At 38.2% G+C, this 288358-nt stretch overlaps 2 protein-coding genes and 2 pseudogenes across 2 annotated transcripts; 3 read left to right on the top strand and 1 right to left on the bottom strand.

The window, feature by feature from the left end:
• Positions 1-85762: 85762 nt before the first annotated feature.
• FREM3 (FRAS1 related extracellular matrix 3) lies at positions 85763-205332 on the top strand. Its single transcript, XM_063107484.1, is given in 28 exon segments — positions 85763-86033; positions 86036-86276; positions 86278-86626; positions 86628-87086; positions 87089-87137; positions 87140-87222; positions 87224-87725; positions 87728-88036; positions 88039-88170; positions 88173-88345; positions 88347-88641; positions 88644-88758; positions 88760-89463; positions 89466-90619; positions 90621-90918; positions 93202-93291; positions 145984-146076; positions 146079-146129; positions 149401-149426; positions 149428-149632; positions 151802-151811; positions 152279-152394; positions 160155-160189; positions 160191-160404; positions 197247-197306; positions 197309-197392; positions 200678-200766; positions 205120-205332. Coding segments are annotated over 28 exon segments (6420 nt in total).
• On the top strand, positions 168319-183714 carry LOC134386338 (solute carrier family 25 member 16-like; annotated as a pseudogene).
• Positions 205333-218915: 13583 nt separating the features above from the next.
• SMARCA5 (SWI/SNF related, matrix associated, actin dependent regulator of chromatin, subfamily a, member 5) lies at positions 218916-263520 on the bottom strand. Its single transcript, XM_063107946.1, has 24 exons — positions 263065-263520; positions 259484-259558; positions 253518-253684; positions 250798-250898; positions 246853-246953; positions 245895-246074; positions 244698-244853; positions 244466-244597; positions 243192-243260; positions 240002-240111; positions 237647-237873; positions 236097-236218; positions 235864-236016; positions 234461-234593; positions 231650-231798; positions 231295-231414; positions 230425-230535; positions 229810-229923; positions 229342-229464; positions 228154-228286; positions 227586-227704; positions 223143-223355; positions 220991-221098; positions 218916-220186 (listed from the first exon to the last, which is right to left on the bottom strand). Exons 1-24 carry the CDS (start codon positions 263230-263232, stop codon positions 220121-220123), a joined length of 3150 nt encoding a protein of 1049 aa, XP_062964016.1. The 5' UTR covers positions 263233-263520; the 3' UTR covers positions 218916-220120.
• A 9895-nt stretch (positions 263521-273415) lies between these two features.
• Positions 273416-277502, top strand: LOC134386550 (katanin p60 ATPase-containing subunit A1-like; annotated as a pseudogene).
• The last annotated feature ends 10856 nt before the right edge of the window (positions 277503-288358 follow it).

Below are 288358 nucleotides of genomic sequence, written 5' to 3'. Positions count from 1 at the left end.
CAAAATAAACTAAAAACAGGGACTGTGCATGGACAAATTGATAGTATGCTAAACTTTTTAATTAAGTGTAAAAATAAAGGAACTAGGAAAAATGCACTGGAGTCCCTAATCAATATATTGACACTAATAAATGTCACAAAAAATAAGGCATAACAATTGTGTATATAGAAAAACATAAATTGTTTTTCCTTCTATACTCACATACACTCTTCTATGATCAGGATGTGTGAATTTTTCCCCACACAGACCAATTCTCCAACACCAACTGGATGTCCTAAAATTCAATTTAATTCTGACACTAATCAGAGTTAGAGCAGACCCTGCAGGTTAAGGGCTGAGTCCCACAATACTAGCCCCCCCCAACCCCCCACTTCAAACACCTCCCACAAGTAGTAGGTGCCCAGGTTACCGACTTCTGTCCAACTGGGCTACAAATGAGAGGTTCCCACAACCCCATTCTCATGTTCAATAATTTGCTGGAATAGTTCACAGAACCCAGGAAAACAGTTTACTGTTGCCAATTTATTAAAAGCACATTTTAAATGATATAAATGAACAGCCAGATGAAGAGATACATAGGATGAGGCCCAGAAGAGTCCCAAGCACAGGAGCTTCTGTCCCCATGGAGCTGGGATGTGCCACCCTCCAAACACATAACTGTATTCTTGTTCACCAAACCAGAAGTTCTCCTAACACTGTCCTTTTTGGTTTTCATGGAGGCTTCCTTATGTATGCGTGACTGATTACTGATTACATCACTGGCCGTAGATGACCAACTCAACCGTCATCTCCTCTCCTCTCCCCATAGGTTGGGGTGTGAGGCTGAAAATTTCAACCCTTTAATCACATGTTTGGTTCCCCTGGCAATTAGTCCCATTATGAAGCTATCCAGGAGTCCCTAGACACCAGCAATCTCATTGGCATACAAAAAGTCATTTGAGAGATTCCAAGAGTTTTAGGAGCTGTGCACCAGAAAGCAGGAATGAAGACCAAAATATGTATTTCTTATTATAAATCATGATATCACAGTAATAAATAAGAAGTATCATAGAAAAATCTAAGAAATCAACAAACAATTCAAGTTAATAAAAAAAGTTCAGCAATCATTATTGTTGTGGTCACTGTAATCCTCGTCATCAACTTGAGTAGTCTGTCTTCTGGTTAAACACCAGCATGTGACTGTGTGAGTTTTCAGACCTACTCATAAGCAATTGCAAAGGGTTACCTGGCAGCCCTCAGGGGACTTGGTGCAGACACCAGTGTAGTCTCTGGGAGAGTTGCAGTCAAGGTCTCAGATCCCTGGCTAGTCCCTCTCTTTCACGTATTTACATTCCTAGTCCCTGCAACTTCACTCCTACAGCTCTTCATCTCAGGCCTTGAGCAGAGGTCTACATCAGGCTCCTCTGCTGATGCCTTCTTTTTGATGGGAAGAAGAGGAAACCCTGAAACACTTTTCCCCTCTCTGACTCAGGACCCAGTACTTTCCCACTCCTGGCCCTTCCCTCTTGCTTTCCTCCTGACCCAGGGTCCATAAAACTGCCAGAATCTTTTGTTCAGAGCTCCCTAAATGGTGAGATGACCCAAGTCCACCTGACCCTCAGCCTGTGGGCTAATTCCAAAGGGGAATTAGTACTTTCTCTAGTTGCAGAATCTTGCTTATCCCATCACATTAAGTGATTAAAGGAGTAACTCTCTCATTTTGAACTTGTTGCTTTCATTGGCTACTCTGACATCTGACAGGCAGCTCTCTTTTCCAGATCAGCTGAGCTCCTAAAAACATGTGTTAGTGCTTTACATTCATGTCCCCCTAGGATATGGATTTTATAAAAATCCTTATTTTATAGATAAGGAAATTAAGACATAGAACAGTCAAGTACTTGCCAGTGAACACAAAACTAGTCAGTGAAGAGGTTGGAGGTGAACCCAGGAAACCTGGCAACATAGCCCAGACTCAGACCAGTAAAAATACTCTCTCTAACCACTCAAAATCTCTAGCACTTCTAAACACCAGCAATACATGATTAGAAAATAAAATTTCAACTTTTACAGTATCTACAACTCTAAAGTTCTAGGGATGACACTTACAAATAAGTTCCTGATCTTTATAGAGAAATGATGAAACTTTATTGAATAACTGGAGAGATAATCCATGTTCCTAAATGGGAAGCATGGACCATTTGTCTATTTATTCAATAAAGGTCAATTCTCTAAATTATTCTGTAAAATCGGTAGAGTTTCTATAAATAACCAAATATGATCTGTCTTGAAACTTGATCAATTGATTTAAATGTATGTGAAAGTAAAAAAAAAGAAGCAAATCTTTTAAAAAAGAACAAAAAGAATAAACTTGCCTTAGCATATATCAAAATGTACTATAAAACTATAATGACTGAAACTAGGTAGGACTTTAGGAATAAACAAATTGATCAATGGTTCAGAAAAAGAGAGTCCCCACTCATACCCATTCATGTACATATGAATCAAGGGTATTGGAACAAGTGACTGTATATATGAAAAAAATTCAATTAGATACTCTACCTCACTTCCGATAAACAAAAAATTACAGATAAAGTCTGAAATTTAAAAGGCAAGGGAGGGAGGGAGGGAGAAATAAAGGAAGGGTGGAAAGAGAAGAATGAAAGATAGAAAGGAAAATTTCAAAGTGATTAAAAGAAAGCATAATCGTGGAATCAGGAAGTCTTCTTAAACACACACACACACACACATACAAAAAAAAAAAAGCAATTTGACTCCATCAAAATTTAAGATGTGCACACCATAAACAAAATCAAAACCTAACCAATCAGCAAGAAAAAAGTAATTGATCCACTGAAAACAAACAATAGGCTATTTTCTAAAACATTAAATAAATAGTCCTTAAAAATTATTATAAGAAAGACAAACAAATAGGAAAAAAATGAGCAAAAGTAATAAATGGACAAATTCACAGAAGAAATTCAAATGATCTGTAAACATACAAAATGATGCTCACCCTCTGTTTATAAGAGAAATGCAAATTAAATAACAATAATATCTTTTTGCACCCATTTAATTTGCAAAACTTACAAAGTCTAGAGATATCAAGTGTTGGTGAGATTGTGGGGAATCAGATACCTCAAGGACTGCTAATGGATGATGAAATCATAAATTGAGTCACTTCAGCAGTTTTTAGTAAAGTTGAAAATATGCATACCGTATAAATCAAAAGTTTCAGTTGTAAGTATAAATGCTAAAAAAAAAAAAAAGTCTTAAATGGGATCCAGGTTTAATATGTACAAAAACTGCCTTTTAATTTTTTTTTTTAAACTTGGAAATGTACAACAGGGGAATGGATAAGTAAAAGGTGGTACGCTTACGTAATAGAGTACTATGCACAATTAAGAGATATAAAGTAATTTTTTATATATATAATGTAACATATGTAAAATGAATCATTGATTGGACAAAACCAATAATGAAGAGCTATATACATATACTCCATTATAATAAGAAATACACAGGATTGCAGTGAAATGAGAAGCAGCTGCTATTCGCATTTCTGTGGGGGCCTCAGGTAAGTACAGTCTAACGTTTCAAGTAAGTGGTTACCTACTGAGCAACATGAGTACCTACCGGAGTACCAAACGTATTTTCAGAACATGTTCTACTTTGTATAAGAAAAGTTTTATTTTTACAACTGTAGTAGGAGCTCCTATCCTTTTGGCAATCCCAGTATGATGCCTCTACTTCTGAGCAGTTGCCATCTATTCTGAAAAGTACCATCTGCTTTCTTCCTCCTCTTCTCGTCCTCCCTGTCCTACCTTTCCCAGTTGCTTCGTCTTTCCATCTCCTCCCTCAAACTTCTAATTTCCAGGGAGGTAGGGAAGGGAAAATTGTAGAAGAGAGTTAGTAATAAGAAAGCAATTCTTTTCTGCCTCTCTTAACATCATATAACATAATAATAATAATAATATATAACATATAAATTATACATAACATTTCACAAAGCAACAGAGCATCAAACCACAGACTTTTACAAAGCAAGGCCCTTTTCTGTCTTCAGAACTCTGTAGAGTGACACTTGACAATTTTTAGGACCTTCCCCTTTGAAGCCAGAGTCCTTTCCCCATTTCCACCTCTTTCCCTTCCCAGAATTCGGAAGGCATTTGATATACTAGACAGATCTCAACCATCCTAAGTTCCATAAGGTCTTGTCTGGATCTAACACTGGTTTGCTCTTCCTAAAGAGCAGATGCATTTCTAGAATTTGGTTTTTGCTTTTGTTTAGAATAATATTGATTTATCAGATTCATTTATCATTTCCTTTTTTATTAGGAAGAGAAAAAGTCATGATCATATTTCTTACCTAAGTATCGGTTTAAGATGAAATGAAAAATCAATACATCAAAGATTTCTTTGCAGGGGTAAGGTAAGGGTAAAGAGGTTATGTAGAGACTGGGTAATATGTAATCATATTTTGATGCAATCTCATGAATACAAAAATCAACACATTTAAATAGAGCCAGAAAATTAGTTTCATTTGGAAACATGGACTTAACTACATGATTTGGATGAGATTCAATATTACATTTGGGCTCTGAAACCACATAATACAAACAGCATTTCACAAAGCAACAGAACATCAAACCAGATATTTTTACAAAACTGACCTAAGAGTAAATAGAAAGCACATGTATGCGCAAGAGGCATGCAAAAGGAGAATATTTATCCACTCAACAGTATCCACTTTACAATAAGAAGAGCCAAGTAAAATTCAAAAAGAAAAATAAATAAATAAATAAAACTTGTTTGAAGACATTTTAGAGCTTCCAAGGCAGTCAGAACTTGAAGTGTCAAGATCCCAGAAAGGAGAGAAATGCAGAAAGGTGAGATGAATTCTGAATGCCACTTACCTTTCAGGGCATTTGTCAATTCTAGATATGGACTAAGAGGTTAAGAATCCTTAGCCATGCTGAAAAGTAGGTCATTAAGAGAGCTCTTATTAATCTCATAAATCTGAGTAGATAAAAATTAGAGTTCAGTGCTGTGAAGTCAGCCAGGGTTTATGAATATAAGCCTGCAGACAAGAGAGATGCAAAAAAGTAAGCATGATACTTAGCTAGTTTTTCTGTGAAGGTATTTTCTGAATTAAAATGATTAGGGTAAGAAGCTAAGAAGCCAAGCATAAAGCCACTAAAAATCAAAGCAGATTTTAAGAAATTTAATACTAAGAAGACAAAATTGGAGGTCATGACCCATTAAGAGAGAGGGGCTCTAGCTGAACATTTCATGCTCAATTGAGCCCTCTAGAAAGGAAACCAAATTTTAAGAACACTGGAGACCAGTTTTTGGTCTTCACAATTCATTTGATTAAGGTGAATTGCCTCCATTATAGCTACCAAGCAGAGGATAGGACAAATTCTCTCTGGAAAGAGATAACCCAATCCAGATTGTCCCAAATTTTTCATATGCAATGTCTGGTATTCGATAAAAATCTAGCAGGTATACAAAACAAAACAGAACAGCAGCATAACAAACAGAAACAAGAGAAAAAATAGACAGTAGAAAAGCCTCATAGATGACCCAGATATTGGAATTAGCAGGCACAGATTTAAAAATAACTGTGCTTAATAGTTTGAGTAATAAAGGGCCAGGTGGGAAATTTCACCAAAGAACTGGAATCTCTAAATAAGAACCATAGAAATTTGAGAACTGCAAAATATAGTAACAGAAATTAAGAAATCAAGATATGAATTTAATTGCAGGTTGGATATAGTAGAATAAAGGATTAGTGAACTACAAGATCAACTGAAGATTTAGACAGATATAAACAGGTTTTTAAAAATATTTTACTATAATTAGTTGTAAATTTTATTTTACATTACAGTTAGCAATGTTCTTTATTGGTGGGAGAAAGGAAAAGCCTAAATGAGTTTTACTCAAACTAAAAACATCAAAAAGAAGGATGTTCAGTGGGGAAGAAAGATTTCTGTGAACAAGGACACATTACATGGCTTCAAGGGCTGGTAGAAAGGTTTACTACATACCTGTGCTTTTTTTGTTAGAAGATTTGTTTTTCTGTATTACTTCTTCCTTAAGTTGGAAAACCAAAGTAATATTGAAACTTAGATCATACTGAAGCTAATAATTATGAAAGCTTATGATAATTAAAGTACTCTTATTAATGGAGATAAAGAGTATGAGCACTGAAAAGACCTGTAGTTAAAACTGCTAAAAGTTAGGAAGTGCACACATACTGAAACTTGGTTTTGGTGCATAGTGTAAATATGCAACATGAACTGAAAGGAGTAATCACTTTTATTCAAAATTAGAAAGAAAATAAGAGTTAAATTATGTAGCATATTAATTCAGGGTCCCAGCAGACCCTAAGGCAAGATTTCACATGTAATCAATTGATTTTTAGAGAATTAGCAGTATGAGAGTACCTAAGTGAAAATGGGCAAAGGTAAAATTTATATTATCAAGTAAGCTACCATTGTGGGCTGCTAGTGTTTAATATCTTAGACTTCTGGAAAATTGTTTAAAATATATGCCTACCAATTATCCTATTAGAAGGTTGAGGAAGCTGGAGTATTTGTACACCAATTACTATCATTCATTCTTTGAGGGTTGTTCAGTGAGAGGACAGGGTTAATTTCCTAGCAATTCCAGGATGGTTTTTCATAGGCAGAGTGGTGTTCTACTCATTAGAATGCCCTCAGCAAGAGGACAAAACTACTGCCAGTTGGAAGTCACTGACTCATTGGAGCATATTGAAGTAATGAGGTCCAAAGAAAATGGGTAGGGTACTACTACTCCAGGCAGGGATTGAACACTGGCAAGATAATATGGTAGGCTGATGGCACTAATGGCCCAGTTCTTCAGATCTTCATGTATCTATGCCTTATGCCATGTGACTTTGCAGTTCCTCTCACTATAGAGAAGTGCACCTCCCTACTACTTTATTCTGAGTTTGGCCATATCACCTGTTTTGGCCAATGGGATGACAGCAGGTGCATGCAGAGGCTTGGGGAAAAAAAAGGAAAAAAAGATTGCATTTCCACTCACTTTCTGATTTTGCCATGAGACATACCTGGGCCAACCTACTGAAGAACGAGGCAAGGTAAAGCAGAGCCAGGTCACCCAATCATCACAGATGGGTCATAATAGATCAGCCCACGTGCAGCCAATCTCTAGACATGTGAGACCAAAAGATCCAAGTTGCTAGTACATAGACTCACACATCAAATAAATTCTTATTGTTTTAAACAACTGAGTTTTGTGGTTGTTTGTTATGAACCATTATTATGGCAATACATAATAAGTCCCTAGAAGGAGTGTGCTTCCATAGCATTAACTAAACATAGATGAAATTGTCTCTGAATGAGGTAGTGGGCAGAGGCTGGAAAAGTGACAAGGATACCATAAGAAAAGGCTGGGGAAATGGCGAGGAAACTGCTAGAACAGAGAGGAAAAATAGCAATACATGCTTTATAGGCATGAAACATTTGGTAGAACTGGCCATCTAAGGTTACTTGAAGATATGAAATGTACCCTATGAATTTTTGGACTTGATTTCCAGGCAGAATGCTAAAAATATCAGTAGACTTATTAGTGGCATATAAGATACTACAAGAGAGAAGTGAACTCATAAAAGAACACACACAGTTTCAAGGCGAAATTTGAGGGACTTCAGAGAAGCTAGAACTTGCTAAAATGGAAACTAAAACTATTTAGTAAGCTACCATCTTATCCTTACTCTCTCAAGCCAGAAAAAAAGTCTCAAATTAAGAAACGGCCTCAAGGTAAAGATAAAATGAAGGGTGTGATCATGAGACATTTTATTAACACCTTTGGTGGAATTAAGCAGTGCTAGTAGATGCTGTCAGCTGGGAAGAACTTCCAGGAAATTTAAGGGTGTTGTCCCTCAATTGCTCAACACATCCCCAAAAGCAGTGGTTAAATGTAAAAGGTATGACTACAGACTATGGGAGACTACTGTGCTGCGGGTCAGAACTAGGTGCAGTCACTCTCTCTCACTCTCACCCTCTGTTTTCTTCCCTCTGGGTATTGTAAATATCCCAGAGTCACAGGCTGGAGTCCAACACAGGTAGGAATCAGGAGATTGATTCTCCAAACTCAACTTGAAAAACTCCATTTTGGTCTCTGTAGCCAGAGGTGACAGAATTAATGAGTTTCAAGCACTACATACTCTAGAGAAATGTTTTTCTCTTTCTTATTTGGAAGAGCAAGTTTGAAATAAAGTAAGTATAAAAATCTTACCATGGAAGTGGTTACATTTCTGGCCCAGAGTATTTTTCTAAAATTCATAATAATAATACTTAATAATAAAGTCCCAAAGCCACATTGACTGGCAAAAGAGACCAGGCATGTCTTCTGACTCTCAGGCTGCTGTTCCTTCCACCGCTGCCTCAGTTGACTGGGTGTGTTACATGCTATAAAGACAATTTCTGACCTAAGTATTTCAAAGTAATTTTTTTTTAAATACTGGCAGCCTGTAAATTATTTTTCAAAACAGTAGTGTTTTAGGGGGGAAAAAGCATGTTACAAACGCTATATAATACGATCTCATATTTGGAACACATTTTTTTAAAAGTCTAATATAATTGACAATTAAGCCAATTATATTCATATTAAGTTGGAGATATGTCATTAATTAATTGACCAAAAATAAGAACTAAATGGAAGGAAAGCCAAATATTCCATGATTATCTTTGAAGGTCAACAACTGCTTAATCACCAGCCTATTTAAAGCAATTCATGTCAGGCTCATAATTAAAAGGGGCTGCTGAGTAGAAAGAGTCATCAAATAATATTCCAGAATTGAACGAGTGGGATTATAGTTGGAAAAATTATTATTTAATATTAACATATTAGTAATAATTTATAAAAGAAGCTAATCAAATATAATATTAAATATAATATTTATCTCTTCTAAGGCAGCCCTTTGTGGAAGTGAGAAATCCTAGAATACTTTGGAATAAACAGATTTTGAAAAGACTTCTAATATTTAGGCAAAACTATACGTAAGCTAAGCAAAAAATAAGTATTGCTTACTAATTTGGGGCAGAAATAATATTCAAAATATCTAGCCACTTTGACCACACAGTGCCAATCAGTCAGAATGAACACTGGCTGTTATGATGTAACAGTGCGAGCCAGTTAAATGTCAGCCCTGATTTAAGTAGAATTAATAAAATGAGTTAAGGAACAACATTCTACGTTTTTCCACCTAAACCCTTCATGTAAATGCTAGAAAGGGTAAGAGTGCATAATGTACAACTGGTCATACTGAGAGATGTTCCAACATTGATGCTGTGAGCTCATAAGGCATTTCTGGTCTGAGGGTCAGTTTTGCTTGGCCTGCACAGCTCTTGTTTAATGTCAATTAATTTAAAATATTTTGCAATCAATAGACTTCATGTAAAATATTTTGAAACTTCTTGAAATATCAGAAGATCCATCAGTATTGATTCCAGAATCCCTCATGACAACACGAGTTAGCAGCTGCTCCCCTCAGAAAGGACATGCTCCCCATGTTACTGTGGTTGTCCCCCAGTCTTGTTTTACACATTTCAGTAATCACCCTCACATCTCTAGACAGTGGGTTTGGAACCTGTGTAGAATTCAATTAGTCAAACAGTAGAGAACAGCACCAAGCTTACTGTGAATTAAAATCACCTGTTAAAGCTTCACTATCCTATATGTACTTTGACAAATCCACCTGTCAGCAAAAGTAGGAAACAGCCTCATGGGTAAATAAGGGACTTGGAAATGAATATAGACAGTATGTACAGGCTGTCTACAAAAAGCAAGACAAAGGATATTTTATGCTTTTACTAGCAAATAGTATTTGCCATGTCATTTTCTTACAATTTGCCACAATGTCCCTTTACAGAGTATTATTCCAAACACAGAGTCCCTAAATTGTAGTAGGAATTGGATTTCAGATAAAGGATTTTATATCTCCTAACATTTCAATAAAAAGTTCAGACTTTTTTAATCTTGCTAATGAAGACCTTAGTTTGGCTGTAGTTAACTAAAATGTTAGAGACTCAAAGTGATTAGTTTGCTTTGAATCTTTTTGTGACTCAGAGACATATATTTTTAATATCCTTGTACTATATGCCAATCTATTTCACTAGACAGTAAGAGTATAAAACACTTCCAACTGCAAGTGCTTAGTTTAGTAACATTTGATTAATATTGATCAAAGAATGTACAGAAGAGAGATGAAAAGCCCAGTCAATACTTAGTTATGTTAAATAAAACTAATTTCCTTTTTCCAGTAGGATAGCTAGATTATTAGATCAGGGGAACGTGGCCATAGTGTATCAATGAATAAAGGTTTTGACATAAGCTTCACCATTAAATTCTTGTAGACCAGATGGAGGAAAATGAGATAGATAAAATCAAAGAAGAATTTTATCTTTTCCTTACACTGGTTCTTTCTCCAGGATTTTCTTTCATATTTGATGGCATCATCTTTTATCTTCAGATATCCAAGCTGGAAACCTTCACATCTTCCTAATTCTTCTTTCTATTTAACTACCTCCTTTCAACACTCTAGCATTTCTAAAATCCAGTCTCTTTTCTCCATCCCAATTGCTGCTGCTCTGAGATGAGTCTTCCCACTGCAATAACTTCCTATCTGTTCTTGCTGATCTGTCCCCTTTAAATCCACCCCCACAGGGCTTAATGTACACAAAAGACCCCATCCAGGGCTGGAATTTCCACACAGCCAATACCCAGAAGTGATTAACAACCCTCACAAAAAGCCTTTCCCAGGGAATCAACAGCAAATAGCAATTTCCTCAAATGCCTGGGCATCAAATAAAGACACAAAGATCAAGAAAGAACAGAAAAATATGCTGCCACCAAATGACACAAAGAAAGCACCAGGAATGGATGCAGAAGAACAGCAGATGTATGAAATGTCTGACAGAGAATTCAGAATAACTTCTTCAGGATGTTCAGGAAGTCACAAGGAAATACAGATAGAAGATTAAATGATATCTGGAAAATAATTCAGGAGTGGAATGAGAAACTTGACAAAGGAATGGAATCAATTAAAAAAAACAACAAACAGAATTCTAGAAATAGAGAATACATTATCTAAATTGAAAAACTCAATAGAAAGCTCCAACAATGGACTTAATCAAACAGATGAAAGAATTAGTGAACTCAAAGATAAAACACATGAAATTATCCAGTCAGAGGAGAAAAAGAAAGAAGAGAATAAGAAAAAATGAAAAAGAAATACAGCAAATATATGACTTCCTCAAGCGAAATAACTTCTGCATAATTGGTATACCTTAAGGAGAGGAAAAAGAAAGAGATGTAGAAAGCACATTCAAGAAAATAATGGCTAAAAATTTCCCAGGTATGGAAAATGATGACAGCATCTAATACAGGAAGCTGAGAGGTCATCAGTCAAATTCAATCCAAGGAGGGATACCCCAAGGCACATCATAATCAAATTATCAAAAACCAAGGACAAAGAAAGAACACTGAAAGCAGCAAGAGAAAAGAAACACATAACATTCAATGGAGCCTCAATAGGTCTGTCAGTGGATTTCTCAGTAGAAACCCTTCAGACCAGAAGAGAATGGGATGATACATTCAAAATGCTGAAGGAAAAAGAATGTCAGCCAAGAATTCTGTATCCAGCAAAACTAACCTTCAAATGTGAAGGAAAAATAAGGTCTTTCTCAGACAAACAGAAGCTAAAGGAATTCATCAACACGAGACCTGCATTACAAGGAATGCTAAAGGGAATCCTTCAGTACATCCAGGCCAGCAACAGACCAGCCTGACATCTGGGGGTCCTGAGGCCTGGACCATGGGCCTTAGCTCTGCCTCCACAACACATCCAGGCCAACAATGGAGCCATCCCAGTGCCTGGGGGTCCTGAGACAGGCCAGGCCAGCCCCGCCTCTGCCCACAACCAGATCCATGTGTGTTTCTCTGAGATGTGTGACCTATCTGCTTATGTCCTTCACCAAATTTATGTTTAGATTTTTCTAATTCATTTTAAGGGTTCTTTTTGCAATAAGGATGTAATCTTTGTGTGTTTTAAAAAACATAGAAGTAGAGAGTAGAATAATGGTTACCAGATGCTGGGAGGGGTGGCAGTGGGGAGGGAAGATGAGGAGTGAACTAATGGGGACAAAACTATGCTATCTACACTAAATGAATCAATGTGCAGTATATGCATGTATTGAAACAACACACTGTACCCCATGAAACTAAATATAACAAAAATTGAATTTAAAAAAATAAAAAATAAAAATAAAGGTAGTTCTTCAATCTGAAAGAAGAAAACATTAACGAGCAGCAAGAAAACATGTGAAGGTACATAATTCATTAGTAAAGTAAGCTCACAGACAACCTCAGCGTACCCCAACATTGTAAAGGTGGTGAATAAACTGCTTACATCCTTAGTATGAAGACTAAAGGACAAAACTAACAAGACATTAACATATATAAAAACTGTATAAGAGAAAGGCAATATTGAAAGATGTATCTTGAAACAAGAAATTGTCAAAAAGTGAGGGGAATGATGCCAAAGTATAGAGCTGGCTTTGGTGTTTTTCCTTCTTCTTAGATATCAAAGTTAAGTTGCTATTAGTCTAAAATAGTTTGTTATAACCATAACGTATTTTTTTGTAAGCCTCATGATAACCATAACACAAAACTTAGAAGAGACAAGCTAAAAATCAATAGCAAGAAAGCAAAATGTAAAGCTAGAGAAAAGCACTCAATCACAAAGGAAGACTGTAAGAACAGAAAAAAAAAAAAGGGAAAAAGGATCCACAAAACAACCAAAAGAGAAAGAAAGAAAAATAGCAAAATGGCAGTAACAAGTCCCATATATCAATAATAACCCTAAGTAAACCACTTAAATGCCCCTAATTAAAAGACACAGAGTGGCTGAATTAATCATAAAACATGAACCAAAAATATGCTGCCTACAAGAAACTCACTTAACCAATAAAGACATGCACCAGCTGAAAGTGAAGGCATGGAAAAAGATATTTCATGCAAATGGAAACCAAAAAAGAGCAGGAGTAGCTACACTTATGCCACATAAAATAGACTTCAAGCCAAGGAAAGCAAAAAAAGATAAGGAAGGTCATTGTGTAATGATAAAGGGATCAATTCAACAAGAGAATATAGCAATTCTAAACATATATGCAACCAATTCTAGAGCACCCAGTTATACAAAGCAATTACTATTGGACCTAATGGAAGAGAGTGACTCCAACACAATAATAGGGACTTTAATACCCTACTTTAAGCAAAGGACAGATCATCAAGACAGAAAATTAACCAGGAAACATCAGAATTAATCTTTAATGTAGACCAACTTGACCTAATGGACATATCTAGAACATTTCATCCAATAGCTGCAGAATATACATTCTTAGCAACACATGGAACATTCTCTAGAATAGACCATATGTTTGGACTCAAAACAAGCTTCAACAAATTTAAAAAAATAGAAATCATATCAACTACCTTCTCTTACTACACTGGAATAAAACTAGAAATTGACAACAGAAGGGATGCCAGAAACTGAACAATATGCTTCTAAACAACTAATGGGTCAAAGAAGAAATCAAGAAAGAAATTTAAAAGTTTCTGGAGACAAATGAAAATGAAAACGTAACATACCAGAACCTATGAGATACAGAAAAAGCAGTTCTAAGAGGCACATTTATAGCAATAAATGACTACATCAAAAAAGAAGAAAGACTCCAAATAAACAATGTAATATTATACCTCAAGGGTCTGGAAAAACAAGAACAAACCAAACCCCAAATCAGTAGAAGGGGAGAAATAACAAAGATCAGAGCAGAATTAAATGAATAGAGATTTAAAAAACAATATGAAAGATTGATAAAACAAAAAGTTGGTTTTTCAAAAACATAAACAAAATTGATAAACATTTAGCTAGACTAACAAAGAAAAAACTCAAGTAAATAAAAGCAGAAATAAAAAAGGAGACATTATGACTGATACCACAGAAATACGAAGGATCATAAGAGACTACTATGAACAACTATATGTGAACTGGAAAAACTAGAAGAAATGGATAAATTCCTGGACACATAAAACTTACCAAAGTGGAATCATGAAAAACTAGAAAACCTACACAGACCAATAATGAGTAATGAGATTGAAGCAGTAACAAAAAGTTTTCCAACAACAAAAACCCAGGACCAGATGGATTTACTGCCAAATTCTACCAAACATTCACAGAAGAACAAATACCAATTTTTCCCAAACTCTTCCCAAAAATTGAAGAGGAAGAAATACTTCTAAATTCATTCCACAAGCCCAACATTACCATCATACTCAAACTGGAAAAAGACACAACAAAAAAAGAAAACTACACACCAATATCCCTAATGAATACAGATGCAAAGATGTTCAACAAAATACTAGCAACCAGAATCAAGCAACACATTAAAAAGATCATACACCATGATCAAGTGAGATTCATCCAAAGGATTCAAGGATGGTTCAATGTATGCAAATCAATAAACATGATACATCACATCAACAGAATGAAGGAAGAAACCATATGATTATTTCAATAGGTGTAGAAAAAGCATTTGATAAAATCCAACACTGCTTCATGATACAAACACTCAACAAATTAGGTATAGAGGGAATATACTTCAACACAATAAAGACCATATAGAACAAACCTAGAGTTAATATCATACTGAATGCAGAATAATTGGAGGCTTTTCCTCTAATATCTGACACAAGACAAGGATGCCCACTTTCCCCACTCCTATTCATCATGGTACTAGCCTGTGCAATAAAGCAAGAGAAAACAATAAAGGCATTCGAATCCCTTGAAATCTCCTTGAAAGGAGGAATTCAGATTATCCCTATTTGCAAATGACATGATTCTATATATAGAAAGCCCTAAAGACTCTACAAAAAAATTACTAGGTCTAATAAATGAATTCAGTAAAGTGTCAGGATACAAAATCAACACTCAAAAATCAAAAGCCTTCCTGTATGCCAACAACAAAATAACCAAAGAAGAAATCAAGAAAGTATTTACTAGCCACCAAAGAAATGAAATAACTAGGAGTAAATTTAGCAAGGGAGGTGAAAGACCTATACAATAAAAACTATAAACTACTGGTGAAAAAAATTGAAGAGGACACATAAATGGAAAGTTTTCCCATGTTCACAGGTTGGAAGAATTAACATCATTAAAATATCCATATCATCCAAAACAATCTACACATTGAAAGAAATCCCTATCAAAATACCAATGACATTCTTCACAGAAATAGAGATGATCTTAAAATTTGTATGGAACCACAAAAGACCCATATAGCTAAAGCAATCTTGAACAAAAAGAACAAAGTTGGAGGCATCACACTTCCTGATTTCAAAATGTACTATAAAGCAATAGTAACCAAACCAGCATGGTACTGGCATCAAAACAGAAAAATTGACCAATGGCATAGAATAGAGAGCCCCGAAATAAACCCATGCACTAGACAACTGATTTTTGAAAAGGGTGCCAAAAATATACAATGAGAAAAGGACAGCCTCTTCAACAAATGGTGCTGGGAAAACAGGATATCCACATGCAGAAGATTGAAACTAGACCCCTGTGTCTCCCCATACACAAAAATCAACTCAAAATTGATAAAAGACCTACATTTAAGACTCCAAACTATGAAACTACTAGAAGAAAACATAGGAAAAATGTTACACAAAATGGGAGTGGGCAGCACGTTTTTGAGTGAGATTACAAAGGCACAAGCAACTAAAGCAAAAATACATAAATGGGACTACATCAAACTAAAAAGTTTCTGCACAGCAAGACACACTGTCAACAAAGTGAACAGACAACCTATGGGATTGGAGAAAGTGTTTGTCAAATATGCATCAGACAAGTGGCTAATATCTAGAATATATAAGGAGCTTAAACAACTCAATAGCAAAAATAAATAAAGAAATAAATAAAAATAAAAAATAATTAAAAATGGGCAAAGGCCCTGAACAGACATTTCTCTAAAGAAGACACACAAATGGCCAACAGGCATGTGAAAAAATGTTCAACATCAGTAATTATCAAAGAAACACAAATTAAAACCACAATGAGATATCATCTCACCCCAGTCAGAATGGCTTTTATCAACAAGACAAAAAATAACAAATGCTGGCAAGGATATAGAGAAAAAGTAACCCTCCTACATTGTTGGTGGGAATGTAAATTGGTACAGCCATTGTGGAAAGCAGTTTGGAAGTTCCTCAGAGAACTAAAAATAGATTTACCCTATGACCCAGCTATCCCACTACTGGGTATATACCCAAAGGAAATGAAATTAATATACTAAAACGACACCTGCACCCTCATGTTCATCACAGCACTATTCAGAATAGCCAAGAGATGGAATCAACCTAAATGTCCATCAATGGATGAATGGATAAAAAACTGTGGTATATATACACAATAGAATAATATTCAACTATTTTAAAAAATGATATCCCATCATTTGCAACATGGATGGAACTGGAAACCGTCATGTTAAATGAAGTAAGTTAGGCACAAAAAGACAATACCACATATCACTGGTATGTGGAACCTAAAAAAAAAAAAAGTGATGCTCATAGAAGTAGAGGGTAGAATAATATTACCAGAGGAAGGGATGGGGAAGGAGGGAAGGAGGAAAATTGGTGGACTAATGGGTACAAAATTACACTATCTACCCTAAGTGAATCATTGTGCAGTGTATGCATGTATTGAGACAACATACTGTGCCTCTAAAATACACACAAATAAATGTTGAAATTTTTAAAAACGTAAAGGAAAAAATATACTAAAAAATCAAAAATAAATAAAAATAAATCCACCCCCACAAGGGTACTAGATTAATTATTTTTTTAAAAAGTCTCTCCGTGGCACTACTCTACATAAAATCCATTGATGATTCCTCATCAGAAGCCTTTCCTGATCTTAGGTTGTAATAATAAAATTCAAGATCTAGGATGCAGGCAGTGCAAGCACCACTCTATTCTAAATGGGCAAACCACACCCAGATACAGGCAAACTAGAAAGAAATCAGAATCACAAAGAACCGCATAACCCTGTAATAGGAATCTGGAGACGTTTTGTGTGGAATTGAAAAATCTAGGATATATATATAAAGTGATCTAGAAACAGTGTTATGACTATCTTTTGATTTATTCTGCAAGGGCCCAAGAAATAGAGCTAGAATCCACATAAGTTAGAGAATCAAATTTTGGCAACAAAGGAGGCAACAGGAAAAACTTTTAATGATCAGAATTAAACAAGACTATGCAAAGAGATGCATTCCCATCACTAAATTAAAGATACTCAGTACTACTAGCCCTCTTAATATAAGATTTAATAAGTCAAAATAGTGGTAACCCTTGACTTATTTATAATAACACAGTTTCTGTCTCATCCATTATGGCCAACGACATCTACCTCCCAATTACCCACCCCATCAATTTTGATAACTTTAACTAGAGTAAATAAGATCCCTTTTTTTTAGAAAAAACTCAATGATACAACTACTACCCACCAATACCTACCTTACAGGAGTCAGTGGGCAACCTTGTTACCCAGGAAATGCCAATCTCAAAGTATTTATCACAAAGTATTCACCAAAGTATTTAGTCCTTCAGAGGTATCCTTGCACACTAACTAGGTAATAACGTTTTTAGAACATCCTAATTTTAAACTCAAGTCTAAAGTTCCTGGTGAAATAAAGAATGACTATATGACACCCACATCCATGAGAAGGGGAAAAGGGCATGTGGAGAAAAAAACTAAAAGAACACTGCAACGTAATTTATATGGTATTATTTTTATTACTTTGAGGGATCCATTTCTTTATTTTTATGGTATGAAACAAATTTTTATGACTGGAACTCTTCCAGGAAGGAACTAGGTCATAAGTTTCTCTATTCCTCCTTTGAAGGAAAAGTAGGAAAGGCTAAATAAATGCAACATATGTATGGCAAAGGGGGATGGTCATTATTATTCTTCTGCTGCTACTCAAGCCTCTTTCTCTTGCCAAGTGCAGAGGATTGAGTATATACAAACATTAATCAAACTTTTTAAACATTCTGTCCACTGCTTAGAAAAGAAGTCACCAAGCACCATCTTGAAATTCCTAACTGTGGGGCTGTGGCCAAGTCTCTGTCAAGGTGAGATCTTTGAAGCCCACGGAGAAGCCTACAGGATGGTAAGTGGCTCTGTGCTCTCTCTGGTACACATGCTATAGCATGCTAACTCCTGTTCTGATGTGGCAACTTTATACTCAGAAAATTCCAGAAGCAGAAGTGCAGAGAGATGGATAGATCTGTGAAGGACACAGCAAAAGAGACACTGTAATAGAATAATGAGGCTTCCGGAGGCTTCACTTCAGAAATTCAGATGGAGGGAAGTCTCTTTCCACTATACCTGAGGGTGAAATATCAATAAATCAATTTCAATGTCTTTTCTAAAACACCTGGTGATGTATAGACTTCAATGAAACTTTGATATCAGGTAAAATCAGAAAGGAAAGTTCACTGATGGCCACAGAGCATAAAGAATTGTAGCCATTAATCCATTCTCCACTCTCTTATCTCTGTTAATCAACTTCCCTTGAATCTCCAAAGCATAATAACTCTCATTTGCATAGCTTCTGTAAATAGCTAAGTATGTTTTGAAATTGCATGGCTCATTTCGTGGTCATTCTAACAGGAATTACAATATTCTGTGGTTAACACAGAATAATGATTGTTAAAACTCTCAGTTATAAGTCTGGTGGGACTCACTCTGGTGGGAGCCCTGGGAATACATTACAACCAAATAACCTTCTCTGGCCACCCGTGCAAGAAAGCTCAGCCTCTCCAAGCAGAGGATAGGTCTAAGTATCTCAGTCTGGAAGGCAGTGTGCATGACAATCCGAAAAAAATACCTTTTGACTGTATTATTATTATTTTTTTTTTTTTTTTTTTGTCTTTTTCGTGACCGGCACTCAGCCAGTGAGCGCAACGGCCATTCCTATGTAGGATCCGAACCTGCGGTGGGAGCGTAGCTGCGCTCCCAGCTCCACGCTCTCCTGAGTGCGCCACCGACTCGGCCCTGCATCATTTGCTTTTAAAGACTGATAACCTGAAGGAGATGTAAAATAGTCTCCGAGCCACATTTTTCCCTGTGGTAGATTATATCTAGTGTCCTGCAGGGTTTTCTTCTTGCTAATGAATCATTTTTAAATAACCGTTGTCTTCACAGCTCACAGCTTGCTACTGCCGTGCTTTTAAGCCATCCATCTTTCTGGACTCTTGTGATGATTCAAAATTGAATAGTTTAAATTACAATATGTTTTGAGTAGGATTTATACCCCACAGGATTTGAAACATTCATCCTGAATGGATGCGGGGAAGAAGGGGCAAGAGGAAGTAGAACGCGCAGTTCTCGGAGCCGAAGCATCCCAGGTAGGAAGAGCAGCAGGCTCTGCTTCTCCACCAGGGCGAGCTGCCGAACGCCGTCGTGCTTGCTCTCTTTTTCTGCCTGTGACCCTCTTCCATGGTTTTTGACCTCTTCCAGAAAAACAACTCAAAAAAGAAATTCCACCAAGATTTGCCATCTTTTTTCCACATCCATGGACTTTTTTATAGACTACAGTTTTGTGTTGATGGTACCACTAAAGGTTTTCTTTCAGAAACTCTTTCAGCCCCTCCAAGGACGGGGACTATATCTGTCTCATTGGTCACTGTCCTCCACTTCTTACTTCATTGCAGACACAAATACTTCCAAAATTGAAGTTTTTCTCTCACGTATTTTTTAACTTTAATTCTCTGTTCTTTTGATTCTATTCAAACAGTATGGGACGCCCGTGGCCAAAAAATAAAATAAAATAAACATTTTTTAAAACATTAAAAGTCAGTAAAAGAAAGAAAGGAATTAACAATTCACACGAAGTAAGATTTCTTAAGCACCTCTGTGTCAAGAATCCTAAAAGTGATGTGTTACGCAAATGCCAGCCTCACTGACAAGAAGTCACAAGAGCAGTAACACCAAAAATCTGGCCAGTAAGTGAAATGGTGAGCAGTGACTAGTTGTTCTGGTCTCACCCACTGAAAATTTTAGGAACTACACTGGGTCCTTTCTCATGGATGTGGCATGTCCTGGTCAGATGGCATCAGCACCAGACAGCTAGCTAAACCTTTTTAAATTCTGAGAACTCCGACACAACTGTGACTGGATATTTTTGAGATTCAACCTGTGTTTTTTTTTTCTCTCCTATTCAAGACGGTTTTCTGTCATGTATTTATTGACTCAGAAGAGTAATTTCACAGAAAAAAAGCAAAACTTATTCTAAGTTTCTCTGGCCTGGGGATTCCAAATACACCAGTTCCAGAGGATGAAGAGAATGTGGTGCCAACAAAATATTTGTAAGAAGCAAGAGGGAGAGGGTTAAACCTCACTGGGAGGAGTCTCCAGGGTCTCAGGAAATGAGCAGGTGGGGTCTGCTGCTTGCTTCCTATGCAGTGCAAACAAGGAAGTGGCAAGATCCCAGAGGAGAAATGACTCTGCATGCAGCTAAAGTACAGAATGGGTGTCTTACTGCTAACCTGTGTGGGTAAGAGACTTGATGACCAAAAGCCACACCCTGAATTCTTAGTACTTGGCAAATTCTTACTTTCTGAAGTAAAAGAGTACTTCCTCCCCACTTGTAGTGTTCCCCCAACCAGGGAACAAAGAGATTGATGATTTAATTGATGATTTAATTTTAACCAGCACACAGCTATATAAGGTTGCACATAGTTACTGAAGTTTTCAAGAACCACTTTGTTCCCCACCTGCAAATCCATTTCAGCAGCTAAAGTTTCTCCCCACCTGAGTAATGAACGGAGGTGGTGCTACATTTCTCAGCAATTTAATCATTGGATTAAATAGCTAATGGCACCTATTCCAGCTGTGATTTTTGCAAATGCAAACATTAACCTGTTTAATGAGGCCTTTTGGACTGCAATCCCCTGCTCAGATGTAGGGTTTTGATACTTCCTTAGGGTGCAGTTTCTGCCAAACACACAGCAAGCTTCCTTGTATTATCCTCTAATTTATACCCTTTATATTCCTTCCAACACACCTCACAAATCACAGTCAGAGTTACTTCTGCAACCTTGAGTAGGCGAGGAAAATCTCCCATACAGCCTCTTCATAGATATTTTTATGCAGCAATCAGAGATTAAATCCTCTGTTGTTACTGAGTCACCTGAGCGATGACTGCTACACAAAGAAACCTCATCTCAGTCTGTTTCCACCGTCTGAGAGCCACGATGGGTCGATATGTACCACATAGTTTCACTGCTATGGGTTCGATCAGTCTCCATGTTTTTCTTCTCCCTCTTACGATTGGACTTGACGCTTCCGTTTACCGATACTGAGCAAATGCTGATGACCAGGAATTTTATTCCAACCACAATTGGCAACCCATTTTAGTTTTTTCCTCTCTTGTACATTCAAAGCAAGTACAGGTCATTGTCTCTTGCCTGTGTTGTTGCCTTTTTGATGGTATTTTCACAATGGAAAGCAACTTAATTGTCTGGCACATACTATATGCTCAATAAATGTTAATTGATAATAGTAGTTCTTGTTGTCATGATAGTAATAAAAGTAAAAGTAACGATATAGTGGTTGATCCCAGTGTCTGGGTTAGGAAATGAAGTGCCTGCATGTGACCAGAAGATAGGACAGGGAGATGTGAATGTTGTAGAAGTGAATGGCAGAGTCAAAAGGGAAAGCTGGAGAGAGAAAGGGAAGAGAATCAGGAGGCAAAGAAGAAAGAGCCGGGTATGTAAGAAGAATGGCACCCAGAAAAAGATCTGGAGAGGAGTAAAGATCCTCTACACACAGAGAAATACAGAGAGAGAGCAATTAAAAAAGAAGAGACAGAGGGATGAAAGTAAAGGAGACACAGAGGACAGAAGGGGCCTCAGGAAGTTCAGAATGGCTTTAGTTGGCTTGTGAGTTTCAGAGGAAATCATTGCCCTTTGAAATCCTAACCTGATTATTAGCCATTATTCACAATTTTTTACTTTTGTGAAGTCTTATGTGGGTTCACACTAAAGAGGGTTTTCTTTCCTATTGACAGAAAGAGGAACAGAAATAATTATTTTCTGACCATCAGAAGTGGCCAAAGCAACATTATTTCAAAGGTCAGACATTGTAGCTAAAAATTGTACCTGGTAGCCAAGTAGTTCTTCACCCTCTGTGTTAATCTTTCGAACAGATTCAACTCAAAGACTCTAGGACTGTTAAAAAAATTAACTACCTTAATATCTGTAAAGTTCCTTAAAGGTTAAAAAGTACAAGTACTATGTTTTCAAAAGCCAGATTTTAATTTGTGTAACTAAAATATATTGGAATGTTTCATTTAGACAATCCTTTGAGAAAGAAAGAAACATGCCTGAATTACATTAATTTATGTCCCTGTGCTGCTCCTGATTGAGTAAGTGATTTGTTACGTGACCTTGGAGAGATACCAGATGCCAGAAAGCGGGTGGAGAGGAGACAGAGCAAAGCAAGGAAAGGAAGCAACCTATTTTGAGTCATAGCTATCAAAGGAGCACAGCCAGGGACTGTGAGATGGGGAAATCCACACGGTTTGCCTTTGTGGACACCTTCAGCTCTTCTTAAGGCAACCTGTAGGCAAGGACATCACGTGTCCCTGTCCTGTAGACTGTCCTGTCCCCTGTCTGCATGAAGACACTCCATCCCCTGCACCCCAGACCCTGGATCAACCATTTGGAACTGCTCTAGCTGTAATTTTTCAGATTCGAAATCCCACTTTCTTAGCAACACCTCCTTTCCTTCCATTTCTCTCACCCCTTCCTGCTACCATAACTGTCCTTCCAGCAGGGAGATATCTGTTGGTCCTGCATCAGCCCACCCTGCCTCCAGCTCCTCCGCCCCCACCGTCAGCTCCCTCCCTCCTCCCCACTCTCTCCTCCCAACCAGTCAGTCCAGTCCTGGAGGAGCCCATCAGTCACTTCTCAGCTTGCACCCAAGGAAGTTTTGCCTCTACCAATTAAACCAAAGAAATAAAGGGAAATAAACAAGACAGGATAAAATTAAACAGAATAGAAAGAATAAAGTAAAATAAAATAGCACCATTTTTACTGGCTTCAACTACAAAATACTGGCTTCAGTTGGACCCTTGGTTGAATTAGACTCAGCACTCTGTCTCCACCCAGCTTAAGTCTGAATTCTTTGGGGCAGCAGTTCCAATGTTTTACCCTTCTCAGATGCTCTGCTCCATTTCCACCTTTAATTTTCCACCAACGATCTTGTCTCTTGCTTCACATGGAAAAGAAAGACCATCAGAAGGACCTTCTCTAACTTCTCTTTCTTTCTCCTCTATATCTAAGATGTCCAGATGCACTATTATAGGCTTACCTTTTCTCATAATGACAAAGTAGCTCCCCTACTTCCCGGACCATCTAGGTGATTTCATTATATGCTTATATTCTACTTCTTCACTATCTTAAGAGCTCTTTTCCTGGAAGGCATTGACCCTTCTCTTTCTTGAGGGAAAAATGGCATATAAACACCCTGAATAAATTGTATTACCAAGAAGGGAAAACACATCAGGAAGCATTTTTTAATGTGATACCTGATGTACTGTAATAATAGTTCACATTTGTTCAAGCAGTGACTCTGTCCCAGACACTCTAGTAAGTGTTTTACATTCATTATCTCACTTGATCCTTCACATTACCTCTTTCAGGAAAAATCTATTAGTACTATTATTAAAGATGAAATAGTGACCAACAATCACAACAACTCCTGGGGGAAAAGTGCTATGAAGTGCTGATGGCAGGTCAATAGCATTGGCATTACATTCAAAATATACATAATCATTAATATTTTTATTTGGCCACTGGCTAAATCTTCAAGACCCAAAGCAAACTTACATGTAAAAAAAAAATACATGCAAGATGTTCATTTTTGTTATTTTGAAGACATTACATATATTACTAATTCTAATGTCTGTTCAGATCTACATCTGTGTACAAGAATTCTGGAAATACTTGGAGACCTTAAACAGTCTTTTGAAGTCTAGATAATAAGTCCTAAGAGCTTGTGGTAGAGAAGCTTCCTGTCTTCTGGCTACTGTGGGGCAGGATCTTGCATCTTAATGGTGTCTTTTTGGTCCATCAGTCACCTGAAAAGTCTATCAGTCACCTGAAATGTCTCTCTTTCTTACCTGAATTGCCCTATTTGGGCACAGAATGAGGACTCTGGAAGATTTCTGTGATTCTCCTGTTCTAATATGACTGAAAAATTCTAAAAATAACTAATTTATATTTGGGTGGTATTGTGGATTAAATCATGTCTTCCCCAATTCATATGTTGAAATCCTACCCCCAGTATCTCAGAACGTGACCTACTTGGAAATAGAATTATTGCAGATATAATGAGTTAAGATGAGGTTTTAGTGGAGTACTGTGGGCCCATAATGCAATATGACTGGTGTCTTTATGAAAAGGGGGAAATTTGGACAAACACAGAGAGAGCGTACCATGTGAAGATGAAGGCAGACATCAGGGTAACGCAGCCCAGGAGCACCAAAGGCTGCCAGCAAACCACCAGGAGCTAGGGGGGAGTGATGGAACAGACTCGTCCTGCATCCCTCAGAGGAACCAACAGTGCCACCATCTTGATCTTGGACTTCTAGACTCCAGGACTGTGAGACAGTAAATCTCTGTTGTTGAAGCCACCAAATCTGTGGTGTTTCGTTACAGCAATCCTAGCAAACTAATACTGATGTCTTCAAAGGAATAAAAACAGCCATTAGTGCATAGGGCCCAGAAGCTGGGGAAGGGGAGAGGAGTTTCTAAAGAATGAAACACAGAAAGCTATCATATAAACATTTTTTTCCTAATGCTCCTTTTTCTCATAGAATAGATTCTTTCATCTTTTTTTTTTTTAACATACTTCACTTACAGCTTCTTTCAGATTACTCTATTACCTGCAGTTCTCAGAATGACTTTTTATGAGGAAATGTTTGACGTACACACTGATTCTTTCTCAAGGTACATTTTTCCCAACCTACTTTATAATGTTTTATTGTGAGTTCATTTTCAGTGGGCTTATACTGTTCATCAGGAATCCAGTTTGCCCTGAGGTGTGGAAATTTTCCTACAGAATGCCTTTCCCAGAGCCCATCCTGATTTTGACTTCCTTCTTTGTTTGTGGCACCCGAGGATTTCTCTTTCTTTTTGTCAAGCTTCTGGATAGTCATTTTTGGAATTGTATTTTGCTATTTTATCCAGCATTTCCAAGTATTTTCAATAGGTGGAGGACCCTTTATCTTGCCAAATTGCCCAGAGTATCAATTTCATAGACTCTCAAGAAAATTTCTATGCAAATAATAATAATAATAATTTCAGAATGATCACTTATCTGTCATTTTATAGTATATCAAACATTTCTCTCCCCTTCTCTCACCTATCCGAGAATAACAAATGCTGGCAAGGATGTGGAGAAAGGGGAACACTCCTACAGTATTGGTGGGACTGTAAATTATTACAGCCATTATGGAAAACAGTATGGAAGTTTCTCAAACAACTACAGATAGATCTACGATATGATCCAGCAATCCCACTTCTGGGTATATATGCAAAGGAGTGGAAATCATCATGTTGAAGGGATACCCGCCCTCCCATGTTCATCACAGCTCTATTTACAATAGCCAAAATATGAAACCAACCTAAATGTCCATCAGCAGAGGACTGGATAATGAAATTGTGCTATATATACACAATGGAATATTATTCTGCCATAAAAAAGAATGAAATTCTGCCTTTTGCAGCAACTTGGTTGAGCTCGGAGAAACTTACGTTAAGTGAAATAAACCAGACACAGAAAGAGAAATACTGCGTGTCCTTACTCATAAGTGGGTGCTAAGGAGGAAGGAAGGGAAGGAAGGAAGAAAGAAAAGGCCACAATAATATATTGGTCTTTCAGAAGGAGAGAATAAATCCATGGTTACTAGGGGTGGAGGGGGAGGGAGGGTTGGTAAGGGGCAAAAAGAATAACTACAATTTGTAATAATGAACATGCTAATAATATTGATTTGATCAATACGTGTTGTGCATAGGTGATGGTAGTCAACATTGTGCCCACCAAAATATGTAAAATCAATCATGCTTCAATTAAAAAAAAATAATAAAAAAATAAAATATAAAAAAATTTTTTAAAAATTAAAATTTAAAAAAATTTTTAAAAACCTAAAGTGATAGAAGCTCATTGGCTTTTCAACTGGGCCAAGCCTTTTGTGTATTTTCATACAAAAAAAAAAAGAATTGTAAACCAGTTCCCGAAAATTATTCTAGAAAAATTCATGCATCTTTAAATTTGCTAAAATGTAAAATTTGCAAGACCAATAAAGAGGACTGGAATAATGTTGAATGCTTTGAGACACTTGTCAGACAATTAGAACTCAAAACTTTCAAGATTAAATAATATTATAACTGCCCTTCAGTTGTCCCACCAAATGACAGAAATTATATAAGCATTACCTCAATTTGATGTTTATCTCCTTTGACATACGAGGAAGCCAAGACTCAGAAGGTTAATTAAGGTCCCTGAGCTACTTATTAGAGCACCTGGGTTTATGTGCAGACCCCTGATCTTCCAGGCTCCTGGGGGTTTCATTTGCCACAGTGCCATGCTGCTTTTGATTAATCAAATATTTTAGACTTTCAGTTGTAAATACATAAGTATAATGAGAGGGTTTAATCCCTCTATTTCTGATACAGATGCTTCATTTTTTGTCTCAAAAACCATTTTAGGTAAGAGGACTTAATCTTGTTTTATCATTTTAAAAAAACCCAATGTATTTCTATTCTATCACTACCTATGTCAAACATTATAAAACATTCAATTTTATGTAATTGGTATGGATTTAAGTCATGGCCAAGTGTTAGCCTTTACCTTTAATGAATATATTGAATGATTTCAACATGAAGCATAACTAGTAATAGCAGCGTATCTTAATACAAATCCTGCAGGTTCAAGGGGTGACAGATGCACTTATAATGAGGCTAATAAGAATACAGTTAAGAAGATTAGGAATTGCTATAGTGACAAGAGCTTATGTTGCAGGAACCGCAGTTTGAAATTAGGAAGCGGTATCTGCAAGTGATACAGGACTGTGTTCACTGTTGGCCTTGGGATTGTCTTTGGTTACACATAGCAAAACGAAGAGACAGTCGGCAGTTTTAAAGAAGAAAATTTGCATAAGCAGATTTGCATAAGGACTTTGCTTTTGCATAAAAGAAGAGGATGAAGATTTTAGAAAAGGACTGGGAGCGTGAGAAGGGGAAACAGAGAAGAGATAGTATTGGGGTCATATGAAAGGACTATATGAGAGGCAAGGTATAACCCTTGTTAGGTTCCTAAGTGGTAAGGTGTGAAACCCGCCATACAAGATGAAATAGGTACCTCACAGCCACCTCAAGGCCTATGGCTTTGGGAGCATCAGATGATAATGCCTGCAGCTTTGACATTGTCATAATAAGGTAAGGACAGGAAGCAGTGACAGTAATGAGGCATCATGAGGTTTCATAGACAGAACATCAACAAGGTGGGTGGAAGCAAAAGACTGGCACACAGCCTGTGGTGACTGTGTTAGCAGACCAGCTCGTGAGCACTGTGTGCAGACTTGCCCTAGGACTAGGCTGGAGGACTCTCTGGGTGACACACTGGACTCAAACTACTGAATTCCCTCCTTCCAACTGAGGCCTTGCTATCAGACAGGGTATGTGCCCTTAGCTTCCTTTAGATCAACCCTTTCCCAGGAAACTTCTTAATTCTACCTGAGGATAGGAGGTCACCTCCTCCAGGTATGTCTGAATCTTAGAACAAGCACAGCTGCAGCCTGAACTGAAACCATGCAGTGTATATTTAATCTATGTTTCCCTATCATTAATGTATCACATTTTTCTAGACTCTTTCTTTGACCACAGTCATACTCAGGTACTCCCAGAATGGGGTCCAAAGAATTCAGCAATTCTGTTCTAGGTCCTGGAAAGGGATTGATGGCCCCAACCATCATTTAAGACCCAGCAGGGGGTGAGAAAAATTATGCAATTTCCATGTCTTACGTTACAGAGAAGAAAGATTTTTCTAAGCTTGCTAAAGTCTTCCTTGACTACTTCTACCCCACCACCACCTCAGACATTCCTCCTTCCTCAACCCCTGCCCACCCCCCGGCATTAACTATTTTCAGAAAAACTTCTCTCTGAGCCTCTCAGATCAATCATGCTGCATCCCCAGGTCCCAACCTCGACCTTATACCTAAAAGATGAACAGTACAAGAACCGGCATGGTCTGGCTTAGCTTTATCTACTTCTGACAGGCAAGGTGTATAGGAAAGTCTGGAGAACAATTCAGTTAATTCCAGCCTTTCCTTGGCTCTCACTTCCTGAGCTCATCCATGTGCAACAAAAAGGCAGAGAACCCTGAGCTCAATGCCATGTGTCACTTATCCAAGCTGTGGAGAGACAGGTAAGCACAATAGGGTGAGTTTTCTTGAGGCTATCACCTACCACACAGTCCACATCCCCTCTTTTCTCTGACTGCTCATCTTTCCTGTGCCTTTCCTGTGGCTGCAGTTTAATGTGGCAGTCAGCCTCTTTCTTAGTGTTTTTGTGTTAACCCTCTGAAAGCATCCACCCTGAGAATGAGAGCTGAGTTTCTTTCTTGTTTGTTTGTATGATTTGTCGCTAATACATGTTTGATGTAAGATTAAAGCTGCTGGAAAGCTACAAGGACTATGCTTTCATAGTCAGTGCTTTCAAGAAAATATCAAGGAAATTCTTTCTTGATGGGATGACTTTCACCCAGTGAAGAATGTAGTCTATGATGTTGTCTGGGAATATGTGTTATCAATAGCTGGAACCAGGCCATATTTCAACAACCCAGTGAAAGAAATGATAATTGTTGCAGCAGGTAGTTTTAAAAGTAAGAGATTGTAAAATAAACCCACAAAAAGCCTCATGACATTAAACCAAACACAAAAATTCTTCACAGTAATATAAACATCAAACTCTTAACCCTTATTAAGTTAAATAAGTAAGCCCAAGGAAATATTTACCAACTGGAATACAGAAAAATATTCTTTACAGGAAGAGTTTTGAATTTTAGGTGAGAAAATGTAAAGAATGAATCATACATATAGAAACCTGAGTGACTACTGTATGACTCATTTTTATCATGTTAAAAGTAATTCTGTCTAATACATTGACATTGGCGAAAAGCATTAATTATTTTTAGTTCAGCATTCAGATTAAATATCATCATCATACAGAAATGGAGCACAGTATCTATCCCTGATGGGTCATAAAATGGTTACTGTGGCTTAACAAAAAATTATACATGCTAAAATTTCTCAGATAACACAAAACTATACTTTCTTGTTTAGAGCAAATGGATGAATTCTGATAAGAACCAGGGATCTTTATTTTTACTATTCAAACATCCTGTTTGTTTCTTCATGAAAGTAAACTAAGGATTCTTGAGTCTGTCTTAAACAGCAAAAATCTGAATACACAAAATCACAACTCAGTTATTTACTTTTTCACAAACATAATAATTTTATATTAAATATAATATAAAGTACAAAATATACTTTAAAATATTTATTTCCAATATAAAATGCTCTTAGCATACCACTCTTCACATAATAGCAATTTCATATGTGTTTCTTCTTTTCTTCATTTCTATTTTTCTTCCTCAAATATTTCTGGTACTTGGAAAAACCAAAAACAACATTTTCAATGTGAAGGATTAAATAAGAAATTCAACAAAACAGAATAAGGAAATGACCTGTATTTATTCATTACCTGGAATAGCTTTGTACAGACCAACCTTCCCATGAAAACAAATGCAGAGCTGAAGGATCCAGTAAAAATAGCTGCCTGAAAGCATCAGAGAGCTAGTAAGGCAGAAGGACTGAGGGGCCAAAATGCTGGAAAAGGGGTATACAGAGACGTGAGCCCAGGATCTACTGCCACTTTTCCTTGAGGCATTTGCCAGCTCCTAAAAAGCAGCTTAAAGATGCAGGAGCTGAGCAAATATTCTAAGAGTTTTATGGGGAGAGCTGAGAAATAAAATTGAAGTTTAGGACCCAATAAGAAGCAGATAAAATGTCCCAGGATTTCAACTGGAACCCTAGATGGGTTTCATTTTAGGCTTAAGAGTGTACTAGAAACAAAAGGACTCTCATGAAGATTCAAGCCTTTCTAATCAATTCTGTTCCAGATTGGATTAGATGATTTGCCCCTACCCTAACTTTCAACCAGAAGGAAAACAAATGCTCTAGAAGTAACACCATCTAGAGTCTCAAATTATCTCTAAAATTTTTCACACACAATATCCTGAATTCAATCAAAAATTATCAGGCATATCAAGTGTGTTAATCCGTTTCTATTGCTTATAACAGAATACATGAAACTGGGCGATGTATAAAGAAATAGAATATGTTTCTTATTGTTCAGGGACTCAGAAGTCCACAATCCAGGGGGCACATTTGGTGAGGGTATTTTGGGGGCTGGTGACTCTCCACAGAGACATAGGGTGTCATGTGGCAAAATGGCTGAGCAAGAGAGAGCTAAGCTTCTCACTTGCTCTCCTTATAAAATCATCAGAACCACATCCATTACTCCATAAATGGATCAATTCATTTATAAGAGTACAGTCCTCACAATCTAATCACCTCTTAAAGGATCCACCTCTCAATTACTATAGTAGGATTTCCCACCCTCAACACCGTTACAATGAGAATTATACATGAACATTTGGGGGACACAATTCAACCCATAGCATCAAGAAACAATATCAAATAATCAAAAGCCAAGAAAAAAATTAAGTAAAAGAAACAAACTCATAGGAGATTTAAATGTTGACAGTACCGGACAGGAATTTTTTAATTACTATGATTAATATGTTCAAGAAATTTGCTGATATTATGAATAAGTTCAGAAAAGAAGTAGAAATTTTAGAACAGAATCAAATGGAGATTCTAGAACTAAAAATTAGAATAACTGCTATAGACACCAAAAAGTGGGATTATGAGCATGTATGGGACATTGTGAAAGGTAGATATAATTGGAGTTCCAGAAGGAAAGACTACAGAAAATGTAGCAGAAGCAATATTTGAAGAAATAATAGCCAAAAAATTTCCAAAATGATTAAAAGACTCCAAGTCATAGTACAGTAAGTACTACAGTTCCTAATGAGGATAAATTTCTTTCAAACCATGCCTAAACACGTAAAAGAAAAGACACTTAAAAAGACCAAGAAAAGGGCCGAGCCCGTGGCGCACTCGGGAGGGTGCGGCGCTGGGAGCGCAGCGACGCTCCGGCCGCGGGTTCGGATCCTATATAGGACTGGCCGGTGCACTCACTGGCTGAGTGCCGGTCACGACAAAGACAAAAAAAAAAAAAAAAAAAAAAAGACCAAGAAAAAAATCTTTAAGCAGACAATAAAAAAAAAAAAAAACACATTACCGTACTTCCAAAGTACAACACTCACAATGGAAATATTGGAAGCCAGATGGTAACAAACAACATCTTCAAAGTGCTAAAAGAAAACAACTAATGGCCTAGATTTCTGTATCTGACAAAAATAGTCTCAAAAATAAAGGTTAAATAAAAACATTTTCATATAAGCAAAAAGAAAATACAATCTGTTACCAGCAAGCCTGCACCAAAAGAAATGCCAAAGGGTATTTTTCAAGTAATGATTTCAAAGGGAAGCATGGGAATACAAAATGAATAGATAAATACATAAATAGCAATAGAAAGAATAAATATAAATGAATATTAAATGTATAAAATGATAGTAATAACATATTGAGAAGTTTGAAAAATAAAATACATATAGAACTAAAATGTATGACAACAATAAAAGAAAATGGGAGAGGAAGTGGAAAACTAAGTTAAATCAGTCTGTCCTTAGATTGTTCAAAAAGTGGTAAGATTACTAATTTATATTAGACTTTAATAAGCCACGAATTCAGGTAAAATCTCTAGGGTAGCAATTTTCAAAATAGTAAAAGAATGGTTCAGAAGCAAAATAAACATACATAATAAAGTTAATTTTTAAAAGAAGAGGAAAAGAAAATGACAGAAAAGAAGGGAATAAAAGGAAAGAAAAAGAAACAGTGACAAATGTTGAAGGGTTGAAATTATACAGGGTATAATCACTGGAAATAAGTTATAAATTAATAACAAAATATAACTAAAGAATATCTTAAATATTTGGAAATTAAGCAATAACATTCTAAAACCCCAGAGCTAAAAGACAAAAACATCAATGAAAGTTAAAATATACACTAAGCAGAATGATAAAGGAAGTACTTCATATCAAAACTTGTATGACATAGCTATTGATGCACTCTGAGGGAAAATGATAATCCTTAATGCATCTATATTAGGAAATGTTTCTTGACTTTTGGGCAGGCAAGATTTTCTTAAGAAGGACACAAAAATCATCATAAAAGAAAACTACTGAGAAATCAAACCACATTAAAATTAAGCACCCCTGTTAATCAGAAGACATCATGAAAAAAGTGAAAGGCAAGTCACAGAGTTGAACTCTTGCAATCAATATAACTGACAAAAATCTCATATTAAGAGTATATATAAAGTCTCAGTCTATAGAGCTAGGCCACACTTGCTCTGCGAAATTCGTATCTCTTTTTTGTTACATTAAATCTGTTCTCCTTTTCTACTGCGACTCTGTTCTTGAATTCTTTCCTGTGGCGGAGTCAAGAACCTGGTAAGAGGATGGGGTAGGTTGAGGCCCCCAGACTCTCTCCTCTGGTATCAATACCACTGCACAGCCAACAGAATGGCAAAATTACAAAAACAACAACAACAACAAAAAAGACCTGTTACATTCAGTATTGCAAAGGATATGGAGCAACTGGAACTTGAATTCACTTTTAATGGGAGGATGGATTGGTACAATCACAGAAAACGTATGTCAGTAGATTTTAAAGCTGTGCTGTGCTGGTAAGCCAGCAATTCCATTTCTAGATATATATCTCATAAAACTGCAAAGACCTTTACAAGAATGCTTAGAGCAGTGTTATTCTTGATAGCCCAAATTGAAGATAATCCAATTGTCTATCAACAATAGAATAAATAATCGTTTCAAGATGGCGGCGGCTGCGGCGGCTGGCGCGGAGTAGCTGAGGTGGAAAAGGTGGCCACTGGGCCTCAGGCAGCCGGGAAACTTGTGGACCTTCCTCTGGCCATCTCTTAAGGGAGGACTGCTGCTGCTGGCCGGTCGTGGGGGCTCAACGCCACTTTGCCCCCGGCAGGAGAGGCTGCCTCATTTACAGGCAACAGCTTTGAAGTGTGGAGCAGGAAAAGAACTGATTCTTAGCTGCAAAAGCGAGTCTTGAAACAGGGAACACGGCGCCAGGGCTGCTGTGGATGCAGCCAGGATTCCGGAGGCTGGGGCCGCACTGAAGGCGGCCAGCTGCCCTATTCAGGATTCGAGGTTTCAGGCCGGCATTAAAGAAGATTCCTGGGAGCGCCCGAGCGGCGCCGCGACTGAACAGCCCGAGGCAGCAGCGCCGAGAACACGGAAGGCAACAAACCAGAGACAGAGCGAGCGCCCGACCTGGCACAGCACTGTGAGTGATCCCTGGCACAGCTCTGTTCGGGGGGTGAATGCCCACGCGGCTTCCGCCTGCACCACCAGGCCACTCACTACCCCGGTGCTGCCTCCATTTTCCCAGGTGCGGGCAGCTCCGCCCTGCTCGGCCATCACTGAGCCCATTTGCTTGGCCTGGCGCGGGGCTTTCCGGACCCTGCGGGCCGACCTCCTCTCCCACTCCCTCCGCGGTTCTCTGGCAGGACTGGGGGTGTGGGGCGTCCCGACCAGTTTTGGGAGGGCTAGGAAGTACGGGCGGGCCGACTGTCACTCCACCACACCCTGGACTCCGGCCCCGGTAAACTTCCTGTTACTGGGAGGCAGATACCATCTCTGCGACCACCAGTTTGGAAAAAAGCCTAACGAATTTCTGGTTGGGAATAGTGCGGTAGGAGAGTTCCCAGGTCCGCTTGAACATGCCGGAGAGCAGGCTGCAGGCGGGCACTAGACTCAGTTTATACCGGGGGGATACAAAGGTGAACAAGACCCGAGAAAGATCTACACAGTGCTACAAAGGCACCCAGAGAGACCGGTCGTCTGTGCCTAGCAGAAACCTGGTAGACTTCCTGGGCGAGGCGGTGCTGAGCAGGGTCTTGAAGGCCCAGCTGATAGACGAGGGGTGCAGAAGACACGCCCCAACCCAGCACAGTGTTCACAGAGGGGGGAGACGTGCGGCCAGGGAGGCGGAGTCTCGACAGAAACCACACACCCGGTGGGGTCGCCACTGCACGATCTAACAGCCTGGGCCAGAGCACACGGAAAGGGGAGAAGTCCTGTACAGAAAGTGAAAGCTCAACAGAGATCACACACCCTGTGGTACGTGATCCACCAGCCCAGCAGAGTACAAGCTGACCAGAAAGGTGGATCCCCGGAGAAGCCCAAGACCCGAGGCAACCACACACACAAGACACTAGAGGCCAACTGAGCAGTCACGGCGGGAGCCATACCAAATTGGCAACCACAGCAACATCCTAGTTAGTCATTAGTCTCAAACCGGTGGACTGTGAAACCCCCTGCAACAATGAATAAACACCAAAAAAAAGACACCAGAAATACAAAAAATCAAGAAAGTACACCACCAAAAGTTAATAAATCTCATACTCTAGATCCTATAGAACAAGAAGCCCTTGAAATAACTGACAAGGAATTTCGAGTGATAATTCTAAGGAAACTGAATGAGATACAAGAAAACTCAGCTAGACATCATGATGAAATGAGGAAAAGTATACAGGATCTGAAAGAGGAAATATACAAGGAAATCAATGTCCTGAAAAAAAATGTAGCAGAACTTGCTGAACTGAAGAAGTTATTCAGCGAAATAAAAAACACAACGGAGAGTTTAACCAGCAGGCTTGTCGAAGTTGAAGAGAGAACCTCTGAACTTGAAGATGGGCTGTTTGAAATAACACAAGCAGACAAAAAGAAAGAAAAAAGAATGAAGGACATGGAAGAAAATCTGAGAGAGATATCAGACAACCTCAAGCGCTCAAATATCCGAGTCATGGGTATTCCAGAAGGGGAAGAAAATGGAGATTCCATTGAAAACATATTCAAAAAAATAGTGGCAGAAAACTTCCCAGGTATAGGAAAAATCACAGATCTTCAGATCCAGGAAGCTCAACGATCTCCAAACGTATTCAACCCAAAAAGGCCTTCTCCAAGACATGTCATAGTCAAATTGGCAAAACTCAGAGACAAAGAGAGAATCTTAAAAGCTGCAAGAGAGAAGCGTCAAATCACCTATAAGGGAGCCCCAATCAGGTTAACATCAGACTTTTCATCACAAACCCTAAAAGCTAGAAAGGAATGGGATGATATTTTCAAAATACTAAAAGACAAAGATTGCCAGCCAAGAATACTCTACCCTGCAAGGCTATCCTTCCGAAATGAGGGGCAAATAGTATATTTCTCAGACAAACAAAAACTGCGGGAGTTCACTACCACAAGACCACCCTTACAAGAAATCCTCAAGGGAGTACTGGGTTTGGTTCCTGAAAAATAACTACCACTGCCATAAAAACCTAAGAAAAATCTAAACCCGCTAGTACAATAAAAATGGCATTCATGAAGAGAAAACAAGCTAACAAAAACACTATCTACAACCTAAGGAACCAACAAACAAAGAAACCAAACAGTAAATCAGAAAGCAAGGAACAAAAGACACCTAAGACAACCAAACAACCAATAAAATGCTAGGAATAAATCAACACCTTTCAATAACAACTCTTAATGTTAAAGGCTTAAATTCCCCAATTAAAAGACACAGACTGGCTGACTGGATCAAAAAACAGGACCCAACTATATGCTGCCTACAAGAGACCCACCTCACCCATAAAGATTCACACAGACTAAGAGTGAAAGGATGGAAAAAGATTTACCATGCAAACAGAAAAGAAAAACGAGCTGGAGTGGCTATTCTTATATCTGACAAAATAGACTTTAAACTAAAAACCATAAAAAGAGACAATGAGGGACACTCCTTAATGATAAAAGGACTGATCCATCAAGAAGACATAACAATCATAAATATGTACGCACCCAATGTTGGAGCAGCCAGATTTATAAAACAAACTCTCTTAGACCTAAAGAAGGAAATAGACACTAATACCATAATAGCAGGGGACCTGAACACTCCACTGTCAATATTAGACAGATCATCTAGGCAAAGAATCAGTAGAGAAACACAAGATCTAAACAAGACTCTAGACCAATTGGAATTGGCAGATATCTACAGAACATTCCACCCAACAACCTCAGAATATTCATTCTTCTCATCAGCACATGGATCATTCTCCAGGATAGATCACATATTAGGTCACAAATCAAGTCTCAGTAAATTCAAAAAAATTGGAATTATCCCATGTATCTTCTCAGACCACAATGGATTAAAACTAGAAATTAATAACAAACAAAACTCTGGAAACTATACAAACACATGGAAATTAAACAGCATTCTACTTAATGACATATGGGTCCAAGAAGAAATCAAGCAGGAAATCAAAAAGTTTATTGAAACTAATGAAAACAATGATACATCATACCAAAACCTGTGGGATACTGCAAAAGCAGTATTGAGGGGAAAATTTATTGCATTAAATGCTCACTTCAGAAGAATGGAAAGATGGCAAGTGAACAACCTAACACTTCACCTTAAAGAACTAGAAAAACAAGAACAATCCAATCCTAAAGTTAGCAGACGGAAAGAAATCATTAAGATCAGAGCAGAACTGAATGAAATTGAAAACCAAAAAACAATTCAAAAGATCAACGAATCAAAAAGTTGGTTTTTTGAAAAGATAAATAAAATTGACAAACCATTAGCATGGCTAACAAAAAAAAGAAGAGAGAAGACTCAAATAACAAAAATTAGAAATGAAAAAGGCGATATTACAACTGATTCATCTGAAATACAAGGAATCATTCGAGACTACTATAAACAACTGTACGCCAACAAATTTGAAAATCTGGAGGAAATGGATAAATTTCTGGACACGCACAAGCTCCCAAAACTGAACCGTGAAGACGTAGAAAATCTGAACAGACCAATAACAATAAAGGAGATTGAAGCTGTTATCAGAAGGCTCCCAACAAAGAAAAGCCCAGGACCAGATGGATTCACAGCAGAATTTTACCAAACATTCAAAGAGGAATTGACACCGATTCTTTACAAACTATTCCAAAAGATTGAAACGGACGCAAATCTCCCAAACTCATTCTATGAAGCAAACATCATCCTGATACCAAAACCAGGTAAAGATATAACCAAAAAAGAAAACTACAGGCCGATATCCTTGATGAATATAGATGCAAAAATCCTCACTAAAATACTAGCAAACAGAATACAGCAACACATACGAAAAATTATTCATCACGATCAAGTGGGATTCATCCCAGGGATGCAAGGTTGGTTCAACATACGCAAATCAATAAATGTGATACACCATATTAATAAACTCAAACACAAGGACCATATGATCATCTCTATAGATGCTGAAAAAGCATTTGATAAAGTTCAGCACTCATTCATGACAAAGACCCTCAATAAGTTAGGTATAGAGGGAAAGTATCTCAACATAATTAAAGCCATATATGACAAACCCACTGCCAATATCATCCTGAATGGGGAAAAGCTGAAAGCTTTTCCTTTAAGAACAGGCACTAGACAAGGATGCCCACTCTCACCACTCCTATTCAACATAGTGTTGGAAGTACTAGCCAGAGCAATCAGAGAAGAGAAGGAAATAAAGGGCATCCAGATTGGAAAAGATGAAGTCAAACTGTCCCTGTTTGCAGATGACATGATCCTATATATCGAACAGCCTAAAACCTCTACAAAAAAACTGTTGGAATTGATAAATGATTTCAGCACAGTAGCAGGATACAAAATCAACACACAAAAATCAGTAGCATTTCTTTTCTCCAATAGTGAACATGCAGAAGGAGAAATCAAGAAAGCCTGCCCATTTACAATAGCCACCAAAAAAATAAAATACTTAGGAATTGAGTTAACCAAGGAGGTGAAAAATCTCTATAATGAGAACTACAAACCACTGCTGAGAGAAATTAGAGAGGATACAAGAAGATGGAAAGATATTCCATGCTCTTGGATTGGAAGAATCAACATAGTGAAAATGTCCATACTACCCAAAGTGATATACAAATTCAATGCAATCCCCATCAAAATTCCAAAGACATTTTTCTCAGAAATGGAAAAAACTATTCAGACATTTATATGGAACAATAAAAGACCACGAATAGCCAAAGCAATGCTCAGCAAAAAAAATAAAGCTGGAGGCATAACACTACCTGACTTTAAGCTATACTACAAAGCTATAATAACCAAAACAGTATGGTACTGGCATAAAAACAGACACACCGACCAATGGAATAGAATAGAGAATCCAGAAATCAACCCACACACTTACTGCCATCTGATCTTTGACAAAGGCACCAAACCTATTCACTGGGGAAGGGACTGCCTCTTCAGCAAGTGGTGCTGGGATAACTGGATATCGATATGCAGGAGAATGAAACTAGATCCATACCTCTCACCATATACTAAAATCAACTCAAAATGGATTAAGGATTTAAATATACACCCTGAGACAATAAAACTTCTTAAAGAAAACATAGGGGAAACACTTCAGGAAATAGGACTGGGCACAGACTTCATGAATACGACCCCAAAAGCACGGGCAACCAAAGGAAAAATAAACAAATGGGATTATATCAAACTAAAAAGCTTCTGCACAGCAAAAGAAACAATTAAAAGAGTTAAAAGACAACCAACAGAGTGGGAGAAAATATTTGCAAAATATACATCTGACAAAGGATTAATATCCAGAATATATAAGGAACTCAAACAACTTTACAAGAAGAAAACAAGCAACCCAATTAAAAAATGGGCAAAAGAGCTAAGTAGGCATTTCTCTAAGGAAGATATCCAAATGGCCAACAGACATATGAAAAAATGCTCAACATCACTCAGCATCCGGGAAATGCAAATCAAAACCACATTGAGATACCATCTAACCCCAGTTAGGATGGCTAAAATCCAAAAGACTATGAACGATAAATGCTGGCGAGGCTGCGGAGAAAAAGGAACTCTCATACATTGTTGGTGGGACTGCAAAATGGTGCAGCCTCTATGGAAAATGGTATGGAGGTTCCTTAAACAATTGCAAATAGATCTACCATACGACCCAGCCATCCCACTGTTGGGAATATACCCAGAGGAATGGAAATCATCAAGTCGAAGGTATACCTGTTCCCCAATGTTCATCGCAGCACTCTTTACAATAGCCAAGAGTTGGAACCAGCCCAAATGCCCATCATCAGATGAGTGGATACGGAAAATGTGGTACATCTACACAATGGAATACTACTCAGCTATAAAAACGAATGAAATACTGCCATTTGCAACAACATGGATGGACCTTGAGAGAATTATATTAAGTGAAACAAGTCAGGCACAGAAAGAGAAATACCACATGTTCTCACTTATTGGAGGGAGCTAAAAATTAATATATAAATTCACACACACACATACACACATACACACACAAACCGGGGGGCGGGGAGGAAGAAGATATAACAACCACAATTATTTGAAGTTGATACAACAAACAAACAGAAAGGACATTGTTGGGGGGGAGGGGGGGAGGGGGGAGGGAGGGAGGTTTTGGTGATGGGGAGCATTAATCAGCTACAATGTATATCGACAAAATAAAATTTAAAAAAAAAAAAAAAAAAAAAATGAGATGGAGATTGTAGTTACAGGAATTCAGCTGTAAGATGATGTAGGCCTAGATTAAGATACTGCAAACAGCCGTGGTGACAAAGGAAAACAGCGAAGGTTGTCAGAGATCAGAGGGAGACTCTGGCCATGGGTGTTTCTGAGCCAAGGATAATAGTTGGATTGTGCTGAATTTAACAGAAATGGGAAGTTGGAAGAAGATGGTGTCATCTGGGCAGAAAAAAATTGATTTTATATTTGTTAAGTTTGTGGTAATAATGGCCTATTCAAATAGAAATTTCCCAGAGGTCAGATATTGGAAAACTTTTTCTGAAAAGGGCCAGATAGTAAATATTTTAGTCTTGGGGGCCAAATATGGTATCAGTCACATACTATTCTTTGTACTTTTTTAATTTTAAAAAGTATATACGAAAAAAGTTAAAATGTAGAGCATAAACAAGCTGCAACCTGATTTGGCCCATGGTTTATCAATCCCTGCTATAGTCTATTGCAAAAGAACGGAAGTTTGACTGAAATGTCAGGTTTAGAGATATAGATTAATCTTCAGCATATGGTAAATTTGAGAAATCATGAGTGAGAATGGATATGCGGTATTCTAATTAAAAGTGAATATTATTGTTAAGTTATATACATATTTAAATTGACAGAGTTTTTGCCCAGAAATAGATTTTATAAAATCATGTCCTACTATTTGTGAGCCCTGTAAAGTTACTCTTTAAGGACTTCTGTCAACTGAAAATAAAAGTAGGTTCAATAAAATTAATACATATTTTAAGAAAATGTTGATTCGAATTTAAAATAGTTTCAGAAAATTCCTTATTTCATAATTCAATGAAAAAGAATGCAATATAATGTCACTTATTGGATGTCACAAAGACAAAAGTAATATCTTTGGTTTGTGAGAGTATCATGATACATGATAGAATGAAACAGGCCATCAGAATTATAGTGAGCTGCATTTGGCATCAAGGAATTGGGACATTTGTGCTTTAACTGTGGGATGAAAGTTGGCTGTATTCTTTTAAAATTGACCAAAATAAATCCATTATAAGAATTTAAAAAAAAAAAAAAAAAAACAATAGAATAAATAAGTTAAGGTATATTTATTCAATGAAATACTATATAGCAATAAAAATGAATGAGTCACTGCTACACACAACATGGATGAATCTCTCAATAATATTGAGTAAAAGAATACAAAATATATACTGCAAGAATCTATTCATATAAAGTGCAGCACAGTCGAAACTAATCCATGGAGATAAACCCAAAGAGAGGGGTGTAGGTAGAGGAAGGAGCAGTAACTGGCAGGAGGCAGGAGGAGGTTCCTAGGGGGCTGGTAATATTTGTTTTTGTCTTGACCATTGGTTATATAGGTCTGTTTATTTTGTACTAATTCAATAATTTGTACATGTAGGATTTTCGCACTTTCCTGCATGTATGTTATATCCCAATTTTTTAAATGTTAGTAAAAATAAGAAGAAATAACTTGCACAGAAGGAATAAGGTCTAAAAATCAGATTAATAAGCTGTACTCAACAATTCATCTACTTTTTCAAGGGTTTCCTAGCATGAACTGGCAATTTTGGATTGACCAACTTGTTTTTTTCATATTTCACCAGGGCATTGTTTCATTGTTTCCTTGCTACTCCCAAGTAAATAGGAGTGTGGAGTTATAGTAGAAGAAACTGGAATGATTAGCCAACAAATTGTTCTAATATTTTTAGTACAGTTAGGGCACGGTTGGACTCACATATTCCCTGTTGGTTTTCATTTGCCTGGATGGAATTTGTCAAGAAATACCTTCTCTTTTACTCTAGTGCTGACAAGAAGATTCTGCCCACTGTGATGATGGTTAGCAATGGTAACTACACACTTAAAATAATGTGCTACAGAAACACATAAATCTTTGAAAGAACAAGCCAATATTAGGTGAAATTTTTAAAAAAATATATGTAATTTTGGAAAAACACTGGGTAACCTTTCTGACCTTTAAGGATTTTTTCTTTTTAAGTTGGGGTGGGGAATCTGAATAAATTTTGGATGAATTCTTGGTGGAAAAAATCCACAGTAACAACCATGTCTTCTCACAGTTTTATTCTAGACCTTCTTTTGCTTTTAATTTATTTTTAAAGTATATATATTGTAATATTTATTATTATTATTTGTTTAGAAATTGAAAAATCAGGTACAATAAAATAAATTCACAGCATAATAAATGTATTTCTATCCTTCCTATATATAAAATCTGTTAGTTTTTTGACATATTCTTTAAATGCAACCCCACTGACAGGAGTCCCCTGCAGCTAAAATACATAATGACATATGGTATTTTCAGTTGGTCTGTTGAACATGATTACCAAGCCAACTCTCAGAACTTTTTGTCAACATAAGTGAATTTTGCGTCAGAAAAATATAATGAATTTAATTCCTTCCACTATTACAACAGAGGAAAGTTGAGAGAGTGTAAACATAGATGTCTCCCCTGACACAAAAGGGAGAAAGTCCTCTTTGACTTCTTCAAATTTTCCTGCAAAATAGCCTTAAGTTTTACACAGACACACTGACCAATGGAATAGAATAGAGAATCCAGAAATCAACCCTCACACTTACTGCCATCTGATCTTTGACAAAGGCACCAAGCCTATTCACTGGGGAAGGGACTGCCTCTTCAGCAAGTGGTGCTGGGATAACTGGATATCGTTATGCAGGAGAATGAAACTAGATCAATACCTCTCACCATATACTAAAATCAACTCAAAATGGATTAAGGATTTAAATATACACCCTGAGACAATAAAACTTCTTAAAGAAAACATAGGGGAAACACTTCAGGAAATAGGACTGGGCACAGACTTCATGAATACGACCCCAAAAGCACGGGCAACCAAAGGAAAAATAAACAAATGGGATTATATCAAACTAAAAAGCTTCTGCACAGCAAAAGAAACAATTAAAAGAGTTAAAAGACAACCAACAGAGTGGGAGAAAATATTTGCAAAATATACATCTGACAAAGGATTAATATCCAGAATATATAAGGAACTCAAACAACTTTACAAGAAGAAAACAAGCAACCCAATTAAAAAATGGGCAAAAGAGCTAAGTAGGCATTTCTCTAAGGAAGATATACAAATGGCCAACAGACATATGAAAAAATGCTCAACATCACTCAGCATCCGGGAAATGCAAATCAAAACCACATTGAGATACCATCTAACCCCAGTTAGGATGGCTAAAATCCAAAAGACTATGAACGATAAATGCTGGCGAGGCTGCAGAGAAAAAGGAACTCTCATACATTGTTGGTGGGACTGCAAAATGGTGCAGCCTCTATGGAAAATGGTATGGAGGTTCCTTAAACAATTGCAAATAGATCTACCATACGACCCAGCCATCCCACTGTTGGGAATATACCCAGAGGAATGGAAATCATCAAGTCGAAGGTATACCTGTTCCCCAATATTCATCGCAGCACTCTTTACAATAGCCAAGAGTTGGAACCAGCCCAAATGCCCATCATCAGATGAGTGGATACGGAAAATGTGGTACATCTACACAATGGAATACTACTCAGCTATTAAAACGAATGAAATACTGCCATTTGCAACAACATGGATGGACCTCGAGAGAATTATATTAAGTGAAACAAGTCAGGTACAGAAAGAGAAATACCACATGTTCTCACTTATTGGTGGGAGCTAAAAATTAATATATAAATTCACACACACACATACACACATACACACATACACACACAAACCGGGGGGGGGGGGGGAAGAAGATATAACAACCACAATTATTTGAAGTTGATACAACAAACAAACAGAAAGGACATGGTTGGGGGGGAGGGGGGGAGGGAGAAGGGAGGGAGGTTTTGGTGATGGGGAGCATTAATCAGCTACAATGTATATCGACAAAATAAAATTTAAAAAAATAAATAAATAAATAAATAAATAAATAAATAAATAAATAAATAAATAAATAAATAAAATTTTAAAAAAAAGAAAAAAAAAAAAAAATAGCCTTAAGTTTTACACAAAGCTGGAAGAATGAATACTCCAGGGACTGTAATCTTTTCAAGAGGTCATTTCTTTTTTACAAGCAGTTAAGGAAAGCTAAAGATGGTAGAATTTCCACTGAGGGCTCCATCCATCTCTTTACCCTTTGAAGGCTATGTTCCCGAATTTGATCTTGAACTTAAGGCTGCTCTTGTGATAGCACATGGGTTAGAGACAGAAGGTCCCCCAATTATTTCACATTGTCTAGATGCCACATCTATTGGAGTTTATGATAACCACAGATATCATCTTAGTAATAATGAGCTTATTACTATATTTACACATGAAAACCAGGTCATGTGGCCTCAGAAGAATTGCTTAATATCCCTAAGATTCAGTTATCTTCTCTGTAAAATGAGGATAATATTACATATTTCACAGAGCTGGTGGATTAAAGTAAATAATGTATGAAAAACACTGAGCATAAAGCATAGTAGGACTCAATTAATACATCAGCTCTCATTATAATCAATGGGCTCTGAGATGTAGTATTTTTCTTTGTTGTGTGTGATGCCCACGCTATTTTATATTTTAAGGCCACAGCTATATTGGTGCTGTACCTATTTGTCACCAGTAGTTCAGTAAAGTAAATGTTCAAAGAATTGAAAACAACGTCCCTAAGAGACCAAAGTTTTTATACTTTGGAATTTATTTACAACCCTGCCAATTAGTATGCCTTTTATCACAATACTATTTTGTTTGTAATTCTTTAGAGCTTGTTCATATAAAATACTTCAAAAGCTTTAGGAGAGTAAGTGCTGAGAAGGTCAGAGTAATTGTGGAAAAGGGGCTACAGGGTCACTAATGAAAAATTCTAGAATTCCTTTTTCTTCAACCTGAATTTTTGAACTTCTATACATTCTCCGTCTGTTAGAACTGTGGTATTACAGGGAGGAAAGGGGAAGGGGAGTGGGTAAGAAAGAAATTGGTTAATGGACACAATGAATGAGTATGTTTCATAATGATGAATATGCCAACTATCCTGATTTGATCATCACATATTGTACACAAATACTGATAGTCAACTCTGTACTCCACAAATATGTATAATCAATTATCTTTCAAAACAAAATCACCATCTGTTAGGGTTCACTTAATGAAGTGAACCTTTAGATAATCAAAGAGTTTACCTCATGCTACGAAAAGTAAATAAATTTTAATAACAATGGCAATCAAACTATTTTGTTGCTTGGAGTAACTTACAATTATTAAATTCAAGTCTTTTGCCATCATTCATGCTACAAAGTATTATTTAACTCAACACACAATAATTACAACACTTCATAATAATTACCCATTTTTAATAAGAAATAAATGATGTGTATGTTTTTGAACTTGGGTCTTTTGAGCAAAGCCATATCGAGTGCCAAGCTGTGCAAGAGTTAACTTAGCTCAACTTCAAGCCATAAACAAACACTGCACTAACTGATTTCGGTGGTTTTAAAAAGAGGTTCCAGATAAGTGAGGCCATTTCCCCCTTCACCCCAACGTCACTCAATTTGTCCCAAGCTTGCCTAATTATAAAGATAACTCACCATTGAATCCCATCATTCATTCAAGTCTTTCATTAAACTCAATTCTTTATTCAACCCCAACCTCATTTGGCTTTCTACATATAATTTCTCCATCACCTACTTTCCTAATTCCTCTCCCATTTTGTCATTTGCTGCCCACTCTTTCAGCTTCCATATCCCTTGCATCTGAATGCCTTTCATAAGAACTAAATGTAGTACTCCCTGCTTCATTATTAAAGTTTCATATAGATCACTGTAAAACAGAACTCACAAGTTGGAAGTATATTCATAATCAGATTGTTCTTGCAGAGTGAGTAAAGCATGTGATGTTTGAGAATGAGGGTCCTTCTGTTTAACAGAGGGATTTCAGAAAAGACCTTACAACAATATCAGTACCAAATTGCTGTTTTGGAATTTTATGGTTGAAATCAAAGAAGCTCTGCTATCATAGACCCAAGTTCCAATCCTGACTTACCTATCGATTATTTTATTCTTCTGATCTTTAGTTTGCCACTTCATAAAGTAAGGAAAGACTATAAGGACTCTTTCAGCTTTAAAATACTGTGCCTATAAGTTAGAATTTATGAATCTGCTGTAAATCAAATTGATTTCATGTTTTACATATTTTTCAAGCTCTGTCAAATTTCTAGGAGGCTTCATTCTTTTATTAATCCCATCTGCATGCAAATCAACTATGGAAAAGCAGTGCTTATACTGAATACATAATTTCATTATGTCTTTTTAGAAGCATATTTCCCCTACACAAAAATCAGCACACAGTACCATCTGAATGCTGGGTTCTCAGAGCATATATTGTAGCCAGTTCATAATCTTTTAAAACAACTGTGCTCTAACACAATAAAGCACAGCTATTCCAAGGTTAATCTAAAGTCTTGGAGCGAGAGAGCTCATTTTTCTTGTAAATAAGTCTATTTGTTGTGGAGTTGGTAGCCAATTAAAACAGGATAGTGTGAAGATTGATTTAGGCGTATCTCAGATCTGTGGTTTGCTAGGTATGGTCAATAATCAGCCAGCTCATACTTCTAAATATTCTTCAAGCAATAAGTTGACAAGCACCAGCCAGCAGGCAAAACTGAGGTTACATTTTATTTCCTAACAAAGATGTAAAACCAAAAGTCACACAATAAGATCTGACTTAGAGTTCAAAATCAGTAATGCTGGAAAATCATATTTGACATTCAGATGAAATAAGATCCTTGGTTGGGTAAGAAGATAATTCACATGCAGTGAGGAAAATATGCATTAAAAATGATACTTTTTCTTTGGAGTGGTGAGATTTTATGGGTCTTACATGAGATTAAGAATTCATACTCACTTCTCTAACGACAAGTCTGTCTGTTTCCTAAACTGTCATAATGTTAACACTATTTCCTGCTCCAAGGAAACATTTGTAATTTGAAAATACACTTGCTTGATTTATACAGACCCCACCTTCAATTACTTTAAGGGAAACTCTGAACTTCTTTATCTTACTTTCTTAAACTACTAAGTGATTTGATAGCATGAAACAATATTTTAAGGACTGAAAATATACGGCAGAGCAGCCGATAAAGTTATTTAAAGAGTGGGCTTTATTATTTGGTATTTATTCCTTAATGTGACATTACTGTAAATAAAGGAGTCTCCAGATGTAAGCTAAATCTTTAAAAGCATTAAAATATTAAATATAAATAGGAAAATAAGATGAAATTTGCTACTTCAAAAATTCTATTTTAAATTGCCATTTTAATTTTCCTTGATGAGTGACCTCCTATAATCCTTAAATTAAATTCAGACACATTCAGTACTTGAAGATTATAATGTATTTGACAATTTATTCTGAAGAAGCCAAAGTCTTGATCTTTGGGTTTTTTCCATTTACATATGGCCTGAAATGGTCTTTTTAGAGTAAAATGTTGATTAAAAATAAACAAAGCATAAAGATTTAATTTCATCAATCCATATCAAGAGCTACAGCTCCTTTCACTTGTAAAATTAAGTCAGACACTCAACAAGATCTATTTGGCTTATGTTACGTGTACCGTTTTGAGCACTATGTAACAATGTGTTCATTAACTTGCTCTTTCAAATCTTTAATTCTCTAAGCAGAGAAGGATTTCACATCAAGTCCTCCAAAGACACAGGAATACATAATAGCAAGACCTCAGATGCACACAAAAGCAAAGCTTCCTGAGTGGATAGAGGATTGCTGAACATTATGGTCTGGCCAGAGCAAATGGACAGTTGTCCTTTACTGGCCCAAATGTCATACTACAGAACTGGCCCATTTGGGGAATCCTCATTCATGTTGTTCTTGGAATCAGAATGTCAGCTTCTCCTGAGAAATCCACCTCCTGGCCTCACAGGACAAAAAGTAGCCAAGATCAATCACATAGGGAGTCTGTACTGAGGCTGATCCAATACACTGTTGATAACTCTAATTATCAGGAAGTTATCACCTTTTTATAATCCATTTTAAGAAATTTGAATTTTATCCTAAAAGTGAAAGAAAATCATTAAAAGGTTTTAATCAGGAAATTAAAATGATCTGATTTCTCTCTCAAATATTCACTCTGAAGTACAGAGAATGGAAAAGAGCTTGTAGAAAAAAATCAATTAAGAGGCTGTTACAGATACTCAGGGGAAAAAAATTTATTGTGGTCTGGACAAGGTTGGCCAGAGAGAAATTTTTTTTAAGTTTTTTTAGGATGTGGAAACAACAGTAATTTGTAACTGGTTGGATTTAGAGAGAAAGAGGTGAAAGATGACACAGATTTCAAAATACATCGTAGAAACTCTCAATAAAATAGTAACTCAGAAAGACAAGCAGGTTTAGGGCATAGTGTTGAACTTGTCATGGCTATGGGGCATCTGTGAAGCTCAGACCAGAAATCTAGATGCAAGTTATTTATCTTCAGAGTCATAAGAATAAGAATGTAATTAAAGCCATAAAAGTGAATGAAATTTCAATTCAATAAAGACAAATAAGCCAATTAAGAAATGGACAAAGACATAAATAGACATTCTCCAAACATGAAATACAAATGACCAATAAGTCATTAAAGTACATAAAAAGATGTTCAACATCATTATCCATCAGAAAAATATAAATCAATATGACAAAGAGATACCAATTTACACCCACGGGAGTGGTTATAATCAAAAAGACAGATAATAACAAGCATTGGCAAGAATGCAGAGAAACTGAAACCCTCATACACTGCTGGTGAGCATGTAAAATCTTGCAGACTCTGGGAAAACCAGTCTGGAACGTCTCCAAAAAGTTAAACATGGAGTTCCCATACGAAGAACAATTCTACTCCTAGATATGTAGCCAGAAGAAATTAAAAACATGACCACACAAAAGTTTGTAGACAAAAAGTGGAAACAACCTCATGTTCATCAACTGATGAATGGATAAATAAAATGTGGTACATCAATACAACGGATACTATTCAGCAATAAAAATAAAAAGAAATGAGGTACTGATACATGCTACAGCACGGATGAACCTTGAAAATATTTTGCTATGTGAAAGAAGACAGACACAGAGGACCACATATTATATTGTTCCACTTACATGAAATGTTCAGAATAGGCAAATATACAGACACAGAAAGCAGACTAGCAGCGAGGTATGGTGGAAAAGGGAGAGAAAGTGGGGTGTGACTACTAATGGATACAGGGTTTATTGGGGGATGACAAAAAAATGTTCTGAAATGGATTGTGGTGACGATTGTACACTAAAAACCATTAAATTGTGCACCTTAAGTGAATGAATTAAATACGTAAATTACATATCAATTTCTTTTAAAGTGGATGAGATTGCTCATTGAAAGTATACAAAGGGAAATGATAGGAAAGCCTAGGACAGACCACTGAAGAACAAGGTCGTATAAGAAATGGGCAGAGAAACAGGAGGCCACAATGCAGACCAAGCAGAGCAGATTAAAAAGCTGAGGGGTAAAGAAGCTGCCAGTAGTGTGTTGAAGCCAAATCCCGGGAGAATCAATTGCTACATATTCAAGAATGGTGGCTGTATGTAGGGGAGAAGGGAAAGCTTCTGCTCCACCCTCTAAAGATTCCCTGAAAATGAACTAATGGGCAGATTAATAGGAGAAAAAGGCATACAAATTTATTTAACATGCATAAGCATGGGGAATTTCAGGAGCATGATTACCCAATCACCCACACCTTTCTTCATAGTGAAAGGGGAGATGGGGGAAATGCGGCAATTTGAGGGGTAGTAAATGATTTTTAGGGGGGCCCAGTGCTCAGACAATGGTTAGTAAATAATTCTCTTTGGGAATTGAACGGGACCAGATACAAAGTTCGTCTGGGCTCTAGGGATGGTGTTTAATTTTCAGTCTCTTCCGCTGTGATATGAGTTAATCTCTGGTTAATGAAGTTTCAGGGAAAGGACTGAAGTCAATTGTGTTCCTCTTTGGTGGGTTCAGTTTCTAAGTAGATAAGGAAACTTCAGGGAACAGCCTCCTACTGTGCTTTGGGAGAAACAGAGGATTGAGAGATGGGGGAGGGCGGCAAGAGATGGAGGTGAGGGATCAAAGAGACCTTGAGATGGCTTCTTTAGTTCAGCAGGTCAAAATGCCATATTGGGGGTATCTTTTTCTGAGCCCCAACAAGTATTTACACTAAGGAAATTGGCAAACACTACAAATGAGGGCTTCTATTTTTCAAAAAGCCAGTTTACCAGCACACCACTCGCTATTATTTGAGTGGTACTGAAGTGCCAAGCGTTGTTCGAATCAGTTCACACACATTCATTCATTGAATTCTCACACTTACTCCATGATGTAGGTACTATTTTATTCTCATTTTAACTAAGGAAACTAAATCCCAAAAATGTTAAGTTACTTACTCAAGGTTATGGAGCTAATAGAGACAGAGCCAAGAACTGAGCCCAGACAGTCTGACTCCAGAGACTTGAAAAACAAGCAGAATGCAGTGTCTTGGGTGCCAAGGAATGACAGGGCTTCCAGAAAAGGGTACTAGTCAGCAGTGCCAAATACAGTTGAAAGTCACATAATTAGGTAAAAACTCACAAGTGTCTACTGGACTTAGCAAAAAATGAGTCATTGGTGACCTTGGCAAGAGCATTTTCAGTGGAATGAAAAGATGCATATTTCTGTTACATGAGAGAGGATGGTGAATTAAAACACTCTGGGGCTTCGTCATTTACGCCCTTTTAAACCCCAGGAATTGTCAGTGTTCCCTGATTCATGCGAATGTGAAGTCAAGAAAGGCTGCGCAAGGGAGCAAGAACACCTAGCAACACTAGGAAAGTCACTATTATTGAAAAAAACTGAAGTGGAGACAAAAACAGTCTACAAACTTTTAGTTTTCATGAGCAACGTACATAATAAGGAACCAGCAAGTATTGAAGACACAACTAAACAATTGAAACACACATTTGCCATAACGACTTGCATAAGAATGTACTGTACAATGAGAAACAAGGTGACACGCAGTTTATTGGTTGTGAATATTCTGGATACAACCACCTAGTGTATTATGTTGGAAGTCTTGTTAATGAATTTTTAGTTACGAGTGATGTAGACTGTAGTCTCAATCCAGATCAAGAACTACAGGGCCATTGGCTGAGTTCTTACAAGAGCCTGGGGATCAAACTTACTGAAAAGGAGGTAGAGACATTTTCCATTCAAGTTTGTCCATTTGCATTGACTTCTCATTTATTTTGAGATTGCGGGCATTGATTCAAGCCACATACTTCACTATTTCCTTGGATATGTAATTGCGCATTTTAACCAACACTTCAAAATAAAGCCTGAGGTTACTACATTAAAAGTGCGCAAGTACAGAGGGGATTTAATTATTCTCAAGGAGCTGAGCAATCCTTGTGTATCGTTTCTTAAGAAATTCTGAAAAGACAATATTTATTATAATTCTACTATTAAATTTGCTTACCTCGCTTTACAAATCTGCCTGTAAAACAACCAATCTATTTTTTAAATATATTGAATGATGTCAAGGAATATGCCTACTGCTATCAGTATGTGGCAGAATAGAAATTTGTAAAATCTGCAAAATGCTACAAAAAAATGTCAGTTTAATCTTCTTTGATAATTTAATCTGTTCCATGTGAATTTTTTATTATAAATCTAACATGTTCCTGTGGCTGCTTTCATCTGTTTAATCTGTTTGTCGAATGTTAACAATGAAAGTACCCTAGGGTAATTTTTTTAAGTTTTACTTTAATAAGATTAATTTTAGTAAACATTCTAGGTATTTGGGGGGTGGCCAGGGGTGTTTATTTTTAATCTTGATGCACTGTAAGTAAAATAAATCATTTACTCTTAAAATGCCAGTCACTGGTATGGATAACTTAAGATTTCATATAAAAATATCTGTTCGGAGGGTGTAATATGTACCTTCCACAGTGGATTGAATGTTCTTCCAAACTAATAGAAGCTTGGTCCCCACTGTGACAGTGTTAAGAGGGCGGTAAATACTACTGTGGTGGTTGAAAGGTGGGGCCTTGAAGAGGTGATTAGATTGTGAGGACCGTGCCCTAGTAAATTGATCAGTAAGTTGACGGTTTAAAGGTGGTCACGGGTGTGGTTCTGAGTGCTTTAGTAGGAGAAGGAGTAAGTAGTTAGCTCTCTCGACTCTGCCATTCTTACCATGTGACACCTGAGTTGCTGTAAAGTCAGCTCACCAGATGTGTTCTCTGGAACGTGGACTTCCCAGCCTCCAAAACTCTAAGCAGTAAATTTCATTTTCATACAAATTACCCAGTTCCAGGTATTTTGTTATAAGCAACAGAAACGTACATCTTTTTAAATTAAGTGTTGGAAGGCATTAATATTTACCATATGATCCTGTAGTGTACAGGATAATGCTATCAAAATCTATACTAAATAATGCTCTCATATACTAAATATGGTCATTTAAGTTAGTAGCCTCAGCTTTTAATATTTTATGATATCAGATTGTTTTTTATCAATTTTTTTTAACTTATTGAGATGTTCTAAGCTTTTTTGTTTGCTATTAAATAGTAGCTAGTAAAATGATAACTAATTTTTGAAACAAATGTAGCAAGTTTATCATACTTGGGGACATTTGATATCATTTAGATTAATTCTTTTTTACCTCTCCAATTTTATTCCTTACATTTTGGATTCATGTTTTAGTTTGGTTCCACATCTTTAGAGTGATGGCCAATGATTACTTGATACATGTAAGTTCAGAGTAATATGTTTAGTCTATGAAGAGGATTAAATGATGATGATTTAGGGCATTAGTCTTGCACACTTAAAATCTGATGTAACAAAATGTGAATTAAGCAGAAATGCTCACGGTAGGAGGATTTCTGTTATGATTTGTTTTGTCTTGTTTCTGTTTAAGCGTATTTTTTATTTTGTTTCGTGATAAAAGTGAGACAATTACGTGGAAGAAAGCCCTTTGGGACAGATAAGTAGGTCTGAAATTTCAAAAATTGCTGTGTGGAAATTTAGCGGTCATGGTTAACTTTAGTTTGAAAATTAGTCTGACAAGCTTTGCATTTCGGTCATGTAAGTGCCCATGTACAAAGTTGGCTTAATGGATCTGCACATTCAAAATACGCAACCACAAATTTATTTTCTGAGAAATTTTCTGGGGAGTTAGACACATTATTCCAAATGATGCATTCTCAAACAAGTGCTTTAAAATACTTGAATTATCTCAAGATGTTTAAAACTAATAAGAAACAACTAAAGGTCATTTTAAGTGGTAAATTCTTTTGTTTAGACAGTTTTTTTTTAAAATTTTAACATTTACTTGTATATATTTATGGAGTATAGTATGTTGTTTCAATACATGCATATACTGCACAATGATACTACACTTAGGGTAGATAGCATAGTTTTATACTTGTTAACCCACCTCTTCTCCCCCCACCCCATACCCCTCCTTTCCTCTGGTAACTATTATTCTATTTTCTACTTCTATGAGAGCAACTTTTTTTTTTTTTTAGATTCCACATATGAATGAGATCATGAAGTATTTGTCTTTCTGTGCCTGACTTGCTTCACTTAACATGATGGTTTCCAGTTTCATCCACGTTGCTACAAATGATAGGATTTCATTTCTGTTTATAGCTGAATAGTATTCCATTGTGTATATATACCACAGTTTTTTATCCATTCATCCATTGATAGGCATTTAGGTTGATTCTATCTCTTGGCTATTGTGAATACTGCTGTGATGAACATGGGAGTGCAGGTGTCTTTTTGGTGCATCGATTTCATTTCCTTTGGACATACCCAGTAAAGGGATAGCTGGGTCATTAAGTAAATCTATTTTTAGTTGTCTATTTTCCACAAAGGCAATACAAATTTACATTCTCACCAATAATGTGCGAGGTTTCCTTATTCCCCACATTCTTATCAGCATTTATTATTCTCTGTCTTTTTGATAATAGCCATTCTAACTGGAGTGAGATGATATCTCATTGTGGTTTTAATTCGCATTTCCTTGATTATTAGTGACACTGAACATTTTTTCATGTGCTTGTTGGCCATTTGTATGTCTTATTTCTAGAAATGTCTGTTCAGGTCCTTTGCCCATTTTTTAATTGGGTTATTTGTATTTTTACTGTTGAGTTCTTGGACTTCCTTATATATTCTGCATATTAACCCCTCATCTGATGTGTAGTTTAAAAACACTCTCTCCCATTCTGTAGGTTGTATCTTCACTTTGTTGATAGTGTCCCTTGCTGTGCAGGAGCTTTTTAGTTTGATGTAGTCCCATTTCTGTATTTTTGCTTTAGTTGCCTGTGCCTTTGTAGTCTCCCTCAAAAAAGCACTGGCCGATTCCATTTCATGTAGTATTTTCTCTATGTTTTCTTCTAGTCGTTTCATAGTTTTGGGTTTTAAATTTAGGTCTTTCTTTAATTCATTTTGCATTGATTTTTGTGTATGGTAAGAGATCGGGATCTAGTTTCAATCTTCTACTTGTGGATATCCATTTTTCCCAGCACCACTTATTGAAGAGGCTGTCCTTTCCCTTTCCCTCTGTATGTTCTTGGCACCTTTATAGAAAATCAGTTGACTGTAAGCACATGGGTTTATTTGGGGCTCTTTATTCTATTCCATTGGTCAACTTGTCTGTTTTTATGCTGGTACCATGCTGTTTTGATTACTACAGCTTTATAGTACATTTTGAAGTTAGAAAATGTGATGCTTCCAACTTTGTTCTTTTTTGTTCAAGATTATTTTAGCTATATGGGGTCTTTTACAAAGACCATACTAATTTTAAAATCATTTTTTCTATTTCTGTGAAGAACATCATTGGTATTTTGACAGAGATTGCATTGAATGTGTAGATTGCTGTGGGTAATATAGATATTTTGATGATGTTAATTCTTTCAATCCAAGAACATGGGATATTTTTCCATTTATTTGTGTCTTCAAGTTTTTTCACCAATGTTTTATAGTTTTCATTGTAGAGATCTTACACTTCCTTGGTTAAATTTACTCCTAGAAATCTCAAATTGGGCAGTTTTGTAAATGGGATTACTTTCTTGACTTCTGCAGCTATTTCATTATTGGGGTATAGGAAGGCTATTGATTTTCGTGTGTTGATTTTGTATACTGCTAATTTACTGAATTCATTTATAAGTTCTAGCAATTTTGGGTGGAGTCTAGGGTTTTCTATGTATAGGATCATGTCATCTGCAAATAAGGATAGTTTGACTTCCTGCTTTCCAGTTTAGGTTCTCTTCATTGCTTTCTCTTGCCTTATTGTGCTGGCTAGAACTTCCAATACTATGTTGAATAAGAGTGGGGAAAGTGGGCATCCTTGTCTTTTTCCAGATCCTCGAGGAAAAGTCTCCAATTTTTGTTCATTCAGTGGGATATTAGCTGTGATTTTGTAATATATGGCCTTTATCGTGTTGAGGTTTATTTCTTCTATACCTAATTTGTTGAGTGTTTTTATCATGAAGGAGTGCTGGATTTTATCAAATGCTTTTTCTGCACCTAATGAAATGATCATATGCTTTTTTTCCCTTCATTCTGTTGATGTGATGTATCATGTATATTGATTTGCATATGTTGAACCATCCTTGCACCCCTGGGATGAATCCCGCTCAATCATGGTGAGTGATCTTTTTAATGTGTTGTTGGATTCTGATTGCTAGTATTTTATTGAGAATCTTTACATCTGTGTTCATTAGGGATGAACACAGTCTATAGTTTTCTTTTTAATGTTTGTCTTTTTCTGGTTTTGGTATGAGGATAATTTTGGCCTCATAGAATGAATTTGGAAGTATTGTCTCCTCTTCAATATTTTGGATGCATTTGACAAGAATTGGTATTATTTCTTCCTTAAGTGTTTGGTAGAATTCAGAAGTGAAGTCATCTAGTCCTGGGGTTTCCTTTCTTAAATGGTAAATTCTAGTTACATAAATAAAATTTTAAAGTCTGTTTGTATCTATAGCAGTGTTAGGCCAAGATTTGTTTTCTACCTCCTGATCTTATAAATTTTCACTTTTGTTTTTATAAATCATATTACTACAGGATCTATAGAATTTTGCCTACTTGCTTAAATGAGTGGGACCAAGTAAACAACTACTCTTTATAACATTAGGGTGAACTTGAAAATGTGTTTTTGGTGGAATTTTCATCTATGATTGGAACATTTTCATAAAACCATAAACCATAAAACAACTGTACCTTCCTCTCAATTTTGCTGTGAACCTAAAACTGCTCTAAAAAAATTATAAAGTCTATTAAAATTTTTAAAATATTACATATTGTATTTGAACTACTTAGTGAAGAGTAAGAAAAAGCTGACTGATCAGAATTGTAGTTTTTCCATTAGTTAAATTTCAAAACTGTTAATAAAGGAACCTTCAAAGGTATGTTGAAATACTCTTGTATCTATAAAAACAAGCTTCTGTGACCTGGAAAAGACCCCCAAAAAGCGGTGGAGGAGACAAGTGTATACACTTGCTATTGCTGTGGTTGTGGTGTACTGCTCATTAAATGTAAGTAATGACACAGAAATTTTTATTGTCTAATAATCTGAAGTACTTTCCTATATGTATCTATACTAAAAAAAACTATAAATTAATGGAATCTGCAAAGAGGAAAATTTTGACTCTACTGTATTTAGGAGCCTTTGTACATCTAGGTCAATTTCCACAATACGAAGTATTTGAAGTTTAAAATGTATTATTACCATAGGGAAGAAGACATAGCATTATTCCATGTGCTTGAATGATAATTTCCTTCTTCAGCTTCAGAAGAAAAAATGAAATAACTAACTGTCATTGCGTTAGCTGTATATTGAATTGGAAAATTGTGACATAAGCTTAAACTTATATCTATCAAATATGAACCAGAGTAGCATAATGCTGTCTGGGGTATACTAAGTACTACAAATAGTCTCATCCCTGAAAATGTATTGATACCTCTCAAATGAATGCAATTTTTGATGTAAGGGTTTTGATATGTGTCGTAAAGTCCAGAATTCATTAATAATCTGTTTGATAATAAAAATACTTCCTGTTTTTAATGTATATTTCTACATCTGAATTTTAATTTTTGCATTTTTTACTATTGGTAACTTAGGTGAAATTTGTCCTGTGAATATAATGAAGTTGCCAGTGAAGAAAATTAAGAACAGCTTCATTCCTGTAACTGCTTAAGTAAAAAACATTTTTTCTATATGTTTATAAACTTTTAATTAAGTTATTTGTACTTCTACTTAAATATAAATAATTTTCATGCTTTATATCTCTTTAATAGGTCTTTTGCCACTAGTTAATTGAAGGAATTGTCTTTTTTAAGACATTTACATTTTATAAATAAAAATTGGTTGTAACAAATTTGGATTCTAACTACAAAAACAATCAAGGTAATTTATGTATTAACAGACTTAAAAAGAAAACTCATAATCATTTCAATGGATAAAAAATGCATTTGAAGAAGTTCAATACCCACTTATCTTTAAAAATAAATAATAAAACTTTTAGTAAAGTAGGAATAGAAAACCTCCCTCAATTTTAAAAAGGTCATCTGTAGAAAATCTAAAGCTAACATCATACTTAATGGTGAAATATGGAATAATTTTTCCCTAGTTCACTACATGCATGTCAAACTACCTGCAGTGAAGAACAGAGATTTTTCCTCCAATCAGTTCTGAACAGGTGCTTTTTAAAAATACAATTGAAGTGTGATGGCAATGCCAAATTGTTCTAAAAGTTTCTAAGTGCCTAATCTCAATTTCTGTCCTTATTCCTTTGCAGACTGGTAACAATAGTTAATGGATCAATATTGGTTATAAATAAAAGTGCTACCACTGGTAGCACTCAATTTTCTCTAATCTAGTTCCTCAACTATCCTTTTTAAGATATTATTTTAAAATTTTTCTATTCTTCTCTACCAACTTGTCTCCGCTCTTCTCCCCTTTTTGACCTTATGTTGAATCTATCCATGTTTATCGAACATAATCTGAGCAGCAAAGACTATTAATTCCATTTATCCCCATTATTCTATAAAATATGTAATTGTTTTTACAAGTATAAAGCTGAATAAATAAGAATTATTATTAGACCACTGAAGGTGACCATGATTCACTGTACGAGCTGTTTAATTTCTCTTTGCTCCATTACATCAAACCATATTATTAGGTGGTTATTATATTCAAATTCACATCATAATTACATATGAACAACTATTCACATGTGAGCAATTACACATTATTAATTAGGCTTGATTCTCAAAATAAAATTAACAGGTAGGGCCGAGCCCGTGGCGCACTTGGTAGAGTGCTGCGCTGGGAGCGCGGCGACACTCCCGCCGTGGGTTCGGATCCTATGTAGGGCTGACCGGTGCACTCACTGGCTGAGTGCCGGTCACGAAAAAACGACAAAAAAAAAAAAAAAAAATTAACAGGTAAGAAAATTTTATAAAGGTAGATGGATCTAGATGCAATTGCTTATGCAGAGACTGAAATGCCAACTCTCAGAAATATTTATAATAAAATATTTTTTCCTTTGAATTTTTGAAAGCATACATCATGAAATGGCCTTCCGATATCTATTCCCAATCCTCACTTACCTACACAATTACAACCCAAACAGGTCAAGAATTATATCCTATAGGAAATAATATATTCTATATTTAAAACCTCAATAAATTACACTCCATAATTTTTATTAGTATTCTAAACAGCATGTTTACATCTATCTTAACTATACATAAATCATGTGGCTCTTCTCTCCTGCTGGTCTTATATTTTCTGCTCTGCATTTTGGCTCTGTTTAAGTGAAGCACATTTCCAGCTGACTTCTCATTAAGAGAAACTATAGATAGCCTTTGGATTTTTCTGATTAATATACTTCCATTTTCTGTATTAGTTGGTTTCTGTTGCTTACAACAGAAATACCTGAAACTGAGCTCTCTCTTAGTGTGCACTTGATTGCCCAAGGCCATTTAAAATAGTCTCTCTAACTGGGTAATTTATAAAGAATCAATATTTATTGCTTACAGTTTCAGAGGCTGGGAAGTCCAAAGTCCAGGGAACACATCAGGTAAGGGCCTTTTCCTGGTGGTAACTACAGTGACGCAGGGTATTACACGGTGAAAAAAGTAGAAGCAGAGAGAGAGCTAACTCTTCACTCCCTCAGAACCACACCCATGACCACCACATTAAGCCATCAACTTATTAGTCCATTTACTAGGGCATGGTCCTACAATCCAATCACCTCTCCAAGGAGCCACCTTCCAATTACCATAATAAGATTCCCGCTCTCAATATTCACAGTGGAGACTAAGCTTCAGTGAGTTTAGGGGGACATTTAATTTAAAGTACATTTTCTCATCCTGCAAATTTCAGTTCTTCTCCAGGACTCATGAAAGTCTTAGTCTCCTGGGTTCCTTGGATTTCAGGGTCAGAGATTTACCCCACTGGCTGAACAGGAGCTGAGGAGATTATCTCAACCCAGATAGACTCTGAACTGAAGTGGCCCCTCACAGGTGAGAAATTCATGCTTGTTCTCTCAGGCTTTGCTTCCCCCTGAGCTTTCCAATGATCTGGAAACAACTTTCTGTGGCCTAACATTAAATCTCAGATGGGTTTAGGATTATGTGCTTGGCTCAAAAGAAGCATTGAACAAATATTTATTGAATACAGCCTATTCACAAAATTGTCTTAGAAATTTCAACTTCTCACCTGGATGGAGATTGTCACTTTTGAGAAATAACTGCTACTAGAAATCTTTAAAAAGCAAAGAAGATACTAAATCCAAATCTTGCATTAAATTTAAAATTTTAATATCTAACAATATCTTGTCTAGGTTCAGTGGTATATAATAGTGGTGGTCCCCCCACCCAACCCCCCAAAATAGGTGGGGAAATTAAGAGAAACTAATTACCATCAGTTCTCTTTTTTAGCCCTATAGTTTTATGATTATATAAAATCCACCATTTAAATTAGCATACATTATTACCTCTTTCAATTCTGGTCATGAATAAACATGTTTTAGGGTGTACTGTGGAATGTAGGACAGATTTTAATTTGCTATTTTGATCCTTCCCCATATGTTTGTATACAACCTTGGCATTACATTTTACTTCTCTGCTTTCAAATTGTTTGACATTAACATTGCTTCCTTAAGAATTGTTTGGTTGCTTGAAACAGAATTCTCTGAACTGAGTTTAAGCAAAAGGAAAAAAACAGGAATGTCTCATGAAACTCAGTGGTAGGAAATAGAACCAGGTCTCACAAAGAAGTGGGACCAGGGACTGAAAGTAAATAAATAAGGTTATTTACCCCACCTTTTCTGGGGTTACTGAACCCCCAATTTCTACTCCTCCATTTATTCATTTTCTCTTTCTCTCTCTCTCTCTCTCTCTCTGTGTGTGTGTGTGTGTGTGTGTGTGCGTGCGCGCTCGCGCCTCCAAACTGAGCTTTCTCTATTTTAGGGTACATATGATTGCCCAAGGCCATTTAAAAGTCTCCCTAATTAAAAATCCAACAAAAATTCACCAAAGTCCCTGCGGTCCAATTTCTAGGAAAGAGAAACTTATTAGCCTACTTCAAGATAGATGTCCATACCTGTTCCAAGTAGCTGTGGCCAGTGTGGTGGATTCAAATGTCCTATAGAGAAGGGGATGTGTGTAGATCATCTAGGAAGTTGCTGTTATATTAATTTTAAAAGAGTATATATTAGTTATAAAGATATAAACCTACAAGAATATGTGTCCTTTCTATTATTGCTAATACTGAAACCAGAATATTGTTCCTTCTTTACCACTTGCTCAAGTACTGCTTCTTGACTTTTTAGAAGCAAAGTGAAAAATCCTCAGAGGGAAAGCCCAATGGCCTTGGGTGGATATAAGATGATGTAGGAAAAGTCCAGTTGTCTAGAATGAGGAAGGGATCCGTTCACTCCCTGGGTTTTCCTGATGCTCCTCCCTGCACTGGGGACGTGTCTGTTAACAGTGAGGCACACACAGGACTTACAGACAACCCCTCCTCGCTTTTGCTACCTTTCGGTCTCCAAACTTTCCTTGCACACTTATTCCTGCCTATTAGGCAACTCCTCACATGAAACACAGGTAAATTCTCCTCCTCGCTAGCCAGCAGAGAGATGTTACAGTTTTTCTTTGGTGTATAAAAGCTAAATTTGGATGCAGCCTAATCAGAAACAGAGATCAAAAAAGCTGACAAAATCTTGCACACTCTGCTTTCCATTTTCCTTAGAAACCCTTACTGACTGCCTGAGCTGGGAAAGAAAGATCATTGCTTTGTTGTGTTGTTACCTCTTCATTGATAAATAGTAGTAATAATAATTATAACTATCTCATAGTACTGTTGAAACATTTTAGAACAGTCTTGAGGACATGGTAAGCACTTAATAAATGTTAACTAATGTTATCTTTGCCACAGATAAAGCGTTACTGAAAAGAAAATCTGCAAACTTAAATACTTATATAAACAAAGAATAAAAATAAATGGATTAAACAGTAAACTCAGAAATTTGGAAAAAGTATACAATAATCCTAAGAAAAGGACAGGAATTATAAAATCAAAGAGAGAAATAGTGAGTGAGAAAACAGAAAAGGGTAGAGCTAATAAATATATCTAAGAACTGATCCGGGGGTGGTAATAAAATAAACTGTTAGATAATCCAATCAAGAAAAAGGGGCACATAAAAACACAAAATTAAAAAGACAAAGACATCAAAAACCACAGATATTAAGAAAGTTGCAAAGCCATTGGAGAATAACTTTCCCAATTCTAACAAAATAAATTTGAAAACCTAAAATTGGAATTGAAATCCGTCAGTAATTTTCTGGGAAAATAAAATTACCAAGACTAAGTCCAGAAAGATAAAAAATCTAAACAGTTGAAGTATCGTTAAAAACAGAGAAAGCAAAGAACAACCAGTCCCCCAAATAAAGCAACATAATTAAATTTACAGTGGGATTTTACCAAATGTTTACAAATAAAAATCCCAAAATCCTTTAACTATTCTGGAGCATAAAAAAGGACACCTTTTAGATTACTCTTATAAAACTAGAATAACATTGATATTAAAAAACCACATGATCACTATCAAAATTATAAACTACACTCACATGAATATTGAAGTAAAATTCTATAAAAATATTAGCAAATGTGATCCATCAGAAATTCAAGGATGATTCACTATAAGAAAATCTTATAATTCATCCTAGTAGTTGATTAAAAGAGGAAAAGCATATTATCTCCATAGATGCTGAAAAGGGACTTGATAAATTCAATATCCATTCTTGTTAAAAAACAAAATGCAGACTTTTATTTATTTATTTATTTGTTTGTTTGTTTGTTTATTCATTTATTTATTTTTAGACTTTGCAAGGAAAGCGTGGCCTAGCCTCAGAGACTGAGCAGGTCTCACACTAAATTTATTTGTTTATTTATTTTTATTATTTTGTTTTAAATAATTTATTTTATTTATTGAATCAAAATTGATTATACATATTTTTGGGGTTGAACATTGAGATTTGTTGATTAAATCAGTTCTACTGGCATATATATTGTTACAAATCATAATTATTCTTTATGTCCCTTGTCCAAATGCAGACTTTTAAATAGAAACAAATGAATATTTCCTAAACATGATAACATTAACCAGCATCTTGCTCAATGGAAAAGCATTTAAAACTACCCAATTAAACTCAAGAACAAGACAAAGATCCTCACTATTACAGCAGCAATAAATCAATGCAGTAATTGAGTTATGCAATTCCCTTGTTTAATGCAGAATTACTTTCTCTGTTTTTAATGATACTTCAGCTGTATTTACAAAAATCAATTATCATTTTTGTAAATAATTTGATTGTACACCTACAAAATTCAAGAGCTTCACCTAATCAAGCCAAATATCAAGACAATATGATACATAATGGGGCAAAATTAATATACAGAAACCAATTACCTACATGTACTTAATAAACTATCACCAGTTAAAAGATATAATAGATTAAAATACCTCATATTCGATAACACCACCACATCTAAAAAATACCTTAAAAAGTAATTTACAAGGAAAATGCAATATCTATCTGAAGAAAACTTTATGATGTAACTGAAGGGCAAAAAAGAAGAAAATGGAACAAATGGAAGGAAGAATTAATGGAAAGTCAAATTGTTCTTGTTTAAGGCCTAACATCATGTAATAATATCAAGTCTTCCTAGATTTATCTATAAATTTAACATGATCTCAATAAGAAATACCAACATGATGCTTTCAGAAAGTGGGCAAGGTGATTATGACGCTCATATAAAAAATAAGTTAGTATAGTCAAATACTGAAATGTATTATAACACTTCTAGATATTAAAATATTCTATAAAGATGTTATAATTAAAACAGTATGGAGATATAAGATGTCTATGCATAGACAGAACAATGAAAGAGAAATAAAGGCCCAGAATAGATCCCAATGTATAGGGAAGTTTAGGATATGACAAAAGTGGCCTCCTAAATCAACGGGCTATTTAACAAATGGTGTTTGGACAACTGAGTGGCCATCTAGGAAAAAAATATATATTAACTTGGATTTCTACTTCATCACCAAAAGAAATGCCAGATGATAAAAGATTTAATTGAATAAAACATGGGAACCAAGAAATGGGAGAACTTTTTAAATCTCAGCACAGGGAAGGCCTTTCTAGGTATGCCGCAAAAACTATTAAAAAAAAAGATCAGTCATCTCAATGGCATAAAAGTCAATAATTTCTGCATAGGGAAAGAAAGATAAAACAATAAAGTGATAACATACTAGTAAAACAAGCTTAGACAACAAATTTATATATAAGCATTCTAAGAGCTCCTAAATATAAAAGAGAAAAGGCCAGCAATCCAATAAAAAAATGGTCAAAATATATAAGAAAAACAATCCACAGAAACAGAATTACAAATGACCATTAAACATATAAAAAGATGTTTAATTTCATTCTTAATAATGAATATTGAAATTGAAACTACACTGAAACACATATATTGTATATTTCTGGAAGGTATGTAAGAAATAGTGCTTGTCTGGGAAAGTAGAATGTGTAGCTTGGAGACTGATATTTTTTAAAGACAGACATTTCATAGAATATTCTTTTGTATTCTTTGTAATCTATATCATATACATATAGAATCTATTCAAAACATAGGTGAAATTAATATTTTAAAGAGAAGAAAAAATGGTTAGTGGAAAGAAACCAAATTTTGGAATATGTGCAGAGGTCTGTCACTCATGTGATGTTGAGAACACAAAATGATACTATTGTTCATGAATGCATAAAAGTGTGATAAATGTTTCAAAAATGTGTACAGAAAGGATACAAACCAGCTTCAGGATAGTGTTAATTCCTTACAGAGAAATTAGGAAAAGGGCTGGGCACCAAACCAAAGAACAGCTATAATATTTTCAATCTAAAGCAAGTACTGTCATTGTTAATTGAGTGGTAGGTACACAGCTGCATGCTAATTTCTCTTTAAATATTTTTATATTTGAAATAGCTCATAATTTTTTTCTTAAAAGCTGCAGAGCCTGATCAAAAAACACTACCTCATTGCTGGGAAAAGTGTATCAAAGCTCCGGCTAAGAAAAAATGACATTTATTAAAGATCATTTAAAGACAAAATAATCCATCCACTTCTATGTGTACCATGAATTTCATTTTAGATCAAATTCTATCAGCAGATGTCATGTTGCATACTTGGAGCAAGTAGTTTAGCTTCTCACAGGGTCCATATTAATGTTGATATCATTGTTGTAAAATATTATTGAGGAGATTGTCTACTACATCTCTCTCTCTCCACATTCTGTCTCTCCACAATTTCAAAAGAAGGACAATTCTTTTGATTTTTCCTTTTAGGAAGAGCTCTGCTTCCTCCAAAGAATGGCTGATATGGATTGGATTGTGTCCCCAAAGTTTTATGTATTAGAAACTTGATTACCTACTGTGACTGTTAAGAGGGTGGGAAATCCTATTATGGTAATTGAAAGGTGGGGCCTTAAGGAGGTGATTAGATTCTGAGGACCCTGCTCTAATGAATGGATTAGTAATGATGATTATGGGCATGGTTCTGAGAGCTTTACAAACAGAGCACATGAGAAGTTCTCTCTCTCTGCTCCACCATTTTCTTCCATGTGAGACCCTTGTCTTGCTGCAAAGCCAAAGAAGACTCTCAGCAGATGTATTCCCTGGACTTTGGTCTTCCCAGCCTCTGAAACTGTAAGCAATAAATTTTGTTTTCTTATAAATTACCCAGTTCCTCATATTTTGTTATAAGCAACAGAAACAGACTAATACAATGGTGGTACATCATTCTTTCAATGTAAGAGTCACTGATTATGTGTCACTTTTTCTTTTGGTTGCCTGAACCCTCTGGTCAAATTCGAAGTCTAACTCAACAATGATATTATCTTTCATGATTCAGATTCTTGTTTTTTTTATTTGCCCCAATTTTCTATTTATATTTCATTATTATATTTCCCTGCATTATTACTTTAAGCCACCTTATACTTACTGTAAATATCCCCCAAAATACTATATTAATAAATGCAGATAATAGACCAAATTATCTCATCAGATCCTCAGAAATGTGCTGTGAGGTAAATGAGATTGTCACTAACTGGTCTGTTTTGTGAAGGAAAACATTCTAGAGAAGCTCAAAGTACACACTCTCCTGTGATTGCAACCACAAGCCTTTGTCAGAGTCCAGCAGCCCTCAGCTTTTATTGATTGAGACCCAGTTATATATGCAGTCCTCAATTAGATACAGTGGGAAAAAAATATCAAAATACACACACACACACACCACACATACACACACATTATGCATTTATAAGCACACTATGCATTTGAATCACTAATTTATGGCAGAAAAAAAGTTTTTAATGTTGAATATTTACTCATTAAGTATGTTTTCATTGAATTACCTAATTTATGAAATTTGTGTGTGCCTTTGCACAAACTGTTTTTGCTTCTTGGGGTGAGCTGCTTCTCCTCCTCAGGCAAATGTCGGGGGATGCTTTGCAACATTTCCTCACACCCCCAGGCAGAACGAGAAGTCATCCTATGGGCCAAAGCAGTACATTGGTCACCCCTCAGTCACAGCACTCATCCCTGCCGGCTATATCTGACCCTTTTATGAAAATGCATTAATGATAGATTAATAAAGTTACAAGTTCCCATTTATAAATTTTTTCATATAATATTCTTTAAAAATTAATTCTCCATAACGTTCTTTCTTCCAATAGGGAGCTGGACTCAATTATTATTATGTGTTCTCCAATTTACAGTTGAATTCCACGGTCTATAATGTTGAGGGGATCTGACTATTCATTAGCATCTCAAAACAAACTATGCTAGTTTTAACATTGAAAAATGATAAAGCAATGTTTACTTCTATAATGTAATATACTTACTAATAATAAATTTAAAAATCTGTAGCCTTTTATATAGAAAATGTATAATTGGATTTATATGTTGAGTTGTACTGCTGTTTCTGAATAGTGTAGTTATGGTTTATGTACTTAGGTGTTCAGAAATTAAACTCTTGGTCTGAACAAGTTGGTAGAATGTCAATTAGTTACTTTCATATGTGTTTGTTGTACCATTTTATTCAACGAACAATTATTTATCGAAGCCTGATCTGAGTCAGGCACTGTTCCAGGAGCTGCAGATACAGCGATAAACGCAATGATTAAGAGCACAGATTCTGGAATGAGAAAGTCTGATCCTAATCCTGGCTCTGCCACTAATTAGCTGTGTAACTTGGGGCAAATGACTTTTGTTTTCTGTACCTCAATTTCCTAATGTGAATAATGGGAATAATAACAGAATGTACTTCTTAGCGTTACGAGATTTAAATGAGTTATTCTTTCCTGAGTCCTTAGAATAATACCTGGCAAATAGTAAGCACTATATAAGTGCTCATTAAATACAACTTTTAAATTTCTGTTATCATATAGCTTACATAATGGTAGGGATAAAATGGCAGAGAAAGACGAGAGATGAATAAGTAAACAAATATACACTTTAGCAGGTGGTAAGTGTTCTGTAAAAGAAAGTGGGGGAAGGCAAAAGTGATGGGGTGGGCCTGGGAATTCCTTTGTTAGAGGGAGTGGACAGGAAAGGCCATTTCAATAAGACAAGGGATGAATAAAATAAGAGAGTAAGCCATGTGGATGTTAAACACAATCATTCTTAACATTTATAACAAGCCATTCTTTGAAGATCACTATTAATCATGTTTTCAGTCTTATTCTTTGCATGGTAAAATCTACCCTTACAGGAAAGGTATTAATTATAATGCTTTATCCAAAATCTAAATATAAATAATAATTTGAAAACCCTAAAAACCATCACCTAACATCTATCCCTAGATATATATTGTCTTAAAAGTCAGATGTAAATGTTGCCATATTCTTCTGTTCCATAAATGCCAGAGGCATTACATTACCGTAATTATGTCCTGGCTGTCAGGAAACCAAACCCATGGCTTCATCTCAGGAGATCATTTTCTTTGGACTTCTTCGAGTTAGGGGGAGGACTTGTCTCCATCAATATATTTTTTTGTTGCTGAGTAACTAGAATTAGACTTCCTTTTTAAATGCTAGCAGTCCATGAATAGCCTCATCTTTAACAAAAGCTTACAGACAGAATGTATCTAGTTCCTGGTAGTAAGGAGATGCCATCACCATCAAATTGATTCAGTTAGAACACCAGAGCTCTCTCACAGTTGACAGAACCATTTCAAGGAGAGTGTATACGCTGCCTAATTTCCTACCAGAAAGTGATTTAGCATTAAGAAACATAGAAGTCACCTTCTCTCCCTTTATACTTTTCCATTTTGTAAATTAATACTTCAGAATTTGAGTAGCTGGATTATGGAGTATCGCAGAATTAAAAGGAAAAAAACAAGAAATTGAGAAAAGTGAATAGAAAAAAAATTTTTAGCAGCTAAGTGTTTATCCCCTAAACTGGGCTTTCTCAATGTCAGCCCTATTGACATTTTGAACTGGGTAATTCTTTGTCATAGGGAGACCTACTGTGCACTCAGCATTCCTGGCCTTTACCTACTAGATGCCAATAGCACCCCATTTAGACAACTAAAATGTCTCTAGACAATGCCAAATGTCTCCGTGGAGGGAAAATTGCCTCTACTTGAGAACTACTCTCTAAACTCACCCTTATAGAACTTCTAAATAAATTACAAATGATTTAAATACAATTGCATTTATGTATGTTTTTGAATTATCTCAGCAAATATTTGGTCAGTCAATCTTAACTAAACTAGTAGATCTCAAAGTTTTTCTCCAAGTTAAACTTTCCATTTCCCATACATTCCACAACTGGATCCAAAAATCTCCTTGTCCTAAAGTAAATCTCAAAAATAGAGTCCATCACAATTAATAAACCACTTCACTCTCACCAGGACTCTTTCTTTGGTCGACCTTAATATGAAAGCAAAAGCAAGCAAGCATGAACTAAACACATAAAATATTTTCACTGATTTTAGTCAATAACACCAACTTCTACCAGCACCTTAAAACAATTTTTTTTTTAATTACTAAATTGAAAGATTTCCATATCATGTACTGTGAAACCTTGCTTGTGATTTGCGTGAAGTGGTAATGCACTGAAAGCTACACTGTATGTGAGCTGAGGAGTGGAGAGCCAGGGGCATGGATTCTCAGCCACTGAATCACACATACAAAATTCTCTGTCCAGGAAAAGGTAATAAATAAAAGCTAGAGAAACGTAAAAACAGATCCATAAATATTTTGTATGTCTTCTGTGTTTTGTTTTCCTTACCGTGCTTCATAAAATTTGTTTTGAGGAACCCAGACTGTGGGGACTCTCCTTAGATTAAAAAAAGTGTGAGGACATAAAATAGCATTTCAGCCCCTCTGGAGAAAAGTCCGAAAATTTAGGGCTCTGTCCCCTACCCAGTAGGCTGGAAAACCTCATGCAAAAGAGAGACAGCAAACTGGAATTGTGCTTTTATAAAATTTGTTCTTTAGCTGTCTCTCCCTTACATCTCTGCCCACTCGCTCTCCAGCTCCAGCTGTGCTCCCACCTGCCATTTATTTTAGCTTACACATTTCCAGCACTGATTTCTTGGTTGACCCGCTTCCCCTGTCTTCAATCCACTACTTCATCTCTCAGCTCACAGTCAGGCTTTCAGCAAGTGCTTTATTAACCTAAACAATGGTCATCCAATGAAAAAGAAAAGAATGGTGTATCAGTGAATGTAAACACTGAATAATTACAATACACAGTATTCAAAAAGGAAATTATGGGGGTGTTCTGGGTTAACTGCAGCCTCCAAAAAGATATGTTGAAGTATTAACCCCTGCTACCTGTGAACGTGAACTTATTCCAAATAACCTATCTTTGCAGATATAATAAAGTTAAGATGAGGTCTTTAGAGTGAACCTTAATCTAATATAACTGATGTCCTTATAAGAAGATGAAGGCAGAAATACACACACACAGAGAATGCCATGTGATAACAGAGGCAGAGATTGGAGAGATGCAGCTGTAAATCAAGGAATATCAGGAATTGACAGACATTACCCGAAGCTATAAGCATGCAAGGAAGGAATCTACCCCAGAGTCTCTCAGAGGAAGCATGGTGCTGCTGACACCTTGACTTTGTACTTCTAGCCTCAAGAACTATCAGACGATAAATTGTTTTCAGCTACCCAGCTTGTGGTACTTTCCTACAGCACCCTAAGAAATCAATAAAGGGTGTTGTGGGAGCATAGAGAAGTGGGGCCAAATCTAATCTAGGATTCAGGTGAAATTCCCAAAGAATTTATATGTAAGCTGAAATCTAAAACATAGGTAAGAGTTAGGAGAGGAGAGGAGAGGAGGGGAAAATCCTTCAGACAGAGGGTACAGTGGGAGGAAAGGCCTGAAGGCAAGAAAATCAAAGCCTCCTTAAATAAATGAAAAGTTCAACATGGCTAATGGCCAAGTGTCCCTGAAAGTGGACAGAGATGAGTCTGGAGATTGGCCCTGGATCCAGGTCACAGAGGGCTCTAAATGACACAGTAGGTAATATTTACTTCATCCTAAAGAAGACAAAAAAAAATGGAAAATATTTGCGTGGAAGAGTAGTGTCATCAGGAAGCATGTTGGATGGAACAGAACCACTGCAGGTGCAGTGTGGAGCAAGACCCAAGGAGAGGAGGACAGTCAGACAGCTCCCTCAGTGGTGTGCGTGAGATGTGACAGTGGCCAGAGCTCGTATGGTAGCTACAGGAAGGGAAACACATGAATAAACTCAACGAATTATGAGATATTTCGAGGACCTTGTCAATAAAAGTTGATGCCTGGCTAGATGTCAGGATGAAGAAAGGGGAAGAGGATTTGCCAGTGAGTCCCAGCTCTCTGCTTGGTAATTTGTTACACAGTAGTAGGTGATTATGTAGGAAGGTGGATATAAACAACTTATGACCTTCCAGATCACTAGAGCACAACAAACCACACTGGAAACGGATACAAAGGACTGTTCATCACTTAAGAGTTCCCAGTCTCCGAGCTGGATACAGAAACTTGATGGGACTCTGGACTGTCTCCTTCAGGGAGAGGGTGAAATAAATATGCACATAGATACTTAGGTGGTCCTAAGTGTTACCACTTGTCCCCCAGTACTCCTCTCCCCTTCTTCTTTTTTGTAATAGAAGCTGATCGCAAGCTTACCATTTAGTGCAACATTTCCTGCTCCTCTTTCCATGTAACCAGGTTCAAGTCAATGAATATGAGAGGCAGTGCTGTGTGCACCTTCGAAGTCATCTCTTTCCCTAAAAAGCTGCTGGCCCTGGACTCTGTCCTCCCTTCCCAAGGTCAGGAGAGTGTATAGGTAGGTGAACCAGTCTAAACCATTCAAACAAGGACAAACTATAGTGGACAGCAAAGCAATAAAGTGAAACACTGAATCTACAGAAGAGCTGGACTCTTCTGTAACACACTCTTTTTTGTGTGTTTTTTCTATCAATATGGGTGGAGCTGGAAGATATAGTCCAGTTCTACTTGACATATTAAATAACTGAAAGGAAAGGAACGTAAATATCTGAGAAAAGAAATGTTTTTCTGTACAGGTTAGGGTGACATTTAACTGATGTAGCAAATACACCCCAACATGCAGTGCTTAACACAATAAAAATTTGTTTCTTGCTCACAAAAAGTCTAATCTGGGTATTTCTGGTCAGGTAGCTTTCCTCCAGTGTCAGGGACAGAGATTCCTTTCCATCCTATACCCTCTTTTTCAGTACCATGTTTCCAAGGTCACCATGGGGATCATTTCCATTCCTGCTACCTGGAAGTGGAAAAGTGCATGGAAGGTTGTATTTGAGAGGTTTTTGCGACTCAGCCAGGACATAGCACACATCATTTCCATTCACACACCGTGGGCAGAACTGAGTCACGTGGTCATATCTGACTGCAAGGGAAGCTGGGTAAAATGTCGATCAAAGTGTCCAGGCAGGAGAGGACAAGTTTGGTAATCAGCTAGCAGTCTCTTCTACAAATTGAGCATAAGATAAAGAAACTTCATTGAAAGTTATCTACCTTTCATTCACTGTTTCAGCACAAATGTTCTGTATCCTCCATTCCTTTTAATGACAGGCATAAACTAGCCAACAGGAAGACCTGTTTTTATTTTAGAGTGTGTTAACATTTTTTGTAACATCTTTACTAAAATGCTGTAATCATTTTGCTATATATTCCCACAAACCCAAATCCTTTCCTATTCCAAGTCACCACTCATCCCAAACCAGGCTTTATTCCTCTCAAAATTTAAAGGTAGAATAATCCATAAAGGCACTGTTCTAAAGATGCCAAGTTTGGGGATAATTCCAGATATATAAAGTTTTTAAGCCTGCCCCTGTGCAGGGCATGAAATAGGTGTGTAAATAGACTGAGTGATGTGATAAATACTATGATAGAATTATGTGCAAGGTTCTACAGTGACTAGAAGAGGGAACTCCTAAATCAGACAGACAAAGAAAGGGCTTTAGCTAAGGTCTGAAGGAAGGACATAAGTTCACTAGGAAACAGAAAGAATAGTAAAGGCATGGACGCACGATCTAATAATTGCAAAAGAGTGAATGAGAAATAGGATAGAAGAGATAAATCAGGAGGCCATGCACAGATTATGAAGATTATGAAAACATATGCTACAGAGTTGTGTTTTTCTTGTAATATTGGGGCACTCCACAAAGATATTAGCATAATTGTATGAGTAGTTGGCATGCTGTGACTGGACAGGACAGCTTGAGACTGGAGAGAGCAAAACTATATGGATAGTTCTTCAATGTTGTAATTGAGAGATTATGGTGGGCTGAACTAGGGCCATGCCAGAAAGGCAAAAGAGGAGGAAGAAGTATGAGATATTCTGAATTATGTAGAAAATGAGACATGGTAATAAGTGAGTGTTAAGTATTAAGAAAGAGTTTCTTCACTGAGACCTGAGTGTATGGCTTAGATTCCTAGGAGGTGTGTACTCCAGGGAACATAATGGAAGGAGCAGATTCTCCAAGGAGGAGCCCCATAATTGATCCTCTGATCCTTTTCCCCTAGGGCTGGAGCAAGCCTCAGCCTTGAAGAAAGTTTGCAAGGCAAATACTGGCTGAATCCCCAGAAATAGGAGTATGCTTATTTAGCAGAATATAAGCATAAAAGCTAGCTTAGCATGTATTTCTCTGAGTTCCCTTTTTTCCCACGGTTATTTGATATTTGAACCTTGGTTTGGGGGCAGGTTGTGGGACAGGTTATTTGATATTTTGAACCCTGGTTGTGGAGCATTATTTACATGTGGTGAGCTGTTTCTAGACAACCTGAAGCTACAGCCTTGCTATGAGCCACCTACTATCCATACCCAAGAAACCAAGAAAGAGATCAGTCAAACTACACTGATTGCACTGCAAGCCAACCAAAATCCAGCATGACCCCTCGACCCCTACTATCAAGATGTACCTTATAAATGCTTATAATTCTAAGCCTTCAGGGAATTCAAGTACAGGTATTAGCTGGCTTGTTCTCTTTGGTTAGTGCCTTCCAATAAATGCTAATCTTTCCTACTGCAAATCTTGGTGTACAGATTTATTGGCAGGACTGTGCACAGGTAAACTCCTTTCTGTTTGGTAACAATGACTTCAGCATGGTTATACTGAATTTGAGGTGTCTGTAGGGTTTTCAGTTGGTGCTTTAGTCTGAATGTGTCCCCCCAAAAAGCATAATTCCCAATGCAACAGTGTTGGGAGGTGTGGACTAATGAGATGTGGTTAGGCCCTGAGGGCTCTGCCCTTATAAATGGATTAATGCTGTTATTGTGAGAGTGGGTTTGTTAGAAAGGGGGCACATTTGGTTCTCTCTCTCTCTCTCTCTTTCTGCCCTTGCATCTTCCCCCATGGGATGATGCCACAAGAAGGCACTCATATTTCAATCCATCCTCTTGCATTCTTCAAAATGGTGCTTTGTCACAATTTCTAGTGAGAAAATTACAAAAGAAGGATTATTAGCACAAATTACAGTCCTCACTGCTACAATTGGTTTTGAGGCTGAAACTGATTATACCACCCACTCTGTATCCTCATCCTTCACTAGCAGTTCTGCTGTCATAAGTTTCTCATCTGATGGGGTGACTCTGGCCTTCATCCCCAGGGCAGAGGGAGCTGGTGCTGGCTATGTAGTCTTATCAGATAGTGGCCCAACAGAAGTTTAACTAATATGCAAACAAAAGTACATACGATATTGAAAAGCAGATAATTTCTTCAGCACATTTGGTTTGTGACCTTTTGCTAAATTAACTAGTGAAACTATTCCATTCTTATCAATAAACCTACATCATGTAAAATAATGCTTCATAAATCCATTGGAGATTAGATTAGTCACAAACGTAACACAAATAATCGGATACCACACAAAGGATCTATTCCCAATTACAAAAATCTTAATTTTATTCCATAGTCCCGTGTCCTCTTGCAGAAAGATTAAACATGCTCTTTCTTTTTTCATGGTGGCTGACCAGTAAGGAGATCTGAAAAACATGCTTTTTCTATCAGTTCCTCAAAACTCAGATTTTTTTTTTTTTTGCAATAGCATACTGAGAAGATAATTATAATTTTTCCTTCAGCAGATACTCAAAATATAATTTCTCCTACTTGCTTCAGATTCTGAAAAGCTTAATTTTTATTCTTTTTAAACAATAAATACAAGTCTCCCAACATACAGTGAAAATTTTAACTCATTTCTACTTTTTCAAACATAGAAACTGAGGCAAAGACCATGTTATCTTCTTAATTGTTATCAGTGTCATTACCCCTGGGTGAACTAAAATCCTTTTGCTCCATGGGAGACTGAAATTTCAAGGTGCTTTAAAAAATGTTTCTGAATCTACAAATCACAAATGATGCACTATTGCCTGCACACTTTCTGGAGCTGGGTAAAATTTCAGTCCTAGACACTGGTGACCCAGAGACAAATAAATTCTCCTTATATTTGACATTCAAATGCTAATGTGCAAATGGGATCCTTTGTGACCTATGACAGGGTAAAAGGGGCATGTAGTGAGGGCAGCATCAAATTTTATAACCCTTTACCAAACATCTCATTTCATGGATATAACACATCTCATGTCAAAAATCCACAGGTCAACATTAAAAACCCACCAGCGATGGAAAACTGTGAGGAAGGGTGGGTGGGGGTGGGGGAAACCTGTAGAGAGAAGTATTTATTGAGGGAATCCAAGAGCCCCCAAAATAAAGGGAAGTTCCTAACAGCCAGGTCAAGCTAGGGGACAGAAGTCATTCCGGGGGGACAGAGGTCAGTTTGCTATAGGGAACATGGGATGGATGTTGAGCACTTCCAGGAAAGGATGCAGAAAATGGGATACCAGGTCTGGAGCCAAGAACCTGTTCCATTTGAGGCTGTTATCTGCACAACAGAGGATTTTATGTATTGCAGGGAGCTTTTCACATCCATTGCTTTATTCAGACCCCTTGATGGGGAGGCAGGTATCATTAACTACATATTGCAGACAGAAGAACAGGGTCTCACTGTGGAGGGCAGGGGTACATGAGCTGTGGTACTTGTACAAGGGAACATAAATAATAACTAGCAAGCAGAGTCCAGGTCTTCACACCACAACCCCACACTCTTCCCAGTACCTCACACTTGGGCTCCACTGTCCTAACCAGAGGCGGCAAACCTTACCGTCGGCAACTACAAAAACTCCACTTACTTAGCGTATAGATTTTAGCATGTCTCATCAGCTTAGGATCCAGTTTCTTTCTTCTGCTTTGATTGCACAGTATGTAGGAAAACGGATTCAAACAGATACACAGTTGTAAATGATAACTGGTTTTTAATAGCTTCCCTTTAATTTCAGAAAAACTCCAATTAAACAAAGATAACAGGAAAAGCATTTTTTCCAATAACTGCACAAAAATGAGTTAACCTGGCAGCACAAATTATAGCATGGATTGTCTCCAACATGTTAAGGTACAGAATTCAGTTCAGTGTACCTGTTGTTTTTAATGACACAGTATAAATTGTGTGTGTGTCTGTGTGTGTATATTCCTAGCACCCATTAAAAATTCCTATGACTGTATTCAGCCATTAAGCTGACAGAGGAAAAAACTATTGATTGTGCTCCACCTGAAACTGCAGCACCAAAAAGGCCCAAAAGGTGGGAGTGCCATCTGGCCATGCTGAACATCCAGGGGGCTGAAAGATAACCCCAGCAATGTCTCAAGGACATGTAATGGGGTCAAACATGAAATATACCTGGGTTTAGTCTATATCAAAGGTACAAAGAAGTGATGATTGAACAGTTACCCAATGAGTACTATTCATGGATTTAGCTATTTTTAAGACCAGAAAAAAATATATTTTTGTTCCAAAAACAGATTATTCAGTTAGAATAATTCTTTCAATTGTGCATCACTTTTTTATTAATGGTCCCATGGGCCTTTTCATTTAAAAGGACATTCTCTAGTTCTGCCAAGCCTGAAAATGTTATCCAATTCTTTCTCATAAAGACCACAGTTTGCAAACTTGTCTCACAAATTCAAATAACTGTGTAATTACAAACACATCCTAATTTAGAACATCTGATGTTATACAGCATACAAGTAAAAGTAATGGTATTGAACACCATAAACGTCTTGATAAATAAACCAATAAAAATATTACTCAGGATAACACGTGCAATAAGAAATGTCAGCGATGTTTAACACCTCTATTCAAAACTTGCTTTTACAATCACTTTAAATGAATAATAAACATGTCACATTACTAAAAATAAACTCATACAATGACAATAACTAAAAAAGAAAGCTGCTGGGTGGTGCTCTCCACTCCCACTGGAGCTGTTTTGTATTATTGAAATTCCACAATTTGCAACTGACACAGAAATAATCTAGAGTTTTCTAAATGCTGTATCGATCTGGACATCTTTAACATTTCTCTCACGACTCAAAAATGTAACTTTTAACCTTAAAATCATGAATTTTAGAATCATGATGGATGTATGTGTTCGCATATACGAAATGTGTGAGGTCAAAAGCTTAATAAACTTCATATACTGCATATTTGTATCTGTTTATAACACTTGTTTTGAGAAGTCCTGAAGTGAAAAATAGACATAATACTTAAAATACAAACTATATTTCTCTACTTATTATATAGAAACTCGGGCCAAGCCTAGAAAGAGCTATACACAAAATACCAGATAATTATGTGAATAAGATAGCTGAACATAAACCTTGGAATGATTAAATTTTAAAATCTCATTGGGCACCTATAGGGTGCACACAGAAATAAAAAGTCAATCCTTGCCCCCAGACGGGAGCAATGAGCAAGGAAACAACAGATGCTGGATGCCAGAAACTTCCCACATGTCATTTCATTTAACCCTCAGTCTGGGCAGTTTGTCCCGGTGCCTTCATCCTCTCTCTCTCTGTGAGCCTTCTCTTCCCATTTGTTATGTCTTCCCCTCCGATTATCCATCTCTGTTTCCCTTCCCCTCTCTTTTTCCTTCCCTGAAAATACCCTACCCTATTTTTTCCCCACACATCCTCTGGAATAGAGTAATGAGGTGCCAGGTGGATATGGGTTCAAACAGGTGGCCTCCATACAAAACTGAAGACCAAGCCCACAGTGCACCACCCCATGGAGACCACTCCTCGCCTCAGTATCCCCACTTCATCACACCCACCACTGGCAATAACTGGGAGCCCAATGATGTCTTTACCACCCCTACTATGGGGTCAATACACACAACTCTATACCAATGGTCATTTCTTACAATCCCTACTTAAAATGAAACTGAATACATCCAGTGGTCCTTTCTTTCTGGCCTGTGCTATACTATATAGCCTGGCATGCTAAACGTTCCTCTAGTGCCTAAAGGTGGACTGTCTTCCAAAAAATCTTATATCTTATCAGGCAAAAGACACTTTATGAAACAACGTTGAGTCCTTCATATATGAAAACCATGCTTGAGTGTAAAATATGCACTTTTTGGTTACCCATTAGAGACCAAGATATAGTCTCCCTTCTTTATTTTCTTATACCCTATAGCATAATTAATACATGTCACCTGTCTAGACCTATTAGTAGTCCAATTTATATCCCCTTCAGAGTCCCCAAACACAGTCTGATTATACCTGTTAATCTTGCCAACCCTCCAAAATCATAATGCCACTTGGCTTTAATGACTCAAAAATGAGATTCCTTCCTAAGCCAAATTTTGGAACTGATTCCAACACACACTTACTAATCCTTTAAGAGGGCAGGGAATAATGAAAGGTGGTGCTGCCTGCTGTGACTCCAGGAAACCCTAACTGCTGATCTAAGGGACGCTGCCTTCCCCAAGTCCAACATGTTTCTTCCTCGCTGAGAAGAGCGAATGCTCACACATACTCACATGCAAATTTAATCTCATTTGTTCACCTGCTACTCTTATAATATTTTTAAAATACTTTTGATATGACAATTATAAATTAGTTTTTAACAAATGATGAAGTCAGTTTCCTTTGGAACCTTTAATGGAAAATATTTAATAAACCTTGTTCAAGTTTAGTGAATGTATTTGAAATGTCCTTGAAATCATAAATAAAAATAAATAAATAAATAAATTCACCATTTGTATTAATCAAAGTTCTCCAGAGAAACAGAACCAATAGGATATAAATATAGAAAAAGATTTCTTATAAGTAATTGGCTCATGCGATTACAAAGGATGAGAAGTCTCACGGTTTGTTGTATGCAAGCTGGAGAGCCACAAAAGCCAGTGGTATTGGTCCAACTCTGAAGGCGTGAGAACCAGGAGTGTCAAGGACAGGAAAAGATTGATGTCCCAGCTCAAGAAATCAGGCAGGAAGAAAAAGGGGTGAATTCCTGCTTCTTTGGCGTTTTTGTTCTATTTAGGCCTTCAGCAGACTGGAAGAGGCCCAGCCACTTTGGGAAGGACAATCTACTTTACTGAGTCCCCTGATTCAAATGCTAAACTATCCCATCTAGAAACACCCGCACAGACACACCCAGAAATGATGTTTAATCTGGACACTCTGTGGTACATTCCAGCTGTGTAAAATTAACCATCACACTGTTTTAAAAATATCCTAAACATCATATTTAAAACCTGTATGTAGTGACTCTGGATGATATTTCAAAACCAAAAGGTCAATTATTGAAGCCACGTTTATAAGACACCCTTTTCTACCATCATCCTTGGATTAGTTTAAATGGGAAAAATTATAGACATTTTTAGTTCAATCTGAGGAAAGCATATAGCTATAACCTGAGAATGTTTCAAATGTCAGTTTGGTGTTGCTTAATAATCTAGCACTGTATAAAGAAATCATGATGAAAATCGTTGTGTCTACATGCTTTATTATTGGTAATCTGTATTATCACTGTTTCTGAAAAGAACCTACTAATAAAATGCTAATTTGCTCTCCTACATATGGACTTCCAGACTTGATTTCCTACCTAACCACCCAAATATGAATTTACATTGAGCACCACCGTGACTCTAATGATAAACAAATCAGCCCCTTATTAATCACATAGAATTCAAATTATTATTTTTTTCTCTCCTTTTAACTTGCCTGGCAAAAGTTTTCCTTACCATGTTAGCATTCTTTATAGTCTATAACTAGTTCAGAATATTGTCACACACACACCCAAGGCTGAGGGGGCAGAGCCACGAATCAGATGGACCTGAGGATGGAGCAAACAGAATATCCAGCCAAAGAGGATTATTCTCAAGCCTTAAACTCTAATGAAATTTGCTCTACCAGGCATCGAACTTGCTTGGAACTCATGACCTCTTTTTTCCTTCCAATTTTACTCTTTCAGAATAAAAATATCTATCCTATGCGTGACTCGCCATTGTATTTTGGAAGCAGATAGCTCATTGTCTAGTTTCACAGGTTCACAGATGCAGAGGAATTTTGTCCCAGGATGAATCATATTCTGAGTCTAATCCATAATTTATTCGAATGATATTTTGAACTTAGAGATGATGCTGGAATGGGGTTCAGACTTTGGGAGATGTTGGGATGAGGTGAAATTTTGCCTGTAAGGAGGACATGAATTTTGGGAGGCCAGTGCAAGAGTGCTATGGGTTAATTTGTGTCTCCCAAAAATTTGTATGTTGAAGTCCTAACCCCAAGTACTTCAGAATGTGACCCTATTCAGAGATAGGATCTTTACAGAGGGATTCAGGTTAAAATGAGGTCAGTAAAGTGGGTCCTAATAGAATAAGACTGACAGCCTTAGAAAAGGAGGAAATTTGGACACAGAGACACCCATAGAAGGAAAACAATGTGGAAAGACACAGGGAGGAGATCAACATCTACAAGGCAAGGAAAAAGGCCTGGAACAGATCCTTTCCTCACAGCCCTCAGAAGGAACCAACACCGCTGATACCTTGATTTTGGGCTTCTAGCCTCCAGAGTTGTGAGACAACAAATTCTGTTGTTTAAGCCACCCAGTCTCCAGTACCTTGCTACAGCAGCCCTAGCAAACTAATACGACACCATTTAATAATAACAATTTAACATGAAAAACATGTTAATATTTTTCCAACTTTATTGTGATATAATTGAAAAATAAAAATTGTATATATTTCAGGTATACAACATGATGTTTTGATATGCATAGATACTGCGAAATGATTTCTACAATCAAACTAATTAACATATCTATGATCTCACAGTTAACTCTGTGTGTGTATGTGTGTGTGTGTACACATGTGTGGTGAGAACATGTAGGATCTATTCTCTTAGCAAATTTCAAGTATACAATACATCATTATTAACTATAGTCACCAAGCTGTACCTTAGCTCTTCAGAATTTATTCATCCTGCATAGCTGAAGATTTGTATCCTTTGACCAGCATCTCCCCAAAACATTAATGTTTACATTATAGCATTTATGTGATATTTGAACATCTATTCAACAGATATTGATCACATTTTGCAGTAAGATATTGCTAAAGCTTTAATTCCCTTAGAAAACATATTTAAGGTTGAATCATATCTCAATAGTCGTGTATTATCTACCCATATCCTGTAGTTTTATTACTAATCAAAAAGGAAAAAGTCAAAATCCAATGCTCTGAGAGCATATGCAAAAGAAAAATAACTGAGAAATAATTGTAATTATGTCTCATTGACAATTATACTAACAATTCATTTTCAGAATTTGGCTGAACTTTAAATTTCAGAGCTAAAATCATTGTAACATACAACAGATTGAATCTTATAAAACAGAAGAGCTGATTTATTAAAAAATACATAATTCCCCATCAGATAAAACTTGTAGACAAATAAAAATAAAATAATAATAAAAGCCAGACTTCCTATTAACTCATTCAAATTGGACTAACAAAAACCCAAATAGCAAGCAAATGAGTGTCATTTTAAGTCATTCTGAGATCAGATTCAACTAAGAGTTCTCCAAAAAACAATGGCAATTAAATAAAATCACTATTCTTCATCATGAGAATTTTTGCTTACAAAATTTGAAACTATTTTAATGGAAAGCTCTACTTAAGTAGGAATTGTACCTATGAGTACTATAAATAGAGCAAAGAATGTCAAGTAGATTAGAAAAACTCTCACTCTTTTAGCTTCGACTGTTGTTTTCCATTTGTCCCTAGTGTCTTCCTTTGAAATAAAAAATAATAAAACATAGTTACTTCATTTATATGTTGTATGATTAAAGTAAGATGACCAATTATCATGTTGTAAATTAGTGCTGAATAATAATCCCTTTTGTTCTCCCAAGGTCTTCTTTTCAACCAGGAATGAGGGAGTTTGAATCATCTCTTTGTACTGGTGCAGAGCAGGATAGAGCCTCTTCGCCTGCCTGCCCCGTGCTGCCTTCCTCTCGGCTCCCTGCAGCCCATCGTTTTCCCTGAGCAACAACAGCCAGAACAAGAGCTCTGGGAGTCAGGGTCATGCACCTGGCAGCCTAAAGGATGGCTATTTCTGACATGAGAGAGCTAGGGCCACCTGCTCTTTTCCAGATGCCAGTTGATATCTCAGAAGAGCTGGCAAAACACTGATTTCCCTCGTCCCTCTCTTTCTTTATACCACCCAGTTCCCAAATGCTCTGACAGTATCACTGTACCTGGATATTAAACCACCTCTTTGAAGGGGAGTAAATAGGATGAGTAAGCATAGTCTGTTGGGAAAGTTTTAGAAGTTAATGAATGCAGAGTTATTTCTTTGATACGTGCTATATGGTTAGTCCTGTTGGAAATAATCTTCTCCTTGCCCTGGTGGATAGAGCCTGCCTTTAATAACATCCTGCTGTGTGTAGTGGCACAGAGAACAATGGAGTTCATCCCTCAGGGCATGAAGAACACAGTCAGATCTGCACAAAGGAAGACACGGCCTTGAGATACAGTCATTGAGGTGGAGCTGCAGCCACTGCATTCTTCAGGCTGGGAGAGACTGATAGGAAGTACAAGTGTCCCACTGACTCCATGTGTAATGAGGGCAAAGCTGGTCCAGCCACTGACAGACTCTGTGTCTTAATTTAGTTAACTTCTCCTGACAGGTGACAAATGATATGTACAGCCAATAGATGCTGCTCTTCAAAGTCTAAGAGTCCATTGTAGGCCCAGGGCCAATTAGAGTAAAACCCTTGAATAGGCTTTACTGAAATATATTAATGTTAAACATTTGCAAGCGTTCTGATTCAAGGCATTCTTCTTTTGATATTTGGTGTTTAAGACCTTTGTTTTCTCCAGCTGTTAGGGAAAAAATATCTTCAGCAAAGATCAGGTTGAATAGCTGGCCTTGGCTCTATTAGCCCTGGGCAGCGGGGGCTGCTGCTATAGAGCATTTTTGTTCATGAGGCAGGAACTTTCCCTACCTGTTTTCAGGCACTTCTGAAAGCTGGATACGACTGTTCTGAAAATGGACTGCCTCTCTGCCAAGGCGCATAGAAGATATTTGGTCACATAGTCTCCTTTCTATGACCTATTAAATGCCATTTATTCTATATACTGCAGGGCAGAACCAATTATTTATGGAGTGAGACATGATAGAAAGTCCCTTTGGAGTGACAGGGGCATGTGAGGAATCCTTCCCTATAGAAGTGAATAGTGATAGTGATAGTGAAATTAATTTATAGGTAAAATTTTTCTAAAGTCCTGTAAATATAAATGTCCCGTCTATAATTATAATACATTTATTGAGTGCTTACTGTGTGTCAGGCACTATTCAAAGACTTTCATGGTAGTAATCCATTTAATTCTTATAATAGCTATATGAGGTGGGATCTGTTATTACATATAAATTAAAAATAAGACACATAACCACTTTGCAGGGTTTTTGCAAGGATCACATGATGTAGGGCTGATGAAAACCATGGGCATATTGTACAGTTTGTAGTTCATTTCCTTCCCACTTAATAATAGACTTGAAAAGCAGCTCAGGTTTAAAGGTTAAATTTGTGTTAACAAGAGATAGAAGCAAAATATGGAAAAGTGAGACTGCCCTGGGGAAAGAAATTTCAATAATGTAAGTTTTTGGCTAGAAATCAAATTTGCTTTCTCTAAACAGAGCTGTCACCAGCCTGTAAGGAACTGAAACATTCTGAGGAAGGAGGAAACGAGTTATCCTACGAGTTATCCTACACTTGCACTGTTTTTTTTTTCTGCCTAGCACCTAGACTTCATAGAATGTAAATTACTAATTCTGATACCCTTTTATTATTCTACTCATTCATTCAATCAACATATTTATTACATATCTTCTACGTACCAGTCCTTGGCATAAGCACCAGATATCAGAGGTGAAGATTGTACTCTCTGCTCTCATAGCACTTAAAGTCTAGTGGGGAAGACAGACATTAATCAACTGTGCATGCATGAAAAATTACAGATTTAGAAACATGACTTGGAGAACATATGAAAAAGTCTTCCTGAAAAATTAGGGCTTAAACTGGGAGAAAAACCAGAAGGGTGTGGCAATACGGACAATATGAGAGATGGTCATAGGATTTTGCCACATGGAGGTTACTAATGACCATAGGAAGAGTTTTGTTGGTGTGTCTAAGGCAGAAGCCGGACTGGAGCATCCTAAGAGACTGAGAGAGGGGAAGAAAAGTCCTTTCAAGACATTTGATGAAAAGGAAAGAGAATGTATGTTGGAGGGGGAAAGTCAGAGGACAAAAGTATAAATACAATAGTTCAGCTTATTGTCATGTCAGCTGCCCACCCCCATCTCTGCCTGTAGTGGAAATTGCACATAAACAAGATAGTTGTCCCAGAGTGAGTGGTGCTTGGATCGGACAGGAACCAAAACTGTACTCATACAAAATACTGACATGACAAAATTTAATAGTATGTGCAGACTAATAAAAGTTCTATTGTAAAAAACCCTTCTTTGGACAAGGCAGTAGCTTTATGAAATATAATGCCTCTTTCATTTACAATAGAATTTTATCTGTGTTTCAATTAAAAATATGTTTTTAAAATAATATTTTCCAATACACTGTACAAACATGGCATAATTAGGCTAAACATACATCGTTTCAAATTTACTATCTCTTAAAATTCTGTTATGTGGATAAATCTGTGTACTAATAAGGTGTAAAGCATTCTCCTTTAGTGGATTATATAGGCCCACATCATTTCACTGGCTGATGAAATTAAATATTTGGAGAGAAAATTAATTCTTTCAAGACACTAGCAGATTATTCTTGCTCTGGGAATCAGCTGCTGCTGCTGAAGTGAGTAAAATAGGCATCTACAACACTGTACAAAGTCAAAAGAATAACTTGGGGATGACATTCCACAGATTTATATTCTCCTTGAATTCAATGAGATTATATTCTCACTGAATTTTTATCAGTATTGTACAGTTTTGTGAGCACCTATTTTTACTGTCAACAGAAAGTCTCTCACATTCACATTTGCATAATGAAGCACATTAACTACTATTTTTTCATAGGAAAAGATTACTGTGCACTGTGACCAAATGGACTCCTCTAAAACTTAAAATATTCATATGAGTCCAGTAAATTCCTAAAAGTTCACCCACAGAAGGGAATCATGGTTATCTGAAAGCGATGAAAAGCCTCATTCCGGGTGTCAAATTGATTGATTCACAGAAATTGATCCAAGCATCTGTGGTATTTTCTCTGCTACTGTTTCCCTTGTCATCGCCCCCTCTAGCTGCTATATATATACAAAGAAAGTAATTAGGAAACAGCATGTCTAATAAACTCACAGGTGAGTCACTCTTGATCAGATATGGAAACCACATTATAAGAAAATGGAAGGAAGGCGTCCGGCACACCCGATTGTGTTACATGAGCCCATCTCACTAGAAACGAATTACAAGCTATTCGAGTTCGCCAGTCTGGAGGCTGATCCTTTTTCCCAAAAGCTGAGTATAAGAAAAATGCCAGGGTTGCTTCGGAAGCACCTAATTATAAGATCCAGAATAAGCTGCTCCATCAGACAGCTAGAAAATCCTATTTGCAAAACAGCTCCCACCAGCTTCTTTTATGTCCGAAGTGATACTTAATTTTGGCTAGAAAATGCACTCCCGTCAGCGGTAAGGAAGAGGAACGGTGTCTCTTCGCCCTATCAGACCCACCATTCCTGAACGGACGACAGGAGTGCAGTGTCTCACACGCGCAGAACTGACCAGGTGCGGTCACCGTCACTCTCCCAGCTCGGAGGGACAATTTCTTTTGGCGCCCAGAGAGGAAAGTAACCAGACCAGCTGGTTGGAGGCAGCAGCCCGGGACTGCACCGCGGCGGGCCACCTCTTCGGGCGCAAAGGTCTGTATGGCAGCCACGGTAAAGACACCCAGGACCGCAGAGAAGAGCTCCTGCACCCCCGCCAGGTCTCACAGCGCTGGGGCATATCCGGGAGGCCTCTGGCGCTAGCAGGGGAGAGACTCTGGACCCGTGCGGAGCAGGAGGTGAGCACAGCCCCTTCCCCCGCTGCAATTACCCGCCGCAGTCGGTGCACAGCCACTGGCTCTTGCTGTATCGGCGCGTCGGCTTCCGACTAACAGTAGTCACTGCCCCACCGCCTGCACCTGCGGCGAAGGGAGGCCCCTCTTTGGACAGGGCAGCCGCCGGGCATCGCAACGCCAGGATCCCAACCTTGGCCATGGCTGGGACTTCTTGGCACCCCAGCGGGACGCCCCAGCAGCTTGTCGCGGCTCTTGCCTGCCTGCTCCTGAGTTGGCCTGCGCTGCAGAGACACGTGTCCTCGCCTGGGACCGAACCCCACCCAGCTGTCTACCTGCTCGCCCCGGGTGCACTTAACAGCAACAGCCCCGACGGCCCCAGCGTCCTGATGACCAACCCCGGGCTCCGAGTGCCTCTGGGCCGCTCACTTTGGCTCGACCCGCTCCGGGACCTGGTGATTCGAGTGCAGCCCGGGACCGGTGCGAAGTGACGGTGCTCGGTGCTGTGCCTCTGCTCCAGGGCGCGCTCTCCCCGCGCCGCTTCCCTTGCGCTTTCGGGCCCCACCAGGTCCAGTACACTCACTTCGGCTCCCGCAGCCCCGGACGCGCCCGGGTGCGGCTGCAGCTGCGCTACGAAGCCCCGACTTACACTCTGGCGCTGCCCTTCACGCTGGCGGTAGACGCGGTCTTCTCCCAGCTGCAGCTGGTGACGCTGCAGGGCTCTGGCCGTAGAGGAGCTGCGGGGCTGGAGCCACGCCGTGGACAGGGGAGTGCTGCACTTGGCCTCTCCGGAATCCCGAGCCGCGGCCACCCGCGCGTGCCGGCTAACCCCTCTCCTTCACGGGGGCGGCCCATTGCCCAAGTACAGGCACTTGGTGGACCCCGTGGGGGGCCCTCTGCCCAGGGACAAGAGCTTAGACTGTGAGGCTTTCGTCCGGGCCGGGGTGCGCTATCAGCACACCGCCGCCACCTCCTCGCCCAGCCACGACTACGTGCCTGCGCTGGCGGAGCTGCAAGGGCCACGGGACGGAGGCTCTGGCTGGGTTGGTGGAGGTGCGGGTGGAGGTGCGGGTCCGTGAGCACTTCCAGCTGCTGGTGAGGATCCGCGAGGGAGCCGAGAGCACGGCGCCCAGGCCCAGCTTCGGGGCCCTGTTGATGGCGGAGGTCGACCAGTTCTTGCTAACAGCCCTGACACCTGACACTCTGGCCGCAGAGGACATCGAGTCAGACCCTGACGACCTGGTCTTCAGTATTCTCAATGTCCGCACATCCCCACCAGGGCACCCGGGCCAGCAGGGCTACGTGGTCAGCACTGACAATCCTCTGGGCCTTCCAGTCTCTTCCTTCACCCAGCGGGCGCTGCGGGAACTGAAAGTCGCCTATCAGTCCCCGACAGAGAACCCTTACGGGGAGCACCTCGTCCAGCTGGAGCTGGAGGTGGTGGACGGAGATGGCGCCACCTCAGACCCCTTTGCCTTCACGGTGGTAGTGAAGTCCATGAACACCTTGGCCCCAGTGGCTAGCTATATAACAGGGGACTACTGCTTTCTGAAGGTCAGTCAAAGCCCCTGTCCAGTGACACAACCTTCAGATCAGTGACAAAGATAATCTGAAAAAGGTGAAAATAGCTGCGGTCAGGGGCTTGAGGCATGGACGGCTGGGTAGTGCTTGGGGCACCTGCCAGGTACAAATATTTCACACCAGTGGACCTGGCAGCAGGGCGAGTGATGTACCAGCATGATGGCAGCAACACCTACGGTGACAACATCACCTTCTGGAAGGAGGATAGGCTCCATCAGGTGGAATTCCTCTTCCCCCTCACCATCATACCTGTCGATGATGGACCGCTGATGGTCAGTGCCAATAGCGGACTCGCACTGACTGAAGGACAGGTGGCCCAGATCTCCCCCTCTGTCCTGAGTGCTACAGATATGGATTCTGAGGACTCAACCACCCACTTTGTCCTGGCGGACCATCCTCTGGAAGGAAAAGGAGAGAGAGAGTGGGATCTGGCTCTTGGTTCCTCCTATTCAAGCCGGCACCTGGGAGACATGCTGTTGTGACAGGTTGAACCACGTTCATCCTCTGTAGATGAAGACTGGAACTATGTGGAAAAGGAAGGACTTTATGAGAAGGTGGTGACTGGGTGGCTACAAAGAGACATAATGAAGGGAAACTCTTCTACCACCATCATGGACCACATAGCCCTCAATCTGTAATGACCCAGCTGGCTTTCCATGTGCAGGATGACCATGACCCACCCAATCTATCCAACTAGCACTTCTTCACCATAAAGGTCCAGCCGGTGGACATGCTGAGTCCAGAGCTGTATCCAGGAGCAACCTTAAAAATGACTGTGCAAGAATACCAACTCACTCACTTCCAGAAGAAATTCCTCCAATATGTTGAGCAGGACTCAGATGACCAGAACCTGTGGTACACCCTACGGACACCCCCAACTGACACAGATGGCAACCAGTCCAGGCTGGAGAAATTGTGTTCACTGATTCACCAGACACACCCATCATACACTTCACCCAGGTGCAGGTAAATCACCACAGTGGTGCCTACCAGCCTCCACAGCCTCCTTGGGTTGTGCAGTTCACCTACCGGTGGAAGATGCTGCAAGCAATAGTGTGCCAGGCACATTCACATTATTCCTGCAGCCTGTGGACAACCAGAGGCTTACTATCTTAGAAGGAGACAGCTTTATCCTCAGCAGTAACGAGCTAGATGTTGCAGACCCTGACACAGACATTGACCAAATTGTTTTCATATTAGTCTGGGGGGCCCCAACATGGAAACTTGCAGTACTTTAAAAAATGTATGGTACCAGGGGAATTTTTCACGTGAGCTGATATTATTAATGGGAGTGTCTCTTACCAGCATGACAGAGACCAGACTACCAGTGACACCTTCCATCTGGAGGTAAGTGATGGAGTGCCCCATGTACCCATCACTGTCCAAATTTCTGTGCATCCTACTACAGCTGACAAAAGTCACAGGATCTCTATCACAGATAGCTCATTATTGAATGTTTCCACAGATGTACCAGAGAACAGAGCCACTGAGATCACCATGATGTCATCCACGGCAAAAAGAAGGACACAAGTGACTTGATGTTATCTTTCATTGTGGAGGACAGCCCCAAGCTGGGCACTATTCTGGTGAATGGTTTGCCTACAGAAAAATTCACCCGAGGACCTCATCAGGAGGGAAGTAGTCCATGTCCACGCTGGAGGTGAAGTTGGTTTCCAAAAGCAGCATGATGTCGTCAGCCTTGCCCTCTCCAAGGATTCTTCTCAGTGGGTAGTAGGGAACAGCACAGTGGAGAGGGTGCAGGTGCAAGTGACTGTGCTGCCTGTGGACAACACGGGCCCCAAAGTCTTGGTGGGGGAATCCTTCATTGTCCATGAAGGTGGGAAGAGCACCTTGATCTTACAACATCTCAACACTGAAGATGTGGACACTCCCTAAGATGAAGTCGTATGCACAGTAACTGATGAGCCTGCCTCTGGTTACCTGGAAAACATTGCACCAGCTCCTCGTTCAGAAGTGTCACGGGCTGGTAACCCCATCAGTGCTTTCTCCATCAGAGATGTCGGAGTGAGGCATATCAGTTACGTACAGAGTATCCACAAGGGGATAGAGCCACAAGAAGATCAATTCACCTTTTATTGCTCTGATAGCATCAATTTCTCCCCAAATGTTTCCTTCCCTATAATCATCTTACCCACCAATGATGAGAAGCCTGAACTTCTTGGCCAAGAGTTTGTGTTATTAGAGGGAATGAGCTTGGTCATAGACATGCCACTGCTGAATGGAGCAGATGCTGACCTGCCACCAAAGGAGCTCCACTTTGAATTCACAGCACTCCCTAGGCATGGATGAATCACACAGCAGCTGCCACAGGCAGCCAGCCCATCCACAGTTTCACCTTGCAGGAGATCCAGGGGGCCTCCACCATCGTGTATGAGCATGATGACTCAGAGACCACAGAGGACAGTTTTGAGGCCTGGCTGAGTGACAGAAAACACTCCACCCACAGGAAGGTGCCCACTGTGGTGATCCTGGTGGACGATGAAACCCCTCAGCTGACCATCCACGATGGGCTGGAAGTAGAGACCAGACACTCTGAGGTCATCACAAATCAGGTCCTCAAAGCCACAGATCCTAACTCAGATGATAAGAGCCTCAGTTTTGTCCTCCATTCTGAACCTCAACAAGGGCTTCTACAGCAACTGGAAAAACCCAAAGGGGAAGTGAGGAACAACCTCACTCTGGGAATGGACTTTACTAGGGATGAGATTGACAGAGGCCTCATCTGTTATACCCACACAGGACAAGAAGGGATTGTTAACTTTATCAAGTTTGATGTGACGGATGGGGTTGACCCTTTGATAGACCGTTACTTCTATGTCACCATTGGCAACTTAGACAAGGTCTTCCCTGAGGTAGTCAGCAAAGGGGTCACCTTGATGGAGAGTGGCAAAGTAACCCTCACCACCAATCTACTCAGCACTAGTAAAATCAATAGCCCTGTTGAACAACGTTACTTTAGCATCACACAAGCTCCTAGTCTGGGCCACTTGGAAAGCTCTGAACACCCCGGGGAGCCCATTACCTCTTTCACTCAGCTTCAACTGGCAGGCAACAAAATATCCTATGTTCCTACTCCAAAAGATGAGATAAAGATGGATAGCTCTGAGTTTCGAGTGACTGATGGACACAAGCCTATGTTCAGAACCTTCAGGTTATTCATGACAGATGTGGATAATGAGAGGCCTGTCCTGACCATCCGTAAACTAACAGTGCAGGAAGGGGATAGCAAACCGATCACTCCCTTTGAATTGACAGCAGAAGACAAGGATACCCCAGATGATCTTATTCTCTTTACCATCACCCAGGTCCCCATCCACAGCAGGATTTTGTAGAATGGTAGCGTTCCTGTGACAACTTTCACCAAGCAGGACCTGGACAAGAATCTCATTATCTACTGGCATGATGGCAGTGACACTACTGAAGACAGTTTCTCCCTGACTGTGACAGATGGCACTTAACACTGATGTCTATGTCTTCCCAGACACTACCCTAGAAACACACAATCCTCAGGAAATGAGGATCCAGATAAGTGCTCTAAACAGGCTCCCCCAGATTGCCATTAACAGGGGTACCCCGGTCTTGAAGTGCCTTCACAATAGACACACGGGCTTCCTGATTACCAGCAAGTTTCTGAAGGCAGGAGATCAGGACAGTCCCCACACATTCCTGAAGTATAGAGTGACCAGAGGACCAGAGCACAGCTTCCTTATTAACACTGACCTTGGAAATGAGCACATGCGAGTGTTTACACAAGGTTAGTGCACATTCTTCCCTGATGCCTCTTCCTCCTTCAGTGAATCCGATCTCTCAGCTCTGTGTAAGATTGTCCTGATCTCAGACCAATTGAAGCAAGATTTTGGTTCTAATACAATATAGTAGAATGCAAAATTATTCTGAAAACACAAAAGGCAAAAGTCCTTTTTTAGCTATTTCATCAGAATGCCCATTTAACAGGAACCCACCGATATTTAATAAAGCTTAAGGTTATACCTGAAAATTGCAAAACACAGGACAGCTTCTGCTTCTGAAATATTATAAGCTTAGGTTACACTAATTTTGATAACATCAGTTTGGTTTTTGATTTTAAGAATGGCATATATAGGAATTATTTGCATAGTTTATTAGAAAGTCAAGATTTGTGAAGATGATGTTTGGTGTCTAGATTTTGGACATAAATTCTTACATCCAACATTTTTTATCATAGTATTCAAATGTAATTTCTGCATCTAAAGAAAGAATAGAACTAAGTTTGCCTGGGTGTGTGACGGCTCATGTTTTAAAAGGTCATTTTTCTTTTATATTTGGTGTTACTACTAATGGTGAACTAGAGGCAGGTTCCTCTGCATTCCCAGGTGACGTGACACCTGGTATCTTTTGGCTGCTCTTTACATTGTCTTAAAATTTCTTTATGTAGCTCTGTGCATGATGTGAAGAGATGTATGAAATTTCCCACATATGATAAATGTAAACATAGATGTAATCTCAGAGTAAAACTTGTTTAAAAAAGAGTTTGGTTACATTTTCAGAATTGTTTCTAAAGCAAATGAAATCATATGTGGTTCTATAAGAACTGTTCTTATAAATAAATACCTCATAAATACTTTACAAGAAGAAAACAAGCAACCCAATTAAAAAATGAGCAAAAGAGCTAAGTAGGCATTTCTCTAAGGAAGATATACAAATGGCCAACAGACATATGAAAAAATGCTCAACATCACTCAGCATCCGGGAAATGCAAATCAAAACCACATTGAGATACCATCTAACTCCGGTTAGGATGGCTAAAATCCAAAAGACTCTGAATGATAAATGCTGGCGAGGTTGCAGAGAAAAAGGAACTCTCATACATTGTTGGTGGGACTGCAAAATGGTGCAGCCTCTATGGAAAATGGTATGGAGGTTCCTCAAACAATTGCAGATAGATCTACCATACGACCCAGCTATCCCACTGTTGGGAATATACTCAGAGGAATGGAAATCATCAAGTCGAAGGTATACCTGCTCCCCAATGTTCATCGCAGCACTCTTTACAATAGCCAAGAGTTGGAACCAGCCCAAATGTCCATCATCAGATGAGTGGATACGGAAAATGTGGTATATCTACACAATGGAATACTACTCAGCTATAATACTGCCATTTGCAACAACATGGATGGACCTTGAGAGAATTATATTAAGTGAAACAAGTCAGGCACAGAAAGAGAAATACCACATGTTCTCACTTATTGGTGGGAGCTAAAAATTAATATACAAATTCACACACACACACACACACACACACACACACACACACAAACAAACCAGGGGGGGGGGAAGAAGATATAACAACCACAACTACTTGAAGTTGATATGACAAGCAAACAGAAAGGACATTGTTGGGGGAGGGGGGAGGGAGAAGGGAGGGAGGGAGGTTTTGGTGATGGGGAGCAATAATCAGCCACAATGTATATCGACAAAATAAAATTTTTTAAAAAATTTAAAAATAAATAAATAAATACCTCAAAAAGCAAATTGTCTCTAAAATACTAATAATTGTCAATATAAAAACATAGTTATAGACACAAGTTACTCATTCTCAAAAATTCAGGAGAACAGATAATAGAAAAAAATGATTTTATTCTCATTTTCTTTTTTTAGGATGCATCACTTATTCCTGTTTAAATTTATCTTCACAAATTTTTAATGAATATCCACCATTATGCCAAGCTCTATACTCATGCTGAAAATTTGAAACTAGGTAGACCTAGCTCGCCACAGACTAGAATATTCCCCTTGTTGAATATTATCCCAGAAAACATGCACATCATAGACTGAACAAAGTTTTAAACTAAAGTGGTTTTTCTGTTTTTTTGTTTTTGTGTTTGTTTTTTTGCCATTGTAACTTTAAGAAAAAGGTAGATTCATGCGCACGTAGTCATTATTTTAAATTTTATTTATTGTAGTATTCCCATGCCCTGTTAAAATAGTAAAGTTGTTAACATACTTATTTTCTGTTGTGCCAATATGACCAAGCATGATGTTGGCTCTTAATTTTTAGCTGGCATTGATGAGATGAGGATCTACTATACCTTGCACCAGGGCAGTCATGCAACAGAGGACATCTGCTACTTCTCTGTTGAAGACAATGGTAAGTTAACATTAAAATCCTAAAAAGAGAGTTGGACAGTTAGCTCACTTGGAAGAGTGTGGTACTGATAACATCAAGGTCACAGGTTCGGATCCACCTACCCTCCAGACACCAAAACAAATAAGCAAAAAAGGAAACCTTAAAAAGGACTCATGGTTAATTCAAATCAATAGAAAATTGAAAAACAATTAAATCATTTATACAGTAATTACAGTTACTATATAAATATCATAGTATAATAATACCAACCAAAGGATTCTTTTTGTTTTATTTATGGTCCTGTGTCAAATGATTCTTGACAAATCACTTTTCAGGAAGAGAAAGCCATGAGGTCTTTGATGAATAAAATATAAAGTATTTTACCTGGCCTGGATTATGTGTGATAACCTAAAGGCAAGTGAAACTTCAGGAGATTCTGAGAATCTAGCTAATGGTTCCTATCATTCTGAAACAAACTAGAAAATCCACCTACAAATTTTGTTACAATTTTCAGCTGCAGAACTGAATCTTATAACTCCCTGGCCTTAGAACTGTAATCTTCTTGGATGGAGTAAAAAATATATTTACTGGCATAGAGGAAAACTTGCTTCGACATGGCCTGTTTATGCTGTACCCATGTCTGTACACCACAAAAGTAGAATATATTGGGCAGCAACTAGTTAATAGAAGGTACTTTTTTTTACACAGCTGGGGATACAATGATTATGTAGTCAGAAGAAAAATAATTTTTCAATATGATAAAGATAATAGCAGAAATTATGTCTGTGTGCTGCTTGCCTCTCAATAACCTCTTTCAGTGTAAATGATTACTCATTCCCAGTAAGTAATATGTGGTTTTTGCCTAAATCATGTGTAAGCAGCCAAGGACAATATTTATAGGGAAGTGGCCCTTTGTGAGAGGCCATATGGTATACTGGGTTTATACCAACCTTCCCTGTGTGACCTTAAACAAGTTACCTTGTCCCTTTTGTCATTCATTCCCTCATCTATCTATAAAAGGTGGTCTTCATACCTGTATCAAAGGGCTGCTAAGAAAATCGAGATAATAGGTATGTGTAAAGCACTTGACACACAGTAGGTGCTCATTAATAGTTACCTTCTCCCCTTCCGATGGGATCAACTGTGGTGGGAACCACTGATATCTCCTCTTCACTTCCTCACTTAGAGTTTAAAACAAACCTTTCTTTCCTTTTCCAAGTTCTATTTTATAAAGAAAACGAAATTAATTGCTTACAGTTTCAGAGGCTAAGAAGTCCGAAGTCCAGGGAACACATCTGGTGAGGGTCTCCTTCGGTGGTGGCTTTACAGCAATGCCGGGGTCTCACATGGCAGAAAATGGAGGAGCAGAGAGAGAGAGAGATCACTCTTCATGTGCTCTCCTTTTAAAGCCCTCAGACCCACACCCCTGACCACCATTTTTAATCCATTCACTACTGCACAGTCCTACAATCCAATCACCTCTTCAAGGCTCCACCTTTCAATTACAGTAATAAGATTTCCCATCCTCAACAGTTACAGTGGGGATTAAGTTTTGGGGAGACATACAACCCAAGGAATGCCTTCTAAACTCATTTGTTAAAGCAAAGAAATGTAAGACCCAAATATGTTATAGTGAATATTTTTTCTTTCTGTCTTTGAGAAGGATGATACCCTAAAAAGACATACCTCTGATGCTGACAGTGCTTTCTGGGCAACACCAGAAACAAGAATCAGTCTCTCTCTCTGCCCTCTGCTTCCACTATCTTGCAATGTGAGACCCCTGGATCACTGTCGCCTCTCCCAGATGGACTTTGGACTTCCCAGCCTCAGAAACTAAAATTTTCATGCTGTTTGTGAGCACAGTGTGCTCAAGCCAGTGAAGTTCCTGTGGTGAGGATGCAGGCCAGTCAGCGTGAAGACAGTGAGACCAGGTTGACATAGCTGAAGTCTCTGATGCCACTGGAGAGCTGAGAAGGTGATGGAGAAGAGAGATGATGAGGTAAAAATCAGAGAACAGATTTCCCTGTTGCTGGAAGAGTCCTCTTAGGACTCACCAGTCCAACCTCCCACTGACTGGGTGAGGACACAGACTGAGGCCCAGTGGCATGACAGTCATGGAAGCACAGACCAGGCGACACAGGAAATGAAGAGTCACAACTACTTTTCTGGTGACACAGCTATGAAATCACCAACGTGGATATATTCAACAAGCACTTTCTAAGAGCTACATATATGCCAGGAACTGTGTTAGATACTGCAGGAGCTATCAAAGAAAGCTGCCACAGAGCTCCTGGAGGAGTGCCCAAGAAGGGGTGCTATCTTCAAAGCCAGAAAGGACATTTCTGAGTGCAGTAAAAACATAAGCAAAAGGCGAACAACTAAACATAGTGTCACCACAAGTTAGAAGAACTCCAGATCAGAGGTACAGTATGATGTGGTTTATGGAAGGCCAGTATTAGCCAACTTTTAAGAATGCAGCTATTGCATTAAGTAAAAGGAACACATATTCTTAGTAATTCTGCAGAAGAAAATGTGTGTGTATATATACATATTTTTAATTTTATAAAGTTTATTGGGGACCAAATAGGATCAGCCTGCAAAACATCCAGAATCAGAGAAATGCTCTTGAAACTCCATGAATATATTAAAACACTGTGAGAGGAACACTTTAAATGGATGAATTGTATGGTATGTGAATTATATCTCAATAAAGCTGTACTTAAAAAAAAAAGAAACAAGAATAAGTCTGTGATAATGCTGTGATGTGAATTTTGTATAGCTACCATTTTTTGAGTGTTTTCTATGAGCCAGGCAGTACTTAAATACATTACGATTTTTTATCCTCATTGCAAAAAAAGAAGTAAATGTTATGATGCCCATTTTAAAATGAAAATACTGCTAATCTCTGCTGGAAACAGCCTCATGAGCACACCTAAAAAGATAGTTTTACCAGCTTTTACAGTATTCCTTAATCTAATCAAGTTGACACCTACAATTAACCTTAACGTATGCCAAGCAAGCACACCGTCAAGTTCATTAATCTTCCTCCCTTGGGTCATTATATTCATAGATTCATAGTTTTGTAATGAAATTTTGCATATTTCTACTATGTATATGGGCCTTTTCTACTTCCTGTATAATAATATTCCCTTAACTTATACAGCACTTAATATTTCTATAACATGTTTTACATAAGTTATACTGTTTGATCCTTATCACAACCTGTAAGATAGGAATTATTCTTTCAAATTTTAAGTTAAGGAAATTGGCTTACAGAATTAAAATGACACATACAAAAGAACCATCTAGAGCAACCAAGTCAATTCTTTCTAATAAGCCACACGGAATGGCTATATGCAAGTTAAAAGATTTTAATTTTGTCATGTACTATGCATATGAAACTTTCTTCTTAAGACCAAAAACACATTGTTTAATTTTCTCTTAAATCGTTCAGGGTTTAAAACCCATTGAATTAATGCTATGCATTTTGATATTAAATTTGACCTGATACTTCCTCCATGGTTCATAAGAATACCAGTTTTCTGTTCAGTTGAGCTATTTTTTTCAAGCAAGTTATGAAAATAAAGTAACAAGAGAAAAAAGAATTTTATCAGGAAGTAACACTGATAGAACTAACCTTAAATCCAGTGACTCTGCGGCTAAAGTAATATCACACTTATTTAGAACTTTAAACTCTCTGGAATACATCTGAGAATTCGAAAATAAGGCAGATGTGTTTCTGAGCAGTCAAATTATCAGATCCATGGCCCAACATTTTCATCCTTGACTCAAAGAAGCCCTTATTTGGAGTCTTTTACTACTATTTCCCAAGCGATTCTAATTTTATTTAAATAAAAACAATGGTAAATGATAACAGAAAAAAATAATAATAAGTTGAACTGTTAAAAGGAGAGAGATCTGTGGTTACTGGAGGCAGGAATAAGGAGGGAGATGGGGAATAGTGAGACGCTGGTTAATAGACAGAAAACTACAGGTACATAGAAAAAATAAGTTCTATTGGTGTATGTTATTGAATAACTAGAAGAGAGGATATCAAATATGCTCATCAGAAAGTAATGATTAAGTTATGTGATGATGAATATACTAACTGTGCTAATTAAATCACCACACATTGTGTGCATGTATTGAAATATAACTCTGTACCTCATAAATATGTACAATCAATATGTTTCAACAAAAAATCAATTTAAAAAAGAACAGTGGTAAGGAAAATGTATGAGTTAAAAGCAAAGAGAGTTACAGAAGGCAAAAGAACTAGAAATGAGCAGATAAAAATTCAAATTTTTGAGGATCCAAGAGTCAAACAAGAGGTAGTGGTGGGACAAAATGCTCAACATATTTCTATCGCTGTTTGTAATATAGGGGAAGGTATAACTGTCATAAGACTATAATAGAGCCTATTTCTGCTCTTATTTCTTTGTTTTCCCCCTATATAAAGATGACTGGTAAGGGGATCTTAACCCTTAACCCTTGACTTGGTGTTGTCAGCACCACGCTCTCCCAAGTGAGCTAACCAGCCATCCCTATATAGGGATCTGAACACGTGGCCTTGGTGTTATCAGCACCACACTCTCCCAAATGAGCCACGGGCCAGCCCCTCTATTTATCTTTGATCACGTTATCCAGAGAGCCACCACAGCCATATTTTCTGTTTTTGTTATGGAGACCAGGCCTAGAGTTCAACTGTTGCCACAGGTGATTTTTTATTACAAATTAATTTTTTTACAAAGGGCAACTTTATAACAACATCCAGGATTGAGTCAATTTTAGGAGAAGAAACAATAATGAATGAGAGAATGGTAAAACTACTTTAATGGGCACATTATTAAAGTTTTATGTTTAGCATTGTTAATTATACTTCCAGTTGAAAGCTTTAAGTTTGAAATCCTGCTTAAAAATACCTGAACTTAAAAATATTTTTAGCATAAATAGTCTTAAAATTTTTAAATAGCCTATAATTTCTCCACCACACAACTGCTGTCAACATTTTTTAAAAAATAAAATAAATGTATGTACATGGTTAAAGAATAATAATCACTGAACTGTGCATTGTCACTTAATTCTTTTTCCAAAAAATGAATGATTTCTTATGTTTTCTTACAAAAAGAAAATTATTCACATTGCAGAATATGTATATGGAGATCATTTTTATTTATACAAAAGAGATTATTTTTTATGCTTGGCTCTAAATCTTGCTTGTATTTAGTTAAAATATATGTATATATAAGGGTACTTTAAAGATTTCATGGAAAAATATTGACAGACAACTGGATAAGGAAAATGTGGTATATATACACAATAGAATACCACTCTGCCATAAAAAGAATGAAATTCTGCCATTCTCAGCAACATGGATGAACTTAGAGAAAATTGTTAAGTGACATAAGCCAGGCACAGAAAGAGAATTACCACATGTCCTCACTCATAAGGGGGAGCTAAAAAATAAACAAAGAAAGAAAAAAAGAAAGAGGGAACGATACAACAATCAAATGCATTGAACTTCCAAAAGGAGAGAACAGAACTGAGGTTACCAGAGGCGGGAAAGGGGGAGGAGTGGTTAGCAAGAAATTGGTAAACGGTCACAAAGAATGCTCACATTGTGTGTTGATGAATATACTAATTATCCTGATATGATCATCACATATTGTACACAGGTATTAATATTCAACTCTGTACCCCACAAATACACATAATCGATTACGTTTCAATAAAAAAATTTTTTAAATCATGAAAAAATAGAAATAAAAAATAATACAAATCTTTCCAAAAACTTTTTGAAACATCCTTGTGTAATACTCATGTATATATATCTATATATATATATCTATATATATATATATAGATATATATAATAAATTCACACAAACAGATCTACTTTATCTGCCTTATTCTTTTTAAACAGCTGCATATCATTTTATGACTATATTGTAGCTTAATTAACTACTTATTTAATAAAAGGTATTTTTCTCTTTCATTTACAATGCTGCGATAAACTTTCACTCTTGGCCTACATTTGTGGTGCATACTTGCATACTTTTTCTTAGCAGTAAAAATGCTGATTTAATCTGGATATTTGAAGGTCCAAAACATTCTCTCATTTTCCTAAATGTCGTAGTTGCTTCAGACGTAGAAGTCTTTTTCATAAGAAGATGCCAAGTCAGAGACATGCAGTTAAGGTACAAATATGAGAGCAGTTTATTCCAAAATTAATCCCTAGAAGTAAAAAAGTACGAACGAAGAACAATACAAAAACAAACAAGCAAAGGCTCTTTTGCTGATGGACGTTTCAAGAAACTCCTCGAAGTGTAAATCAAGTCGGTGGCAGTTCTTGCCTCCCTGGCTGTACGGGGTTGAAATCTGGTGGAATCTCTGCCTTTGGGGTTTCAAGGTTTGTCATGTGTAAGGATCGAGGCTGCGATTTCAAATCAAGTCTGCAGTTATAGTGAACTGTCTAATGAGGGACGGCTCCTCTGAGTATGAATCAAAACACATTTTGCTGATTTCTAGCTCACTCATCAGTGGAGTGTAGCACCACCATGTAGTGACAATGAGAGAGAGAGGGGAGTCTCACCCATTTCTATGTCACCTGGCAGAGCTGGGTGTGGTCACAACATTTTAAAAAATATTGTACTCAATCCCAGTGCTTGATTATCAAACACTATTAAGAATGTAGAAACAAATGGCTTTTAAGCCTTTTAATTTTGGATTATGCCCAGACATTTTTATGATGTAGGCTTGCCCATGCATAAAAATGTAGCTTCACTTGTCATGTATCAATTCTAAATGATACCAATTAGAAGTTTTTACATCTAGTTTCATATAGAAAACGTAGTGGGGTTTGAGGTGAAAATTTGTCATATATTGAGGCAAAAGTGTGATGATTTCCAGACGGTTTTCTCAGTTCTTTATTTTATTCCACTAGTGCTGAAACATCCCTATGGTTTTCACCATACTTTTAAAAAATAAAAATAATATATGCAAAAATAAAACGAATTCCAATAGTACAGAAGGCTGTAAAATGAAAAGCAGAAGTTTTCTTTCCTTCTCCCATCTGTAGTCCTATTCCAGGGGAAATCAATGAAAAGTCTTTTACATAAGCAAACATATGCGCATGTGTGAGTGTGTGTGTGTGTGTGTGTGTGTGTGTGTGTCTAATACACACTCCTCCCACTGTAATTTTGTCTTCCCCTATTTTTAAAGAACTGAAAGTCTGTTTTTTTACTGTTACCAAAGTTTTAATCTTTAGGTAAGAGAAACCTGTTTAGAATTATAGCTTGGATTCTGTGTACTAGTTATAGAGGAGGAGGAGATAATCTGGCTCCCTCAATTGATAGAGTCAACCAAATCATATAATCCTGATGATAATCTATGTTAGAATTGAGATGCCTCACTGACAGTTACCTGATACCTGACATCATACTTAGATCATATTGGTTTAATAAAAGGACAAACACAGTCAAATTCATGGAAAAATTACCAAACCTTGAATTCATTTTGTGATTTGTAGAGACCAAATGTTTAGTTGCAGTTTTGTTCTTAAAAATAATATTGATCTTAATTGTATATGATTTCGAAGCTGAATAGATACATTGTGGACTTCATGAACCACAACAAATAACCTCAAAGAAAAATAGCTTTGGTCTCTTTATCTTCAAGTATTTGCATGAAAGCATTTGTGTTTGTATTTTTCTCTCCATAAAATAAAACATGGGGTTATTTTTCACTATAATTTCTTTTTTAAAAAACTGTGCAATTCCATGTATGAAAATAGAAAGCTGGCATGAGCATGCAATACCCTAAGAAAGCTCTGGTACAAGAAAACAATCCCACTTCAAAAAAATGATTAACAGAAGGAGAGAACATTTTTGGAAGAAAAAGAAATATGAATGATGTCCTTTTAGTATTCTCAACTAGTAAACCAATACCTGCTAGACTCAGGGAGTGTGTCAGTGAGGTTGTATTACTATGTATTATTGTCCTGCCTTTCATTTTTCACTTGCCAAATATCCTGATTACCACATATATCCATATATCACATATGTTTAAGAAACATTTCATTGCTTGAAAAGAGAGGTGATTGCTTGAAAAAGTCAAAGCTGTTCTTGTCTTGCATTATGTAAGCAGACTCAAATAAATACTCCGGAGTAAATTTAAAATAAAGCTTTACAACTTCAGGATTAAGTCCTAAATTTCACGTATACCTATGTGTGCCTAGTAAATAGATAATTATAAATAAACAAATACATTTGTGTCAGTCTCTAAAAAGAGAAAAACATTTTGACTCATTTGGAATACCTAGTTAATATGTAACTGTTTTCTTAAGAGTGCTGTAAAATACTTCATTTTCAAATTCAGGCTCAGCATTTACTGAACATTTAGGTTATCCCAGGTATTGTGGTAGTCATACCTTACCTCTCAGTTAATTTCCGCAATACCATCATGAAATTTTATAGATAAAGACACAAAATCTTGATGAAATTGAGTGGAATGATTATTGTTATTAATGTTACTAGAACATTAATAACACTTGAACATTCTAGGGAGTTACATGGAAGGGTAAAAAAATCACAAAATCCTAATCCTTTGGAAATTAGGTCATATCTACCATATGACCCAGCGATTCCACTTCTGGGAATATACCCAGAGGAATGGAAATCATCATGCCAAAGGGATATGTGTACTCCAGTGTTTATTGCAGCTCTATTTACAATAGCCAAGAGCTGGAACCAGCCCAAATGTCCATCATCTGATGAGTGGATAAGGAAAATGTGGTACATCTACACAATGGAATACTACTCTGCTATTAAAAAGAACAAAATACTACTATTTGCAACAACATGGATGGACTTAGAGAAAATTATATTAAGTGAAACAAGTCAGGCACAGAAAGAGAAATACCACATGTTCTCACTTATTTGTGTGAGCTAAAAATAAATAAATAAATAAACAAACAAACAAATAAGGAGGAGGAAAGAGGACAGAATAACCACAAAACGTCCTCAAACTATTTAAGTCAAGTGAAAAGATATGATGGGGGGGGTGGAGAGGAATGGGTAAAGGGGCACGAAAATCAACTACAATGTATTTTGAGAAGTAAATTTTTAAAAAATTATTCTTAAATGTGTTGATCTGCTTTTAGTTCAAAATTACAAGTTTCTTTGGAATGCAAAAGACATTTAATTTAAAGCAAAAATTTTCGGCAAACATGCCCGGGCTCATGTTTATATACAGTACATGCACAAAGACAAGTCCTTAGGTGACTTTTTTTTTTTTTGCAACAAACTGAACTTAGAAAGGTAATTAGGTACATTCATTAGCGTTACATAAAGCTTCATATAAAATTAAGTAAGAATTAAAAGTACAGCTAAGAATAGAGTCATGATCTGTGTGAGAGAATTCATCAGCATGCACCCTAGTCCCTAATGTGGTTATTTTTTCTGTTTCATGGGTCTTTCGGCATTGGGCTCATTTTCATTTTAGAGAAAATAAAGCCACTCCTCTGACTGAGATCTTGCCTCTGAATAGGCAAATAGCACAAATAACTGAAAGAAGCCACTGCCACTTTTAGAAACAAAAAATCACTGTTTCAACTTGGGGTGGATGACTCATCTATAGTCTTATTGTCTGGAGTTCCTAAAGACAGTATTTTTAATAGAAAAACTATCTACAGATTGCATCCTGGCTAGTTTCACATAAGTTGGGCTGCTGAGCATTTTGCTTATCATTTCCCATCAAGACAGACACACTGGGTTGTCTCCATGTATGATAATGATTCTGGCTTTTTAAAAATAATTTACAAAAAGTAAAAATAAATGTGCATGTCTCCATCTGTATATTTTCTCTCAGTTGTATTAGTCTGTATCTGTTGCTTAGAACAAAACACCTGGAACTGGATATCTTATAAAGATAATGAAATACATCGCTTACAGTTTTGGAGGCTGGGAAGTCCAAAGTCCAGGGAACACATTTGGTGAAGGCTTTGGTGGTGGCAACAGTGACGGCAGAGTATCACATTGTGAAAATGGCACAGCAGAGAGAGCAGTGAGAGACACTAACCCCCTCAATCCCTCTCCTTTTAAAACCCTCTAATCCATACCCATGACCACCATTATTAATCTATTCACTGCAGCATGGTTCTACAATCTAATCACCTCTTCAAGGGCCCATCTTTCAATTACCGTAATAGGATTTCCCACCCTCAACAGTCACAGTGGGGATTAAGTTTTGGGGGGACACTCAACCCAAGGCACAGCCTATGTTTACAAGAAACTGACAGAGAAACAAAATATATGTATGAAGCCCACAGTGGCTATCAAACCCTGGCCTCATTAGCAGACCATATAGCAAAATATGCAAAGTGTACCTAGTGTTTAACCTGGTCAGGTTTCCAGAGGCCCCAGCAATAGTGCAAAACTGGAAAGTCGGTAGCAATGTAATTTTAGGCCTTTGATGAAGTCTCAAGCTAACATTAAGGGTGGACTTATTCGGTGATCAAAGATCACAGTGTTTTGTTAAGTAGGTTTGTTATCAGAAACAGGGCATGCATGTAGAATGTTCTGGTTTTGCTTTTGTTTTTTGGCAATTGTTTGAGAAAGTGAACTCAAGAATATATTGTTACACAGTGTGGCATAAAGAAAGAGATTTAGGTCCTCCATATCATTGTTAATGATATCATCGGGATTCCAATTCTTTGCTTTTACTTGTTTTTTCTTTGTAACTCTATTTCCACCTTCTATTATTATTATTTGCTTTTATTTCTTCTGACCAGCTTGTAGGATTGGATCTGAACCTCATCATATTTACCATGTTCCCTGGTTCTCAGTTCTTTCCAGCCCTGCAATGTATTCCACCTGTGACTTTATTTATATTACTTAGTGCCTTATTGCTGTTCTGGAAAATAGAGGTCAGAAAATAAAAAATTCTTTGATGTACTTGTAAAAAGTGTTTGTATAAGGTAACAATTCTATTAGTAAAGTAGTCTCTGCATTGTATAACAAACAACTTTCATCACATCTGACCATAGTCATATCCAACAGATGTGCTGAGGAAAGTGTGCAATTTGTTGTTTTTGGAAGTAAAAATTCTCTAAAACAGAATGATTTGTTATGATGTTCACCCAAAAAAGCTAGGAACATTAGAAAACTTGGCTAAGAAAATAAAGTTCTGCTAAAGAGAGGGAAAATGTATTTCCTCTGAGATTGGCTATGTAAAATGTTTCATTCACACAATGAATTTCAAAGAGCTAGACATCCTCTGTCTAACAATCAGGGAAGACCCTAAGCCATAGTTGGGGGAGACACTTAATAGCACTGGCAGTATTGCAGCTGGAGGCATCCTTGCTCAGAACAGCCAATTGACTTACTCAGCTGAAAAAGTTATGACATTGAAAATGACCTGTGGTTTCTGCTTCCTCTGATGAGAAAGTAAAAAAAAAAGTAAAATATGTGACAGTTGGCAAGTAATTGGGAGAAAAAAAAATGAGTTTCTTGAGACAATGACTTTCTAGTATTTTTAAGTGACTGAATATAACCGCTGGAGTTAAATGATTATTTGAGAGAAAACTTGTAATAGATTTCCCATTTCCTTTTTTTAAAGGTAGTTTGATTTAATATGCAACGTTATACTAATAAATGCTGCCCAGCATTTGATGCTCAGTTGCCAAAACTATTTATGCAGATGAATTAAAGAGAGCAAAGGCAAATCAATTTTTCCCCTAAGTAGTTTATTTTCAGTAAAATAAATCTATAGATCTTAATCTAAGATATATGTAAATAGAGTTTGCAAAGTTGGTGAATTAAATTTAAAAAATCTTTATTTTTACTACCTCCACCTAAAATATAGCATTCCCTCCAATTATATATAAACATATGTAACAGATGAAAATACTATTGGCAGTACCTGTGACTTTGCAACCATGTGAAATATCAAATTACAGGTATTTGTAAAGTTGTCAAAATATCCTTTACATTCATCATTACTTTGAAATTCTGGTATTAATTTTACCAGAAGTTTCTGGTTTTTTAACAGCTTTATTGAGATATAATCTGGACATCACAAAAGTCACCCATTTAAAGTGTACAATTAAATAGTTTTTACTATATTACATTATTAAATTTCATAAATTGTGGCAAAAATATATATAACATAAATTTTACCATTTTAATCATTTTTTAGGTATACGACTTAGTGGCATTAATTACATTCATAATGTTGTGCAATAATCACCACTATCTGTTTTCAAAAATTTTCATCACCCAAACAGAAAGTCTGTAACCATTAAAGAGTAACTCCCCACCTCCTTCCCCTAGCCCTTGGTACTCTCTAATCTACTTTGTATCTCAAGAATTTGTCTTTCTAGATATTATATATAAGTGAAATTGTATTATATTTGTCCCTTTGCGTCTGGTTTATTTCACTTAACATAATGTCTTCAAGGTTCATCCATGTTGTAGCATGTATCAGTAAGTAATTCATTTATTTTTATGGCTGAATAATATTTCATTGCATGTATATACCATCTTTTGTTTATCTATTCATCTATTGATGGACATTTGAGTCATTTCCACTTATTTGGCCACTGTGAATAGTACTGCAGTGAACACTGGCATACAAGTGTCTTTGAGTCTCTGCTTTCAATTCCTTCTGGTATATACCAAAGAGTGGAGATGCTGGATCTCATTTGTTAATTCTGTGTCTAGTTCTTTGAGGAACTGCCAAACCGTTTTCCATAACAGCTGCAGAAATTTCTTTTTTAATATTCTGATAATTGTGTTATAATTGGTTTTTACATAATCCTGTGCATTTTTTTTTTATGCATTTAGAAATACTGTTCTAAAAAAGAGACCATAGACTTTCTCAGGTTTCCAAAGGTCTCCATGTCACAAAAAAAGTCAACAATCTCTGCGCACTATCTTCTCTTTCACCTAAGGCAAAATGACTAAATCTGTAAAATCCTGGCAGATGTTTAGGGTCTGGAACTTAAAGGGGCAATCCTAAAAATAATAATTTTGCATACTCTTAGAAGTTCAGTACGGATGAGCTAAACTAATGACTAAAATTAAAAATGCTTTCAGAACAAGATTTTCTGGTTTGATAATGTAAGAAACATCTTTACCAACAAACATGTGTTGAGAAAACATAATAAGCAATTCAATGGCTAAGTCAGGCCTTTAATATTCTAGAGCAGAAGGGCTAGCTAGATGAGGAGGCTTTGAAATACAGATAGGTTCTGATATACAGTTGATTTAATCAATCAGCTTCTGGGGGAGTTCTCTAAAGGGAGAGGTAAAAATATGGAACGCTTTAACCATTTCAATCCCTTGCATAGAACTGTAGTCAATTTAAACATCTCCAAACACATTTATCATGTTTAGCACTGGTGTCCTTTATATAGGGTTTCACTTAAATTTTATGTTTTGTAATGAGAACAATACTTTAGCCACTTGTTCAATTTAAGTGTTTAGGATTCAGAACAAATTGCCATCAATATGTAAAAAAAACCACTTAGCCAGAACTTGGACTCAATTTTAGAAACAGCTTAGTATTATTTTGCTTTTACTGTAGCATCACTCATTTGATTAACAAATACTTATTGAGTACTTGCTATATGCTGGGCAGCTGGGATATGCCAGAGAAAAAGATAAATTTCCTGCTCTCAAGGAATTTACAGTCTATAATGGAGGATAAGCTAAAAAGGTAGGTAAAGGCTGTATTAAGAGCAAGCTTTGGTTGCTATGAGAACAATGGGTGAAGTACCTTATCTGTCTTTGAGGACTCAAGGAAAGCACCCAAAAAAAGTGACCTCTAAGCTGAGACCTGAATGAGCAGAAGTTAGGCAGGTGAAGGAGAAGGAAAAAAGAACAGTGCAGAGGAACAACGGGAAATTCGGGGAACACTGTGAGTTTACTCTGACTGCATAGACCAGCGTGTAGAGGCTGTAGCAGGAGCCGAAGTAGTGAGCAGGTTCCAGACCATGAAGGATATTCTAAATGATGTCGATGGACTTAACCCTGAATGAAGAAGAAACAGTAAACGTTTAGACAGACTGTCAGTCTCTTCAGGGTTGTATAACAAAATACCGTCTCAGTGTGTTAGGTATGTTTATTAGTCAATCCATTTATGGTATAACAAAATCAACTTCTATGGGACTTCTTTAAAGGGAGAAGTAAAAATATGGAATGCTTTATAACAAAATACCATAAACGGAATGACTAATAAACAACAGAAATTTATTTATCATGATCCTGGAGACTGAGAAGTCCAAGATCAAGGTGCCAGCAGATTTAGTGTCTGGTGGAGAATCATTTCCTGGTTCATAGACTGCAACCTCTTGCTGTGTCTTCTCACTGTGGAAGGGATGAGAAGTCTCTCTCTGACCTCTTTTATAAGGGCGCTAATCCCATTCATGAGGGTTCTGTCCTCATGACCTAATCACCTTCTAAAGGCCCCACCTATGAATAGCATCACCTTAGGGATTAGGACTTCAACATCTGAATTTTGGGGTACACAGACATTCAGACCATAGTGCTCACCATGTGCTTTGCACACATAACTTTGTTTGCAGTATGGAGATTGCAGGTAGAGACAAAACTAGAAAAGGGGAGATGGCAGTAAAATAAATGAGAAATGATATTGGTATAAATTTAGGTTGTGGCAATAAGGGAGGAGAGAAATGGATGGATTTTTTTCTTTAAATAGTAGGAATTGGAATTGACAGTTTTTAAAATTTGAGAGAGTAAAAAGAGGAAGTCAAGAGTGGCACTCAGGTTTCTGGCACTGGGACACATGGTGGCAGAGAATAATAAACGCAGCTTGGAAAATGTTGTGTGTGGAGTTTTCATTCCAGATCCAGCACTTACAAGCCTTACAGCTTCAGGCAGTTCCTATAACCTTTATGAACATTTCTAGAGTAGAGATGCTAATTCCTACTCATAAGGTGTCTCATAAGGTGTGATGTGTGATGAGGCCCTAATAAAAGTATGTATATGGAAGACTTTTATAAACTGTTAACCACTATACCACTGAAAAGTGCTATGAATGAGATTGCTGCTCCAGTAAATGATTAAAACCTTCACCAATATCATAATTGCTATCATGAATTATCATTTGGAGACAGGCTTAGTGGGTAAGTACAGACCTGGGAATCAGGAGACCTAAGAGTCAGTCCCAGCTCTGCTATCTGCTGCTCTGTGATCTAAGGCTGGTTCTCACTTAATGACGGGGTTGAATAGGTCATCTCCAAAGGCCCTTCCAGCCCTAAAGTTCTAAGGATGCTATTGACTAATCCATGGCATATTCAGTATAATCCCTGTATATTTAAGTGGATTATTATCATAGAAAGCATTTTGAAAAAAATTTCAGTCACCATTAACCTACTTTATGGAGAAAAGAAGGCTTAGGCTTCTGATAAACCATTATTATACAAACAAGTACATCTGTGATTAATATGTTACTTGATAAATATGTGTTGCAGAGTGGTGTAACTGGTTATGACTAAGGGATGGTAAAATGTGATTCATTTGCTGCAATGAACAGCCAAAAATGAAGTAATGAAAAAATTCTAGCATCTCACTGAATTTCATTTTGTGAATGTGAATACAAAATGAAAGCGTGATTTTTCCTCATGCCTTTAATGGAAAGAGCAGAAAGTTTATAAAGCCATAAACAATTCCTTTCCATCTTATTTTCTGTTCTGTATTTGTGGAATATAAACGATCAGTCACTCCTGGGGTTTTGCCTTCCCCTTAGTTTTTGTTTTGCTTTGTTTTTTATAAAATCTATTTATTTACATGAAATGCACACAATATAATATTTTTTAAAAGCTTTGTTGAAATATAATTCACCCATTTAAAGTATACAATTCAACTTTTAGAAGTAGACAGTAGAATCGTAGTTACTAGAGGCTGGAAAGGGGAGGTGAAGGGAATGGGAGAGGCTAGTTAATGGACACAAAATTACACCTACATAAGAAAAAAGTTCTAGTGGTCTACAGTTGTGCTAAGCATCTGTAATTAACAATAACTTACTGTATGTTATCAAACAGTTAGAAGAGAGGAGAGCAAATGTTCTCATCGCAAAGAACTGATTAAGCTTTACAGTGATGAATATGCTAATTATCCTGATATGATGATCAAACATTGTATACATGTATTGAAATATAACTCTCTACCACATACATATGTACAATCAATATGTGTTAATTAAAAATAAATAAAATATACCATTCAATGGTTTTTAGTATATTCACAGGATTATGCAATCACCACCACAATCTAACTTTAGAACATTTCATCCCCTAGGTAAACCCCCATACCCACTAGCAGTTACTCCCATTTCCCCCACTCCAGGTCTTAGCAACCACTCATCTTCTTTCTGCCTTTATAGATTTGTCTTTCCCGGAACTTTCACATAAATGGAACATGTGGTCTTTTGTCTGGCTTCCATCACTCAGCATAATGTTTTCAAGGTCTATCCATGTTGTAGCATGTATCAGTACTTCATTCTTGTTTATGGCCTCGTAATACTCCATTGCATGGATATACCACTTTTTATTTATCCATCCTTCAGCTGAAGGACATTTGGATTGTTTCCACTTTCTGGCTATTATGAATAATGCTGTTACGAACATTCATCAACTAGTTTTTATATGTATGAAAGTTTTGTGTGGACGTATTTAAGCGTGAAGGAATGAAATTTTATGCTTAAGAATGAAAGCTTTCCCCTCAATTTCGAGAACCAAAGACTTGATATTTGCTCCCATTGCTGCCTTACAGTATCCTTTATTTCAGCAGGAAGAGTAATATAATGAGGGGTAACTGATAGGAAAGCAATTGGATTTCTTTTGAGAACATGTTTAGGCTTGGGCGTTTTCTAAGTATGCATGAATCACTTGTTTTCAAGTCTATACTTACTATGGGGTAAGGAATTTTTCATTCAATGAATTAGACAGGTTCAGTAACTAAGGTCGTGATCTGTTTTGCTAGGAGACCTCGTAACTTCAATAACACTTGTTCTAAGTGATATTTGTTATTTAATACAGGGGTTGTGTCCATGAGCTAGAGGGTGTGGAAAGATTGGGTACATTTGGCACATAGTCCCTAAGTAGAGCTTCACTTTATATTAAGAAAAGTGCTTATATTATGAAACAGAATACAAAAGTCACAGGACATTTTAAAGATATCTCTGAGATTTCAAAGCTCACAGCCTCTAGCTATGCCCTAGGTCTCTGGTATGTGCCCCTCCTCTACGCAGGTTCACTCTTGTATTTTGACGAGGTTTCAGAAGCACTAACGGAATAAATTTATTTTTTCTCACATGATTTTCTTATGCATTCAAAATAATTTAAACACTATATTCTGATGGAGTCCTATGCAACTAGCCGTTAAAAGGTGTTGCATTAAAAACATATATCCTGTGTTTAAATAAATTTGAGAAATATTGGTAAACCCAAACTTATACTTTCTTTAATTTAAAACTTCTCAGATGCCAGAAAGTTCTCTCAACCCTTCCTCGGAATGAAAGGTCTAGAACTACCTACTGCAATCTTCAATCCGTGACCTCTGCCAGTGGCCTGAAGGCTGTAGAGCACTTCGGCACAGCTACTTACACCTTTGCCTTTTATTACAAAAGTTAAATTGTAAATTGACCAAAACAGTCAATTAGAAATCACCTCCAATATTAATTTTGGATCACTGAGAAGAGATTCATGGCAGGGTATTCTCTAAGTGTAAAACACTCCGACTTTATTAACCACTGAATGCAGTTTTTTTCACCTACAATGTTTTTCTTCTCTCGTTTTGTTATGAGTAGCCAAGCCGGGCTTGGTAATGCCATTTCTCTGTTTCACCTAGGCTATTTTCTGATGAAAATGGCTTCATGCTAGCAGGCACATTCTCTGTGATTAATTGGACATAAAACGGTGATATTTTTCTACACAACTTCACCTTTCATGCTTCACATTTATTTTCCTGTGCAGCTTCAGTTTTTCTCTCCTGTGAGTTCATTTGTTGGGGAGAGGAGGGAAACAGTCCCAAGTGGGAGAATGCTGGCACACAGTATAATGGAGATATTTGGAGGGATCTATGACACTCAGATGACAGTCAGACTTCTAGATCATAGGTCCCTTCTTCAGGCTTGCACACACACCCCATCATGCCAACCTGGCTTACCTGCTGGAGCAGCTGGTGTGGAAATGGAGCAGCTCCACCATGGCTGCTCCCCCAGCAGTTTGCTCCTCCACGTTTATTCAGAGTCCTTCACTTGTGGTGGGGTTTGGATGTGTTGTTCCCTCCAAAACTCACGTGGAAATTTGATCCCCAATGTGGCAGTGTTGGAAACTGATTGAGTCATGGGGGCAGATCCCTCGTGAATGGATTAATGCTCTCCCTAGGTGGGAGGAGTAATGAGTGAGTTCTCACTCTATTAGTTCCCGCGAGAGCTCGTTGCTTAAAAAGACCCTGGCACCTTCTCTCTCTCTCTTGCTTTCTCTCCCTTGCTTCCTCTCACCATGTGATCTGCCTGTACCTGCTGGCTGCCTGCCCCTTCCCACCATGAGTAGAAGCAGCCTGAGGCCTGTGCCAGATTCAGCTGTCCCAGAATCATAAGCCAAATAAAACTCTTTTCCTTATAAATTACCCAGTCTCAGGTATTTCTGTTATAGCAACACAAAACGGACTACTACAACTAACTTGTTTCCTTAATAGGCCCAACCTGCAGTTCACTGCAGGATAGCATGGTGAAAGAACACAGGTTTGGAAATACAGTTTGAGAGTCATTGCATGACAAGTTCAGGAAAGTTGAGTCTTCCCCCTCCGTGGGCAGGAATTCCAAATGCCAATGAAAATGGAGCCACTCCAGATTAGTGCATGTCATTGCTTTAATCACAGTTATTTAGGAAAAACCTGGTACATGCATCATATAGCAAAATATATAAGCCACACTTAATGGAAAGTAAGTATGGCTAGAAGACTAGAAGGAATTGGATTCATGCTAATTTATTCTTTTCTTTTATTCTTACAAACAGTCATTTTTCCCTGAGTGTTTGGTGAACCTTTATTACTGGGCTTTTTTTTTTTTTTTCTAAGTGCACTTGAAAATTTTTTCCTAGCAGATACATCTCACTCAACATTTAGACACACTTCAAGTTATTAATGTTACTTAGTTGGCAGAAGGACTCTGGTTTATTGACTAAATCTGGAATTGGACCAATAGTTCTCCTAAAGGACTAATAGACTGTTAGCTAGTCCTGACTAAAGTATTAGCTCAACTGCTGGATATTGTTTTGCTTCCTCAAGAATTCTCACTTTATGCACCTCTTATTGAAAACAGCTTGTTTTTTGGTTTTTGTTTTTTAATTTTTCTGATGTTTCATACCAGTATCAAAAGAAGTGGAGTCTCCTACTTACAGAATTATTTAATAGGCACACATGATTTTTGTGACAATATTTGTTATAGAATTAAATTACCTGGGATGCTTTATAAAAATGCAAGTCTGGGCCCAACTCTCCAGATACTCTGAATTAATTAGTCTGGGACAAGCTCTTGGCATCAGTATTTTAAGTAAACCCTCAGGCAATTCTAAAGTGCGGTCAGGTTGGAAACTGTAGGAAGCAAAATTCTAAGATAAGTCCCATGTACACTTCCTGTATAACCTCTTGTCTTTGAGTGCAGGTGGTGTCTGTGGCTGGCTCCTCATCAGTGCAGTATGGCAAAGGTGATGGATGCCACACTTATGATTAGGTTTACACGTACACATACGTGTGTGTGTGCGTGCGTGTGTGTATCTCCATATTGCTAGCACACACTAAAGAAATTCTCCACTGGTCTTGAAGAAGCAAACAGCCATGTTGTTAGCTACCTATGGAAAGATCCACATGGCAGGGCATTGCGGGAATCCTCTAGAAGCTAAGGGTGTCCTCCAGTCAAAAGCCAGTAGGAAGCCGGAGGACCCTCAGTTACATGACTGCAAGAAAATGAATTCTGCCAAAAATCTGAATGAGTTGGAAGCAGCTTCTGCCCTATTTGAGCCTCCCGATGAGAATGCAGTCCAGCTAACACATTGATTTTAGTCTTTCAAGACCCTGAGCAGAGGGTTCAGCTAAGCTGTGCCTGGATTCCTGACACACTGAAGCTGTGAGATAATAAATGGATGGTATTATTCCAGCTGCTACATAACAGATCTGCAATGTAACCAGCACCATCTTAGACAAGCCCAAGTACAAAATGGCACCATCCACTTCCTCCCCTCCCCTCCCCTGTTCTCTTTTACAAGAAGCCTCATGGTTTCAGAGAAAATGAAACTTTTGGCATTTCCACATGCTCAGAACTCTCCATTCCCATGACCTAACTCAATCCTCACCCCAGAATTACATCACCCAGCTCTTGGTGCCAACATATCTATATAAGCTCTCACCCCACACCTGGTGCTGTCCACCATTTTCAGAGCAGCCCCAGGCTGTTCTCCATTTTGAGTACAGCCCAGTAGATTTCTTTCTTTAATAAAGCTTCAACGGTACACAGCATCTCGGCTCACTTTCTTTCATTATGGTTCCGAAACCCGGGAAGCGTTTTGGCCAGTGCTGTGGCCGATCCTCTCAGCTGCCCTTCCCAGACCTGCCGAAACCGGATGCCTCCAGGACTCTCTCCTTTGCCATTTCACACCAACACATCCAACAATGGCCTCAATTCAGGGTGAGTCAGTGGGTCTGTCCTGCCTACTTCTACAGTTCCCCCTACTACTCTCTATGACTTTGGTCTCTACGAAGCCCAGGCGCCTGGCCGAGGAAACTTCTCATGCTGCCCAGCTATTGGAGGATGTTCCTCTAGCCGGTCGGTGGCTTTTCTCTCGAAAAGAAGGTGGGCACCAAAGGGAAAGCCCTTTGCTGGCACTCTTCTTCTACCAGGACTGACTGCCCTTTCTCACCCTCTACACAGGACCCTCACGATCCAAACCTCCACACTCTACACCTCTGGGCCGTCTCCTGGCCAATTTCTTGGCCTCCGGGGAGATTTAAAACTCAAACGCCTCGTTACAATGGATCCCAGTGGCCACATGATGGCACTCATTTTAGACACTCACTAAAGCAGCAAAAGCTGTAGAGTTTCCTTGTTCAGGCCTTTTCCCATCTGTGAACACGTTCTTCTCTCTGTTGAAACTGTCCTATGTCTCAAATTCTCCTAGCTCATGCTTGACCTCTCCTTCCAGACTCAGATCAATCTCCTGATCCATCAGCCCTCCACATTTCTCTCTCTTCCCCACACCTGGCCTCCAGACACTCGTCCTCAGCTCAGCCCCTCTCCTTCTCCCCCTTCGTCAGGTAACAACCCCGCCTCAGCTCCAGCTTTTTATAACCCTTCCTTGAAGTGGCTGGGATGGAAGGAATTGTCTGAGTCCCTGTACAGGGAGCAGGTCTGGATGGTGGCTCAGGTACATGCTCAAGATAATAGGCAGCCTGTGGGAGCTGTTGCTGTTCCTTGCACAGACCCAAACTGGAACTACCAGTGTGGCCATGGGGATAAAGATCTCTGGATAATATGATCACACACCTACTTCACAGCCTCCAAAAGGTTACTCACAAGTCAGTCAATTATGACAAGCTTAGAGAAATCACGCAGAGATCCACTGAAAATCCCAGCGAGTTTCTAACCCACCTTTCTGAGGCTTTACATGAATACACACATATAGACCCAAACTCCCCTGCAGCCATGGCCCTCTTACACTCTCATTTCATTACCCAATCAGCCCCTGATATTCAAAAAAACTATAAAAGAGATCTGGCCAAATACCAGCTCCTGGCTAATGCCATCCATGGCTCCCATACTCCAAAGCTGGCTGCCTCAAGGGGAAAGCCACCCAAGAACTGTTTCAAATGCAGTCAACCTGTCCACTCGGCATGGGCCTGTCATAACTTGTCCTCACTACAAATGGCCAGGTCACTGGGGGATTGACTGTGCCACTTGCCAGAGAGGGAGTGGCCCAGTCCCCAACCTACAGCCTTTGGCCTCACAGCCATCCCTACTGGAGCTTCTCAGCTTTGCTCAGGAGGAGGACTGACGATGCCCAGCCCTCAGTAACTCTCTTCGTAGCAGGTAAGCTGATCTCTTTTGTCATTGATACAGGGGCCATTTACTTTACCCTTCCTAACTATGCAGGACCAACAACCCCGTCCTCTATCACAATAGTAGGGGCCATGGGATCAGAATACCATCCACAGATCACTCAAGCCCTTTCCTCCACCCTACAACACACCCAATTCACAAAAAAATTCTTAATAATACCTCAATGCCCAGCCCCCTTACTGGGATGAGACATTCTTTTCAAATTCAAAGCTACTCTTACCCTAAACACCTTAAGTCCAGCTACAATACTCCTGTTACAGGCCGCACCCAGATCCGGCTCCTGAGGCTTCCACCTTCCCCTTCCCCTCAGACAAGGTCAATCCCTAGTACGGGATGCTTCTTCTCCCTCCATTGCTATGCACCATTCCCCTATCCTTGTTAAATTGCAGAAACCCTCTTTGTTCCCTGATGTCCCACAGTACCCCGTCACTAACAAACACCTAATAGGCTTAAAACCCATCATACACAAACTTCTTTCTTCTCATCTCTCATGGCCTACCCACTCACCTTTACAACCACCCTTCTGGTTATAAAGCCTAACGGTTCATACCATTTAGTACAGGACTGATCCTGACACGCACCATTCCCAACAACTCACCTGGACGGTACTACCTCAGGAATTTTGGGATAGCCCCCACTTCTTTGGCCAGGCCTTAACTCAAGACTTGTCTGAACTTCCCCCAACCTCTAGCACTTTAATACACTACGTGGATGACCTCCTCCTTTGCAGCCCCTCCTATGAGGATCCACAGGCCCACACTGTTGCCTCCTTAATTTCCTGGCCTCCAGGGGATATCGACTGTCCCCCAACAAGGCCCAAATTTCTTCTCCTTCAGTTCACAAGTCTAATTTCTGAATTCCCTACTCCTACCAAAAAGGGTGAATTCCTTTCTTTCTTGGGGCTTGCAGGGTATCTGCGCCTACGGATTGTTCACTTTGTTGTGCTGGCAAAGCCACTCTATGGGGCAGCCAAAGGGATCCTGCCATTCCCTTAGATCCCACAAAGCCTGTTCATTCTCCCTTCCAGTGATTAAAAGCCGCTCTCCTTGCAGCCCCAGCTCTATCTTTCTCCCAAACCTATCTCATCCTTTTATCCTATATGTCACCAAAACCCAAAGATTGGCAGTTGGGGTTTGGAGACAAAAGGCAGGAGATATTTCCTCCCTGGTTGCATATCTCTCTAAACAACTAGACACCACAGCTCGAGAATGGGCCCCTGTTTATGGGCCTGGGCAGCAGCTGCCCTTTTAACACAGGAAAGCTCTAAACTAACTTTTAAACAACAAACAGTCAAGACCTTCTCAGCCATAAGGCCAAGTCAATTCTCTCCCTTTCCCGCCTACAACTTATTCACTTTACTTTCATTGAAAACTCCCAGTTCTCCTTTAAACCTTGCCCTCCTTTAAAATCCAGCCACTCTCATCCCAAAATACTCATGACCCTTAGAACACAATTGCATGGAGGCTTTAGACCTCTTTCTCAATCCCTTTCCACACATCTCCCCACATCCCATTACACCGTTCATAGATGGGAGCGCCACCTCCACGCCCACCCCCCAGGTGGGTTATGCCACAGTAAATCTAACACGAGCTATTGAGGCTGCACAACTCCCAAAGGAGGTTGGGGTTATACACTGCAGAGGACACCAAACCTCCAATGACCCCATAGCCCAGGGAAACAAACTGGCAGATCTAACCGCAAAACAGGCTGCTCAATCACCAGGCCCCCACTCTTCCTCTCCGGCTCAGGTCCTTCTCATGGCCCCTATGCCCTTATCCCAATACACACACCAAGAAATACAACACCTCTAACACTTGGGGGCACAGAGAAAGGACAACTGGTATACTCTCTCCAGTCGCTATGTCCTCCCTACCACACAAGCTGAGCAAATCCTTTTAGATTTCCATAGTTCAGTAGGCTAGGAATTCCTATTACGCCTTCTTCAGCATTTATATTCTCTCACAAAAGGACATGCTATCTTCTAACCTTAGTAGATACCTTTTCAGGTTGGATTGAGGCTTTTCCCTGCACTTCAGAGGATGCTACAGCAGTAACACATGTTCCCACCTCAGAAATCATCCCTCATTTTGGCCTCCCCACCAGTCACTCACTCACCTACGGGCTGCCCCCCACAAGCCCACAGGCCTCAGCCCCCTCGAATTTATGTACAGTAGGCCCTTTACTCTCACACCTCTCCCTTCCAGCTCATCACCTTTAGGCCAGTATCTCCCTACTCTTTCACTCATTAGGGATCTTCTTCAGCAACAGGCCAACCTTCTATCACCTCACCCTTTCCCCAACGCCCTCTCAGACTTTAAACTGAGCCCAGGACAGCAAGTGTATATTAAAACCCAAATCCCAACACCTCTCTCGCCATGTTGGGAAGGGCCTTATACAGTACTTCTCACCACCCCCACAGCAGTAAAAGTACTAAGAAAGGCCCCTTGGTATCACTTATCCTTGGTAAAACTAGCACCTGAGACTTTACCCAAAAATCTGTTAACACCAAGCCAGATGGGTCCCTCTACTCAACACCCAGCCCAACATCTCCTCATACTTCGTCCATTTTAGGACACACAAAACTGAAAATCTCCAGGACCTCCATTCTTCTCCCAATCCCAAAAGAAGGATGATCTTTCCGCCAGTGATTACCCTCTCACTCTTGCAGGCCCGCTCCACGTCCTTCACACAAGAGCTACAATTATACTATCTGTTCTAGTACTTGCTACAGGATTGGCAACAGCTGCCCCAAAAGAGTGTAACATTATAGGAAGATTTCTCCTGGCACTTCTTTACCTCCTATCGGTAGGATGCTTCTTAGCAGTTTCATTGTGGCAAGGTCACCTTTAAATTCTTTTGGCTCCTAACCCTTTGCATCCTTCCCGTGTTTTTCCTCCCATCTCAATGCTCCCCCTTACCTGGAACATGGAGGTTCCGGGTCTGCAGGGACGATGCAGTCCTCAGCAAATCAGACTAGTCCCTGAGCGACTCACCTGTCTCCCACTTTGCAAGAAACTTTTTGTGGTCACCCCCCTCCCTGTCGATGCAGCCTACAACGTTTCCACAAATGTCTCTTCACTTTCCTTTAAGCTCACCTCAGTGGGGACTGTCAGCGTTGTGCGGGGCCTGTCCACACTCTGCCTCACTAACACCAAACGCTACCACTCACTTACCCCCTCCTCATCCACGCCCTAAAACTGGAATATATTTCCTTTGTAAAACTACGTTATCCTGTTGCCTGCCCCCGCAATGTGACTTCTTGCATATTCTTTTGACTTGTCCCTGACATCACCCTCCAGACAGATGGAGACACGGAGACAGGACTGGGACTAACTTTGGCCCCCCTCTCAGGAAGTGCCCCCTACTCCCGTAGGGCACTAATTGTACCCTTTAATTGGGGCAGGGATCCTTCCAGCAACGGGAACTGGCATAGTGGGCCCTGCTACTGCCTCTCAATTCTATCAAAAACTCTCAGAAGAACTAAGTATAGATAGCATCTCCCCCCCCACAAGTGACAGGTCACCTCACTCATGACAGTTGTTTTACAGAACCGTCAGGCCCTTTACCTCCTTACAGCCAAGAAGGAAGGCATCTGCCTCTTCTTGGGGGAGGAATGCTGTTATTATGTAAATGAGTCCTGGGTGATCCAAGACAACTTAAGCCATTTCACTGAACCCTTGGATACCCTGGCTTATGCCCCTACTAGGACCCCTAACTGTGCCTCATTCTACTTTTTGGTCCCTGTCTCTTTTGTGTTTCTCTAATTTCTTGCAGGAATATATACAGGCTTTCATGAACCAAAAGGTCACCAAATGTCGGGTCCGCCGCCAGCCAACCCGAACAGCCCTAGCCTCGTTATCAGCCTCTCCCTTGGTGGGCGAGCGAATTGCCCAGATTCCCCTTTCCCTCCAGTCCCTGTTGGGAGGAGACAGGAGAAGAAAGCCATGAAGAGAGGTGAGCACAGCCACCGGCCCCAACCAGCCCGTTAAAGGACACTCAGACGCAGCGGGGTTCTGTTGAGCAGTTCCTTTTATTATCACACAAGCACTTGCTTTTAAAGGCAAATGGGGAAGGGAGGTTTTTTACATCCTCCAATCAGCTTAAAGGTTATGAGAGCATGCATCCTGTCTCAATGCCTAGCTATTGCAATCACGCAGTGTTCACCAGCACAGAAGCGCGTATTTGAGCAATAAGAGCTAAGGCAAGGTTCCCGCAGACACTCCCACCCTATTTCCTCCCAGTGCCGTCTTAGGCTGCCACGTTAATACGCCCTTGTGGACCCATAATGGTGCCGCTTGTAATGTCACTTAAGGTGGGGTTAGTTTTTAAGGCCCAACAACTGAATTGTTCCTGCAAGGAGGATATCAGCCCCTCAGAATCAGCAACCCTTCCTTGGAGGAATACAGCCTCCCTACACTAAACAAATACCCCTCCACCTAAATATTTTATTTTTTCCATATCTTTGCCGATCTCCAGCAGGAAGTAGCTTCAGAAGAATGAGACCTCCACCTTTTTTCCCTTTTTCTTATACTTAAAAGGCAGGAATAATAGATCTGCAACATAACCAGCACCATCTTAGACAAGCCCAAGTACAAAATGGCACCACCCACCTCCTCCCCTCCTGTGGAATATACTATAAAGCATACGTACTTCACAGGGCCTGGTTTTCCAAAGCCTTGCAGTTTCAAATATTGACCTTGCAAGGACAGGAAATTTTCCTCAGGCTATAAGTTTCTGTTGCAAGATAAGAATTGTGGCATAGCACTTTGCTGGCTCAAAGACAGACTAGTTACTGATTGTTATGTAAAGATACTGAGAGATTGCTGTAGAAGGAATGTTTGCTAAGATCAAGCTTGTGTTGATAGGATCACTTACTTGTCTACTGGAATGTCATCTAACTTGCTTCACTGAAAGTTACCAGCCTATATTGTTAAACTATAACTCTACCTATGTCCTCTTCCTGCAACTTCCTGACCTGGAAAATAAATGCAGGAAGAGAACCCCAATTCAGTGTTAATTTCCCAAGGAAGGGATCCCTCTCGCTGGACGGTTCCAGGGAAGTTAACCACTTCAGGGCCTCTCACTGCTCAGAAGAGATGTGCTTTGAGTAATCCTTTGCATCTCTGTCACCCACAGGAAGTGGGGTGACATATCGATGGTGGGCAAAGCAACACAAAGCAACAAAATGGTGCCATGTGTGAGGACATTCTCCACAGATCAGAGACTGACCTCCTAAGCACTGGAGAGGAATAGGACATCCGATTCATCCTGGCAAGGGAGTCCCTAGTAAGGGAAATGCAACCCGATAAGGGAATCATGGGTGGCTTTTGATTAGCGATTGCACGCCTGCAGCAGGTCAAAGTTAGGCTTTTTCAACTCTGGAGATATTTTTTTGTTTTATTTATTTTTAAATTTTAAAATATGGATAATTCGTTAACAAAAGGGGAGACTGAACATACATTACAACTCTAATGTCTCCTTAAAGCAGCAGGCTTTACCTCAAGGAAGGGAGCCTTAACATAAAAATCTAGGAACAAATTGGTCACTGGTTAATTATGCAATGGGTCTCATTAAGGCTTCCCACCTAACAACTAGGAATCTATGTCAAGTCGCTCAGAGACCTATCCAAGACCTTAACAAAAAACTAAGACATTTTTATGTCACCAAAAAAGAATAAAACTAAATCTTTGCCAGTGACTAAGAAAACTTTAAATTGAACAATCTAAAGTAAAAGAAGTTAATATTTCTTTACAGTGTTGGTATTGTTTGAGCATGTTTTTCTTTCTTATCTGCGCAATGCTTCTCTTCTCTCTTAAAAGCAGTGGTTTTTTTCTTGACTACATGTACTACTCTTTTTCGCTGAAGACTCTGGGATTTTATGAAGAAAAGCATCCATGGCACCAACCAGACACCTTTTGGGTCTACTGCTCTTCTTCTAAAAACCTCAAGAGTCAAATGGTTTCATCTCTGATTGGTGGCTCAGCTCTTGAGCTCAGTAACCTGTTTGAGAAACAAAAACTAGACTAAGATCTACCTGTTTAACTACATGATCTCAAATTTTCTGGCATCTTAAACAGATTTCTAAATTCTCTTCTAGTCTCATCTATGTATTTCTTCACCAAATTCTATGGTAGAATTCTATGCTATCTTCTTAAAGGAAGAAAATCTTCTCTGCATCTTCTTGAAAAAGTTTGCATACTTTGCTTTACAATGTAAACTTGTTATCTTGCTTTCTTTAAGGCAAGGTGAAGCCTCACCAATAAGCCTTTTGGAAACAATACAATCTAAACCTGACTGTCCTTTTTACTAGTGAGCTTTTCTATTACATTTTTTAAAAAACCTGTAAGATCTTTGTTTGTTCTTGTTGTTTATGTCTGCATATATGCGTGTGTAAGCTGTATGTTATGTCTATATGTTCATATCTGTATGTGTAATCATTTTCTGTGCAGGGTACCAAATTGGCTTATAATTAATGCATGCTCATTAAATAAATAAGTATACTTTTCAAGTTCTCATGACTTAAATCTTCTAAAGTTTTGATAAATATATTTTCAAAATTTGATTCAAACCTTTTACCTAAATTTGTCTCTAGGTCAATATGCCTCCTTGTTATCTCAGCTCTGCATCCTGGCCATGCTGGGAGAATCAATATCTTTTAGACATAGATAGTGAATACTGCCCTCTGCCTCTCTGGATTCCTCTTGGCTCTAAATGCCACATGGAAACCTGGGACCTGAAATGGCTAGTGAAAAGAAACCTATGCCAAATATCGCATAGGCCCTAGTTAGCATTAACTGATAGGGTATAGATCTAATACACCAAGTTTATGGCTGGGGAATCATAAATATGTATTTGGTAAACTTAGCTAAAACTCAAACTGGGCTTTGTATAATTTGCTCTGATAAATGGATGCCTATTTACTACCTGAATGTATAAAAATGTTCCTATCAACACACATTGTTGCCTGAGTTTACTAATCAAACAGCACTACATTTGTCTTTGCCAGAGGCTTTTAAGTTGTAAACCCTGCCAAAACCAAAAAAACTACATACCAAAAAAAACTCTTTTTATTTATAATTTTTAGACAAATTAGGCCAATTTAAAATTGACAAAAAGAAACAAGTTTGTAAAAAGGAGATGATTTAAAGAAGGCTATGGATGTGAGGATATGGTTATGGTTGGAGGGGCTAGAAAGAAAGAAAAATAATTTTTATGTAAGAAAGCATCTGGTACAGTGTATTTTTGTCCTAGAGTAAAATGACTGGCTATTTAGAAAGTAGGAAGTATAGGACAAAAACAGAATGTCTAAGTAAGTCTTGATAATGGTTTATGTAGATAAGTTTGTTAAAAGAGTTTTACAGTAAAAAAATTAACTGCATTTAAAAACAAATTTTGTGTGAGTTTTTCTAAAAATTAATGTCAAAAGTATTCTAATACAGCGTTAAAATTTGCTCTCCTGCGATGTAACTACCAGATTTTCTAAAAAATCACTTAACTGCTCTTATTAAAAAATTGTAAAAGTTTTTCTTTGTCTTTTAGATAACTGGCCTAGGGAACTTATTTCATGTTTTATCATGATAAGGTCTTGTGCTCTCTGCCTTTAAAACCCTTTGTCACTTTGGTTTTACTTTTTGTAATAATTTGTAATTTCATTCAACTAAGTTTTTTAAGCCTTTTGTTATTTAATAAAGCTTTCCAACATGAAATTCTGACAGTATAAAATAACTTTGAGGAATTCCAAGGGACCTGGAATTTCTCAAAGGATATATAAAAAATGTATCAAAATTAATTGGCTTATTAAATAAATTAGACTATATGGGAAAGCATTGTCAGTTCTGAAGGTGTTATGGATATGTGTTCCAAAATCTTGTAAGGTTCTTAAATATCTGTGTCTTGATATAAATGCTACTGGTCATAATCTTGGTTTAATTATAATTTTAAAATGTTATGTCTTCAAATATTTCATGAAAAAACAATGATAGGTACAGTTTCTGACAAACTTTGAGTTCATAGCTTTAAAATGAAGTTCCAAAATTCTAATGAAGAAACTGATGGGTTTGTGAAATTGTTCACAAAGGTCAAAACAACAAAAGTTAATTGGTAAACTAATTAAAAAGTATTATGGGTTTTTACAATTTCCTTATTTTAAAACACTGCTGGTTCTCCTAATGTTTTTCCAAATGTAAGAAAACTCTCTCTCTCTCTTTAGCTATCTATAACTAACAACAGTTTGATAAAAATGTCATTTCAAACAGAGATAAAAGCATTTGTTTTCTCCCTATTTAATACCCCCCAAATCTAATAACTTTAAGTATCCTTATGATTATTATGGCAATGTGGCTATTTTTATAAATTCAGTGAAAATTAACTCTCTCTCTCTTTATAACAGTATAGAATTTAAAACTTTGGATATAAGATAGCATGTCTCATTTCCATGTTGCTGACCCCTTTTCTATGTTGCCTAAATTTGGCCTGGTACTGCTTCATCCTGCTGCTCATCTTTCCCCTGACGTGGGACAAAACACAACCTGGGAAACAGTCTTCCCAGCGATGTGGGACAGATCACTGAAAGAAAGTAAGCCGAGATGCTTCTTTCAATCACCACCTGGTAAAGAGCCTTCCCAACACCAAGAGATTTATGCAAAGAAAAGTAAGACCTTTTCAAGCAAGATATTGATCATCAATGCTTTTATGAGGAATGCCTTGATTAAAAAGGGGGAAATAACATCTACTCTACAAAAGCAGTTCTCTAAATTTTCAAGGCCTAAGAGAGGGTGTTTGTAATTTGGATGAGACATCCTGTTCTTAAAGAAAAGACTTGTAATTGGTCAAAAATTTTACATAAGACTAGACACTCTGAAAACAGTAATGTCCTGGACAGTTTAACATTCTCTCGGGACTCAGAATCAACTACTATACAGAGCAGAATCCCTTTCCAGAGTTTCAACAATTGGTAATTACACCCAATTCACAGCACCTAGAATGATGCCCCTGCAACTGCCCTGAGAGACAATGACATCATCAGTCCTCACCTGAAGTAAATTAAAAGGACTTGCATGCTAAATGATGCTAACTTTGCTTTAACAAAATGCTTTTTTGTCTTAACTGTGCCAATCTGATCTATAGTTTTGCTTTTCTTTTAAATAAATAAAACGGGGGAGATGTGGAATATACTATAAAGCATATGTACTTCACAGGGCCTGGTTTTCCAAAGCCTTGCAGTTTCAAATATTGACCTTGCAAGGACAGGAAATTTTCCTCAGGCTATAAGTCTCTATTGCAAGACAAGAATTGTGGCACAGCAGGTTGCTGGCTATCACCCCCACAGCTGGTGCTGTCCCCCATTTTCAGGGCAGCCCCAGGCTGTCCTCCATTTTGTGTACAGCCCAGCATATTTCTTTCTTTAATAAAGCTTGAACAGTACCCAGCATTTGGGCTCACTTTCTTTCACTACGGTTGTGACAATTTTTACATGGCAATAGAAAACTAATATGGTAACCACTCTAACAATTATATCAGAGCCATTTGTGTTTCAGTTTTGCTACCTTATGCCTTACAGGGTTTGCTCCAAACTTTAAAGAACAGAGTTAAGCCCTATTATTTGCTAGACTCTAGGACCTGCTGTAGAGCTTTTTCCTCCAAGTTCTTCATGCCACATTAAGGGAAGGTGGACAAGTAGCCATAGTCTTCACCTGAATCCACCCAAGACCCAAGGGACTGAATAGAATTTATTTTTATTTTCCATTTTATTTGCCAGCTTCATTTTCCATTGTTCATTATGCCTTTTAAAACTCTCTATGTATTATTCTTTTGTTTGAAAGTCAGGAAAAAGCCCATTTGAATGAACAGTTCTTTATAAAGTTATGTCCTTAAGGCACACCAGGAAAAGCAAATAGGGAGGAAACTGGCAGCATTTAATATTAAGCAGTATATAGTGAGATGCTATACACAGTAAGGACTTTGTACAAAAATACAAAATGGAAAAATCTTTTGAACTGTTAGTTCTTCAGAAATTATAAAAATGTAGCTCCAAGAATGAGTTCATTGAAATAAAAATAATAATAATACTGACATTCAGCAAATAACTGATTCTTTTGTATGAAAGAGACCTATACCATATTTACCTTCCTCTCACCCTTCATCTTTTAAGAAGTTTAGAGAGAAATAGACTTGATTTAAGGGGGACCTTTGTTACTTTCTCACATGTCAAAGGATTTTCTGATGCTCATGTTGGGGGCACACAATTTCAGTTAATGTAGGAGTGTGTTGGCCTGGACCTTTTTGAGGGCCTAATCAACCAATTAAATAAAAGAAACCAATTTATAGCATTTAGTTGATCACTTTACTAATCAGCCCCCAGTGAAATGAAAGTAAGGTTACCTTCTGTTGGAAACGGAGAAGATGGTGCAAGTGAATTCTAAGGCCCTCCAGCACCCTATTCTGTGTCTCTGCATTTTCACATCTCCATCAAGGGCACTGGGATGCTCATCAGTGAAACTCTGAAGTCTGAGTATTCAAGAATTGGTATATCGTTCTTTTGTCATGTCTTTCCACCCATCCTCTGAGTTTCTATTGAATTCATAGGAAATCAAAAGTCTCTGTCTTACTTGATTCTTGTACAGCAAGCCAAATGCTGAAAAAGTTTAGCAAAGGATAATTAGAAAAACCATCTAATAGATTAGCATTAACTTTTGTTTCTAGAGACTGTAAAAATTACAATAAAAATGAGCAACAGTTTAAACAAAGCAAGAAGGGGTGTGTTTCAAAAACCACTCGAAGATCCTGTTGTTTCCTAAGTCCTGGTTACCACTCTGGAGGTGCATAACTTGTCTGGCAAAAACCAGATAGAATTACTATCTCCGACTTAAATGGTGAGTAAAATAGAAACATATGAACATTATTAAAAGGAACACTAAGACCATTGCTGTGATCAAATAAATAAGCACTGAGATTATTTACTTGCCAGGAAGGAAATACACACCCGTGAAGAAATTCAGAGTGGTTTGCGGAAGAAGAAAAGTCAGGGACTGATGTATCTGGAGAAAGGACAAGTGCATTGGGATTATGCTAATGAAGGACTGAAGCCTATACACAGGAGAGGGTGGAATGAGTCCACAGTCCTGATACCACTGATTACATCAAGTCCCATTGTTGCCCCCTCACAGAAGACTCTCCAGCTGGGCCTGCACAGTCATTGATCATCTCTGGCTGATGGGTTGCTTTCAGTTCATTGTAGTTTATCAGATATGGCTGGTTAGAACCAACTATGGGGAAGTCCAGCATCCAATTTTGATATCTCCCAGGCAAGAGATGCTACAAGTGAAAAGTTCTTTTACAGTCCCCCCTCTTGGTTTTCATTCATCCAGGCAAACCAAGGTGGCTACCACAGCATAGGCAAATTATCAGGTTTTTAGGTCTGCACTGCTATCTCCGTTTGGAGGGCTAATTTCACACAACGTTATGGTCTTTGTCAGAGTCGCTTCAGATTCCTTTTGCTGTATAATCACCAGATACATGAACTGATGGAATGGTGACTATGCAGGAACATTTGGTTTTATGAACAATTGACATGACAAAAGCCATGACCGTCAACAAGGATAGAGACAATATAACTGTTTGTAGAATGCTCCCCAGCAAGCTTTCTGTTTGGCCAAGCTCAAGCTGTGAGGGTAGACGCCATGGACTGGTTTGCTCAGTTTGAACAATGAATTGGTTTGTTCTTAAATTTTATGAAAAGTCCCCTCAACTGTTTCTGAAACATTCATCCAGAGACAGCAGAAGGTGTTTAACCAGTTTGCAAACAGAGCGTTGCTTTGTTGTAAATATTCTGGAGCAATTCTGTTACCTAGTACCACTGTAGCAAGTGTGTGGAGGCTCATTTGTCAAGCTCGTGCTGCAGATATAGTTTCCTTTGCAATGATAGACAAAGTGAGAAAAAGATTTGTATACGGCTTTCTAATGCAGTTACTCCAAGCCAAGGAAGAAAGCCTCATGGGAAGTGATGAGTGCCTTCAACTCTTGCAGGAAAGCCTACCTATCATCAAAAGTGTTGTCAATGGGTATTATGGATACCTGAGGAGAAGGGGAAATTCAAACCTTCTGAGGGGATTTGTTAACATTTCTCCTTCCCTGGGTTGCCACTAGCATATTTAATTTTCACAAAGAAAAAATAAATGAGGTCTATGCAGCCGTGTGTGGCATGAGAGGAACACAGAGGTTTCCAGAAGGCTAAAGTGCTGATCTGAAGGTTGTCTGATGCACACGGTGTGCAGAAGAAGATGGAAGAACAGAGACGTGGGGCACGGGTGTGACAAAGGAGAACTTAGTGATGTTGAGGAATTGAAAATTGCCCCTTGTTGGGAAAATAGAATAGTTTGGTCAGGGCCCTCGCCTTGGGTCCAGTTGGGTGTGGTTCAGCATCCTTCGTAAGCAAATTGTGTGTGTGTGTGTGTGTGTGTGTGTGTGTGTGTGTGTGTGTGTGTGTGTGGAGCTAGTGTGCATGTGCACCAATGTATCTTTTTAGTTTTGTTGCTATTCTTGTGTTCTTCAGAGAGAGAGAGAGAGTTTTAGTGAAGCAGGCCTGTGCAGCCATGCTTTCCAACCTGCAGCTCTCAAGGACCGTGTGGCCAGTTACCTAACTCATAGACCTGCGTGAAGGGGTCTGGTGACCCAGCCTGGTGTGTGAGGGGTCTGGGGACCCAGCCTGGCATGTGAAGGATTTGTGACCCAGTCTGTGAATGGGCTTGAGGGGTCTGGGAGCTCCAGACCCAGCCCTAGCTCGACCATCGGTCCAGTCAGTGCAGGATTCCTGGCAGGTAAAAGAGACCGACAACTGGCGTGGCTGCCTAGCTTTACCACTGGCCTCACGAACAGGATTAAGAGCTAGACATTAGGCATAGCACCACTTTTGGCTAAATCTGCAGGATTAGTGACATTAGCCATGGCTCCATACCCCTGAAGCTCAGATATGGTTGTGTTACAATCTCCACACTAGTAAGACAGAATCTATGACTGTGATAGAATCCATTTAAAACTTTACAGTAAAATTTAACAGGTATGGAATCTCATTATTATAAATATTTTTGGTAAACAATATTCTCTTTGTTTTGCTATCTTTATTCAAATATGAAATTGGCGCTACTTTATAAAACTAAGATTTGTAAACCACAGAATTTAAATTAAAGGAAAAAAACTAATCCTTAGCTCATGAAAATACACTAGGATATGTCCTAACACCTTAAGTAATACTTGCTAATGCAGCACTTTCACAGCTTAAGTTTCCCTCTAAAGGATCTTTGAATAGATATTAGCTGTATTTTATATAAAAATGATGTTAAGATTTTCTGTTATATGTTTCTAACCTTTCCTAGTATTTTCCAGCAATTCTAAATGTTGGGTCAGTTTTATAAACATAGAAGATTTATTTTTCTTTTCTGTCCATTAGGTTTTCTGTCATGAAAGATCTGGGTTTAAATCTTCATGAAAACTCTTTAGACAAATTAGGTAACACTGAAACAGTTCATCTCTCTTACTGGAGAAGAGGAAAATCTCCCCCTACAGGGGGCTCCTGTTGCAAAGGCTACACGCAAAATGCTTTTCACTGAATGAACCCAAGCAAAACATGAAGACATAGCCCAAACATGTAAATAATGGTTAAAAGTAACTAAGATATGAGATGTCATGATATACCTGTATCTAAAAAAGTTCCAGAAAAGTTTAATGCATCAGAAAAAAAAAGGGGGTGGGGGAGGAGGGAATATTATGGTAATCATATTAGTCAGGGTTCTCCAGAGAAACAGAAACGGAACTAATATGTAGATAGATAGATAGGTAGATAGATAGATAGATAGATAGATAGATAGATAGATAGATAGATAGATAGATAGATAGATAGACAGACAGACAGACAGGTAGACAGACAGATGGATAGACAGATAGATAGGTAGATGGATAGATAGATAGATAGACAGACAGACAGACAGACAGACAGACAGACAGACAGACAGATAGATAGATAGATAGATACATAGATACATAGATAGGTAGGTAGGTAGGTAGATAGGTAGATGGATAGACAGATAGATTGATAGATAGATAGATAGATAGACAGACAGACAGACAGACAGACAGACAGATAGATAGATAGATAGATAGACAGACAGACAGACAGACAGACAGACAGACAGACAGACAGACAGACAGACAGATAGATAGATAGATAGATAGATAGATAGATAGATAGACAGACAGACAGACAGACAGACAGACAGGTAGACAGACAGATGGATAGATAGATAGGTAGACAGACAGACAGACAGACAGACAGACAGGTAGATAGACAGATGGATAGATAGATAGATAGACAGACAGACAGACAGACAGACAGACAGATAGATAGATAGATAGATACATAGATAGATACATAGATAGGTAGGTAGGTAGGTAGGTAGATAGGTAGATGGATAGACAGATAGATTGATAGATAGATAGACAGACAGACAGACAGACAGACAGACAGACAGATAGATAGATAGATAGATAGATAGACCGACGGACAGACAGACAGACAGACAGACAGACAGACAGACAGACAGACAGACAGACAGACAGACAGATAGATAGATAGATAGATAGATAGATAGATAGATAGATAGACAGACACAGATGAAAGATAGATGTTTATTGGCTCACACAATTATAGGAGCTGGCAAATCCAAAATCTGTAGGGCAGGTTAGAAATTCAGTTAAGAGATGATGTTGCAGTCTTGAGTCTGAAATCTGCAGGGCAGGCCAACAGGTGGGAAACTCAGGCAGGGTTTCTATGTTGTAGTCCTAAGACAGAGTTGCTTCTTCTTGAAGAAACCTAAATCTTTGTACTTTAAGCCTTCAACTGATTGGATGAGCTGTATTAATTAGTTTGGATATGTTTGTCTCCCAAACACTCATGTTGAAGTCTGATCCCCAATGTGGCAGTGTCGGGAGGTGTTTGGGTCATGGGGGTGGATCCCCTTGGGGGAGGACGCAGTGAGTGAGATCTCCAGGAATGGATTAGTTTCTGTGAGGGCTGCTGGTTAAAAGGAGCCTAGCACCTCCCCTGCCTCTCTTTATTTCCTCGCTGACATGTGAATCACCTTGCACTGGCTGGCTGCCTGCCATGAGCAAATAGAAGCAACCTGAGGCCCACGCCAGATGCAGCTGTCCCGGAACTGTGAGCCAAATAAACCTCTGTTCTTTAAATTACCCAGTCTCAGGTATTCTGTTATAGCAACACAAAGAGGGAGTAATACACGCATCCATATCATGGAGGGTAATCTGCTTTAAAGTCACTGATTATGAATCTTAATCACATTCACACATACCTTTGCAGCAACCTCTACACAGGTGTTCGACCAAACAACCGAGCACCACAGCCTAGCCAAGTTGACACGTAAAATTAACCATCACAGTGACTGTTCTGTTCAAAAGTTTACACTATTCTTGAAGCAAGCAGAGGTACCCTGAACGAAAAAGCAATCAGGGCAAATCAGTGTCTTCTCTTCTCAGGGTTATCGAGTAGGGGAGTTTGCAAGAGCTAAGAAGCAGTTCCAGAGACCACTGAGGCCTCCACTCGCCCCCAGCAGAGCCCCTCTGCTTCCAGTGGTCATCTCACCCTCTTCTCACAGCACTCAGTTCCTGTCCTCGTGAGGTGGGCTCCAGACCCACCATTGGCCCTGCTGGACTTTCGTGCCTACAGGCTGCAGGAGAAAAGCAGCTTCACGTGTCTTCACTTAAGAGATTTTTCTCCTCTTTCCCTAGTGATACTTATCCCTAGTTTGTTTTGTTACCCATTATTAATATGTAGAGAAAAGGCCAGAATCTAGAATATGACAAAGATAATAATTTTGGAAAGAGTAGCTTTGAGAGAAAGTACAGCATTTTAATCCTTCATCTGTGACTTTCGCCTGTACTTGCCATGAGAAACCAAAAGGCCACCCACTCTAATGTAACTGTGGAATCCCATGGCTGGGCAAAGGACCTTGGCTTACGGCAGCAGTCATGTTTCTCTTCTATAGCATGTACCATAAAGTTCATATACCTTTAGTGGGAAAATGTTTCTTTGCTTTATAACCTCCAAGAGATAATTTCTAAAATAATTTATAGGCTTTGTAGATTGAAACTACGTCTTGCTATTTTTTTAAAAGGTAAAATTACAAAAACTATTATTATTATTACTATTCTACTCAGAATTATAGACCTGAAGACTGGAAACAACCTCAGAGATTATGCCCATTTTTATGTGTTAGTTCAATGAAAGATGTGGGCGTGAAGCATGACCTTGAGATTTTACTACAAATTTCCAGGGATCTGCTAGGTTTGATTCCAGAGATATGGTTAAGGCAAATGATACATTGAGAAATCTCTTTATAGATGCTGCTTATGAAATAATAATTCTTTATATTTTAAATTTCAAAAAGGTCATGAATATAAACACTAACAATCAGTCTTCTAGAAAGTAGAAAGAGCTTATGTACACATAAAGACAAAGAAGTAGAAATGAAGAAGTTGAGGCAGATATGTGGAGAGGGGCAAGATAAAGAAAAAGCAGAAAGAAAGGGGCTTGGGCAAAAGAAGCACATATGTGCACACACACGCGCACACACACGCACACACATGCACACGCACACGGCAGGAGGAGAGTAAGAGTGAAGGAAAGACACAGAGACCAATCGCCTGGATTATTCTGATGTGGAATTTGCCCCAGTCACATCTCTTTCCATGTCTGAATGTTCCTGATCATCATATAATAGAATGCTATGTCAAATTATGCCGCAGCATAATTCATAAAATAGTACATGTAATCCAAAGTCTTAAAAACTATTTTCATTTTAATGAAATATATTTTAAAAGATTTTTAGACTGAATCTCCATTTACCATTATTGCAGGCAGTATCCAGGTTTAGTCTTCCATGGAACATGATCCAGTGATGACCTATTCTGCCATTGTTATTTTTACCACTCTCTAGCATCATTCAAAATGATGCCTAACAGACCCACTTCCATTTTTCTCAAAGGTCTATAAGATTTATGAATTTGATTGTTGATTGCTTTAGTGGAAACTACTGGGACCATTTACAGCTTGTACTGTTTTTAAAAAGGCATTTTTATTTCTAGAAAGATGAATATTTTATTTCACCTCTCCCCCAGGGTGATGAAGACACAAAGGATTACTCAAAGCCCATTTCTTCTGAGCAGTAAGAGTTCCCGAAAGGGTTAATTTCCACAAACCCTCAAGAGAGAGGCATTTCTCTGAAAATTAACACTGAACTAGGGTCTGCTCTCAGTATTTATCCTCCAGGCCAGAAAGTTACAGAAAAGGAACATAGGTGGTTACAAAAAGAACAGTAAGATCATTGTCATGACAACAATCGTTAGGTTTAGCTGCACCGAAGACATCTGCCCCTAGAGCCAGCAATTTTGCTGTGTTACAATTCTTTATCTACAACAGAGACTTTAGCCTGGGGAAAGTTTTGAGTCTTTTGCAAACTTAACATTTCTATGTGTAATTTTAAAAAGTTAGGCTGTACCTGCAACTACAGGGCCTTGGAAGCTAGGCCCTGTGAAATATATTTCCTTTATTAATGTTAGTATACTCCACATTTTATCCAAGAGTTTGTAAGTTGAATGGAATCTTTTCATTTATCTATCAATTGTTGATTTGTGGTCTGGCAGGAAGGAATTGCTGGAAATGGAATGCTGCCCCAAAAGGAAAGCTCAGCTCATATTCTTAGCCTGAGTGCTTGCCAAGAACTAGGCTAATGACATCTGTTGAATCTCTGGCTTGACCATTTTGTAATTCATGGACTAACAGTGGGGATTATTACTACAGAGCTGCACTGTGGTTTACTTTAGCTTCCAAACTTTGCTTCCTAATTATTCTTTTATCAAACATCAAAAAGAACTCTCAACCAGAGGTCATCCCCCATTCATTTAGAGGTTTATTGGATGGTTCCAAGGTTCAGTCAAACTCACAATAGTCAGTGACTACACTTGGTTCTGTGATCAGTAGAACTTTATTTTTATGCCTCCACAAGTCTTCCTTTTAATCCCCTTTTTTTTCATGTGGACCTTCAAGTGGATCCCCCTTTCTTAACATTTATGAATCAAATTGCTCTTGGAATCATCTTATATCTCTTTTAAGCACGCTGAGTACAAAAGCTGAGGGTGGGAATGTGACATTTATCTCCTGGTTCTTATAAGTGAGTCAGGCTTTTATACCCACTATTTCAGAGCACTAGTCACTGACACCAGTACAGACACACTAGGAGCTGTCTCCTGTGTTGAATACCTATAAGGAAGTGTAGGGTTTGGTTTGGTAAGGGACTATGCCTTCCTAAGGTGTACAGTACGTTATGGCTATTCAGGAGATATTCATTTTTATTCATTATACTATCTCATTTCTAATGCCACTCGAGTACAAACCTATATGACTAGTGTGATGTGATCAATTTATAGAACATGAGAACACTGGACTATAAAAAAAAGCTAAATATTATGTAATATGGAAACATAAGACATTATTTTTATTATTTTTAAAAAGATTTTTCTAGACCAAGACCCTCAGACTTAAAAATAGGTTCACAGCTGGCTGTACACAGTATTTTGTAGAAGAGGACGCTCTAAGCTAAGAATCTAAAAAGCTAGTTACTGGTACTGGCTCTGTTGTTAAATAGAAAAAACTATGGCTTTATCCTATATTACTAGAAGTGTTTAACCCATTATCTACGTAGTTGTGAAGCAAGGTGATAGAAGCAATACATTTGCAAACTCTACATAGGTTCAATTATTAGCAGTGCTCATTCTATTCTTTAAAACTAGATTTAAGGTCAGTTTTTCTACAGGAAGCATTCAATCATTCAACAGGTATTTATCAAGCCCCTGTCAATTCCCAGGAACTGTGCTATGTGCTAGGAACTCCAAGATGAAAAGACACAAACCATCAGCTCCAAATCCAGAAAGAGACTGACATGTAGACCATTAACTGCAGTGTGTGAGAGGTGCCACCAAGAACGTATATGCAAGGGTGGCAGAGATGAGCCATTGTCTAGGGGAACTTCATCAAAGAGCAGTGTTCAAAACTGCACCTTGAAGAATGAATACAAGTTTTCAGAGCTGTGAAACAGCACCTAGAACTTGTGACAAACTGCACGAAGCTTGGTATACCTGGCTTCCGGGCTCCAAAGGCACTAAGAGAGGTAGGAGATGTTGATGAGGTAGAAAGGATCCAGATCAAGGATCCAGATCATAGCAGGTTTTGCATATCTTTTAATTTATTTAATAGCTCTGGGACCTCAAGTGAGGCAGTTACTGAATTGCAGGTACTTCATTTGTCAAATGTCAAGTATGCCTGTTCCCACTATTTGAGGTCATTGTAAGGACTGGATTTTCACATGAGACAATGGATATGAAAGGACTTGATTGTAAGATACAGTCAAGGTTGAGATCACAACCTCTGGATTTGCCAGTGCCCTCTGTACCCAGACAGTTTGTGTGCCTTACGGAGCACTGCTCCTCCTCACACACACTTAGACCTCCAGAATGCTTGAAGTTCACATTTGATTTATCAAGTTACACCGACTTATGCTGACTAATATTATTGCTTGTCCAAACTGGGACATAATAAGTTAATGTGTTCTCTCTATTGCTGTGACAGTGCCACGTACTAAGAGGGACAGAAGGAATCATGGAATGTTATATCTGGAAAGGAACTCAGAAAGGTTCTAATTGCATCTGAGAGATAAGGAGGTGAGTCCTGCGAGGCAGGCATTCATGCAGGGACACGCCTCTGGCTAGTGGTGTGGCCACAACTCCAGCAGGTCTCCTGACCCCGGGAGAGTCCAGTTCTCTTCCCACTACATCCTGCTATCTCTCTATATGTCAAGTTGAACTCTATGAAATTGCTGACATTCAACCATTTTTAACCTGAGGAAAACGACTAGTTTCTGTGGTTCATTCGACCTAACAGAAAGACTCGCCCTGCTGGCCAGCCTGCTGCCCAAACCGTCCTCTCCTTCCACGACCTCTGCCAGGGGAGAAGTGTTCTCTTCCCACACAGAGCCCTCCCTGCAAGCGAAATTCAAGGTTTTCAAAAACATCCACACCCATTTGGTCCTTACAACAGTCTCAACACAGAAGGGGGAAATCTCTGAAAGAAAAAAATTAAGATTTCACCAAATTAATATTTTGGAAATGAGTGTAAATTATTTCACACAGTAATCAGGAGAGTGACTCTGAAATAAGTGATAGTCAGGGCAGGTGATGCGCCTGGCTGTGGCTCTCAGCGGGGCAGGCACGGGCTCCGTGCTGGCGAGGGCCACGTTGGCTCTCGCTGCCTCAGCTCCTGCGTTGTCCCGTAGGCAGTGCCGGGATCTGCTGCCTCTGTGTCTTCTCGCTAATGTTAAATCAGGACTCTGTCGTGGACAATATATTTCAATTGCTGGATTGCTCAGGACACATCAAGCCCTGGTGTCCCTGGCCCTGGACCGTAGGAATCAAACAGTCTTCACCTCCTGTGAAGGAGAGAAAATAGAGTGAGATAAAAGTGGAGAAAAGGATTCTCTAGGTCAGTATACAAATGTACCCAGTCACTTTCTCCATATATATCTAGATTATATCCAAAAATGAGCATGACTATTCTGATCTCCACATAGGAAGTCATTACATTTATCTTATCTTATATTATATTTTATATTATATTATATTATATTTATTATATTATATTATATTATATTATATTATATTATATTATATTATATTATATTATATTATATTATATTATATTATATTATATTATATTATATTATATTATTTCTTTGGAAGAAAGAATTTGTTTCAGCATTCTCCTTAAATCCTGTATATTCCTGAGGAGGAAGAGGTCACAATGTTTTCCTCCTTCCAGTTAAGCCATGTGGAGCCCCAACTTCCAAACAGAGATGGCCCATGTGGTCATTCAATCAATGTATTTCTACGTTCCTACTAATTAAAAACTTCTGCTAATACAATCTTTTTAAAATTCTCTAAAGTCTTGCTTTGAGACTTCTTTGGGCAGTTTTATTTTATGTTGAAAGTGGCATGTGGTGCCCCTGTTGAGGCGTGCAAAAGAACGTAAGAAAAGCCTGTGGTCTTTATTTTTTCACACTGCTTCTACTGTGCTTATATTGAAGAACTCTATTTTAAGAAGCAGGAAAAGGGCACAGAAAACTTGTATTGCTATACATAGCAGTAACGTGTTGAGTTTTTATTCTCCAAAATGGAGAGCCAAATATATCATCAAAACAATTTGGGGACATATCCGAAAGGAATATACCAAACTCCTCTTTGTAAACCAAATTAGAGCTAGAAACCTTGACACCTGCCACTCCCTGCTGCCCGCACCCACCTGCCGTGTCAGCACGAAAACCTCTCCCTTCACCACCTGCCTCCATATTTCCAATGACTACACAAGTGCATTTAGAAGCAATGTCTGGGAGGTAGCATCTCTGTAGCTTAGGAGAATACAACTAGAGAAATGACTGCAGATATCTCATCTCTTTGCTATTCATTAGGAGTTTTTTCCTTTTTTTTTTGAAAAACCTTATGCGTAGTTGCACAAAATAACCTATTTATCCTCAAGAAGAGAATGGACATAAGCCTGTGTGTGAGAGACTCCAAACAGAAAGCCACCTCCCCCTCTCAGCTCCAGGACGTGGACGGTTGCACCCTGAAGCTCTGAGAGGGGAGAATCAGGGAGGCTTGTGGAATAGTTGAAGTGAAGTGAATTAAGCAAAAGCCTGAGAAATGGGAGTGCACAATCAGATGGCATAATACTCTGTTCAGGAAGGGAATGCGGCATATTTCATCCAACAAGGCACATTTTTGAAATTGCTACCCACAGCTCCAGGAACATGGGACACAGCCAGAGAAAGAAAATGAAGACCTAGCTGATGGGTAATTTAGCTTTCTCTGTTACTGAATTTGCAAATTCTTCTATCTCAAGTTACTTTCTTTTCCCTGAATTTATAGCTCCGTTGGAAAAACAAAAAAGAAAAAAGAGCAAGACAATTATATTTATCATCTGTAGACATGCAACCGGAGCTGTGCATGTCAAGCCACAATTCAGAATAACATATTTTCTCACAATCTCACAATGAGACACTGTGAAACATTTTCCACTGACTGTGATATTAACTGACATTATGTGACAATTGTTAGTTATAGGCATTATTTCCAAATGCATAATGAATAGGTGCTTATGGAATTCAAATACATTTTAAGACTATATTATGGTGGGATCTATGGAAAATAAATGCTTATGACAATGACACTAGTTGAAAATGTGATGGAGTATTAAAAAACATAAGCAAATATAATATTAAATTTTTATTTTAATTGTTAAGCACTTAGAATATTTTATTCAACCAAATTTCTTTTCAAGTTCAATGTCATAAACATTTAATGGTTGACAATGGCTGCCACTTTATCATTTAGTAATTGATTTTACTTATTTGGGAATCGGCTTTTATTAAAAGTATTTTCAAAATTTTCATTAATGGTATATAATCCCTTTTTTATAATTTTTAATTTTAATTTTAAAAGTATTGCATTTGAAAGAAGATATATCAGAAAGTAGAATTAGTAAATAAGTTGCATCAAAAATAAATCTTTCTGAATTTGAATAAAATACTTGACGTATTTTCCCCATTTTTTTAACCTAATGGGAGATAATTGTGAAAATATAAATGTCATCATGTCCCTCACATTTTAATAAGTTAGAAATTCTGCAACTAGGTGTGTTTCCTTGTCTTTAATTTAATAGCTGTTTTTTAAGCCATTATTATTATTTCTTTTCCAAAAATCACCTTTCTATTTCTCTTCACCTCCCTGTGCACTCAGATCTTTTCCTCATCCTGGCTGGTCCTGTCAGAGCCTGTCCACTGCCCCCTGCCCCCTCCATCTTGTTCACGTTTCCTTTCACTTTTTTTCTTTTTTTGTCGGTGGAATGCACAGTGCCAGGGCCAGTGCTTGGCACAGAACGAGCACTTGCTGCATGTTGGTTCCTCTTTAACCCCCCTCCCATTATGAGGCTGTATGTTGTCCTCAGAGTTTTTTTTTCCTTTCTGTTTTAGAACATTAGAGCATCAATTTTATTCTATGTAGCTTTTTAAAAAACAAATTTTTATCCTGTGTCATGATGGAAATAAAAAAGTTTAATAATAATACCTCAATTATGCAGTCCTTCACATACGAGGTCTCTCTCACATAGTGCCTCATTTGCACCTACTTTACCTAACAGATGAGGGAACAGTAACTGAGGGAGTTGCCTAAGGCCACAGAGCTAACGCGTGAGAGGACAGAGACTGAGGGACCGATATTGGTAAGTAGTAGGTAGAGGCCAGGGAGGCTCCTGAGCACCCTGCAATCATAGGACAACTGCTCACAACAAAGAATTATCCACCCCAAGATGCCAGCAGTACTGAGGTTGAAAACCATGCACTAGAGTAGAACTAGATACATAGCTACAACAGTTTGATTTAGCAAATAACACAGTGTCATCCTTAGATATGAAGATTACACTCGTACTTATGCTCGAAACCATCCTTTTTTACTTCTAGGTGATAATTTTATACTGGACTTCCACACTATGATAAAACTAATTCAAGTGCTTCTTATTTTCTATTCCGTTACTAGTTTTTCCTTCACTCCCAAATGTGAGTTCCCAAAGTTTAGTTCTTCGTTCTCTTTTTGGGGAGTGTGGTGCTGATAACACCAAGGCCACGGGTTCGGATCCCTATATAGGGATGGCCGGTTAGCTCACTTGGGAGAGCCTGCTGCTGACAACACCATCTCAAGGGTTACCGGTCATCTTTAAGAAAAAAAGAATTCCCTGACTTTAGAAGCCTATAACTGACCCTCAGACATGGAGCCTCTGTCTTAGCAGAGGTCCCCGGACCAGCCCATCCTCTCTCTTTCAAATATCCCAGTCCCTTCCCCGTCTCACCTCTTCCCCAAGTAAGGCTGCGTACCCAGAAGGGGAGCTCACATGATGCTCACGTGGGGCAGCAGGATGCCTGGTGGACACCAGGCTCTTTCCTCCACCTCGCTCCCAGTTTGGAGTTTCAAAGTCCAGGGGGTGATTTCTATCCACCAGGACCCATGTAATAGGTTCAAGAAAGGGCAGAAAAGGGCGATGGCTAAATCAGCTTCTTCAGGGCCCCAGGGGGTCTGATTCTAGCAATAAATGTTCTTATCCACCTCTACAGTTGCCTCGATCCTTTGAGAGGCAGTGCCTGACAAAATACAATAATTTTATAATATATATTTAGTTCTCTGTTGCTAAACTTTCAGAAATTTGACTCTAAAACTTCTTTTCAGAAACTTCCTGTATCACAATTACTTCCAAATTTACATTTCTTGCCTTTGCCTGTCCCCCAAACCTTTGTCCAGTATATCGAATACATGATGAACTTTTCCACTTGGACTTGTGATTCACTTCAAAGCCCAATCTAAAACCAAACTGTAAGGAAGATATTATTACTGTTGGCATTATTATTATTGTCCTTATTTAACAGTCAAGAAATGTAACATTCAAAGGTGCTTGGTAGCTTTCTGAAGTTCATAGAGCTAATTAGTGGCAGAGGGGCAATTAGCCCTTATATCCAAAGTCCATGTTATTTCTGTCCCACCTAGCTGCTTCCATATATTATCTGTACATTTTCTTTTGGGGGTCTGAGGATAGAAGAATTATTGGAGACAAGAATGCTGGAAAGTAAGCTCCACGAGAGCAGGGATTTTGTTGCTTTCCTTGCTCTATCCTCAACACTTAGAAGAACGGATGACATATAATGGTGGTCAATAAATATTTCTGGAATAATTGGATGGATGCTTTAATTAATTAATTCTATTTTTCATCAATCAGACTTTAGAAACGTTGAATATAACTTAGATCTACAAGAGAATTCTAGAGTGCCTTAGTACTTTTTTTATTATAATTATGAAACCCAAGAAAATAAAAGGACCCCTGAAACATTTTAGATTATTAGGATTACTTGTTTTGTTGTAAATGCATTTAAGCATTTTGACAATCAGAAAATCTTCTATTTGTAAATAGGTATGTTTTCTATGCATGATTTGAAATTTGAGATATATGAAATATGATCAGTAATTGTCTTTTCACTCCTCCACTATTCATGGACTACATGTTGACATTAAGAATTTTCTTTTCTTCCCTCAAGTACATGATGATTGTAATAACTAAGTCATTTTGGTTGATATTACTAGGGAAATATTGAACTTATTCATCAGTCTGGAAACCTGTAGCCAATTTATGTACATAGCCAGTTTTCTTTGTTTTACATAGAGTTGAAGGAGTTCATAGATGGGCTAAAGGGTTTCCATGAATGCCCTGGAACTGCATGTAAAATTTGGTAAAAATGTGTATTTGGAGGGAGAAGTTTACTACCATATGTCCAAAGAAATCTATGATTCAAAAAAGTTTTAGACTGTCCTAGTATATGAATGACCGCATTACTGAGCAAAAGGTAAAATATTTAGAACCAAGTGCCAATAAGAAAGTCCATTGCACTTATAACACCTAGTTCTGATTGGTCTCAGAAGTCTCAAAGGCTTTTGCATAGAATTATTTAGTGAAAACAAGAGCATTCAATGGGAATTATATGGCATAAATCGTCATTCACAAGAGATCTCTGAAGAAGAAATGTATGTTAAGTGTTGTGGGCTTTAAATAAAGTATTATTTCATCTAAACTGATGAAGCTAGAAAAATTTGAAAACATAGGGGAAACACTTCAGGAAGTAGGACTGAGCAAAGACCTCATGAGTATGACCCCCAACAAAAATTTAAAAATAAACAAATGAGGGGCCGGCCCGTGGCTCACTCGGGAGAGTGCGGTGCTGATAACACCAAGGCCCCGGGTTCGGATCCCATATACGGATGGCCGGTTCGCTCACTGGCTGAGCGTGGTGCTGACAACACCAAGTCAAGGGTTAAGATCCCCTTACCGGTCATCTTTAAAAAGAAAAAAAAATAAAAATAAAAATAAACAAATGAGATGATATCAAATTAAAAAGCTTCTGCACAGCAAAAGAGACAATTAACAGAGCAAAAAGACAGCCTACAAAGTGGGAGAAAATATTTGCAAACTATGCATCTGACAAAGGATTAATATCCAGAATATACAAAGAATTCAAACAACTTAACAGTAAAAAAGCCCAAATAACCCAATTAGAAAATAAGCCAAAAAGCTGAATATGAATTTCTCAAAGGAAGATATACAAATGGCTGACAGAAACATGAAAAATACTCAACATCACTCAGCATGAGGGAAATGCAAATCAAAACCACACTGAGATATCATCTCATACCAGTTAGACTCCCTATTATCAAAAAGACAGAGAATAAAAAATGCTGTTGAGAATATAGAGAAAGGGGAACCGTCTACACTGTTGGTGGGACTGTAAATTGGTGCAGCCATTTTGGAAAATGGTATGAAGTTTCCTCAAACAAGTACAGATAGAACTGCTATAAAATCCAGCAATTCCCCTCCTGGGTATAAACCCAAAGGAATGGAAATCATCACGTTGAAGGGATGCCTGCACTCCCGTGCTTATTGCAACTGTATTCTCAACAGCCAAGAGTTGGAGTTGGAACCAACCTTAATGTCCATAGTCAGACAACTAGTAAGGAAAATGTTACACACACACACACACACACACACACACACACACACTCACACGCACGCACGCACACACACACACAGTGGAATATTACTCTGCTGTAAAAAAGAATGAAGTTCTGGCATTTGCAGCAACATGGTTGAACTTGGAGAAAATTATGTTAAATGGATAAACTAGGTACAGAAAGAGAGATATCGCATGTCCTCACTTATAAATGGGAGCTAAAAAATAAACAAATAAAAAAAAAGGGACAGATACAACAATCACAATAATACATTGAACTTTCAAAGGGAGAGAACAGAAGTGAGGTTACCAGAGGTGGGAAAAGTGGGGAGGATATGGGAGGAATTGGTAAAGGGCCATGAAAAACGATTACATTGTATATTGTTGAATATACTGATTATCCGGATTTGAGCAACACATATTACACACAGATATTGCTATTCCACTCTGCACCCCTCAGATATGGACAATCAACTATGTTACAATAAATAAAATAGTGGAGCTCAAGGTCCTGACAAAGGCTGTTCCTTTGATACTAGCCACAGAGATTTTAAAATACATATTAACCAGTCAGTAGTGAAAGCAAAGTCACAAGAAGTAATATAGCCTAGGATAAATGAAGTCTATGCTCTTTTAAAACCCTGATGATAATAACCCACATTTATTGAGCACCTAATTTGTGCCAGTTGCTTTGTAGTATTGTTTTCCTTTATTCTCACAACAATCCTGTAGAGCACAGAATGTTATTATCACATTTACAGATGCAGAAACTGAAGCTCCATAATTTGCTTATGATTGCATGGCCAGTGAGTGGCAGAGCCAGAATTTGAATCCGAGTCCATCTAACTCATGCTCTTCTTAACTAGTAGACTGCAAAGTAGCTATGTTTGGAATGTGGAAATCTTTCTGTCTCTAAAACTGTTGAACATTTTTTATTATGTATGTTCTGAGTCAGAGGGTCTGATCTGCAATAGATCTTGTCCAATTTCCTTCTGAAACATTTGAGTTACATTGATCCGCAACTCATAGGTGTGGCAGGTTAGAGTCAAAGACAGAGAACTGGACTAGAAATCTGCAGTACTGGGGTCTTGTCTGGCCTCGCCACTAACCTGTGTAAAACTGGTCGAATCACTTTTATCATCCTGAAACTGTCTCGTTATAAAATGAGACTAATATTTGCCATACCCTGTAATGTGGTTGTGAGGATAAAATTAAAAAATATGTGAAAGAACTTTGAAAAAGACACAAATAATTAGTAAGTTTAAACTATTATTGTGACTCATGATTTCAAAATCCAAAGGACTTTGTATATGAATAATTAAAGTGGTTTCAAACCGGAAAGAAAATCAATAACTATTTTTTTAAATAACAATAGTATTTTTGGTGTGTTTGTCTTATCTGTTTACTTATCAGAATATCCACAATAATATCAATAATGTTATTTTTTAAAGTGAGAGAAAAGACAGATGGGGAGTAAATATATGAAAATCAGCATATGCATTGATCTTGCAGTTATACATCAGTGAGTTCCTGGCATGCCAAATAAGCATGATTTGTGATGTAACCAAATTACAATTTTAGTTGTATGTCCTTTAAACATTTACTCAATGGTGGTGGTTGGGAGGAAGGGTCCTTCCTTTCCTCCTACATGGTTAGTTGGCAGGTCACATAACCTTTCTGATCACTCTCAATATAAACATCTTACAGTCATATTAAATCAAAAACACAATGTTAATCTGGTCAATAGAATTCACAGTCCCAAGCAGTAATTAAATCTCAAAAATTGTTTCATGTTTAGCCTTTTCTGCAGCTCTGGATCAGAACTTGTGCTGTAGGAAGACAAAGGCCAGCTTTGCTCTTTTCGTGCCCATGGTTCCCTTAGCTTACTAGCAAGGTTTTGCTCCTCCAGAGTTGACCCTGAGAGAGGTGGTAAGGGAGAGAGAGCACTGTCTGGTATGGGAAGCACTGTTGCATCTGATGTTGGGGCCACCTGGGTGGGGAACTATGTAAAAGGGACTCTTTCTTTGCTTGGTATTTTCATGAGTTCCTTAAAGATTCCTGTCTCTGGAGCTCCTTCTCTACAGTTCCTTTACAGCCCATGAGAATCCGGTGGTCAGCTCCCAGCCTCCTTCCAGCTCTCAGCTTCCTGCTGATATCTCATTGCCTCCTTAACTGGTCCTGTTGGACAGATGGCCTACCTCTGGTCCACGTGCATGCTTTCCTTGTCTCTCTCTTCGTGGCTGCTCGATTACTTCCTGATGTAGACCTCTTACTCACTCTTCTACCTTGTCAAGTTTTGGGGGAAATGGGTCAGTCACATGGACCTCCAAGTACAGAAGGATGTGCCAAGCTCTCCAAGAGGCTCATTGAAGCTCACTCCCTCTAGGCTGAGGTGAAGGCTGTAGCCTCACTCCACGCCCACACCCTTCTTAGAAGGTAGTAGGGATTCCCACTGCTGCACCTGTTTTTTCTAAAGTACTCTCTTCACAAAGTCTCTTTATTCATCCACACGCTGCTCTCTTTTGATATGGTTGATCTGGTTAAGGGGTTCAGTAGTTGTGGAACTAGTTAGTAAGGGATTTGGGGGTAAACTGTGAAAACGGTGGTCTGTCCCACACTCACTTCATAACCAATATCTATCATATAGGCCCATAGGTTGACACTGAGTCATAAGAGTCCTATTTTAACATCCTTTACAGTGATTATTTGCAGCAACCACTCCCCAGCTGAGGGATACTTGCTTTTCCTTTCACACACATTACACAGCCACAGTACGGGGCCAGGTCGAGCATCTGCAAAGAGGCTTGTGACCTGATGTGGACAAGAGGGAACAGGATAGAGCACTAGAGCCTTGTCTGTTGCCCTCTACTTGAGTAGTTTTTAAAAATTGAAGCAACTGAGTTCAAGGCAGTGATATCCTGATATCCTGATAGTGATAAAATAAGTAAACATAATGCGGGCACTGCCTTCAAGGAACTTCTAGACTAATGTGAGAGCGGATGGATACACACAAAATACAAAGGACTAAGTCTCAGGGCAGAGGAAGAAATGGTGGAAGAGGCAGAGAGAGAAAGAGGATGTGATGAAGGGCGGCAGGGAAGAAAGTGTCGAGCATGAGAAAAATCTAAAACTATCAAGATCTGGCTCTTCGTAACCCTCCAATTCATAAGGCCCTTTATGAATAGGAGGCACCAGGCTCCCTCCACGTTAAGCAGGGGGAGTAGGACTCACGATGATGCTCGTGACATTGTCTAGAAAAGCAAAGAACCTTTCCTCTCTCAGAGAGAGAGAGAGAGAAGAAAAGAAGGAAAGAAGGAAGAAGGAACGGAAGGAAGGAAGGAAGGAAGGAAGGAAGGAAGGAGGGAGGGAGGGAGGGAGGGAGGGAGGGAGGGAGGGAGGGAGGGAGCGAGGAAGGAAGGAAGGAAGGAAGGAAGGAAGGAAGGAAGGAAGGAAGGAAGGAAGGAAGGAAGGAAGGAACGGAAGGAAGGAAGGAAGGAAGGAAGGAAGGAGGGAGGGAGGGAGGGAGGGAGGGAGGGAGGGAGGGAGGGAGGGAGGGAGCGAGGAAGGAAGGAAGGAAGGAAGGAAGGAAGGAAGGAAGGAAGGAAGGAAGGAAGGAAGGAAGGAAGGAACGGAAGGAAGGAAGGAAGGAAGGAAGGAGGAGGGAGGGAGGGAGGGAGGGAGGGAGGGAGGGAGCGAGGAAGGAAGGAAGGAAGGAAGGAAGGAAGGAAGGAAGGAAGGAAGGAAGGAAGGAAGGAAGGAAGGAAGGATGTTTTGAAACCCTTGGCTTCAGAAGCTAGAGCACACCCTGATCATTTATTTGTCCATCAAATACTCCAGCTGATTTCTTTACCTCTATCCATTACAGGAGGAAATAAACTCACAAATCAGTCTTTCCATCTAAACTGGGCTTGGATTTCTTTGGAGAAAAAGTACTACATCGTGGATGAAGACTGCACATTTTAGAAGTGACCCTCACATGCAGAGGATACCTTGGAGAAACAACCTTTATCAGTAAGTAATTTTGGATTGGTTGTTGTTGAAAGGTTATGAAAACATGAAATCTAGACTTAGAAATAATTATGAGAGAGTAGATTGAAAGGGAATCAACTGGTTTGGGGTAGTCCCTTAAAAAGTATGCGTGAAATTGTGCTTTGGTTTTTGGTTTTTGCTCAACATGAGCTACAGACTTAGATACATGTGTATCAGTTTTCCACTTTCTGGCAGGTTACCATCTTTCTTTCTTTTACAACTCAAAGGACTCCAGAAAAATAAGACATTTATTTTCCACAATCCCCACAATCCAGCCCACAATCCCCAAGTCACTCAAATTTCTTTAAAATTGTTTTTTAAGCATATAATACATGATTAGGCTTAATTCTAGCTGTTTCTTTTAGAAAATTATTTGTGAGTGCATGATGCGCAATTGTGTTTAGCTCTAGCTATTTCTTTTGGTTATGTAGAATTGTTTAACCATGCCATTAGGTTATAAATTCCTCGAGGACATGTACAGTGTTGAATTTTTCTGTGTTCTAAAAGAACATAGTATAAAAATATGTCTTCTTGGAGTAGACACATGTAATGCTTGCATAGTACATCTCATTATCATCATTAATAATTAACAATAACTGTTCTAATAATGCATTACATTTTCATGTCTTTAGCCGCCAGAACTTTCAGAGATCATTTTGCCTTTATTTTCATAACCTATTGAGAACACAGATACGGTTGTGTTATCTCCATTTTACAAACAAGCATTGAGTTTCCCAGACGTGCAGGACTCCACTCAGAGTCTGGCCAGCACATCAAAACTGTTGGAGAGAAGCCAGGAAAAAAATGGGCTGGACAGGGAAACAAGCAATCAAGAAAAGGCAAGCTTCTCCCCAGTCTTTTCTCCAGGCCAGAAGCTTCTGGAATAGGACTATTCTCCTAGGAGAAGAGGTCAGCCAAAGAGCACCCTGATCTCTGGGTGGCCCTTAGCTTCAGCCTCCACTGCAAACTACTTCATCAGCACATGGTGGGACTTGCTGCCAGGAACTTCAGCTGAAATTCCTATCCTTTAACTTGTAGGGCTCTGTCTGTGCAATTTTTTCTCTTGAGGCCTTCTTGTGGGTCTGGGTTAATATGTCAAGAAGTATTTTCATATTCTGGCTCAAGAAAAAGGTCTATATGCCTGGAACCATTTGGATGTTTGCAAACTAACTAAACCATTCAGAAGATGTTCCAGCCTCCCCATCTAACCAGTGCCTCTGCTATGCTCTAGCCCCAGGCCCTGCTTTGTGGTTCTGCATAGCACGTACCATCCCCTGGCATGCGTTGTGTGTTTATTTGTCTACTGCCTGTCTTCTCCAGAAGATTCATCTCAGGTCAGCTCAGGAGTTACATCTCAGGTTACTCCCAACCCCAGAACAGCATGGGGCATATGATAGTCACTTAACATTTGCTCCTAAGTGAACTACCATCAACCCTTCTGATCCACTCAGTGCTACTCAAAACCAAATCACCACAGAAGTGAACATCCAAAATGTCTTATTCAGATGCTCCAGGAGGTCCTCCTAATGCCCTCATTCCACCCCTGGCTGGGGCTAGAAGCCAAAGCACAGGATCTAGAAGAAAAAAGAAACAAAATGGTGGAGTTTGACTTCCTGCTCTGCCACTTTCTATTTTTTGTGATGTTCAAAAGATTGGTTTGCTTATGTGTAAATTATCCACCTCAATATGTGTTTGCGCATTATTCGTGATATTGATTACAAATCAATCTAGCATGGTCCCTGGCACACAGCAGATGCTCAATAAATGGTAGCTGCCATTGTCATTCCATGGCACTCATCAAATAGAATTGAAACCATCTGCTTATCTGTTTATCTGCCCATGAATTTAAAACCTCTTGAGGTTAGTGTTGCCTGTACCTAATTCTGTGTGACATTCTCCGCACCTCACAAAGCCGATGCTCACCAAATACTAAGTAAATAGCCACGTGCCTGCTTCCCTCCTACAGTAGTGTCACCTAGCTCTACTTAAGCTTTGGCTGAAGACGTCCCTCACTCTTCCTAATGTTCTCCACTTCCAACATGTGACCAAAGGAGTCTCTTCCTACATATTAGACATTCATTCTCAGTTACCAAACTGGTATTAATTCAGGCTTGCTTCAGCAGTTTGGCAAAGACAATGCTAGCTATCCTACCTTAGAAATTCTTTTTACACTTTACAGCTTTGTGTATCTTTTACGAGGTTTTAGATTATTTGAGAAGTAAGCAAAGAAATTGCACAAAGGGTTATTAACCTAATTTTATGTCAAGTTTTTGCCATAGCTGGTGTAAGGTCATAATATTTGATTTGACACACTCAAGAGACTGCAGCCTAAACCTTATAATGACAACTCAAGTAGTGGGGCATGGGTATTCATGCTTTATTAGGCCTTCATTGGTATGTTAAAATCAAAATCGAACAGTTCTAGGATGCTGCTTGAATATTTTGTAGTGAGGGGAAGATCTGCTTAGCCTTGATGGGGTACTACCTTTCACGGATACATCTCACATTAGGTATTTTTAACACTGTTTTGCTGTTGTTGTTGGTGGTGGTGGTGTTTTTAGTCTCTTCAATAAGTTACTGATTATTTCCTAGCAGAGTTCAAATCTATTTCCCCTCTCCATTTCCACCAACTCTGCCCTAATTTGTCTGGAAAATTACTAAGAATTCTCTCACAATCAAAACTCACTGAACACATGAGGAAACATGAGAAAACTACCTGCAGAGTTATTCGCTCAAAGACTGTAGAAATTGATATGATTAGATACAAAATGTTCAATCAGACACATTTATTAGATATCTACTGTGTGTCAGGTGCTGTTCTAATCCCCAGGAATTCATCAGTGAACTAAACAGCCAAAGACCTCTGCCTCTGTAAAGTTCACATACTAGTATCTTCTTCAGACTGTGGTCTCTCTGCAGGCTGGGACAGTTTCTTACTCATCTCTGAATCATGCCAGCACCTAGTAGAGCTTGGCAGTCAGAGGCCCTTGGTAAACATTGCTAGAATAAGTAAGCTGATGACTGTCCTCTGTTCTGTCCCGTCTGTCACTCTCCCTTCCCTGCATTCCTCTCAATTCGTTCACTTCTGCTTTCCTACACTCTCTCAACCAAGAAGGATTATTTCCAAGTGTCTTTTGGGAGCATTAAAAGAAGCAATTTCTATGTTAACTGTTTTCATCAATAATAGAAACCACTTTGAGAGGAGAATATTCCTTCAATCACTTATCTTTATAGTTTTCTGACTTTTATTCAGGCATTGAAACCAAAGATAAAACAGCAAAAAAAAGATAAAGATTTTAAAGGAAAAGCCAATAAACAGATCCAATTCAACCCTGGACAGACTACAGCCTCATGGAGGGTGAAAGTTATATCTGACAATGAAAATGAGGCTTCAGAGACCTTCCAGATTATTCTGTTGGACCCTGTCATGGCTGCACTGGAGTTTCCCAAAATGGCAACAGTTGCAATTGTAGACCCTGGCGATGGTATGTGAACCGATTGATGTGATCTACTAGCCGGTACAGGTGTGTGGGTCCATTCCACACATTCATACTTCCCTCAGGCTCCATAAGCCACCATATGCATTCATATCCATTTAGGATTTAAAATGAAGTAAATAACTTTAAGACAGTAATTTTTCATTTGCTCTTAGGGCTTTTGAAAAGGAATATAGGAGGTTAACATAGAGAGGATCTTTACCGGCATTCCTTTAACATATAAACAAGTCCTCACTGTAAGGTTTCTGCACACCATTAGTATGGAGCAGCTCTGCCCCATGACAGCTAACCCTCAGAGCCCATTCCAGGCCCACCATCTTTTCACAGTCTTCTGAGAGCCTCTGCAGCCTACTCACCAGATCATGTGGGGACTTAGGGATCTGTTGTCCCAGATGTGGCTGCTGGATACCAGCCAACTCGGTTTTAACATGTGTTTCAAAAACTTCTGTTATTGTTGTACATAGTATTCTTGAATTCGTCAGTTTGTTTTATGCATTCATTCATTCAGCAAATATCTCCCCAGAGAAATGTTTAAAAAATAAAAAAACCTTTAACCAGTAAGAACTCTAACTCTAACAAGGATGCTACTTGCTGCCCCTTTTTGTGAAAGTGGAAGAATGTTCCCTAAAGGGAGTTTTCGTATTCCTCTTTGAATTTTAATTAGGCACATTGATCATCGCAGTAGTTGAAAGAATTCATGGAGCACCTGGAAGTGCACAACTTAAAGTTAGGGAGTAATCCTTGAATTCCACAAGACTCTCTGAAGAATCCTCTGTATTAGCATGTCCCAAACTGCATAAGAGAACATTAGTGTAACAGAATGACTGCAAAGCGGTGGAAAGTTTTCCACAGTCAAATAAGTCTGGGAACCATTTCAAACTTCATTCCTCTTTTGAAGCATCATAATTCACATTAGCATATTGAGGATTCTGAGAAACTCTCCTGCAAAGAAACCTGTTTAACTGTGTTTAACCCAGTTTTCTCAAACTGGACCATGGAATTTTTTTTTTTTTTTTTTTTTTTTGTCGCCCCCAAGGATACCTGCGAAAACTCTCTGAGTTTCAGTTTTCATGCTCTGCACTGTGGCAGATACAAAAGAAGTAGAAAACACTGCCCCCATGAACCAACGAACAAGGTATCAGATCAGTTTTGTTGGTAACAACACTTAGATACATGAATCAATTATGAAGCCAAATGTAAGACACATTGAGAAAGCAGGAGTTCCGAGTTCAGAAAGTAGAAAGATCGTCACAGTCCCAAGCATTTAAGGCTTCTGGAAAAGGCAAGGTTTGAGCTGAGTCTTAAAGAGTAAATCGGATTTTGATGAGTAGAGCAGATAGGAGTAGACATCCCAAATGAGAAAATAGAGGACGTGACTGAATAACTCAGTTTTATTGTGTCAATTTTTTCTCATGACATTGGTACCTTTAACTTACTTTTAGCTACTTCTGTAATACCAAATTTTTGAATCAAAATGTCAAGATTATAGACTGACACAGGAGATAAAATGGAGAAGAGAAAATTATCACTGGCCTTTTTCTCCCATAACTCAGGACCAGTGTTTTCCTAGAGGCTGTTACTAGTATCTGTTGAAGTTAATTTAGGCAGAAAAGTAAAGAAAACATTTAATATATAATAACTGGATAATTTAACATTGAATTCTGGATTAACACTTAGTAATAGTTCCAAAAGGAGAAAAGATGGTCTTCTACAATATGTTCCCTTTCTGCTTTCATTGCCGACAGGAAGAATATATGTGTTTATGTTATACGGAGAAAAAATTAAGGCTATTAAGTGTGGTTTAGTTTTCCCTTGGCACTATAAGTAGGAACAACCTACTTTAAAACTTTATTTTTTTAAACTCATGTACTTAATTACACAATGCATGTACTTAATTACACAATGGAAGACATTAAAAATACCAAAGAAAAATAGTAGACATAACTCCATCAATAAGACATGACCAATGTTCATAATGATTTTTCAGCAAATGTTGTGATGATGTGTAGGTGTATGTGTACAGACACTCATATGCACACACACATATACATACACACATGCATGCACACATACACAACCTAGTAAATTTCAGCAAGAATATTATTTTTAATATCGGGGGCAGGACCTGTTGTTTATTTTTCACAGCATGTTAAGTAGCCAGCACAGTGTCTTACACATACTGTCTGCTCAATAAATGTTGAATAAGTTTTATGTTGAATAGAGCTGAAAAATATTTTTCTTCATTAGTGAATTAGATGACTTGATTGTTAAAAGCATTAAAAATAAAAACAGGGAAAGTAAAGCAAGGGCATAAATATGTGATCTCTATTTTTAGACATAAAATTTGACCTCAAAAAAAAAAAAAAAAAGACAATTGCTACCAGATTTCCCTTTCCATTTTAATGCTAGCTATCCTTTTTAACTTTTTGAAAGGGATCTCCTAAACCGAATTCCACTGCCACTCCAGCTCCACTTAGTAAAATTTCCCATTCTCTCTGTATTTAATATAGTTTATCATGTTGAAAATGTAGGGGTCAAAGACTAGGCACATTTCTGCTCAGTTGTGTTAAAACAGCACCGATCAAATTTAAATCTTGCTGAGAAGTCTTCTGTCATCCTTTCTAGAATCAATAGTTATATTCCAGAGGCTGAGTACAAAGTAGAGGAGAAGGTTGAGGAGCTTTTGATCCCTATAAGGTGGTCTGGAGATGCAAGCCAGGAGCCAACCATCACTTGCTCTACACATCAAGGTATGACGCTTTGTGGGGCACTTGTATGCAGGAACTGGATGATTACGGTGGGACTGTGGTGATGTGGGGAGCAGCAGGGGTTGAGCAAAGCAGAGGGCCAGGTGCTGAGACACCTGGGACACACATCATCCATGCTCTGCTGTCACCTCTGTGCTGACCCTGTACAGGTGCCCTAACTCCCCTGAGCTGGTCCCCTCAACCAGGGATAGAATTTTTCTCAAAATTGTGATTAAAACATCTATTCTGACTACCTCACAAAGTTTTGTGAAGGTCAGATTAGACATTTTATGTGAAAATCATTTGCATATGCTGGTGGAAAATATAAATAAGGCATTCTTATATTTAATAGTCAGCATTGCCTTCGGGCAACATTGTAAAATAGTCTGTATATACTACTCAGTTTCTCTCCCTCTCCATCTCACAACTGAAAATGCCCCCCAACCATGGGCCCAGGTGTCCTAGCACCCCCAAACAAGGTCCCATTCTTTCTGACCTCTCCACTTCTATACAGGCAAAATATAGCCGTCCCATGGCCCATCCCACTTAAGGTCTTATCCGGTAACTCATTAGTAACGTAATTAAAAAGTGATGAAAACAAATGAAGACTGCCCAAATGAGAACAAGAATGCAACTTATTCAGAGCTTGCTATAGGAAGGGAGTCAGCCACCATCACTTGCATTTGGCAGAGACTCAAGGCAGGCAGAGGAGTGGGAAAGCTTTATAGTGCAAAAAAAGGGAAGGTATCAGGTGGCATACCTGATTGGAGGCTGTCTGCATATTCAGTTTCTCAAAATCTGTGCTTCTACTTGTTGACATGTTAATGAGGGAGAATTTATTCCTCCAGCCCTTTTTCTTTTTCCATACAATGGTTTTTTTTTTTAATACAATGCCCCGCATCATTGTCTGGAAATAGTCATGGTGGACATTTCCATCAAGTGGCAAGAACAGGCAATGCCTTGGGAGGTGGAAACTTCAATGGTGGGGCCTTCACATTTCCATTAAAGCACAGCATAAAACCAGTCATCTCCTTCACTTACCTGTGACCACGCTTAGTATTTGTGAATTAATAACATACAAAGCATGCATCTGCTTCGCATTTAACTTTTTATACAGCTCATGTTCATTTTACTCATGAAAATAATTGCCAAACATTTATTTTAGTAAGACTTCCAGAAAGGTTTAAATAACCAAACTGAGCTTCCATCCTCTTAGATACTGAATATACATAGGGAGTAGGTGAGGACAAATACCCCAGTGACACACAATATAGGAAGATTTTCAATTTTCACTCTCTTATAATTCCACAAAGAGGTATGTATGCAAGAGTCAGGATACCATACATATGGTGGCTTAGTGCTCCAAGGAGGGACCCTGACCTTTCTTTCTTTTTCTTTCCTTTTCTTTCTTTTTTTAACAGAAAGCATAAACACAGCCTTTTTTGTGGAGAGCCAAAGGTGTAAAGGCTCAAGTGCCAAGCATTCTGAGTTATGTGCCAGCTGTGCAGGGAATTTTCTGGGAATGCCAACTTTCACATTTGGAGACCTTATGGGAAGTTAAATCCCATGGGGGAATCCTATGAGATGCTAAATTTGGGTGTAGCCCTCCCACTTGGGGAGGAGACACCCCCACACTAGCTGACTCACTGCCAGACACTGTTGAGCCTCCTGGTTTATGGGCTCATCCTTCCACTGTGGGACTCTTTCCAGAGGCAGAGGGATGGGTGGACCCTTGGTGAACGCTTTCAGCTGAGCAATACATACAGTCTACCAGCTTGGGCTGTGCACCACCTCATTTCTCCACTCACATCTGGGAGACCTTAGGACCACTGTCTCCCAGACACTCTGGTTGTGGACAGAGAATATGCTGCTGGTATCAGAAGCCCAGCTGGAAGCCCAAAGCAAAGAATGAGTGCACTTTCTCCCAGAGCTGATCTGCCCAGCCCAGCCACACAGCCTACCTCTCAGGCACTTACTTGTTGTGAGACTCACTGCTCACACAGTAGAGAGAATTAGGCACATCCTCCCAGTGATTGGCTGCAGAAGGAGAGAGACCTCAAGAAGTAATGTACCTGACCTTGGTTGTTCTCCTCTTCACTTTTCACTTCCCAAAATGTGGTAAAACTAGAATAAATTCAAAAGTTGCTAAAATTGCATGAAGCTTTCAAGAGGGAACCTTAGTTAAAGAACAGGCTACTGGGCTGTCCATCTCTGGACGTGTTGCCAAACAGAACAAACATGAAAATCCTGAAGGTGTGTTACAAGGGTTTGTCCTTGTAATCGGTTTTGAATATCTCAAAATGAATTATCTGCTTTCTGCTAAATCCTCTGTCCTTCTTCTCAACCTCAGCACCACTGATGTTGGGATAGATCATTTTTTATTGTAGGGCTGTCCTGTGCATTATTAACAGCAGCAGCATCTGTACACTAGATGGAAGTAGCATTTCCAGCTGTGACTCCCCAAAATGTCAACAGACATTGCCAAATGTCCCCTAGAGGGTAAAATCAGCCCAACTAAAAACTATTTCTCTATAGTGAAATGCTTTAAGCTCAAAGATATTTTGTGCAAGTAAATAGTAAAATAGTTTACTTGCAAGTAAAATAGTTCTTGGCCTTATTTTATTGTTAAGATAGATCGCATCCATCTTTTTCTTCTCACTAGTCACTTTCTTGTTAGGAAACTGCTCTTATTGGAAGGGACAGCAAAGAAGAGCAAACCACAGAAACTAAAACCAAACGAAGAGAACAGCACTGAATCATCCTGTGGTTTTTGGTCAGCCCCAAGTCAAATATGCTGAGGTGTCTAAATGATTAACTTTATCCAGTTGTTAAGGCCTGTGTGGTGAACCACAAGCCATGGACCAACCCTTTTCTCTGATTGGATTTTTCCTTGGGTCATGTTAAGAAGGAAATAGAAAGCAGATTACCCTGAAATGGTTCCAAGCACACCCAGGTGAGAGACTTTCTCCTTTCCTTTCTTCTAGAAAGCTGATCTATTTGGTTGCAAATGTGTGTATGGATTATAGAAGTCATGTCTTGCATCTCAGAGGGTTTTTGGAGATCATTTTTTCCTCTTCTTGAAATACAAAGTACAAGTTTAGAAGTTTGCTGAGGTTAAATTCTCCCAGTTTTTTGTTTACCAGAACATGTCTTTATTTCCATTCCAGTCTTGAAATTGCAGTCTGGCAGTTATTTTCTCCCAGCATCTTGAAGCTGAAGTTTTATCCCACTGTCTTCTGGCTTCCACGGTTGTTGCTGCTGTTAAGAACTCTGTTCTTGGTCTAAAACCGTTTTTGTAGTGACATCTTCTCTATGTGTTTAAGACCTTCTCACATGTATTTGATCTCAATCTGTGAGAGATCTGGGGGCTTCACTTGAAGATGCTTTCCTTCAAGGAGGATTTGCTTTGCTTCTTCCAGGTTCCACAGGGCACTATGGATCCAGAAATACTGCTGCTGTCCTGTGTGCCCAGCTGTAATCAGTTTCCTGGTCACCTACATGAGGTGGCCCAGGCCCAAGGCACCATCTCCTCCTGCAGGGGTGCTATTGCACCTGCTCTTGTGAGGACAAGTGGGAATTCCCTCTCTAAGTTTTGTGGTTTGGAGAAGTGTTTGTTTTGGGGCTTTTTGTTGGTCATTTCATTTTTGTTTTTGTTTTTGGCCCTTGATTACTTTCCTTACTTCCTGTGAGCACAGAAAAGCCAGAATAATTATTTCTTCTAGTTGTTTTGTGGTGTGAGGATACCCCAGAGTACCAGCTGGGCAAACAGCTGGGAACAAAAGTTCCAAAGGCTCCTGTAGATGAAGTTCCCACGCTGCTTCCCCAGCCTTCCCCCTCCCCTTCTCTCCTCTCACTTCCCATCTCCTTCCAATCATGGGCCCTCCCTGGGCATGAGATGAACTGTGCCTGAGGTTCCAAAATCCCCCTGCTCCAACCAGGTGGCAGCTACTGCCCCATTACAGAGGGGTGATTTCTTGTCTTGCCGTCCTATTAAAAAGTGTACATTAAAGGAAATTTGTATGTTTAAAATCATTTATAATCAAGTAATGTGATAACTAAAGACAATGTGGGCAAGTGAAAAATGCCCCAAGCTGACTGTCAGGACTTGATTCCTAGACAAGTCATTGGGGCATTCTCTGCCTCAATTTTCTCATTGTTAAAATACCCTGGCCACCTCATAAAGTAATCAAATATCATAATATAGTGATTCAATTACCCTTTGCTGTAGTTTCTTGATGGGACTTTCTTGCTGACTTTTAAGTACATTTATGATTTTTATAAAGCAAATGTAACTTATACCCACAGAGACTGAGCCATATATACTCTTTTGTAAAGAAATAATTAATTTTTAAAATAACTTCATAGATTCTCAGACTTCTGGGGAGGTGAGAGAGCCCTGGCAGGGGAAAATCTTTGTCGTCGCCATCATGGATGGAGTGGTACACCGGATCCAGCTGGAGAGCTCACTGCGTGCATTCCTTCCCAATCCTAGGTTCAGAGTTGAACCCAGAGTTCACATTGGTAGTTGAAATTGGCCATGGTGATGACATTTATACAAGAAAAAATCAGCAAACGTTACAAGTCGGGGCTTTCGTAGGATTTGTTCTTGTTTTGGTTTGTTTTATTCGTAGAGCCGGTTATACATTTTCCAGCACCCTGCCATGTTGAGGGAGGGAGTTCCTAAGTTAATACGAAATGAATCCTTTGCTTAATTTTGGAGCATTAAACCCATTCCAAGTAAGACTGTTAAGCCATCTTGCCTCACAATCTACCTCTGCCAGCAACAGGGGACGTGTTGTGCTCCCCTCCAGTGTTGTTCACAAAAGCGCTATGCACAGCTACTGGCCGAGCCACCCTAACAAGGCCTGAGGCCCTGCTACTCAAGGGTGTTTCGATAACAACCTGGAAAACACACGTTTGTGCTCCTTGGAGGCTATTTACTTTTAAAATAAGGGGTATGTGTAGACCATCGCCAGGGTCCTTATCTTATGTCTCAGGTTATAGCGGATGTTTTCAGAACACACTTTTCTCTCTACCTCCTGGGAATTCTTCACCTGCTGCAGATAAAAGGGAGATTTCCTTCTACTTAAATAAATGCTGGTATTCTGTGTTCTTGCCCATGAAATATAACTGATCAAATAGTTTCCCAAAGTAAACTTTCTAGCATCATAGAAGGATGAGACATTTCGATAAACTAAATTTTTTACTAAAGTTTAATTATGGAGGTTTCTCAAAATCCAAAAATAGATCTACCTTATGACCCAGCAATCTCACTACTGGGTATATACCCAAAGGAAGTGAAATCAGTGTATCAAAATGACACCTGCACTCCCATGTTCATCGCAGTACTATTCACAATAGCCAAGAGATGGAATCAACCTGAATGTCCATCAACAGATGAATGGATTTTTTTTTTTTAAATGTGGTGTATACGCAATGGAATACTATTCAATGAAAAAGAAGGGGAAGGGGAAGAAGCAGCCTGTTATTTCCAGAAAATTTCGGTGGAAATGGAGACCATCATGTTAAGTAAAGTAAGCCAGGCACAGAGAGACAAATACTGCAGGATCTCACTCATATGTGGAATCTGAAAAAAAGGTTCTCATAGATGTAGAGAGTAGAATGGTGGTTTCCAGAGGCTGGAAAGGGTATAAGGGGAAAGGGGAGGGGAAGAGGTGGATTAAAGGGCACAAAGTTACAGGTAAATAAGAAGAATGAGTTCTGCCATTCTAGGTTAACTAGAGCTAATAATATTACATTGCATATTTCTAAATTGCTAGGAAATAGGATCTTGACCATGATCACCACAAAGAAATGATAAATGTCTAGGTGATGGAGAAGTTATTAAGCCTAAGCGAATCATTGTACGATATAAGCACGCGTTGAAACAACATAAAGTATCCCACAAACATGCACAATTAAAAATAAAATAAATAAAATTCAATTAGAGAACCTTTTTTTCCCCATCAACTGTTGTTTAAAAACTTGCTGGAATGTATTGTTTTGCTTTCTGTTTTAGTAGAGCTCCACAGCCGAATGATCTTCGGTAAGAATTCTATTTCAGTCTTTTGTTTAGCCTGGAAATCTACCTACTTAAATGCCCTGCCTATTTCAACTGGTGGCTATTTCAACTAGCCAGCTAAAAGAAATTAAACAGAGGAAGGAAAATCTCAATCACTTGTTTCATAAACTGTGGAGATCATTATTTGAGTCTTCAGTAGGTTAAATATATTGAGATAGAAATTTAATACAGATAGTTATATTTAATAAAGACAGTATTAGATACTTACTATATGAGTCTAGTGTGTATCTGCTTTTGGCATTAATCCTGAGGAGCAGAATGTGTGATTGCTGACAAGGATCTTTTCTTGTACAGCCTGTCATATCAACATTCTGCACACTTGATGACTGAGCAAAATAGAAAAGTGTATTCTCCAATGTATAATCCTCTTTAAACATCTCACTCTCACCAAAGGACTTCAAAGGTTGTTTCTGCTATTTAATCCGATGTTATAAGATTGTAAGAACATTTTTCTTTTGTGTGTGTGTGTGTGTACTGGAGCTCAGAGAGTCTTCCTGATGAACAGAGTGTCTTACCTCATCCTGAGGACCTTTCTGGATTGCTAGCCACCTCCCTCCCTCCCCATTGAGTTGGGGGTGCCTGTCTCTGGCATTTAGTGATAGTGTTTGTCTCTCACATCCCAAGAATCAGCCTATCCTGGTTGGCTTGAGCTTAAAGAACTCTTTCATGCACAAGTTTGCCCAGAGAAGGAATGTCATGGAGGAATACGGTTGCAAAATGCAGATCCACACTGAAACTTGGCTAGCTCCCTCACCAAGGGATAGTTCCCCTTGGGCCTGTCCATTTCTAGCATTCTCTGCCCTCTGCCCTAGTAAACACATTTTATTCTCATAAACTCTCCAGGTCAAACCTTTTTTGATGTTCTCAGTAACAAAACAGTCTATTTGTTACTTCCTACTAATTTTAAAATTCATTCTTTCAAAAAATCATTCTGAAACATTTTGTGAGTCAGTCAAACACTTCCTGAGCAAAGCCTCTGAGGTCAGTTTGGAGACCACTGTCATTTTTTAACAAGCTCTATACACTCAACACACAGTCATAGATGTCGATTTGTATTTATATTTAGGAGACCATGGGCATTGGTGTTACCATGCATATATACATATACTACCACCATAAGCGAGAAAACCCTCAATATACTAGGTAAGCAATTTTTGAAAAGTATAACTATTTCTCACCACACCTCTCCTTAAGAAGAAACAATTGATATATTGCAATATTTTTTCTTTGCTCTGCCTAAATCCAGTCTGCCTAAATCATAATATAAAACATTTTTATCCATCCACAGAAGTTACTTGCACCCCTCGCAATCCATTCCCTTCTGTGTCTCCCAGCCCCTATGGATTCTCTAGTCCTAATTTCTTTGCACCTCAGTTTTCCCATTTGTAACATGACAAAATGGAGCTAAGCTAGCCCAGCATCCTATGATCCATTAGGCTCATTTAGCCCCTAATCTAAACAAACCTTATTCAATATATCCTATTCAAAGACCGCTGAATCTGGATGGTGTCGAATAGCACAGTCTATTCTGAAATATGAATGTTTGTGACTGTAAGACAGAAGTTTGCCTTATAATTCAAATAGCTGTTACCTAAAAATAGTTTGAAGAACCAGTAGGGAGCAGGTTCCCTGTTTGGAAATCAATTTCTTCTCACCTTCCCTGTTCCTTATGTTCCTATAGGTTCTGCCACAGGCTCCATCCCTTCCACAGTGTTATCTTTCTGACTTCATCTCACATCTGCAAGACCACACCAGCATCCTCCACTTCAACAAGGATGAGACTGACAAGACCTGCCAGGTCCTGATCATCAACGACTCCCTTTATGAGGAGGAGGAATTCTTCAGTGTTTCCTTGAGCCTGCCTTAGGGACAGCGACTGGGAGCCAAATTCCCCACAACCAGGGTGATTATCCTGGCTGATCATGATGATGGTAAGTACATTTCCTGCTTCCCAACTCTTAGCAATAGCTGTCTTCTTCTCACACTTTGCCCCAACAGTTGAAAGGCAAATCTAGCCCAAATTATCTTTGAAAGAAATATTTGATGTTCTTCTTTCTCCAAAAGCTGTGAATAGCTTTTCAAATACATAGACATCACCAACAGCATGGGTAGAATAGCAGTGCAGGAAAATTAAATATTTGTGTATGACAAAGAAAGAAAAGAAAAGAAAAGAAAAGAAAAGAAAGAAAGAAAGAAAGAAAGAAAGAAAGAAAGAAAGAAAGAAAGAAAGAAAGAAAGAAAGAAAGAAAGAAAGAAAGAGCACAGCCCAAGGACGTGACCTAAAACTTGAAAGGAAGCCAAGAACAGGACCCAAGTCAACTATCTATTGCCCAACCAGGACTTGCCCACAGAGACCCTCATCTTAGCAGCATAAGGATCTTCCCTCACAACAATAAGTGCATGAGTCTTCACATGTCAAAAAGTGATGGAGTTTGGATGTGTTGTCCTCTCCAAAACTCATGTGGAAATCTGATCCCCAATGTGGCAGTGCTGGAAACTGATTGAGTCATGGGGGCAGGTCCCTCATGAATGGATTAATGCTCTCCCTGGCAGAGGGGGGATTAATGAGTGAGTTCTCACTCTATTATTTCCTACAAGAGCTCATTGCTTAAAAAGACCCTGGCACCTTCTCTCTCTCTCTTGCTTCCTCTCTCTTGTTTCCTCTCGCCATGTGATCTGCTTGTACCCGCTGGCTGCCTGCCACTTTCTGCCATGAGTAGAAGCAGCCTGAGGACCGTGCCAGATGCAGTTCTCCCAGAATCATAAGACAAATAAACCTCTTTTCCTTATGAGTTACTCAGTTTCCGGTATTTCTGTTATAGCAACACAAAACAGACCAAAACTGAAAACTGGTACTGGGGAGTGGGGTGTTGCTATACAAATACCTGAAAATGTGGATGCAGCTTTGGTACTGGGTATTGGGCAAAGGTTGGAGGAGTTTGGAGGACTTAGAAGAAGAGAAAAAGACGAGGGAAAGTTTGGAATGTCTCAGAGACTTATGTGGTGGTGAGCAGAATGCTGATGGAAATGTGGACAGTAAAGGCCATGTGGATGATGAGGTCTCAGATAGAAATGAGGAACTTATTGGGAATTGGACAGAAGATCACCCTTGCTACACCATAGCAAGGAACCTGGCCACATTGTGTCCATGCCCTTGGACTTTGTGGAAGTTGGAACTTAAGAGTTGTGAACAAGAGCATTTGGCCAAAGAAATTTCTAAGCAGCAAAGCATTAAGGATGCTGCATGGCTACTTCTAACAGCCTACTCTGAGTTATGGCAGCAAAGGCATAACATAAAGCCAGAATTTAAAAGAGAAGCAGAGCATAAGGTTTTGGAAAATTTGCAGCCTGGCCATGCAGTAAAGAAGCTGAGAGCAGGAGAAAAATGCAAGGGTGAAGCAGATAAACTGGTTGCTAAAGATATTATCTTGGCGGTGAGGCAGCCAGGTGCTAAGAACCAGGACAATGGAAAAAATGCCCTAAAGGCATTTGAGAAGTCTGGCAGGGTGCATCACCCATCACAGGCCCTGAGGCCTAGAAGGACTGAGTTATCCTGGAGCATAGACCAGAGGCACAGCTGCCCTAGGGATCCTGCTCCCTGCATCCCAGCTGCTCCAGCTGGAGCAGCCCCAAGTATGGTTCATGCAGCAGCCCTGGAGAGTAGAGGCCCAAAACCTCCATGGTGTCCACCTGTTGTTAAGTCTGCAGGCCAGCAGGACATGCAAGCAGTGGCGATATGGCAGCCTCCACACAGATTCCAGAGGATGTATGGAAAAGCCTGGGGACCCAGGCAGAGACCTGCCGCAGGGGCAAAGCCAGCACCACATAGGTCATCTACTAGAGCAATGCCGAGCAGGAATGTGGGGTTGGAGCCCCCACAGAGAGCCCCCACCAGGGAAATGTCTAGTAGATCCAAGGCAGCAAGGCTGCCTCCAGGACCCTAGAACTGCAGGGCTACTGGTAACGTGCAACACAGGCCTGGAAAAGCTGCAGGCACCAGCACAGCTCACTGGGCTGTGCCTGGCAGAACTGTGAAAACAAGGCTGCCTGATGCTTTGGGGGCCCAGATGCCCAATTGTGCTCAGGATGCAGGACTTGGAGTCAAAGAGCATTTTTTTTGGAGCTTTAAGACATAATGTCTGCCCTGCTAGGTTTCAGACTTGTTTGGGGCCTGTTTTTCCTTTCTTCTGGCCTATTCCTCCCTTTTGGAATGGGAACGTGTACCCAATGTCTGTCCCACCATTGTTTCTTGGAAATAGATAAATTTGGTTTTGACTTTTACAGGTTCACAGCTGGAAGGACTTTTGCTTTTGGTCTTAAATGAGACTTTGGACTTTGGACTTTTAAGTTGGTGCTGGAGCAAGCTAAGACTTTTGGGACTGTTGGGATAGAATGATTGTACATTATATGTGAGAGTGACGTGAGTTTTGGGGGGCCAGGGGCAGAATGATGGAGTTTAGATGTGTTGTCCCCTCCAAAACTCATGTGGAAATTTGATCTCCAATGTAGCAGTGTTGGAAACTGATTGAGTCATGGAAGCAGATCCCTCATGAATGGATTAATGCTCTCCCTGGGGGAGGGGGGATTAATGAGTGAGTTCTCACTCTATTAGTTCCTGCAAGAGCTCGTTGCTTAAAAAGACCCTGGCACCTTCTCCCTCTCTCTTGCTTCCTCTCTCGCCATGTGATCCGCTTGTACCCGCTGGCTGCCTGCCACTTTCCGCCATGAGTAGAAGCAGCCTGAGGCCCGTGCCAGATGCAGCTCTCCCAGAATCGTAAGCTAAATAAACCTCTCTTCTTTATAAATTACCCAGTCTCAGGTATTTCTGTTACGGCAACACAAAACGGACTAAAACAGAAGGGTACCATGGAGCTCCATGTGCAGGCATCTGGACCTTTCTTCCTAGATAGGGGTCTCAGGCAGGGAGTTTGGCTTCAGACCCTGGGGATCCCAGCTGAAATTCAGCCAGAGAAGACAGGGGCTCCTTATTCCTCAACACCAACCCTCCCTTCCCAGATGCATTAAGATGTATCAAGCCCAGTGTTATTTCTCTAGGTCTCAACTGCCCTTTCTATAAGGAGTACTTTTTTTAAAAATGGTAACAAAGATGGGGCCAGGATCAGACTGTTTTATTACTAGTCTCAAATTAGATTGACTATTTTATCTCTCAACCATGTCTCTGTCAGGATTTGAGCGGCTGTGGGTTGCTATGCTCAGATCTAAGAAGGATTAGACTGGGCTACTATTATAGATCCGAAATTAATGTGACTGCTTAATGGATACAGCACAGAGTTTCCATTAAATTGACAGCTGTGCCAAGAGATAAACACAGATTGAGTAAAGGTTGCAGAGTTTATATACTCTTCGGGTGGGTATGGCAAATTTATCACATACTATATTATTCTGTTTGAAATTATGTCTTTAAAACAACCATAGAACAAGAGAAAATATGAGTGAAATTAAGAGTCGTTCTCTGTTTGTTAGTTTGCTATTTGGTCTCCTAAACGGTTTTGTTTGGGGATATTGCACCCTATGGACCAAATCTCAGAAATGTGCACTAGACCAGTTTTGCTCCAAAAAAAAGAAAAAAAAAATCAAGGACTAATTCCAGTTCCAAAACACATTTTCACATGTATCAAGAGCTAAGAATAAGGTTAGGTCCTGAGGTCTATGCTTTCTTCATTCTGTACTTTTCTGTTCAAAAATTTCTTCATTAGAATTAAGACAGTAATTGCTTTTCTCAAAATAATGTGTATGAATTTTCAGTACGCTGCTTTATGGAAATTTAGAATTTCATATTTTTAGTTTAACCAAAGAGATATCAAAGGGTACCTACTAGGAATATTAACCTTGACTGTCTAATTTTATTGGAAAGGAATTGTTTGGGAAAGAGAAATACCACTCACACACACTATCTTAGGTATATTACTGCAGTCTTCCCAAAAGAAGAGAAGGGGAATCTGAGTAAATTTAAGTCTAGTTGAGACATGTGAAAAAATCAGTACATGGTCAAGTCTAGTTCATCAATATGAAGAGCAAAGAGAGGAACAGAAACAGTCTGAAAGAAAAAAGTGACAACACAGCGTTATGTGGGTTTCAAAGCCTGCTGGAAAGTTTAGATCTTTTTAATCTCAGGGTTATGATTAGGATTATCTCCTACCAAGAGGTCAGGAAAGGTTTGCTTGGACCTAGTGCTACAGCCCAGGAAGGTGTTAACCAGTCAAAGTGACAGGGGAGAGAGGAAAAGTTATGGAAGTGGGGACTTTTTACATTTTTCTACATACCGCACTTCACAGAGCTCCTTCCTTTTATAAGCAGTTCTTAGTTTTGTGTTGAGGAGGAACTAACATGAAAAGTTTAAATCTGTAATATATAGTGTCAAATTCCTTTTCCCTTTACCACACCTTTTCTTATAGCCAGAAAGGTTGATGTCAGTACGGTCTCAGTTATTTTTCTCTACTGGATCTGGTTATTGGTCAAAGAACACGAGGAAAGAAATGGAAGAGAAAAGGAGAGAATCAGAAGCAGAACAATAGACTGACAAAAGCTTGGACCCGAGGCCTGCAGACCTGGATTCTGAGCCTGGGCCACAATGCTCTCTGAGTAGCCCTGAGCAGGTCAAGCTTTCTGGGTCTCAGTTTTCTAGTCCGTGAAATAAGGAGGTTAAGTGGGTTGTCTTAGGAACACTTCCAACTCCCGAATTCTATGGTCCTTGAAGTCATCTTAAGAAGGTGTTTGTTAATAAACACCACCCATACCCATTAAACAATGCATCTTGTAGACTATTTGAGTTTTCCCATTAAAATTTTGTAATGAACTTTAAAAAAAAGGTGTAAAAGTTTTACTTTAAACATGTCAGATAAAGAAGAAAGTTAATCACTGAAGCATGAACTTGAGTGGTCATGCATTTTAGGCTATTCATTTGTCTTCTATTTCCCCCAGGCTTGACCCTAATAATTGATTTCCTATTATTTGACTCATGCTATTTTTTCCTAGGTGGTTGCTAGAAGACATTGACCTAAACTAATATGCCTATACCCTGTAGACTCTCATTTTTTCATTCTTTAACCTTTTCCAAGCATATTCTGAGTTACATTTTGACAAGCAAGTGCATTATAATTTTACCCAAATAATTAGGAGGAAATTTATATTAAGACCATCCTAAAAAATTAAAGCAAAATTATGGGATAAGGTTATCTGACCTTCAATTATTCTTTTTCCTCAATGAGAAGTATGTTTTCTGCAACCTCTTTACCCAACACTGTTTTAGAATAGATTCAAAAACTAGAGCTTACCTGAAAACCATAAAAACTGGAGATGGGCATAAACTACCCAACAGATAACAGAGCTAAAAAAGCAATTTTATGGTGTTCAGGTGGGATTATATGACTTTGTTGGTGTGCTCAGAACTAAACTGACACTGAGGACCAGCTCACAAAAGAATAAGGAGAGAGCTTTTTAACCAAAATGTCAGTGTTTGTATGTACAATAACAGATGAACAGCTGTCAAAGGAGAACATATTCAAGTCCTTTGGTCAATGTAGTAGGCTGAATAATAGCCCCCAAAGATATCTACATTCTAACCCCAAAATTTGTGAATGCATTACCTTACATGGCAAAGGGACTGTGCAGATGTGATTAAGAATCTTGGGATGAAGAGATTATCTTGGATTATACATGTGGGCTCAGAGTAGGGTCCTTGTAAGAGGGAGGCAAGGGGATCACAGAGAAAAAAGAGTTGTAATAATTGAAACCACAGGTTGGAGTGATGTACTTTGAAGATGGAGGAAGGGGCCACCAGCCAAGGAATGCAGGTGGCCTTTAGAAAAGGCAAGGAAATGGATTTTTCTCCTGAAGCCTCCAGTTTAACAGCCCTGCCAACACCTTTATTTTAGACTTCTGACTTTCAGAACAGCAGTAGAATCTGTGTTTTTTCAAGACACTAAATTTGTGGTAATTTGTCATATCAATGAAAGGAAACTAATATTGTCAGTATTGTTTTTGGTTTGGGAAATCTGTACAAGAAACCAATTTATAATTGGAAGACCGAGTGGCCAGTGTGGAAACAGAACAAAAAGATGACCTCCCAATGTCATAAAGCAAATACAGCATTCTCTGCCATACTCACAGTCCTTACAAGAGTATTGCACATCTGAGTACAGGCCAAGGACACTCCTGCCTAATTCTTAATCTTTGAGTTCTCCTCTTCTAGCTGTTTGTCCTTTTCCTAAATTTTCAACCTCTGCTCTAGTAACACTGTGAACTAACTACAGAGCAAGGCAAAAAGTGATCATGGCAAGAGAGGCTCAGATGAAGGACTAAGGGAATTCAAAAAAGGCAGAGATTGCTTCCACTGAGAGGAGCTCAAGGAACAAAGTACCATTTGCAGTATGTCTGAATGGGTAGGTAGAATTTGAGGGTGCAGATATAAAGGGCAACAGAATTTCAGGTGGAGGGAACAGCTTGGGCAAATTCATAAATGAAGACGTGCCAAGGGCATGATTAGAAACTGGCCATGCAGAAATGCCAAAGGCCAACACCTTTATTCATTAGGATTGAAAACTAGCCTCATGCTTCATGTTTATGAAGAAGAACCGTTTGTTCATTAATTCATTCATTCTAAAAGTATTTCCTGAGCCCCTACTATGTGTCAGGAACTGTGCTAGACATAGCAGATAGAGCACCAAAGAACACAGAACCATTGTATCATCAAGGGGGAAACATTCTGGAGTTTTCCTAGAAATGAATAAAGGATACTAGAAATAATTGCAGCCATTGCAACTCAGGTTCAACTTCAGGAAAAACCTACTAGCTAAATTCTAGGTTTCAAAATATACTGCAGAAAGATGTTATATAATTTTTTGGAACACTATTAAGATAAGAATATATAGTATAATATGACTTACATTGTTTATATACAAGCCTTGCCTAAGAAAATAGATAAAAGTCCTTCTAGAGTCATAGAAGCATGAAATCTTAGAAACAGAACAGGACCTAGAGATCATGTGGTTCAGCCTCATCACTGAAACCAAACACACTGATTTTTTCAAGTTTGCCCAACCAGTGAAAGCCCAAATTCCTATCCCTGAGTCCATAGCTCCTTTGCCCTCTCCTATGATGCTTCAGTGGGGTGGTTCTGGGATGTATTTACCACCAAGAAATAGCAAACCTTCCAAAGAGAAATATTGTTTTCATTTTAAAGTCACTAAATGCAGTTATAGTAGTGGCTGTCTAGTGTTTTTGGTGACAGGAAGCTACCTTCATGTTTAAAACCCACAGGAAACACCAGTCATCAGAGTTTGACGCCATCACTGGATAAAAGAGTTGCAGCCTTTTCAAGTGTTTGAAAAGTTGTGCCTATTATATTCCATAAAACACTAACTCCACAGGCACCATTTAGCAAGCAAACCTCTTGAAGAACATGTTTATATATGCACACGGCCAAAAAGTAGGTAGTCTGGAGAAAGTGCCAGGTCTCTGATTTTGGCTCTCTCTACGCAGGTGAACAATAGGGTTCTTTAATGTGTCTTGATCCTCTTTAAATACTGTGGGTTCTGCATCGTTGTCTCGTTTTATGTGGGCACATGCTGGCTGAGTGTGTATAACTGAACAAAGAATCCAGTTGTTCAAAGTGAACTTTGAAGAAAGAGATGCAAACAACATCCCATCTAATAAGTGAACAAAAATCTGAAATAAAAGAGGCTCGTGCATATTGCCAGTTGTCTCATAGGCTAAACAAACTTCCATGTAGAAATGAAAAATGCCCAAAATAGAAAGGAGAACCATGATTTGGTCCCACCAGGTTGGCATCCTGTCATAGTCCTTTCTAGACATGGTCTTGGCCCATGGTTTGTAAGTTGGCAAACAAGGCTCCCATTGCAGCCCTGATGGCAGAGGCTGTGGTCTTGGCAGAGGCTGACCCTCCTCCCCAATGCTGCAGGCAGCAGAGGCCAGAGGATCCACTACCTGCTGAGACTTCTACTGGCTACACTCCTGTCTGACTGGAGGTGTTGCCGAATGCTGTGCCAAAACAATAGTTGCTCCTTTGGATCAAATAAAGTTTTTATTACAAGCTCACAATCACCATTTCAAGCATTTAGGAGTATTTTCTGCATTGTGTGCTGTTCCCCAAAAGGAAGAATACCTTGAATTGTACAAGGGTACTTCAAAAAGTTCATAGAAAGTTTTATGTTATTTTTCAATTCTATTTTCCCATGAAGTTTTTGAAGTACCCTCATGTTAAGGGTATGGTGCACTGATGATTCGAATCTTTCCCTATGGCACAATCCAGTTTATGGCATTTGAACATTTTAAAACGTTAATTACAACAAAACTGGGAATTTCCAGTCATGTGAACAAATAAATGGTTAGATCCATGGCAGGCTGTATTGACATGCTTAGAGTAGGCCTAGCACTCCACATGAAAGGGGAAGACATCTATACAGGAATTCTTCATGCATTCAGAACAATTTATGTTTGTAAGGAAGGTGGTTTCCTTGGATTTTACAGAGGCCTGATGCCTATGTTTGGAATGGCTCCATTTGCAAGTATTTCATTTTTTATTTTTGGTAACTTAAAGAGTGTTGGGCTTTCCCAAGCTCCTACTACGCTTCTTGGCAGACCTTCATCAGACAATCCTAACGTCTTAGTTTTGAAAACTCACATAAATTTACTTTGTGGTCATGTTGCTGGAGCAATAGCACAGACAGTATCCTACACATTCAATGTAGCTCATTGGCAAATGCAATCAGGAATGTTCTGCCAGAATTTTAAAAGTGCCTGAGAAGAACAGAACGTTTGTTCAGGACCTTAGGATGCCTTGTTCATCCAAAAGACTGTTTAAAGATTTCAGTCGAGATAGCCTTTTGGTTTGAAAGGAAAGAAACAGCTCTATTTGAAATGTGGAAGTCTTCATTGCTGAAACCTAAAGGTAGCCCTTCAAGCTTTAGATCTACAACCACCTGCTAGTAATAGTGTAGAACTTGAGCTGTAAAGAAAGCATAAAGGACACCTTCTCACACATCCTCTAAGAAGATTATATCAATATTTCAAATATTATTATGAAATTGTGTTGTCTGTAATCATCACAGAACTAGTAAAAATAAAATATGTTGTATTAATGAGCCCCAAAATTCTATGCACAATGCTTATACTTGTTTGGAATGACTTGGACTGTTTTATTATGAATTTTTAGCTTGTTATAACACTTGCTTTCCAAAAATATTCAAGAAGTCCTTTAGCTTCTTTTTAAAATGCTGTTATGGATCCTGAAATTGTCTCTTCATGTGTGGGCATAGAAGTGTCATCATTTAACCATTGTCTTTCAGAACCACACAGGATACTATGAAGTATGCCTATGGACATCATGGAATTCAAAAAGGAGTTTATCGTAATTTATCTCTTAATTACATTCTCTGCAATCCCTCTCAAGCAATGGCTTTTACAACATATGAACTGATGAAGTAGTTTTTTCACCTCAATTTAAAAAATCTTGGTTTCTTTTCATTAATAAATTTTCAGAGGGAGAAATAAAATGTTACTTCAACTGTGGGAGGAACATTACCTGAAGGGTATATTTACCCTGTCACAGGAACCATTGGAATTTTAGTACTTAATTTTTTTTTAAGTCACAAATCAAATCAAAAGTACTTATTATATTTTTATATATTTTTGATGCCAAACATTTTTTTTCAGAACATTGAAAGAAAATTCCTAAGCTGATGCCGGCTAATCAGTTAGATTGTTTGAAACCATTTTAAAGTGTTATTTGGAGGTAGAACTCACTTCAAAAATGCAAGCTTTTAATTGTAATCATGATTTTTAAAAGATTCTAACATTGTTTATTATTATTAAAATAAGCAAATTTGGTTATATTGCAGCAAAATGATAACTGAATTTTTAAGTTCTATAGAACAGAGCCACCATTGAAGTATTATTCTTAGCTCTCTTCTCATAATTCTGCTGCACTGGATAGAAGGACAAATACTTTTTCCTTCATTTTTTAGTAAAATAAATGTTGTGTTTAAAAAATAGCCATGTAGAGACTCAAAAATAAATGAAAAATTATTAGGTTTTGCTCAAATGTTATTACCAGGTATTATGAGTGATTTATATCTGTTTTTAAAAGTCAATATATTTCCCAAAGCCAGTAAAATAATAAATACTGAGTATTTTTGCTATCGAAAACAGAGAAGCTTTATAGATTTGTTTTTGTTAGATGATTTGTTGTACACTAGAAAATTTATTTAAGTGGTTTGTGAAATATCCATTAATGTAGATGTGAATGTCGAAGAATGTTTCTAAGGTATTATGTCATGACATATCAATTAGTTCTTCCATGTAAAATAATTTTAGTGCAATATAAACCTAAGTAGAAATGTAAAATATGTTTTGAATTGTTATCCTTTATATTAAGAAATGGTTTAAAATGTAAGAATTCCACTTATTGTGTTTGGAGCATTTTTTATGTTTTATTATAAGTATGACAGAAATGGGAGAGGATTCTATCTTCAGAAATGGTGATTTTTAAGACTTTAAAAAACTAAGTTGAAAGTGTTATTCTTTTTTGCTTCAATTTTTATTTTTTTGCATAAAAGATTTCTTGCCATACCTTGGTAAAAATTTGATCAATTGTTTTCATTTTCAAAGTTTTTAGTTGAAAAATAAATGTTTCGGGCCGGCCTGTGGCTCACTCGGGAGAGTGTGGTGCTGATAACACCAAGGCCCCGGGTTCGGATCCCATACAGGGATGGCTGGTTCGCTCACTGGCTGAGCGTGGTGCTGACAACACCAAGTCAAGGGTTAAGATCCCCTTACCGGTCATCTTTTTAAAAAAAAAAAAAGAAAGAAAAAAGAAAAATAAATGTTTCTTTGTATGATATATAAATGTACCAGCAGGTAGAAATGCATGTGTTCCTAAAACTATTTTGTATATTTTCATTTCTGAGCCATACTGTAGCTACCTGTTGTTATTAAATCTTAAGATAACTTAAATGTAAAAAGAAAAGAAAGACCATGAGCCATATAAGTAGCCTAACCAAGAAAATTCTTTATGTTTGACTTTTCAGAAAAATAGAAACGGCATTAAATTACCAGTTTATGAAGTAGTGAGTATATAAAGATTATAAGAAAATGAAAAAAGACTTTTTGCTAACTTATAAAGTACAAATTGTTCGCCTCTCAGTATTTGGAGTTAATGGGGAGGAAACTGAAATGCTAGTCCCTTTATTGGCTTCACATGAAAGACAGAGAAAGAAAGAGAATAAAGAATGCATACGGCTTCCTTTGTGATCATGTTTTCTTCATTAATCCCTTGCTTATCCTGGTAAACCACTCGGGCTACATTTTTCTCTCTTTTTTGACTCTGTCCTTTATATTTCAAATAATAAAGTTGCATCTGTAAATCATGATGGCCCCTGAGATAATAGACTAACTCAAATCAGATACCAAGAGTGAAGGCCAAAATACCTGAATTGAATTCTGTTCATGTCACAGCATTATAGGAACAACAAAGCCATCATGTGAACAACAAAATTAGTAAGATGAGCTCAATTGGACCAACCTATAAGTGCAGCTACATGCAGGAATATACAGAAGTAAACAGAAGTGTTAAAATCTATTTCTCAAAGAAATATTTTATCCTTGAACCTTGTATTAGTCTGTCTCTGTTGCTTATAACAAAATACACAGAACTGGGTGATTTATAAAGAAAATGAAATTTATTGCTTACAGTTTCTGAGGCTGGGAAGTCCAAAGTCCATCTGGTGGTGGTGACAGTGACCCACAGGTCTCACATTGCAAGACAGTGGAAGCAGAGAGAGCAGAGAGAGAGAGAGACAGACTCTTCTCTTTTTTTAAAGCCCTCAGAACCACACCCCTGACCACCATTTTTAATCCATTCACCACAACACAGTCCTACAATCCAATCACCTCTGCGAGGCTCCACCTTTCAATTACCATAATAGGATTTGGTACCCTCTTAACAGTCATGGTGGGGGTTAAGTTTCTAATACATAAAACTAGGGGGACACAATTCAAATTCCAGTGAGTTTTGGGGGGACATAATTCAATCCACTACACACACCCACCACCACCATTAAACCATCAACTTAATCACCTCTTCAAGTCCCCACCTTTCAATGACCATAATAGAATTTTCCACCCTCAACAGTTACAGTGGGGATTAAATTTTGGGGGGACATTCAACCCAAGGCAAGCCCTGTCATATTTGTAAGAACCCAAATGCCCCAAGGGATCACACCCTGATCACATAAGTCCTTCTCGGCCACACCCCATCATGGCGCTGGTTGCCCTTCTACTCTCTTTCCCGCTGGCGCGAATCGCACACCAATCAGCCACCCCAAGACCCATGTGATATGCTAAGTAGGGATTGTATTTTAAGCCAATCAGCCTTCCCTTAAAGCCCTATATATATGTGTGTGTGCCGCCTAATAAACGAGCTCTCTCCGGTGGATCGTCAACTGGTGTCGATTCGTCCTTTCATTTGGTGCCGAAACCCGGGACGGAGCTTCTCTCGAGCAGAGACACTTCTCGGATCGCAGCGGCAACACTTTCCGAGCCGCCCCTCAGGGCTCCCTCGAGCTGTAACACTTTTCAAATTGCAGTGGCAGCACTTTTTGAGTCGCCCCTCGGGAACTCCGTCCCACCAGGACTGGCCTCCCTTCCACCGCTCACCATTGACGGTCCACCCTCATCCATTCTTTTCAGCGCTGGCTCCTTCCACTCACCACCGGCTCATTATTAGGTAAGCCCCCTTTCCTAAAGGGCACCAGCCCTTTTTCAGGCTACCACAGGGAGTCTAGATCATCCAGTAGCCCCTAACGCCCATACCCCACCCCACCATGGTCTTCACGACCACCATAAATTCCCAAACTATAACAGGTTCCAAAGCCCCAGTAAACTTTTACTTTCATTTTTGGAGGTTAAAAGCCCCATTCTGTTCTCTCCTTCACCCTCCTGTCCACCATTCTCTTCTCTCCACTTCCCGGGTCCGGGACCTGACCAGAAAATCCTGGCGCTAGGTTCCTTCAGGCACCGGGCTTTTGCCCTAGAGAAGTGGAAGTCTGAGTGACGACCCTCACCTCCCTTCTCTCCTCCTGGTTCGTACCTGAACCTGCCGGGACTGATGTGACCTACTGGGGACGCCCTCTAGGATCCCGCCTTTCCCAACCGGCCGAAGGATCTGTCCTATCACTAAATCTCTGTCCGATTTCTGTCTAAATTCCCATTAAGAGACCAGAATGGGCGCTTCCTCCTCCTCCCTAGGGGACTCCCCACTTCAATGCCTTCTGAAAAACCTCACCAACCTTTCCGTCAGGCCGAATATTGAGCCCAAACTCCTCACCAAATTCTGTACACAAGATTGGCCTTATTATCCTTTAGATAATCAAAACACATGGCCCCCTGAGGGCACACTAGATCCTAACATTCTATGAGACCTCTTTAACTACTGCCAGATCCTAAAAAAATGGAAGGAGATCCCCTACATCGAGGCTTTTCGCCTCTTGGCTCAGAACCCCGCCCTCTGCTCCTCCTGTGCTCCCTCTCAAGTCCTTTTAGCCTGTAAACCCTCTTCACAGTCACCCCTCGATTCTTCCATCTTCGACCCTGCTGATGAACCCCCACCCTACTGACCTCCTCCTCCCCCAGTGCCTCCGGCATCCGCTCCTCCTCCCCCATCATCTGCATTACCTTCTGTACCTCCTGTGCCATCCACTCCCCTGTCTACCCTCACCTACTCCTGACCAACTAAGCCCCCCTTTCACCCGTTCCCGAGGACCTCCCCCCACCCCTTTAACAATCGCCCCACTACGTGAGGTAGCTGGGGCTGAAGGAGTAGTTAGGGTCCATGTTCCCTTTTCCCTAGCTGACCTTACAGAATTAGAAAAAAGACTAGGCTCTTTCTCTACCGACCCTACCACCTACATTAAAGAATTCCAGTGGATCCTGCAGGCCTACAGCCTCACACATCATGACATCTCATGCTCCTAGCCAATACCCTCCTCCCCAAGGAACGCCGCAGGGTCTGGGATACAGCCCAAACCCATGCCACTGACACCCAATCCGAATCATCCGCCAGGCCACCAAGCAGTCCCAGAACAGGAACCTAATTGGGATTATAACACAGCCCAGGGAATCCAGGCTCGAGACCGTTTTGCCTCTTGCTTAATAATTGGCCTCAAAAAATCGGCTCACAAGGTCGTCAATTTCCAAAAAATTCAAGAAATTATCCAAAAAAGGAGGAAACTCCCTCCGAGTTCCTCAATAGATTAACTCAGGCCTTTCAACAGTACACTAACTTAGACCCCAACTCAGAAGATGGCCAGCATGTCCTTATGACCTATTTCCTGGCCCAATCCTACCCCGGCATTAAAACTAAACTTAAAAAATTAGAGCAGCAAAAAAAAAAAAAAAAAAAAAATTAGAGCAGGGTCCTGCAACCCCTCAGACCGAAATCCTGTCAGTGGCCTTCAAGGTTTTTCATAATCGGGAGGAGGAAAAAGAACGTCGAAAACAAAAGGCTGACCATGCCAACTTCCAGATGTTGGCCCAGCTTATCAAACCCCCTGGGTGCCCTCCCACAGCCTCCACCTCTAAGCCTCCACCTGGAGCCTGCTTTAAATGTGGAAAGGAAGGGCACTGGGCAAAGGTTTGCCCCACCCCCAGGCCACCCACCACTCCTTGTCCAAAATGCAAAAAGAAGGGACATTGGGGATCTGATTGCCCCCTTGCCCGAAGGGGTGAGGGACCAACTGCCCCACAGTCCCCCAAACCGTGGATACCACCTATGGCGGGCCTCGTTGAGGAGGACTGAAGGAGCCTTGGGCCCTTCCCGACCATCTCTATAACAAAGCAAGAGCCCAGGGTATCCATGGTTGTGGACGGCCACCCAATATCTTTCCTCCTGGACACTGGAGCCACCTTTTCGGTCTTAAGGGAATATAAAGGCCCCACCACCTCCAGCAGCTCTCCTATAGTCGGGGTAGGAGGTAAACAAATCTTTCCCCAAAAAACCCCTCTTTTAACCTGCTGCCTTCAAGGCACTCAATCTGTTTTCTCCCATTCCTTTCTAGTATCCTACTAATTCCACCCCTCCAAAGAAGTCCTTACCCATCCTAACGCACCCTGTTAACCCCACAGTTTGGGACACTGCCAGCCCCGCTCTGGCCCAGTGTTCCCCTGTACACATAAAACTAAAAGACCCCTCCAAATATATTTGTCAGGCTCAGTATCCATTAACCACAACAGCCCTCCTCAGGTTAAGCCCCATCATTCAGGACCTATTAAAAAAGGGGTATCTCCGTCCCACTCGCTCCCCTTTCAATACTCCCGTACTCGCTGTACTCATTTCTCGGTTCTGGACTTAAAAGATGCCTTCTTTTCCATACCCCTGGAAACCGATACTCAAGACATTTTTGACTGACCCCCACTCCCGTCACTACAGGCCCTTCTAACAGCCCCTGCACTTCATCTCCCTGATCTAACTAAACCCTTTTTCCTAAAATACGGGACAAGCTCTGGGAGTTCTAGGACAGAATTATGGCCCCTCCTTTGCCCCCGAAGCATACCTATCAAAACAATTGGGCCCCACTGTACAAGGCTGGGCACCCTGTTTAAGAGCCCTGGCAGCGGGGCAGTTACTGCATACGGAGGCATCCAAATCAACATTTGGGGCACCTCTCACCATTCTCTCACCACATCACCTAAAAGACCTCCTTACCTATAAGGCTCTCCAAATCCCTCCCACCTTCCAGAATCCTAACCCTCCTATCCTTGTTTCTGGAAAATCCTGCCCTATCCTTCACTACCTGCCCACCCCTAAATCCGGCCACCCTACTGCCTATACCAGATTCCCCCAACACCCCTTTGCACAGCTGCGTAGAAAGCCTTCAAAATTTTATACCTTACCGCTCTTCCATCACTGAGGGACCCCTATCTCACGCTGATCTCACATGGTTCACGGATGGGTCCTCATTCAAGGAAGGAAAACGCACATGCCTTCTGTCCGGCGCCTCAAATACCTCTTGGTGTTTGTTGATACCTTTTCAGGATGGGTAGAGGCATTCCCAACATCCAATAAAAAGGCCTCCACCATAGCCCAGACTCTCCTTTCCCAAATCATCCCACGATTTGGGATGCCTACTTCCATTCAATCTGACAATGGACCTGAATTTACCGCCCAGATAATACAAAAACTCTCCCAGTCACTCTCTCTCCCCTGGCACCTACATTGCCCTTACCAACCTCAGGCATCTGGAAAGGTAGAGAGAACCATCTACACTTCCCCAGAACCCAAAACCCCCCTAACCCCTAAGTGGGAAGGCCCATGTCCTGTCATCCTTTGCACTCCAACTGCTGCTAAACTTGCCCTGCCAGGTAATCATGTTACTCCATGGATTTATATTTCCAGGCTGAAGCCTTACACTCAGGATCCGCCCTTGGCCACTGAGAACTCCAATAACAAGCTGCAAAAGAACTGAACGCACCATTCTTTTAAGTGTATCCCTCATCCTACCGACCCTTTCAAACTCCGCCTATCCCAGACCTCAGCCTTACCCCCAATTCCCGAGACATGAACCTTCTCCTTGGCCTTCTCCTGTTCTTTTCATTTCACCCAGAGAGCTTTCAGGCCCCTCTGCTAGCTCCCCAGGGTCACCCATTTACAACTGGCAACAGATCATTTCTGAAAGACTCATCTTTCTCTCTCCCGGAAATTGTTTTCTCTCATGCGACCGCTCCTGGCGGCCGTCCCCTTAAACGTTTCCCTTCCTCAACCATTTATGACCACACCTTCGCCCCACCAGGCTCTTTCTTCTGGTGCAATGGAACCCTCTCTACCTCCATCCTGCCTAATCTTACTGCCCCATGCCTTCTTGTCACCATCGTCCCTCAACTCACTCTGTACACCAGTTCAGAACTGTTCCATCTTCTTCATCCCCCCTCAAGGCAAAAAAGGGCCGCCTTCCTCCCAATCATGGTCGGTATTTCCTTAACAACATCAGCGGTCGGAGCCGGCCTGTCGGGAGGAGCCTTAGGACACAGTTTATGGGCGGTCGAAGACATAAATGCTAAACTTGAAGGGGCTCTGACCTCCACTGCCAAATCTCTTTCCTCTCTACAGAGACAAATTACCTCTTTAGCTCAGGTCACCTTCCAAAACCGTAGAGCACTAGACCTCTTCACCGCAGAAAAAGGAGGTACTTGCATCCTCCTTGGGGAAGAATGCTGTTATTATATCAATGAATCCGGTCTAGTAGAAACAAACATCATTAAACTCACCGACTTAGCTTCCAGCCTATGAACCACATCCAGTTCTAACCCCTTTTCTTCTTTTATCTTAAACCCTATCCTAACTTGGATTTGGCCCATTTTGGGACCTCTAATCATTATCCTCATAACCTGCCTTTTCTTGCCCTGCATCATTAGGTTTCTTCAAGCCCAAGTGGGAAAAATCTCTAATCAGGCCTTTAACCAGCTTTTGCTTAGAAACTACCAGCTTCTAGGTACCGATGAACCCCCCGCCTCATCTCGTGAGCGCCTCAGCCGATGCTGAAGAGACACCACCTCACAGAGGAAACGCATCCTACACGCCCTCGCCACCGACGCCTGGCTGCTCCCTCCAGTCTCCAACTACGAACAATGGAACCGGTGCATATTTGACTTGTGGCTTCAAGGAACGTTTATGGACTTTTCCCCTTTTGAAATTACTTGTTTCTCCACCCTCGCTCGATGACTTCAACGTCCCCTTTCCTAAAACAAGAAAAAGGGAGGAATGTAAGAACCCAAATGCCCCAAGGGATCACACCAAGGAATGTAAGAACCCAAATGCCCCAAGGGATCACATCCTGATCACATAAGTCCTTCTCGGCCACACCCCATCATGGCACTGGTTGCCCTTCTCTTCCGTACTCTCCTTCTCGCCGGCGCGAATCGCACACCAATCAGCTCACCCCAAGCCCCATCCGGTATGTTAAGTAGGGATTGTATTTTAAGCCAATCAGCCTTCCCTAAAAGCCCTATATATATGTGTGTGTGCCGCCTAATAAACGAGATCTCTGGTGGATCTCAACTGGTGTCGATTCGTCCTTTCAGTATTTCTACATTAAACTTTACTTTCTATTTTAAAACCTTAGGGCTGGCCCATGGCTCACTTGGAACAGTGTGGTGCTGATAACACCAAGGCCACAGGTTCAGATCCCTATATAGGGATGACCAGTTAGCTCACTTGGGAAAACGTTGTGCTGACAACACCAAGGGTTAAGATCCCCTTACCGGTCATCTTTTAAATTAAAAAAAAAACTAGGTATATTAAAAGACAACCAACTTTTGTCCTTTTTCCCATCCTATTCCTTCCCCCATAAGTAAACATTTTATTTAATTTTATAGCTCCCAAGTGGAGCGTTCCAAAGTGGAGCTTTGAAAAAACCAAAGTCAAAGAAAACTAAAAGCCAGAGTCCTCTGGCTAGTACATTCTCACTCTAAAGGAGGCTCTACTTGAGCAGCCAGTTTATAAGCAGGAAATTGTTTGATAAGCATGAGATCTTAGCAATGCCATTAAGCCAGTACAGCCATCTTGGTCTTTGGCAAATAACTGCCAAGGTTCCTAAATACTCAAGGTCCAAGGTCAGCGTACCCTTTGTTGTAACATTGTCAAAGAACAAAATTACAACAAATTTGGTTGGAGATCTCAATTGGCTTTATTGTGATTCCAGAACTGGGCAACACATTATTCAACAAAATAGAATAAGTGTTCCAATGAGCCAAGCAGAAGAGGTTGGTTTTATAGACAGAAAAAGGCTAAAGAAAGCAGAAACAAAGAACAAAAACTAGATCAGTCATTTCAAAGTTACTTTTCTTGTAAGGTGGTGATGGAGTTTGGATGTGTTGTCCCCTCCAAAACTCATGTGGAAATTTGATCCCCAATGTGGCAGTGTTGGAAACTGATTGAGTCATGCCGGCGGATCCCTCATGAATGGATTAATGCTCTCCCTGGGGGAGGAGGGGTAGTGAGTGAGTTCTCCGTCTATAAGTTCCCAAAGACTTGTTTAAAGGACCCTGGTGCATGTGGGCTCTCTCTCTCCCCTCCCCCCGCATCTGCTTGTACCCACTGGCTGCCTGCCACTTTCTGCCATGAGTACAAGCAGCCTAAAGCCCGTGCCAGATGCAGCTCTCTTAGAATTATAAGCCAAATAAACCTCTTTTCCTTTAGCAGCACAAACGGACTAAAACAGGTGGGGACAGGAAGACAGAACAATAGGAAAATAAGATCAGGTTACTTCAGGCTATCTCTTTTCTGTAAGATTAAAGCAGAGGGAAGTTCATTATGATATCTATTGAAGATTTAAACTGGCTTACTCTGGAAATTGGCTTTATTTTTCTCCTGACTTGTCAGAAGGTCAGACCACAGACTAAGTGACATGGAAATTAGCAGGGGTGACTAAAAATCATTTTGATTTTTGATTTTTGATTTTTAGTGTGGTCTTTGGGGACAAAGTTCCTACTTAGTCCAAAACAATGGCCTCCTATAATTTTTATTTAACAATACAGCTGGAAATAGCCAACCCATCGTTTCTTCTTTTGACTGCCTGCACTTTTCTAGGTTTTATGAAGAATGAACTTCAGCTGAAGCCATTTTCCTTCAAACATGGTATAAAACCGTTGGCTGTGCCAGAGATGTAATCATGCTAACCTAGCCCCACTCTGCTGAAGCTACACTTGGTCTCATTCTATTAAGCCCAAATTTGACTCTACTGAGTTAGTGCATGAATATATCAATCACCACAGTCTGCATTAATGGTAATCACCACCAGGTACTCATCTGTAAAATACTGTGGTCTGATTTCCTCTTCTCTTCAAGTTCCCTGCAAGGGTGCTCATTTAGCAGCTGTTGTGAGTAATTTTTATGGGAACTAATTCTGCTTTAGATATATTCTACGAGAAATGCCCTCACCCATCTAATGCACAGAGACACGAGGTACAGTAAAGCGAGACTTTAATAATGGCCTTGCAATCCGGGTGTCTGTGAATGGGACAGGTATATGAAAAAGGTCTTGAAAGAAAGTGAGCCGAGGTGCCGGTACCGTTCAAGCTTTATTAAAGAAAGAAATCTGCTGGGCTGTGCTCAGAGTGGCACAGGGCCCAGGGCTGCCCTGGAAAGGGGACAGCACCAGGTGGGGGGTGGTAGAGCTTATATTGGTATGTTGGTGCCAAGGGCTGGCTGATACCATCAAGGAGGGTCATCATGCTAATGTGGATCGGGGTGGAGAACTGCGTCCTTGTGGAAGCAAAAGGGGTTTCTGTTTAAGTCAGGAGGCTTCTTGTAAAGGGAACGGGGGGGGGGGGGGGGGAGGAGGTGGGCCCCGCCATTTTGTACTTGGGCTTGTCTAAAGTGGCGCTGGTTACATTGCAAATCTATTAGATCTGTAGCAAGCAATTTATTCCCTAGTGTGCAAGTCCCTTCCCCCATTTCCTCACTGGCTGAATACTACAGGGTGCACAATCTTCCCAAATGACACCTAAAATTTATTACCCCTTTGTAAGGAATTCCTTTGTCTGGGGGCTCAGGACAAGTCTGCGAAAAAGGCCTGCTAAAGCCCTGTGAAAGGAGAAACACCAGGGAATGAAGAAAACAAAATGAGCTAACAACTAATTACCATCTCAAGGAGAGTCTTATCTGTTCAGCAACCCTCCGGGAAAATGAAAAAAACAAAAGGGGCTAGTAACTAATTACCATCTCAATAAAACACCCTCAGATAAGTCATTTCTGAAAATGAGTAACTTAGATTATTTTCTTACAAATTCCCTCCTCTACTTTTCTAAGAACCACTGGTTCCATTTTCATTGTATTTTTGGTTCTCTTTAAATTTTCTTAGCATTCGTTAACTTTCCTCATCATAGTCTGGGTTAACTTGCATCAACGTGAGGTTATTTTGGGCATGGTTCATGGGCTTTTATTTATGAATTGTGGCTTCTATAAACCTTTGTGTCAGGCCTCTGACACATGGAGTAATGCAGCACCCTATTGCTGTTAAAACTCCAGCTAGAATTATAAGGGAGTTTAGAACCAAGTCTACCACCCGCTTCCATTTCCCAAACCATCCTTCTAACCAATCAGTAAATGGATCATAAATGTTAGGTTCAGCGAGACGGAGAAAGCAGAGACAGAGAGAGAGACCCAAGTGAGGTGCTTCCTCAGCCAAGAGATTTTATTCCGCTAATGTGGAGGGGAGACTGAGCCAGATCAGTTCCCACCAAACTAAGGAAAGCAGGGGGGTTATAAGACTTTTAGGGGGGGTTCAGAGTAATGGGCAATTTTGAAATCAGTGGTATGCAAGGTGACACAGTCCTTGTGGTCCAATAACATTTGGTAGATTAAGTCATAGGCTCCTGATTAGCCACTATCTCAGTACAAAGCATTCCAGCCTGAAGCCTGCAAGACATTCCCTTGATGATAACAGTAATGTTTACCCCTTTTCAAGAGAGGAATCTCAGTTCCCAGAGAAGAAATGAAAATGTTATGGCCAACGTCTGACGGGTAAAAGAAATTTGCCCACGAGAACCATGTGATAGGAAAAGGAAAAGAGTTTATTTCTGGCAGCCAGGGCTATGCAGGCCAATCGAGGAGCGCAGCCCCGAGTTGAAACTTCTCGCAGCTTTTATTTTTAGCTAGGCGGGAATTTTTCGTGCCTGACACAATCTAGCCAATGCAAGCAAGCCAGCAATACATAAGCTACTTTTGTGGTTAGCCCTGTAGCCCCTCCCCACCCTGGATTCCCCATAGGGACTTTCCAGGCTAAAATGGCAGAGCCGCCTAAAATGGCGTTGGCCATGCTGCTCTGTTTAGTCCCCCATTTATTTTAGCAAGCGACTTGTACAGAAGCAGAATGCATATGTTAAGGTCAGTAGGGGTTGGGGCATCCCTTAACAAAAATGGGTGGGGGAAGGCTCAACATGACTGCACTGAAACTAAGCCAGCCATGAGACCCAATAATTAATGCCTGCATTTTTAGACAATTCACTTGCCAATGCTGTAAACCCCTGTAATGCTTTAGTAATGGTCCCATCCAGGGCAGTACTAATTGGAATAAAGGTGCAGCATTTCCATCCTGGCATGACATAAACTCCCCCTTGGGACTCCTATTGAAATCTATGTATGTATTTGAGTCAAATGAGCCCTCTAATGCTCTCTGCTTTTGAGGATGGACACTATGATTTTTAGCTGTGGGATGAAATGCCAAGGTGAATGGAATTGCCAATTGGACTAAAGCACAAGTTCCAGTCCATTTGAGTGGCAACAGACCAGGCAGGATTTTCCTTCTACGGTACCACCAAACATCCACTCGGGGGATGGGGAGGTTGGAATAGTTGTAATTTGACTCACCAGAGACGTTTAGGACACAGGTACAAGTTGATAGATCTATGGGTTTGTTGAATTTTTCCCCCTGCCTGGAGAGGCAAGAGAAGTGATTCATCATCCCTAAGGAGAAGGAAGGGATCACCCTTGAACCTGTCCTTCATAGTACATGGAAAAGCAATGACAGGTGTAAGATCTGTGCACTGTGCACAAACCCCACACTTCGGGATGGCTCACCTCACAAAGACCATGAGACAGAGACCGATGCAATCAAGCAAGAGGAGTTTATTTCCAGCATGCTGGGGTCACTCAGCATTCAAGACAAAAGCGACCTCAAGCCTTTAACACAAGAGCTTTTTATACTGTTTTTTAGACAGATTTTCACAATAGGATGAGTAGTTTACTGTTTACAGGTTATCAGAGGTGACCTTTGGATTTATTGGTGGGCTTTAGCAAGGTACCCTGATAAGGAACAGTGCACTTCCCAATCGTTTATCTTCCAGGTGGCTTTTAGATAAGGAACTGGTCAGCAGTCAGTTCCTGGAACCAGGTGGTGTTTTACTCCCTTCCTGGAATTTAATGTGTCTGGGTCTGCCTTACTTAAAATGACATTAGTTATGTTTTCTCGTTTTTAGCAAGCATTAAATACAAAAGCAAATTAAGCATGTTAAAGTTATATTTTTTTTACACAGGCTTCTGCAGGTTTCATTTCCCCATGCATCCTTGTCTTGGTATAGAGCCACCATACAGTGCATTCCCGTTGGGTCTGTACCCCCACCAAGAGGAAATGGAATTACCTGCACCTGTGGCCATCCTGCAGCGCATGCGTAGCAATCGCTCTTGTTCAGTGCGTGCACAGAAAATTTAACCCATTCTATCTGGGCATTTATATCCCCATATCCTGTTTCATTCTCCAGAGTCTGTCTCTGATTTTCTAAACTACCACAGGAGAGGACCTATGTTACATCAAATTGGATGGTCTGAGGCACTGAGGTCTTTGCTATGTTGATAATTAACTTAGGCAGTTGCCTTGGGTAATAATTATCTCCTATATCACCTGGAAAGATTGCCCCAAGCTTACCCATGTTAAAATCCATCAGGTTTGGACCCAACCCATAATTTAAGGGACTTTTCTTAAAGTTACCCTTAAAGACACTCCTGGGGACCCACACATTTCCCACTGATCTTTAGGGGTTTTTTTTTGTGAGGTCTCTAGTCCCTTGACCCTAGTACAGTGAGTCTACCCTTTTTCAGCAGTTCACACAGCAGTCTCAGTGGTGAGCAGCGCCTGGTAGGGACCTTCCGAACTCCACCAAAGTTTGTCCTCCTCTCAGGTCTTGGCCAACACTAGGTCACCGAGATGGAAATGATGGACAGTGAATTCAAGAAACAGGGACTGAGCAAGAAGACCTTTTAACCTGAGGGAAGACAAGGAAGAGAATATGGCCAGTATATAGTTTTTAAGAAATTGATCTTTGGTTTTTTCTGTGTCAAAATGTTGCCTCTTCTTTCTTAGGTTCTACCCTAAGTTTATCAAGGGTTCCTGGTGGGAACTTACCAAAGGGAACTCCTGACCCCCCAATCCTCGTCAAAAGTCATGAGGGGTATCACCTTTTCTCCCTTTTCCCATTCGGGGCAATCGCTTTAAAAATGACCAGGTTTCCCACATTTATAGCACCTGTTGCTAGCTTGAGGTTTCTCTCCATGAGGGCCGCTTTGGTCTCGAGTGGAATCTAGGGTTCTTTCATCCCCGGTGAGGAGGGTTTGATTCCAGATTCCTTCTAATTACTTTTTTTTACTGTGGATACCATGATCTTTGCTTTTTGTTTGTTTCTCATCTTCCCTCCTCACAAACACTTTTTGGGCCTCCCTGAGTAGTTCCTTAGTTGGTTTTTCATTTCAACCATCTAATTGCTGTAGCTTTTTAATAATATCAGGCCAGCTTTTAGTTACAAAATTAACTTCAAGAGACCCTGTCCTGTTGGGTCTTCCAGGTCTAACCCAGAGTATTTCCTCATTTGGTCTCTGAGCCTCTAAAAAAAGGCAGAGGGAGTTTCCTCTTTTTCTTGTTGAATATCAAAGGCCTTGGAAACATTTTGTGACCTTGGGGTGGATTCTTTTATTCCTCTGATGATTAGCGTTCTGAGGTCTTGCTTTCAGGCCCTATCTCTGGGATCACTACTACCTCATTTGGGATCCAAATTTGAGAACTTTTGTTCCCCTGACAGGACCACCTGTCTGGGAGGGTGCTGTCTCTCCCAGATGGACACAGCCACTCTGCTAATCATTCCTCTTTCTTCCCCTGTAAAGAGGATGCTCATTATAGACATCATTTTGACCCAAGTGTAATAGCTGGGCTCTAAGAATTTGTCGGGCTGGTCTGCCAGACTGAGGAGGTCTTAATAATGATTTAATTTCCTTTTAAAAATATCTAACTTTGGTACTTGTCAGGGGGACATTCATGAATCGGATCTCTCCTGGCCCCATGGGGATGACCCTAAGGGGAAACATTTTGGAGGTTTCCTTAGAGGGCCCCAAAGGGAGGGGAAATTTTTCAAGGTCTTTCTTATATTGTTCTAATTCCTTTCTTAGGCTAGGATATGGATTCACAGTGGCCGAGGGTTTGGACTCCGCCTGGGGATCTGAATATTTAGTCTGCCAAGAACCTCTTGTCTCCCTTTCTGTGGGGCATAAGGAGGAAGGCAGGACAGTGGGTCCCAGGATTCTTTCTTGGGGTTTTCTCCCTCAATTTTAAGAGGAAACATGGGAGTTGCTCCTGGTAACCAGCATAGAGCATAATCCTTTTCCTCCTGGGAGGATGAGGATTTATTATTAACATAGAGGATGAAGGCCTGTCAGACCCAGTTCTCCTCTGAGCCAAACTGTGGCCAGAAGACTGAAGGTTTATAAATTGTTTTCTTGGTCCAAATAAAACAACAGTACTTAATCATTTTCTGTTTCTCCTTGCTCTTTGTCTGGGAATTCGTCTTCCAGTCCTTTAACATTCCCTCCAAGAGACTATCTGGGGGAATGTTGATTGGGAAGAATCTCCTTAATTCTTCCCTTCCTTGTTTCTCTAGGCCTAGAATTCTTATTTCCCATTTTTGTTTTAGGTAAGTGATCCCCAAGTCTGAGTTTTCTCATGTACTCAACCCCCTTTACTGGAGGTTTCTTGTACATGTCAGGCCACTTCATCCATCTCTGGCCATTTCCCTCAAGGGAGAAAGGAACCATGGATCGAGACTCTACACTCATTTTATATCTAGGATATGTCTCAGTCACCCACTTGACCACCTCCAAAAATGCCCAACCACCAAGGTAGTGCTCGTAATCCAATTTCTTACCTTGGCTGTGCATGAGGTTGCCTGCTTGCTGCCACAGAGCCTGCTTTCTTTCCCCTAGCATCGCTTCTGCCATCCTCAGAATAACAGTCTCAGGTGTATCTACAGTTCTGCAAGAAGCTGGGGCACCCAAACAGAGCAGGCCACCCAAAATCAGGTGGGACATGTCTCCCCCTCTATTGGGATCCCAGTCCCATAGTCACAGAGATCCCAGAAAAGCCCCCAAATTGTGAGAAATGCCCTCATGCAATCCAATGCCAAAGGATGGACAAGGAGACATGAGGTACAGCAAAGAGAGACTTTAACAACAGCCTTGCAATTCTGGGTGTCTGTGAATGGGACAGGCACATGGAAAAGGGCTGTAGCAAGCAATTTATTTTCTAGTATGCAAGTCCTCCCCCTCCTCCCACTTCCTCATTGGCTGAGTACTATGAGATGCACAATCTTGCCAAACAACACCTAAAATTTTTTACCCCCTTGAGTCTTCAAAAAGTTCATGGAAGGGCCAGCCTGTGGCTCACTTGGGAGAGTGCGATGCTGATAACACCAAGGCCACGGGTTTGGATCCTGTATAGGGATGGCCGGTTCACTCACTGGCTAAGCGTGGTGCTGACACCAAGCCAAGGGTTAAGACCCCCTTACCAGTCATCTTTAAAAAAAGAAAAAAAAAAGCTCATGGAAAGAGTCATACTATCTTTTAATTCCATTTTCCACAAACGTTTTGAAGTTCCCTCTTATAAACACTTTTTACTATGTCTCTGCTTATCGACTGAAGATTTTTCTTTCAGTTTTTAGTATGTGATTTGAAAACCTTGTAACCGGCCACAGAAAAAAATTGATGTCCAATTTCACAGAGGGATGTAAGTTTTGTCCTGAGGCAGTAGGATTTATAAAACATGCATAAAGTTTGCCAGCTACTTTAGTATCCATCATTAAGTGGGCATCTAACAGAATGATGATAGATTTAAAATACTGTGCTTAAGGAAAAATTGTGCATAAACAAAGTACCATTTTGGTGAAATAAGCACATCCAACTTAAAAAAAATGTGATTAACACTGTTGCTGTGAACCAAGATAAACTTCAACAAATAAATATTTTAAAACTTGAAAGATATATATTGTTGTACTGCAAAAACCCAGAAACCTGTTCAGAAGAAATAGTATCACTATGCTTTACAGGGCTACTCATAATACAATTGCTATAAGTTTTAAAAATAGTAAAATTTTAATTTCAGTTTTTAAATTTGAATTTGATGAAAGAAAATATTTTAGAGGTCATTACCCAACATCTCAGGAACAAAGACTTTAGAAACAACAAGGAAAAAAGAGTATTCCTAAAGTGACTAGTAACCACCCTTGCTCCAACAACAGACAATTTGTAGCCCAGAAAGGAGTGGGATAATATATTCAAAGTGATAAAGGAAAAAACAAAACAAACAAAAAAACTGCCAACCAAGAATATTATACCTGTGAAAACTGTCCTTCAAAAAGGAAAGAGAGATAAAACCTCCCAAACAAAAGCTGAGAGAGTTCATCATCACTAGACCTGCCTTATAAGAGATGCTAAAGAGGGTTCTTCAACTTGAAACAAAAGGACGCTAAATAGCAACACAATAACAGAAAGTATAAAGTATTTGTAAAACTATAAGGAATATGTACATTAATATACAATATAAACAGATGTAAATTGTGACATCAATTACCATAAAGTATATGGAGGGAGGGGGAAGAAGTAGAAGTGTAGAATTTTTGTATGTGATTGAAATTAAGTTGTTACCAGCTTAAAATTGACTGGGAGATATAACTCTAAAATATTTTATGTGAGCCTCATGGTAACCACAAAGAAAATATCCATAGAAGTTACACTAAAGAAAAAGGAAAAGGAATCAAAACATATCAATACAAAAAAATCAATGAAACACAAAAGAAGATAGCAAGAGACGAAAAGAGAAACAAAATACAAGACAAATTAACAAAATAGCAACATTAAATTCTTCCCTATCAGTAATTACTTTAAATGTAAATGTATTAGATTTCCTAATCAAATGACATAGAGTGAGTGGCTGAATGAAAAAAAGAAAAGGACAAAAACACCAAGATCCAACTGTATGTCATCTACAAGAAACTCACTTCAGATTTGAGGATACACATAGGCTGAAAGTAACAAATGGTAAAAGATAGCTCATGAAAATGGTAGCCAAAAGAGAAGAGTAGTGGCTATACTTAAATAAGACAAAATAATAATCTTCTAGTCAAAAATTAACACAAAACAAAGAAAGACATTATACAATAATAAAAGTTTCATTTCACCAGAAAAATATAACAATTACAAATACATATGAATCCAATATCAGAGCACCTAAATATATAAACATTGACAGAACTGAAGGGAGAAATAGACAGCAATAAAATAATAGAAACTTCAATACTCCACTTTCAACAAAAATAGAACAACCAGACAGAATATCAACAAAGAAACAGCAAACTTGAATAACACTATACACCAAATAGACCTAACAAACATATACAAAACATTCCACCCAACAGCAGCTGTATTAGTCCATTTTTGTGTTAGTATAATAGAATACCTGAAACTGAGTAATTTATAAAGAAAAGGGGTTTATTTGGCTCATGATTCTGGAACAGCTGCATCTGGTGTGGGCCTCAGGCTGCTTCTACTCATGGTGAAAAGTGGTAGGCAGCCTGCAGGTACAAGATCACATGGTGAGAGGAAGCAAGAGAGTGAGAGAGAGGTACCAGGATCCATTAAACAACCAGCTCTCATGGGAACTAATAAAGCAAGCAAGCATTCACTCACTAGCCCCCACCCAAGGAGGGCATTAATCTATTCATGAGGGATCCACCCCCTATGACCCAAACAACTCCCAACACTGCCATATTGGGAATGAAATTCCAACATGAGCTTTGGGGGGACAACATATCCAAACTCTATCAGCAGCAGAATATACATCTTTCTCAAATGCACACAGAATATCCTGCAGGACAGATCACATGTTAGATCATAAAAAAAAGTCTTAACAAATTTTAGAAAGTTGAAATCATGTCAAATACCTTTTCTGACCACAATCAAGTGAAATCAGAAATCAACAGAAGAAAAACTGGAAAATCATAAATATGTGGAAATTAAACAACACACTTTTGAAAAACTAATAGGACAAAGAAATCAAAAGAGAAGTTGAAAAATATCTTAAGACATATGAAAATACACACAACATACCTAAACTTATGGGATGCAGCAAAAGCAGTACTAAAAGGGAAGCTTGTAGCAATAAACACCTAAATTTTAAAAAATAAAAAATAAAAATCTCAAACAACCTAAATTTACTCTTAAGAAACCAGGAAAAGAAGAACAAAGACCAAATTAGTAGAAGGAAGGACATAACAAAGATCTGAGCAAAAATAATTGAAATAGAAAATAGAAAAACAACAGAAAAAAACAGTAAAACAGAGTTGGTTTTTTGAAAAGATAAAATGGACAAATCTTTAGCTACGCTAAGAATAAAACAGAGAAGGCTCAAATAAAATCAGAAATGAAAGAGGAGACATTATAACTCAAATCACAGGAAGAAAAAAAAGTAGCATAAGATATTACAGTAGTTCCCTTTTATTTTTTTTATTTTTATTTTTTGGTCGTTTTTTCGTGACCGGCACTCAGCCAGTGAGTGCACTGGTCAGTCCTATATAGGATCCGAACCCGCGGCACGAGCGTCACCGCGCTGCTAGCGCAGCACTCTACCAAGTGCGCCACGGGCTCGGCCCTAGTTCCCTTTTATCTGTGATTTCACTTTTTTACAATTTCAGTTACCTGCAAACAACCCAGTCTGAAAATATTAAATGGAAAATTCCAGGGAAAATAATTCATAAGTTTTAAATTGCACATCACTCTGAGTAGTGTGATGAAACATCACACCATTCTGTTCCAGACCTTCTTTATCACAGGAAGAAGGGTGAGTACAGTATAATAAGATATTTTGAGAGAGAGAGAGAGAGAAAAATAGAGATCACATTTACATAATTTTTATTACAGTATATTATTATAATTGTTCTATTTTATTATTAGTTATTGTTGTTAGTCTCTTATTGTGTGTAATTTATAAATTCAACTCTACAGTAGGTATATTTGTATAGAAAAAACATTATATATAGCATTTGGTACTATTTGTGGTTTCAGGCATCCACTGGGGGTCTTGGACTATATCTCTCACAGATAAGGGGGAACTACTGCACTATGAACAATCATACTTCAAAAAATTGGATAACCTAGAAGAATGGATAAATTCCTAGAAACATACATGTGGAGTATACTATAAAGCAAATATATTTCACAGGGCCTAGTTTCTTGTACTTTCAGGTTTAGTCTAACTTCTTAAAAGTACATGTAAAATGTAGACCTTGCAAAAACCAGGAAATTTTCCCCAGGCTATAGTCTCTGTTGTAAGATAAAGAATTGTAACCCAGCAAGGTTGCTGGTTCAAAGACAGACAAGTTACTGATTGATATGTAAAGACCTGGGAACCTGTGTAGGGAGAAGGAATGTTTCCTAAGATTGAGCTTTTGTTGGTGGATCACTTAAATTGCCTTATGGAATGTCACTATGCTTGTTTTACTCAATGTTACCAGCCTATATTGTTAAACTATAACCCCACCTATGTTCTCTTCCTGTAACTTCCTGGTCTGGAGAATAAATGCGGGAAAAGAATTCCAATTCGTGGTTAATTTCCTAAATGAAAGGAAAGACTCTCTCTTGAGGGCTCCAGGAGATTAACCACTTCAGGGCTTCTCACTGCTCAGAAGAGATGGGCTTTGAGTAATCCTTTGTGGCTCCGTCACCCAGGGGAAAAGAGGTGACAAATCCTTGGGAGGCAAAGCAACGCATACAACATACCAAAATTAAACAATGAAGAAATAGGAAGTCCAAGCAGATATAACTAGTAAGGAGATTGGATCAGTAATCAAAAACCTGCCAACAAAGAAAAGCCCAGGACCAGATGGCTTTACTGGTGAATTCTATCAAACATTTAAAGAATAATTAATGTTATTTTTTCTCAAACCGTTCCTAAAAACCAAAGGGAAGAAACAATTCCAAAGTCATTTATGAAACCAGCATTAACCCTGATACCAAAGCCAGACAAAGACACCACAAGAAAAGAAAACTGCAGACCAATACCCCTGAGGAACATAAATGCAAAATTTTTCAACAAAATTTTAGCAAACTAAATTCAACAGCACGTTGTAAGAATCATTCATCATGACCAAATGGAATTGATTCCTGGAATACAAGAATGGTTCAACATACAAAAATCAATTAAGATAATATACCATATAAACAAAATGGACAGAAATCATATGATCATTCAGTGCAGAAAAAGCATTCTATAAAATTCAACATCTTTTCATGCTAAAAAAGTTTAACAAACAAGAAACAGAGGGAAATTATCTCACCATAATAAAAACCATGTACAAAAAGCCCACAGTTAACTTCATGGTGTAAAACTGTAAAACTGAACAAAAGCTTTCCCTCAAAGATCAAGAGCAAGACAATGATGCCCACTCTTTCTTCTCCAATTCAATATAGTAGTGGAAGTCCTAGACAAAGATATTAGGCAAGAAAAGAAATAAAAAGTATCCAAATTGGAAAGGACAAAGTAAAATTGCCCCTGTTTGCAGAAGACATGATCTTATATAGAGAAAACCCTAAAGACTCCACACACACACACACACACACACACACACACACACACACACACACACGCACACACACACACACACAACTGTTAGAACTAATAAATGAATAAATGGATTCAGAAAAGTTGCAGGATACAAATCAACATACAAAAATTAATAGCATTACTTTAACAATCCCATTTATAATACCTTCGAAAATAATAAAATAGGAATAAACTAAGGGGGTGAAAGACTTGTACACTAAAAACTACAAAACATTGATTAAAAAAACCACAAACAAATAGAAAGACATCCTGTGTTCAATGAAATGTACGTAATACCCAGGCTATGTATAGATTCAATGTAATCCCTATCAAAATCCCAAAGGCACTTTTTTTACAGAAATAGAAAATACATTTCTAACATTCATATGGAACCACAGAAGACTGACTTGACAAAACAATCTTGAGAAAGAAGAGCAAAGCTGGAGTCATCACACTTTCTGATTTTAAAATATTTTACAAAGCTACAGAAGTCAAAACTATAATAAAACACTGGCATAAAAACAGACAGTACTGATCCAAGGAGGACCTTATGAGTAGAGTGTCTATCTCCTTTAACTGGGCACTATAGTTCACTTTATGCAGCCTAAAGTTTCATAAGCTGAATTTTGGTTGTTTTGCATTGATTGCCACTGTTGACTTGCACATGCAAGTATCTTACCTTTCTGGATATGCTTGCTGCATTTGACATTGTAACCACCCATTATTCTCAAAATTCTCTACTCTATTTTCCTGATTCTACACCTCTCTCTCCATCTCTCCAACTATTTTTTGTTTGTTTATTTGTTTTTGTTCTCTTTTTTAAACTCCTTCCCTCTGCCTGTTTCTGTAAGGATGATGCTGCCCACTACAAGTCTCTTTTTATTCATTCACATTGGATAATCATATCTTATAATATGGTATTGGCCCCAGTCTACATGTTTAGGACTCCCAAATCTTATCTCCAGCCCTGGCCTGATTTTTGAATTCTAGATCCACACATAAAGGAGTTTCTAGACATAGCTATTTGGATGTCCCAACATGTCTATAACCAAACTCATTATCTTTTCCTTCTCTTCTCAAGACTGTTTCTCCTCCTTTATTTCCACCTGAGTTGATGACAGCACCTCCCACTCCCACTCCACACACTAGAAACTTGCAGGGCTTCCTAGGAGCCTCCTACATGCAATCACTGGGTGCTGCCCAGCACTTCTCACATTCATCTCTTCCACTTCATCCCTCATACTATTGCTTGCTTCACACCATCAGCATGTTATTATTCTCACCTGAATAACTGCAATAGATTCCTAATTGGTAGCCCTGATTCCTCCTAAATTCATGGCCCACGCTGACATTAAACAGATGTACAAAAAACAAAAATCAGCCATTTTCTACTGCTTAAAATTGGTTCCCACATTCTACAGAATCTAAAAAGTCAAGTCTCATCTATGAAAAATGGATCCAATTCCCTATAGTATCTGTCCTCTACCTTTGTCTCTAAATTCATTCCAAACATTCCCCTACTCTCACCTTACATATTACTAATAAATTCCTGTCTTTCTTCTCAAATACTAGGCTTTTTCATGCTTATGTGCCTTTGTTCATACTATCCACTCTACTTGGAACATTTTTCCCACTTCTCTCATCGATCAATTCTCATTCATCCTTTAAGATTTGGCACAGTGTTATTTTCTCCAGGATTCCTCCTTCTGAGCCTTGAGCTTGGTTCCTTCTTTTGCCATAGCACCCAGGGTCTAGGTAATTGAAATTGGTGTGGGTACCCTATTATGCCAAAAGCATCTCAATGACAAGACTGCATATCTCTTTACATCCCAGTAACTAGCATGGTGCTGAGAGCACATAACATGTACTCGATAGACATTTGTTAAATTGAATTAAAAAAAAAAAAAAAAAAAGAATTGAACTTGACTTTGCCAAACCTGATGTTGAAGAACCAATATTTAATCATAGGTATTATCTTTCTTTTCTAAGAATTCAAGACATGTTTAAATAAGCAGTTCTAGAATTTTTCTGCAGATTAAGCTTACCAGTCTGTTTCTAGATCTATTTTCTATCCTTAGGCAACTGTAAAAACATTTTCCTATCTCCCATCTTTTGGCATCCATCCTGTTCTGGGTGGTTTCTCGTAGTTTACCAGCAGTGTTTCTACTACCTCATTTACAAGTCTTGGCACTAAATTTCTCTGAATATGGAACCAAACTTATTTTAAATGATGGTCATATCTCTTTTGAGAGCTTCACTTCCCATCTTGTCATATTGCTTTTCCCTGTTTTGATTTAAAGAACATTCTCTTTTAAAGGAGATAAAAACACATCTATGGCTGTGGAATCCATTTAACATAAATATGATGTGACCAAAACATCATACTTTCATAATTACCCATTCTTAAGAATCATCGCTAGTATTTCAGTTTTTCAGACAGAGCTGAAGTAAGGACTATTTGGAGACCCTGCTGGGATACATGGAGAAGCTTTTTTCTCTATTATGACAAATATCCTGATGTTCAAATCATAGAGCATCTCAAAAGAGTTACATGATGCTTTCTGTAAGTGACACTATCTTCCTCTCACATCTTATATCTTACTGTATTCAGGGAGGCTTGATTTCCTAAATTTTTTTCTCTGAATAGCAGCATTACTGATCCAAATATTTTTTATTTTTCTTGCCCTTTTATCTTTTTTTATCTTTTTAATAATTTTTATTTTTATTTTAATCTTTTAAAAAAAAATCTTTGCTTCCCCTCCCTCACACAGAATAATTTCTGTGCTTAAAAAAAAGCAGGTCACTTTGTCCAAACTTTTAAAAAGAAAACTTTATAGTAAGTTTAAAATACATCAGTAGTGAGTTAAAATTATTTGACAAATTCTTGAGAACTTATCAAATGCTGATTATTGTATCACTAATATAAGACATATGAAATATGATATCTGACCTTAACAAGTTCATAGGGCTTTGATAAAAACACCTGGTAGCTTTAAAATTATTACTTTCCAAAGAGATGCTTAATCAAGAGGGGGTTCTAAGGAGAACACTTGGGAAGTGTAATGTGTGTCACCAGCAATGTAGAGGACACAGTGAACTGGGGTCTGGCTCTGCCTGGAAAATCTCAACAGGGGAGATAAGCTAGTCGGCTGCTTTGATGGATGAGCAAAAGAAAGAAACTGCATTGTGATCAAGCCGTATTCCTGGAATTTATCAAGGCAAAGGATGCAGGAGGGTTACCATAGACCATATGTGAGCCATGCGTGCAAGAAAGAGCCAGCATGGACTTGTCTTAGGTCTTGTCCAAAAGTGCCATCTAGAGGGCAGAACAGTCCTCAGCAGAGGTATTGCCAAATGCTAATAGGTTGAGGAAGGATTAAGTGACCAGCCAGAACAGAGATGTTTCATCCTCATCAAGGGAACTGCAGATGAAAGATACCCAGCTATGAGAGTGAGAGGTATCCAAAGAACCCACGAAAGCACCCATGATAACAAAATCAGTTTTTCTTCTAAGACCAGAGAATACTGACCATCATGAAAATACCCATCAAGAATGAATTTCCCTGCTCTCTGTGCCTCTCTTCCTTCTTTCCTGTCCAACCTTGGAAGCAGCAGAAACATCCAAACAATGGGGAGATTAAGCAGAAGTTCTTGGTAAGAAAAAATGATTCCCCCACCATTCTCTGAGTGCAGGCCTCCCACCTGCTGTGTGCCAGAGGTGACCAAATGGCAAGTGTGACCCAGTCACCACAGTTACAGAACTAATTAAAATGTTAGGGAAGTACAGGATGAATAATAATTGATTTCTTGAGGAAATTAAATGCAGCTTCCCAGAGCAGGTAACCCTTTATCAAAGTCTTAAAGAATGAGTAGGCATTTGTCAAATGGGAACATTAATGCTCAGAGAACATCACAGCGAAGATGGAGCCTCATAAACACATGCTATGTTGCGTGCACTGGGAGGTGTTCGGTGTAACTGGGACCAAGGGCACAGAGTGGGGTATGGTACCAGATGATTCTGGGAAAAAATGGATTCAAGTCAGATTATGAGAGGTCTTGTATGCCATGGTAAAACTTCCAGTAAAACTTTCCTCATCAGTTAAGAGACCTACTAAAATACGTCCTTATTAAATCTGATTCCTACCTTCCAAACTGTTCCTTTTAATTCAGATATGCTTCTGAATTGCAATATGTGTGCAAAGGTGTCATCTCTATAATTAAGTTTCTATTTTATGATTCCAGGAAATCATTCCTCCATGGTGAAGCTGCTTCCTGACATTTACATTTTTTTGCCTCCAGATGTCACAGCCCAAACAAACACATTAATTTCAAAACCTTTTCCATGACAGTATATATCCAGTGTAACAGCTAAATCTTGTATAAGCTTTAAATAGTCAATTAAGTTTATAGGCTACATTTTAGAACAGAGTGAACAGAGTACAGATAGGTATATTTGCTTGGCCAAATCTTTTTTTTTTTTTTTTAAAGAAATTTATTTTTTTTAATTGAAAAGTATAAATTATACATATTTATGGGATACAGTTATATTTCAATACATGCATACAATGTATAATGATCCAATCAGGGTAATTAGCAAATTCATCTCTGCAAAAATTTATCATTTCTTTCTGATGAGAACATTTGAGCTCTTCTCTTCTAGACTTGGCCAAATCTTAACTTTCTCATTGTCAAACTTTTCCTCCTTTTAGAAGACGTACATTTCTCTTCCTCTGGCCCCCAAAGCCTGGTGCCTGTGCTGACCTCCTTCAGCCTTCTCTTTCCAGGGAGCCACTTCTCTGCCCCTAGGGGGAGTGTTTCTGGCATTTCAGCTAACAGGATCCTGCCTCCTTCTCCCCCCATCCCCTCCATTTCTGTCTGTCCCTGTGATCAGCCAATGGTATGAGAAAAGGCACAACAGCAAATCCCCAAATTCAGAACTCTGGCTCAGCTGTCCTTCAACATAAGGAGCAATTTTCTCCCAAGAAAAAGCCTGTCTAACTTCTGCACCAGTTACAGCTGATTGCCCAGTTTTTCCCAATAGGAAAATTTCTTCTATGTGACAGAAAGCCCTTAAAACAGAAAAATGAATAGAAGTCCAACTGATTGTATCTCATGGCACTTCCAGGGGTCAAAGGCATGACATGAGACCCTTGAATGTGGCTTTTTGTGTACTTTTGGTTTTTTTCTCCCTGAGCTATATATAGAACAGGACCTGTGGGATCCGTCAAGCCTCACAATTGTGACAAATACCCAGGCTCACACAGGGCCAGAGGAGACTGTACACCTGGGCAGATGAAGCATTCTTAGTTTGTCCTTTCCTGCCTCCCTAGAAGGTGCCCTTCTGAAGCACTTTGGGGATGTTGAGTATCATGTTGCTGAAAGTGCTAGCTACATGTCTGGAGAACAGGCACTGATCTTTCCCAAGCATCATCCGTCACTATGCACTCCAGGAAGACAGAGCAGGAGTCGGCAGAAGGTGAGAGGGCTATTAAAAGAATATTTTGCTATCACAATACGCATTTATGGTGGGGTCTAGTCTGTCAAGTGTAAGCACGCCTAGTGTTTGTTGATAGGCTCTGATTTAAAGTTTCTCCTACTTGAGCACATAGACGGTTTGTATATATAATGACTTCTGCCGTTTATAAAATAAATAGAATATTTAGAGAGCAGCTCTTAGGATTCATTCATTATCTACTTGCTTGTCATGAGCTCAAACTAATATTCCAAAGTTCAGAATATTTGTGGATACTTTAAGCTGCTCATAAACAATATTTCAGAAGAAGGTACACCCCATAATGGCTGGGCAGATCCCAACTCCTGGAAGAATCCAGTCACATATTAGACCTTCAAAGGGTAGGAAGTTTCTACTTCTGAGTCTTGGGCATTTTCCTGGGCTTCAAGCAGAATCTCCTCATGTCCCACTCACCTTCATGTTTCTTGATAGGGACAATGAATGTCTAGCTGGCAATGGGGCTAGACAATTCTGTTTACCACTTCCTTTCATGAGCCTGTCAGTGGCTTTACAGAAAACAAACAGTAGGGTACAACAGGAAAAGAAAGGGACATTTCCATCTACATCAATACCCACATTTTCTCATTTGTGTCTGGGACCTTTTGGTCTCCTGGGATTGGGCAGCCAGCATAATTCAGGACCAGTAAGTATCACGTACACCCCAAACCCATGAGAATACTTTAAAATAAAAGCAAAGTAAAAGCAAAAATCCTGTAAATAAAACCCAGCAATCTAAAAATCTACACCAACTCATGAGGCATAAAGAGTAAAATACACATTGTTCTATGGAAATGTGAACCCCGTTTCATCGCGAAACAGAAAAAGAAACAGTTAAAGAAAATAAATGGCCATTTCACTTGCACTTCAAAGAACTGACATGTTGTTACACCTAAAGTTGATATATTACAGGATATTGTACATAAAACTAGTAATAATCCTTTCTAGTTGTTTTTTTTCTTAAGTTTTTTTTTTTTTTCCTGTCTTTTTTTAATTTTCGGAGAGGGATATTTCTCATTCTGTACATATCCATGGGACAAAAAGTGAATAAACCAACTGGTTCATTGGACTTTTTGCTTGTGGTTGGGAAGAGAAATTCAAATTCATTTACATAAACTTCTTGCCTAAAAGTAATGACACTGCTACTATCTCTCAGGTAGGGATGGACTAACAGAAGTAATATACATGTTTGGGGTGATGGTTCATGAGTTTAAACAGGAGATGATAACAAAGGTAACAGTTTAGACTTGATAATCTACAGAATCTAGTGAGTATATGACATCTGCTCAGGTTGGTCAATTAATAATAATTTTGAATATATATGTATAATTTAAGATTATGATTTGTTACACTAACAATATTTATAATTTCTATGTACAAGAGTAGTTCAAAAAAGTGCATGGAAAGATTTGTATTATCTTTCAATTCTATTTTTCTCCGAACTTTCTGAAGTACTCTCTTACTACTGAAATCTTCACAACAGCATTGTAAGGTAGCTATAATTTCCCATTCTGCAGATGAAGAATCTGAGACTCAAAGAGGTTAAATAGCTTGTTCAAGTATGCAATGAACCAAGATCTGAACCAAAGTGTATGAGATTCAAAACCCTCTTTCCCTTACTCTCCTGCATTGGTAATTTTCACCATAATCTTATTTTGTTTTTTCTTAATGTCATTATATGATGCCTTTAAAAATTTTTTTGAAACAATCTTAAACTTATAGAAAAATAACAAGTACAGTGAAACACTTTTTTCCTTCAACCATTAAGTTACCAATAAGTTTGGAACCATCTGAAAACTTAACAGGTAATTCCTACAAAGACATTCTCCTGTGTAACCACAATACAAACATAAAATCAGGAAATTAACTTGATATATTTCTACAATCTAATTCTCAGACCTCATTCAAGGTCTACCAATTGTTCCCAAATCTTTATTTAGAGCAGAAGAATCCAGTTCAGAATCACACATTTAGTTGTTATGTCTGCTTTCATCTCCTTCAGTCTAGAACAGTTCTTGGTCATTTCTTGACTTTCATCAACTTGATGTTTTTGAGGATTACAAGCCAGTTTTTGTAGCAAATAGAATGTCTCCCCAATTTGGGTTTGTCTGTTGTTTCCTCATAATTAAGTTCAGGTTATGCATGTTTAGCAGGAACATCACAGAGGTGATATTGTGTTCTCATTGCATTCTATCAAATGGCACACAATTTCAGTTTATCCCATTACTGGTGGTGTTAACTTTGATTACTTGGTTAAGGTGGTATCTGCCAGGTTTCCCCACTATAAAGTTATTTTTTTCCTTTGCAATTAATAAGTACTTTATGGAGCAATATATCTTGAGATAATGTAAATATTCTGTTCTTCAATTTGTTTATGTATTTGTTTATACTGATTATGGTTTTCTGTTTTATTCCACTGGTTATCATGTGTTGCTATCAGTACATGTGATAACTTTTCAAATAAGTAGCAAAGAAGTTATATGGTGGGCCAGCTTGCAAAAATGATTAATGATAGCCCAGGGAACAGCAGAAACTTCATGGCTGAGTAAAACTGAGCAAAGTGTTTTAAGATTAAACCAGATGTCTGGCAAAGGGGAATGAGTGAAACCTCAGTGTGCTGCTCTTGCCACCAGGGCTCAGCCCAGGTGATGGTGGACTATGATGAGTGACCCAAGACTGATGACTCCACAATTGGCTTTGTGCCAGGTAAACATTCTAAAACTTGTGTGACACTAAGTGATAGAGTTTGGATGTGTTGTCCCACCAAAACTCATGTGGAAATCTGAACCCCAATGTGACAGTGTTGGAAACTGATTGAGTCATGGGGGCAGATCCCTCATGAACTGATTAATGCTCTCCCTGGGAGCGGGACAGTGAGTGAGTTTTCAGTCTATTAGTTCCCACAAGAGCTGGTTGTTTAAAAGACCCTGGCACCTTCTCTTTCTCTCCTGCTTCCTCTCGCCATGTGATCTGCTTGTACCTGCTGGCTGCTTGCCGCTTTCTGCCATGAGCAGAAGCAACGTGAGGCCCATGCCAGATGCAGCTGTCCCAGAATCACAAGCCAGATAAACCTCTGTTCTTCATAAATTACCCAGTCTCAGGTATTTCTATTATAGCAACACAAATGGACTAAGACACTAAGGCACCACAGTGTTGCTGCTCCTGAGCTTATTTATAATAATAATTATAAGCAACCTAAATTCCCAATACTCAAGAAGTGGTTAATTGAATTATGGGATATCCACTCGGTAGAACAGTATGAATTCCAGATTATCAGTGATCATGTAGCTATTGCAAACCTTAAAAATATGGAAAAGCCTAAAAGGATATGCCTGAAAAAGGTAATAACTTCGTGTTAGGGTAATAATATTATCAGCCATTTGTTTCCAAACTTACTCTATAGTTATATTGGTAAATATATATGCTCAATACCAGCTGCTGCTATTTGTGAAATTAAGGCAACTAAACAGATCATAATACCCTCACTCTGTAATATCATCTCAACTTGTGACAGAGTCTTATGGGGTCCCTTTAGAAACATTAGCCACATCTTTAAAAAAGTGAAGGGCTGAGCCCGTGGCGCACTCGGGAGAGTGCGGCGCTGGGAGCTGCAGCGACGCTCCCGCCGCGGGTTCGGATCCTACATAGGAATGGCCGGTGCACTCACTGGCTGAGTGCCGGTCACGAAAAAGACAAAAAAAAAAAAAAAAAGTGAAACCAGATACCCAAATGTATAAGCAGGTCACCAAAACTAAGTACACTAGAAGTGAAAATAAAAAGGTAAGTGGAAGGCTGGGCCGAGGCTCACTCAGGAGAATGTGGTGCTGATAACACCAAGGCCCAGGTTCGGATCCCTACAAAGGGATGACCGGTTAGCTCACTGGATAAGCATGGTGCTGACAACACCAGGTCAAGGGTTAAGATCCCCTTACCAGTCATCTTTTTTAAAAAAAAGGTAAGTGAAGTTCAGAAACCAGGTGTCACCAAATGTGTCTTTAAATATGATGAAGCACAGACAAAGAAACAAAACAAAATAGAATTTGACAGGTGTAGTAAGCTGAATAATGCCCCCAAAGATTCTAGGCCCTAATCCCTGGCACCTATGAATTTTACCTTATATGGAAAAAGCATCTGTAGAGACAACTAAGGATCTTGACATGGGAAGATTATCCTGGGTGGGCCCTATATGTAACTACAAGTGTACTCTAAGAGGAAGTCAGATGGAGGTTATACATGGAAGAGTAGGAGGCAGTGAGACCATGAAGGCAGAGATTGGAGTGATGGGGCCACAAGCAACACTGCTTTTGGAACCTCTGTTGGATGGTCAAAAGAAGCCCTAATCAGGATCAAGAATGAGGAAGAGAGTGAGATTTTAGTGACTTTCTGCTGTTGAAATTTATAGGAAATATCAAGATTGGGTGCTAGGAATTAATAAGAGGAGTGTTAGTCAACAATTTTCCTAGTGAAGACATAACAAGTAAATTGGACGTGTGCCACCTTAGGAATGAGAAACTATTTAACAGAGCCATCATTCACTACTTTTATCCCACAAGACTTCTAACTATGCAAAGTGAAAATCTGCTATCTCTGTAGACACAACAGTGAAAAAAATGTCTTTATGATTATGCATTTTCTAAAATTTAAATCATCTTGGGGAGTGACATCATCAAGATGGCAGAATAGGCAGGCCCCAGCATCACTCTCACCTACAATCAACCAATTTACAACTATTAAAAGCAAAGACTGCCAACCGGGGACCACTGGAGCTCATGGGAAGAGGAGGAGAAACCCATGGAGATCACGAAGGTGGGTGAAGCCATGGGGAGAGGAAGAAGAAACTGCTCCAACCATTTCAAGCCTCATACACTTCTGGGCCAGCAGGAAGAAGCTGCAGTGCACATGGAGCAGGAGCTAACAAAAGCCTCAATGGCTCAATGGATAATAAAACAAGAACCAACAATATGCTGCCAATTAAAAAACACACACCAGAGCCAGCCCGTGGCTCACTCGGGAGAGTGTGGTGCTGATAACACCAAGTCAAGGGTTAAGATCCCCTTACCAGTCATCTTAAAAAAAAAAAAAAAAAGACACACCAGGTGAAAGTGAAGGGGAAGAAAAAGATATTTCATGCAAATGGAAACCAAAAAAGAGCAGGAGTAGCTATATTTATATCAGAAAAAATAGACTTCAAGCCAGAGAAAGTAAAAAAAGATACGGAAGGTCACTATATAATGATAAAGCGATCAATTCAACAAGAGAATATAACAATTCTAAATATATATGCACCTAACTCCAGAGCACCCAGTTATATAAAGCAATTACTATTAGACCTGATGGGAGAAATAGACTCCAACACAATTATAGCCAGGGACTTTAATACCCCACATTCAAAGTACAGATCATCCAGACAGAAAATTAACCAGGAAACACCACAATTAATCTCCATTCTAGGCCAATTGGACCTAACTGACATATTAGAACATTTCATCCAATAGCTGCAGAATACACATTTTTCTCAGCAGCACATGGAACATTCTCTAAAACAGACCATATGTTAGGTCACAAAACAAGTGTCAACAAGTTTTTAAAAACTGAAATATCAATTACCTCGTCTGACTGCAATGGAATAAAACTAGAAATCAGCAATTAAAGGGACACTAGAAACCATTCAATACATGGAAATTAAACAACATGCTCCTAAACAACAAATGAATCAAAGAAGAAATCAAAAAGAAAATTAAAAATTTCCTGCCGGGAGACAAATCAAAATGAAAACACAACACAGCAAAAGCAGTTCTAAGAAGGAAGTTTATGGCAATAAATGCCTACTTCAGAAAGAAGAAAGATTTTGAATAAACAACCTAACATTACACCTCAAGGAGCTGAAAACAAGAACCAACCAAACCCCAAATCAGTAGAAGGAGAGCAATAACAAAGATCAGAGCAGAAATAAATGAATTAGAGATTTAAAAAACAATACAAAAGATCAATGAAACAGATTTGGTTTTTCAAAAAGATAAACAAAAATAGATAAACCTTTAGCTAGACTAACAAAGAAAAAAGAGAGAAGACTCAAACAAAATCAGAAATAAAAAAGGAGACATTACAACTGACACCACAGAAATACAAAGGCTCATAAGAGACTACTATGAACAACTACATATGAACAAACCAGAAAACCTAGAAGAAACAGATAAACTCCTGGATGCATACAACTTACCAAAGTAGAACCATGAAGAATTAGAAAACTTAAACAGACCAATAACAAGTAATGAGACTGAAGCAGTAATAAAAGTCTCCCAACAAAGAAACCCCAGGACAAGACGGCTTTACTGCCAAATTCTACCAAACATCTGTATTTCCAATGTATATTTTAATAGATTTATTACATATATTTAATACATATATTTATCCATATACATTATAAATAATATATATATGAGGTATTATTTTGAATTGCAGAGGTATCTATTTTGAATTGTTTAACTCAAATAGGTAAAATGCTACAAGGAATATATTAACTAAGGATGGACCCTGAAATTCACAACTATTATAACCACAGGAACATTAAATCAAAGGTATAGGCACCTCCAGGCCACAGAATGCATGGCTAGTGTCAGCGTGAGGGGCAAACAGCAACTCACAAGATAGTATGTGTAAAGAGGTCAGGTCAGGGCTGTGTGGGGTGGGGCTGCCAATGAGGAGAAACCCTATACAAACTACCCAGACCTCCTATCAAGGCAAACCCATGTAACAACTTTTAGTACTAGCAAACAGGTTTTCACTGGGTCCAGACTGGCCTGCTCAGCTCCCCGCAGCTGGCTGGCCATAGCAGGCACTAGTACTTGAGCTTCCTCCTTCTTCTCTCAAGCTGTTTTGAATAAGTACAAATTTATTTATTTATTTAATATAATAGGCAACAAAGAGGAAATAATGTAACTAAACATGAGTTTGTGTGCATGTATGTGTGTTTGTGACTTTGTGTGTCCATAATTACATCTTCCAAGAACTAGAAGAAACCCCAATCAGAGGGTCAGCCACCCTGTGCATCCACTGAAGGAAAGGCTCCATATGTTTACATCTTGTTGAAGCAACAAGAAATCAGGCCTCTTTTGAACAAGGAATTTTTTTGAAAGAAATATATTATTAGATTATTAGTAGCAGTCAATTTATTCTAAGCCTTTTTCCATGTAATATAAAACTCAATAATTTACAAAGATAATTGTGTCAATGACTCAATTCCCTCATCTGCAGAATCAGAATATCTCCTTTGTAGGATTGTTGGGAATAAATGCGATGATATATGTAAATTAGTACTTAACTACTATTCCTTTTCTTATTCTTATTCATTCTAGAATGGTCAGTCTCTTATGCTTTCATTTAGCATCTGTTTTCCCAGGTCTCCATCACCCTCATTTGCCTGGCACAGTGGGAGCTGAACCTTTCTCAGCCAAGACTCCACATTTTGGGCCCAGTGATTCTGATTATCCCAATCTGATCAAAATAGCTGATGATGCCACATATGGATAGTAGGTGTTACCATAAAACCAAAGGCACCAAGCATGCATTCACTGTGAGGAGAAGGGGAACCTCAGAGTCATGTCTCAGGCCACTGGAAGAACTAGAGACAGAGGTGGGACCCAGGGACCCCATTCCTAAGTTCTGCCCTACACAGGCTGCCTCCTGTGTTCCAGGAATGCTGCCAGTCATCTCCACATGGCCTCTGGCCAACTTCTAGCTCACCCTCAGCCTTGATGGGCATCCACAAGTGCTCTAATCTTCTGAATGACAGCAAGCTCCACACCAAGCATGGCTTCAAAATGACACATGCCAAGCGCCCAGAAGGTCCTGGGCAGAGTGTCCTCTACCAATATAATGCCTCCCTGAGACCTGCTCACATCCTCTGATTTTACCAGAACCTCAACTTGAAGGCCTGTCTCCAGGAATTCAGCAGTTACTATGACACGTCAGAACTGCTAATTGAGTGCAGTGGCTTCACTGGCACTGATGGCCACGCATGCTTCCTAGAGAAAGGCAACTGGGAAGGGGGAAGGGGAAGGTTCTGAGCACAGCAGCAATCCAGACTCTGTGAATGGGGCAGAACAATCCAGTAAAGGCTTGGAGCAATCCTAAGTGTGAGTGATCCCCAGCTAAACCAGGTAATTGAAAAAATCCCTCAAGAACTGAAATTTCAAATGGACCTTTAGACATCATCATCATCACTATCACCAGTTGCCTTATTTGGAATATACAAAGTGCTTTCTTATCATTTTCTCATTTAATCCTTAGTCCCATGTGAACTACTTATTAACATTCCATAACAAAAACAAAAACACCCCTGAGTCATTCAGATAACAAAGGGTAGAGCTACAATTTGAACACATGTCATCTGACTCCCAATGTTACATTTCTTCGACATAGTCCTATAAAAGTAGAGTGTGAATTGAAGTGCCTGTGATTTGTTGATATGCATATACACATAGCTGATAGATATAGAATCATACAAAAAATCATGGAAGCTGAAGAAACTGAGGCTCGGTTGATTCAATTGAAATATACAGGCAAAAATGCTTTAAAATGGTGAGCTCCCGTTCAATTTCAGAAAATTATTTTTCCCAGCCTCCCAGTAGCTGTGACAGAGCTGAGACTATGACTCTATTCTCCTGACTGCCAGTCCAGTGCTCAATAATCTAATGGAAAATAATTTGAAAGATTTTCCTAAAGCCTTTTTAGATTCCCTATCCTCTTCCTTTAAATTTAAAGCGAAGTATCAGACTCCCTGATACTTTTTTTAGTGATTTAATGTTGGTAGAACAATGTTCTGATGGGCTCAAATGTAAAAGCCAAACGGTAGCCTCACCTGATCCAGAAGTATCACTGCTGAGATGTACCTATGAGCATTACTGTGAGCCCAAAGCTTCCTTATATTCTCTTTTAAGGTAAATAAGCAGCAGGTTGGACAGCTGTAGGAGAGAGAACAGACATACTGTCAGGTAAGAAAAGCTTTGAAAATTACCTCTACAATTTATTTATAATGTAACCAGGAGTCAAATTTCTTAATACCTTTCTTTGTTGGTTTTCTGACCTCTAAAATGGCAAGAAGATGAATTCTGCTCCTAGAGATAGGTCTATTAGGAAGCGTTCAGGATAGAGATCTGTAACAAATCAGACACCAAGCAGAGCTAACCACACAATAGAAAAGTGTGTTTGCACATGCTGCCATTGGGTGCCAGTATCAACCCATCATGTCAAATTTAAGTAATGGAAAAAGCAAAAAAATCAAATTAAATTAAAAGATTTCAACTGAGAGAGAGTTACAAATAACCAAAGAGATGATTTGTCTCTGCATTTAAAAGTTTTGGTGCTAGAAAATCAAGGATGTTTTCCAACATGTACTTAAAGAAGATTCTGACCTTCTGTATTCACTTTTCAAGTGTTAAACCTGGTCCAGTCCTATGTGACTCTGCATGTGCCTCCGTCTCCTACATCTTTCCCTCCTCAGCTGGCAGCACTTTGACCTGCAGTTGGAGTGGTGGCTCACCTTTGTGTGACACTGCCATCCTGTAGAAAGATGGGGTCCACAGCCCACTAGAGTTAGAGCTTGAAGATGAGCCTCTATGGGTACCCGCATGCTGTAACTATTTAATCTATGCATTCTCTTATCAAGCACCAGACCTGGTCCTGTCCAGGTACAATGAGAATGCCAATGTTTAGTTTTTTTAAAGGCTAGTTCCTGCTGTGAAGAAACTAAGCTCCGTTTACTTTTGAAGGAACTCCCTCTAACTTGCTTTATGGCTATTAGGAGTGAGAAGAAAGCACTGTGGTGTCTGCAACACTTAGAAACAGATTGGTAGGAATAGGCTGAAGGACATGTGCCATTAATTTCCTTCATTTGGCCCCCAGGAAAAGAGGTGGGCAAGAAATAGGGGGACAAATTTACCCAGAGAAAAGATCTTTTTACAACTGAAAATGTACTAAGAAAGCAAACATATCAATGTACTAGGATTAAAGGGAATCCAAAATGAAAAAAAGTTTAAGTTACTCCTTGCAAAGCCGGGATGATCAGATGCCCCCTAGGCATCTCTGAGAAATGAGTCAGAAAGTCAGCTTATCGCCAGCCTGTTCATGGGGGAAAGCTGGTGAGAATTCTCTGCCTTTTCACAGTAAATGTATATCATCTATATTCTTTTTCACTCTGCCCAGGATCCTTATACCCAATCAGCAAGCACATCAATGAAGAAGGCAGGCTGGTAGTAAACTTCAGGGAAGAGATTTGCTTCTGAGAGCAGTTGGGAATATCTCCCCCCAGGTAAGCCTTGCTTCCAGGTAATAGCACTGACTCACTCAAAGAAATCACCACTCTACATGAGACACAAAAGCTTTGACAAAACTTCAAACATCAGCCATGGAGAAATACCAATAGTCTATAGAAGCAGTGCTTATTCCTTGCTAGAATTCTCCAGGATTTTTGAATCAAGGGAAGGGGCAGAATTTCCAGCATGTCTGATGAGTAACGGTGGTGTTCATTGTAACTGAGCTCTGGAAGGAGGCTGCTCTTGTCTATGATCTGTCCTTTCCCCAATGACCCAAGTAGTACCTCTTTGTCCTCCTGGGTGATATCTGCAGGCCATCCTAATGTTGCCTTCACACTGAGCCTCTCAAAGAGTGAACTGACCTTCCGCTGGCCAGCACAACACTGGAGTTTCATCTCAGATTTTGCAATGAATTCAGTTTTAAGAACAGGGTTTGGTTTGGGATGAAAAAGAAGTTTCTATCATTGTCAAGTACTGTATTCATATCCTGGGTTCTTCAGTGACTGAGGAAGACTAGAAAAGAAAAGCTTATAGACACATGAATTAGACAAATTAGGAGTTCACAACAGTTTAAGGTAAAGTAAGAAATAATCTCTATCTCTATTTCTTTTCTCAACTTATCCACAATCTATCTACAAAAAAGCTCCCTTGTGTTATCTACAACATCAAAAAGGAGAATAAGCTACAGAAAGAAAATATATGCATAATTATTCTAACTTTGCAAGTGTTATTAATAAAGCCTGTTTTTCAATGTAGTGTTTATCTTGTTTAAATTCTTTTTTTTTATTTTTTATTTTTTATTTTTTTAAATTTTATTTTGTCTATATACATTGTGGCTGATTATTGCTCCCCATCACCAAAACCTCCCTCCCTTCTCCCTCCCCCCCTCCCCCCCAACAATGTCCTTTCTGTTTGCTTGTCGTATCAATATCTTGTTTAAATTCTAAAGCCTCTTTGAATCCCTGTACCGGTCAGCCACCACCTGCGCCCCCCTCCCCCCACAAAATTATAAAACCTCCAGCCTTAACTAAATTCTGACATACTGTCTTTATACTGTAGATACATGATATGCAATATTAAATATTGGTGTCCTAGAGATAAGACCCACACACCCTGGATGCTATAGAATTAATTAGAGGCAACCACCTAAATCTTCAGTCCTCGCATAGCCTCCTTACCCCCAGATAAAATCTATCATCAGAACTGGGAGACCTCTCAGGACACAAGGGATCCCCAGTGATAACAAAGAATGAAGACTCATATTGCCAGTCTTTACTTGGGCATCTAAGGTAAGGTGCCAGCCCTCCTCTGAAACAATGCTATGAATAAACTATTCCACTTAATTTTTCTATTTAGAATCACATCATTTCACTCTTTTTTTTTCTCACTTCAGTTGTGGTTCTTGTAGCATAATCTTTTCTAATAACCACTGTTAATACTGCAAAATCCTGTTTAATCATTCCAATAAAAACCCAAACAGATCAGAGACTATTTTGGGACATACAGTGAAATTAATTTCGTGTAGCACTGCTCCATACCAAGAATATGTTTTATCCATTATCTGTCACCGGAGGGATCCCATCACCTTTGACCTTGACATCAGGTTCCAACAGGTAAGGTTATATTTTTTTTAATAGCTACGTATCTCAAGGTTTCTACTCTGTTAATACATGTCTTCTTGCATTCTATTAGTTTGGATTTATCCAAACTAGGTCTTTAATTCACTTTGCTTGTTTAAATCACCCTCTTTAATCCTTACATTTTTTTAGCCGTGTCTAAGCCCATACACGTTCTACCCCAAAACAATTGGTTTCAATGGTAGCACACCATCGCAAAGTGGTTTTTTAGGCTTAAAAAGGGGTAGAACAAGAAATGAAATTTCTTTTTTTACTCATTATTTTTATGGAAAACCACAGTGGTATTTTATAATGCTTTTAAAAGTTGGGACTCAGAAATGTATGTGAGCCAAAGATAGCTTATATAATTAAATGCACATCAGTTCAAAAGATTGGCCTATATTAATATTCAAAGTACTCTATGCCTTGGAGTTGCTTCTCTCAACTTTATGAAGGACTTAAAATATAGTGTTATTTTGTGAGTTTGAGTTACTTTTTAAAGTACATAATATAGGACAAATTCAGTTTGAATAAGTCAAATGGTTTCCAAAATATTTTACACTTTATAATAGCTGCCAGCACTTTACTTTGTCAGATGTAGAATTAAGCAACACATAAAGAGTGCATAATCAGCATTTTAATATCTATGACTTTGCAGTAATCTTAGTGATTTGAAAACATGTAAAAGTCATGTTTTTAAGAAAAATAGGAATACTTTTTTTTTTTTTTTTTTTTTTTAAAGATGACCGGTAAGGGGATCTCAACCCTTGGCTTGGTGTTGTCAGCACCACGCTCAGCCAGTGAAACAACCGGCCATCCCTATATAGGATCTGAACCTGTGGCCTTGGTGTTATCAGCACCGCACTCTCCTGAGTGAGCCAGGGGCCAGCCCTGGAATACTAACTTATAGCAAGTTTCTTCTACTTATTTTGGAATAATTTAATTTTGAAAATTACGTAAGAGTACTTGGTTTGAGCAACCACAGATAATTCATGTTATTATTTTTCTCAAAATCCTCCGATTATTTTTCATATCACTCAGAATAAAAACTCAAACTCCTACCATGGCCTCCCGATCCTACACTATCTGTCCCCTGAATCTGCAACCTCAACTCATTCTCCACTTAGCTCACTCCTTTTTAGCCACAAAGGTCTACTTGCTGTTCCTGGATCCTGGATACTTCCAGCCTCCTCTGACCTTACTGTCTTTGCACTTGCTATTTTCTTTGACTGAAATCTTTACAGAGCTATTTGCAGTAAGCTCATTCCCTTGGTTCAATTCAGGTCTCCGCTTGAATGCAACCTCCTCAGAAAATATATTGCCAAAAGTAGCCCTAGCCTATCTCTCATTATTCTTTAGTCCTTTAAACCCTGATTTATTTCTCTTCGTAGCATTTACCACTAAATGAAATTGTTACATATCAGTGGTTCTCAATCAGGGATGATTTCCCCCCAGAGAATATTTGGCAATGTCTGGAGACAGTTTTGGTTGTCACAATGAGGGGAATGTTACTGGCATCTAGTGGGTAGAGGCCAGGGACACTGCTAAACACAGTGCACAGGAAAGGCCCCCACAACAAATAATTATCTGGGTTAAAACGTCTAGAACTGAGGCTAGGAAATGCTTATACATTAATCATTTGTCTCCCCAAGATTAACATAAACTCGTGAAGGAGAGAACTGTGTCAGTCTTGCTCACTTGTTCCCAATGCCCAGCTTTTTATACATGTATATTAGAAGCTCATATCCACACTGCTTTCCAAAATACTATACCAAACATTTACACAGTCTTCCTTACTATTGTCACAATGACTAGAAAAGTACTTTGGACTTATTACATACTCAGCAAATCCTGGATCAGTGTGGGAATATTAGCAGTCACATTTTGTGGAAGGTCTTATTCTTCAGGAAGTTATACTCTCCATGGTAATATATATTTATTCTTTTATAACTTATACTAGGAATTCCCAGAACATTTAACAAGATAATATTACTCATATCTTTAAACTACTTTCACAGTGTTGCTTGGCAACTTAGATCATATAGTTTTATGTTAAGAGAATAAAGTATCTATATTGCTTACTAATTCATCTTTAGATATATAAATCATAAATCTATTTTGAATTCTGTGGTTTTCATTACATACCTCTTTCGTCTCCTTCCTATTAGGTCAGTGACCCAGCTGCAGCCAAATTCAATCTTAATACCCAGATGTCCCTCTTCTCCAAAAAGGAGGTTTGGATATCTGATGGGTTTCTGGGCTTTGAGGAAGGAATTAATGTAATCTTCTCTAGGTAAGGGCTCTTCTATATCTAAGGTACTATTTAGAATTTTGTTCACAGTCAGTACACATTTCAGTTCACAGTCTCTTGCCCAGGGTTGACAAATAAATGGCCCTGGTAACACCATTCCCTTTCCAAAGTTGAGATGAACTTGTTAATCAATTATATCCCCCTTTTCCTGCTGAATGCCCCAAATCTCCAAGCCTTCCAAGGCTGTACTCCAAGAGTCATCAGAATTGGCATGAGAGATGAAACCCAATATTATCCATGATCTAAAATACCACTGAGAAAACAGTATGGAGGTTCTTCAGACAACTACAGATAGAACCTCCATACGATCCAGCAATCCCACTACTGGGTATATACCCAAAGGAATGGAAATCATCATGTCAAAGGGATACCTGTACTCCCATGTTTATCACTGCTCTATTTACAATAGCTAAGAGTTGAAACCAACCTAAACGTCCATCAACGGATGACTAGATAATGTGGTATATATACTCAAGTGATACTACTCTGCCATAAAAAAAGAATGAAATTCTGCCATTTGCAACAACACGGATGAACTCAGACAAAATTATGTTAAGAGAAATAAGCCAAGCACAGGAAGAGAAATACCATATGTCTTCACTCATAAGTGGGAGCTAAAAGAAGAAAGAAAGAAAAAAAGATACAACAGGCTAGCCAGTTAGCTGAATTGGTTAGAGTGGCCCAATAACACCAAGGCTAAGGGTTTGGATTTCTATACCAGCCAGCCAACAACAAAAAATACAACAATCACAATAATTTGTTAAACTTTCAAAAGGAGAGAATAATATTGAGGCCACCAGGGGTGGGAAAGGGGTAGTGGGAGGGGAGTTAGCAAAATATTGGTAAAGGGCCACAAAAAAATAATCACATTGTGTAATGTTGAATATACTAATTATCCTGATTTGAGCATCACATGTTACACACAGGTATTGATATTCGATGCTGCACCCCACAAGATATGTACAATTATGTGTCAATAAAAATAAATAAATTACCATAGAAGCAGCATCCATAAGTGCACACACCATTGATCATGAGACTATGTAGATTTTATCTATCTACTGGTAAAAGAAAACAAGTCAATATTACCTTACCCACAAGAATATCACTTTTGGTAATAAGACTTCGAAAGTCCCTCATTTACTCAAGATAAAAGATTAAAAACTAAAACCTTGAGAGAACAATACCATCACCTGTCTCAATAACTCCTGTAGAGTATCATACAATTTTATCAGGAAATTCTAGGAAAACCCTTTCACATCTGATGTATTGACTGCTTTTGACAAAATCTGGAAAATATAACCTTTAGACCTTCAGATTTTTTCATTCTGAGATACCTGCAATCACCAGCTTTGCATCCATAAAAAGAAAACAGATGCCAAACTCATGAGCTCCCTTGAGCACACAACTCTCATCTGATCTGACTTTTCCCCTACTGTCAATATGACATCAAGCTTACATATTTTCTTTCAGGTTCAGTGATCTATGATCGTGGAACAGTGGATTTAGTTCAAATTTTAGGTGACTCTTTCCCTTGCAATTGAAGTGTTGCTATGTACAGGAGCAGATGGGTATGTTCCCAAATACAATCCAGAAAATAAGGAATATGGCTAGTTGGCTGACTTATCCTCCTTACTCTACAGGTTCAAAATACTGGTTATGTAATTCTTGCTCATTTGTTAACTCTCCACTCAGGTCAGTAGTATACTATTCTTAGGGGAGGAAGAGGTTAATGATGACCAGGGAATATTACTGTTACCAGTGGACAACATGGCTGGTCAATGAGATGTGCTGAGCTCAGTTTCATAAAACCAATTAAATGCTAATTCTTGAAATCAAAATTTATGCTTCAGTTCAGGAGAAGCCATTCACTTTTTTATAATAATACTAGAGTTCAAAGACTAATACCAAACACCTTATGTCATCTCTAGGATAAAGCTCAGCCAGAGACTCAAGCTAAAAAATTGAGCAATGTGGATTTTATTTTTCCTTTTATAGTCTGATACGTTAATTAGATTTATAAATTTGAGTAGGAAAAAACAATTTACATTCAAAAGTTCTGGAACATTTATTTCATTTAAAGGAAAGGAAAACAATAGTCAACATATATTGAGATGTTTTAACTCAGTGCATCTCAAACTTCAGTATGCCTGAAGAATCACTTGGAGAACTTGTTATTACACAAATTGCTGGGCCTCACCTACAGATTCTGATTCAGTAGGCTGAAGTGTGATCTGAAAATCTGTATTTTTAACAAGCTCCCAGGTGCTGCCATTGCTGCTGGTCCTCGGACCACACAGTGGAGAAACAATGCTCTAATATAATTGGGATACTGTGACTTGAGTTCTAGTACATAAAAACTCACCAGAGAAACCCCTGGTAAAATTAACCGCATATCCAAAATTCAAGATTAAAGCATGTCCTCTGAAATACTGTTGAACGATTTTCCACACCTAGATTAAAAAAGAAAATCCACATTACTTTGATGATGTCATGTTAATCTGACAATATCTGTCAAATAGCTGTTACAGTTTCATTTTATTTTGCTTCAGAAAAATGTTTTAAAGCAGAGTTTTTCAAATTTTACTGTGCATATGAATCACCTTTGATGACCTTATTATAATACTGATTTTAATTCAGCAGGTCTGGCATGAAACATGAGATTCCGCATTTCTAACAACCTTGCCATAGTTTTAGAGAATATCACTATAGGCCCAGAGAGGATTACTGTGATCTTACTTTTCAACATACAGTCCCTCACTATCTGAGGGGAATTATTCCCAGGACCTCCCTCATATACCAAAATCTGAGGATGCTCCAAAGTCCCTTATATAAAATGACATAGTATTTGCATATAACCTACACACCTCCTCCCATGTACTTTAAATTATCTCTAGATTACTTCTAAATACCTAATACAATGCAAAGGCTACATAAATAGTTGTTATATTGTATTGTTTTTACTTGTATTTTTTATTGGGGTTTTTTTTTGGGGGGGATGGGATATTTTCAATCTGTGGTTGGTTGTATCCACCTATGTGGAACCTATGGATTTGGAGGACTGGCTGTACTTCAGAATCTGGGTGACACTTTTTTCAAGTGAAACTTGCAGTACTGCAAGATGTCTGGGTCATAAGCAGAAAAGGTGATGGTGGCAGCAGAGAGAGAAGTATACATGCTGAGGTCAGTAGAATGCTACCCAACTGCTCTGCTGCTAAGTTTCACCAGTGATCAATGACTGACCACCTAATCTTAGGCAGTGATTCTAAACCCTGGCTGCACAAATCTGAGTGTGGGGCCCAGGCAGTATATATAATTTTAGGTCCAAATACAATGAAACAGAAGTTACACATTATTTTTACAGCTATTAAAATGGTCATAGCAAAGAACTATGTTCCATGCCTATAGCAAGTGCAATATTTTGCACTTGATTCAACCCCTTCATACTTTTTCACCTCCTACAACTTGAGTCCACCCATTGAATTAAACGAAATAGGAAATGGTGTCAAGTATTAAGGGCTGTAGGCCTCTTAGAAATAGGAATTATAAATGTTCCTTAAAATATTATTACACCCGAACTTATTTACTACTGTAAGGACATGCAGATATTGAAAAGAAAAAAATTGACATTTAATATATGTTTTAGTCCGTTTTGTGTTGCTATAACAGAATACCTGAGACTGGGTAACTCATAAGGAAAAGAGGTTTATTTTGGCTTACGAATCTAGCACAGCTGCATCTAGCATGGGCCTCAGACTGCTTCTCCTCATGGTGGAAAGCGGCAGGCAGCCGGCGGGTACAAGCAGATCACATGGCGAGAGGAAGCAAGAGAGAGGAAGCAAGAGAGAGAGAGAGAAGGTGCCAGGGTCTTTTTAAGCAACGAGCTCTCATGGGAACTAATCAAGCGAGAACTCACTCATTAATCCCCCTTTCCCCATGACTCAATCCGCCCCCATGACTCAACCAGTTTCCAAAACTGCCACACTGGAGATCAAATTTCCACATGAGTTTTGGAGGGGACAACACATCCAAACTCCATCAATATATATATTTTTTTTAAAAAAAGATGACCGGTAAGGGGATCTTAACCCTTGACTTGGTGTTGTCAGCACCAAGTGAGCTAACCAGCCATCCCTATATAGGGATCCAAACTCGTGGCCTTGGTGTTATCAGCACTACACTCTCCCAAGTGAGCCACGGGCCAGCGCTGCATTTACTAGTTTTTGAATACTATATAAGCATAAAGTCAAATGATACTATAAAGCAGGATTCTAGGAGTTCTGCTCAAGATGGCAGAATAGATGGTTTCCAGCGTCACTCTCAAATCAACCAATTTACAACTATGAAAATGTAATAACAGCCAAGCTGGGGCCACTGGAGCTCAGGGGAAGAGGAGGAGAGACCTACGGAGTTCATGAAGGCAAGAGAAATGACAACGAGAGAAAGAAAAAACTGCTCTGAGGCTTTCAGGCTGTGACCACTTTAAGACTGGAGCTGATGGAGCACGAGCCGGCAGAAGCTGCAGCTGTGCCCTTCAGATGGAGTTACTTGGATGCAGCAGGGAAGAAGGGGGTCTTGGAGGCCCCCAAGACAGCAAGACTACTAACAGGGTTCCCATGGAACCACAAAGGAGGGAGGAGCCAGAACAGCTGAAAAAGGGGAGCCATTCAGAGGCCGGTGAGTCACGCAAGGGACCTGCGGAGGGCCCATCCCACGGCAAGTGTCTGGAGCATGGGTGGTGGTGGAGACAGGCCCACCAGGAGAACATTGGGACACAGCAAAGACAGCCGAACTGCCACATAATCAGTGCAGAACCACTCAGAGGAGACTGGTCAGGAATGCAGAATTGCATGGGGTGCAGTTTGATGAAAAAATTCAGGCCCAGATCAGAGTTTCTACACAACCCAGATGCACCAGGTCTCTGTAGAGCAGGAAGTATCTATAAGGTCAACCATTAAACCCTGAGCTGCACAAAAAGCCTTCCCTAGGGAAATAGCAGAAAGCAGCAATTTAGCTCAACCACACAGCTCAAGTACTGGTTCCCACAGGAAGTTCTCCCGTTTTAGAAGTAAGCAAAGGACAAGAAATTAGTTCCGGCCCAGGCACACCACCAGAGCTTTGGGGCCTGCCTGGGAACCAGGGGCTTGGAGCCAAGGACAGCACCCCACTCCCACGCGCACTGCGCCAGCACCTTGGGGTCCACCCAGGGACCCAAGGAATGGAGAAGGGGACCAGACCCCCCACCCACAACCAAGCACACCACGCCAGCACCTTGTGGCCTGCCTGGTGACCCAAGGCATGGAGCTGGGGACTGGACCCCTTGCCCACAACCAGGCACACTGCACCAGCACCTCAGGGTCCACCCAGTGACCTGAGGCATGGAGCCGGGGACCAGACACACACTCCACAACCAGGCACACCACCAGCACCAGGGGGTGGCCCATCACAGCCAGCACAATAACCATGGCTGGAGTGCACTGACACAAGGAGAGTCACTAGCAGAGATAAAGAAGAGGATTTCTCTCTCCACAAAGCCCATTTCAGAGTGACAGAAGAAGCATCTGCTGTATGATAATACTGAGTGACCTGATCACACCTCTCAGCATTGGACAGATCATCTAGGTCATCTAGGCAACAAATCAACAGAGTAACCACTATTCTTTCAGGAGAGAAGAAATCTAGGGTGATTAGAGGAGGGGGGAGGGAGAGGAGGATGGGGAGAGATTTGACAAGGGGCATAAAGAATAACTATGATTTGTAACAATACATATACTAATAATATTGATTTGATCAGCATATCTCAATGTTGAACCCCCAAAATATGTATAATCATTTTTGACTTGATAAATTTTTTTTAAAAACACCAATTATTTTTCTAAATAATAAATTTAAGATAATGTCAAAAAAATAAAGGCAGGATTTTATGTGAGAAAATAGTTACTTGAAACATACCAACAAATTGGTAGGTTAATTGGTAAAACTGTCAAACATTTACATTGATCAGTTTATTACTTTTTGCTATCTATATCATGTCACACTTAGACACTTTGAGTCTCCTACAAGGAAGACCAATATTTAGAAATCCATAAACGCAACTATGTTAAATTAGGACCGTTTAGTTCAGATTTCCTAAATTAAAATTTTAACACATTATAATGAGCATATGTGAGCACTACTATAAAATTAAGCACACTTTAAGTCTACTATATGAATTTGAAATGCCCTAAATTGCAAAAAGAAAACGTTTGTATTAGAAATTTTTCCATTATCTTTTTTTTCTCCTCCCAACAGAAATAATGTATAGAACCCTACTCAGTAAATGAAATATTCTGAGTAACAGATTGCTGTGACCCTGGTCACTTACATAAACACCCCACTCTTCTAGGCTGGCTTCAGGCACTGTTCTACCAAGTTTAGGGAATAATTAGGGCATTTTCTTCTTCACACAGATTCCAATTTTGAGTCTATCTTCACCATCGATTCCTCACTTAAAACAGATGGTTACTTTACGCTTAAGTTTTTCCTTCCCTTAATCAGTAGTATAAATAAAAACTTGGCTTTACTTTTTTTTAGATAAACATGTAATAGCGATATCCTAATTGACCCACTGCAATGCTAAATTTGGATGTTATCTGTCTTGCTCTTTTCAAGTGAGTTTCCGTTTACATTTCTTTTGAGTACCCAAGCTCTCAAGGGTTGGCACTACATTTGATTCATTCTGCATTTCCATTAGCATACCTCCTCCAGATTTCTCTTCCTCTTGAAAACATCACTTTTGTGATCTCCATGAAGTTTTCTTCAGCCTTATGAAGTTTTCTTCAGCCTTATATTTTTCCAATTATTTCTTCCAAAATGAGGCCACAACTCTTAAAAAGTATCCTTCTTTTCATAAAAATAGGTAACCATTCCTCAAATTTTGCATACATTAGACCTTTAACTCTGATTTAAAAATCCAAGGTACTATAGAAGTCAATTTTGGGGGAGCACGCAATAAATTCAAATTACGATGTGCTAAAAACAGCTTTGGGCTTGAATTAACAGTGGCGATCTTACATTTCAGAAAATAAAGCAGTACTAGTACAGCAATACTATAGAAATCAGAATGTTTTAAAAAATCCTCAATTACATATGGGTAGATGAAAACTAACAAATCGAAATCTAAATAAAGAGAAAGATATAACGTTCTAAGGGAAAAAGGCGAAAAACAATCAAACGAGAAAAAAATTAAAGAAATGGGAAGAAAAGACCACTTTAAGGATTATAAAAGTTATATTTATTCACGATGCTACATTTATTGCATTCCCTTAGAAAAATGGAGAACTGCTTATGTACCCAATTTGCACATATAAAACTTTATACAAACTATGTGTTGCACATAAAGGCCTCTGGTACAGCTAAATTCCTGACACTACAATTTCGGTATCCCTGCTTCAGGGTTTCCAGTTTATCAAGTCTGTCCATAGAAAACAAAAACTGGAATTATAGTCAGTCTTGCTGCTATCACTTAGAAATTATTTTAAAATAAAATAAAATTTTCATTTACTCTAAAACTCAAAAATACTATAAACTGGGAGGGAATACATTTTGTTACCAATTTCAATTTAACAATATGACAAATTCACACTTCATTTTGGTTGGGTCTTTCAAAATTAAAAAAAAAAAAAAAAAAAAAACCTAAGTTTTGACGTTAAGTTGTGGCTGCTCTAGAAGGCCATTTGTTAAAATATTTACCAAATAATTAAAAAAAATAATAATATTCCTTTTACAAAATGGTACAATAACAACTTAAGGAACCAGAAAATACTAAATGTCTTTGGCTATACAACTAAAAGGCCATTCTTCCAACAGAATAGGACATATTCACTTCAGAACCAACTATAGAAACAGAAAGCATAACAGAAATATGCATAGAATTTAACTATAATTTGTCCTGCCCTTTTTTATTTCCATTCTACCCATATAATAAGCAAGGAGAATGCAATTTACATATCATTCCAGGTGAGACTCAATAGCACTACATAGAAAATACCCAAATTTCTGCAAAGGCAAAGTGAATTAAAACAATTATACAACTAAGTGAAGATTGAAGGGACAAATTTGCAATTTTTTTTTTTTACTTGTTTGCTTGTTTTTAAGCCTTACAAGTGTAGAAATTACAGCTGATAGAGTCACAATCTTCACAAATGGAACTATAATAGAAAAATAAATCAAAAGAAACATTTATTAATAAATGAAGCCTATTTTATTACTTCAAGTGTTAATGATAAAAAAATTTCCAGCACAGCTGTTGCATTTAAAAAAGTGAAACTACGTACTATGTTTCTAGCTCAATAAACAGATGAATCTGATGTCTTTGAATGACATAACAATTGAGCATTGTACAGTACATCTTATGAAGACCCGTAAATTAAAGAACTACTGGTTTAAAGTTAGTGATTATGAAACAAATACATATTCATAGTTTCATCTTCTTTTTTCTTCCTCGACCATCAGGTGCTCCATCCATTTTACGTTTCTGTGTCTACAAAAAAACAGGATTACTCTCTATGACAAGATGAAATATATTTGCAGACACATTACAGCACTCCAGTAATAACTGCTCCATAGTAACAATAAATTGAGATTTTTCTCCAGGATTATATAAATTTTTCAAAATAAACCATCAAGTTTCCAAATAATCTTATCTACTTATTTTACTTACACAACAAAAACATTTTAATGCTCATAATAAAATTATAAGAATTACTCACAATCAACAGTAATAAATTAATATACCAAACCAATGTGCAACAGTCCCTCTTCACAAAAGAAAGCAGTAATGAGAAATATTTTGTGAGTTTTTAAAAGGAAGTTACATAAATACCAGATATTATCCACAGATATTCATTTACCCATGACTTTACAAATTAACTATTATTAAATAACAAGATGGCCTTTTTCCCTTAAAATGTTTGCCTTCACATTGCTAACAATCACTGGGACAGTAAATATTGTAAAGCCACTGTTTTCCTAATATTCCATCAGTTATTTTAAAATTATAACTTGTATTCCCAATGAAAAGAGTACACTCACGGCATTCATGAGACATACCTTCACAGATTTTCGCAAATTCTAATATTATGGACTACCATCATAATGTGATTTTCCCCATGCAATACAATCAAGGTTAACTTATACTTTTAAGTGACTCAAAACTGTATTATTTAAGGGGAAGGATGGACTAACACACCAATGATAGCCAAGTAGTGTTCAAATACTTAAAAAGAAAAAGGTTAAGAATAAAATTTATATTATTTTGCATATTTACATATTCATGAACACTTACTGAAGGCTTTGGTCCTCGTTTCTTTTTCTCTGCCTTCTCCTTTTCTTCTAGTTCCATGTTCTCTCTTTCAATCAAAGTAATTAAGGTATTACACCTCCTCTGGAGCTCCTGAGTTATAATCATAAATTTACATCGTAAACTTGTATTTTCTATATACAAGATTTCATGATTTCAATTTTAAAACAAAGGTAAGTTTTAATAGGGTAATGTAAGACTACGCATACACCCAGATACATAAAATAAAAACAAGCAAAAGGCTCTGATTTTCATACATAATTGATGCTATAAGGACAAAAAGATACTTGCAAATAATATGTTTTAACATCATTCTCTAAAGCCACACTGTTGTATATTCTTCATAAATCCTTCCTTCACTTAAGAATTAAAACAGCAAAAATGAACATCTCACATTATATGCAATACTGCTACTTAGTGTCTATGCCTGAGAACTCTGTGCCATTTATACCCAAAATTTTAAAAAATTAGAAGTCCACATATTTGAGGGTCAAAATCAACTAGAACTTTAAGAAGGTTGCATAATTTTTCCCTTCAAAGTTATCATAACTAGAATTATGGTAGTTGATGTACCACATGTCAATCTCCTTTCCCAATTTTGTAAAAATATCTATGGAAGTCTATGATGAGATCTACTTCATCCCTCTCTAGCAATCTTTACAACTTCTAGAGAGGATTTAAAGTATAATGTAGATGTAACAGATAACCTGAAGGAAACAGAAGTCCATTTGCATGACTGCTGACTAACAGTTCCCTTCCTTAAAGAGCAAAATTTTTTTTTCTCATGAGTGATTCTACAGAGAAAACCACAATAAAACCATTTTAAAATACTACTTTATACAATACATCATACAAGGTTTAGAAACTTGCAATAGAGACAAAAGGTAGTATGCTACATCAAAGTTCTGTTTCCCTTAATAGGTGCACTGTGGCACACAAACCATGAATGTGTTACAGATGTGCTAAGGTGTGAATCCTCTTGGCTCCTGGGCAAGGACAAGGCTTCAATTAGTTATCACCAAGGGACTAAATATATTTTCATTTTTTGTGCGCCTTAATATGAAACATGATAGGAAGTAATGCAGTTTCAGACCATGGTATTATACTGGTAAATCAGTGTGATACTGTACCTTATTACAATCACTACAAAATCATTACTCCACATTAACTATATAAATTAGTCCTGCTTAACAAGACTTAAGATAGGAGTTAGAGTGACTGAATCTGTCTTTCCTCTAATTACTTATTTATACAATGTTTTTATTTTCAAAATAGCTTCATGATAGTTGAGTACATTTCCCAAACTAGGGTATCACAAAACAGTGGCCCCTCTTATCTAGTGAAAAAAATTTTCAGTGGTCAAACATAAAAACACTGCACATGCACACTATCCACTGACTTGTAGAGTGACAATATACTTTAAATACACTGAGAAATCCTACTATAAAAATGTTCAAACTCTGCTTATCCCAGTATATCCCAAACCTAAACTACAGAACCTTTTTAGCATTATCATCAAACTGCAAAACACAAGTTGAAGTTAAAAGTGCAAAAGAAAAGGAGCTATCCATCAAAACTAAACTTTTCTGAATTCTAATTTTAGGTTATGAAGATTCTTGGTCAGAAACACCCAGACACTGGGAATAAAATAAAACTTAGCATTAAATCAGAACAAAAGTAGTCTTTTACTACATTAAGCTATTATTTTAAAATAACCCAGATTCAGCATTCTGATGTGCAGATGCCTGAATGCAAGGAGCATTTTTCCTTATAGAAATTTGTTCATTTGCAAAACCAAAAAGTCATCACATTCAGAAGTTAAAACCATAGTGACACTTCCTCCCACTTAGAATCTGATTAAAATATAAAAAACTAGTCCTATCACACATAGAGATGTTAAAAGATGTATGATATTAAATGATGGGGCCAATAAGCTTTATAAGTCAACTATGATATTAGATTTTTTAACTGTGGATATAAATAGTTTTCTAAGAAACTGATTTAAACTATGATACTAACAACACTGTAACAAAAACTCTACTTCAGAGATTTAAAGAAGTTACCTTAGCTAAAGAATATCGAAGAATATACTTATTCTGTAATCTTTGCTACATTAAAAAATGGCCTTAGCACTCACCATTGCAGTTCTGGACTTAAGAAACCAGTCAAATCTAAACTGAGGAGAGTTGCGAATACACTGTCTCAATTCATCATATACATTTTCCTTGTCAAATCCAAGCTTGTGAAGCATACAAATCAGAAAACGATCCTCTTCTTCAGTATAGTTTTTTCCTTTGTTAGTACCATATGATATTCTCAGCTGATGAAAAGGTGCTTTGTACCGTCCAATCTATAAAAGTCAGATTTTAAACTATATAAAATACAAAATCCCATATAATCTGTATTTTAAACTCAGCTTTAATATAATTAGCTGTAAATGTTGTATTTCACATCAGAACTTTCTATCTAGAGCACCTCAATTGCATTATATAACCTTTGTCCTGAAAGACCTTTATAGTTTTTATTATTATTATAAAAAGAAAAACAGACTCAGACTGTCTGAAACTACTTAGAAAGGAGCTAATCCTATTGCCTTTGAACCAGATATATCAGTCTAATACTGCAGTAATTCTGTTGACAATACCTAAAAAATACATTTAAATGGTTTTCATTGAAGAAATTTTTAATTATAAATCCTCATTTTTTTTGTTTGCTTTTTGAAAAAGGCAAATTTATTGCAATAAACGCTTACATCAAAAGAATGGAAAGACTTCAAATAAACGACCTAACACTATGCCTGAAAGAACTTGAAAAACAACAACAATCCAATCCTAAAGGTAGTCGACAGAAAGAAATAATTAAGATCAGAGCACAACTAAATGAAATAGAGACCCAAAAAATGATAGAAAAGATCAACAAAACAAATAGTTTTTCAAGATAAAATAGACAAAACATTAGCTAGGTTAACAAAAAAAAGAAAAGACCCAAACAACAAAAATCAGAAATGAAAAGGGAAACATTACAACTGATACCACAGAAATAAGAAGAATCATTAGAGACCATTATAAACAACTGTATGACAACAAATAACTTGGAAGATATGGGTAAGTTTCTGGACACATACAAACTATCCAGACTGAACCAAGAAGAAACAGAAAACCTGAAGAGACCAATAGCAAGCGATGAGACTGAAGCGGTAATCAGCCATCTTCTAACAAAGAAAAGCCCAGGTCCAGATGGCTTTACAGCTGAGTTCTACCAAACCTTTAAAGAGGAATTAATACCAATTTGCCTCAAACTATTCCAAAAAATTAAAACAGAAGCCATTCTCCCAAACTCATTCTATGAGGTCAACATAACTCTGATAACAAAACCAGATAATGACACAGCAAAAAAAGAAAATTACAGACCAATATCCTTGATGAACATAGAGGCAAAAATCCTCAACAAAATATTAGCAATCAGAATACAGCAACACATCCAAAAAATTATACACCATGATCAAGTGGGATTCATCCAGGGATGCAAGGATTGTTCAACATACAAAAGTCAATAAATGTGATACAACACATCAATAAACTCAAGGACAAAAAACATATGATTATCTCAATAGATGCTGAAAAAGCATTTGACAAAATTCAACATCCCTTCATGATAAAGACTCTCAACAAATTAGATATAGAAGGAAAGTATCTCAACACGATAAAAGCCATCTATGACAAGCCCACCACCAGTATCATTCTGAATGGAGAAAAACTGAGGGCTTTTCCCTTAAGAACAGGAACAAGACAAGGATGCCCAGTCTCACCACTTCTATTTAACATAGTACTGGAGGTACTAGCCAGAGCAATCAGGCAAGAGAAAGAAATAAAGGACATCCAGACTGTAAAAGATGAAGTCAAACTGTCCCTATTTGCAGATGACATGATACTACATACAGAAAATCCTAAAGGATCTATCAAAAAAACTCCTAGAGCTGGTTAACAATGTCAGTAACACTGCAGGATACAAAATAAATGCCCCCAAATCAGTTGCATTTATATTCTCCAGTAATGAGCTAACAGAAAGTGAAATCAAGAAAGTAAGCCCATTTACAGCAGTCACAACAAAAATAAAATACCTAGGAATCAATTTAACCAAGGAGATGAAAGATCTCTACAACAATGAGAACTACAAACCAATCCTGAAAGAAATTAAAGAGGACACAAAAAGATGGAAAGACATTCCATATTCTTGGATTGGAAGAATTAACATTGTGAAAATGTCTATACTAACCAAAGCAATCTATATATTCAACACAATCCCCATCAAAATACCAATGACATTCTTCACAGAAATGGAAAAAACAATCTCAACATTCACGTGGAACAAAAGACCCTGAATAGCCAAAACAATCCTGGGGGGGAGGGGGAAGCCAGAGGTATAACACTACCTGACTTCAAATTACACTACAAAGCTATAATAACCAAAACAGCATGGTACTTGCATAAAAATACATACTTGGATCAGTGGAGCAGAATTGAGAACCCAGAAATCACCCCTCAGGCTTACAGCCATCTGATATTTTGACAACGGGAACAAAAACATACATTGGGGAAAAGACTGCCTCTTGAATAAATGGTGCTGGGAAAATTGTATATCCATATGCAAAAGAATGAAACTAGACTTGAACCTCTCATCATATATTAAAATCAACTCAAAATGGATTAAAGACTTAAGTATAAGACCTGAAACTGTAAAATTACTAAGGGAAAATATACGTGAAACATTTCAGGAACGCAGTCTAGTCACAGATTTTATGAACATGAGCCCAAAAGCACAAGCAACAAAAGAAAAAATAAACAAATGGGACTATATCAAACTAAAAAGCTTCTACACAGCAAAGGAAATAATCAACAGAGTGAAACAACAATTTACAGAATGGGAGAAAATTTTTGCTAACTATGCATCCGACAAGGGATTAATATCCAGAATATACAAGAAACTCAAGCAATTACACAGTAAAAAAAAAACAAACAACCCAATTAAAAAATGGACAAAGGAACTGAATAGACATTTTTCAAAGGAAGACATACAAATGGCCAAGAGGTACATGAAAAAGTGCTCAACATCACTAATCATCAGGGAACGCAAATTAAAGCCACACTGAGATATCATCCCACCGCAGTTAGACGGGCTATAACCAAGTAGACAGAGAATAACAAATGCTGACGAGGATGTGGAGAGAAGGTAACGGTCCTACACTGTTGGTGGGACTATAAATTAGTACAACCACTATGGAAAACAGTATGGAGGTTTCTCAAACAACTACAGATACATCTTCCATATGATCCAGCAATCCCACTTCTGGGTATATACCCAAAGGAATGAAAATCATCACATCAAAGGGATACCTGCACTCCCATGTTCATCACAGCTCTGTTCACAATAGCCAAGATATGGAACCAACCTTAATGTCCATCAATGGACGACCAGATAAGGAAAACACAGTATATATTTACACCGTAGAATACCACTCTGCCATAAAAAGAATGAAATTCTCCCATTTGCAACAACATGGATGAGCTTAGAGAAACATGTTGAGTGAAATAAGCAAAACACAGAGGGATATATACTGTATGCACTCATTCATAAGTGGGAGCTAAGAGAGAAAGACGGAAGGAAAAAAAGACCACAGTGGTGCGTTGGACACGCGGAGTGAGAGAACATACCTAGGGACACAAAGTGGAGTGGGGAAAGGGGGATATGGAGGGAGGTCGGGACTAATGGTGGGGGATAATAGGGTGGGGGACACAGGGTATAATCACAATTGTGGTAATGGGCAGGTTGCCAGTATGGATCTGGCCATCACATCATAGGCACCAGTGGTAACAATTTGCTTTGTACTCCATGAATATTCATAACCAATAAAAATAAACAAAAATTAAAAAAAATAAAAAAAGAAATTTACTTGTATTTGAAGTATGCAATATGATGTTATGGGATACATGCAGATAGTAAAAAGGTTACTATAGTGAAACAAATTTACATTCCATGATTTCTTATAGTTACCCATTTTTTTGTTTTTGAGCAAGAGCAGCTAAAATCTCATTTAGCATGAATCCCAAATATAGCACAATTTTATTACCTACAGCCCGCATGCTGTATATTAGATCTCTCAACTTGTTCATCCTACATATTGCTACTTTCTATCCTCACAACTTTGTCTTTTATTCAACATATGTGTTATCACTATGTCTCATACGTGTGCTGCAGTGATACAGGGTAAGGATGAACTGGAGAAACACAGACAGAAACAAATTTAGGATTCTTTCAATTTGATAGCTACTGCTTGGCTTACATTTGTAAGCACATTAGTCCATAACTTTAATCTTCCATACAATGGAATACACAGACTAAGTGCTAACTAAAAAAAAAAAGTCATAAGCAAAATTTGTTGTTCAATGTCACTGCTAAATAGCTGGCTTAGCCTAGTAGAAAATAACAGAAAATGTTTAGGAAAAAAAAAGTTACTTTAACTCTCATATTCACAGATCAGAATTACTTTATGAACCACCATATTTATTAATATGCAAAGTACCTTTGTGTCAAGTGCTTTTTTGATACTTATTCTTCTTTGAATTCTTGCCTCTCCCCTTTCAATCTGAGCCATAATCTTTTCTATGTCCTGGAGCTCATTGCATCTTTCCCAGAACACAGCTGTAAAAAGAATAAAAGTTCCCAGATGGGATAGGTGGAGAAAGGGGATAAATATAAATGATTTGTTTGCATGTATGCTGTAATCTATTTTACTTGCCAAGGATTAAGAAACGTTTCTATTTATCCTACATCTGACACTAGAAAATAAGTCACTTAGAATTTGTTTCCTTACACCAAAAAAAAGAGATAAACTAGATAATTTAAATTATCTTCCAACTCTTAAATTTTCTATTCTAAAAATTTAAGCAAATTCACCACAGGACAACACATATTAAACCTGACTATCCAACTGACTTCTGGAAACACAAAACAAAGCACTAAGTTGTGGCAGAATTAGCTTATCCAAAAATATAATTCAAAGTAAGAGAACAAGAATCTTCCAACAGCTCTTATTATACTTCAAAAGTTTGATAACATTCTCCTAACTATTAAAACAATAAAAGAATTACCTGAGTATTCAATGACTTCTTCAGGAGTTTTTCCTTCTACTTCTCTTGCTATATTTTCAATATCGTCACGACCCCACTTCTCATTAGCTTTGATAAACTGGTTAAAATCTCTCTTATTCCAATTGGTAAATCCCTTCACAGCAGTAGAAACAAAATATTTAATCACAGCACATTAAGCTTGGAAAAGATGCTACTATACTGTACCAATGCTTATAAACATCACAGAAAACAAATTTTCAAATGTTCCTAGTTCATCTTTTATTAAATTCTTTTAGAGTGCAAACTTTCACCTACACAGATGTACATTTCAGCAACACATTACATACAGATGCTCCTTGACTTACAACAGGGTTATGTCATAATAAACCCATTATAAATTGAAAATATTATAAGTTGAAATAATACATCTTACCTATCAAATATCATAGCTTAGCCTAGCCTACCTTACTCATGCTTAGAGCACTTACATTAGCCTACAGATGGGCAAAACCGTCTAACAAAAAGCCTATTTTATAATAAAGTGCTTAATATTTCTTGTAACTTACTGAATACTGTACAGAAAATGAAAAACAGAATGGTTGTACGGGTACTCAAAGTATGGTTTCCACTGAATGCATATTGCAGTTGAAAAATCTTAAGTTGAGCCATGGTTAGTTGAGGACCATCTACATTGCTTAGATGCCCAAGCAATTAAATCTGAGTATGAGACAGTAAGAAATGCTACATGAAAAGCTGACATTTTTGCTGAGCTTTAAAGAATTATTAGGAGTTAGCCAGGAAGAGTAAATAATATAAGCTAAAGAGCAAAGATATGAGCAAGTGGGAAAATGGAATAGAAAGTAAAGCTTTAAAGGATTAAAGGCCAGATTCTGAAAGGCCTTGAATGAACCCCAAAGGATGTTTAAAATGTACCAAGCAGAGGTTTGTAATTGAGAATGGTAACTTGTAGCAATGAGGAAGATTATGGTGAAAATAAAGTGATCAAATCAAACCTATAATCTTCTCAACTATCTCAACAACCAGTGACAGTCAAAATATGGCACTTATCCATATGCTCATGCTTCATTCTCTCCAATAATTCCATCTTTGAAAGCAGAAATTTGCAGTTCTTTGTATGCCCCAACAAATCCTAACACAGTACATTATGAACAAACTGTTATTAAATTTTGTGTTTTTTGAAGGCTATACCTGTGTTAGAAGCTTCTCTTTTTCCTCCAACTCCTCATCATTAAGGGGTTCAGCTTCATCAATTTTAAGCTGTTCTTCTTTTTGTGCCTGTGCTGCATTAGGTAGGTCAGGATTTCGAGGTACCTAAAAGATATTTTTCTATGCCATCAATCAGTAAATTGTAAAGAGCACGTGATGAACTAAATTCTTAATCAACTGACATTTTACAATACGGCCACAAAAAAACCCCGACTGATATCCTGCAATTATTACATTAAAAACAAACCAGATTAATCATAAAAAGTTTTTTCTTTCTCTTTAAAGAAGAATAACAGACACAAGTTTATGCAGTTGTCATAAACCACCAGGATAGAGTAAATCAATATTCTTTCCTAATTAGGTTCAAATTAAACAAAAATTAGTAATTAATATTTATACTCTCCATGGTTTCTAGATAGGGAATAACACAAAACAGAGAATTTCAATTACCTTGTACCCAATAGTTTTTCTGTAATACAGAATTTCTTTTTCAAGTAATTCAAATAAACGTGGGGGAAAGAACTGAAAATCCTGTACATTGGGTTGTTTAGGAGGTCGAGGAGCCTAAAGGGAAAAACAAAAATGTTGTTCATAAAAAAGAAATTTTGTTTTAAATCTATTTCTAGTACTTATTTCACAAACCATGACAGTCAGTTCTCCAAACTGAATACACCTTTCAATAAAATTGAACTTGAGCCGGCCCCATTGTTCACTCAGGAGAGTGTGGCGCTGGTAGTGCCAAGGCCGTGGGTTCGGATCCCATATAGGGATGGCCAGTGCGCTCACTGGCTGAGCATGGTGTGGACCACACTGTGCTGAGGGTTGCGATCCTCTTACTGGCCAAATAAATAAATAAATAAATAAATAAATTTGAACCTACTTTAATCAAATTTTAAATGCAGATTCAAAATTACTTTTTAAAAAATTTTAACTAAAAAAACAGGGGATTTGTTATAAAAAATCACACAAAATTAAAATCTCAATCTTATCTTATTGCAAGAATGTAAGAAAAAAATAATTTACATTTTTAATAACTTTAGATATTTTTGTGTTTTGTCAACTCACCTTGGGTGCTTTAGGTTCACTAACACGAAGAGCTTCCCTGAAATATGCATCAACAGCATAGTTGGCCTTTCTTTCTCGTTTAGGTGGTTCAATCCACTCTGTGAATGCAATCTAGCATGTGGAAAACAATTCAAATGACCAACTTTTATTACATACCGTAACAAATCATTAAGAGTGATGTTTGTAAATGGAAAGATATTGACAAAAATATGAACTCTAAGCTCTACGAGTGTAGAGACTGATATTTGCTCAATACTATGTAATTAACACACAGAGGAGCATCTAATAAACAGCACAGGCATTCATTAAGTATTTCTTGCCCAAAATGGATGAGGGAAAAATGCTGCAGAATTCACACTACAACACAAATCAGGAGAAAAATATAGAGATATATTCAGTCCAGAAAAAAATTCTGAGGATATATGTCCAAATGTTAACAAAAACACTAGGCAGAATTATTTTTTTCTACTACCCTACAGTTAATTTTCCAATTTCTCTCTACATTCTTAAGTATTACTTATGAAATTAAGAGAATTTTTCCCTTTATTATCAGCCAATTCTGCAGTTAAAAAAAAAATCAGGTTGTGACCTTTTTGCAATTTTCATTTTCAAATATCCCAAATTACTACTTCACCCCATACAAGAATATATTTCACTGTAACAATATAAACTTCATTACATAAACTTTAAAACATTTCAAAGTTTACCTCCTGAAGAATTAGCACTAAATTTTACATAATGAAAAAATTCAGATGTGAATAAACGCAAATGTCTGCTATTTAAAACAAAATCTCAAAGCAATACATAACATTTAAAATTCCATGTTTCCAGTAAAATAAATCTTTCACCTAAAACCTCTTTCAAAATTACCTTTTGTTTTTCTCTATAGTCTTCTCCTTCAAAGTTATAAACACTTGATTCTGTATCCATTGTAAAGTTTCTAAGCGAGCTTTCACCCATCTTGGAGAGCTTTTCATTCATCTCTGCAGTCTAGAAAACAAAAGAAACACTTTATTAGATTGAGAATAAAAAAAAAAAGAGAGAGATGTGATCTGCAGTCAAACTGAATTAGACACTACAGTACACAAAAGCTTCTTTTTATGGAAATAAGATTATCTACAATCCACATAACAAATATTTCCTCAAACAGTTCTAGAATAAAATATTTTATATTATTATATATTGTATATTATTATTTCTATTTTATACTTAATCTACATCTCACCTTTTTTGCACCTCTTTCCAAAATACCATCAATATCCTCATCAGTGATCTCACTCTCCTTTGAAGCGAATACATGTGTTGCCCCATGTCGAATCATTTGAAGCATTTCATCTTTCCCAATTTTGTTCAGATTCTGATCCACGAGCCTCCCTGAAAAAACATTATGTTGTATAATGTAAATCAAACAGGCTTTATTTTACTGGAAATTTGAAATGTTAAATGTCAGATGTAATACTTTAAAATTCTGTCTGAAACATCAAACATTTGTGTTTACTGTTTATTCACATCTGATAATTTTTATTTTCATATTAAATTTATTGCCAAATTTTCAGTTGGCAAGCTTGGAAATGTTTCTAAAGCTTATGTATTATGTAATAAAGCCTACTGTACACTGTCTCAATGAAATATATTCTTTTGTGGGGTAAATATAGTAATTGGAAATATTCAAATATCAAAATCTACAAAATTTTTTTGAAAACCTCAAGTTTCAACAGATAGGAGCACTATAAATACAAAAAGGTTCTGATGAGTAGAAAACATGGTATTACTACTACTCATAAATACTTTTTCTCCTCAGAAAAGTATAAAAAAAAAATCTTCATACAGCTAAACTCTACGTTAAGAATTGAAATATATAATGTCAGTTTCTAAAAACTTCCTGATGTGAAGAAAAACTTGTTTTGATCATAGAAGAAACTCAATGTTAATAAATTAATGAAAATCTTCAACTGGCAGGAATTTGACAAACCCTGTAATCCTTGTTTTCAAAAATACAAACATCAAAACATACAAACAAAAATTCACAAAGAATTATTTTCATTCTCAAGGGTCATTCACATACACTTAAATAAAGCACCTAAATTTTTGTATTATAACTAACTTCTAATAAGTGGATAAAGACTCAAGTTGTTTTCAAAAACTTCCTTAAATACTTCTTTCATGGTTCTGGATCCCTAATAGAATGTACAACCAAGCATCTGTGACTTTCAAAGAGAGAATATATCCACAGATTATGTTTCTTTTGGGTTTAAGGGTATCTTATTGTTTTCAAAATGTTCTTAGCTTACACAAATGACTTCCCTGTTGGGCAGGGAGGGAGCCTTTCAATTATAAAGTGCTTTTGTGTACTCATTTTTCATTATGTCCCTCAGTCCACAGAACATTAACAGAGAGGTATGCACCCTGAGGCTTGCTGTTTGACTAATAACGTCTACAAAGGGGATAACAAAGCTACTAGCATAAAGGAGTCCTCCAAAACCTAAGTAAAAAAACAGATTTATAAGTTTATTATAAATCAATTAAGATTTTTTTTTAATCTTAAAAAAAAAGTGTTTCATAGATAAGTATGATGGAAAACAAGAACCTCATGGCAGGTGTTTTTCAAAACACATAAATGAGTGTGAAGAAAAACAAAACACCAGCCATTACATCACCTATGAGATACCTCACAGTTCAGCAGGCTTCAGAAGTCCCCAGAGACTTTCCTAATTAAACACTTTACTCTTCCTGAACCCCTAGTTGAAGTCACTTGCCAGCTGTATATACAATGGCCAAGTGATTTAATCTCTTTAAGGCCTCCATCTCTGATGCCAACCCCACCAAGATGGCATGAAGACTAAAGGAGATAATGGATATTAAGTATTTAAGACATTGCCTGGCACAAAGCAAGCACAAAGTTAAGCTATTGTTAATAAAAATAATTAATAATAATAAGCAATGATTTATTGTCTCCAGACATGTGGCTAACACTATGGCTGGCATTATGGGATACCAAAGAAATGTAAAATATTTCCCTACTTACATGGAAATTAGAGACTGACAACAAAACCACAACACATACATAAAATAATCAGTGAACAATGTAACAGATACCTTTCAATTTTACAGAGAGATAAAAAGTATACGCTCAGGGCTGGCCAGTTTGCTCAACTGATTAGAGCATGGTATTATAACAAGGTCAAAGCTTTAGATCCCCATACCGGCCAGCAGCAAAAAAAAAAAAAAAAAAAAGTATGCAGTAATGATGCAGTTAAGAGAAGAAACCAATGTATGCTTGAAGTTATGAAGTTTCCCACCCCCATTTGGCATTTTATATATCTCATTATCATCTTTATAGTAAGCATCATGAAAACATAATGTCTTCCTTAAAAGCTGATCTGGAAATGAGAACTTGAAGTTTCCTTCAATCAATCTACCATAAAATCCCATTCTCACCCTCCGGTCCTATTTATAGAATTGTTTACTTGGTGTCTCCTTCCCACTGAATTGTAAACTCCTTCCAACTAAGAACGCCTATTTGTTCCATTCACCGTTATGTTCTCAGCACCAAGAACAGTGCCTGCCATCTCTGGTGGGTGCTCAATAAATAGGTGCATACAAGAAAAAAGAATAAAATCAGACACTTTTATTTTGATTTTTGCTTACTATACATGTAAATCATAATCACCACAGCTCTATTTAATATGTACCATGGTAAATGTCAGCTATTTCATATACATTATCCCCTTTAATCCTTAAAAATCCTAAATAGTAGCTACTTGTATCCCCATTTAATAGATAAAGAAACAGGCTCAGATAGCGGAAGAGACTGCTAACTGGCAGAGTTAATATATAAACCTCAACTTTCTGGAGACCAAAACTCATCTTTTTAATAACAAAACTAAAGTTTACTATCTCCAGAATACAAGTCATCTCTGCTGGCTGCTAGCATGATTCAACAGATGTTTAATAAAAAGAATCTCCTACAAAAATTTCAGACACAAACAGGTGGTGTCAATCCAACCTGGTAAATTTTTAAAGTTCTAAGGCTTACCTTGTTGAATGACTATTGAATCCAGTCTGAGTTTCATCTCAGCGCGTTCTACTATTCTTTCTTCTACAGTATTATCGGTTATAAAGCGGAACACTCTGACTGTCTTGGTTTGTCCAATTCTGTGTGCTCGGTCCTAAGTGAATTAACATGTCATCTTGAGTATAGTTAAAAAGTCACATAAATAATATTTGAATGTGTATACTGAGAAACAAAATTAAAATATTCTCAAGTATAAAATTTTTTTAAAATATGCAACAGAACCACCATAATAAAAATATTAATGTTATATTAATATTTCTTAAATTCTCAGTTTCAATCCAATTAATTGGTTATCTTACAAGAAAAACTTTTAAAATATATGAAACACATGATAGTTGTGGAATCGGTGAGAAACTATCAGATTAATTTTACAAGGTTATACTGAGATAAAACACACAACGTCTCTAGGCGATATAAACAAAATTATAATTTTTAAGTTTGATAAGTTTTTTAAAAACCTTTTTTCTTTAGGTTTAAAGTCGAAATTTTTTTCTATCTATATCAAATCCAAATTTTCATTGCTATCAGTGACTGAAGTGACATGAGACAAATGAGCTTAGAAAACAATATAAAAATCCTAGTCTTTAAATATTACCCAATTAACTACATAAAAGTACTCAAATTATTTTGAATGCCATTTTCTGTTTAACTTCTGATAAGTTCACAAACCACATTCCTACAAAACACCCCTTATTTCTAATCATCAATCAATTTTCCCTAGTCACTCTTACAGAGACTACAGGATGAAAGTGACCAATACCAGAGATTTAACAAAGTTGGGTTTATGGTCACCAATATCATGGGTCCAGTCATTAGCAATATCAAACTTAAGAATCTGTAAATTTTCCTAATCTACAGATCATACATTTCTCAACATAAGCATAATCTTCCTGATTTGGCCAGGTACTTCCACAAGCAGAAATAAATTTTAGGTATCTAAATGGCAGATAGTCTAGTTGCTCACCAAACCCACTTCCCTTTCCTCCTGGGACACAACTATCCAGTACTATCATTTTTTCCCTTGCAGTTAGTTATGCTACCTGATTTGAGTTCTGGCCAATCAATGTGTGGACATTTCCAGGTCTGACCCATAAAAAATTTCCTGGACAATCCTTAAGTCTCTTTCTTCCCCCTACTGCCAGCAGGTTGCAGGGGATATAGCACAGAACCTCTAAGGTCCTAACATATGGAAGAGCCATAGACAGAAATACCCTGATAAAGATCACCTCAAAAAAGGGTTCAACTGCACCACTAGGTCAGAGAAAAATAAAATTCTACAGAGTTAAGTCATTGACATTTATAGAATTAGCTTGCCTGAACTAAAACATCTACAAAGCATAGAATATTTATTTGTTATCTCTTACCATAGCCTGAAGATCTACTTGGGGATTCCAATCTGAATCATATAAAATTACTACATCAGCAGTAGCAAGATTAATGCCAAGACCACCAGCACGTGTGCTTAACATGAAAACAAACTTTGTGCTATTTGGTTCATTGTATGCATTGATGGACTCCTATAAATATAAAATAAAACAAGTATCAGAAAATTATCTGATTTTTTTTTTTTAATCTCCCCTCCCAATATTTTACTTACTTGTCTCTCATCATGGGGTGTTTGCCCATCCAACCTGCAGTACTCATAATTTCTCCACATACAATAATCTTCTAAAATGTCCAATACCCTTGTCATTTGACTGAAGATTAGTACTCGTGAACCTGACGGAGAATATAACAGCCCAGTATTAGAGGCCTCAAAAGCAGAAAAATTTATTTAAAAATTTAAGGCTAACCAAAACAGAACTAACCAATTACCCCGTAATTCCAAGTTACCTACTTGAACAAGGGGGAAAAAAAAAAACTACATTACTAATTATCTAAGTCAGTTATCCCCCACCACTTTTCCATCATGGCACAAATAGAAAGGGGTATTATATAGCACACTAAAGTAAACAGAAAAGGATATTTGCCTCTGGTCCTTGCCATCCCAAAGACTGAAAAAAATCATTATCTTGTTATCCCACATATATTTAAAAATAACCTTCCACCCCCTCCACAACTCTTCCATGCATATGGCCCTCCATATCCCAACACACACCAAATACTCCTGGTCTCACTCTAGTTCTGAAGACCTATTCCAGCTCAAAGGACCATAAATACGTGCCTCATATCCACACTGATCATCCTTCACTTTATATTCAGGCAGCTGCATAATGCCTTCAGTATAAAGACAAAGGGACCATTTTGAAAAAATAACAATTATGAAATGATCCTGTCTTGGAAGCTGAGGCTGACAATCTACTGATGTCACATATTTCTGTACCCCAAATCTGACTGTGTACGTGATTATAACAGAATCACTGAATTTCTTTAGAGTAATATTTCTCATCTTTAAGAGCTATATAGTGGGGCTGGCCAGTCAGCTCGCTTGGTTAGAGCACAGTGCTGATAACACCAAGGTCACGGGTTCCAATCCCTGTACTGGCCAATTGCCAAATAAAAAAAATTGAGCTATACGATGAATAATTTATAAAATGCTATAGATGCTGGGGATTTGCTTCAAAAATTCTGGGAGGAGGAAAGCAGGTACTATATAGATTAAACAAGTTTGCATTAGTTGTAATTGTTGAAACTGTCTTCATACTAAGTTCTATGTTCACATAAACTTAAATATACCTATATACATACCACAGACATACACATTTTCATATAAAAAGTCAGTATACTATAAATAAAAATGTTTGGGTGTCCATGTATATGACATTTAATTGCATAAAAAATCCACATAAATAACTGAAAAGCAATACCATTTGTCTAACAAAGGATCTGGAAACTGAGTATGGGTGGGAGGAGCATTCCTGGCATTTTATGACAAAAAGCTGAAATTTCTAAGAAAGCATATATAAAATGGGAACTCTTCCCCCCAATCCAGGGAATGAAGTTATTCTGTTGATCACTTTCTGAGAGATTTAAGGCCTAAAATTAAAGTTTGGGGGGCGGAGCTAGGATAGAAGTTTACTAACATTTCACGCTTCAACTTTAGAAAGTGTCAGAGTAATCATTTCAAAATGTAATCCTCCCTCATTTTAACATTAGAATTTAAAAACAGCTTTCATTACTTCTCAATTTAATACTAGTAACAGATACCTTGTTCTTTTAATTTAGGAAGCAGCTTGTCTAATACCACCATCTTGCCACTGTTGGTAACCAGATGCATATCTGTTGTATAAGGTGGACCAGGTTCAGCTCCATCAAATAGATATGGATGATTACAGCATTTCCTCAACTGCATTAGGATGTTCAATAATCTCATTTTGTCCATCTTGCCTGCTGAGTTTAGTATATCTATATCCTTCATTAATATCCGAGTATACCTATTAAGAAGAAAAGTTTTTTAAAAGTGGCGCTGACCAATCCCCCTGCCATTTACATACTTGATTCCCTTCCCCACCTCAACTCCAAAATATCCATAAGAGACAACCCATCAACTTCTAAGGTATGGTTAGGAATTTATCATCTGTAACTCTCTTCTTTTTTCTTGTTTTTCTTTATTGCCCACAGTGTTCTAATGTTTACACTTATGCCTTGGGCATTCAGGATGTTATTATTTTAAATTTACAAAACTGTCTCCCTGGGTGGAATTTTTTTAAAAAGCAGCATGGTACAACATTTTTAACTAACTAAGCAAAACTTAAAGTATTAAGTTTTAAACATAATTTTAGTTTGAAGTATTGAAGTATTCTGCAGCAGAAAGTGCCACTATTCAATTACTATATACCATTTAGCTAGTGCAACAGTTAGGTAAGAACCCTATGACCTGAGAAGTGAGGAAGACTCAGAAGAGGATAAGGCATGATGATGAGAATAAGATAAATCTGATCTAAACATACATTTAAAAACATAAAGGGAGAGGAGGAGATATGAGGTCTGTGGTCTGTGAAGCTACAGCCACAGGCTAAGGCCAGATTGTAAAAAGCCTTCAATGTATACTAAGAATTGACATTATCTTGCAGAAAGGAGTAATCTGTCTGGACACCAAAGTTTCAGGACCTTGAATCCTCTGAACAAAATAACTTAAATAGCCTAAGCAATCTATGCTTAAACAACTCCAAACATGGGGCATAAAATAGTACTCAAGGCAGACCATTCCATCACAATTCTGACTGATATAAAGTTCGCTTACATGTCTAACTAAAAAAGATTTTCCTTTCCTTAGTACTGACTCATGTCTTACTTAGTTCTGTATTTTAGAGCCATACGAGACAAGCCTATTATCTATGTTACCATTTAATAGCATTTCAAAAGTTTCGAGAACATTTAGGATGGCCCACCCTCTATAGTGGACTGCTCTTTCCCAGACAACATACCCAGTTTTCTATATGATATCCTTTCAATCCTTTTACCAACAACTCTGGACCCTTGCAAATACTTATCAGAATTAAGTACGGAATTGAATATAGTTGAGTTATGGAGAGACCAGTAAAGAACAGAGTGGCTCTATTTACTTCCCTCCTTCCAACACTACACTTATGTTAACATATGCTAAGGTAACTGTCTTTTCCTGCAGCCACTTCACATCATTAATCTATGTTGAGCTTTTGACCTACAAAAAAAAAATTAATACTAAGTCAGTGGTTTCTAGCCTTTTGGATTTTATACATCCATAAAACTTTAAAAAATAAAGAAACAAAAGATTTAAAAAACAAACACAGTTTTCAACTTTAAAATTTTGTCCCGTGTGTTTAAAAATAGCTACCATGCAGCATCACCATCATTTCACAAAAGGACGTTTTATTTTGTCTAAAATAAAACATCAGGGCCGGCCCGTGGCTCACTCGGGAGAGTGCGGTGCTGATAACACCAAGGCCCCGGGTTCGGATCCCATATACGGATGGCCGGTTCGCTCACTGGCTGAGCGTGGTGCTGCCAACACCAAGTCAAGGGTTAAGATCCCCTTACCGGTCATCTTTTAAAAAAATAAATAAATAAATAAAAATAAAAATAAAAAATAAAATAAATAAAATAAAACATCAGCTCAGAACGTAGTCTTTTAAACTAAATAAATGCAGCTTTGTGGAATTAAAAAAAGTACTTAAGTCTTCTCATATCTCCACTAACGATCTACCACTTACTTCATCAGAGACTAGCACTAATCCATGACACAGTATTTATGAACAACCCAGTTAAGCAAGTATTTCCCATCTTTACCACCACAGTTTCCTTTTTAAAAAGCCCAAGTAGAGGGCTTTATATGTATCCCTGTTTAATTAAATCCCAAATTTAATTTTTGGATTCACAGACCTTCCATTCTGATTCTGAAATCTAATAGGTTCAAGACTTTGTCTCATAAATTTGATGAGCAAGTCCTATATTACATGGCCAGCAAACTTTCAGGTTCCATCTAGCAAACAGGAAATCCATAAAGAAACAAACTAGGAGAACAAAATACAAATGAAACTTAGGGAAAAATCAACAGTCATAAAACAGTCTCAAAACACATACCACTCTCTTTGCATTTTGCTGAGACCCACATAGATTTTTACTTCCTTCTTTGGAGGCAAACTCTTTTCAACATCAGCCTTAATTCGACGAAGGAGGAATGGACGTAAAACCTTAGAAAGACCAAAAAGAAACAGAGATGACCTTAACTGTTGTATTAGTATTATTTCAGAATCTTAAAACTGTCTATTAAATTCACAGAAATTTCTCCGCTTGAATATCAAGTAAATTTAGGACTTCTCCTTTCCAAATATATAACATTACTACTGGTTTCCTGAAATGTAATACTACAAGATCATTATTTATCCAATATACAATGAGTATATACTTGCTACACTCTCATATAACACTAAATAAAAACTATAGTAAGTTTTAAACATAGTATTTTCAGTATTCACTGCCCTTCAGGTTTAAAACTAGTTACTTGCATAAAGATTGTCTGGCATTCCTTAAGAAATGGTTGGGTCCACATTAAGATCTCTTTATGGTTAGTTTTTAAATTTACTAATTTATGGAAGTAGACCATACGTAAAGTACATGAATTATGGGTGCACAGTTCAATAAATTTTCATCAAGTAAACATACCCACGTAATCATCATCTAGCTAAATACAGCACCTAGAAATCCCTGGGCCCCTCAAACTCACTATTCCTCTTTTCTTCCCCAAGGGTAATCAATATTCTTACTTTTAAACACCACAGATTAGTTTCACCTGTTATTTTAACTTTACAGACATGGATTCATTCAATATATGCCTATTTATATATGACTTCTATTATTCACATATTTATTAGACATATCAATGTTTTATACAGCAGTTCATTTTCATAAAATAGTACGTTTTAAAAAATGTATAAAACTAAAAGTATCCTTTTATTTGTATCTTCCCTTGTTCTATTTACACTGGCTTATAAAAATACTGACTATATCACAATACAAATTAAAAATTGGTGAGAAAAAATAAGCGATACTTCTCTAATATGACCATATAAGGAAGCTAGTGTAGCCCTAAGGCAACAGCAAGCAGCAACAGCCAGACATGTGAGTGAATACCTTCAGCACCACTGGCTCTTCCTAGAACTGTCCAGCTAAATACAGCTGGAGGCCTGGCCAGTTAGCTCAGTTGATTAGAACACAGTGTTATAATACCATGGTCAAGAGTTTGAATCCCCATACCATCCAGCCACCAAAAAAACCCAAACCAAACCAAAACAAAAAACATACAGGCATATAAATACAGCTGGATAAATACAGGTGAAATCAGCAAAAAAACCACTCAGCCAACCCATAAATTCTGGGGTTGTTATTAAAACATAAACTATTAAGGGGTTATTTGGGGAGGCAAGGGAGCTGTTTTGCAGCATTAGATAAATGATAACTATTAACTTGATGTATTAGTTATCTCATCCCTAAGCATTCCCATGCTGACTTCTTAATCTCCCCTTCATTACAGGACCACAAGTGCTATACTAGGCATTTCAGAGCAAAGAGCAGGACAAAGTAGAAAGGTAGCTACCAGACTTCTCCCTGACTTGATAAGCATCTTTAAACTACCCTATGAACTAAATAAACAGAGCTACCAAAGCTGGTTGACTCTGCTGTGAAGGTTGTTTTAATTTGCTTTACCTACATGTACCTATCTATTTATTAAAGCAAAGTCAATAGCAGAGGGATAAGGGAAAAAATGCAGCAAGAAAAATCAAGTTCCTCTGCCTCTTTTCACACCCTCAAGATTACATATGCGTTCCACAATCCTTCAAATAAGTAAATGTAAATAGAACTTAAGATCCCTGAATATCATCTAAATTGAAAGGGTGCCTAAGAGAATATCACTCTCAAATATTTAACAAAAATCTCAGTACATAAGAATTTAAAAGTACCTTATAATTAATATATATACAAAGAATCCTTGAATATTCATAAACTTAAAATTTTTTTCCCTGTTCAAATATGCACTATAGCCAGGCACTGTGCTAGGCATATAAAATACAAGACAGTTTCCTGCCTTTGGGTTTACAATTCAGCAGGGAAAACACTTGTGAATAATTTTAATACCCAATGCAAAGTGCTATAATGTTAAAATTTCAGATTACTGAAAATGAAATACACAGAATACCTAAGCCAGCCTCAGGAGAAAATGTTCAGTAGAAAACATAATGTTCAGTAGAAAAGGTGATGTCACTGAGTCTTGGGCTAGGTATTAATAAAGAGGTCAGAAAAGGGGATTCTAAATGTAGCAAAAATGATAAGCAAAGATAGATTAGAATAAGCATGAAGTTTACAGAAAATTGACATACTGTGGGGTCTACAATACTACCAAATTAAATCTTAATACATAAAGAAGTGAAATAGAAGAAGAAGGGGGGGGGGTGGATAGGGCAATTTGGCCCCCTAGGGAACATATGCAATGTCTAGAGACATTTTTGGTTGTCACAAATGGAGGCATGTTACTACCAGCATCAAGCGGGAAGTACATCAGAGATACTGTCAAACATTCTATAATACACAGGACAGTTATCTACTTCCCTTTTCCTTCCCCTCTTCATCCCCCAACAAAGAATTATCCAGACCGAAATGTCAACAGAGGTTGAGAATCCCCAGTCATGAAGGGCCTCATGTGACATGCTTAAAAGGTCCTGCTTTTATTGTGCTGACCAGGTATCTCAATGGTTTCTTAAAGAAATTTCTCTACTTATCAACATTCACTTGCCAACTTTCATAGGAAGGAACAAAGCTATTCATCAAAGGAAAAACATTAACTCTATTCAAGATACAGTATTAGCATGTGCTTATACACACTGTCATTAGATTTAAGAACAGTATGAGGATCTTTAGCCCTTCCAGAAGTGAATCTGTTAGATTCTTCTACAAAATGTAAATGGAACTAAGCTTTGCAAACTTATCTATATTAGTTGTTATGCATTTTTTCTTTCCCCCACTGTACCTTTTCTTACCTAAGAGATTACCTTTTCCCTTCATTAAGTTAGGATTCTATCCTAGGTTTTAACACTAAAACTGTCACACATCACCTCCTAACTCCACTATAATGATCAAATAGTTAAGTGACAGAATTCAAACAGATCTGACTCTATTTCCCTGTTAACAAAAAGTATAATGGCTTTAACCTACTAATTTAAATCTCTATCCACTTTCCCATTAGAAATACGCTTTAACACTATTCCAGAATACTTACCATGTGAAGCCTCTCAACTAGCTTTTGATCCCCAAGGCAGTTGTTTGTATCAAACCAGGAATCAAAGTCCTAGATTAACAAACAAAAACTATTAATCAGAGATAATATTAACGACAAACACCTTATAATGCCAGATATAACAATTATTCATAGAATTAGTATAATATTTGAGTTGTGATCCACAAAATCATGTAGTCTAAGCTCCTATTTCTCATGTGTGTCACTGCTGCCAATTAGTTTAGGAATCATATTACTTCCTGATCATTTTTCTCAATAACATCAAGATGACAAATTTCACAGTAAAAGAAAAAAAAAAGCTGAAAAGTAAGTTTTCAAGTTTTATAAAAACAATTAGGAGATCAATATTTGTGAAAAATACCCTGAGTTTCACAAAAGCTTAAAATTTTTTTTAAAAATCACTTTACAGCTTGGTCACTTTAAGACCACTAGTGCTATTCAAACACAAGATTTCCAAAGCAATGTCAACTTTAACTAAACCTACTAAAAGTGAAACTAAGATTATCAACATTTCATTAGTATTTGGGTAGGATATGAACGAGGATAGTTTCCCTGTCCTTACCTTTTTGAATGTATGTACTATATATTTGTTTTGCTTTTGAGTAAACATAATCTTAGAATTAACTGTTTTATAACAATTGTTCTCAAAGCTTTAACAGAGATTAAACAAATGAAGAGTGTCAATGCAGTAAGAAAAAAATTATCTCAAAAAACATTCAAGACACATAAAAGCAGAACTAGAATTACTTTCAGAGTTTGATTAAATAGCTAATTAACCACTGCAATCATTTCTATCATTGCAAATCATCTATAAAGGTAAAGTATTAGGTCCTACTTCTTTGTTAGACCATAATGGCTAGACAGATTTCTCCAAATTTGTATGCCATCTTTGGAACTTAAATCACAGGCAATGTGAGGTACACAATTTGGGAATACCTTGAGTAGCACCTTGAAAACATAAGTAATCAACCTAAAGCCACTGAAACAGGCCAACATGATCTACCACATAGGAATAACAATCTATGCCATCCCATAAAGAGAAAATGATATAAAATGAGATTGAAACCAAAAGGCACAAAAGTAAATTCTCAAAATGCAGATAACTTAGTAGGTTAAACCATGCTAACTACATTTTTAAAGCATGAAAAATAATTATCTCAAGCAGTGCTGAAAGGCAAGCCAATTCTATTACAAAAATACACAGCATTAAACAAAACATTATTATTATAAATCAGAAAATAATTAGAAAGACTTACATCAGCTGAATTAAACACATCTGGCAACAAAAAATTAAGAAGTGACCACAGCTCATGCAAATTGTTCTGAAGAGGTGTTCCAGTTAATAACAGTCGATTTGTAGTCTTGAATTCCCTCACTATTTCTGACAACTAAAAGAAAACAACCAAATTTATCATTAGAATATTCTGTATACTGAGCAAACTCTTAAATAAAGGCATAAATGATTTTCACATCTAAATATCAAATTACCTTAGATTTTTCATTTTTGATCCTATGGGCTTCATCTATAACTAAGTATCTCCAATTAAATTTTTTGAACACAGACTTCTCTTTAATAAGCATTTCATAAGATGTTACACATACATCCCACTCTCCTGGTAATAAAACATCTCTGACAAAAGCAGCCTGTGCAGCAAAAGAAAAAAAGTACATCATGCAGAAATAGACTATACATTAAATTTACTGAACACAAGTACTCTAATACATAAAAGGGGATGGGAATACTAAAAAGGGGTAGAGTAGCTATAAAGTATACAAGCATTTAGAACCAGCTTTCCTACTAACAAAGTAACTTCGTCAGTCATTTAAAAGTGTCAGAGCCATTAGTAAAAAAATATTGACAAAGTTAATCAGAGCAAAATTCAACAGACCAACTCTTAAAAATGTCTCCTTTCTATGATTCCACTAGGTCTTGAAATTCTCAGGAAACAGGTTTAGGCAAAAGAGAGTGGAGTTTTTAACATAAAGTAAGGAAGAGGACTGAAAGATAGTTTACGGCAAACATTTTCATTCCTGTCAGGATTTATAGATGTAAAGGGAGAAAAGAAATGTAGACTCATCACTGACAGCGAAATAAAGAGAAAACAAAGTATATAGTCATTCAATACAGTATTAATAAATTTCCAAATCTGAGCTCTAATATTTTAAAGAGTGTCATTATTTCCAGGTCTTCTTCCTAAAAAAGAGTGTCATTATTTCCAGGCCTTCTTCGTTGTCAATGAATCAACAGTTTAACTTATTTTGGCAGGTATAACAATTCATCAAAGTACTATTAAATTGACTCAATCCATCTTTAAAAACTACTATTCTATGACTACTACCACTATACACATTAATCTCTAAAAATCTGGCTCCTTAAATTCCCAACCATCTCACAAACTCAAAATCTATTTCAAAAACAAGAAAATACTTTTAGAATGAGCACAGCCTTTGATTTTATACAACCACTCCCCAAAGGGGATAAATAAGCTATATTCTTACAGCTTTCTACAGTCTCTTAACACCTTTTACCCAGTATGATTCTTGACCACCAATACATTCCATTTACAAATTACTCACATTTGTGAAAACCCCTTCTCTTTTATCTTTCCTCCTGCTAACCCCTACCCCAAGCCTGAATTCAAATTCTTTTAATATCAAAAATGTAATGAAATATAAGGAACTTACTCTTTGTTCTTTATCTCCTATTAAACAAACAGATCTAAGTGTTGGTACCCATCTCTTGAATTCACTCATCCAGTTGTGTAATGTAGACTTAGGAACCAAAACCATATGAGGACCAGGAATGTTTCTATAGTGTTTCATGTACCCAAGAAGGGAAATGGTTTGAAGAGTCTTTCCCAGGCCCTAAAAGATTTCAGAATAACCACAAAGGAATTAAAATAAAAACAGTATGCTATATTTATACACTTTTCAACATATATAGGGACGTTTCAAAGAAACACTACATGATTATAATAACTAACATACAAGAACTTAATACATATCAAAGTTCACAAGTGTTGTCATATAATCTTCATAAGACCATGAGCGAAGTACTATTATGTCCCCCATAAGGCCCAGAATGCTTAAGTGACTTTCCCAAAGTCACCTGGAAGAACTAGAATTAAAAAACATTTCCTCTGACTTCATCATACTTTCTCCAACCAATTAAGTGTTTTAGCATTACTGCAATTAAGAAAAACTTTTAAAAACATTCATTACATAACTAGTCAATAGTAAACAAGAGATAAAATGTTTTATGAGACAGAACTGTACAAGCTGCCACCTTGGAAAAAATTAACAATTACTGGTGATAAATATTCAATGACCCCACTTGTGTCTTATAAAAGTGGACAAAAATGTTTAAATCATTGTACTACAAATGTCAACCAAAAGCATCTTCCCCATGTACTTTTTTTATTTATTACACTTTCATTGATGATAATTCCTCACAACTGAAGTACAGATCTTACTTATGTGACTAAAACAAGCTACTTATGCCAACCAGGTCAAGAGAGAATTAGTTTGCTAACAGTTCTAAACTGTAATAACAAAACTTTGTTATATTATCTTTTATAAGTGTAATATATAAAACATATTAAATTATGAAATACAGCCTTTGAAAAAACTACAAAAAACATACCATTTCATCTGCAAGGATACCATTGATGCCATTCTCATACAAAGAAATAAGCCAATTTAATCCTCGGACCTGATAATCTCTCAGTTTACCCCATTTTACATCTACGAACAAAAGAAAAAACATAATGCACATTTTAAAGACAAGAAATACAACACAGTCCCCTTCATCTGACTTGGGCCTAAACGTGCCTACTGACTTTTCTTTCTTCACTATTCTCGCATAATGGGAATTCTGCAGGTCCAAGTCACTGCTGCTGTGGTCTGGAATAGAGTAGGAGCAGATGGACATGGAAGGCAACCACGTGTAAGAAACATGACTGGGCATCAGAGTACCCATCTCAATCACTCAGTTCCTGTGTTACCCATATACTGGTCCTAAAGACTCTTTGACCTCTTCTCTGTTTAATGTTATCACAAGTGTTTCTAACCAAGTGTTTTCACATCTTTCATGAAGACCAGATAGAGGCTCTCTGATGATTTTATTCTCCTCCTAGTAAAAAGGGGTAAAAAGGAAATTCCTTTGCCCTTCATAAGTCATTTTTCCAATAGATCTTACATAGAGAGACATCACCTCTTTCAAGGTATACTGCTTATTTTGCCCCCCAGAATAACTACCACGTACACACACCACAATCACCTGGTTTTTTAATATGAACATTCTGTACCCCATCTCCTTTTGAAAAACAATGCTTAATGATAAAAAGCTAACCAATGCTGGGAAAACTAATTACAATATAGAAATGTGAGAAAAAAAATAACCCAAACCGTCTAAATTTCCTTTCCTCCTCATGCTATACATCTCTTTCTGGCTTCTAGCTCCATAAATAAGTGAGAACTGGATACTCTGAAGCAAAAAAAAAAAAAAAAAAAGAAAAAAAGAAAGAAAGAAAGAAAGAAAAAATTGAAAGTATACAACCTTAAATGGATTGCTAAATTTCTAACCAGGTACCTGTCTGGCTGAAGTTCAATTTCCTAAGAGTTCAAGATTACAATAATTAAATAACAAATCCAAATATCATGTCCTATATTGACCTTTACTATTTATTTTTTCACACAACCACTATGATCATACAAACCAGTCATCAAGTGACAGGAGGAAGAGGTCAGGAAAGAAAATGCTAGGCTTCAGTAAAGACAAAGGGAAGTCTCTAAGTGACCAGACAATCAAGATGACAGACAGATAAAACTTAAAGCTGGTTAAATATGCTTTCTTTTGGAAAATCCTTAATAACAAATACATTTCATAAAAAAGTCAAAATACAGAAATATCGGGATGAGTAAGTAAATGTCTTCGTAAAGTGTTTTTTTGTTTTTGTTTTTTTTAATTAGTTTTCTTATCTGGGACAAATAGAAAGCAAAACCATTCCTAGTTTTACATACAGGCATACCTAATTGTAAGAGCTCGGTTCCAGACCATTGCAATAAAGCCAGTATTGCAATAAAACATGTTACATGGATTTTTCATTTTCCAGTGCATATAAAAGTTAGTTATGTTTACACTATACTATAGTCGTGTGCAATAGCAGTATGTCTAAAAAAACAATGCACATACCTTAATTAAAAAATACTTTATTTCTTAAAAATGCTCACGATCATCTGAGGCTTCTGGTGGAAGGTGTTCCTCAATGTTGATGACTGCTGATAGATCAGGGTGGTGGTTGCTGAGGGCTGTCACAATTTCTTAAAATAAGACAACAATGAAGTGTGCTGCTTCATTTCTCTGTAGCATGTGATGCTGTCTGACAGCATTTTATACCCACAACAGAACTTCTTTCAAAATTGGAATCAATTCTCTCAAACCCTACCACTGCTTCATCACCTAAGTTATTTAATATTCTAAACCCTTTGGTGTCATTTCAACAATGTTCACAGCATCTTCACCAACAGATTCCAACTCAAAAGTCCACTTTCTTTGCTCATCCATAAGAAACAACACTTCATCCGTTAGTTTTTTCACAAGATTGCAGTAGTTCAGTCACATCTTCAGTCTCCACTTCTAATTCTCATTCTCTTGCTATTTCCAACACATCTGCAATTACTTCCTTCATTGAAGTCTTGAACCTCTCAAATCATCCATGAGAGTTGCAACCAACTTCTTCCAAACTCCTGTTAATGTTGACATTTTGACTCCTTCCACGAATCACAAATGTTCTTTCATAATGGCATCTAGAATGGTGAATTCTTTCCAAAAGGTTTTCAATTTACTTTGCCCAGATCCATCAGAGGAATCACTATCTATGGCAGCAATAGCCTTACTTACAAAATGTATTTCTTAAATAATAAGACCTGAAAGTCAAAATTACTGCTTGATCTATGGTCTGCAGAACAGATGTTGTAATGACAGGCATGAAAACAAAAATCTGTTTGTACATCTCCATCAGTGCTCTTGGGTGACTAAGTGCATCATCAATGAGCAGTAATACTTGAAAGGAATTTTTTTCTGGGAAATAGGTCTCAAGATTGAGCTTAAAATAGTAAACATGCTGTATACAGATGTGCTATCATTCATGCTTTGTTGTTTCATTAACAGAACACAGGCAGAGTAGATTGAGCATAATTTTTATATGCCCTAGGATTTTCAGAATGATAAATGAGCACTGGCTCAACTTAAAAGTCACCAACTGCAGTAGCCCCTAACAAGAGAGTCAGCCTATCCTTTGAAGCTTTGAAGCCAGGCACTGACTTCTCCCCTCTAGCTATAAAAGTCCTAGATAGCATCTTCTTCCAACAGAAGGTTGTTTTGTCTACACTGAAGAACCGCTATTTAGCGTAACCACTTTCATCAATAATCTTAGCTAGATCTTCTGGATAACTTGCTGCAGTTTCTATATCACTTTCTGCTTCACCTTGTACTTTTACATTATAGAAATAGCTTCTTTCCTTAAACCTCATGAACCAATCTGTTAGCTTCAAACTTTTCTTTGCAGCTTCCTCACCTCTCTCAACCTTCCGAGTTGAAGAAGGTTAGGAGCTTGCTCTGGATTAGGCTTTGGCTTAAAGGAATGTTGTGGCTGGTTTAATCTTCTACCCAGACCACTAAACTAAAACTTTTTCCATATCAGCAATATGGCTGTTTTGCTTTCTTATCATTCATGTGTTCACTGGAGTAGCACTTTTAATTTCCTTCACATACTCTTCCTCTGTATTCACAACTTTGCTAACTGTTTGGCACAAAAGACATAGCTTTTGGCCCATCTCAGCTTTCAACATACCTTCCTCATTAAGCTTAATCATTTCTAGCTTTTGATTTAAAAGTGAGAGACATGTGACTCTTCCTTTCACTCAAACACTTAGATGCCATTGTAGGGTTATTAATTGGCCTAATTTCAATACTGTTGTGTCTCAGGGAATAGGGAGGCCCAAGGAGAGGGAACAGCCAGTTGGTGGAGCAGTCAGAACACACACAACATTTATCGATTAAGATAGCCATCTTAGATGGGCGTGGTTTGTGGCATCCGAAAACAATTAAAATAGTTAACATCAAAGACCTCAGATCAACATAACAGATACAATAATAAAAAGTTTGAAATATTGCAAGAATTACAAATATGTAAAAAATATGACAGAGACGGAAGTTAAGCACATGCTGTTGGGAAAATGGCATCAACAGACTTGCTTGATATAGGATTGCCACAAACCTTCAATTAGTTTAGGAAAAAAAAAAGCATTATATGTGAAGCACAGTAAAACAAGGTATGCCTATAACTTAGGGCAATAATAAATACAATGGCATTTTATACACCTTTGAAATACAGCACCACTATCATATAACATACTATGAGCTCCACCAAAAAAATCCTGAAGCTTATTTCATAACCAATAAATATGTAAAATTATTAAAAATTCCCTTTACAAATTATAGCTAAGACAAATCCAAAACATTAATCAAAGGATGTTTCAAAGGGGGAATTTTAAAAAACCAAGTAATTAAGTGTGCTTAACATACATGATGGAGAGTCTTCAAATCGAGTGCAAACATTGGTTGCTTTGGAGCTTTCTGTTAATAGTTCTTCATCCTCCTCTTGCTCCGTTCTACGGTGTCGGTAGCTGTCAAGTTGAAATAAAATCATGTGATCTGAATTCTGGCTTTAATTTTAACTATTAGCTACTATTTCAACATAATAGTCAAGTGGCTGACCAAGATTCCACAATATTTTTAACATACATCTAAATTAAGCCTAAAACATGAACAGTAGAACCTATTAATAAATTTAAATCCAAAATGTTTTACATGCTTATCTAAAACATACATAAAATTGTTATAAAAACAGAGTAATATCACAGATTAACCAGAACCTGATAAACTCAAATGTGATAGTCTAATTTCAAAGAAATAAGTAGTCAATCTCATATTTTACATTTCAAAGTTACCTTTTTAAGTATTTTTGCCAATGGAAAGAAAAAGTTAAGTTCTAGAAACTAATTTTTAAAACTATGACTCTGACCAAAAGCTGTGTAATAGGGACTTAAGAGTCTAAGCAGTGACTCAAGGACTCATCAGAATTATTCAAAAAGCTGTTTAAATACACATGTGCAGAATCTACATTCCAAGAGTCAGATACATCCTGTTAAAAATTGATTTTCTGAAGTTATAATACTGCCAGATTTCTTAATCTTTAAAGGGTTCAGGTGAGTAAAGCTACTTCTCTCCAATTCTGAAGCCAACTTCCTAACTTCATGCTTTCTTTCTTTTTTTTTTTTTAAAAAAAGATGACGGTAAGAGGATCTTAACCCTTGACTTGGTGGTGTCAGCACCACGCTCTCCCAAGTGAGCTAACTGGCCATCCCTATATAGGGATCTGAACCCATGGCCTTGGTGTTATCAGCACCACACTCTCCCAAGTGAGCTATGGGCCGGCCCCTCTAACTTTACACTTTCAACAAACATCTTCATCTAACTTAGAAAACAGCAGATAGGCCCTATTGAGATCTCTAAATCTAATTTACAGCTTAATTTCTACCAAAACTACATGCTTGGTGAAGAGGATAAGCAGCCTTCCAAGAAAGCAGCATTCCTCCAAAATTCAGGCCAAAGCGATAAATACTCAAGGGCCTTTGTGTTTGTTATAAATGGTTCTAATCAAAATGTCTTAGTGTATTATTTCTTGCACTTCTCTGCATTTTGCCCTTATGAAATTGGGTGCAAATATCTACCACCACCCCCAATTTACTCTCCATAAACAGGAGAGAACTTCAACATTGTTATTTTTATAAAATTGCCTTCACAATATATCATACAGATGGTTGATTATTATGGTTATGTTGACTATTATGGCTGGGATGTGCTTTACTGCTTAAAATTGAGGTATCATTGAATGTAACTGAATGATGGAAAAAAAATGTATGTTATGTCCTTATACTCAGGCACTATACTCCTTTTCCCCATTAACACTATTTAATAATAAGTAGATCAAGCTGAACAATTTATTACATATTTCCTACATAATATCTTTAATCTTATAGGATAATAAAATAGAATAACAGAATAGAAATGTGTCTTCTCATGACATCATACTAACTATACCATAACAATATCTATTACAGTAGTTGCCATTTCCAGTGCTTGATGTTGATGATATTTAAATAGCTACAAGCTTCTCAAGTCTGAAACAGTAAGTACAAAGTTATTATAAAGTTTCATAAATATTAAAATAGTGCTTTGGTTACTTACAATGGATAAGGAATAAGATATACTAAATGAGTGGGATATCCCAAATAAAATTAAGGTTATTAGGTGTATGATGATAATCCTTTTGAAATAAAGATCATACTTCCCTGTTTTAATAAACTGTGTAGTGAATTTAATATTGTGATAGCAGTATGTAATTCCTTCTTTTAGATAATCTTGTGTATTTTAATTACTGATCACATTTCAATTTTCACTGTGGAAATTACACATAGACATTCCAGGGAGCCGAGATTGCCTGAAATCTATTAATCATTACTAATTAATATCTTAGTTTTCCAACCAGCACAAAAACCTGATAAAGACTTATTCTTAACGAGCACCTAATGATGGCATACAACTTGACACTTCAATTTATATAAAGACAACTAAGTACGTAACAAAATTTTTTTTTTTTTTTTTTTTTGGTCCTTTTCGTGACCGGCACTCAGCCAGTGAGTGCACCGGCCAGTCCTATATAGGATCCGAACATGCGGCGGGAGCGTCGCAGCGCTCCCAGCGCCGCACTCTACCAAGTGCGCCACAGGCTCGGCCCCGTAACAAAAATTTTAAGCAAACTTCTGTGGCATAAATCATCACAATATTCCTCAGACTTCAGATAAAAGTAATACTCTCAGTGCATGTATGTGGCTTAAGAAACTAGAGCACACCAAAGTCAGATCCAAGTTTAAGCCTGGATAATTCTAACTCCTTTTATGTAATGTTAAACAGGCCACTTAACCTCTACATTTGTTTTCTCTCTAAACAATGGCAAAACATCTGAATTCCCTACTCAAATGGTTGTTGCAATCCATAAACTATATGCTATAAAAAAAATAGGCCATTATGGATACATTATGGATATATCTTATACATTTATGGCTACAACCTACCAAGCCAAATGGGGCCAAATAAATAACAGCATGAAATAATTTTATGCTTCTAATGAAGAATTCAAAAAATAAGTCTGGTTCAACTATGAAGTAGAAATTATTACTCACTCGCCAACTGACAGCAAGTTCTGTTTCTCATCCTTTTTTATTCGTGGACGCCCTGGTTTCATCTTCAAAGGTGACGTTGGAGTCTTCTGAGCAGCAGGCTGAATGAAATGTGCAAACAGCTCTGTCTGCTTTAATAAATACTCAAATCTATTTGCTCGGTCAGTTTGCTGGAAAAAAATTTAAGGCACATTTTATCAGACTATTAATAAAACTTCAGAAATAAAGACTCAACATTCCTTCATACAATGAACTCAGCAGTAAAAAGGTACAAACTATCAATAGCTGCAACAACACAGATGAGTCTCAAAAGCACTATACCAAATGAAAGAAGCCAAACACAAAAGACTACATACCATATGTTTCTCCTTATATGAAAATGCTAACCAGTGATAGAAAGCGGATCAGAAGTGGCAAGGGGGTAGAGGCAAGAAATGACTGCAAAGAGGCAGAAGCAAAGTTTTGGAGATGATGAAACAACAACATGATTGTGGTGGTGTTTAAATGACTGCATATACTTGCCAAAACTCATTATATTGCAAATTTATTTTATGTAAATTATACTTCGATGCAGCTGACAAAAAAAGCTTTTTTAAAACACTTGAAGACATTGTGCAATACAAATGAATTTATTCAGAAATAGGGAAAAATGCATTGCTCATTCACGAGTTAGGCTGTGCCAAATTTTAAAAAGGTATCAAGCTTGAAAAACATTTATTAAGTTCATGAAATATTCATTAACCCAATGCAATTCTTAGTACTATTCCTTCCTTTTATATCTGCCATCTGGCTCTTGAATGTTTCCTATTATCACACCAAGAGAAAGGAAGAGTTTATGTGAACAACAACAAAAAATTAGGATCCTTGAAAGTAAGTTTTCATAGAAGTAAATAATGAAATCTAAAGCCTTTTGGCAACAGACTTTTCAAAGACACAATGATAGTTTGGTTAAAACAAGGAGAAACAAGACAAAAAAAACTCAATAAACAAAGAAACCAATTACGCAACATTTCTGCCTATAAATGTTTAAAATGTCAGTTTTAGAATGAATTACAAAAAGACACTCTACCTAGCAAAACCAACACCAGTGGTATCCAAACACCATGTTTCAAAAGCTATATACTTTTTAAAGGAAAACAACCATTTTTAAAATTAACTCCACTGTAAAAACTGAAGCTCAATTTGCTTTGAGGAAGGCACATGGTGACAGTGTTTCATTGGGTCACAAATGACAACCACAGAAGCAGCCCAATCTGCACAATAACAACAGGCTGTCATCATGCTTCTCCCTGGTAATGCCCTACAGATGACACGCCTCAACTGTTTATGTTTTCCAAGATTCCAAACTAATTTAAAGTACTGAACTGAGATACATATGTGTGTACATATCTTGCACAATTACATTTAAAAATTTAAACATAATAAAAAAGCCACGAACATGCAACTGAAAGATGTTATGTCTGAAAAACACTACTCAATTATTGTAATTATGCTTGGAATCAAGATTAAAACCAGGGAGGTCAGACATTAGACATTCCAGGTAAAAGCTATTCCACAGTATTCAAAATTTCAAATCAACATCGTTGTTTTTATTATTACTATTTTTAGGGGGACAAACAGGCAAATATCTTATTGTTTGAGGGAATGAGGTTAAAATGAAAATGACTTAAAGTCTTAAAAGGCTAAAGAAAAGTGGTAAAAGGAGAAAAACTAACAGATCCTAAAAAGCAAAACAATACAGTGAGATCAGAAACCTCAAAGAAATCAATCATAAAACCAAATGGAGATTAAAGTTAAGAGCCATGGGCTAGCCTATTTCTCTGAAGCAGGAAGAAATAACATCAAAGAGTAGAGGCTACACATATTGGGATTTTTTTAAAGTTCATGGAAGGATTCATATTATCTCGATTCTATTTTTCTATAAACTTTTTGAAGTGCCCTCATGTGTTTGGAATTAGTGAGAAAATAAGCTGAAGACAGGCCTGCAATTCTTTGTGGAGGAAGACTGAAAATGAAGGTGTGGCAGAAATGGAGTAGAAAGACTGATTGGAGAGGTCAAGTTTTAGACTGACTAAAAGTGATTATTGAACAATAAATTCTGCAAGCCCAAGAGAGTAAAAACCCTAAATTTTTTCTGGCACCAACCAGCACTATTATTTAGTTTTCTGAAGTAGTTCTCAGCATCCTGGGTTCAAGAATGAAAAGTGGATAGCAAGATTTACCTATGATTAGAAAATAGCAGATGACGGGCCAACCCTGTGACTCACTCCGGAGAGTGCAGCACTGGAAGTGCAGCGGCACTGGGAGCGCAGAGGCCGCGGGTTCGGATCCTATATTGGGATGGCTGGTGCGCTCACTGGCTGAGCGCAGTTGCGGACGACACCAAGCCAAGGGTTATGATCCCCTTACCGGTCACAAAAAAAGAAAAAAAAGAAAATAGCAGATGACAAGGAAGTCTACTTAGAAAAAACTGTTCAAGTAAGATCATGATGTCAAAAAAGGAAATGAAGCTGGGAGACTGAAAAACTTGGGAAAATGAGAAGAGCCCTATCAAGACTACTATGAAGATGAAAAGCATTGCAAAGAACCACTGATACCTCCATTATATAGTCAGATTTGTTACTCTGCAAAAATGTGATGAAATTTGAAAGAGGCCAGATCGTAAGAAAGGAAGCAAATAAAGAAGCCCACAAAATAAATGCAATAATAGAGGAATACTGAAGTAGGGTGATGGGGGAAGGATAACTGAAGTATTTACAAGGGTAAACTTGCAAAACTATTAAAAATATGAGGTCCTGCATGGACATCTTGGGTATATATTAATAGGAACTTTCATTCATTGAGATAATACTAAGTGAGTGTGTGAAATAAAGATTATGAATTCATTTATTCGATATTTCCAAGAAAGAGGTGCAAATGGGATTTTAAAATAAATGCCCAAAAAGCAAATGAAATTCTGACCAGAGGCATATGGGCTACAGATAAATATTTGGAAGTACTCTGTTTAAATAAGGCAAGTGAAAACCAATGATCAGAATCAAATTGTCCAGGAAGAAGTGTTCAGAATTTAACAAAGAACAAAGGAATAATCAAGTAAATGATATCATCAAGAGAAAAAAAGTGTCTAAAGGCAAGTAAAGATTTTTGAGGGATGGTCAGCAATGTCAAACACAAGTTAGCTCAAAGACCATGAAACTAAATTTAAGCCACAGAATTAGCAATTATATGCACTAGTGTAGTGTTAAGTGTCAAAATCTTTTAGGGCCAGCCAGTGGCTCACTTGGGAGAGTATGGTGCTGATAACACCAAGGCCACGGGTTCTGATCCCTACATAGGGATGGCCAGTTAGCTCACTTGGGAGAGCGCGGTGCTGACAACACCAAGTCAAGGGTTAAGATACTCTTACCAGTCATCTTTTGGGGGAGAAAAAAAATCTATCTTTTAAAGGATTAGAGCAGTATTCACTTCAAAAGTAGAGCTGTAAATACATTTCTTCTTTAAATAAGTTTGACAGCAAAAAAGGATACAAGACAGTTACAAAGATACATAATAAAATATGCAACAGAAATATCACATCTACAAGTTCTGGTCAAGATGGTGGAATAGACAGTCCTCAGCCGTCACTCTCTCCCACAAATCAACCAATTTGCAACTATAAAAATGTAACATCAGCCAAGCTGGGGCTGCTGGAGCTCAGGGGAAGAGGAGGAGAGACCTATGGAGTTCGTGAAGGTGGGAGAAACCACAATGAGAATGAAAAACTGCTCTGAGGGCTTCAGGCCACGGTCGCTTTAAGGCTGGAGCTGATGAGCTCATGGAGCAGGAGCCGGCAGAAGCCACAGCTGTGCCCTTCAGATGGAGTTGCCTGGAGGCGGCAGGAGAGAAGAGGGTCTTGGTGGGCCTCAGGACAAGACCACTAATAGGGTTCCCATGGACCCACACAGGAGGGAGGAGCCAGAACAGCTGAAAAAGGAGAGCCATTCAGAGGCTGGTGAGTCACCGCAAGGGACCTGCACAGAGCCAGTCCCACAGGAAGTGTTTGGAGCACCAGCGGTGGGGGAGACAGGCCCACCAGGAGAACATCAGGACACAGTAAGGACAGCTGACCCACCACCTAATCAGCACAGGACCACTCAGAGGAGACTGGTCAGGAATGCAGAATTGCATGGGGTGCAGTTTGATGAAAAGACTCAGGCCCAGATCAGAGTTTCTACACAACCCAGATCCACCGGGTCTCTGGAGAGCTGGAAGTACCTATAAGGTCAACCATTAAACCATTTGAGCTGCACAAAAAGCCTTCCCTAGGGAAACAGCAGCAAAGCAGCTATTTAGCTAAACCACACAGCTCAAGCACTGGTTCCCACAGGAAGTTCCCCTGTTTTAGAAGTAAGCAAAGAACAAATTAGTTCCGGCCCAGGCACACCACCAGAGCCTTGGGGCCTGCATGGGAAACGGAGGTTTGGAGCTGGGGACTGGACCCCCCTCCCACAACCAGGCACAACATGCCAGCACCTCGGGGCCCGCCTGGGGACCCGAGGCATGGACCCGAAGACCAGACACACCCCACAACTAGGCACACCGCCAGCACTAAGGAGCATGCCAAAACATCACCTCCATGTGGGTGGCCCACCACAGCCACCACAATAACCACGGCTGCTGCGAAAGTGGCTAGACGCCACAACCACCATGCAGATGGTCCACTAACCACTGTAGTGCATTGACACAAGGAGAGTCACCAGCTGAGATAAAGAAGAGGATGTCTCTCTCCACAAAGCCCATTTCAGAGTGACAGAAGAAGGATCTGCTCTATGATAATATTGAGGGACCTGATCACACCTTTCAGCACTGGGCAGATCATCTAGGCAACAAATCAACAGAGTAACCATTATTCTTTTATCTACGGTAATTAGAGGAGGGAGAGATTGGACAAGGGGCATAAAGAATAATTACGATGTGTAACAATATATATGCTAGTAATAATGATTTGATCAACATATCTCAATGCTGAACCCCCAAAATATGTATAATCAATTTTGATTTAAAAAAATTGAAAAAAAATTAAAAAATAAAATAAATCACATCTAAAAATGCATAATTTATCATTTACATGTTGTGTTGTCATATGTATTATGCACATTGTATGTTTACATATACATATGTGTCTACATAAAATATGTAACTCAATTTTAGGATTTTGAAGCTATTTAAGAGATTCAAAAATATTTACTGATTTTGAAAAGAAAAGTCAAAGAACAAAGAAAAAGTACACTTCAAAAAATATTAAAGTCTACTATATGCCAGATATTGTTCTGGGTGCTGAAGACAGTAAGATTAAGACACTGTTCTTACCCTTAAGGAGCATAATGTGTAGTGGTGTTCTTATTTAATTAAATATTGCTATTTTAACTTTTTAAGATTTCAATGCAATTAAATGAGTTTAATCCATATAAAGCACTCAGAACAGGGCCTGATACACAGTAAGCACTCACTATTAGCCATTATTACTAGTATTAACAATGAATTTAAATCTCAAGTTCTTCGTAGGTACTGGTTAAGTCAAGTCACGGTTAGAAAAAGTTTCTTAGAAGATATAGGATGTGAGCTGGGTCTTTAAGGAGTCAAGTATCTCATGTTCTCTTTTTTAGAGATCCCAACCATAATATAAGAATGCTGTGGGCAAGGAGCCTATTCTTTGTAACCAATAGAGTACAATTCTAGACAGATGCAGAGTAAATATATAATGAATAACTACTTCTCAGGTCTTCACCTTATTTGTGATGCTCAAATCTTAAAGGTACTGTTAATAGAATTAGATAATTACATCATATTATGTAAATTTATCCCATGTTACACATATTTCAGTTGGAATCTGTGCCCTAATTATAAAAATTAAACATGTATGTTTAGTTCACTTAATCACCTTATAAAACGTTTTCATTATAGACTCTATTCATAAGCCTAGAACATACCATTTTTTCCTCATAGGTAGGATCTGGTTCTTGAATTTCCTTTTGCTTTCCAGGTGATGCGTCATCAAATACTTCCTGGTAGGAAAAAAAAAATCATGAAATTGTTCTTCAAGAATAGTCAACACACCATTATAGACCAATTTCTGCCCTAAACACATTCTAATTAATATAGTCCTGCCCCAAACTTCCTAGATACTTAAATGGCTGTCATCTAACCTGATAGGAAACCTGATAAGATAAAACTAAATATTATGGGGATAACGCCCTACTTAACCCATATATGTAAATGCTATGGCTATTGTTAAGATTAAAACACAAGATTATCTACATCATCCTAAAACAAAATTACTTTCAATACAAGTCATATGGGCAAATCTGTTTTCTCTTTTTTCTGATAAAAATCATAAAACCATATGATATGGCATGAAATGTGGAAAAAAGTTCCCTTTTTATTATAAAATTGCAGTATCTACTGTGCTACCATACAAATGTACACACAGAAAGCAGCATTAGCCACTCTGATTTCCACTTTCTGGAATATTACAAAAACTTTATCAAGCAGCCTATATTTAATACTCTTAACTACAGCCTGCTTCCTAAATTGGTAATAAAAATGCTATTCTTGTAAATGTATTCATTCTGTCATTCAAATGCCACAAACAACCAAAATCAACAACCTCTACACTGCAGAGTTCCACTCATCCATTTAAAACACTAACATAAGAATAGTTTGGGGCCGGCCCATGGCTCACTCGGGAGAGTGTGGTGCTGATAACACCAAGGCCCGGGGTTCGGATCCCATATAGGGATGGCCAGTTAGCTCAATGGGTGAGCATGGTGCTGACAACACCAAGTCAAGGGTTAGGATCCCCTTACCAGTCATCTCTTAAAAAAAAAAAAAAAATAGTTTGTAAAAGTATATAATAACACTCATTAATGCTTGGCAGTACATACTATAACAGTTACTTGTGATTAAAAAGTTGAGGGGGAGGGGAGCTGGTACAGTACTAGAATAAGGGGTCAAATGACCTAAATTCAAGTCTAACTTCATTGCTAAGACTCTTTAAGGCACCTGTGTAGCCTTATGCTCATCATGAATCTCTGGTCTCCACATTTAAACATGACAAAGCCATCTACCTATTTCAGTTCACAAAATTCCTGCTGAAATACCATGAGAGGTCAAAATAAAACATGCTTTCTAACAGTAGTAATTGTTTCTTCCATAGTTAAAAAAGAATTGGACTCCAGGCCTCTTGAGGTGACATAATTATTAGCATGTAGTGTCCCTGTCTATCAGTCTAGTCAATAGTGAGAGATAAGGATGAAGGAAGACAAGCTCCACATTGCCAAAAATATAACAGTAACAAAAAAATGAGATTGCTCTCTTGATCTATCCATACCAAGCAAAAAGAAAAAAAATTAACTGAATACACAGGAAGGCTAGCTAATATTTCTGAGAAAATCAGCTTTGTCAGAAAAAATTCATGAATGTAGGATTTATTTTCTGATTTTGGAAAAACCCACCTTAAATTCTACTTTCAAACAAGAAAAGGGCATTTAAAAATCGTTTTTTCCAAATTAAGGATGTGAGATATATATCATGCATGTGTGCTCAAACCTGGTTTTTATCAATCTCAGTGACTCTGAATTCATCAAAAAAAGAAAGAAAGAAAACAGACTGAGGGTACCTTTATTTTAAAAGACAAAAACACACACACTATAATATGAAGAGAAAAAAATCAAAACGAGTGATAATATGAACTGAGAGATAAAATTACTAATATTCCTATATTGAGAAGGTAAAAATCACTAAGTCAGTCTTCAATAAACGAAATTGCCAAACAACTCTTTTGTAAGAACATGACCCGGCAAGATGTGTGGGAAAATGCTAACTTTTGGGGCCAGACCTGAGTTCTTTTACAAGCTCTATTTACCAGAAGATTCAATTTTCTCATCTGGCAAATGAAAATAATACCACTGATATTCATCTAGTAGTTATTATCACAACGATATTTTATTTAACTTGAATTCAATTTTAATTTAAAAATAGCAATGCAGATCCAAAATATTTGATTTTAGACTTTAAATTACTCGGCTTTCTGATGTTTAAATGAGACCTACAGTGAGACATTTATTATCATTCCAAAGTTTGCATAGCAGATCCTTTTGAGAAAATGAAAAAAGCTAGGAACATCTCTTTGTATAGAAATGCGCATTTACACAAAATTTCAGTGTCACAGGTTTCCAAACCCCCCGATAGCCATGGAGCAGGAATGCAAGTTCAACAGCCTTGGTAATCCAAAAACCATTTGAAATCTTAAAGAGGAAAAAGGCAACATTGAATACATTTTAATTTGAAACAATTCTCAATCACTAAAAACTAGAGACTATCATAGTTCCTAGTCCAGTAAAATCTACCCTCAGAAATAAAAATTCTTTCAAAGGTTAGTAACATAACGCTACTTCACCCTAGCTGACCAAATAAAACTACTGCGCCAGATGCCTCAATGGTAATTCTCCATCAAGGCTAATCTTTAGAGCAGTATTACTTTCCATTCCGTCTAAGACTAGAAAAATCTCAGAAATCTTCAGGCTGCGACGACTATAAAATATCTCACAACAGGTCGAAGGCCAAGAATAAATACCGGAAGGAGCAATCACTCTGTTCCCAGACATCACAAAGCCTGGGAGCATACCCAAGAGACCCGTCTGGCAGCTCCCCCATCTTTCCACCCCCTCAGTACGGTCACATTCCCTGACCAACCCAAGCCCAGAAGGCTCGGCAGCGAGCGGTACCAGTATTTTTTTTAAAAAGGCCAAGACCTAGCAAGAGGAAATGCGCTGGATAGAAAGCCAACCGATCGCCCCTGATTATCTAATTCATTCATCTACCCACCCACCCCCACTCCCCCAAATTAGAAGGAGATCCAAGACAGCTGCTGCTGCCTTGGTCGCTTTCCTCCCTGTGGAACAGTGCCTGGGAAGGGCCTCCTCCTTTCCCTTCACAGAAACAGCTGAGCCCCGCTTATCCCCGCTGCGCACTCGGCAATCCAGCTCTCGCCATTGTTTCTGCCCAGAACAGATACCGCCCCCGCAAGGACCAAGGTGAAGAAAAGAGCGCCCAAGCTCTCGGATGCACTGTTTTTAAGTATCTCCCCCATCCTGCCCGTCTATCCCACTCCTAAGGGGCATCTCCCTCATCCTTCCCCAAAGTTTGGTGGAAACTAAAACCTAGATTCAGAAATAGGAGAGGGGCTTATGGGAGCCGGGGGGGGGGTGGGGGGGATACATAAGTACCTCTCAGCCGCAGTAACCAAAACTATCTGTTTAATAAAAGCGTTGGAAAGATTCGCTAAAAAGGCAATTTAAATGTGAACTGCCAGAAACCCATTTGGGTCGGCTTGGGTGGGTTAACCACAAGGGCGCAGGGGTGGAGCATCATTTCAGACCCAAAGGGCCTGAAGCCGAGTTTGGTGCAGAGGGGTTAAGTACGGCTCTGCGTCTCGTCACTAAAATCAAGGCGAGGGAACCATCTCCTCCTTCCCGCTGCGCCCTCTCCCCACGCCACAAGCCGCCCTCACCTCCATCTCGGCGTCCGCGGGACCGGCGCTGGCCGCAGAGGGAGCCGCCTGAGCCGCGACGCCCTCGGGGCCGCCTTTGTTGCTCCCGCCGCTGGCGGCCGAGGCTGCGGGCTTGGAAGGCGCGCTCTCGGGAGGCGGGGGTGGCGGAGGCTCGGCCGCGGACGACATGATGTCCCGTCTGCGTCACCCAGAGGCCGGGCCGGCAGGGATGCAGCAGGAGGCCTAGGCCTGGGTGGCTACGTTGCAATGAGCTGATGGAGGAGCGAAAGACCCACCCGAATGCTCCCCCGCGCCGCGGCTCCGCGACGGGCCTGAGGCGGGCCCAGCAGCCACCCGCCCGTAGTCGTCCTCTTCCGCGGGCCCGGGTTCTACCGGCGCTTACCTCACGGCGGGAATCGTGTCGACGAAGGTGGGCGGGGCCAGCCGGGTCACTGAGGTCAGGGAAGGCGGGCTGATTTAGAGGAGGGCGGAGGGTTGGGGGAAGGGGAAAAGAAAGCGAAAGAGAGACGGCAGCGCAGAACTTGCTACGCCTCCTCCTCTTCTTCCTCAGCCAGATATCATCTATCTCTCCAGCATCCAGGACAATTACCTACGCCACCGACCTTCAACTCTCGCGAGATGGAGAGTTGGTTCACTGGTTGGGTCCCCAGTTCGCATGCGCATTCTCCCCTTCTCGCCCTTAGCCACTCCTCCTTCGGATCGCTAGCGAGCGCTTGAGCGACGAGTGGGCGGGGCCTCGAAGGAGAGCTCGGAGACGTAGGTTTGTGCGTCGACTCCTTGGCACCACGTGAGCGCAGTCGCACACACGTTTTTAACGACTCACTGTCCTCGCCGCTTTTTCTGGGCTTAGCTGAGATCGGAGGCGCTTCCTGAAACCTTGTCTAGGTCTTGAGCTGCCTACTTAAACTTGGAGGCCTATGCTGCCCTTAATACTTTTGCCGGGTCCGCCTAGAGGCGTGACGCCAGGGGCTTGATGACGTTATGGTTACCCCAAGTGATGTCCCACTGTCTTTTGTTATCCGAGAAAAAAAAGTCCATTAGTGTGATTTTTTTTTTTTTTTTTAGTTTTTGTATGTTAGCTACCTCAGTCATTTCTAGATACCCTCTATTTCCCATAGCTACAGAGATATTTCTCCTGAATTTATATGCTAAGAGCAATTAAGTGAGAAATATGAATAATCAATAGATAAGAAGACAGGCGGTGAGCTGTATCTTTTCCTCCTGGAGCATCAAACAAAATAAAAATGTACATTCTTGATGGAGTTTGGATGTTTTGTCCCCTCCAAAACTCATATGCAAATTTGATCCCCAAAGTGGCAGTGTTGGAAGCTGATTGAGTCATGGGGGCAGATCCCTCCTGAATGGATTAATTCTTGCTCTGGGAGGGGGGAGTAATGAGTGAGTTCTTGCTCTATTAGTTCCCGCCAAAGCTCATTGCTTAAAAAGATCCTGGCACCTCTCTCTTGCTTCTTCTCGCCATGTGAGCCATGTGATCTGCTTGTACCCGCTGGCTGCCTGCCACTTTCCGCCATGAGTAGAAGCAGCCTGAGGCCTGTGCCAGACGCAGCTGTCCCAGAATCATAAGCCAAATAAACCTCATTTCTTTATAAATTACCTAGTTTCAGGTAATTCTGTTATAGCAACACAAAACAGACTAATACAATTCTTTTCCATTGAGAAGTGTTAACAAGTAATAAGTAATCAGCATTAATTTCGTTGACTGCCTTAGGCTGTCTTCAAGGCAGCCTAAGGGCTTTGTGCATCCACCTCCTACAAAATTTGAGCACATTGTATTCTACTTTATAACAAATCTGCACACTGCAGTAGATTGTTATCTGCCCCAACAGGATCTTATTCATCTTTTTTTAAATTTCCCATGTCCAGTATTCTATCAATGTTTACTAAATAAAGGAAGCACTTTTCAAGAGTTGAACTTTGAGTTAACTGGTTGGTTTTGTTGAATCTCAACCAGAAAAGATCTGCTTTGAATATAAATCCTGCAAACTTTTTAACTAATTGAATGAAAATTCTTTAACTGAGATCTGAAAATATGTCCCTTAGACCATAAGAAATGCTGTTTCTAAAACAGTAAGGAAATGCCTACGGATATATGCAAAGATAAATACAATGATGTTCATCGTGGTCTTCATATGTGATTGCATAAAGGTAACAATAGGCTAAGGGTCCAACATTTAAAGTGTGACTTTAAAACTTATTTAAAACTTATTATACACCCACAAAATGAACTATTAAACTTGAACAACCATTAATGTAGAAAAATGTTCATTATAAAGCGTTAACTGAAAGAAGTTTTTAACAGTTCAGAAATGTAGATAAAAGTTTGGAAGCATATTCATAAGAGTATTAAAAGTGATATGGCTGGTGTGTATTTTATAATTCTTTTTTCATGACTAATTTTCTAAAAAGATCTTCAGAACTTATTCATACTACATAACTAAAACTTTGTACCCTTAGACTAAAATCTCCCCATTTTGAGAAAGCTTATTTCTAAATTTAAAAAAATGTTCATTCACCAAAAAAAGATTGTGTGAAAGGGTAAGAAAGTAATGTCTAACATGATACCTGACATATAAACATTCAATAAATACTTATTGAATAAATATTTATTTAACATTTACATTGTTGAGTAGAAAAAAATATAACATTTATTCAGTATTCAGAATATTTCTTCACTCTCTACAGTCTTAGATAGAAATCTTGGGTCCTGGTTTGGAAACCCTAAAATGGAAGGATTTTAAGTCTGATAACTATTTTTTTAAAAAAGCAGTAAATAGCAAGGAAAACAATGCACATAAATTAATTAATTTTGCCTCCAAAATGGTAATTGTTTTTTAACATGTTCACTTATATGTGAGTTTCTCTTATGAGCATGTGAAATCTGTATTAGAATCTTGGGGAAAATTTTAGAGGAAAAGTACTTAGAAGAAGCTGGAAAGAGGAGACAGAATGTTTGAATTCACTAACCTAACATAAGGGACAGAGAAAAACATTTTGGGTAGGGTCTAGAACCAGAGAGGGAAAGGCCAGAGGAGCTGCAGAAAAGGCAGGATGCCTGGAATGACTGTGGGGGGCAGATTGCAGTACATACATGGTGGCAAAGTCATAAAAGCCTGTTTTTCTTCAAAGGCTGAAGGCTAAAACTAATAGCTAGTTCTGGAATTGATAGCCTGATACAGAATTAGTGTAGTGGTAAAAGAGTAGGCAGGAGTCAGGCAAGCCCAGATTCCAGTGCAGGCTCTAGAACTTAGTAGCTGTGTGAGTAAAGGCAAGTTATCTAACCTCTTTGAAATCAGTTTTCTCATCTTTTTCTTATATTATCCCATCTTTATATGAGATAATAGTTTTATAATAATGTCCTAGGAATTAAATGAGATAGTGCATGTAAAGTGCTTGATACAGTGCCTGACATACAGTAAGCTTTTGGTTCAAGTGTTAGATAGTCTTATCCTGAAGAATCATAAACTTAAGGGTCATGGGTTAGTTGAAAGAAAGAACCTGATAGTTTTTTTAATAAGGAGGGGGGTAAGGAGAATGGTGGCAAGAAAACTCCAGATGGAATTAGTGCTTTAGCCATGTTCCCAGCAACAGAATGCTGTAATGTAAAACCATGTTAGTGTTCTATCTCAAATATGCAAATACACATTGTTTACACCTAAAATTCCTTCTTTTAGATTTACTTTTATAACACGTGTTAGAACAGCACGTGTTATACAGAAATATAGTGAAACAAAGAGATGTTGGACAAAAGATGCCAAAGAGCCAGGACTCTCTCAGTAGTGTGGCCTTGAATGGTAACAGAAAGGAGTTTAAGTTTTATCAAGGTCAAAGTAGGAATGGTGCACCTCTCTCACTGCACATTCGTTTTACTTTGTGAGTGCCTAAAAAGATAAAGCCTGGTTACTACAAGGTACGTAAAACAGTACTGGATTTCTGAATATCTAAGAATGGAGATTTCCAACACTACATATCAATGATCTTGCATTATATGTATATTATCCAGAGTTCTCTCTCATAGGTCATTTGTCAATATTCAGAGATTTCAGTCAAAGAGAAACATCATCTATACTATTAATAAATAAGTAAGGTTTAAATACATTCCTCTCATATTTGGACACCAACTCACATCAGTGGGTGACTTTGTATCTGTTAGGTATATATATATATATATATGTATTATGTATTTACATAGTTAGAGCTGTTCAATTTCTCTGTGCATATCCCTGTTTGTGAAAAATAATTTATTCTTTATTGGATTGGTTCTAGGTAAATTAAAACTAGGAACCCAAATATTATGATCCAAAGTTAAATTTTAACCACCATCCTTGAAGCATTTTTGAAAGAATTATAACTAAAGCTACAGTTAAGAAATTTGGGGTTCCTTTGATCAAAAGATTGAGAGTAAGAACATGTAAAAATATATACCATCCAAACATTTTTTTAAAAAAAGCAGAAATGGCTATATCATTATCATATAAAGTAGATTTTAGAACAATGAAAATTACCAGAGACAAAGAAGGACATTATATAATGATGAAAGTGTCAGTTCACCAACAGAGATAGCAATTCTAAATGTGTATATATCAAAACAACAGAACTGCAAAACATGTGAAACAAAAACTGAGAGAACTGAAATGAGAAATAACAAAATCATAATTATATCTGGAGACTACAAAATCTCTCAACAATTGATAGAACAACCAGGCAGCAAGGATATAGAAAAACTCAACTACAATATCAACCAACAGGATCTAATTGATATTTATGGAACAGTCCTCACAAAAATAGAAAATACACATTCTCTTCAAGAATTTTTTTTTTCGTCTTTTTTTTGTGACCCGCTGCACCACGCTCAGCCAGTGAGCGCACCGGTCATCCCTATATAGGATCTGAACCCGCGGCGGGAGCGCTGCTGCGCTCCCAGCGCCGCACTCTCCCGAGTGCACCATGGGGTCGGCCCAAAGAATAGGCTTTTTAACAAATGGTCCTGGAGAAATCGAACTTTCGTAAGCAAAAAAAAAAAAAAAAATTCTTGACCTAAGTCTTAAACCTAGTACAAAATTTAAGTCAAAGTGGATAAATGGATAATAGACAATAAAAAATAGAAAACTAAAACTTTTAGGAAAAGAACAAGCAGAAAATGCTCAAAATATAGAACAAGGCAAAGAGGACTTTCTCCCCAGCTTCACTGAGGTATATATAATTGACAAATAAAAATAGTATATATTTAAGAGGTACAATATGATGTTTTGATATACATATACTTTGTGAAATGATTACCAAAATCAAGTGAATTAACATATTCATCACCTCACATAGTTACCATGTGTGTGTGAAGAACATTTAAGATCGACTCTCTTAGCAAATTTCACATATACAATACTGTACTATTACCTAGTAACTATGCTTACATTAAACCTCCAGAACTTGTTCATCCTGAATAACTGAAACTTTGTACCCTTTAACCAACATCTTTTCATTCCCCTCACTGCACAGTCCCTGGCAACCACCAATCTACTCTCTGCTTCTATGAGTTTGACCTTTTTAGCTGCCACACACAAGTGAGAGCATGCAGTATATGTCTTTTTGTGCCTGGCTTATTTCACTTAGCCTAATGTCCTCCAGGTTCATCCCTGCTATTGCAAATGACAGAAATTCCTGCTTTTTTAAGGCTGAATAATATTCCATATTCCATTGTGTGAATGTGTGTGTGTTTTCTTTATTCATTCACCCATTGATAGACACTTAGGTTGATTCCGTATCTTGGCTGTTGAATAACGATTCAGTAAACATGATAGCACGGATGTCTCTTCTAACTGACTTCATTTCCTTTGGATACATATTCAGGACTGGGATTGCTGTATCATATGGCAGTTCTATTTTTAATTTTTTTGTTTGTTTTTGTTTTTGACCAGTAAGGGGATCGCAACCCTCAGCACAGTGTGGTGTGCACCACACTCAGCCAGTGAGCGCACCGGCTATCCCTATATAGAATCCAATCCCGCAGCCTCGGCGCTGCCAACACGGCACTCACCTGAGTGAGCCACAGGGCCAGCCCACTATTTTTAACCTTTTGAGGAACCTCTGTATTGTTTTACATAGTGGCTGTGGTCGTTTACATCCCCAGCAACTAAACAAGGGTTCCCTGTTCTCCACATCATCAACATTTATCTTTTGTCTTTCTTGTAACAGGCATTCGAATTGGTATGAGGTGATATCCATTGTGGTTTTGATTTGCATTTCCCTGATGATTAGTAATGTTGAACATTTTTTCATATACCTGTTGGTCATTTGTATATCTTCTTTGAAAAATGTCTATTCAGGTCTTTTGCTCATTTTTTAATTGGGTTATTTGTTTTCTTGCTCTTCAGTTGTTTGAGTTCCTTATATATTTTGTGTATTAATCCTTTATGAGATATATGATTTGCAAATATTTTTCCCATTCCATAGGTTGGCTTATCACTCTGTTAATTGTTTCCTTTGCTAGGCAGAAGCTTTTTAGTTTGATGCAGTCCTATTTGCCTGTTTTTGCTTTTGTTGTCTGTACTTTTGGGATCTTATCCAAAAAAAAAAGTCATTGCCAGACCAACATTGAGAAGCTTTTTCTCCATGTTTCTTCCACTAGTTTTACAGTTTCAGGTTTTACTTTAAGTTTTTAATCCATTTTGAGTTGATTTTTGTGTATGATGTGAAATCTTATTTCATTTTTATGCATGTGCATATTCAGTTTTCCAAATACCACTCATAGAAGATGCTATTCTTTCCCTGTTGTGTGTTCTTGGCACCTTTGTTGATCATATGTGTGTGAATTTATTTCTGGGTTCTCTACTCTGTTCCATTGGTCTATATGTCTGTATTTATGCCCATACTATACTTTTTTGAGTACTATAATTTGTAGCATATTTTGAGATTAAGCAGTGTGATGCCTCCAGCTTATTTCTTCTTGCTCAAGATTGTTTTGGCTATTTGAGGTCTTTTGTGGTTCCGTATAAATTTTAGGATTTTTTCCTGTATTTCTGTGAAATGTGCCACTGGAATTTTGATAGGAATTTCATTGAATCTGTAGATGTCTTTGGGTGGTAAGGATATTTTAACAATATTAAATCTTCCAATCCATGAATACTGAATATCTTTCCATTTGTTTTATGTCTTCCTCAATTTCTTTCATCAACGTTTTATAGTTTCCAGTGTACAAATCTTTTACCTCCTTAGTAACATTTATTTCTAAGTATTTTTATGTTATTATAAATGGGATTGCTTTCTAAATGTTCTTTTTTGTGTAGTTTGTTGTTGATGTATAGAAATGCAACTGATTTTTGTATGTTGATTTTGTATCCTGAAACTTTACTGAATGTGTTAATTAGCTCTAATAGTTTTTGGGTGAGGTCCTTAGGGTTTTCTATATATAAGATCATGTCATCTGCAAGAAGAAACAATTTTACTTTTTTCAATCCAATTTGGATGCCTTTTGTGGCTTTTTCTTGCCTAATTGCTCTGGATAGCATTTCTACTATGCTGAATAGAAGTGGCAAGAGTGGGCATGCTGACCTTAGAGGAAAAGCTTTCAGCATTTCCCTTTTGAGTGTGATGTTAGCTGTGGGCTTTTTACATATGGCCTTTATTGTGCTGAAGTACCAAATTTGTTGTATACCTAATTTGTTGCGAGTTCCTAATAGGAAAGGATGTTGAATTTTCTCAAATACTTTTTCTACATCAACTGAGATGATCATATGATTTTATCCTTGATTCTGTTAATGTGGTGTATCACATTTATTGGTCTATGTATATTGAAACATCCTTGCATCCCAAGCATAAATCCCACTTGATCATGGTGTTTGATCCTTTTAATATGCTGTCAAATTCAGCTTGCTAGTATTTTGTTGAGGATTTCTGCACTTACATTCATCAAGGATATTGGCCTGCAGTTTTATTCCTGTGGTGTTCTTCTGTGGCTTTGGTACTGGTATAAAACTGGTCCATTAAAGGATTTTGGAAGTGTTCCCTCCTATTTGTTGTTTTGGAAGAGTTTGAGAATGATTTGCATTAAATCTTCTTTAAATGTTTGGTAGAATTCACCAGTGAATTCATATGTCCCTGGGCTTTTCTTTGTTGGGAGGTTTTTGATTACTCACTCAAGGTCTTACGGATCTGTTCAGACTTTCTATTTTTTCATTATTTAGTCTTGGCATGCCACATGTTTCTAGAAATTTATTCATTTCCTCTATGTTATCCAATTTATTGATGTATAATTGTTTGTAGTAGTCTCTTATGATCCTTTGTTTTTCTGTGATATCAGGGGTAATGTCTTCTGTTTAATTTTTAATTTTATTTATTTGAGTTGTCTCTCCTTTCTTCTTAGTCTAGCTAAAGGTTTGTCAGTTTTTGTTTATCTTTTTGAAAAACCAACTCATAGTTTCACCGATCTTTTATATTGTTTTTCTAGCCATGTATTCCTGTCTGGTCTTTATTATTTCCTTACTTCTGCTAAATTTGGGCTTAGTTTTTTCTTCTTTTTCTAGTTCCTTGAGGTATAAAGTCAGGTTATTTATTTGAGATTTTTTTTTTCTTAATGTTAGGGCTTATTGTCATTTATAAAGTTTCCTCTTACAACTGTTTTTGTTGCATTCCATAAGTTTTTATATGTCTTGTTTACATTTTCCTTTGTCTCATATATTTTTTTTTCCTTTTGATTTTTCTTTAACCCATTGGTAGTTCAGGAATGTGTTGTTTAACTTCCACACATTTGTGAATTTTCTAATTTTCTTTCTTTTATTGATTTCTAGCTTCATACCATTTTGGTTGGAAAAGACACTTGATATGAATTCATCCTTCTCAAGTTTGTTAAGACATGTTTTGTGGTCTAATGTATGATTTGTTCTGTAGAATATTCCATGTGTACTAGAAAAGAATGTGTATTCTTGTGCTCTTGGATGGAATGTTCTGTATATGTCTGTTAGGTCCATTTGGTCTCCATTGTTGTTCAATTTTGCTGTTTCCTTATTGATTTTCTCTCTAGATGATCTATACATTGTTGCGAGTGGGGCTGAAGTCCCCTACAATTATTGGATTGCTGTCTATTTCTCCCTTCAGTTCTGTTAATATTTGCTTTGTTTATTTAGGCATTCTCGTATTGGGTGCATATATCTTTATACTTGTTACATCCTCTTGATGAATTGATCACTTCATCATTATATAATGACTTTCTTTGTCTCCTGTGACAGTTTTCAAGTTAAAGTCTGTTTTGTCTGATGTAAGTATAGCCACCCCTCTTCTTTTTTGGTTACCATTTGCATGGAATATCTTTTTCAATCCCTTTGCTTTCAGCCTATGTGTGTCCTTAAAGCTAAAGTGAGTTCCCTATAGGTAGTATAAAGTTGGATCTTGTTATTTTTCTTAAATTCATTCAGCCATTTTATGTCTTTTGATTGTGAATGCAATACATTTACATTTAAAGTAATTATTGACAGGTATGGATTTACTATTGACATTTTGTTTAATTTTTTGTAGTTCCTTTGTTTCTTTCTTCTCTTGCTTTCTTCCATTATAATTTGATATTTTTCTTGTAATGGTATGCTTGATTTCTTTCTCTTTATCTTTTGTGTGTCTACTAGAGGTTTTCTTACATTCATGGTTGCCATGTTTACACAAAACACATGTTTTTAAGCTGGTACCAACTTAACTTTGCACACAAAAACTACACTTCAACTTCTCATTTTATAGTTATCAATGTTACAATTTAAATCTTTTATATGTTGTGCATTCATTAACAAATTATTGTAGCTAGCTATTTTTAATACATTTGTTTTTTAACTTTTGCATTAGATTAAAATGATTTATGCACCACCATCACAGTATGAGTATTCTAAATTTGACTGTTTTCTTGCCTTTACAGTGGGTTTATACTTTCATATATTTTTTTGTTACTAACTACCATCCTTTCGTTTCAAATTAAAGAACTCCCATTAATATTTTCTACAAATCAGATCTAGTGGTGATTAACTTCCTCACTTTTGTTTATCTCTCCTTCATTTTTGACAGGCAGCTTTCCCCCGTATAGTATTCTTTGCTGGCAGTTTTATTCTTTCATCACTTTAAATATGTCATCCCAAGTTCTCCTGTTCTGCATAGTTTCTGCTGAGAAATCAACTGATAGTCTTGGAGGAGGTGGTGACAGTTGAATTTGGCAGTGCTGGGGCCGTGAGCAGGAGCGGGGTGGTTGGGGCTGCGCCGGGCCCGCCTTCCCCACTGTCCAGAGCCCCACTCGGCCCTTCCCCTCCACCTGGTGGTGGGAAGTTTCCTGAGGAGCCTTGGCAGCCATAGCTTACAATTGAGCATGAGTCTTCTTATGATTAGTGAGAATGTAAAATTGTCTCGTGACTATGCATTGCTGGGAAACTATGACTCTGCAATGATCTATTATCAGGGAGTTCTTGATCAAATGAACAACTGTCTGTACTCAGTGAAAGATACATAACTCCAGCCAAAATGGCTGCAGGTTTGGCAGGAAATAAATGTGGAAGCTAAACATGTTAAGGATATCATGAAAATACTAGAGAGCTTTAAATCAGACAGCACTCCCTTGAAAACTGCATAACATGAGCTTCCAGCTTCTGAGAGAGAAGTCTGGTCCTTGCTTGTGCCTGTTGAATGAAGGCCCTCCCCAGGACCTAGAAAATGCCAGTCTCCTCAGTACAGTGACCCTAAACCACATGGTAGCCATCCAAGTACAACTGGCAGAGTTCACCGTCGATCTGCACAAATTCTTCACAGTGACAGAGGGAAAGCTGTTTGTTGTCATGAAAAGAAAGAACAGAACAAAGGAAGAGAGGAAAAGAATAATAAATTGCCTGCCACAGTTACAGAACCAGAGACAAATAAATTTGATAGTACTGGATATGATAAGGATTTAGTAGAAGCTTTGGAAATGGATATAATTTCTCAGAATCCCAATGTTATCACTGATTTAGCAGAAGCTAAAAAGTTGCTTAAAGAAGCTGTGGTGTTACCATTGTGGATGCCAGAATTTTTTAAGGGCATTAGGAGACCATGGAAAGGAGCATTGATGGTTGGCCCACCTGGCACAGGAAAGACCCTCCTTGCTAAAGCAGTAGCTACAGAATGCAAGACAACATTCTTCAATGTTTCTTCATCAACTCTGACTTCTAAATACCGAGTAGTCTGAGAAGCTGGTTCATCTTCTGTTTGAAATGGCTCAGTTTTATTCTCCAGCCACCATATTTACCGATGAGATAGATTCCATTTGTAGTCACAGAGGGACTTCTGAAGAGCATGAAGCAAGCAGGAGGGTGAAAGCTAAGCTGCTGGTTCAAATGGATGGTGTTGGAGGTGCTTCTGAAAATGATGACCCTTCCAAAATGGTTATAGTTCCGGCAGCTACTAATTTTCCCTGGGATATAGATGAGGCTCTAAAATGACTTCTTGAAAAATGAATCTATATTCCTGATGGAGTTTGGATGTGTTGTCCCCTCCAAAACTCATGTGGAAATTTGATCCCCAATGTGGCAGTGTTGGAAACTGAATGAGTCATGGGGGCAGATTCTTCATGAATGGATTAATGCTCTCCCTGGGGAGGAGGGATTAATGAGTGATTTCTCGCTCTAATAGTTCCCGTGAGAGCTCGTTGCTTAAAAAAAACCTGGCACCTCCTCTTTCTCTCTTGCTTCTTCTAGCTATGTGATCTGCTTGTACCTGCTGGCTGCCTGCCACTTTCCACCATGAGTAGAAGCAGCCTGAGGCCCACGCCAGATGCAGCTGTCCCAGAATTGTAAGCCAAATAAACCTCTTTCCTCTATAAATTACCCAGTCTCAGGTATTTCTGTTATAGCAACACAAAATGGACTAAAACAGGACATTGATACCGAGGAGTGGGGTGTTGCTATACAGATACCTGAAAATGTGGATGCAGCTTTGGTACTGGGTATTGGGCAAAAGTTGGAGGAGTTTGGAGGACTTAGAAGAAGCAAAAAAAGACGAGGGAAAGTTTGGAATGTCTTAGAGACTTATGTGGTGGCAAGCAGAATGCTGATGGAAATGTGGATAGTAAAGGCCATGTGGATGATGAGGTCTCAGATAGAAATGAGGAACTTATTGAGAATTGGACAAAAGATCACCCTTGCTACACCATAGCAAGGAACCTGTCCACATTGTGTCCATGCCCTTGGACTTTGTGGAAGTTGGAACTTAAGAGTTGTGAACCAGAGCATTTGGCCAAAGAAATTTCTAAGCAGCAAAGCATTAAGGATGCTGCATGGCTACTTCTAACAGCCTACTCTGAGTTATGGCAGCAAAGGCATAACATAAAGCCAGAATTTAAAAGGGAAGCAGAGGGCCGGCCCGTGGCTCACTCGGGAGAGTGCGGTGCTGAGAACACCAACGCCCCAGGTTCGGATCCCATATACGGATGGCCGGTTCGCTCACTGGCTGAGCGTGGTGCTCACAACACCAAGTCAAGGGTTAAGATCCCCTTACCAGTCATCTTTAAAAAAAAAATTAAAATAAAATAAAAATAAAAGGGAAGCAGAGCATAAAGTTTTGGAAAATTTGCAGCCTGGCCATGCAGTAAAGAAGCAGAGAGCTGGAGAACAATGCAAGGGTGAAGCAGATAAGCTGGTTGCTAAAGACATTATCTTGGCAGTGAGGCAGCCAGATGCTAAGAACCAGGACAATGGAAAAAATGCCCTAAAGGCATTTGAGAAGTCTGGAAGGGTGCCCCACCCCTCACAGGCCCTGAGGCCTAGCAGGATTGAGTTATCCTGGAGGACAGACCTGGGGCACAGCTGCCCTCGGGATCCTGCTTCCTGCATCCCAGTTGCTCCAGCTGGAGCAGCCCCAAGTGTGATTTGTGCAGCAGCCCTGGAGAGTAGAGGCCTGAAATCTCAGTGGCGTCCACATTGTGTTAAGTCTGCAGGCCAGCAGGACATGTGAGCAGTGGAGGTGTGGCATCCTCCTCCCAGATTCCAGAGGATGTATGTAAAAGCCTGGGGACCCAGGCAGAGACCTGCCATAGGGGTGGAGCCACCACAGAGGCCATCTACTAGAGCAATGCAGAGCAGAAATGTGGGGTCAGAGTTGCAGCAGAGAAACTCTAATAGCACCATGCCTACTGGAGCCATGAGAGTGGGACCGCCATGGAGTCCCCAGACCTGTGGAGCTATGAGAGTGGAACACCAGGCTGGGAGAGGTGAAGTGTGGCCTGAGACCAGGAAAGCCATAGGAGTGGAGCTGCCCAAGGACTTGGGGACCCAACCCCCACACTGTGTGCAGATGCAGTTGAACATGGAATCAAGGTACCTGATTTGCCAGCCTTGAGATTTAATACCTGCCCTGCTGGGTTTTGGACTTGTTTGGGACCTGTTTTTCCTTTCTTCTGGCCTATTCCTCCCTTTTGGAATGGGAATGTATACCCAATGCCTGTTCTACCACTGTATCTTGGCAGTAGATAAATTTGGTTTAGACTTTTACAGGTTCAAAGCTGGAAGGACTTTTGCTTTTGGTCTCAGAGGAGACTTTGGACTTGGACTTTTAAGTTGGTGCTGGAGCAAGCTAAGACGTTTAGGACTGTTAGAATAGAATGATTGCATTTTGTATGTGAGAGTGACATGAGTTTTGGGGGGCCAGGGGTGGAATGATGGAGTTTGTATGTGTTGTCCCCTCCAAAATTCATGTGGAAATTTGATCCCCAATGTGGGAGTTTTGGAAACTGATTGAGTCATGGGGGCAGATCCTTCATGAATGGATTAATGCTCTCCCTGGGGGAGGGGGGATTAATGAGTGATTTTTCGCTCTAATAGTTCCTGCGAGAGCTCATTGCTTAAAAACACCCTGCACCTTCTCTCTCTCTTGCTTCCTCTCTCTTGTTTCCTCTCTCTTGCTTCCTCTCACCATGTGATCTGCTTGTACCCGTTGGCTGCCTGCCACTTTCTGCCATGAGTAGAAGCAGCCTGAGGCCCAAGTCAGATGCAGCTGTCCAAGAATCATAAGCCAAATAGACCGCTTTCCTTTATAAATTACCCAGTCTCAGGTGTTTCTGTTATAGCAACACAAAACAGACTAAAACAATTCCTTTACCATCAGCAAAAGGCAGGGAGGAGCTATTACAAATAAGTTTACATGAGCTAGAATTGGCTGATGATGTTGACCTTGCAAGCATAGCAGAAGACATGGAAGGTTATTCATGTGCCGACATTACCAACATGTGCAGGGATGCATCCTTGATGGCAATGAGAAGGCGTATTGAAGGTTTGACCCCAGAAGAAATCCGAAATCTTTCAAGAGAAGACATGCACATGCCTACAACTATGGAGAATTTTGAAATGGCTTTTAAAAAGCTTTCTAAGTCAGTATCTGCTGCAGACATTGAAAGATATGAGAAATGGACATTTGAGTTTGGATCATGCTAAATTCTCACATGTAAACTGTGAGAAATCTGCCTAAGTGTTTAAATACTAATTAAATGTAGTGTTTCATTGCAGTGAGTGGTATATTTTTTAAAACTTTCATAATGGTAAGATTTTTAAAATTCTCATGATTCTGAATAAAGGCAATTTTTTTATTGTTGCAAAAAAAAAAAAAAGAAAGAAATCAACTGATAGTCTTGAAATAGGTTGAAAGTTACCTTGAATGTGATGAATCATTTGTCTCAGTGCTTTCAAAATTCTCTCTTTATTTTTGATTTTTGAGAATTTTATTATAATGTGTCTTGGTGATGATCTCTTTAATGTAATATATTCAGTGTTCTTTGGGCTACATTGATCTTGATGTTCACTTCTCTCTCCAAGTTTGAAAAAATTTCTGTTATTTCTTTTTAAGTCAACTCTGTTTCCCTCCTTCTTTTCTACTCCTTCTGGGATTTCCATGATGTTTTTTTTTTTTTTTTTTTGCTTCCCTTGATGGTGTCCCATAAGTCACATAAGCTTTCTTCACTATTTTTTTTTTCTTTTTGTTTTTCTGACTGGGTGATTTCAAATGGGCTATCTTTCAGTTTGCTGATTCTTTCTTCTGCTTGATCAAAAATGCTCTTCAAGCTCTCTAAAGAATTTTTTAGTCCAGTGCATCTGGAGTTCTTCAGCTCCAGAATTTTTGTTTGGTTCTTTTTTTATGGTTTCTATCGCTTTGTTGAACTTCTAATTTTGTTCATGAATTGTTTTTCAGATTTTGTTTGTCTCTGTTTTCTCTGGTTGCTCACTGAATTTCTTTAAAATGATTTGTTTTAATTTTTGTCAGGCAGTTCAGAGATCTCTATTTCTTTAGTGTCAGTTAATGGAGATTTATTTTGGTTTTGGGCACTGTTATATTTCCATGATTATTCATTATACCTGTGCCTTGTGTTCATGTTTGTGTTTTTAAAGAAGTAGGCATCTTTTTCAAACTTTACAAACTGGCTTCATTTGGGAATGCCCTTTACCAGTCAGCCTATCCAGAGATTTTGGGTGAGCCATCTCATAGGCCCACAGGTGGGCTTACTTCTGGAATCCTTAGGCAGACCAGTATGGTGCCTATATCACCAGATAGGTGAGCAGGCCTGGTTCCTGTATCCACAGGGGCAGACCTAACACCTGGGTTCACAGGTGTGAGCCAGGTGGCTGGGTTCATAAAATGGGCCTGGGGTCTGAGTCTGAAAGTACTCTCCTGGTTCTGGGATGGGCCAGGCATCTGGATCTATGGAAATGGGCCTGGTCCTGAGTTTTTGTAGACCAGCTAGGAGCTTGGGGCCACTGGACATGTTCTGACACTGGGAGGGGCTTGACAGCTGGTCCACATGGGTTGGCCTGGAGCCTACGTCTTTGAGAGCTGGCCTGGTGAGGGGTTCATGGGGGCAGATCTGGTGCAGGGGTTTACAGGAAAGTGAGGTGCTCACTTCACTCTCCTTTTCTCTCATGGAGGAAATCTCTCTCCACACTGTACTGCCTGGGCTTGGGCAGGGGTGACATGAGTATGGTGAAACTGTCCTTTTTGCCCTCTTCAATGCTTCATTTATTTATTTCTTAGCTCCACCCATGTGCTGTAATCTCTCATCTGAACCCCTTAGCCCTTGTGAAAGGATTTTTGTGTGTAGACAGTTGTTCAATTGGACATTAGGTGAGGAAATGAGTACTAGGTGAGGAAATGAGTACTGGAAAGTCCTATTCTATCATTTTGCTGATATCATTCTCCCCTGGAAAAGAGTCCTTACCTTTGACACCAAAAGCATGATCAATGAAAAAAATGTTGATACATTGGATTTCACAAAACTGAAAACTTTTGCTCTATGAAAGACCATGTCAGAGAGATGAGAAGACAAGCTACAGAGTGGGAGAAGAGATTTTCGAAATGTATCAGGCAAAGGATGGGTATCTTGAATATATAAAGAACTGTCAAAATCCAACAGAAAAGAGCATGCTATCTAAAACATGGGGAAATGATATCAAGAGACATTTCACTGAAGAAGATATACACATGGCAAATCAGCTCATGAAAAGATGTTCCACATTATTAGCCATCAGAGAAATGCAAATTAAAATCACAATGAGATATTGCTACACACAATGAGATATCACTACAGAATGACTAAAATGAAATTTAGTGACAATGCCAAATGCTGGTAGGGATATAGAGAAACTGGATTACTTATTCATTGCTGGTGGAAGTGTGGCACATAGGAGATTATAGACCAAATACCCCAAGAACAGCTGCTTTAGAAATAAACTATTTTCCTTGAAAAACAAAAGCATGTACGTAGTTGTATTTCTCTGAAACTATTGCTCTTAAGTATAGTCTTAACAATTTGTATTCATAATAACCTTTTTATTGAAATAGCTCTATCTCACAGAAAACCAGAGGTGGGTAATTGTGAACTGTATATCACACACTGGCATTTTAGCATACTAGCAGAGCTCATGAATACACATAACACAATTTTCTAAAGCTACACGTATCCTTGTATAGCTTCTCAAAGTGGCAAGAATAAGCACATTAGTTAACAGACAAAGAAATAGCCTCTTTGTAGCATTTAAAATACAAAGCAAAAACATATAAACTGAACAATTATCCTTTGTAATTGATATTTCAGTGTTGTATCTCATTTAAAAATGATCTAGGCATACAACAAATTCCTAAAAATTAATTTAGTGTAAGTCCAAGTTTCTAAGTTACCTAAAGAAATTATCTTCAAGCTGTCGTGCTATAAAATGAAACTACTGTTGAAAATCAGAATAATAATTCAATCTAGCTAAATAGAAATTTATATTTTTTATAGTCTTAAACATAAAGTAGAAACAATGTTAGCTTGTTTCATCAATAAATCAGTATAAATTCAGGAACAACATTCTCAAACAGGATTAATATAGGATTACATTATACTTCACACTGATAGAGAAGATGTAGCTGGTTTTATTAATCCAAAAATATTAAATTAGTCTTGTTTGCCAAAGATTCACCTAAATTCCATGATTTGGCTTCTTAAAATGTTACTTTTTGGTTTCAGTAAGATTTTTTTTTTCCTTTTAGATTCTAGCACATTTAAAGTATTAAAAGTTCATTATTTTCTGGGAATTTAGGAATCTTCAATCCATGTAAGTGCTTATTTACCTCTATCAGCCAGTCATAACAGACCTTTTTAATTTAAAAGTTTACAGTCTAATTTGTCATTAACATCCTTAGATGGAAAAATAATACATTAATTTTTTAGAAACATTAAAAGTAAAGGTTTTTCTGAATTATAGACACATATACTGAGAAACAGAGAGTATTTAGAGTTCTAAATCTAAAATTTAGCAGTGGGTCAAGAGTAAACACAATATCACTATAAATCATCAGTCCAGATCCTAAAGAGTTGTCCTTTTCCTTATAGGCAGAAAATTCCTAGTTGACCTGAGCTCTAAATAGATAAATAGAAAAACACTAACAAATCAAATACCCTGTTGTCTCTCACCCAGCAGAGAATAGATCTCTGTAAGCCACTAATTCTTCTAAGAGGTCACCAAACTGTCAGACCATAAAAACAAATTGCCAGTCATTGCTGCCACCATGGGGAAATAATTTGTCAGTTGTAAAAGAACCAAAAACAAAACACAAAATTAGTAGAGAGGAGAATTAAAAATAGAAAAACAACATAAGCAAATTTTATTGCTGCTTTGGGTTCACCTTTGGGAGCCAAGAAAAGACATACTGGGCTTAAACTACCCATGAGGTGCACTTCTCTAGTGCCAAAGTGTACCTGGTCCAGTTAAGTGTATCCATTAGATATCCTGGTAGAAGACCTCCAAAACTGTTATAAGAAATTCTTCAAAAAAGTAAAATCATAATTTTCATACATAGTTAAAAGAGCATGTTAAAGATTTTGTTTCACTTATTAGAGGAAAGCAATGCAGTCTTACAACAATTAAAAAGGTAAACACACATATACCCCACAAATTTATATGGGATAAAGGAATGTGGAAATGGATGTGCAAATGAAGGTAAAACCAGCTTCTTCCACAGTGGGGGAAGAAAATCAATTTACCTTCTACTGAATAGAATAGCATTTGTGTATTTATAGACAAAAATTATTTTCTACTTGTATCAGTCATGTGCAATTTATAGTGTTGTAAAATAGCTCCCATAGAGTCAGAAAACCCAGAAGGTTGTCTCCTTGAGTCAAGACAATTTATGATTTTCTATTGACACACATATTTACCCCTACACTTTTTCGTCCTAGTTTTATTGTAAATAATTCTCATGTGGACTATAAAGTAGCCTCCTGACTGGTTTGTCTTTATTTTACACTAAAGGGAAGAACTAAAATTCAACCCAAGTCCATGCTGGTAATACATTGCAGCATATATATTTTTCATTCTCTTGGATTTCTCTAGAATGGCTTACTTTGCTTTCTTTTGGTTTCTCTGCTCCCAAATAAATGTATGTACTCTGTCCCAACTCCAACTGGCCTAAACTTTCAGTGTTTCAATTCCAAATTCCCAAAGTCTCACGACAGATTAGCTCAGTTTAGATTAGGTGCCCATTCCAGATTCATTACATGTGAATAGGGATCTAGCCACTGGATAAAAACATTGCTAGCTAGGCCCACCTCTTGCAAAGAAGCTGGGAATAGAGGCCGGTTCTCTTGGAAATAAGAGCAGGTGGGGCCGGCCCATGGCTCACTTGGGAGAGTGTGGTGCTGATAACACCAAAGCCATGGGTTGGGATCCTATGTAGGGATGGCTGGTTAGCTCACTTGGGAGAGCGTGGTGCTGACAACACCAAGTCAAGGGTTAAGGTTAAGATCCCCTTTCCAGTCATCTTTATATAGGGAAAAAAAAAAAAAAAGAAGAAATAAGAGCAGGTGGGTACAAAGCATTGACTGACATATCCAGCATATATTTATGGTCGATTTAGGTCACAGAAAGTAAGCTACGTTTTACAGAAGCATCTACTAATGTTCCCATTCGAGGACTATGCTCCTTTTAATTTTCATTCATGGTTCAATTTTCATCAAAGATGCCAATTCTAAGCTCAATTGCACTTGAAATTTAGTTATTCAGTTAAAACATATTTGAAATATGTTTTTGTGAGAGCTGGAGATTAATTTTAGCCTTTTGAAAATTTGATTCTTATACTTTTAGATACATAGTTATTATTCTATAACAGTTCATTATGAAAGAAAATATGAACTTAATATATTAAAATTCTAAAAATTCTTTTCAGTTTCTAATTTATCTCAAGGTATATGTTCTTCGTAAGTAGTGAACTTAATCTTCTGTTTCTGGTAAATGCCCCATAGGATGTGTAAGGGGGAAACCCTGTGACACTGTTACCAGTCAGGAGACCCACTGAGTTGCATTCTTAAGAAAAGAGCACAACTTTTGGTTTTGTCCTAGGGACACAGGCCACTTCAAGTCCAGTTAGTGGAAAGAAGTGGAGATTTTATAAATCTCACATTCAGTCATAATGTGAGAAGGAGGAAGGTCAAAGGAGGTTCCATTTACTATTCTGTAAGAGAATCAGGAATTATAAAACAGGAACCTTGACAATAAGAACTTTGTAAGACTTTGTAACCTTTGCAGCTTGCTCTTGCTTGTTACTTTTGTCATCCCTTCCTTGTGCGGAGCAGTTCAAACCTAAATTCCTTTATCATTTTATTTTCTTATTTTACACTTCTCTCAGTAACCTGAATTGATGAGCCATGATATTTGGAAGTAGGTTGAATTTTAATTCTGGACTTGTAGTTAAACTCATGATGAATTAGTTATTTATGATGCTGTAATTTCCTTTATAAAATTAGTACATCTTAAGCACTTTGATTCCAAACCAGAACCTTCAGATGGAAATTGCAATGGTATCCTCCAGTTGTTTTGTGTTTCATTTACATATTGTATTTATGTCCTCAGAGAAGCAGATACCAAGATAGGGTGAGGCACAGAAGGAATTTACTGGGGGGAAGTGCCCGTTAAGGATAAAGGGAGGAAGCAGGAGTAGGGAGGGATTGCCTTCAGATGGAGTTGAAGGGCTAACACTTGTGAAGAAGAGGGAAAGATGGAGAATTGGGAAGGAAGAATTTCAGTTTACAGCAGAGCTCTAAGAAAGTTTTGGCCAGGCTGATGGGGCATCTTTAAGCCAAAGTCTCCCATTAGATAAGTTCCACATCCCACAAGAATGTCCTATGCTGCTGACTGCTAGGAGCAGCCCAGAAGAAGTATGTTCTAAGCACAAACACTGGGTGAGTTGGGAACGGGGAGGAGAGGATGGAGGGATGGGGAGGTGGATTTAGATGGGCTGCAGCTGGGGCTGCCATAACAGATCTCAGTGTCACAGCTTCAGGGCTTCCACAAGCATATATAGACATTTTATGGAAAGAGAAAGAAGTGTGCTTTCAATACGTTTGTCTTCTAATTTTAATTAACTAATTTCAACCAATTTTATACACCCACACCCACACACAACACTGCACAATCTTCAGGGTAGAAAAATAAAGCATTAACATCATCAAACCCTGATTTTGTACTCACAAAGATCCTAGGTAGTCAGATGAAATTTAGTTGAAAGAAGACTTGAACTTTGATGATGATAATGATGACGATGATGATGATAACTAAAGTTTGTTAGTTGCATATAATGTACAAACTAAAGTTCGTTAGTTGTAAAGTTTGTCCAGGTGTTTTACATGTGTTGTCTTATTTGGTCGTCACATTAGCCCTTGTGAAGTTGGTAATATTTGTCACCATTTTGCAGAGAGAGAAGTAGATACAGAAGGTAGAGTGGCTTGCCTAGCATTATACAGCCAATATGTGATATGGCAGATTAATTAGGTCAAATTACTCAAGTGTAAAAGATGAAACTTACAGCTCAGGACTTGAGGCTTTTTAAGAGTGAAGATAAATGAAAGTCAGCCAAATGAGAACAAATAGAGGCTATTTATTCAGAGTTTTCTATACCAGAGGAGTTAGCCATCATCACTTGCTCTTGGCAAATTGGGAGGTGGAAAAGCTTTATAGTGGTATGCTCTGATTAGAGATTGTTGGCAAAGAGAAGCTGGAGGTGGTCTAAGTAGAAGCAGGACATCTTAGATGATTGGTTTGGGGAACATAGTTGCCTTTCTCTGGTTGGTCCTGAGTTGAAAGTAGAGGCAAAAAATAGGGAAGCTGGTAGTCATTGGCCAAGTCCTGATCATTCTAAGATGGTTGCTGTAGAGGTCGTGATTTATCTTCTGCTATGGTCTGAATGTTTTTGTCCCTCCAAAATTCATATCTTGAAATTCTAACCCCTAGGGTGATGGTATTAGGAGGTGGGAACTTTTCCGAGATGATTAGGTCATGATGGTGGAGTCCTTATGAATTGGATTAGTGCCTTATAAAACAGGCTCAAGGGAGCTCCTTTGTCCCTTCCATTCACCATGTGAGGACACAGTGAGAAGCCTCCATCTGTGAACCAGGAAGTGGGCCCTCACCAGACACCAAGTCTGATGGCACCTTGATCTTGGACTTCCCAGCCTCCAGTCTGTGAGAAATAACTTTCTGTTTATAAGCTACCCAGTTTATGTATTTTGTTATATCAGCCCAAATGGACTAAGACAGCTTCTGTGGTTGCCACAAAGGTTTTGGGTCAGAGTTCCACTGTTACATATGGTTGGTTTGTATATTCAGTCTCTGAAGAAGAAAAATAAATCACCCAGTTTATCTTAATAATTCTGCTAATAATAATTTACTTCTATTTAATGGCAATGTCAATAAAATGCTGTTTAGCCTCTCTTGTTATATATATGTAAATGCCATGAGGTTCTTTGCTGTAAAAAGTTAAATGAATAGTACAAGATATACACACACAAATATAGACACATATACATGTGTATTTTATTTATATATGTGTATATGCACGTTTGTAGAAGGCTAGTTTCAAGACAATTCAAAAGTTTAGTGCCTCTGCTAGTTCCTATATTATTTTCACCTGAGAAAGTCTATTTTATTTTATTTATTTATTTATTTTTTTGTGGCTGGCCGGTGTGGGAATCTGAGCCTGTTTCCTTGGGGTTATAAGGCAACTGGCCAGCCCAGAAAGTCTATTTTAAAATGTGTGGTTATGACATACTGGATGTTATCCTCCAACAACCATTCTCCAGTACTCTCTCGTTGTAGCCAGGTATGGGACCATCCTGAATAAAGACTTCATTTCCCATCCTCCCTTGCAGGCAGGCATGGGCGGTATGTGACCATCCTGAATAAAGACTTCATTTCCCATCCTCCCTTGCAGGCAGGCATGGCCATGTGAGTGAAGGGTGAATATAACTTCTCATGCTTCACTAACATGAGAAATAAACTTCTATCTATGCAAGACACTGTTATTTTGAGCCCCAGCCACACACTACTAAACTAGATTAAATAATACAATGTTTAATTTTTCTCCTTTGCACAATTCTGGCCTTGAGACTGTGATTTTTCAAAACTAATTGAGATGAAGAGGAAAAAAACTGTTTGGAGACAGAGACTCAAATTTTTTTCTACATGGAGCAGATGCCCAAGTGTCAAAAAAAATCAATTTATTTTTAAGATTTCTGCTCTATAGATACATATGTGCCTGTCACCTGTTCAGACAAAATAGTAAATATTTGGTTAAAATACATTTAATATTCATAATTATAAGTTTCATCAACTCCCAGGGTAAGCCATAGTTCTTACATATGCTGAAATAAAATTTTATTGACACTATATCAAAATATTAAATAACTTACTTTCTATTTTATATGTAATTTTGTTTAAGTAAAGATTACTTTCTTAGGCTAAGTAGGAGAAGTTAAGCATATGGCTGGGAGTCACCAATTTTTTAAGTCTTGGAGGAGAAAATAATATAGTATAATGGCTTTTATTAGTTTGAAGGTTTGCCCTGTATCTGTGGCTTCTGTGGTTTTACAGATGGGGAACACAGGAAGGCTGGAATTTAGGACTGTCCCTTCCCCTTCTTTAGTGAAAGATGGAAGGATGTTAAATGACCAGTATTAAAGAGAGAAAAAAACCTCTTTTCATTTCATTAATGAGGTATTAGTACAGATTAGAGCTCTGCCATCAGGAGCCTGAAAGAGGAATGGCGCTCTGGAGCCAGACTGTGCCTCCCCACTGAGGGATGGAGCTCCAAGCAGATTTATTGTCCCAGCTCCATGCCACATAATTAGAAGGGACATGAAATAGAAGCTGTGTTCCCAGCTCTTTAGTGAGGGAAAAAATTAAGCACCAGAATGAGGAGGGGGAAAATATAGGCTCAGAATAGAAATTGCTGAAAACCAAGCACCTCCGTGGGGGCATGTCAACTCTGCTCCAAGGTAGAGTGTAGAGGAGACCCAGGGGTCCTGGCCTCACCCTGGGAGATAGCCCATCATGAAAAGACTGTTAAAGCAGCCTAAAGAAAACATGGAGATTTCAGGCCTGAAGTCTCCTTGATTGGATGGGGCATGCTAATTGGGTGTGTTCAATAAAGTCCTCTATAATTACCAGCTTCCAGGCAAGAGTGACTCTAAATTACCTGGGAGTCACCTGCGCCCAGGCACCCCAGAAACTCAGGCAGTTTAAAATATAAATAATTAGCCTTATTCAGTACCAAAAGGAAAGTCAAATGCCTGATGGGCTGGATTAAATTGTGAAAAAACCACCCCCCACACTTGGGGATATTATTGGATGCTATCCACCTTGGCACACAAAAGAATGTAACTTTGTGTTTTGTCTCTATAACGACCTTGCAGTTATCGTAGAATTCAAAATCAAGAGCACCAGTTTTAATCCTTACAACAATCTAAATACTTATGCCAAAAATGGCCATAGCTATAACTTGTTAACATCTCAGTTATTGATAAGTTAAAACCTTTGCAAGTGTCAGAAAATTATTTATAAGGATATCGGGGCATAACTAAAACTAGTACAAATATAAAGTTGCAACTAAAATATGTTAAAATAAATACGGTTAATGTATCTTATATTAGTGTTTATGGAACCTAAACAATGTTTTAAAAATACACCCACCAAACTTATTCAACTTAAATTTTTTTAGATCAAATATTTTGAAAAGTCTCGAATGAATACTAATTTGGTTATATATGCTAACTACCTTGTCTTTTAACAGTTGAGCTAATAGAATAATAAGATAATAAATATCTGAATTTATTAAAGACCTTTTTAAAAAGTTTGAAGTTCAACAGCAATGCCACTCCTAATAAAAGATAAATGAGGACACCAGTGTCAATAAAAATAGAATTAAATGAGAATTCAAGGCAAAACTTCAAATTTTATATTTGCCTTTTCAGCTATTTCATTGCTATTTACGGTTAATCATATGGAATTCTGTCTAAAGCATTGCTAGGGCCAGAATGTTTGTATTCTCCCCCCCCGCCCCAGAATTCATATGTGGAAACTTAATCCCCAGTGCAGTGGTGAAGGGAGGTAGACATCTGGGAGATGATTAGGTCATAAGGGAAGAGCTGCCATAAATGGGATTAGTGCCCTTGAAAAAGAGGCCAGAGAGATCCTATCTGCCCCTTCTGCCATCTGAGGACACATAGAAGCCACCATTTATGAAGAATAGGCCCTTGCCAGAAACAGAATCTGCTGGCACCTTCATCTTGAACTTCCCAGCCTCCAGAACTGTAAGCAATAAATTTCTGTTGTTTATAAATTACCCAGTCTAAGTTATTTTGTTATAGCAGCCTCAATGGACTAAGGCAAGTATTTTCTATTTTTGAATTCTCCAGTGTGTTCTGTGGGGAGATAAAAATTTCTTTTCTGTTTTAAGGTATAAGATACTGTCTTTATATGCTAACAGGAAG

The sequence above is a fragment of the Cynocephalus volans genome, chromosome 9 (assembly GCF_027409185.1).
Source record: "Cynocephalus volans isolate mCynVol1 chromosome 9, mCynVol1.pri, whole genome shotgun sequence".
Classification (NCBI taxonomy): domain Eukaryota; kingdom Metazoa; phylum Chordata; class Mammalia; order Dermoptera; family Cynocephalidae; genus Cynocephalus; species Cynocephalus volans.
The sequence above is the reverse complement of the archived record's forward strand: the minus strand, read 5'-3'. Positions and strand labels throughout refer to the sequence as shown.

Coding starts and splice junctions, on each gene's coding strand:
- SMARCA5 (XM_063107946.1), bottom strand. CDS start 263,232: ATGTCGTCCGCGGCCGAGCCTCCGCCACCCCCGCCTCCCGAGAGCGCG. Junction 246,954..250,797: donor ATTTGAAGACTCTCCATCAT/GTATGTTAAGCA, acceptor TTTTGTTCGTAG/ATGTAAAATGGGGTAAACTG. Junction 229,924..230,424: donor GTGAACCTAAAGCACCCAAG/GTGAGTTGACAA, acceptor TTTTCCCTTTAG/GCTCCTCGACCTCCTAAACA.